The sequence below is a fragment of the Cuculus canorus genome, chromosome Z (genome assembly GCF_017976375.1).
Source record: "Cuculus canorus isolate bCucCan1 chromosome Z, bCucCan1.pri, whole genome shotgun sequence".
Classification (NCBI taxonomy): Eukaryota; Metazoa; Chordata; class Aves; order Cuculiformes; family Cuculidae; genus Cuculus; species Cuculus canorus.
In genome coordinates, this window is record NC_071441.1 from 11,937,475 (window position 1) to 12,225,832 (window position 288,358).

Here is a 288,358-nt window from a genome sequence, read left to right on the forward strand (position 1 = left end):
AAAGAGGGAAACACAACAGGATCTGTTTCAGTCTATGCAGTTCATCATTATAATCGAAAACACAAACATTCCAGAGGGGAAATAATAATACTCAAAACTAAACAATAGTGGGAAAGCTATCAGGTAATAACTTGTAGTGTAAATGGAAAAGTCAACAGAGTTTTGGAATGACAGAGAGAACTGTTATTAGACTTTATTATTTATTAAGACTACTCCATCTTTAACTTCTCATCTGTAGAGCCATAAACTTTGTGACAGATTCAAGGTGAAAAGACCTGTACCTTTAAAAGGGTAAATTGGTGGTTTTTAATCTTCATTTTAAAATAGAATAAAAAAGAGTAACCAAAATCAGTAAACAGCTTATCAAAATATCTAAGATTCTCTGTACTTTAACGTCAGCTCATAATAGTGTAGTGATTATTACCACTAAACCAGAAACCAGGTTTTAACTCTTATTCTAAAACAAGATATGTTCCATAGGACTTGATCACAGATTTCAATAAGTATATTTTTACTGTACTAGGTAAGAAAAGCATCTCTCAGCAACAGTAGTGCAAGCATCAAGTCTTCTAAAATTACTTTCTTCTTTATATTTAAAAACATTGTGGCTTCAGATAAACTTCAGATAAAATCTTAAAAGCTCAATAGAAGAAGGACATTTTATTATTTTTGTTGTTACTGACTGGCAGTTAATGAAATTATTCCAAGAAGTACAGGATATTTTGCTGCCATTAATTTCATTCTTGATCTACATTACTGCTTAGGCTAAAACATCATCTAATAATGTACATGACCAAGTTCTCGACTTTTCCTTTTCCTTATTGCTTTGCGTATCTATGACAAACATTACAGTTGCCTATGACAGCATTCTAGCATAACATATAGATGTGACTCGAAAGAAAATGGCTTAAATCTATTTTGATGCATGTGATGAAGCAAACATTAGGCATAGAATTCTAGTAACTGTAAGTCAGGGAATAGACAACTGTACCATGAGTATCATTCTTAAAAGCTGCAGTTTTATTTTACTAAATTATCTATGTTAAAAACAAATCTGTGCCTGGTGTGGAATTTCACTGCATCAAGTGTTACAATATTTTGTTTTCATTACAAACAAGCAGGAGAATGCACATAGAACAAGTGTTAAGAAACATGACAATAAATTAGAATATAATTTACAAAAGCAAAAATAATAATAAAGTAACAGTGTACCACATTAATATTGAGTATAAAATAATAAGCAACTAATCACAATAATACAAAGGTAATTTCAGTCTGTATTATTAAGGATATCTATGTGACATTCACTCCATTACAAAGTTCCTAAAGAAATGAACTATTTTTGGGTGTATACACCTTGTGGGTTTAATATCTAGATTTTTCTTTCCATTTTGATCTTCTTTTGCTGATAGTATTGCTCAGTGGATGTACTGGCACCAGATTGATTTCTGCATTTCATATTCTACTATTTGATTCTAAGCCTGTCATATTTCCAGCCTACACAAGTAGTCCTATTGTCACTATTTAGGAATATAACACTATTTAGCTTAGATTATATGGATGGCTACAGTGTAGCAGCAGCAATGAACTGTGCTGTGGAAACCAATTATTTTTCATTGAATTAGGTTTCATTTTTCGGTCTTAGTCTGAGTTTGTAAATCCACATACATTCTGTGTTTTGTTCCCTTTAACAATATAAACCAACATTGCTCCAGGGAGTTCTTCAAATTCCAACCTCAGTGCTGTTATGTTGCAGAGTAAACATTGGACTCCCTAGTGTTCTAGCACCAGTAAGAGAGCAAAATGTGTCTTTGGAAACACGCCTTACAATTTTCATGTCCTAAGTGAGGTAAAAAAAAAAAGAAAAGGTTTATTTTGAATACATAGAAAACCCTTTTCCTGTTAGCTGAAAAGACACATTTGCTGATAAACAAAATCATGCCCTGGAGAAAACTGGACACTGATACAGAGGCCTCTTGCTTACAGGGAATGCCATAGCAATCCCTTTCCCTTTTCTTGTATTTTGGACCTAGCCAGGGCATGCTAGCACCAAGGTGTTTTTTCAAAAGAATATATAAAGTCAATTCACTTAGCAGAGAAGGACTTTATACTGCCCTTAAACCTGATGTGCAACTCCAAAGATTGGGGTTTTTTTTTATCTACTGGTGTCAGTTTTAACAGGAGTTGTTCACATGGTGATGAGAGCAGCAGATAAGCATATGTGAATACACACAAGCCAAATGAAAATTCATTTCACTGGTCACAGGCATATGGAAATACTGGCAAGAGGTAGCAGGTGACAGGAATATGATGGTCATGAAGATGTGGGCTACACAAAAACCCAGGGACAGATTGTCAATATGTTGGGGGGATTTCATAGTATGAGTCCTTTTAACAATATTTATTGTTCCACGTTAACCAGCATTGGTAAATACTGTGCAATGCATTTGGCTTGTTATTGGTAAAATCCACTGGTACACTTCAATTTTTAACTTATTTTTCACTGAAATGAGTACTTTTTTAAAAAAGTGCTATTTGAGTTAGAATTTTAATGTTATTGTTCACACAACTTTAATTGCACTAAAACAAGGGAGGTGTAGTTGGACAGAAAAGCAAATTCATCAAGTACCTGCTGCAAAATGCAAGTGTTCAAGTACAATATATTAACATAAACAAGTACCTACTTTCCTTATTTCCTTGTTGAGTCAGATACATAATAGTGATGGGTAGGAGGATTACAATTTTTTATGGCAGATTTTTGAATGTGACTTGCCTAAGTAGTTTGGTCTCACATTTAAAAATACAAAGTATTTGGTGAATATTAAAAAATATGGTAAAATGAAATAAATGGAGTACAGCAGCAGAATAGTTGAAGCGTCTAGGTACTAGTGCAGAGGCATGAGTTTGTTCCAGCCTCATGCTGAAAGCTGCTGCTAGCTTTAAATACAGTCCCAGCTTTAAATATGTACCTGGACATTTAGGTGAAGGTGGTCTGCCTTCATTGTAGCCACCTCTATTCCAGTGTGCCTTACTCCTGATAGTCCATCAGGCCACTTGGCTCAAGCACACTTCTGACTTTTCATTTCAACGGAACCTAGGTACCTCCAAGAGTCACTTATTCTTTGGTTGTAATCCTCTCCCACTCAGACGTGGTCTCCTGAACTGCATATTCACATATTCCTTCTCATAAACAGATGCCCTCCTGCTAAGCTATCAAAGAAAGCAACATCTGGAATCCTTTTAAACTTTCAGCTTTACAAAGGATCATTGGTATTACACAGTAGGCTTATCTTTTGCAACATAATTAATTAGTTTTGCAGAATCAAAAGTAACATGTAAAACAGATCTAGATGCCCACAAAGTTATTTCCTTTTTGTGGCTGGTGTTGTAAACAAAAGTTAGCTGGAGTCAAAGTGTAAGTTCTAAGCAACCTCTTTGGCAGTAGTGAAGGAACTGGCAATATGGTCTTCACCACTGCTAGAGTCTGCCTCCTCCATGACACTGAAATATCCCCTTTAATTAGAAATCCCAGCTTCACTTTTACAGATTAGATGGCTATAAACCTGCAATGCAGATTTCATTTTGCTTCATAGCACACTTGTATTTCATGCACCACTGCAATAACTGTTGCACCTCTTAAAACTAAGTCCCTTGTGGTTGTTCTATTTAGTATAGCTTTATATATGGCTCACAGCAGTGTTTAGGAAATACAGATTACTCCAAAAGGAATTAGGTGGAATGAAGGAAAAATACATTTTTCTAAATTTCTGCTCCTTAAATAACATTTCCAAGATCATTTTATAATTTAAATTGTGGTGCTGCATCGTGAGATAAAATACTTAACATTTTTAAGCTATGACATTTTTTTGATTCGTCTTTACTTCCATAGTAGACCAAGTCATAACAGCTACATTTTAAACAGTTTTAAATACACATGGATTCAGTGTCATTGCTAAGTCCATAATAAAAACTATTTTAATGGTCCAAGGAGGTAAACAGACTTGGATTTAGTCAAAAGAACACAATTGTTCCACAGTAAGCTACTCTATGTGTGTTGTATGGATTTTTCCAATTTGATATCCCCTCCTTATACTGTGTCCAGCACTTTGGATTAATAAATCCCACTTCACAGAAGTTAAAATAATATTGAAATCCTGTCAGCTGGGGCTGACCAGTGGTTACGTTTTCCACAGGGTAATGCATTTGCAAAGGACGTCAATCTCATTCCACTGTGTGGCTTTCTTCGATGGACACTCTTCCACAATGATAATAACAAGCACGTTCTTGTGCTTTCTGTGGCTCAGTGTCCCTGGCAGGTCTTGCAGCACATCTGTCGGAAGTATGCTCGACTGCAGAACTTGAACTTCAGAACCAGTGGGCAATATGCCACTTTGTTCACATCTTTGCACTCTAATAATTAAGAGCATTAAAGAGAAAAATCAAATCAGAAATAAAAATGAAACACAAAGAAAAATTCACATTTAACACGCTTCTTCTCTACCCATCCACCTTGCCCTCTTCATAACTACTATTTCTAATCCAGCCTAGTGCACACAATATATTTTCAAAAGCCATAAAAATGTTTGCACGGCTTCTCTCCCAGACGTTTCAAAGTGTGCCCAGTTTGTCTTCAAATAATTACCATTTATTGGGATAAATGATCACTTTAGAGAGCTAGGAAATGTAAGCCAATTTTCTTACAGTACTTCTATACCTTTTTTCTCAGGAGTTATTTTATCCATCCACAAGAGGTTATCCAAAATCTAACATCAATCACACTATTAGGTATCATGCCTCTGCATTTCTAAGAATCCTCGCAATAGAACGTGCATTGCAGCTAACAGGGATGGAGAAAATGACAAATGTTATGAATAAAGGCACCAACGGCGTGAGTTCAGTGACTGGACTGGATGGCGGATTATACTTCAGATTTGGTTCCACAACTTATTTTATGAAGGAAAAGCCACTTTTATGCCTACAATAGAGACGAGAGATCTTTTCTGTTCATACTGGTGTTTTGTCTATGTGCTGTGCTTACTGCCTCAGCAGCCCTTATTGCATTGGCAGGTAACTCTCCCAAGAAGAAAGAACAAGAGCTCAACTATGCAGAGGAAGGATTCCTACTTTTCCAACACCCACAGTTTTCTCTAAAGTGACTCGTGGGGTACATCACAGAAGCACTGCTGGAATACGCTATACTGCTTCCATGGCTCAGTTTTCTTTCTGTAGAAAGATGGTGGGAATAGGGAATGGAATAGTTTGGTCCAGGCCCAGTTATTATTCTCATATAGCTGGAGACAGAGCTGTATCAGAGAGCTCAGAGGTACACTCAGGTTCTACAGCTCAGACATTTCTGATGCAGTCTTCCTTTGCTCTGGAGTGAATACTGTGATAGATGCCTGATAGGGGATTTTTACTTAATAGCATTTGTGCAGTTCTTTCCAAACTGATATTAAAATAAGATTTTGGCAAGAAGCTTCGCTTCACATGCAGGAAGATAGAAAAGGTGCAAGCAGAGAAAAAATAAAACACGTAAGCAATGGGAAAAATGAAATTAGATTAATTCCCCAGAAAAAGATTTGTCTCAAAACAATTCCATAAGGTTTTATTCTTTTAAGGTTGCATCCTAAAGTTTCCTCCTACATTCTTTCTCTAATTACAGCAGTAGTTTCACCATTATCATATTTTTATTGATTTGATATCTAGAAATGAAGACTAGAGACCAGGATGATGATGATGCTCCAAGGCCTGACAGAACAACAGTCCTTCACTCCAAGATGACCGTAAGCCAAACACGAGAGACTTCAGGGTCTGTACTGAACAGTATTTCTGATAGTGTCAATATGCATGCTTTTAGCTAGATAAGTAGAGGTCATGAAGTTTAAACTTTCATTTTTGTCTTTTTACTCCACCTAACCAATGTTTCATGTACTATTTTTGTAGGTTTTTTTATTTTCAATTCAGAATCTTCTTCTGAAAGGATATAGGTATTTTAAATCATTAAATGAACTTTGAGATTACATTTCCTTTGAACCACCGGTGCCATTTAATCACTTACAAATAATCAGTGGTTTCCAGTAAATGCCTTCAATGTGGAACATAAGCAAAAATGGGACACTCAGTGGCAACGTGCTGCGAACTGTATCTACTGGAAGACACTGTGCTTTGTCTTTTTTCCCTCGATTCTTAGTAACTGTGCTAATGAAGATGCATGGCTTTCAATGAGGAACTGGTTTACACCTGGCCCACTCAGAGTGCACGCCAAGGAGCTGAATCTGGAGCACTACGTAAGTGATTTTCAACATTTTCTATTTGTGGATCCCAAAAATTTTCCAGTGAAGGTGTAGGTCCCTGAAAAACCCTAATATCAAGAGGCTTTTCATTGTTATCCTGCATAGATCCACTGTCAATAAGTTCACAGCCACCCAGTGTACATAGATGACACAAAGAAAACCACTGATTGTATTCATTTACAGGAGACTAGCATATTTTCCTGACAGCACTGAACAATTACTAACATAATGACTATAAATAACAACATGACCTTGTCATCTTGAAATTAAGAGGACACTGGGACTAAATCATGCCCACTTGTAAGTACTTTATTATCTGAACAGTTGTGTTTGGAAATAAAATATCACTTAGCCTTTGAGCTTTAAAGGGCAGAAAGTTTCCTAGACTAATAATCATCATGTAAAGATTTCTTGAGAGCACCAAACAAAAATGGGAATTGAAACAACGAAACAAAATTCTACTATGAAGATGTTTTTAAAATGTCAACATGGGATGATAAGCCTCTATTTAAAATTAAAACTTCCAAGCACTAAGTTACGGTGCTCGTAACCTAATTCATCAGTGTATTTCTAGAAAGGTTCTATTATTTTCCCATTTCATCACAAACATCTCTATTTGACAATCTTTTATGACAATTGTGAATCTGCAGTGTGAACCCGAATGGATACAGTAGGTATTGAATGAACAGCAAATCATGGTAAACTGCAGCATAAATTTGGCTTTGTTTTGAAATTTAAATCAGAGTATCTATTCCATATAAATAAGATATTAAACTCCAAAGTAGCTGGAGAACCTGTGTAAAAGATATTCATATACTGCATAGAGATTAGTTATGTTAAAAAAAGCAACGTTAGTGACATCATGATCAAGTACCCAAAATCTAAGAAATTTCAAAATTAAAAATAATAACTGTTTTAAAAGAACTATTATTGCTGTGCAATCTGTCTTCATTTTTGGACATGTGTGTTTTGGTAACTTTTTTATCTCTTTCCCCTTCCTTACAAAATGAAATGTACTCATCTGGTGAGCAACCATTCTAAATTTTTATAATTAATGAAGAAACTTCATTTTACTGCCTACCACTCCAATTCTACTTGAAGACAGCATTTCCTAATACGTTGGCTTGGACAGTTCATGAGTTCAGGTCTGGAGCCTCCCATAAACACTAATAAGCTTATTTTGACATAATTATCTAATATATCCTCCACCAGTAATTTGTTACAATGAAGCTAGTTAATTGTCTGATTAAATAGGAATGTATCGTACAAAAATTCTGTAATTATTTCAAACATGCAATAGAAATTAAAGAAATCAAAAGTTAAGTAGAAGAAGCTGACAAGTAAGGCAAAGTATTATGACAGGCTTGTAGCACTGCATACCGTTAGATACGTGGTCCCAGCCATTCTATGAACATATAATTAACTATTTTTGCCACTACATTTTTATGTTAACTACTGACAGAGCACGTGGAAGGTCAGCAGATGAGAAGCATATCATGTTCCCCCTGCTACTAGGGACATTTCCAATGAACCAATAAAGAGAGTGGAAAATTAATGACACAAAATGACAGTATAGGCTATATATTTTTAAGGGTAGATTTTTAAACAAAGAACCTGTACTTAGTTTTTTATCGGCTTTACCTTTGAACTACAGTGCCTAATTAGAAAATAATTACAAAAAATTAATTCATAGGCTGAGGGACCATGCCATGCAGACTTTTACTAATAAATTAATGCCTTAATTTATATTACTTATACTTATATTTTTATTAATAAATTAATATTGACCATGTCACTTCACTCTTTGCAGAATCACAATAAAATGGCATACTTACCTTCTGTGTTGGAAATGGGAGTGCTGTCACATTTACTCTCACACTGCTGCATTGCTGGAGGTCTAAGTGTTTCTGAGCACTCATTGGATGCTTGTCCTGTGTATGAAAGGCACTGTACAGTTCTCATCTGCTGCCCGAGACCACACTGTGCAGAACACTGAAAATAAAGAAGATAAAAAGTTAAAACAACTTGTATACAATTTTTAAATCTAAAATAAGATAACAGGAAAGCAATCAGAAACAATACACAAGCACAAATTTTAAAGATGACGGGCATCTGAAAACATTTTGTTAATACAGGAAATAATTTTCATAAAATAGGTTAGATTTTTTTCTTTTTTTCACAGTATATGTGATCACTTGTCTTTCAAAGGAAATTAAACACAATGCAATGTTAACTCCCTGAACAGTTCAGATCTGAATTATATAAGAATATAATTTACACTGTATCATATATCATCTCTGAGTTTAAGTTCAAGAGAGAAATAATCTCTTTAGAATAAAGAAAAATCAAAGAGAACAAGAATTCAGATCTGCTAGCAGAATTTTTTTAAGGAAAAAGAAAACTACCATTCAAACAAAACTGCTTTTGATTTTTAATGTCTGTAACTAAACAGTGGTTTAGTATAAAATCAATTTAAGACAAAAGTACATCAGGACAACTACCGTAAAAGAAAAGTCATTAGACTGTAATACCGTAAGTGATTGTCCTGTGGTTAATTAAGCCAAAGTGGTTTGTTTTCATTAGTGACAAATTACTCAGCAAACTTAGAAACTGAAACATCCATTCACGACTTTAAAAACAGGCCATGGATCACAATTGAAATACAAAAACATAAGGAAAGAAGGAAACTCAGTATATCATACGCAGAAACACTGCACAACAGCAGCACTATTTGGCCCGACCTCTAACAATTTACTCACCTGTCTGATAATTCAGCATATTTTACGTAAAATTACCTAGATCTCAAGTTTTTTTGAGCTATATAGACATAGATATAGATATATACCTCTTACTAAAACAGGAATTGGCTCTGTATTTCCATCACGTTTCTCAAAGAAGTTAAATGCGTTTTTGAAACATGAAGTATTGCAAAATTGCTATATCCCAAGATCTCCACTCAAAAAAATCCCCATAGTAAGAACTAACTACTTTTTTAGAAATTTAATACAGAAACTCATTCATTAGAAACTAGATTGCTGTCAGCAAATCCTTTATAGTTCGTCAGACAAAGATCACTCAGAATCACATTTCATCTGAGATAAACAGGGGAGAAGCTGTTGTTTCAGTCATGGGAACCATCTCTTTTCCATTTCCAGAAACATCTTATCCTTAGGAGGTGCTACTGTGTAGGAGATTAACAGCAATAAATACTTAAATGCACTCTCTTACCTGTCCCCAGTCTCCAGTAACCCAGCGAGGAGGAGGACATCGGCCTAAACTACAGCGGATGCGTACTGGTGGCTTGCTTTCCTCTTGACATTGCGAGGCTGGAAAAGTTTTTAAAAGATCGCTGCTTTTGCACAGAACAATTCGGTGTTTGAATCCTGGGCCACACTTTGGTGTGCACTGAAAGAATATTGATATAAATAAACAACGAAAATCTCAGTAAAATCAATAGAAGTGACAAAAGCAAGGAGAACGTATTTACAGTCTTACACTTAAACTTACTCTTAAACTATAATCACAATTTCCCCAAAATGTTAAAGATAACTTTAAAATGTTTAGAAACACAAACAAGCCGGTCAAAGACACCTTTATCAAGTTCAAGTTTTTATAAGTTTTATTTTGCTACACGTAGATATCCTTTGCTATTTATATTTAGGCTATGGTGTTACTATTTACTTTCATATCTAAGAGCCTTTAGGTAAGGCTTAAGAAAAACATTTTGCTACAAAGTAGAAAAGTCTGCCACATGCAGCACATTTATGAAATAAACTTGAGCGTGCATTTCAGAAATTAAAAGTAGAACTCTATGGTATTAATATGGCCTTTGTACAGTCTTTCTCCACCTCACTTGTAGACTACTGAGCTACAAAAAACACATACTCCCTAAATCAACATATGGGACTAGAAATGCTCTTCTAGTCTCTGTAGAAAGTCGGTAATTCAGATAGGCATATTGGACCCTCCCCTATAAGGCATGCTTTTCTCTACCTTCCTACTTCAATTTTAATTCTGTTTACACACAGTTCTTGTTTTTCCTCCTTTTATCACTCCTCTGCTTGTTCTAACAGCAAGTAGACAACAAAACAGCAATATGAAAGGAAGCAGGTCTGATGACCTCTTCTTTTCCTCCTCTTTCTTCACAGTGGTTTCCCCCCATGTTCTCCTTTTTTGGTACTGACTATTAACTGTCTTTTACATTAGTACAACTGCAGAATTAGGAAAAGACAAGGGCTAACAAAATTAAAGCTCAAGGCTTTCCCAAAACTGGTCCCTCTTTACCATCTGACCAGGAGATTTTGCAAGCACGGTTTCAGAATTTCCTATCCCATGTTAACCTTATCCCACAAGCATATCTGCAGCATTTGGACCAGAATCAGTTTCTGACAGCAAAAACCTTACAAACAGATTATGCTAAACCTCTCAAAAGTGGAACTGCCTTTCATATGAAATCAGCTGTAGAGACAAAACATAAGCTGGGAACTAATATGTGGAACTGAAGCAATATTCAAAAGCCCTTCAAGACATCAAGACATCCTTCAACAACTTGGGGGGGGGGGAATCTCTCGAGATTAATTATCATAAAAATTGCTTGAGTGATCCAAACTTTACTGTTGCATGTGTAAACTTGAAGCAATTCTTCCTTAAAGAAATTTTAAAACAGCTCCACAGTACTATGAAAGTATTGTTATTTCCTATACATATGTAAAGGTATGTTTGTATATGTACCTCAGAACGAGCTCTTTAGGAAAATCACTGAGAGTGAGCCCACTTGACCTAGTCAATACAACACGGACAGGTTTATCCTATATCTTATTTTAGATTTAGAATTTTAAACTGGGCTGCATAGAGATGGGTCTTCCGTTTGGAGTTTATAACCCAGAACTTCAAAATGGGTATATAATTACCTTCCTTAAAATGTAATCTTCCATATGATATTCCATCCTTTCCTAACAAGGTACTGCCCCCTCATCTGCAGTTGTTCAGTGTTCAGAATTCTGATACCTGTTCAATTGTCTTCATACCAAAGAGGCTTTAACCCCAAATCTTGTGTACCGTAAGGACTTGCCTACTAGAAAACTAGGAGACAGAGGGAAGTAAAGGGAAAAAATATCTCTATCTGGCTGGCTGAACCGCAAAAAGAATATTGATGCTAAACAAAGACCAGAAAAGAATGACAGTGAATTTGTGCGGTCTTCAGCATCATGACCATAACTCCTTGGTTCTGGTCTGAATTCCACGGAATATTGCACGTGTTTTCTCCCACAAATATTTCATGCCAAATTCACGACTTTTAAGCAGGAACTAGAAGCAAGTGCTCCTTCCTAGGCGAGTGCTTAAATATCACTTGCACTCAGTCTCTTCTCAGTGTTCAACTCTCCGCTTTTGAGTTCACCCCTTTTCATTTTTATGCTTGTCAGAAAATCATATAAAGATATACATATAAATGCTCATATGTGTATTACTATAGGAATTTTAATACATCATATTTGTAGAAACTCAGAATAGAAAAAAAAAGGAATTTTTCTCATTATATTAAAATGTTATCATCAGCCAAGACAGTTTACCCAGCTACACCAGGCAAATTTCATAGCAGAAAGAAGTCGGTATTGCTGGTATTGTTTCAGGATCCTGAATATTGTTCAAAATACACTCTGCTTGTATAAAAGCCTGGATACGAAGACCTTAAAATGTTGTTCAAGCTTCTCCTGAGGGTGGCAATGTTCATAGCTCTAAGGATGATGTACTAGTGAGCAATGACTCAAGGAGGTAATGAAAGGGCAATAGCATATTGACAACACATATCTGTTGCTCTGTAACTTGTCATATGTATACTATTATTTGTTAGTACTACGATGATGCCAAGATATTCCAAACAGAAATAAAGTGCTGTGGTAATGGATGCAAAGAGCTTACAAACTTTCAATGCCACAGATGCAGTATGATAAGAGTCTTCAACTGAACATCCCTTCATCTTCAACCGAACACACATTTGACAATTCACTGTGCCATTTTTACAATGAGAAAAGTTGCTGAAAGATATCACTTTTTCACAGGTTTCAGAGTATAAAGTTGACAATTATTTATAGAGTGATTAAAAAAATACCCGTTATCTTAAACTGAATAAAGCTAGAGATAGATCAAGGTATAGCCTGGGGATGTCTTATCTGTTTTATGATAGTAGATTATTAACAAAACCCGGTACAAATAACAGGAGATTGATAATGTGAGGAAAAGCATCGGTCTGACAAAGTAATGAAACAAAACAAAAAAAAATACACAAGAAGTTTACATGGTTTTTTAGAAGCTTCTTCTTTGATGTAAAAGCTCACTAAAATGGCATTTCATTTGTAAGTCTTTACAGAACAAAACCAGTTGAACACCACAGCAAAGTGACACATTCTTCTTTTGTTCAAACAAAAATAACATGTATAATATAATAATTTAAAAGTTGTCTAAAGAACTAGTTTCTTCAGCTGAGAACAACAGATAGAGATTATACAAGCATGAAATTCAGACAGCAAAGAGACGAACAACAACAGCTTCCGTGGCTGCTCACAGAACAGTAATTTAACTCGCAAATATTACTACTTTTAAGTACTGCCACAATGCTTAGTACTAATTAATAGCAGATGGAGTCTCCATCCTTGGAGATACTAAAAAGTTGTCTGGACATGGTCCTCAGTAACTGGCTCTGGCTTTAAGTGGCCCCATTTGAGCAGAGCAGGTTGGAGAAGACAACTTTCAGAGGTCCCTTCCAACCGCAATCATTTTGTGGTTTGGAGAACTACATTACCTGCATTAACAAATAACGGTAAGAGTGGTTCTGTAGCACTTCTGTGGGTGCTCACAGTGATGCTAGTAGGCTTCCTTCTGGAGCTAAAAGTATCTGTATATATAAATATGAGATCTGTGTAACTACAGGCACATCAGCCTTCTAGAGTGTCCAGTATTTATCATTTACTTCGAATGAAAGACTGTTTAAAGGCAAGTAAGTACACAGAATAATTAGATACAATGAGTCATCGGTGTATCATTGGTAGATTATTCTAGTTTATTCTAACAGTTTCAATCTTTTTAGACAAAGGAAGTGGAGCAGTTCTAACCTACTTGGGCTTCAGTGAAGTATTTGAAAGGGGGGATAAAAACTGGGTAAAGTTTAGGAATTGAAAGATGCTACCTGCAAAGACTTTCTAGGATCAGTCATAGGACTAATCTGAATATTTCTTTGCAGTCTACTTAATGATGTCCATACAAAGTAGTTTCAGTTGTTCAGTATTTCTGAAATTACTGAAACTAGCAGACAGGTAGGTAGGTAGGTAACTGACTTTGTTGCTACAGAGATATGCTCTACAGAAAGAGCTGGACAGCCATGAAGGCATTGATAATCGAAATTAATGGAAGTTCAGCAGTATGACATGTAGGAGCATGTATTTAAAAACAGTACAAGAAATAAAAGAAGGAGGATAAAGATCTGGATATATTAACAGATTCTAAGATGCCATTATGTAATCAATATGTGATAGCTGTCGAACTGAAGAAGCTTATTTAGGGTATACTGACACACTGTAGGTTACAAGTATTTTAAGCAGAGGCAGAAAACAAAAGATAGTCAAAGACTGAAGTTCTGGAATAGTTTACCAAGAAGCAGCGGGACAAAATCCCAAATTAACTCATTTTAAAACACAGTTTAATCAATTTATGAAAACAATTATGTGACATTGTCGCATTTGACACCAAGGACACAGACATGGAAGAAACTCAGAAAATCCTAACCTGCAAGTACTCACAAAGGCTATTTTGAGATAAAAAGTGGAGTGAGATGGAAGTCCTGGGTAGCGAGGATCGGAAAAAGTACACAGACACTTTTGCACTCTGATTTGCATGTGATGCAGTCCCATTCAAATGTATCTGCCTTTCCTTTCAGCTACACTGGTTCACATTAATACTTGAATCAGTATAAGGTATAGTATAAGCTATATATAAGCTCAGATATTACCATAGTGGAAAATAGATGTTCTCATTTTAATAAAGAGAATAACAGCTTTCAGGTCTGCCTCTTAGGGCTTGTTGCTAAGAAAGATGACATTTAACATCAGCTCAGATACTTCAGGGGGGAAAAGAAAAAAAAAAAAAAGAGAAGCAGTTTATCCTGGCTTCTGATTTTGTAAAACCATCAACTCTACTATCCAGATATTTGCCTGTTCAAAGAACAATGGAAATGGAAATTTCTGTTTTCTTTAAGAAAATAATCTCACACTAAATGGCTATTTTCTGTGTTCCTTTGTTTCATTGCCTTTTTTTATTACTTTCCTGTTCTGTTTTGTATTTTATTAATTTTCTATCATGATTAATAAAAACAGATCACAATCATTTCACAAAACAACAGAACTGACAACATGAAAGGAAAGAAAAAAGAAAAAACTGCTTCCATGCTAAATCTATGAGGTTTTGAACTTCTCATTATCCCTTTACTGAGCAAGCAGTGATACAAAATGTATTCATATTCAGTGGTCAGAGCTCTAGTCTCCACTATTACCAATGGACTAACAGAGCAAAACTTACTTACTTCTGACCAGTCCAAAGCAACCCACTGTGGAGGACAGGACTGATTGTTACAGGCCTCTTTTTCAACAGGCCGGTGTGTTAAACAGTTGGTATTGTCCAGTGTCTCCTCCTCAGAAGGTCCAATCTTTCTGATACAGAGAACTGTTCGTGAACGCATACCTCCATCACAGGTTTTACTGCATTCTGACCAATCTCCTATACACCATCTGGACAGAAAAAATTAGGAGACTAAGTTAATATACTTCAGAAACAGAGTAGATAACTGTACAGACCCAGAATCCAAATAGTTTAAATTACTCAACTTAAATAATTGTTAACAATACACTTATTCAGAGAAGGCTGAAGTGCTGATTTTTAGTTGGTATATGACTTGCTAAAGTGCATTCTCAGGTACCTTCTATGTTCATGCTGTATGACAAGAAATCACATTAATAACTCCTGGAACTACCTGTATAATTTCTACATTGTGAATAAACATAGCCTTCGCTGATGCTCAGAGAATTAAGTATAAGATTAACCGGCATTCAGTTAGAAAAAGTACAGTTTTTGAAACTTTTGGTTCACACCACAAGGAAAGTGGTATTGTGCTAATTAAAAAAAGGAAATCTTTTTCCACTATCTGTAAAGATAAAGTCTTTCTGGGTGATAAATCTTCCAGTCAAAAGGGTCAAACTTCTTTGGGTAACTATCTGTTTTATTTGAACAGCCTTCTTCTGGACTACTTACAGGATCAGGAATCAAGAACCCTTCCTTACGAGTTTGGCACTTTGTATTCACCCTGTGAGGAACATCAGAGTGGAGGCAGACGTCGGCTGAACTGCTCTGACACATTCAAGCAGATGCTGATTAATACACACTACTCAATTTAAGAATCTTGATTACTTGAGTTTCACTATGTTCATCAATGTCCCTGCTGTACTGGACAGAGGATCTAGGTGTCCTGCTTTGTGGGTTGGTTTTTTTTCTCCTTCTTTTTGTTTTTTAAATAATGTTAGTGTAAAAAATAAAAATTACAAAGTAGTAGTATGCTACTACAACTCCTTTAAGTGCCAATTTGTTAAGTCACACAAAGGAAGGGATAGTGATGTGTTCAGTAAAAAGGAACTGACCAAACATCACCACTTCCCAAGTTCTGCTCCCAGTACATGGTGTGGAGTTTAGTTAGTGCCCTTAGAGTCATGTTCAAGAAACTTATCCAAACGGAAACGAAGTGCATATTCTTGTAGGGGAAACTTCTTTACAAAAAGACTGTAGGAACAATGATTTAAACCTACTTTAGACTTGTTTGTGAGACAGGACATTCACATTCAAACACACTCAAGGTGAGAGCAGTGTAATGGCTTCACTTCTGTTTATGTCAAGTAATGTACATGACACATGTACATGTTCTGTTTATGTCAAGTAATGTCAATGTACATGACACAGGGAGAGTAAGTGTAGAAAACACTGCTTTGCCATCCTGCAACCAGTCACCACATCAGGGAAGCAGCTGAAACTCTGGGAGGAAATCAGCTGAACGAAGACTTGTTAGGATTTTAGTGCATTATACTCATTTCATTCCTCCTGCTGTCCTTCATGCCACAATTTCACAGTTTCTAAGAGAGATTTTAAACAGACCATGGTATTTTTTTATTATGCAATATCTACATTTAATCAGCATTAATGATTTCTATGGCCAATTAGAATGTAACTACATATTATCAACAAAATTAAACTTGTGAATCAATAAACTGCTGTATCTTATCTCATCCATTTTTTCAACAAGTTTAATTTGTCTCAAAACCGAAGAATGAGCTGTTGTGCCTTAAATTATTTTCTGGTGCAAATTATCAAAACTGTTTCCAAACAGCTTTTGTAGTAAGATTAAGCTATGCTACAAGTCCTTGCCAAACTTCATTTTTTAACAAATTAACTCCTGTGTCTTTTATTATCTTTTCAATATATAGCATACAGCCATCTTTAAAAATAAAATTAAATAGACATAACTAACCCGGCACCTAGTCTTAAAGGCACACAGCATTACTGTAGAACAATGAGTATCCTGGAAAGCAAGTTGTTTGAGAAAACTATTATCAGTAAATGGTTTGGTCTACTACACAGATTCTATATTTGCTATTTCTCATGTGAACACTTCAACACAGACTTTAATATAACACACTTTAAAATACGGCAAACATTTAGCAGTAATACAAATATCTATGGCAAAGAAGTTAGTCTCATTTCAAGATTCTTTTGTCATTGTTGCCTTAAGAATGGTCCCCAGTTCTACTCTGAGCACTATTCACCACATCCAACACTTACACCCTAAGAAACTGCTTTACAGGTTATCTTTTTAATTATAAAGTCTGAGCTGCTTTATGTAGTTTGAACACCAGTATTCCTCAGTCAGATCAGGCCTCCTCTATGTCAAAGCACGTGTTTTCCACAACTGATTTCAGAGGAACATGAAACCATAACCAAAACCCAAACCCAAATATCCCCTCTGACAAGACAGGACCATAATACTAGATCTGAATTTTATATGTATTTGGTCAATAGGATTTATTGTAGATTACAAAGACTTCACTATCTATGCAAAACATATGTCCATCTCGGTGATTGACAACTTACTCAGGTGGGCAAGGCTCAGTGTTGCAGGCTCTTTGGTTATCTGGAGGCTTACTGTCAGGATCACAGTAATTGTTTTGTACAATGGAGTTGTCATCCAGCCTTTTACACACCACCTCTTGTTTCTGCACACCTTGGGATGACATGAAACACTATTAATCAATCATTCTTGATCTCCTACTTGCTGAGTAAAAGCGTATTTCGTCTATCAATTATTAATCCTACCATCCCACTTTAATTGGCTGTATGCTGGAGGGGTGTGAATTCCAACTGACTGAATGCCCCCTGACCACAACAAGTCTTTCATTTTCCTTCAATTTTAGGCCACCCCACTGGGAGAGGATTTAAAATCGCTGTTGTTTTCTAAAACAAAGGGAATATATTTATACAGTTACTAACAGATTGGTTTTATTTGTATACTGCACAAAATCCATTTTCTGTCTATCCTCCTCTCCTAGTTAAAGGCACGCAAATTCCCAAAGAAAACATCACCAAATAGAATGTGGTCACACTCCAATACAGACTTAAATTTTTTATGTGCTCTGGTTTAAAATAAACCAGCAATACTGGGAAACAGTGTAGCATTTTTATACATGTCATCCTATAAATATTTTCTTCATTTAAAAAAACAGAAGTATTATTCATTCTGAAAGATGCATCTTGTCTCTGCAAATGCTCATTTTTTTCCTCACTCCCAGCTCTTCAGGGTGGTTTAGAATTGATTACTATCCCCAAAATAAGATGACATATCACTGCCAAGGCAGCATTATGAAGTAGCATATTAAGTAGATTTTATGTTTTTAAAAAAACAGGATCTAACGAAATGCATTGAAGAACAACTGATATAAAACAATACTGCAGCTCAGAAAATTGTTGTAGAGAGTAGTAGACACAGCCTTCTCCTGTCTTTTTGGAACAAGCTGGATGATCTTCGCTAGCACAAAAACACTGTAGACATGCAATTTATATGCAGCTCTTACTGAACTTAAGTAGTCACAGCAATGAAAGAATACGATTATTTATATGATAAAAGTTGAAAAAAGCCCTGAACCTTCCTTAAAGAGAGAAGCAATTATTTATCTCTTTCCAAAACATGAAATGCTTATAATTAAATGGGGATTAAAACAAAGTGTCTTCAAATATCTGCCAACTTTACTTTACAGCCCTCTCTCCATTTTAAGACAGGCTTTTTATAGTAGACATGCAGAAATAAAATTAATTATATAAATATGTTTTTCAGACACGAAATATCCCACTAAAAACATGGGATTTCTTTCACCAAGTATTTTTCATCCTTTTGCTTATTTTAAACAAGCTAAACAACTTACCTTGCAACTGATTCTTTTGTTATTCGTTATAGACAAGAATCAAACCTCCTACTTCGATTCCTAAGGCCTAACTTATACAGAATTCAGGTATTTAATTCAAACAGTCAATCAAGCCTAACATTGAGACACGTGAAATTTGGCCCATAAAGCACCATGCTTGGCCACGAACAGAAGTCTTCCAGTATATACACAGAGGCACATGAATCTCTTCAAGTTATATGCAAAGAACATGGGGAAAATGATAACCTCCTTCTTCATGAGTCTTGAGGAAGGCATGCACTTGCCCATGGGGCCACAGATGCAGGAGCAGGCATGACCCTTTCTCACCTTAATTCCCAGGATCACAACATAACTTCTGTGACCAGTGGTTAATTTAGCTAAGGTGATAAGACTGGTTTCTAATCTTATTATTTCTAGTTTTTATTCAACTACAGTCTGATGTAAACTGTTTAAACCAACTTGAAAGCAAGGATGAAAATCCATACCTGCCTGTGCCAGATGAACGTCTTGTTTTCTGGTTATAGATTAAATCACTTTTTTTGTCTTCCTCCCACTGGCTTCATGAATCTTGCCTCCTTGGCTGCAAGATTCACCCACAATGCTTACTGAAGAAAATATTTCCTTTCCATACCCTCTTAAACTGCTCAGTTTTCTATGTCATATAGTTAGGAGTACTGTTCTGGAGATGTAGCCCCAGATGAAATCTGTTCACTCCGCAGTAGGGAATTGCTATTTAAGAGGCATCAATATCAAAAATATGGGTACTATCCCTCTTGTAAAAGCAGAGCCTTGTTAATTCAAATACGCTCATGAAAAAATAGTTGTCTAGATCCTAGGCAGATGAAAATGTTGCATTTGTTCTCAATGCTGAAGTTCATGTTTCCTAACAAGGAGCAGAGGGATTAGATTCATCCCTCAATATACCATTTCTTACAGGATGCCTCTTTGGCAGGTGGGAACTTTGTATCAGCACTCATAATGACCTTCCTCCTCACCTCAAAAATCACTAAACATGTTGAGATCAAAAATGCTTAATGCCAGAGGTCTTCACTCTCCTGCAGTGCCTAAATTCTGAGTCTCGAGTTTTGATGCTGGGATATCTCCTTTTTGATTACAGCTACATATAACCTTCACAAAGTATGCATTACAAGTCAGGTTGTAAATCATTTCACAGGTCTGAAATCTCAGGTTATGCAAAAACATCACAATCATTTTAGAGTATGCTTTATATATGTAAAAGACACTGATTAATATAAGACGTGTCTTATAGGTGAGCCAGGTAAATCATTCAGCGTCTTCCATTTGCTCTTCTTTCTACACATATTTGGAAGCCTAATTAGACAACAGCAAGTACTTCTAAACAGTACAGAAGGCTGCCAGGCTGCTCTCCAAGTGTATCCTACATTACACAAATCTACATGAAAAAGCTAAAAAGAAAATACCATTTTTAACAGTATAAGACCTCTATTTTTTTGCTAATTTTCAATTTATGTGCTTTACATGTTGGAAAAAAAAATTTTTGCTAGATAGTTAGGTCCAGTTGGAATTAAGAAACAAATCAAATCTTTAGAATGAAGGACTCTCAGGGGCCTGAAGTACATGCCTCCACAGCTGTTAGCTGATCGTGCTAACATATAGACATGTGAAAGGTCTTTAAGAAGCCCACTAGGCTCACTGCCTTTTGGCCCAGTTCTTAAAGCATGACACTTGTCTACTGATATTTTCTAATTCTTTTTTAGGTCTAAGTGACAGCAAAAGCCTTAAGAATGTCTAGATCAATGACCCTGCCACATTCCCTTGGTGTAGATAATTAGTTCTATATTACAATATATCTAGCTAGTCAGGCATGGCCTACCATGTTAACTTTGCCACATGTTTCAGTTATTTCTAGACCTTTATACTTTTCTTCAAAATTTTCAATCAGTTCGTAGTTCGATGTCATTGCTATATATTTTTTGAGATACATATATATATATACACACACCACACATATATACACAGAGAGATTATTTTCTTCGGTTCGCTACTCCTTCAATACTATTCTAGTAGAGAAAAGACAAATCAATTGCAGCAAGAAAGAGAGAGAAAATGTTCACCAGATTAGGCTCTCCTTTACTTAATCTCTTCCTACAGCTCTTGACAAGTAAGTGGAGGAATTAAATATTTGAGAAGCTGTGGCAAGACGATTCACTTTAAATTCTAACATCTAAGCAAACACTGCCAACAGATGAGAATAATTAAAATCAGATCTATCAACCTGAGTGGGAGTATTTCTTTTGCAATTATCTACTCAAACATCACCATGATGAGAAATAGTATTCAAAAGTCTAGTTGACATAGAATTTAAGTTCAGCTTTAACCGATGAATAATCATCTACCTTTTCTATCACAAGCTGCCTTACTTCTCTTGGTGGTAAAATAGGTTGGATATTGGTTTCCTAATGACATTTCCAACAAATATAACTGCTTAAAAATAATGCTTCATACGTACTTTAGAATTAAGCTTTTAATGATGCACACCATTCTTGCAAATACATTTATGGGACAGCACAGATATTAATGTTACGTTTTCACTGAATTACCTACTGGCATTAGACATATTTCCTTCTACATTTTGGCTAAAAATTGGCAGCCTCAGTAAATCAATTTCAGAGGAGCTATGTAGTAAAAAATTATGAACTCAAAGCATCATTGTGCTCAGGTTTTAAAAAAAATTTAAGTTGGACCTGTTACCTACTGAATGCTGGTCAGGTAGCACATCACTCGTAAGTGTTCGCTATTTACTCAAAACAGTGCAGAATTTTTGATCCACACCAGGAAATATATTAATCCAGTGTGAAAGTGTTCTGCAGCATCCCGCCACATAGTATGTACAATTTATATAATTGCTGTCTAGTGTTATTTAAAATCAAATCTCAGAAACTAAATTCAGATTCTAACTTTAAAACAAGGAAAGGAAATGGAAAAAGCTAGAGGTGCAGTTTTTACCCAAACAACAGCTACAACTTGGTTTAGCCTTCTGGGCCTTGAAAAAATATTTTTAAATTATCAACTCTTCCCAGAGTATGTGGTCTCTCTTAAAATAATCTAAAAAGCACAGCTACCCAAGTTCATTCAAACTCTTGGGGGAATAATTACAAGCAGTTAGACAGAAACACTCTGCTTTCAAATATACAGATTTATAGTTTATAATAAAAGACATAAAATGTCCTCATAACTGGTCAATGCAATTCTAATAGAAAACAAAACTCCAGTGGTTTGGTGACCATAATCTCCAGAGAACTGAGATGTTGTACACATTTCAATTCACAAATAGTCTGCATAACTTTCAGCAGCCAAATTTTAAATTACATAGAACACATTTTATTCTTAAAATAAAACTGCAGCCATGTAAATACTATATCTATTTTAAAGAAAAAAAAATAACAAAAAAAACCCAAAACACCAAAATTTGTGGTTTGAGATTGCAACAGTTAATTATAAAGATGCCAGTATCACTACATAGTGAATCCTGCATCACAGAAACTAGTGCATGCTGGTTAAACCAGACATACTTTCTGAGCTCACTCATCTGATCACAAGATGTTCATCACAGAGCCAAACCTCCATTTTTCTTAATGAGGACAAGTAGGTTTATTTGTCTAAGGACAGTTTCATAATTCATCTGATGGCATGAAAGAAAAACCTAGTAGGCACCACTCTCTGAGAGTGTTGAACAGTGGAAAAAACTGGATTGTAATCGATTTACTTATATATTACTGACTGACTATTTAATAAAAAATCATTAAGACATTTAACTCATTTGGAGATGAACTCTAACAGAATGAATGAAATAAAAAAACCCAATGTTTAGGGTACCTGGTAGATTTCAGATAAAAAATGCTGTCACTTGTTGCCATTTACTGTTAGAACTTAATAAGCATGGAAGAAATTTAAAAGGTGGTGGTGGTGTGGTTATGCAGTTACTGGAGTTCATTTTAAGATGTATACAAAAGTAAAAACACAAAGAAGGATTTCTTTTTCCTTTGTTGAATTTTTTTGAACAATACCACCAGTAGTTCATTTCCTCAATGAGAATACTTATGATCTAGACAGTCACACTGTTCGGACAGTCTTCGGAAAGCTATAGGATAACATATAAAGAGAGACAGGTTTGAGAGTAAATAAACTATAATACTGCGATCTTTAAGTGATACATGTCACCCTTTCCCATTTTTCTCTTTCCAGCCATTATTTTACTATTTTATTTCTTATTTCTACGTATTCTGGTTTTCTCTTTCTCTGACTTTCTCATTAAAAAATAATCAGGTCCTAAAAGAAAATCTTCTGTTGTTGTCATCAATTATCTCTAGCTTGCAGCAAACTCATCCCTTCTGAATGCTCTGAGTTCTCTTCTCTCCCCCTCTTCCCTGTACAGATAAAGTTGCACTGTACATTGTGGTATTCTCTGGCATTGTTTTCCTGTGATCTTGTCCAAGTCTGCCACCAGCTATAAAGACCTATATGAGATAGTAGCAAACTCTCCTTCTGAAAATCTTGACTCAGTGTAGTCAATATTATAAATTTGTATTTTAAATATATTTTTCAATTTAGAAAAAAATGGTTCTAGTGTAGAAAAAACTGCAATTCTGGATTTCCAAGCCTAGGAGATATTAAAAATGAACGAAATTGTATTCTCATCCTACACAAGTACATGAATCCAGGAAGAGAGATGTCTGTAAAAGGTAAGTCTTTTTAACTACCTTGTAAATCTGAAGAACCTATTTTTAGAAAAACTAAAGAAAATATCAAAATAAACCTACTCCTGCTTGGTTCACAGTACGGAACATGATGGTCACTAGCAGAGAAAATATGGAACATTTTGTTCTTTTCTCCTTTAACATGAATGACATTACTAAACCCCAAGTCTATGATCTATCATGAAAGAAAGACTAACTTCCATCTGCTTTTCAGACACAATCTAAACACGTGTTTGTTTCACAGACTTTATCTCCTATACCATTTTGTGAAGAATATAGGAGGAGAGGAGGTATAATGTCTACTGTGGAAAGAGTCAATTGATTTCAGATGCCTGGCTGAATTTTCAGAATACTTTGCTTTACACAAATTTTGTGCAGAGGTACCCATATAATGACGAACTGATTATCACCAAATAAGACTGCAATATACACTTCGAGTTACTCAGTATAACATGAGAATCGTACAAGCGAAGCAGAAATGGAATGCAGAGTTCTGGCACCACATGGAACTGTTGTAAGCAGAAAAGTCTCCTGCTCCTTCCCATCATTCCACTTACCATGCTCTTCCTATTCTGCAAAACTTAGACAGGGCCTAACAGTTTTTGTTTGAAATGTTAAAGCACATATAGTGCTCAGGTGTGACACATTAGCACAGCAGAGATAAACATGAAAGTCCAGTGGGAAAGGCAGCGCACTGCTATCTAAATAAGACTTTAGGTTGCCTCTGCCTTGGTCTTAGCTTGCTCCTTGGCTTCTGACCGCTCTAGTACTCTCCTCCAAGGCAAGGCCTACAAGAAGCTCTATGAACCGCTGGATGCACTGGACCGTTCTCGAAATACTGTGAAGAAGTGGCTGCACAAAGATCAGATGCTTCTACAATACACAACACTCCAAAATTATTTAAACTTTGCACTGCCAAAATGCTGCTCTAGCCTTTGTGCTCTGCTTCCTGACATTCAACACATATCCTCAAGTTCACAATATAGTAATATCACATATATTAAGAAAAAACTATGTTTAAAGAGTCTTGGTAAAATGGTATTCAATGCAGATACAGTCAGTCTGAGTTAGAGAGAACTAGACCTAAGTAGTGTGTATGGGACATGAGGTAGCCTGCAACACACCCTCAGAGAACGGTCCGTTGTCAACTTGTCCCTGTCTCACAGAACTGCCACAAGTACAGAAAAAGATTAAGATTTCATAGTCATCCTTACTTCTGTCACTTCCTATCTAATGCATGCAAATTTGATGCTTTTTCTTTTTAAGTGCTACATGCACCTGGACAAAAAGAAGTAATATCAAAATACAGACTTACTCAGAGAAGGACAAAAGTTAAACACGTTGATTGGAATTCAGATTTTCCTACAGCTTCAGTATAAAGCCTATGCTTTGATATAAATGTATATCTTGCTCTACACAATCTAGAGCTTTCCTAAATCAAGATGGAATATTATATGGTCAAACCCTGATCAATCCATGCACTACAGGTGAGCTACACCAACTACAATCTTAGAATCATAGTATGGTTTGGATTGGAGGAGACCATAAAAGATCATCTAGTTCCAACCCTCTGCCATGGGCAGAGACGCCTCCCACTGGATGAGGCTGCTCAAAGCCTCACCCAGCCTGGCCTTGAACACCTATAGGGAGGGGGCATCCAACACTTCTCTGATAAACCTGTTCCAGTGCCTCACCACCCTCACAGTAAAAAATTTCTTCTTAATAGCTAATCTCAATCTTCCCTCTTTCAGCTTAAAACCATTGTCCCTCACTCTGTCACTCCTGACAGAGTCCCTCTCCAGATTTCCTGTAGGCCACCTTCAAGCACTGGAAGGCTGCTATAAGGTCTCCATGGAGCCCTCTCTTCTGCACAACCCCAACTTTCTCAGCCTGTCCTCATAGCAGAAGTGGTCCAGCCTTCTGATCATCTTTGTGGCCCTCCTCAAAACTCAAGAATTTTAATAGACACATGTCCTCCCTGCACTGAGGACTCCAGAGCTGGATGTAGTACGCCATGCGAGGTCTCATGAGAGCAGTGTAGAGAGGCAGAATCACCTCGCTCAACCTGCTGATCACACTTCTTTTGATGCAGCTAAGGATACAGTTGACTTTCTGGGCTGCAAGTGCACACTGCTGGTCATATTGAGCTTCTTGCCAGCATCCCCAACTCCTTCTGTTCAGGGCTGCTCTCAATCCATTCTTCACTCAGGATGTAAGTCTGCTTGGGTTTGCCCCAACCCAGGTGCCGGCCCTTAATTTGGTCTTGTTGAACTTCATGACATTCACATGGGCCTACCTCTCAAGCCTGTCAAGATCCTTCTGGATAGCATCACTTCCCTCCAGTTTGTTGACTGCCACACAGCTTGGTGTCATCCGCAAACTTGATGAAGGTGCCCTCAATGCCACTGTTCCTGTCTCCAACAAAGATGCTAAACGTTGACCGTTGAGGAACAGCACTCGTCACCAGTCTCTACCTGGACATTGAGCCACTGACTACAACTCTTCGAGTGTCACCATCCAGCCAGCTCCTTATCTGTGAAGTGGTCTATCCACCAAATCTATGGCTCTCTAATTTAGAGACAACAACACCATGCAGGACAGTGTTGAATGTTTTGCACAAGTCCAGGCAGATGATGTCAATTGCTCTTCCCTTATCCGCCAATGCTGTAGCCCCATCGTTATAAAGCCACTAAATTCATCAAGCATCATTTACCATTAGTGAAGGTGATTGTCACCAATCACCTCCTTATTTTCCAGCTGCCTCAGCCGTTTCCGCAAGGATCTTCTTCATGATCTTGCTGGGCACAGAGGTGAGATTGCCTGGCCTATCGTTTCCTGGGGTTTCCTTTTTTTTTTTTTAAAAAATGGGCATTATGTTTCCCCTTTCCCACCAGACTGCCACAACTTCTCAAATATGATTAATTATAAGAGAGAGGAAAATGCTGATGATTTTAACTCGGTCACAGTCTGTACCAAAGTCACTATATAATATTTTTTTACCCTCATAAATAAATAACTATTTCCAAAGTAGTATTCCTCACACATAATTATTGTCCTTCTCTACTTTCAGTGAGAAATTCTTCAACTGTTTAATATTTTCTTATCCTTTCACGTAGAGCAAAATGTGTCTTCTAAAGTCAGAGTTCAAGTAAATAGAATTTCAATAACAGACTTCATAATGAATCCTGTAGAAATAAACAAAATCACACGGTAGTTTCATTTCTAAGTTTACTCAACTCTTCATGTTTATATCAAGCAAATTTTCCAGTTACAGCCTCCGTCTCTACAACCTTTGTCTGCCATTTGTTTTTCCCTGACTCAGCTCTTTTTTAAAATTCTTCTTTTGCATATGGCAAAAGGTGTTTCATAAACTGAAGGGCATCACAGGTACTCATATGAAGCCAGCAGATAGAACTTTTAACAAGAACTATATCTACAATTTAATATTTATTCACTGAGCACAGAGCTCAGTGAAAATAAGCGACCACACTATATCCTCATACTTAGCTGAAAGAAAGTGCCTGATTTAGCCACCATAAGCTACAAAAGAAAATCTTTCCTCTCAAAGAGAAGTTTCAGATGAATAAATGTGTGCAGTTCTCAGGGACTCACAAATCTTCCTTTAAAATTTAATAAATTAAGTAAAAATGTTTCCATGAGGACAAGTGGCCACTCCTTCAGAGCCAATTGTTTTTGACATTGTATATTATCAGAGCAGTGACATGACAATGATCTTCATGAAAGAGAATCCATGGCTAAAATCTTTCTCTATCTAAATTAATAGTAGTTTTCCCATTGATTCAAAAAGATCATTAACTCATTGCCATCATAAGCCTAGACGAGAAAAGACTGAGGGGAGACCTCATCACTGTCTACAACTATCTGAAAGGAGGCTGTAGAGAGGTGGGTGTTGTTTTCTTCTCACAAGTTACAGGCGATAGGATGAGCAGAAGTGGCCTCAAGTTGCGCCAGGCAAGGTTCAGACTGGAAAACAGGAGAAATTCCTTCATGGAAAGGGTTATCAACCACTGGCAGAGGCTGCCCAGGGAGGCAGTTGAGCCACCATCCCCAGAGGTATTTAAAAGACAGGCAGATCAAGTGCTTAGGGATATAATTTAGTAGTGGACAGGTATGATTTGGCTTGATGATCTCAAAAGTCTTTTCCAATCTAGCGATTCTATGATTCTAAATTGATAAAAATAGGATTTGGCAGTACCTGTAAGGTTCTGATACTGGAATTGTCTTTTCCTAGGAGCCAGACACTTCAGATCTTTATACTTCTTTAAAATGTTTCTTTTCCTATCAGATTCACCATTACTAAAAGAGTAGTTCAAAAAGCAATCTGTTACCCAGGAATCCAACAAATTAACAATAAAATTGTTGAAGAAAGTTGGCACCTTCTTCTATTTTGTTTCAAGACTTTCTCTATTTAGTGGCACAGGAGAGAATTTGTGCTGTCCTTTGTGTATTATATTTGACTAAGCAAACAGATGTATTTAAACAGCAAACAACTAGTAATAGCCACATCAGGTTCAAGTACAAAAATAAGTGAAGATGGCTTTAAACATGAACATCTCCAGAATCCAGAAAAAGAAAAGGACAAATATTCAATCCAAAGATTCTTTAAAGAAATATAGTGTCTTCCTCTTGCTATGGGCAGTTTCACAGCACAGTAGAAAACTGAAATTCTAAGGTGGAATTAAAGTACTCTCCCACATCTTCTGAGACTGATGTACGTCAGGGAGATGATACATTTGGTCTTCAGAGAGAAGAAAGATACTGTTCACACAGCACTTCTACTCACCAGTCCTTGCAGCAGCAATGGCATTGGCTTTGAAGGAAGCCAACTGTCCTGCTCTCCCAGCCATATACAAAGAATTGCATTGGTGGCCACTAGAGGGAGGATTAGGAATATTGTAAATTGTGGGCAAAAGGCACCCATGATTAATCACATGGGAAAACCTAGAAATCCCCCATTGCTGCCAAGGGGGAACAATTCTCTGACACTGCTATAGGATAGGAAGTGTGATTCAGTTGTTATCATCTGCTACAGAGGAGCTGCCAGTAGGCATCCTAAACTTTGGTGGCTGGAGGACAGGAGGGCTGACTACAATCATGTGAAGCATACCTGCAAACACACAAAGACACATCCCTTTATTTACAGTTGCTTTATTTGCCTTCTGGTTTTAATCTCCTTACTTAAAACTTCTGATGTCCTTTAGCAAGAAAGCTCCTGTGAAAAGCAAACATACCAGCTTCAAGAGAATCTCAGAAGAAGTATCAGCAGAGAAATAGTGTGCCAAGATACACTGAATTTAACAAAAACATCTGAATATATTAAATGTACTTGAAAACAGCAACATCTGTTGTGATAAAATAAACATTATTACACTAAACTAGGGTTTGAAGCATGTCTGAGAGAAATATTTTCAATTAGCTACCTAGATAGTTAGGCAGTAATGTGTATCTTGCAATTCAGTTTACCCTTTAGCCTGACTGCCTGGTGTCTTACCTCCAGCACAAGTGGCAGAACATTCTGACCACGGCAGATGATTCCATGCAAAGCCAACTTCATTGTCTCCACTGCCAGTGCGAGAGATGGGAACATTGAATTTATACCTTACACCCAAATTTTGCTCCTGTAGCAGAATCTGTAGTTGAAAACAACTGGTTATACCATTAAAACAGGCAAGCACAGAGCAACTACAGTGACATTTAATCTAGGTATGTATTACGTCCTGTGGAAGGGAAAAAAGTAATAAAGGCAGCAACAGTAATTCTTTCAGGTATTCCCAAAGAATCTGGACTAACTTTTAAAACATATACAAAAGAGAAATGCTATTGCCTAAGGTGAGCTTAACACAACTTTATAACTTCTGTGAGTTTTTTATTCTTGACATAATTGTTCTAAAAAGCCAGTTTTCATAAAATTAATGTCTTAATAGAAATTACCTCGACAGATGAACAATTATACGAGTCAAAGCTGCTTAAGGACACATCTGCGCAAACATGCAGCAGTCCCCAGTGAAAATTCATGAGGAGCTATCCACACAGCAGTTATGAACCTAGCTCTTTCCTTGTTTGTACTTCTAGTGACTATAACAATAGTAATAACAGTAACAGCAACAGACTGTTGCTGAGGTCATTGTTTTCCCTTAAAGCAATAGCCAACAGCATTAGCTTGGTAGAATTACACTTGTGATTCCTTTAAAGGACTATCAGAACTCGCACTGCAGCTGTATCACTGCAAGTCATACATAAGAAGTTCAAGAAATCAACACAAGCTTTTGTCTACCCTCATGGTTAACTGCACTTCCACATAGTACCTGTCCAACGCTAGCCTTTGACTATCAAAATTTTTCTTTCTGTTGCTAATGATACGTATCATGTTAGCTGCAGCAGTGTAACACATTTTGCAGCTACTTCTCATCCTCTTCTACCTTCCGCAATATTTTGCAGAGGCATATCTGCTTATCTCCACTGTGCAAACGACAGGAGAACTTTCAGTAAGAAAGACAGTGGTACTGACTCAATGAGAAAAAGCCCAATAATCATTGTGTAACTTATTCTGTATGGACGTTTTAGCTTATCCATAATTACAGCAGAAAAAAACCCCAGGATTCATGTATTTGAAAATGCTGCCTTGAACATGAATATCCAGGCAATAGGATATTCATTTATCAGGCTTGCCTATGACAAGCTGCAGGAGGACACACAATGGTTGGAGGGACTGGGTGCCGGTGTGGGCCCTCCACCTGTTTCCCCAGGGAATGAGTGGAATGGGGTGATAAGAACACCTTAAGAGAAATAAGGGGTGTTCCACTAAGAAGGCAATGCAGCCAATAGCTCAGCTGAAGTGCCTCTATACAAACACGCACAGTTTGGGCAACAAACAGGAGGAGATGGAAGCTACCATGCTGCTAGAAAGCTATGATCTGCTTGCCATCACTGAAACTTGGTGTGATGAATCCCATGACTGGAGTGTGGCTGTCAAGGGCTACGGGCTGTTCTGAAGGGACAGACCAGGAAGGAGGGGTGGAGGCATTGCCCTGTATATCAGGAAATGGATAGAGTGTGAAGAGCTGTCTTTGAAGAGTAGCCACAAACAGGTCAAAAGCTTATAGGTCAGAATAAAAGACTGAGGCAACAAAAGGAACCTTATGGTTGGTGTATACTACAGGCCACCCAATCAAGGAGAGACGACTGATGAAGCTACTCCCTCCAGCTGCAGGAGGCTTCACACTTGCAAGCTCTCATTCTACAGGGGGACTTCAACCACTCTAGCATATGCTGGAAAAGTAGAACAGCAAGGTGTAGGCAATCCAGTAGACTCCTGGAGTGCAGTGAAGATAATTTCTTAACCCAGGAAATAGACACGCCTACCCAAGGGGATGCAGTACTGGACCTGATGATCACCAGTGCAAGTGAGCTCATCAGTGATGTCAAGGAGTCAGCCTGGGCTGCAGTGATCACACACTGGTGAAGTTCAAGGTCCTGATGGATATGGGACAGGTGAGGAGTATATTCAGGACCCTAAATTCCAGAAAGCAGACTTCTAGCTCTTCAAGGAGTTAGTCAGTAGGACCCCTTGGGATATGGTCCTCAGCAACAAGGGAGCAGAACAGAGATGGCAAGTCCCCAGATGTAGAAAATTAGGAAGGGAGGAGACCAGTGTGGCTGAGCTGAGATGTACTGGTGAAGCTCAAGAACAAGAGGGAACTGCACAGGCAGTGCAAGCAGGGACAGGGTACCTAGGAAGAGTCTAGGGACACTGCCTGGTTGTGTAGAGATGGGGTCAAGAATGCCAAAGAGCAGCTGAAGACAAACTTGGCAAAGGAAATGAAGACTTAACAAGAAGGGCTTCTACAGGTATGTCAATCAGAAGGAAGGTTAAAGAACGCATACCCTGACTGATGAATGAAAATGAGGACTATGTATCAACTGACAAGGACAAGCCTGAGGTACTCAACAGCTTTTTTTTGCCTCAGTCTTCACCGACAACTGCTTTCCTCACCCCTCCTGGGTCAACAGACATCAGGAAGGGGAGCAAGGGGTACAGCCCCTCCTACTCTAGGGGAGGATCACGTTCCTGACCACTGAGGAACCTGAACATATGTAAGTCCATGGGACCCAACGAGATGCATCCCAGAGTCCTGAAAGCTGATGTAGTGGCCAAGCCACTCTCTAGGATATTAGGTTACATGAAAAGTCATAGCACTGAGGGAAAATCCCTGGTGACTGGAAGAAGGGTAACATTGTGCCCATTTTTAAAAAGGGTAGAAAAGATGACCCTGGGAACTACCAAACCGTCAGCCTCACCTCTGTGCCTGGGAAGATCATGGAACACATCCTCCTAGAAGCTGTGCTGAAGCACATGGAGAACAGGGAGGTGATTAGTAGCAGCCAGAATGGCTTCACCAAGGGCAAGTCCTGCCTGATCACTCTAGTGACTTTCTTCAATGGGGTAACTACATCAGTGAACACGGGAAAAACAATGAATGTGATCTATCTGGACTTCCATAAGACCTTGAAGACCTCCTTCTCTCTAAACTGAAAAGAGATTAATTTGATGGGTGGACTGTTCAGTGGATAAGAAACTGATTGAATGTCGTATTCAGGGAGTAGTGGTCAACAGCTCAATGTCCAGATGGAGATCCATGACAAGTAGTGTCCCTCAGCGTTCCACACTGGGAAGAGTGCTGTTTAGTATCTTTATCAATGACACAGACAGCGAGATTGAGTACACCCTCAGCGAGTTTGCAGATGACACCAAGCTAAGCAGTACAGTTGCCACAGTGGAAGTACAGGATGTCATCCAGAGGGACCTGGACAAGCTGGAGAAGTGAGCCTGTATGAATCACACAAGGTTCAACAATGCCAAGTGCAAGATCCTACACCCGGGTCGGGGCAATCTGAGGTTTCAGTACAGGATGGGGGATGACGTAATTAAGAGCAGCCCTGCGGAGAAGCACTTAGGAGTGCTCATTGATCAGAAGCTTAACACGAGTCAAAAATGTGTGCTTGCAGACCAGAACACTAACCGTATCCTGGGCTGCATCAAAAGAAGCGCAGCCAGCAGGTCAAGTGAGGTGATTCTGCCCCTCTATTCCTCTCTTGTGAGACCTCATCTGGAGTATTGTGTCCAGTTCTGGAATCCTCAATGTAAGAAGGATATGGAGCTGTTGGAACAGTTCCAGAGGAGGGCTACAAAGATGGTCAGAGGGCTGGAGCACAGCACCTCTGCTATGACGACAGGCTGAGAGAGTTGGGCTTGTTCAGCCTAGAGAAGAGAAGGCTTCAAGGAGATCTTATAGCAACCTTCCAGTACCTGAAAGGGGCTACAAGAAAGCTGAAGAGGTATTGTTTACAATGGCATGTAAGGACAAGGGGCAATGATATAAACTGGAGAGGGGCAGATTTAGACTAGACATTAGGAAGAAATTCTTCACAATGAGGGTGGTGAGGCACTGGCCCAGGTTGCCCAGGGAAGCTGCGTCTGCCCCATCCCTGGAGGTGTTCAAGGCCAGGTTGGATGGGGCCTTGGACAGCCTGGTATAGTGGGAGGTGTCCCTGCCCATGGTAGGAGGGTTGGAACTGGATGATCTTTACGGTCCCTTCCAACCCAAACCATTCTACGATTATATGATTCTAACAATTATTACATACATGAAAATAAACTATCTGGTTCAAGTAGTCTCTGAACTGTAAATTTGGCTGCTGACAGAATATACCAGGCAAGTACCACCGTGTTTTCATACTCCTTCTCAATATAGCAGTGCAACAGAAGGCTCACTATTGCCAGAGACAGGGTATCAGGATTCTGGTTTGGTCGCATTTTCTGTTACTTACCATATTTTGTACACTCTGTTCAGAGCAATACATATCACAGTTCAAAGCATGATATGTTTCCTGTGCTAAGAGTACACTTCACACTTAGGCCAGGCTTAAAAGCACAGATATCTACAGAACTGTTGGGAATTCTCATGCTGTATCTAAACACGTAACAGAGATGGGGAATTTCTGTGAGATTTCCCAGGGTCTTCTGATTTTATCCATTCCATCACAATGTTTGCCAGTCAGTTTTGTAAGGTAAGAAAGCTGTGATAAAAGACAAATGCAAAGTCCTAGCCAGGCCAGCTGTGTATTTTGAAAATACAATCCATTTTGATTTCATTCATGGCTTTGTCTTTTCTCAGAACACAAATACATATTTCAAATATCAGAAATATATTAATTATAACTTTACCATGACTATGAGATTTTCTGAAGTAGGGCCTAGCGCTTCCAAAGACTCTGGTTCATCTGTTGGTCTCTTGTAATGGAAAGCTGTTCCAGCCACATCAAACTTTCTTGGCCAGTCAATAGTCCAGGCACCATTAATATAGTAGTCATCCTCTTCAGATTTTAAAGCTTAAAAAAAAATACAAGCCACCTAAAAATTGGAAGCAGCATTTATAATAGAGAAGCCATTGCAAATTAATCTACCAATTTGCTAGAAGTATGTGAGCTTCAGCTCAAGATTACTATTTTTTCAAGCAGTATAAACCCTTTCTTTAGCCCTGGTCAAATATCCCTCGTAAAGTTTGACAACATTATCTCTACAATAATCTTCAGTGTGTGGGTATATTTCACAGATTTCAACATGCAGGTCCTTATATGGAACAAACCAAAATGTTTCATGCAACTTGCCACATATTTTCAACTTTAAAAACAGAGTCCACATGCAATGTATGCTGTTCTATGTAAGATATATGTAGGTCTCAAATATATAATCAATTACCAATCTAATCTTTAGATTAAGGAGTTGTGGCATGGGATAGTTAGTAACTCAGATAACGTGCCCAGGAAAAAAAAAAAAGAGAAGGAATACTGAGTCTGATGCGGGGTGCCAATCAGCTCCTGCTTTGTTGCCTTTGCAAACTTGTTTTTTCCTTTTCCTTCTTAAAGCATAAAGACAAGGTATTTCTACTACAAAACCAAACACTAGCTATTTAATCTGATAAATTATTAATTATCTAAAATATTCTAGACAAATAATATATGTATACATAAACAGTAAAAATACGACAATCGTATGTATTTATAAATATATATTGTACATATTTAAAAGAACAAATATATACAACAGAAGTAAGATACATATATAAATATTACTTTATTTAATTTTCTAAAGTATTATTCCTAATCTAAAGCCTTAAACCATATAAGTACTGAAGATACAACATATATTTCTTAGCTAACTGACCAATTACACTGGACAAGCACATATTATTCAGGGATTTATATTTTATATTTTATCAATAATATTAGATTAAATTTCTAAATATGAAAACTACATTAATTAGGCAGTGAATTCTTGACTTAAGGTGAACTTACCAAGTTATTCAGCACTCATATTTACTTTAAATGAAACCAGTTCTTAAATGTAAAATGATGGTTCGAAATAACATGATCAAACAGAAATACGATTTTTTGTTGAGACAAATGACTGACTACTAGACAAGGAACAAATTCACAACACAAGCATACGGAAAAAGACAACTTATCATCAAGTTTTATTCTCAACTACATCTGTATGGACAGATGGTTTACCTTAAACAGATAAGAAAAATGTCTCAATGATGCTGCAATTTCTAAAACACATCACAGAGCATTCATATGAGTGAGAGACAGTTGGGATGCAGTAATGTTCTGTTGGTGACAGCCATATTCAGCAGGGATCAGTAACCATATCCATATCCATCAGCACCATAAGGTCTGAAAAGGAATGTCTTTCTATAGCATGAATCTTACAGCATTGACTTTCCTGGATTTACTTTGGAAACACTCGTGTGCTTTGAGTGAAGAAACTAGCTCTGACATATTCACTCATCTGGAATTCTCAAACTAATTCAGATTCCTTATTATCTACAGAGGTTTTCAAGAAGGAGATGGTAAAAAAAAGTGAGTCTATGAGAACAAGACAAATTGCAGGCAGAACTGTGCTAAATGAAAGAAACAGTGCTTCTCTGTTTATCTATTTCACACAGGTATGTGAAATAACTACATTGCAGCTGAGTATCAGTATTTTATCAGTGGTTCTATTTCCACATAGACAAAATTTTCATCCGTCCTGCTTTTACAAGATCTAGCTTCATGAAAAGGTCACAGGGTCTCCCTAAGCATATTAAATTATCTCTTACTGTGTCACCCAATCTTAAACATTTTCTTCTCGTTATGTCTACTATCTACTAAGAGCAAATAATTAAGTGAATTCTTTATTTATATTATTTGAGACATATGAACAATAACAAATTATATATATGAATGAGCACAAGACAACAAACATTTTCTTAAGTGTTTACATAACTGACAATCCTGAAATTACAGGCTATCAACTGTATGTATTCTATACACACTTAAATTAATGTATATCCAGAAGCAAAGCAGTTAACTTTTACCTGTATGACTGCCAAAGAAAAATGCATTTGCATTGTCTGAACAGATTTACCTAATGTCAGTTGTCATGCACAGGTGAAGGCCACACAGTTGTGAATAGCATTCCAACAACATAACTACACACCAATGATGACGCAGTGACATAATGCTATTAGCAGATGAGAAAGAATGAAAAAGTTAAGGTCCTAGTCAAATAATATATGAGAACGTGAGAATGCAGAAAGCCTACAGAAAATTAGCACGCAACTCCCTGTTGCATAAAGGGAAGATAAGAGAAGATGTCATCCGGAATCAAGCCATTTAAGGGAGGATAACAGCATTACTAAATACACATTTCTTCAGCAGCTCTGAAAAAATGGTAGTTTTGTTGTTGCTGGGTAATTTGTTAGACAGATCAGTTTAAAATACTGAATTATCTGTGCAGCTGCAGAAACATGCTTTTGCTTTCACAACATGAGGACTGATACAGGTGCAAAAATGATCAGCTAGAGACAGAGGGAGGACAGGTGCTGATGGAGCTAACCAAACTGCCAAATGCCTAACTGCAACCTAAATTTGAGGCCATGGCCTGTAAAAGAACTGGATCTTAGTTTAGGGAACCACGGTATGTTTGTTGCAAGTTAGTTTGAAAGCCTGCTAACTGAAATGAACAAAGAAGAAATTTTTAAGCCAGTGCAACAGCTACAGAGGAAGAAGAGTTTATTTTTTCTATTTCTTTTTATACTTCCAAATAGAGAAATTGATTTCTTAGACTGTGGTCACCTATTTGGCAGCAGTGCACATAAAATAAAATATAGTAGTATTTATAAATGGTTATTTCAGCTGAATTTGTTCTCTAATCTTGTTCATGGTGTGGCCACACAAACAGCTGTCCTGGAACAACACACTTAACTCCACAAAGACAGGGAAGGAGCTGTGAAGTTGACTCTGCCACTAAAGAAGTATCCCTAAAACAATACCCTTGAGGTACATATTTTAACAAAATAAACTCATTTTTAACTGTCATTGTGATTGTCCAGTTCTTTTAAGGGCGCTGACAAATTAGAAGCCTTCCTTTCTCCAGAAATCGACGATTCTTAAGTAGTGATCTGGTTCACGTTCACAGAACAAAACATCCCATCACAAAACAAAATGGCCCCTGTGACTTAGTATATAAAAGCAACTTTGAAAGTTGGAAACACAAGAAACCATTGAAGGAGAGAAATACCCCATCTGTGTAGTAAGGGCTTTTGCGGCATGAAGCAAGCTAGTAAGGAGCAAGCCTGAACTCAGGAAACCGCTTGAAATTGTCATAATCACATTAAAAAGTGTTTATGTACCACTTTACATTTTTAGATCTGTGGCCAGATTAAATACCAATCAAGCTGCCTGAATTTTTTATTTAAGCAAAAAATTTACATTTTTCATTCATTTTATACCGATGGTGCCAATCTAAATGTTTTTCCACATCATTTTCCTCTGCTCATAAAACAGTGGAATAACAAATTTCATTGTAGTAACTAAGAGTTATCTTCTTTGTTCTGGTTTTCAGCTGCCCATGGAATAGTTCCTAGCAGAAAACAATCATGATACGGTGCATTGTATGCCTTTCTTGCACCACCTCTATTTGAAATGCCAGTGTAAGATACAGGAGCAACTCTATCGGCAGTGTATTTTGACGTGGGGGAGTGGCCAGGGGGAGTGTGATACTGAAGGAATAATAAACACACTGTTGTGGGAGTACTGGTGTTATTCCTGCAGAATGGAGCGAGATTGATTATCTGATGAATTATAGAAGGTTGGGAGCAGAAGAATAGTAAACACTCAACAGTAAAAGGTAGCATTACTAAAAATTTAATCAATTTAGGAATTAATGTACCTAGGAGGATAATTGCCCTTCTACCTCACACTTATGGCATCATAGAACCACCAAACCACAGGATCATTTAGGCTGAAAAAGACCTTTAAGATTGTCAAGTCCAACTGAAAGCCTAACACTGCCAAGTCCACTACTAAATCATGAGCTATACGGAGTACAGACTGATAAAAGTAGCCTCGTCAGCTGCTGTTGTTTTAATCTGTTAATTTTCTGTGCTACTTATCAGCTTTCTGATCTATTTTTGACTAGTAAATGAGTATTCTTGCATTAATGTGAACTGACTGCTATGCAAATCAGGGTACAGAGACTTTCCAAAATGCATGTTGTCTTGAGTTCAACAAAGACAGATTTGTACATACCACTGTTAAAGAAACAGAAGGGAAATTTAACACAACCTTTAAGGAAAAGAATAATAAGTGGAGAATTTGAATTTAATTCTGTGGTTTACAACAGTCTTCCTAAATGAGTTCAAATAAGCACCTCGTTTTTCTCCATTTTATTTTCCTTATCTGTAAAAGAAGAATGGCATCTAGTCCCTATACACAGCAACACAGAAATACTGTGGAATTAATAAATCAAATTGCCTTAGGATATGGAGACAGTATTGTTAGCATTTAAGTAACTATGGTGGTTAATGAATAATCATTCTAAATATAAAATCATGTTTTAAGAGTATAATCCTCCAGGAACAGAGACTTCCCAGATGGAAGATACTACCTCAGTGTGGGACAGCAGGACATTTGAGTGTTCCTCATCCACTTCAGCTCAAGTCTGACACTAGAGCTATAATGAAGTTGACCTGATTTTCCACTAAGTGAACAAGAAGGAATCAAATGATGTACTTCATTATCTCCATTCAGGACAATGCATCCTAACCATCTGCTGCAGCTATTTGATTACAACCTAATATTAGCAGCTAGCAATTCCCTCCGCTACTTCTGCTACATCTGGCCAACCCAGAAAATGTACCTTCAAATCACAACATAAACTCTGACTCTAACTTAACAGCAGTCTGTTTTTTAAACCATGCTCTTACCAATGTAGTTCTTTGACACTGCCACTTCTCTTATTTCAATGTGCACAGAACCTCTTGGAATTTGAACCACTTCCATATAGCCTATAAGACAAAGATGGATTTTAGTTGTTGTTGTTGTTGCTGTTAATCAATACTAGTCATTAAATTAACCATTAATAAATTATACGTTACTGAAAGTCAGTATGACACATTGGAATCAAATGTACTTGAACACTTTCTGATACTAAGTCCCTGCAAACCTCCCCTTCTCCACACTGAATAGCCCAATTCTCTCAGTCTCTCCTCACAGAGAGGCAAGCTCTCCCAGACCCAAATAATCTTAGTGGACCCTCACTAAACTGAACTCACTCCAGCACATCAATCTTTTTTGTGTATTTGGGAGCCCAAAACTGGTAACACTAAGACTGCAGCACTAACACTAGTTTTATTTGAACTAAACTGAGTTTTGTTTCCTGAGCTCTTAACAAGATGAACGTAACAGATATATCTAGATTTTTTCTATTCTTAAATTTTGTGTATGACTAAATATCAAGATTTTACCACAAACATAAAAACCATACATGACACTACTCTTACCACCAGAACTAAATAATAATAAAAAATCCCACCCACCTCTTTTTAAGTGCATTAAAGACCATGAGAACGAAATATGCATTAATGAAAAGTATTGTTCTATATAACACAAATCCACACTAACACAGAAAAAGGAAACAAAGGGAAAAGGGGTCAAAGGGAATGACCAGAAGCAATACCACGCTGGAAATAAAATTAGCACTGTTACTTGCTGAAGAGTTATCTAAATGCATTGTGCAACAGAATGAATATATATGTGCATACCTCCTCTGGGCAATGAATCATTGAAGAAACCTTCAATGGCTTCACACGTACTCCCATCTCCTCCACAAACACGGCACCTATCTTCCTTAGCATCAGACCCCAAAATATTATCACAACCTACATGCTAAGAACAGATAAAAGACAAATATTTCAACAGGACGACGGTCTTGCACCACTAACTTGACAGATTTTTTTAATAGTTGCTCTCTAGCTTGAGTTATTCAGTTCCTCTTTCTAGCTACTATGTTTTTAATAGCTGTTACTGTAAGTGTGTTTTCACTTGCCAGACAAAGAAAATGAAAAGGAGAACAATCCACATTTTGTATTGTTACCAAATCTCAATTAATAATTGCTTTGTATTCCCCTACTGTGACTTTCAGGAAGGGATCTTAGACCATTTTACAAACAATGTAAACACTACAGTTATCAATAAATGATTAGTGATGTTTTTATTTAATATTACAACAGCTGTGTTCCATCTATATTGCTTTGTTAATATTTTCTGTGTGTTCCTTAAACACATATGCAGCATAAATAGCATTATTGTTCCCAAAGGCATTTGCAGCTTCATAGACCATTTTCCATATCCTCCAGGCAAAACTTTTATTTGCAGAAGTCTGAATGTAAAGTGTAAATGACTTCACTGTAACAATGAATGCAGGAAGAAACCTAGTGAAAGGCTGAATTACATGCTGTATTAGATAGGATTCAAAAGCCTGTGGGAAAAAAAGAGGTGTCTAGAGCTGATTATAAAATTACAGTACCTATCTGATTATCTACTTGAGAAATCTATGCATAGTGATCAATGATTAGCTCCCTATTACTTATTGATTCAACCCTATTACAAAGTTTGACCTTCAAAACCAAACCAAAACAGAACAAACCAAAACCACCCCAAAACAGAACAAACCAAAACCATCCCCTAACTCTCAAAAAAAAAAAAAAAAAAGAAAAAAAAAAAAAAAGAAAATCAACAGAATGAACATTCCCTCTTGCCCTTTTTTTTCTGGGATATATACAAAAATAGGAGGCAGCCACGTAACTTTGGTCACTGTCTCACAATATTATCTACCATTTTGTAACCAGGTAATACATAGATCAAAAGACAAGTTAAAGCATTTTAAATAATTCACAAAATAGTACTATTCTAAGCATTTTGACATTCTGATCCACCGAGAAGACAGAGGCCCAACTTTATTACATAGCTCATTTCAAATTTCAGATTTGGTCTGATTATTATTTTTAACAGATTTCTCAAAACTACTAAAACCTTCTTATATATTAAGTACATCAGAATTCCACAGGTTATTTCTTGTGCATCTTTTGTTGTTGTTAGCTTACTAATAACTGGAAAATGCTTTTGATGACGCAGACCTCCAATTCTATTGAAATCCATGTAGGATTCCTATAGAATTGCACTACAAGGAAATATTTTTAGTAAATGGCAAATACTTGCATCATCATACACTTTTTCCTAGAACTCCAGAGCAATAGCAACAACTTTCTGTTTCAATTACTTTAGCAGTGGAATTGTTTGCAACAGGATGAACTAGTTAGAGAGAGACAGATGAATATGTTCACATTTACTGCTTTTCAGCCAAAGTGGTGTTCTAATTGACAGAACAGGCCTTGGAACAGTGCAAGGAATCTATCCATGTCCTGTTGCCCTGTCCACCGATTAAACAGAAACCAAAAGGCGAGAACAAAGAAAACAGAAAGAATTATTCTGTCTGTGAGATTCTACTGAAATTCAAGGGATTTGTCTAGTTTATGCAATACCTTTTTGTATCAATGTTACTCTTTCATTAACAACTTGACTTGTCAACACTCCCATTTCATATAATTAACTACCAAGTACCATAATTAAATGTAGGAGATAGTAGAATGAACAAAGTAATATGGAAGTACTTTATAAAACATTTGTAACCTTGCACTCTCCATTGATACAGATATCCAGTGAATCAGCATTGCACTGAGTCCCATCAATTACTGCAGGAGCACGTTCAGTGTAAAAATTATAACCTTCAGCCAAGCAGTTTAATGCACATGGTTTAACCCCACCTGGACAACAAAAATGAATGAAAAAAAAACACCAACAGAAAACTGGAAAAGTTAACAATTAGTTAAAAATATATATGCATAAACAGATATGAAATTTATAAACTTATTTCATACCTGACACATAATGCACACACATTATTTAACTTCCTTTTATTTATTTCTCTATTTAACTCTTCTTTCTTGCAAAAAAACCCGTTATTTCACATTGTAACATATGGCAAGGTTGGCTGGCTCCATAACAATTCCCTATGTTAATACAACCCTAATGCTTATTGAACAATTTAAAACAATAAGGATACCACTTCATCATTTGAAAAACAAGAATAACAAAAGAATGTAGTCCTAAAATTATATTAGGGTAAATTTCAAAACCAAGATCAGACTATTTCAATTAGGAATTTAGTCCTATTGAATTACACTACAGCTCAGACCATGTGATCACAATGATCCTTTTTCTGTTTTTAATCTAAAAAACAAAGAGTAAAGCCATTCAAGTCAATAAAATACAAAAACACAAGGTGGAACACAGACTTACTCAGGCTTTAGAACAGGAAAAACCAACATAATAAAAGGGCAACCTATGAACTCTGAATGACAGAAACATAATTGAACTTGATTAAACTGTCTCAAAAACGAATTACAACACTCTTCCCTCCTGCAAAACACCTTTTTATTACACAGTGCAATTATTCATAATTCAATTATTGGAGTAGTCTTTAGAGACTCTTACAAATGCTTTTACTTTTTCTCCTTTTCCTAATATGCTGATCTTAAGAAAGGAAAAGCTATTGTGAGATTTATTTTTTTTTACATTTACTGTAGCATTAAAGGTACTTTACAGATCATTTATGGAATCTCTAATTCTCTGGTAAATGCAGGTGGAGAAGGGCTCCATATTTTTAAGTGGAGTCCGTCCAATAAAACTCACTCCCCTTCACAGCATAACAAAACTCTACCAGAACACAGATGGCTTTTTTGCAACATTTTCAGCAATTTGCAAAAGTACAGGCTTAGGAAACTTTGCCCATTTTTATTTTAACAAAAACTTTCCATTTACGAACATTACTCTCTATATAATATTTACAAAATTTTGAAGACTTCACATACGAGAAGAATTTTGCAAAGCTAACCATTACCTCCAGTGTAGGGTTTCCAGTTATAATACTTTCCTCGGAAAGGCATATTGTCAAAATCTGCACATTGCTTTTCTCGAAAATCACGGGCTCCTGAAGGACATGGCTAAAATAGTAAGACATAAAAGGGTTAATTCCTTCCAAATATCAACATAAAAGGAAATGCATAACACTTACACTACATATGTAATTATGCGAGAGACTAGGAAGTGGTTCCCTGCTTTATCTTGTGGCTCCAAGTCTCAAACTTTATTGCTTTACAGTTGAAATGTCTATTTTGCTGGTATGAAGTAACTGAAGTAATTTAAACAAACGTAAGTACGACTTAACAGCTTCCACAAAACTGGGCAATGAGAATCACACCAAACTATGCTTCACAACCAATCTATCAGCCACCTCCTTATAAACACACATTAAAAACAGCTGAAAAAAATTAAACCAAAACCAAAACTGTAGGCTCAGTTGTACTGTACAAAGTAGCTGTACAGAGACATGTTATAAAGACATAAAGAAAAAAAAAAAAACACTTTTGAGAGAGCTGCATCACCTCTGCCTACTTGTAGCTTTGACAAAAACATTGTGTTAAAGCTGAGAAAGATAATAGATACCACCTTTGTGTCTGAGTTTTACCAGTATCCAAGCACAAAGAAATAAAAACTAATATTTAAATTTTCATCACTTTGCAATACCAATTTTACTCGGAATAAGGGCAAGTGAAATTCACCTCTGAAATAATTAAAGAAGTAGAATTCTTCACTATTTCTAACATTTTTCACCAGCAGGTTCAAAGAAATAATGACAACTAACCTTGAATACACCCAGAATTTAAACCGCACATTAAACATCATTATCAATGTTTAAGTATCTGCCAGAATTGCAAGTTTCATCAGACAAATTTTTGAAATACAGATTAAAATCATTTTCAGACTGAAAGAGAAAAGAATTTGTTTGACAGAAAGCAGAGGTGTTAATAAATATCACTATTTTACAAGCAACAGAAGAGTCCATTTTATGGCAGCTACATTTGTCTTTCTATGTATATAAGCCAGTTACCACAGTTCGGGAATCTGAAATGCATTCAAGTAAAAGGCTCTCTATAAACACGGATGTTAAAAACTTATGGCACAATGCAAATATTACTGTAATAATTATGGTTTGAAGAACACATTAACCAAACTCTTATAACACCCAGTCCATTGAAATATGATTCAGAAACTAATAATTTTTTTCTCCAAATTTGAAGCTGTTGCAATATAAATTAAACTAGTGAACATTAGTCGGTACTTAAACTTTAAATTTTCTCTATAAATCACTGTATTATGTCCTAATTAAAAATAAATTTCTGAATATAATACATTTACTGGTGAAAAAAAGTAGTGTAACTACCTCAATAAAACCTCAGATTCTAACAGTGAGAATAAAAAATAACTATGTAAATAAAACACTAAGAATTTAAAAAATTTTTTAAAGAGTAACAGAAATTAAATTTGCCACTGTGCATCATATTCTCCAAGCAGAAGGATCGATCTTGATCCATCTCAAAGCTTCAGTCCAAATCTCTGTGATACTGGTCACTACACCCTATTTTCAGCCCCACTTGCTCAGGTATTAATTTACATGGCTAGTATTTTAACTGCACCAAGTTTCCCTAACAAGTTAATTAAACCATCCCCCTAAATTAAATTCTTTTTTCTCTTCACTAGAACAAAACAATAAAATATGAAGATTGTAAAGAAAGACTGTCATATTTATACTCTTAAAAAAAATCTCGCAATCTGATCTTTGCGATGAAGTCTTCCTTCTCTTGTTTGATGGTGATCTTGGATGTATTCCAACGTAACAAAGCCACCTCATAAAGAATTCATATAATGGGGAAAAGGATAACCTCAACAAGTTTGCTGATAACACAAAACTGGGAGAAGTGGTTGATGTGCCAGAGGATTGTGCTGCTGTCCAGAAGGAACTTGATAGGCTGGAAAAATGAGCTCAAAGTGCAAAGCCCTGTACCTGCAGAGGAACAACTCTATGCTCCATAACATGCTGGGGGCCAGCCACCCGGAAAGGAGATTTGCAGAAAATGCCATGGGGGCCCTGGTGGACGCAAAAGCCAGCAATGTGCTCTTGTGGCAAAGAAGGCTAATAGTATCCTGAGCTGCAACAACAGCATCAACAGCAAGTCCAGGGAGGTGATGCTTCCTCTGTACTCAGCGCTGGTGAGGTCACCTACAGAACTAAACATGGATGTTCTTTATATGAGCATCTCTCATACGAAGAAAGGCTGAGAGAGCCAGGACTGTTCAGCCTGGAGGAGAGAAGGCTTGGGAGGATCTCATCAATATGTGCAAATATTTGTCAGGCCACACCTGGAATACCGTGTTCAGTTTTCATTCCTGCTATACAAAAAGATATGGAGAGGTGGGAAAGGGTCTAGAGAAGGGCCACAAAGATGATCAAAGGACTGGGAAGCTGCCACATGAAGAAAGGCTGAGACAACAGCATTTGTTCAGCTTTGAGAAAAGAGGACTTTACCACCATGTTCCAGTATTTACAAGATGGCTACAAAGAAGATGGAGACTTCCTGTTAACAAGGAGTCGCATGGAAAATATGAGGCGTAAGGGGTACAAGTTACTCCTAGGGAGATTTCAGTAGGACACAATGGGAAAATTTTTCAGAGATGAAAACAATCACCCATTGGAATAATCTCTCCCGGGAAATGTTAGATTCCCCAGCACTGGACACTTTCAGATTCAGCTGGATAGGATGCCAGGTCATCTGTCTATATCATGCTTTTGCCAATAAAGTTTGAATCAGACGATCCTTGAGGTCCCTTCCAATCAGGAAAAATGTGATTCTACGATCTTTCTATCACAGGTACAGAAATACAAAAGCATTACTGCAAGGCAAGCTACAATATGCATTTAGAAAATATCAGCTCTCCTTACGTATGTACTCTCTCCCAAAGCAAAGCAATAACTGCTTTCAATTTTTCATGCAGTAACAGTACACAGATAACTCTCGTCAAGGAAAAGGCTGCTCTTGTTTCCAAATGCTCTGTTAGGAGACTACAAATCATGAGGCAAGAATCTAACAAAAGAACTTGAAATCAAACCCGAAGAATGTCATGACAAGAAGATGATGAAATAATTAAAATTTTGAGTTAAAAAAAAGCATTGACTTTAACAAGAACATAAAATCTTAAGACTGAGGCAAAAATAAATCACCTAAAGAATGTTAACAAATCATTGAACCAGCGTTGACATGACACCAAACATCTTATCTCACAGAAACCTGTTTATCTTGGAGCTTAAAGTCAGGTAGACTTCAGTACTTGAAATCACTGTGCTTCCTCTTAACAAAGGCCTATAGTATGCCTCACAGAAGATGAGAAATACAGCCTGAAGTGTGACAGTTGAAACTCAGGTACTGTTCCAAGATGTAGCTCTACACGAATGAGTTTTAGAAAAAAAACAGGCTTGAAAATATTAAAATTATTAAAGCAACAAGCAATATCTGTGAATGAATGCATAATAGAAGGAATCAACCAAAAACATTTGCTTGCATCCTATTAAGAGACGAGACTGAAGAACAAGAACTTTATAAATTCATGTACACAATTTTATACATTCACAGAACTTGAAAGCAAAACATGTTTCTTACTGTATATAAACAACTACAAGGCTTTCACAGTTCTAGATGTTTACCAAATCAAGCTTCACATCCTGTAAGTATTTTAAACCAGACAATGAGTTACTTTAAGTGAGTAACTATGAGCCTTGCAATTCCATTAGCATTTTGGGGTTTTTTTGATTAAAAATACTTTGGTTTGAAAAATTATATATTTTCATTAGACATAGTGTGGTGGTGGTGGAAGGTAAGTTTCTGATGAGTGTATTCTTTATACTATCCCTCTATTTCTAGAACTCATTACGCTAATGTTCTTTGCTGCTGATCTCAATATTTCCATTAGTGGATGCCTTTTGAATTTAGAAGTCATATATGGCTTTGGAAGTCTTTGATGAGAAATAAGCTTAGTAGGAGTGTGTGCACCGTTTACAAAGGATTAAAATGGTCAAAAGAAAGGGCCACAGAACTAACTCATTTTTAAAAGAAAAATGAAGTCAAACTGAGATTTTCTTGGTATATGAATAATAGAAGCTTTAGGGAGTACTACATTGAAAATTACAGAAGGGCAACGAATGTCAACAACTGCAAAATAAATTTCAACAAAAAAGATGTACAAACAAAACATTTTTCATAAAAACAATGACAGATTTGCATGCTCTTAACGCCTACATTAATCAAACATATCATTCCATTAAAAATGTCAAGTAGAAAGGGTATCATAAGTCTTGAAACAAAATCTATGAGTCTCAGTAATGCTTAGTTATGTAGAACCCTAGATATTACTATAAAGGAAATACACTACAATCATCAAAACCTTTATGGCAGTAAATGTAAACTTCTGTAAGCACCAGTTTTTATGCACTGGGCAACAATATCCAAATAAAGGTTCACAGTCAAACAGTAAGAATGGCATATTCAAATTGCCTGTCACGAATCTGCAATTGTTCAAAGACTTGTTTTTAAGACCTAGACAATAAAACACAAAGTTCTTTTCCAACACCTTGTTTACATTGTTGATCAAAATCTAAGTATAGGTAGGGAATGAACATTTTGGGTAAAGGACTAAAATTTTAAAGTATTTTGATAAATTGGAGCATTGGGTTGAAAGAAAGCAATGGGTGCAGATTACTACACTTCAGTAGGAAAAATCAACTGTTCAAGCACATATGTGGAATGACTTCCTAAACAGCATTTCTTGAGAAAGATATTTGGGCATTACAGATCAACACAGACCAAAAAAATACTGTCACTCCTGTAAAATGAAATGAACACTCTGCTGAAATGAATAAACATAAATCCTACCATTACAATGACAGTAAATTCAAAGTAACAATCATCTCTGACTGGACACAGCTTATAATCACATTCAGAAGTTTGAGCACACTTCAAGAAGAAGTGTGCTATGCGGATCCCAACATAGAGACTGCCTAGTGTAAAGAAGACTAAGAAGAGATACAATAGTCTGCAAATGAGGAAAGGTTCCCATAGAGGGAATATTATCATCTGTCCTCTTGGTGGGGAAAAAGTAATTAAGAGTCTTACGGAACGGGAAAATATACACTATCTTTTATGAAAACTGTCCTGACCATAAGGATATTCAAATGATATCTTTGGTATTGGAGTTATTTCAAAACAGGTCAGCTGCCTAACCAGGATAAGAATGCTTTAATGACAGTTTCTTTTGCCTCTACACCAGGGAATAGCCTGAATGGCCTCCTCAGATACCTTCTAGATGTTCCTTCTGTGGCCTCACAAGTTCCTTCTCAGTAAAAACAAATGAAGAGAGAATATGGGAAGAAAAAACAACAAAGAATAAAACTGCCTGAAAAGCGTCTGACAATAGGAAATAAAACATAAGAATAAAACAAATCCTAGCAATATTTCAAGAGTACCACTAGGTAGCTATGGTATAATTAATAATAAAGAAAAAGCATTAAAAAATCATTGTGTATTTGTGAGGGAGCAGGATTCCGTGTCATGTAAACTTTCTTATATTCTAGTTACTGTGGCAGATGCTAAGTATCTATCTATCGGCAACAAACATTTTAAATAAGTGCTAAGGGAGGAGGTCTCCGCCAATACAGATTTATTTAAGAAATCTTAGACTTTGTGTACAAACTGAAACAGTGATAGCGTAAAAAGGTCACTATTTGAAAAGCACAAAGTGCCCTACAGGACTGTTTGCCAATAAAATGCACAATTCACAGCTTTTCTGAACTGGGAAAAAATGTACCCATTGCTGCTAAAATGTGAAATGAACAAGTTGTGATCACACTTTTACTGGGGAACAATATTCACTTACATCAGTATTGCAAGAGCGATACCGTTTCCTTTCTCCAAGACAATATTTGCCTCCACCTGAAGGCCTGGAAAAACATATTTTTTGTGTTAGTATATGTATTAGTACAAAAACAAGCTCATGAGATATACTAATGCCTTAGTATAAATACAAGTCCAAAAGACATACATTATATAATTAAAAATACAAGTACATGGAAGTTTTAAGGTGAGATTTTAAGTTATTTTATTTAATAAGAATTGTAGCACTGAGTTGAACTGGAGCAGATACAAAACAACACTGGGTACATTAAAATCATTACTCATAATAGTATTCATCTAGTTTGCCAAGATGCCAAGCAATACATTTTACATGTATTTTGAGCATACTAAAAAGTCATTGTTTGTAATTATTTGCTTGCTTTGTAAAACTAGAATGAGAAATGTGTAAACAACCTGTGTGACTTTTTTAATCTTCTCATATTACACTCGAAAATATAACAAAATGAAGAAACACTGCCTGTTAAATACTGTTGCCAGCAAAGACTGCATTTCCCAGCTGAAGAATCTGATTCTGATTTGAATTATGCCCTATTAAATCTGAGAAAGATTCAATATATACAAGTTTCTATTACTGTGAAGAAGACATTGGGTCTTAAATTCCCAAACTGTTCAAGATTCTTGTCTATCTTCCACAGAGGTTAGATAATGAATTAACATTCACTTAAATGGCTTGTTACTCAGACACCAGCTCTATGGCTTGTAATTTGAAAACAGAAAGAAAAAAATTTGTAAACAAGAGTACTTACAATTAACTAAAAAGAAAATCAAGACCATTTTTCACATAACAGACACTTAATCAGGCAGTACTATCCTTGAACCAAAACGAATTTTTTCCTAATGCACACATACCCCCTGCCAATGCATTTGCTTGACGTACTGTTTAACATTTTGAATTTAATCAACTTGCAACATACCAACCCACATACGCGGTGATAGAGGTAGTTTAAAAAAAACCATGATTTTATTATTCTCTCCTTAACGTAGTCTGACATATTTTCAATGCACATGGATGATTTTTGCTTTTGAATCCCTTCAGTAAGGAGTTCTATTTGCCAGATTTGATAGTTACTGCTAGCGATAGGAGGTGAACAGATCACTGTAAGCAGCGGTAATCTGACATTATGGTATCTGTCTTGCAGAGTGCAGTGGAAAGCAGATGCACATACAGCCTGGCCTGCAAAAACACAGCTTAAAGCAACAGAGAACCTAGGTGTACAGAAAAGATAAGAAAGAATTGACAAAAGCCACTGATTGGATATTCATGAAAGAAGCATAAAAACTTAATATTTTCAAGAAAAAGTGGTCTTAAAAACTAATAACAGTGACAAATGTGACAAGAACAAAATACAGAGTAATGAAACTATCCTTCTGCAAAGTCACATCTCTGTAATGAAGTAACCGGAAAAGGGCAAGCAGCAACAGAAAAAAAACAGTGATTGATTCAGCAAACAACAGTGCATTCCTCATCTGGGAAGCCCTAGTGAAAGACAGAGGAGCACCTACCTGACAGACCTTCTCTGGAACACTGCTTAGATAGATGACAGGACCAGAACACATACACACAGCCCATCCAAGCTGTAGAGAAGAAGGAGGCCCCTCTTTGAGAGAGGGTGCATGGACCAACAGGGAGTAGTAGCAAGGAGAGAAGCTGCTGAATTGTTTTTAGGTCTCAGTGGGAAGTCACAACTAAGCGCTGGACATGACAACATATAAATGTATGGTATGCAACACAAGATTACTAACTATAGTTTATGTGTGAGCAGTTGTATACAAAAGCTTGGAAATACTGCATTTGTTTTTTTAATAACTTGTAACAGTAATTTTATATCCTAGACAAGCATTAGAGGTAATATGTCTTAAGAAAGAAATCTAAGATATAAATTAAATATATTTTGCATGAACAACAAGTCACAAAAAGAAAACCACTCTGATTACTGCTAAATATAAATCCAGCTATCTTTACAGCACACAAGATACATTAAAAATGTTAAAAGTATGTCTAGTGAACTTCTCCTGTTTAAGTGTTTCTGTCTGCTATTTTGAAGACAAATGTTGGCAAACTAGCAAAACATTTTTTATAGATAACATGCGAAACCACAGTTCTTAATAATTTCCAAATGCGTCTTTTTGTTGGCTCCAGCTTACTTTAGCTACTTACGCTGGACTGTCACAGTGTCTTATAGACGAGGAGACTCCTCCCCCGCAGGTCCTGCTGCACTCCCCCCATATTGACCACGGACCCCAGCCTCCATCTATGCTCTGGGGCCAAGTGCCAAAAGGTACGCACTCTCCCTGATAACACCACTGAAAGATTTCACAAAAAAAATCACAAAATTAGCTTCCAGGCTGACAGAGTTATCAGGACAGAAAAATATAAGGGTCAGACAATGACCAGTTACAGGCATTAGCATTCTCTGTATAGATAAAAAGACTAATATTTTACTTTTTCTAGCCATGTTTAGACATTGGTGAGGGTGTGTGTGATTTGTTAATTGTCTTCACTACGTCCTGAATTATAGGACCCTAACACACACCAGATTTTAAAGCAAGCTTAAAATAAAGATTTTCTTTCTTCTTCATTCATCCTCACTGATGTTTCATATTAAAGGAACTGCAAGTTGCTTATGTTCTTTTAAACACTAAGATTCATTTCTAAGATTAGTTTAGTAAAACAACCTCCACTTAGGATTCATTTAGGGGCTTCATTATGCAAAATGAAAAATTATGCCCAATACTATTTTTAAGAAAATACTCCCTTACATTTTAAAAAAGAAAATCTGGACAAGGTTACAACGGAGGAAGAATTTGTTGCAGTATTTTGTTTATACTAACCCTACAGACATAATAAAAATAGTGCCAAAACATTAGACATGGTACAGAAAATCATTTTATAACACCAACTGGCCACTTGTTCAGGAACAGAACGAACATGCGTAATTCACTCATGCGAACAATTAAACTTTGCAACACTGTAACTTACATCAGACATACAAAATGACAGATAATCACACAAATGGCTAATTGTTAAATTAAGTTCATAATTTCCTTAGTCAGAAACCTTTTTACGTCATTCAAAAATAATCCTGGAGCTCATAGTTTGATCCACTCTCTGGTGTCTACAGCACCAACGAGAATCTCGAGTACCTTGCTCAAATAACCATGTCTCACCATTACAGGCTTAGGTGACTGAGTAGAGGATGGCCTCGGGTCTACTGTGATCTGAATCTCCATATCTCACTTCCAAAAGGTGGGCATCTGGCGTTCAACTCTCTTAAATTTCCATAACAGACACAATATTAACTTTTTCCAAAAAGAAAGCCAGACATCATCTGTGTCCAAATTCAGCTATACAAATTTGACAAAAAAGTACTGAGGCATGCACAGAAGACATGGACAGACATACCCAGTCCACCCACAAGAACTACTGGGAGGCTCAGCATTGACTTTGACTAATAGCTACAGAAAAGCCAAGTTTTCACTTATCCTTAGAGAAGGTGAATCCTAAGGCTCACTTATAGCCTCAGTCTAACCAATGTGGGACAAGTGTAAACAAGTAAATATAGCCATTCACAATGATGTGAATTACTCTAGATTCTTCTTAAGGCAACTGGAAACAGAATTTAACCATTCAGTCATTTTGAATAAAAGGTACTTCTGGACTATCAAATGTGTCAGCATCTTAGTGCGCAGCTCTCAAAAACGTGCATTAAAATTATATACTGATATCAAAATGTATAGCTTAGCATCAGCAAATGCACACAGATACTACACAGTTCTGCATACAACACACGCTATCATTCCTTATTATTTCCACATTCATGAGACCTGTAGCATTATGTTTCTAGTCACATTCATTCTTGTTCCTTCTCTCAAAATATATACATCCTCCTTGACCTCTTTTTTTCTCTGCAATGTACTGTACCTGTTTTAAAACACAGGTATTATAATTCAACACATTTCTGTTTATAAGCCTCACCCTCTATCAGTTAAAGAAACAAAAACCAAGCCATAATGTGTCTACAAAAAAGAAAAAGCAGACCATTTTGAATCTGAGGTTCAAAATGCATTTGCTTTTCTACCAGGTCTGGCGGAGACAAAGTATTCCTCATACTAGACCCTACTGGGCAGCATTTTAGGTTTGTATGACCTGACGTTTCAGCTGTTGCTGAATACTGCTTGGACACCATCAAGGCTTTCTCAATTTGTCATGCAAGGGAGTAGGCTGGGGGTGGTCAAGAAGTTGGGAATGGAAACAGCATCGATAGACAACTCAAATTGACCGAAAGGATAACCCATACCCGATAACATCATAGTCAGCAGTAAAACTGGGGTGGGAGTGTTTCCAAAGTAGCCACTGCTCAGAGACTTACTGGGCAACAGTCTGCTGGTTGGAAATATTAAGTGATGGCCTTTGTCTAGTCGGCTTTTTCTTTCTTTTCCTTTCACTTAGTAAGCTGTCTGCCTCAGCCCATGACTTCTCACTTTTGACACAGAACATTCACTCCCCTGCCCTGGGGGAGACAGTGAGTGAACAACTGGGTGGGGGCCTTGAGGCTGCATGGGGTCAGTCCACCACACCCTTCTTCAGAAAAAAAAAAAAAAAAAAAAAGATTCAAGGTTTCAGGGAGTTGCACTGAAGAAAAGAGGGGTTTTTCTTCTTGAAGTTCAAAATTTACAAATCAGAGGCTTATGCCAATAAGCAGGCATCCATCCGAATAACGAACCCTTCATATGGCACTTCTCTTAAATACAGACTATCAATAAATGTTTGCATAACACATAATGTAGTCTGTACAGTGAACTCCCATTTTTAGCTAGTATAGATATATCCATAAGGCACTGTGATTCGCAATGCCTCTAGTGGTACAATTGTGGAGAATTAAGTATTTATGTGAATTACACGAGGGATAAAATCTTCTGGTTTTCCTCTCATTATAGAGATAAATTAAGTGACAATGATTTTATTAACTGAAGACAATAGCCTCCTTACAAGATTTAATTAAAGATTTGACACAAGTACAATTTCCTGATTAGAGTCTTTTTAACAGTCTATCATTTTAACAGTCTATCATTTAGTTTACCTTCACAAATGCATCTCTGGGTATACTAGAGAGAAACTTCATGTATATTTAAAATCATTATTACAAATTAGGAAAAAAAGTGTACCTTTTTGAACCCAGAAATAAGTAAAATACTTCACCAAAGTGTGAACATATTAAAGCTTCAAAACAGAATGTACAAGTTCCACCACTACCAAGAAACCACTCTTTCCCTATATGCAAAAGCTGAGAAACTTTTATGGAACACACTTTAAAAACCTTCACGCACAGGCAGACATCTAATATGGAAAATTTCAACCTGAAGAGTTAAAAGTTTGGCAGGCCTATATAAGCAACTGAAAGAAGGTTTTATAATACAGCACTAGGCAATTTTAATCATAGAAATCCCTCCCAACTCTGCCAACAAGGTATTAATGCACATTGCATCAAATTTTGCTTAACAGTTACACGAAATTTACATTAATGTAACTAAAAGCAGAAATTGACTGTCCAAATATGATGAAGTACTCTGAAATCTTCTTAGGCCTGTAGAGCGGGAAACGTCATTTATTATATATTTGGACAGAGCCCAGCAAAATAGGGCCTAATTAGGTTGTAGCCTTAAGGTGTGACTGCAATATAAAAGTTATAATAATAAAGTGTTACAGAATTGTAACCTATTATTTTCTCCTTTGTGTGCGGTAAAGAGAACTACGTCTCTGGAAAGAGCTTCTATTTTCTGGTTTTTTGTTATCAGGAACTATTAATTTACAGGAACCTTTGAAGTTGAAGTTTACAGACGCAGTTGTCTGCTGTTAACGGTCATGAACAGATTACCTTTGGGAAACAGTATGGATTCTCTGATTTCCCTCAAAAACCTAACAATGGAACAAGATAGTGATGACTGAAAAAAGATATCTTAAAACATCTTCACTGAAGTAAGAATTTTTATGGTTTAAAAATTATAAATTGAGATAAATTGCTCCTTGACATTGACAATGAGTGGTGGTTCCAAAATAAACCTAGTCTGTTGCTTTAAGAGTAGGGCTTCTATAATTTTCTATTACTCTAGTAAAAGGTAATATTTTTGGTAGAATGCAATGGTCTCTCTATTTTCACTGGCTAAATCTAAGCACTCTATTTTTTTTTTAAATGACCCCTTCAATAAATTTATTTAACATAGTTTACCAGTATTTCCAAATTCAGCATGGAATAGCCATCAGAACAATGCTAGATTACGGGCCCTGAATTAATCCATCAAGAAACATTAATGAACTGTGACAGATGCCCAAAAGCTTTCATTCTTTTTGTTTAAACATCAGATTGCATGTCAAAATGCAGTTTAATCTTTGTTGAAACTAGCCAAGCTTGCATGGCAGAAGTGTGAATGAGAATAGATGTCATTAGTTGTCATTAGGAAAAAAAGCCAGTCTGGAGTTGCAAATCTTACGGACAGATGCAGCAACTCTCAGACAGACACCTAAAACTGTTTAATACAATATGGTCTCTTCACTTTATACAAACCTACATAGCACATATAATCTTGAAAAAAGGCATATGGAATTCACTATTTTTCCTCAGTACATGTGCTGTAAATTAATTAAAATAATTTGCTTTCCTCTTTAAGATCTGCATAGGTTTTGCCTTGTGATTCAGAAGCATTCTTCTACTATTCCTAACCCAAAACTAAGTTTCAGAACTAGATATGAAATTACTGATAGACAGACATGATTTTAAAAACAAAATTCACATATTCAGACAGGTGCAGTAGCACCAGCCTTCTCTGTTGCAACAATGACTTTCTGTATTTTCTTGTTAGGTAGAGAGGTTCATCAGACTGCACAGCAAAGTCCTCTAAAGCCACACAGTTACACAAGTATAACTGGGTACTGAAAGAATAATTCAAAGTCAACATAGAAATTTCACTGGGAAGCATGGGCTTTCAGGGAAACATTTTAAAAAAGGCAACATTTTTTTCTACGTGCATGTATTATTCAGCTTATGTCTGAAGGAATAAAGAATTTTTTTATCTCCTAATGAAGTTAGAGTTCAAGTTCTAGATATATGTTACACATTTTCAAAGTCCCTGCCAGACCTGGAATTTTAACAGTCCTTAGTGGAAGAGTGCTACAAAATTTAATAAAGATTAAACTAAAGCATTTTTGCAAAAGTTACTAAAAAAGTATACAGAGAGCATGTGTCACGGTGGGTTGGGATGTGTTGATCCAAGTTATCGAATTTTATAGTGAGGATGAATAGTAGGACACTTCCGTCAGGATGCAAACATGTACTGACATAATAGCACTTTTATGGAACCCTTATAGTTTTTCATAAGTACTTTAATTTTCTAGCTATTTATTCCTGTAGCCTTTAAACAACAAATTGCTTCTCAAAACAATAAAATATTTGTACTTACCCCCTTTTCAATGCTCCCTGTTTGGCAAAGAGTACCTTCAGCTGCTGGAATGCTGTTGGTTACACAGCGGTTACTTTTGCTGAGGCACCAGAGCTCTCTACACACTTCCTAGGAAAGAAGGCAGAAGCAAGTTGATCAGAATACAAGCCTAAAGTTGCTTTCAGTCCTCATACACACGTGTATACACAAATTTGTTTTGAACAGTGACTATTAAGAACTGGGCTGGAGAGATAAATCTATACATCGTTGTGAAATATTCTGAAGCAATTTCAAATCCACCATATTCTATCCTAGAATACTCTGCCAAAAAAAATTCTGGAAGTACCAAAATGTAGACTACAAGAATGTGTTTTTACACCTGTCATGCAAGTAATGTTTTACAGTTGGTTTTTTGCTTGATTAGTTCTAATTTTAGGTTTAGTATATTTTAGGGTGACTGTAAAAGTAGTCTTCCGATGTACTGGAGTATCTCCCCATTGTCATTATCTGCCTGAAAATTACATGGTAAAAGCATACTATTAATTTATTATAAGTTTCTGAGCTCAGACTACTTGCAGTCATCTTCTGGAACACTTTCTAAAATAGTACATGTATATTTAGTACTAATTAAGCTACCTAGTAAGCAATTTCCTCTAGGCTTTTTAGACTTGCAGGTGATACTGCATAAATTATTTAGCCTATGCTATCTTCCTAGGTTGTCAGTATTAAAAAAAGCACAGGTTTTCAAATCACCTTTTTTCCCACCATGTTTTCTCATTTGTTTTTGCACATTTACTCATTCAAATTAAGCCAGTTCTGTTGATGTTGGAGATTCATTGCTAAACTATGTAAGGACTGAAATTCATAATATAGACATGATCCAAAGTTTTTGTAACACTGTAAATCTTATAGTTGCTTCAGTTGCCCTTGGATTCAGCTATGTATGCAGAATGGAATCAGAAGTCTTTTGATTTTACAGTAAACCACTTAGATGATAATCTTTGTTGTATTACTTCAAGATCTGTTCAAGAGTTCACAACTTGTATACTGATATCTTCCATTTTTATGTATTTTTCTAAATTTTAAGGATATTCAGATCTTTAAAGTGATTTTATGATAGTCATTACTATTTGATTTTATTTAACTGCGTCTTGAAATCACATCCTATGAATAAAACTTGCATAGATTCTATGGCTGAACCTTGGTACAAACAGCAAAAAAGAAAAGACAGTGTGAGTAAATTAAAGTTATTAGGCACACCACACCACCCTCCACCCCCAAAGTTCATTGTTTCTCTGAGGAAATGAATGAGTATCTGCCACTTCAGCTGTCTTCTCTGTACACATCAACAGGAACAACTGCTATGTTTTACCCTAAGATTCATGTTTCTTGCATTATACTGCACATACAAATGGATTTATTTACATGTTATTCACTGCAGCTGCAGTAACAGTTTAACAGTACAAGTTTTTCATGAATAATGCAAAACTCTCAGGATAAAATCAGCTGGTGCCATTCTTGCAGGATTGTTAATATAGTATATTTAGCTTGATGATTGGTAGCAACAAAATACTTTTTAAAAAATCCATTAAAAATATACCATACTAGAATGGTCTGAAATGACAACAAACAAATACTGATGACTTCTGGAGCTTCCACCCAATTTTTGATAATTAGTCCTAACGTATTTTCTGCTAATTTGTGGATGGCCCTATGAAAACCTAAGTGAATCGTTGAGCCTTTTTTTAGGAGAAATATTGCCACTTGTAAAGGCATACCTGCAGCCAGTATTAATCCAAAAAGTAAGATAGTTTTAAGTTTTTCATTGAAGAATGCAAACAGAAACATGCTCGCTTACATAAATCTCTGAATAAAACACTTCCTTTCACCACTGAGGTGATAAAAATTTTCAGATTAAGATATACACTCATAAATAAATACATGGTTTAAAATATCAAATAGAATAAGGCAAGAACAGAAGATATATGACAAAGATTCTTCAAAAATCTAGCTAGATTACAAATTTCACAGCCATTAAGTTGCTAAAGTTCAACACTCAATCAAATTCACATCTACACCAACTATGAATCCAAACTTCAATATAGTATGGATTTCAGAGTTGAAACCTAAAACTGGTTCCTTTCAGACACAGTATGAGGTGCTCCTTTCATAATCTTGCCTTATTCACTTATACATTTAATCTACTTGCTCATTCTGCTGAGCAAACAGTGTAATTTACTTGTTCACATTTCATGTGTGGTTTACATCATCAAATAATAATTAAAATGTCAGACTGTGGTGATTCTGCTTGTGACTTTGTGTTTATTTTGCATCTGATCAAGTCCAAATGTTAAAATTTATGGCTATATTGACATTGTGCCATTTGTTTCTATGTTCTGAACGGCCGAAAACTGAATTGCCTTAAGCAACAAAGAATTTCAACCATTCCAATATAGACAGAAGCAAAAAAATCAAATCTGGATAACAGTACAGAATTTGAAAACATTTATATTTTCAGGGTGATTTGAAGCCAGAATTCTGGTTTGTGCTTCACAGTTTATGTGCAGAATTTTACTTCTGATATGCCTACACCATCTATATGTTAACATATAAAGGAAAGTAATAATTAAAACATGTATCTCATTGCAAAGCTAATGTGTTCACAAATGAGAGTATTTAACAACTTCCTTGGTAAAGGATCCCTCCTGTACAGCCAGGCTTCTTTGCAGCACTAGTCTTCTCTGGATTCACTGAACTAGCATCACTCAAACATTTTAATTCCAAAGAAATAATCAGTTGAACTATGTGAAGTAATGGAGACAGCACTCTGAAACTATTTTAGTCATTCATCTGTTTGCAGGATGATTCTAAGCAGGTCAGCCTACCTCCCTATTCCAAAAAATGAGAAAAATATCTTCCTTCTTCCTAAAATTGCTTTGGGAGATAGAATGAAAAGCACGATAACAAAACTAGATATTGTAACTGACATTGTCTGGTAGTCCTTATGTAGACCTTAATTTCAGCAGAAGTTTGCCTCAGTAAATCATAAAAGACAAACTAAAAGTAATGTAAAATCACTATGGGCTGTACGACACTATTAAGATTTGAGCAAAACGCTCTGCTTGAATCAGGAAGGAGTTCTGTTTGAGACAGACAGACAATATTTAAAAACCAACAGAATATTTTTTATGGAAAATTATGCAAAACATTGAGGACTTATAAACTGAAACAACACAATGTATCAATTTGTAGAATTAATTTATATTGAAAACAAGAAATTATAAAGTGTTTTTGTAATTTTGTTTAAAAATAGCCAAACTTATTTAAAAAGTGATTTTCCCCTGCTATTTTGCATTTAGAAGAGTAGAATCAGTATATTCTCCATCACCCTGTACATATAATGAAAAATAACATTTGAAAACGAATAAGATATCTAATAAGAAATGGAAAATACATCTGTGCTGTTATTTCATTAAATGAAAATGGAATTAGACCAGCTAATACTATGGCTATGTTTTCTTTATTGTCACCTGATTTTGGAAAGTTATCAGAGAAATTCTGATTAAGGTACATAAAGTTTTCTGTTCTCCAGCTCAGCTGTACACCTGGTACTACCTTGGTTTACATTTACTTATTCAAGCTTTTTGGTTACTAGCACCACCCTCTTTGTAACACCTCTAAGCAACTGTTTTGAAAGAGCCGGTCTTAAAAACATATGAGGAAATACTCTGGAAAGGTCACGCTCAAAATCACTGGTAGAAAGTATACTGCTATTTTCACACACTAACATGCACACAAGCATGCACGCACACCCATCCACTCACCCACAGCCACCCACCAATGTAAACTGACCCTTCAGGGTAGCCTGGTGGACACAGGATGAAGCTAATGCATCCTTCACCAAGATTAAATTAGTGTGAATAATTCACTGAAACTAAGAGAAAGTATAATTTAAAAATTAATTAATGTCCTGATAGTCAGTCTCCAAATGTGTGAATTTAATAACTTATTTTGTAAAGCAGACAAGGGAAAATGTTTCAAAAATCCAGGAAACATAAACTGAAGCTGAGGCCTTTTACAAGATCAAGACAAGATAGATGACAACCTGTAACGGTGTATCTTAGGGCTCCATGACTTCAGTTTGGAATTCGGATGCTTGTATTTGCAGTAAATTAAACAAAGCTGAACCCATCTAGAGAAAAAAAACAGCAAATGAAATTATCTTCCTTTTGCCTAAGTGTCATCAATGACGGAGCCTCTTTCTGTTGTGTCATGCAGAGTTACATATAGGCATTTCAACTTATGTGACATGTAAGTATCCTATAGCCTAATCATCACCATATCTGGTATCAATACAGCACTATGAATACTCAGTAATATGAGCAAAGATCAAATTACTGTGCTGTTCTTAAAGTTCTCAACACTAATCAAAGTTCCTAACAAAAGTTAGCAGTTTGGCTCATATATTAAAAAAATAAGATGGGAAATATATTAACAAAGCATATTAAACTATGATAATTTCAGAGTTCCATTTTTTGTTCATAAAATTTTAATTATGATTTTATGTTACTTCAGCACATTTAATCTATAATATGCTGCACCTCTTGATGAGCATTTGCTAAAACAGAGCATAAAATTCCAGCATAATTAGCTGGAATTGTAACTTACAATTCTGACCTGAAAAGCATCAACTTAGAGTATTTTCAGCCTCACTGCTGAAATACTGCTAGCAATATGGTTGAAGTTAGAAGACTATAATTATAAGTGAGCTTCAGAAGGTTCAAAGTTTAGTTCAGATAAGCACCCAAAAAATCTCAATGCTCTGCTACCAAATGCTCATTAAGTGGTGCAGCACGTTAAAAATCACAACATGCTGAAAAACTGTGAAATAGAATCTGAAGCTTAAGTCACACATTGGTATGATGTTACCAGCAGTCTTTCCTAAATATTGGGTGCTTATGTGAACCTACGGGAACTACAGAAGCCCCACAACGTCAATTACCTCCAAGTAGCATCTTCCCTTTCAAACCCATGCGACATATTTCATCTTCATGAAAACCACATTCCAGTATCCAGAACCTCATTATAGCTCCTGCTGTCACCTAACACATTCTGCCTGCTCTGATCACTAGCTTCCCCTTGCACTCTTTAAATGCTTTTGTAACATCCAGGCATCTGTGTCTCTTGTGTAAGAGAAAGAGAAAAAGAAAGACAAAGAGGGGTTGGGGACAAGAAAGTCCTAGGAAAGAAGAAAGGGGACTACGGGAACTTGATACAAAAAGCACGTAAAACTACTTTAGGGTTCATAAAGAGGAAAAACTCTGGGATTTGCTTTGACTATATACATCCTAATCTTAGGGAAAAAAAAAAAGGGAACAAAATTCCTTTAAGAATAAAGCTGAAAGTGCTTCAACCGCCCTTAATTAAGGCACAATCCTGTAAGTCCTTACACAAGAAATCTTGAAACTTTAATCATGCTAAATCCAAAAGGCCTGCATAATAGTACTGAGAGGCTTTGCATTTGACCAGCAAGACCTTATGAAATAAAAAATAATGGAAAGCTTGACAAAAACGACAAGAGTATAAAACCAGGATCTTCAATTCCTCTCTTTGTCTACACATACTTTTACTACCAAGCTGTGAGTAATGTGATATAAGAAACACCAAGTATAAAGCTACTTAGCCATGGCATGATGTATGAAAATGGGGAAAAGAAGTCACCTTTCAGTGAGCTACTATGTTCTTTGTACAGATTCAACTGAGTGGACAATCTCAGTCAAAGCATCAACAGGTGAGGGAACAAAAGTGGTTCTGGTGCAAAGATATAGGAGTGGTTTCTCTGCCTTTTCTTCTGAAAAAACAGTTTCCAGAATCTGCTTGCACCTTCGTATAAAAACTCAACATTGACCTTAATACTTCTCTTTACTTAAGTGGAGTAAATCATCTCAGTGTTTCATGAAAAAGATGACAGCTTAAGAAAGTGACAATTCACTAACATTAAAGTTTGTATCACCTGATTACAAGCATCAACTGTAATGCAGGCTATTTCGCCCTAAAAGAAATATTGTAGAACAGTTGTGTATAGCAATGTTTACTCTCTTGGATTTAACACTTAGTTGACCAATGCTGTTTTGTCTTGGCTTTTACCAACTCATTTCATTAAACTATTCTGTCTCTGAACTGGAACAACAGAAACTAGGAAGCAGTGATGGAATGACAGCTGCATTTCTGTTGTCAATACCTTCCCAGCAACTTTCCATTAATGGTAATTAACTTTATGGCCATTCCCCATAACTCATTAAAAACTTCCTAGAGACAACTTATACAAGAGAGCTATTGAATGCAGCAGGAAAACTCCTTATTCTAGGAATGTATCTTCATTCTGTCTATTTACAAGCAGTAAGTTCATAGTTTGAATTCTATCTGTCCTCCAAAACACACTAACAAAATGTGAATAAAAACTGGTTTTTTAATTTAAAGCTATTTTCATTGGCAAACAACCTGGAGAACTTAATTGCAAACATAAGACCATGACAAAGAAGAGAGCTACCTGTCATTTGCTAAAATACATTACCTGATGTGTTAAACTCTAGCGTGAAACACAAGGACCGGTCCTGCTGATTTCAGCAAAGCCATGTATGCAAAGGAAAGGAGAGTTTGTCCTCTATTCCCCCTACTCAAAGTATTTACTGACACCAGTAGTGGTGGAAAAGCATAAAATTAAAAAAATGTATATACCAAAGAATTGTGAGGCACTATCTCTGAAACCCATGCTAGCAGCCAACAGCTTCACAGATCATAAAATGCACCACAGCAATGTCAACCATATGCATAAAGTATTAACTGCTATTAAAATGTCTGAGGTTTTAGCCTCTGTACTAAAAATGTGGGGACCAGCTCTAAAGCAAAGAATTATTTTGAACCACAAAATCTGTAAGTTACAGTCAGGCATATTCCAGGTATTATTTAAACTCGTAAAACAAAAATTCAAAGTCAAGGCAGGAATTCTTTCCTGAGTTAACCCAGAGACAGCCAACAGCCAACTTTTATTAGGCAGATGCTCAAATGTTAAGGAGGTAAGGAGTCAATGAAAAACATTCTCCTTCCACTCACCTTAACAAAATGATTGAAAAAAAGTTTCAGAACTATCAGGAGAACTGGCATACAAATAGAATGAAGAACTGAGACACACTTGACAATCAGCAGAAGAGAATTCAGTGCATCATCCTGGAAGATATAGTGTATCCAGTAGCTATATAAGTGAACAAGAACTAGCACTGTACCTAATAATCTCAAAATCTCCCATCACAGTGAAACCAGTAAGATAATTGAAGGAATGTACTGCCTTTAGGAAAAAGGTATGCATCATTATTATATGGCGAAATTTCATCCATTACATAATTTGGCTCACTCTAAGTCACAAATCTAACGTATTTAATGTTCTCCTGAATCTGAATACGTATCCTAAAAATGAAATATTTTAAGCAGTTTGTGATATTGCCTCTTAACTCTCTACTCGAAGTATCTATTTCTTCACTTACATTCTCTAAAATTGTTCCTGTATCAGACATGGTTGAAAGTACGAGTAAAACAAATTATGCACATGCAACATTAGAAGGATCAGGTCTACTTGCTAACATGTAGTTTTATTTTTTAAGCTCAAAGAAGTAAAATATCTCTGAATCCTTGTCTAAACTAATGTGCTGAACAATACAGGGAAATCTGACCGAAAGCCACTATGCTTTTGCTTGAGCAGTTCTGGCCTTAAGTGACTAAACAGTTTAATTAGGTCTAGTACTTACAGTATCAAAACAACTACCAAAGAGCTCCTTTTAAGGTCACACTGGCTCATTGTCAGTAAACAGCACACAGAAAGGCAGAAACTTGCAGCCCCTTAAGGTCTTTTGTTCAAGGCTTAATTGTTCAAACATCTCTCCAAGTATTGAACTTCAAGCTCCCAAGTGAGGAACACTTCAGGTACTCAAATGTGCAAAATTCTTTGCAGGATTAGGCCATGACCTATGCTCAAAAGCAACAAACAGTTTAAAATATACAGAAGGAATGGAATGGATGAGGAGATACGGAGAAAAGGCAATGAACACAGATTAAAGTTAAAGCTAGATGGTTGAAAGAGGTAATTTTTCTAAAGGTTAGTAAGACATTATGAAAGAATTCCAAAGAAGAAAGTACATGAAGATGTTCCAAGTTACTGTAAAAACACAACTATCTTGACAGCTACATCAGACCCCAAAGGAGACTCGTAACTTTTTGGTCTTTGATTTAAGAGTTCAGCTGTTTCTCTAGTTATGTCTCACCATCACAAATCACTAAAGAAAATGAGCAACAGAAAAAGGCAGTAATATTCTCGGAGATTTCCTTTTGGTATGGAATTTATTTCCTACTTGGTGACTAAACTCCATATTGGAAAATCTGCTCTACTCTTTTGTTAGCAGGCATTTCAAATAAAAAGGTCTAAAAGAAGTGCTAGAAATATATTAGTATACAAACTAAGTCCATTGTTAATCAGGGATTTTCACTATGTTTTTCCATCCATAGTTGCACGTGTCCGTTAGAATAAGATCTATGAACTATTAATGGCATCTTCATGTGAACAGTACATCAAATAGGAATATCCAAAGCAGTAACTTTTTACTTTTGATAATGAAAGACTTGAACAGAATACTCAACTTAGCTTTCCCTGGCATTTAGGTCTAGTACCACTACTCAGTTCTAAAAAACACTTAAGTAAGAAAATAGGTCTTGCATGGATATTTTCTGTCTCCACTATCAGCTTCCGAAGACATTTTTTTTCCCCTCTTCAAAATTATCGCTTGAAATCTGTATGATCATAATCATCATGATTATACTTTGAGAGCATTCTGGATATGGCAGACAATATTTTTAAATGCAGAAGCTATTTTAAATGTATATAATTTCTTAGAGCAGATATTACCAGACTTCTACAATAACCTATTATATTAATGCATGAAGTCTGAAGCCCATTATTTAAATAGATTTATTTTTTTCTGAGACACTTACAAGTCAGGCTTACATTGATGGCACACTGATGGAACACAATAAAATACACAAATCTAGTCTAGGCAGAGAAAGGATTGCGAGCAATCAATAGAAAGATTTGGGGATGCTGGTGGATGAGAAACTCAACGTAAACCAGCAAGGTGTGCTTCCAGCCCAGAAAGCCAACTATATCCTACGCCACATCAGAAGTGTGGGCTGCACCAGAATAAGTGTGACAAGGAGGTCAAGGGAGGCAATTCTTTCCCTCTGCTCTCATGAAACCTCACCTGGAGCACTGCATTCAGTTCTGGAGCCCTCAGCACAGGAATGACATGGATTTGTCTGAGCAAGACCAGAGGAAGGCCACAAAGATGATCAGAGGTCTGGAGCACCTCCCATACAAGGACAGGCTGAGAGAGTTGGGATTGTTCAGCCTGGAGAAGAGAAGGCCCCAGGGAGACCTTAGAGCAGCCTTCTAGCATTTAAAGGAAGCCTACAGGAAAGCCAAGGAGGGACTCTTAATCAGCGAGTGTAGTGATGGGATGAGGAGTAATGGGCTTAGGCTGGAAGAGGGTAGATTTGATTAGATATTAGGAAGAAAGTTTTTACTGTGAGGGTGGTGAGGCACTGGCACACACTGCCCAGAGACGGCAGCCCCATCCCTGGTGAGGTTGAAGCCCAGGCTGGAAGAGGTTTTGAGCAACCTGACCCAGTGGAAGGTGTCCCTGCCCATGGCAAGTGGGGCAGAACTGGGTTATCTGTAAAGTCCCTTCCAACCCAAACCATTCTACAATTCTACAATTCTACAATTCTATGATTCTGTATCAGTTCAGAGCACTGGTAGTGTCACATGAAGACATAACAACTTCTATTGCCTCAATTGAGAGTTGACGTCTTTTTTTTGTAACTGTAAGGGAATTTAAAAAAAAAATTTAGAACAATTTAAAACAGAAAGAAAGTGGAAGGCAGAAAGCCAAGATTTCCTACACATCTTCATTACTTTCAATTGTTTGTGGTTTAGAAACTTGTTTAAGAAAGAAATTGTACTGTCCTGTGTGATCATCACAACAATGACTACAGAGTTTAACACTGTTCGAAAAAATAACATACATGTGGAAAAGCCAGGTTTTGCACATTATTAACTTTCCAGTTTAATTTAAAACACAGTATATCTCCAAAGGCGTACTATAAATCATGGATTAAATACTTGTGGATTTCCTTAGTCTGAAAATAAAAGATTGTGTGGTGAAAAAATGTAAGAAAATAAAGAAAAGAAAAGGTATGACTTAGATGTAGTGACAGGAAATAAGGCTCTTAAAGAACAGTTGTCAAAAGTGAGAACTTAAAGAGAAACAATAGAGGCCAAAAGAAGTTTGATGAGGGATCAGGAGTAGAAGACCCAGTGAGCTAGTCAGCCAGCTACATACAGCGTTTAATTCCTTTCCACAATGTGATCTGCCAAAGAGGCATCCCAAGAATACTATTGTATTTATCACCCAATGGTTAATAAAGATGGACTTTCTTGTAGCTAGGTTTTAAAGAAGTAAATAGAGTATAAGTTCAATGGTTACATTGTTTTATTTGAATAATCAAAAAATTAAATTAATATTAAAACTATTCACTGTAAATGACTAGATATGTTTTCAAGGTTTATTTAATTTAGTGTCAGCTGATTATTTGACGAAAAGCACAGCAAAATGCATTCTTTTACTACATACTTTTGATTTAAAGTATTTATAAATTTATTGCATAATAGCCTAAGTGTGCAGGTTTTTATTTCTACTGTTAATTTGATTACCTTAATTATTGCACACTAGTACCTGCATCCAAATATTTGCTAGTACCTAGCTATTCAGTGTTCTATTTAGCTATCTAGCGTCATATTCCTCTGTTCCCATAACGGTAATTCATCTTTCCAAGAAAAGATCTGAACAATGTGAGAAACAATAAACTCAATATCGGGGGAGGGGAGGGGAAAAAAAAAAAAAAGAAAACCAGACCTGACAAATCGATATAAGTACAAAAGTAATTTCAAAATGTAGCTTTAAGTGGAAAAGTTAAAGCCAATACAACAGGTTTCATGTTTCGAGATCAACACAACATGAACCTGAACTTACTTAACAGAAATCAGGCAAAATCCTGTACCACACTTTACAAGGAGCAGGATCAAATGTTCTGGGTTCCTTTTTTTTCTAAAATTAAAAAATGCTTTCCCCAGCTCATTGTCCCCCACACATTTTGGTGTTCAGTATACAAATGACTCAAGCAAAAGATGCAGCATAAGGATTAAAATGTACCCTTTGCTTACATATGATGGCACCAGACATACTATCAGACATCTATAACCCACTCCTACATCTAACTAAAGATTTATGTTATAAAGGAATATATACAAATGACTAAGCAGAACACTCAGCATAAGTATTAAGACTTCTTACCCCATATTTACATTGGCGAGATGTTGCTCCATACTGGAAGCGACACTGTTCATCAGCATCATACACCTGACCTGGGGCCACAGCTGGATAAAGAAAGTCACGCTTGGGAGGCTCATTATCAAGGCAAGTACCACGGCCCGAACTGTTCAACATAAAGGACCAAATCAATTAGGAATTCTACTGACTGTAAAGCACTGTAATGTATCATGTATCTAGTTCTTACTTTTAACAGCATCGGGTGTGAAACAAATATGACTGCAATAAACAAACAGTAAGATGGTACACCCATAGTAAAAAGAAATCAGAGGGACTTGAGATTAAAATAATTTTTCATCATTATTATTAACAAAAATGCTTATTTTAAGTTGTGAAATAGATTCCATATAATATCCTTTTTTAAAGCGAGAATTTCTGAGCCACACAAGACTGATTTTCGTTTTTTTTTTTTTAATATTCCTACTTGGTTTCACTACAGAATAGCTACATTTGGTCACAGACCTAAAAATAAACAAATTAAGCAAACAGAAGAAATTCAGTTTACAATTCTTAATGATCCTTCTGATCCTTCATAAAGCTAAGCATAATACTATAGATATGAGCAGCTCAATTGGTTTAAATAAAACACATTTAAATTTCAATATGACCAAATGTTTATAGGATTAGGACCACAACATGCATGTTTTCCTTGCATTTGAGTGAACAAAATAGTTACAGTGGTAAAAATTCTGCAGAATCTTCAAATTTACCTATGCTAGGTGAGTGACAAAATGTAGATAGATCTAAGACCTCTTCTACTGTATAAATAGTAATTAGCCTTCATAATTTCATGTCAGAACTAAGACCATCATCTTTGAAAATTTTAATATTTTCTTCTTTTATATTCACTGCTTTGTTTGGTGGTCGGTGGTTTTTTTTTCCAAAATATGCTCATATTCAACCACAATATTTTAGTGTAGTGGAATAAATAAAAACGAAAGCCAAATGTAGACAGTGTTCTGTTTAGAAAACTTCGTATTTTCGTAAATAGAATTATTAGTTTTATTTAGTCAGTGTGCATAAAAAAAGGACAGATGCTTTCTTACTTTCATTTCACTTGTGAATATGAGGATTTTTAAAGAATTCTTATGCCAACACTTTGAATTTTTTTCCAACATTCCTACAAATTTTGCCAGCACTTATGATTTTTTTTCCCCAAATCTTTTCCATGCATCTTGCCAAAAGAACATAATTTCAGAAGTAAATGTTCTACACTAGTTTCTGGGATCTCAAATTCTCTATGCTTTTTCATTTGCAGATAAAAAAAAAAGAGCAAAAGGCCTCCCTAGACAACACATTTTATGTAGTCATAGAAACCCTATTTTATTTAATTATTTCAAATACTACAATAAACCCTTTGGAAAAACAAAGAAGCAACTGCTGACTATTTCAGAAGAAGGCAAACTAAGGCAACAAACAGGTAAGTATAGGAAAAAAAAATATGATATTTGATTACTAATCTTAAAGAATTTAGTGTGATTCACCTGCAAACACACACACATCACCCCTCTTCTCAGCTGAAATCTTCCTTTAAACTACCAACTATGTGGTTCTGGCATGAATGTAATTAACCCTTCATTCCTGTTTTACTACTGCAAGCACATATATTTTCTAATAGTAGAAGCTGGGAAACTATCCTACATTCTTTTGAAATATTTCAGTGTTGTATTTTGCATATATGAGGAGTACACGTTAATAATTCCAATACATAAATAACTCAAATACAATCTAATTTGTCTGGACCAAGCTGCAGATAGGAACTTTGCTTAAACAAACAGTGGGATGTTTAGCATTTGACATCAGCTTGAGCTAATACGGCATACGATAGGAACATTTCCATAAATTCCAATAGTGCAGAGTTTGGTCTGTAAATTGTGATCCTGTAAACACACAGACAAGGGCACAGCATTTAAAAACCCTCATTACGTTTGGTGACTCTCCCCACAGGCATTTGTACCCTTGCACACATTAGATTACAGAACCAGATCTAAAACTTTACATTCACCAAACTTGTAAATTAAAGTCTATACCCATTCTACAAAACATATAATTGCAGAAATGCAAGCAGAAATCTTTCTAGTAAATACAAAAATGTGCCTCTTCTGTCTAATGACAGAATTTTCACCATAATGAAACACTGTTGTAGTAGTAAATAAAGGACGAAGATTACTAAAAAGCAGTCATTAACTCACTAGCTAAATCACATCACCACTTCTCAGACTGAAAGTTCATTTCTCTTTCCCTCCGCTTCAGTTCCATAATTTCTCTCAAGCAGTTGAACAAAACTGGCATATTTTACAAACTTAGGTTGAGAACCTGATACTGTATAGTGTGAACAGAAGTATTTTGGAAAATAAACAGTGTGTATTATAAAACCTATTAATAAAACCAAGGACTTTCCATTGGTAATAACGGTATCACTAAAGGTGTACAAAGAATGAATACAGGCTAAGGACCACACATAACCTTTCCAGACAACCCCTACTGGACTCAAGAATGATGTAGTAGTACTCTTGAGCCTATGTCCTTGTTCTTCTCTATCAGTTATTTTCAATCAGGCCTACAAAACTGATTTGTGTAAGTGTAAATATAATATATCCCTGCAGAACATTTATAATTTTTAACAGGGAGTGGATAAATCTCTATATTATGCAGCAGAGAGATGATCACAAACTCATCCTTACACTCTATTTACTCCTTAAGATATTACTAGTACTTAAAGACTTTCTCATTTTTCTAATTTTAGGCTTAATTTCATGAGGTTTCATGGGATGTAGTGGGACTGGTTTCAGTTATAAAACAGCTAAGCTTCATATAATTTCATCCCAATATTCAAGTGCAGTGTCTCAAAAGATTTTTGTAAAACACTCTGTACTAGAATTTAAACATTGTTTTGTATTTTAATATCATAGGAGAGCAAATTAATCTGTTTGGAAAGACATCAGGGATACTATGGCACTCTCTGAAAGCTCTCAGACATGCTATCACTGCTCACTTCTTGATCAAAATAACTGCAATCAGGGATTCAATGTTAGAATCTTTACTGACTGAACAATGCAAAAATGAAGATCATCGCTTCTGTACAAACATTGGTGTTGTATCCAAGGCCAAAAAGGACAGAAGTCAACCTTTCAGGCTTTATGCTCTTAGTACAGTATCTACTCCCAAATACCTCAGTAACATGCACAGTACAACACAACTCCTAAAGCAGTTGAAGAAAACATCCCAGAACATTGGCACTGAGAAAAGGTTTTGAATGTTACTGAATTGGATCAGTTATAAAATTACGTGGACTATAGTGCAAGCTATGATCATCAATCATAAATTAAATGTATTATAAGTATTTTGAATTATTTGTTAAAGCAAAACAACCATATGCATAAACACATGGATAGTATAGATAACACTTTCTTTAATTCTGTTAACAAATAACCCATAAATTACAGGGGAAAAAACAACAGTAAAACTTATTAACTATAAACGCAGTGAATTTTATACATATAGAAACATGACCTATTTACATGCCTATATATAACATTTGGCTCCTAACAGAATCCCTATTCATATTTATTTCATAGTTTTCCTGAGTAAAAACTGCCTTTTTGAAGACATAAGTCAGTCATCTGGCTTCTAACATCTTCTCTTATTTGATACTGACAAAATTAACAAACTATGATTCTAGAAATCACCAAGATTTTGTTATTACAAAACATAACTGAGTAAAGAATTCTAAACAGAAAGTTCTCCTCTCTACATCTAGGTATCTCCATGGCTCTGTAGAGCTCTGTATAAACATATACTGGATTTAAAAAAACTTACAGGTCATATATATATTTTTTCATATATATATACACATTCATGCTGCATATAATTAAATTTATACTAATTGGTTTTCAGTCACAAACAGCATTTTTCGGCTTGGTTCATTACTCCTACAAACAGATACTAAGGGTTTCTACTCCTCTCACTGGAATCTGTGTTATCTGACACCGCTCTCCAACCTTTCAACTCTCAGTGAGTATTTCTGCATTTAATTCCTTAAACAGTTAGTAAAATTTAAAGCCACTGTAAAGCTCTTATGAACAATACAGTCGATAAACTGCATTCAGTCAGTTTAACATAAGTGTTACGTTGACAGACAACAGCTATTCTGTGCTAGAGGGAATGTCTTCCCCACAAAAAAAAATGTTTTCTTTCCGATGGACCTGTTAACAATATATAGCATTGCTTTGTCTCATTGTCATCCTTTGAGCCATGTTCTTTCCACAAATTAAACTGCCTTCCCAACTACTGCCTGACTGAATTGATACCTTCCAAGTGATACTTAACGGTGATTCCTCGTTAAGTAAGGCTACTTAACGGTAGCCTTAGTCTGGAAAATTTGTTTCTGGGTATAGCTTTAACAAAGTCTTGAGAAGGAGATGGATTCTATTTTTGAGTGTCATCAGGATGGCTTCTGTTTCAAAACGCTTCCACCTGACGATAAAGGGCAATGTGATACGTACACCACAAAACGGCACACAGTGCAAAACTGCTGTAGCAAGGGTGATCCAAGCTCGTAAACTAGTAAATCCCCATTAAACTACTTTACCATATAATACTGTAAAACCGTAATCAGCTTCTAGTGATATTCATTTCAGCTGCATTAGCCATGACAGACCTGCCTAAACTTGCACCCAGGTCCAAGGTGATAAATCTAAAATGTTGTGGTATGTCACAGGCCTCAGATTTCTGTTTGGGTATCTGCCTTTGATCCCATTGTCTTCTACCTTTCTTTTTAGACATAGCTACATGAATCATAAACCAGCTTATTCATACTTTACAGAAAAACACTCTTGCCTTCTTGTGTGTAGTCCACGAGGTCCTGTCCCAACTGTTTTCCCATTCTTGAGCACAAATGAAAAGAAAGGGGCAAAATCTAATCTACCTGGAGTAAACATCTGGTGACACAGATGACAACATCTTAAGGCTTTGCATCTAAAGCTTTAAATCAGCATTTTCCTCATCTGTTCCTATGTTATGAAAGAGTATTATAAAAAAGCAGAATCATTTTTCCTGTCTGGATGCAGACTGTTCTGCTCTTCCAGAAGCAGTGAGGGAACCGCTACCACATGAAACTCACTGTTTTTCATTCCTTCTTGATCATTGATTATTACAGAAAAATATCGTTTCTTAAAGCTGTTGTGCCTTAAGTAAAGGTGTGAATGGGTAAAAAGAGGCAATCTAGGCTCCTGACAGCAATCCTTCAGGTACCTGTGTAGCTTTCTCAACAGCTTGCTACCATCACTGAGGAGATGACATGAATGGCTGTGGAAAAAATAGAAACTGAAAGAAAAAACCTCTGCAGTTTTCAAGACTATTCTACTTAATGAAATAATAAAACAATTACTTTAAGAAAAAAAACTACAAATTAATTTATAGGGCACTAGAACCACAGACAGTAAGACACATAGATCTATGATGAACAGATCATTATTTGAGAAATCTGGCATTCTTTAAAACAGTTGTGAAATTAGTAGATGAAGGAGAAGCTATTTTTGGCTCTTAATAAGTTATTCAACACAGTATTCTATACAATTGGAAAATCTACTCATAATTGCAATGCGTAAAATAATGTTTATGAAAGGTGGCTTTGAAAAAAAATAACATCTACATTCCAGGTTACAAAAATACAGCTATAATATTATAAAAGATATTTTATTTTTGGAGCTGCTATGTGTAGGTTTTTTGGGTTTTAGCTCAAATATCACCTCATATCTTCACTAATTATTTTTTAATGAAATTCACAGGTGGTAGTAATTCAAGCAGATGTGCCAACACTAGCAATAATTGAGAAGTATCTCAAAAAAACTGAAGAGATTAGAACTAAGGGAACAGATTCACTAGAGGACTATTCTGGCTTTATGCTAATAGAGCTACAATTTCACTGGCATCCCACAGACCTAAAAATGAACCTGGACACTTAACTGGACTTGTTGACAATAAACAATAAAATAAATAAAAACACAAAGGAGAGGAGGCACAAGCTAAATGCTTTTAACTGGCAGTAAAAACTTGAAAGATCACTGCATGCATATTATATAAAGAAACAAGAAAGTCTGTCCAGGCTGGAATTTAAAATTGTGCAGGAACATTATGAACAAATGTTCAGCTCTACAGCATTTGTAGCATAACACATGACACAGAATTTGATCATGTTTCTCTCCCTAACCCCATAATACGAAACGACTTCCTGTCTGTTGAATTATGTCTTCCTCAATATGCAACTTATCGTCAGGACAATTACAGGATCAAAACGGAGTTCAGCAGAGAGCAACAAATAGAAGTAAATGAGATAGAAAATAGTAGAACTGTAACGGTAAGACACAAATCCTGAAATTCTACAAGAAAATACCTGCACTGTAAGCTAACCATCAGACCTACTAGCTGTGAAATAATATGTCGGAAGAGATGCAAAAGCTGTATTCTTTGTCATAGGTAAAACTATGCTGCATGATGTACTAGAAAGACCACTGTCAGGAACAGTGTTGAATTAACAGAAATTAAACGCGGTGACAAAACTAACCTGTCTTTTTTATATATAATTGTAATGTTAAGTGAATACATGAATCTCTCTCTCTCCTGGGAAAATTAATTTATATTGCAAGAAACCTGTATCACACATACGTATAAGGATGACTTGTTCTTTGTGCTTTAGTTTAGACAGTCATCTTAAACTCTCAGTACATAAAACTGTTTAAGTGCACAGTTCAATGGGGTGATACATAATGCCTTAACCTGATACAGTAACTGAAGAGAAAGGTTTTTTCCCCTCTGAATAGCAACCAACATTAAACAGCTGTCTGCTCACTAACTTCCAAATGCCTCTTCAGATCAATTCAGTGACCCTCTACATCGTGTGGGAATGAACCAACACATTTGAACCAACCTAAAGAAAATTTATCAGTCTGGATGGGTGCCTTCAGGTAAGATTCAGAATATAGCATCTTGTTTTGAAGTCAGACCCCTGAAAGAAGAGGAAAATCTCATTTTGTTCTTAGTCTCATGGTTGGACCACCTGACTAGTGTAAGTCCACCTCCTAAAATACAGTTAGTGATTGAATTATTGAACAATCTTTAATTCCTGAAGAAATGGTTGCACTGATGACCCTGAATCTACCAACCAACTCCCATTTGTTCCCATAAAGCCCACCTTAAGCCATTTATAAAAATCCCGTCATTAATTTGTTCTCAGTTAATTCATAGTTCTGTGTTTGCCTTCCACAATTTAAAATGCATACAAGTGCTTCATCATGCATCATATATACCAATGCACACATTAGTATGAGCACATTTTTCTGACTAACATATTTTGACTGTTTAAATTTTTTCATACAGAAGTAAAATTTCAGGTAGGAATCCACTTTGGGATTAAAATCACCACAGAAGTATAGGTTAGCACAATTTTAAGGTATTAAGATAAATATCTATGCCATCCTCTCCTACAATATTTATATTTTTACCAGTGGCACCAAAGAACATGGATAAAAACCTACAAGACTGCATGAAAAAAAAAAAAGAAAATGAAATGTATAAGGGTCAAGTTACAATCTCTTCATTAGATTCCTCAGCGTTATGCAAGGATTTAAAAAAATACTTCCTATCATTCACAGACAAATTCCATCCTTCTCTACTTCTTATCCCCAGATTAATGAAATAACAAGATATGATCAGCTCATCAGAATGTTTGAAGAGATTAAAAACAAGAACTGTAATGCAGGAATGGAGCAGAAACATTTGCCACTACATAGAAATGTGCTCTACAAAATAAAAATCCTAAGTGACTATATTTCTGTTTGTTCAAAAAATGTAAACCATTAGAACAGATCACTGTGTCTCTACTATTCATCCTGAAAGGCATCAATTTTTTGAAAAATCATGATTTTTCTTGAGATTACTTACTCTAAAAAACTGGTGATGTAATCCCGACTGCAGGCTGACCAAGAGAAAGGGTTGGTGTTTGCTGTAATGTGAGCTGCCATTAGCTTTGCTGCTTCATGACCTTTGGTCCCACAGGAATTTCCAATTCCATCATGATTCATACCAAAACTGACCAAAAGAGGAGAAAAGAAACAGCCCGTTATTTTTGTACAGCATCAAACACCTCTTAAAATTTAATGTTACCTTTACCAAAATCATGTTGGACCTGAAAGAACAGAGGTGGTACAGAAGAACTCTTGTGGAGCATCAGGATCAGTGAAGCTCTGTTTAGTTTATTCAGATCTCAGAATACCACACAAATCTTTTTAAGAAAAATTAACAATATTATTGAAAGATAAATATGGACCATTCGGTTCTTATTTGGTATTGTACCTTGATAAGGAATATACATTGTGGCACTTGGATTAGTAAACACAGACAGACAGAGAATAGGTGATGCTGCTGTAACAGGACAATACTGGTACACAGCAGCCAACAATAATTCAAGCAGATCATAGGTTTTGCAATTCACAGGGCCATGCTGTATGAACTCTCTCGCTCTGTATCCACTCACAGAGTGACTTAGAGCGATTCTATTACAGCTCTGCTTTGTCATGGAACCTTGGAACGCAGATGACTGAAAATCAACAGAAAATACAGTTAGAAACCTCTGGGAGGCACCCAGCAACAGAGATTTCCCAGCAACGAATTAACTAACTTTCAACAAAGATGATAGGACTCTGGAAAAATAATTATGGCAAAAGAATCCTTATGTTTTAGAAATCCTGTGCTACTGAAACACACTCTTGGAGCTATAGCCTTTAAACATCACCATCAAATTAAAACCGGGAGTAAATTCACAGATCATCTGTTTGCAAAACTTTCACTACAGACTACCTTTAGTCAAATTACTACTGTTATTCCAACAATCAACAGCTGATTAGCTGAGATAAATGAAGCACCTGAACAGAATACACACTTTTCTAAAACTCCATTTTCTTAGTTTACCTTTGATTAATTTCCATTTAATCACTTTAGGAGAAAAGCATACTTCTTTCGATATTAACCTTGGGTCAAAATTATTCCTTCTTCCTAAACATGGCACAAGGCTTACAAAATCAGAAGAACAGGTAGTGGGACACATAGGAACCTCCCTGATCACGAGATAGAGAAGTAGGTAAAGAGAATACAAAAACTGAGCTGCTGCATACCCAGAGCAGCAAAGCTGTCACTTCTGGATGTATCATACAAAGAGATCAGGTTTTGGAGCCTTATGTATTACAAGAGCTAACAAAGCTGACTCCCAGATTTCTTACCCATCATTCAGAAACATATCTGTCTTGAGGCACTCTGGTTTGATTTTCTAGAAACTTTAAGGACTGACTTCCGGAAGTTACAAATGGTGATATAGGCTGACCACTTATCTACTGACAATACTGCTTTATATGACTCTGTGCCCCTTTCTTTACCGAAAACAGTGATAGTGGTTTTATATTAATCTGAACATACTGCTGCAGAATGTGGTATAAAAATGCAAGACCTTCATCTTACTCTGAGTTTCAATACACTGGGTGGGTACTGTTTCACCTCTTCAGCTAATATTAACAATCTACAAGCACAAGGTATAGTTAACCATTCTTCCCAAGCCCCACTAATGACACGCATATAAGAAAAGGAACATCAGTGAATGATGGATGTTTCCTATAGGCTGGGGAAGGACTTCATCATCAAAAATGTATCATTTCCTTGCCTATGGAATACCTACTCTGGAGCAATGCCTGCAAGTGCTTAGCTCAGCGTGTGGCATCACATACATGCAGAAAGCCTCATGCTGTATTACACAAGGGAAAGGTCTGACTGACACCTTAGGTTATTTTATATACGTATATTATTGCATATATTATGGTGGTATTCGAGGCCATTCGAGGATGGTTGAGGCTTTGAGCCACCTGATCTAGTTAAGGGTGCTCCTGCCGATGGCAGCAGGGTTGTAAGTGGATGATCTTTAAGGTCACTTCCAACCCAAACCATTCTGGTTCTATGCTCATCAAATGAAGTATACCATTAGTATAGGAAAAAACACAGCTTTAAAAACAACTTATTTGAACAATATATGTATTATAATGAAACCTTCATGCCAGTGTTAACTAATATGATTAGTCTTCAATATAAATATATATTTTGGGAGGGAAGAATTTAGATGTTCAATGCAACAAACTGAACCAGAATTTTAAAATGAAAAATATACTTCATTGACACAGTTGTCAAGTGCCACCATCTCCTAGAATTCTACTTCAAATAGAAATATTCCCTTTTAAATTCCTTCCATATAATTTCTTAAAGTAGAAAAATTTAGTTTGTAATAATATATATATTGGACTCCTTTACAGATATGGGCATTTGAGTATACGGGAAAGAGCTGAAATGGATCATGCTTACTACAGCAGATATCCAGCTCATCCATAGTTAGTGTATTCCATTTGTCAAAGAAATTACAGACTTCAACTTGATTAGAAATGAAATTTTTATCTTTTGAGTGTATAAAAAAAATTTAAAAATTAAACTTTGTAGTTTAGTACCTGTCCTTCTACCAGCTCTTCTTGTGAAAAAAGAGGATGTTGCTGGCAGTGGTATGCCTGACAAAAAGCATTTCTGTAAATGAAAACTGTGATTCCTGAAGCACACTGGCACTCAATGCCTTTTCATGAGCTGATGGCATTCTCATTTTTTATAAATATTCATTCACTTAATTCATCTATTCCCTTCCAAGAAGACCATTCTACTTGCCCCTGCTTCTGATTTAAGAGGTAATTTATCATTAGGCACAGGTAATTTTTTCGGATGCTTGGAAAGGGGTTTTGCCATTACTGTTGTCTGTTTCCAAATATGATACTGGCAGCACACCATTTCAGCTTACTAATTTGCACTCCTATGGACTCTATGGAAGCTAGAACTTCCTCCAGTGCCACAGCCTGTTAGTTAGACACACTGCTCTCACAATATTTATGGACAATGAAGGAAAGGGCAGGAAAGGGTCATGAAGTGCACCAGTGATGAATACTTAACAAAATTCTAAATCCCTACTACAGTGAGAAGATGCAAGGCATGCTTGAACAAGTATTGTCCCATTATGTATAAGACCTAAAGGGTAAATTATAATTTGCTTGTAAAAAATACCAATTTATTAGATATCATTTTTTTCATGAACTTTGTATTCATTTTTTGTAGTATACTGTCCTCATTCTCATAATTATAAAATGCCATTTAAATCTATATATGTATTTCATAAAGCTTAGAATGTCTATTTACAGTCTACATTGAAAAAACATGAAAACTGTCAGCTTCCCTATCTCTGTAAATGCTACCAAAGCTTTAAACTGCCTTTTTAAGTGATGTTAAAACATGTACAAGAAGAGAAAAAAGGAAGAACAAGCACGTCTCATTCAACAAAAAGTGCATGAGTGTGAACATGAACTACTATTAAAGAATAAAAGATTTTTTTTTCTTACAATAAAAGAGCTATGAGCTACATATAACAAAGTGCAAGTTCAGTGTGGACATACATGGTAATTTTCTCATATGCGGTAACTATTCTCATGTCCACTAGCAGTGAAATATTTGTCAATATATAGGATGTTATTCTATATTTGTGAAAAACATAAAATCTTCATATTTTATGGTTTTATAGTAATAGAAAATCAGCACTTTTTCTTTATTTTTTTTAACCATATTTCCCGTACCACATTACAGGAGAAAGTTCTCCTCTTTCTATGTAGGCCTCCATGTATTTCTAGCCAATGTTACAAAAGTACTGGTTCTAGCTTCATAACAGCAGGCAAATTATAACACATCCTTAAACAACATTACGAATAAAAGAAACATTATTTTATAAGTGTGGGCTTGAAAAATCAATTTATTTTAATTTAGGATCCCAAACATTGGTACATTGCACTGACACCGCACTGTTAACATCAAGGGAGGAATCAAGGTTAACTAACTTCACTTTCTGTTTCCATGTCTTAATGTGAATTTTAATCTTAACTGCTGATTTCCTGCATTTGGACATCATTATATGTTTTGGAGCATCCCTAATCCTTTACTCTGACATAACGCAGAATTTAAAACATTGACTTTAGTGAAACATATTAGTGAAACATATTACTTCCCTGTAAAACTTGGGAAACAAACCAATTGCATAATGGTTGCTTTATAACAAGCATACCTGCTACAAAATTAAATGTAATTTTCGTACACTTCTATAATAACACTTATGTTTCAAGATTTTTCGTCCACATGTTCTTCCCAGCCTTTACTGAAGGTATCTACATGGCATGTTCATTTTTAATACCAATGTTGCAGCGCAACTTTCTTTAATCACTGTGCATTGAATAAAAGCTAATGGAATATGATTTTTACTTCCTTTCCAAACCAGCATTTGATGTGTCATGCCAACTACAGCATGAGGTGAAAGCCTCAAGGAGCTGGTATTTCAGAATTTTAAAAGACCTTACATATAAGAACCCAAAAGACCTGGGATGTAGAGAACACAGATATTTAAAAAATTCCTGTGATCACAGGATGTTATCACTATATTGTTTTTCTCAGATTCTAACCAAAGTCTAAGCTCTCCAAATCAATTCTTGTTATCATGCCAGCTTTGCATGATAAAATACTGCATATGTTTAAACTTTTTTCATGTATCTACGGAATTGCCTGCATAAAACATGCACAACATATGGATTAGAATAAGACAACTTATTGGAAGGTTGTTTTTCTTGTTAAATGTGACAAATTCACAGCAAGGTAACCTATGAATATAAGAGATGTTACTAGCAAAAGTTTGAGAAATATGAGTGATTTGGAGAGCTCTTCGTTCAACAGTGGAAATATATTTTCCTTTACCCTATCTTTTTCAGCTCATGGAAGTGACGGAAAAGAAGGAAGGAAATTAAGATGAGGAGAATTACTTGTGTTTTAAATTATTTTTGATCGTATATTATACAATTGCTTTTGGATTCTAAAATTAATTTATGTCAGTGCAACTACAGTGTTTTTTTCATACCTAATATAATTGAGATCATACTTGTCCAGTGATTATCTTGCATGATAGGTGGGCTGGAAATAAGTGTTTAATTCCAACTCCTTTATTTTTTGATCAGCAGATTGATGGCTTCCATTTCAGTCTGCATTGGAACTTTTAGCAGCTGGATCAGCTAATGATTGGAAAACATGTCATCCATAACTCAGTGCTGGTCAACCAGGTAAACAAAGATGGAAACCTCTTGATAAAAGAAAGTGCCTAGTCTTTTTAAGAGTCACTAAAATGTACTATCAATGCTGCCTTTTGAGGGAAGACTTGAAATATTTCCAGATCAAGATTTTATCTGTTACACAACATCATGCTCTTTGAAATGAAACCCTGATGCTTATAATGTAAAAGGTGATGCTATGACTGCTCTATGGCTGTTACATATCATGCTTGAGTGAAAGATGACTAAAAGGTATGAATACTCACAACAGAATCAATGTTTTTATGAAAACAGTTTTAATCATATTTGAGACAAATTAACAAAAAGCAAAAAATTACCTTTTAACCACTTTTGTTTCATACAGAAAAGTAGACAAATGTAAGGGCGGGCAGGGAGGGAAGACATTTCCAGAGCAAAATATTTTAAAATATGAAACACAGTAGGAAGGTTGTGAGCCAAATCTGAGAAGCACAGATTTGACTGCAATCTGAAATCAAAGGGTAAACAATGAGTCTTCAGTTCTAAATTTAAAACCCTTGGTAATATATACTAAATAGAATGTACTGCCATTCATGAATACTATATACAGAAACATGGAGCACCAGAATAGAAATGGTACAGCCACACAGGGAAAAAAAATAAATCTGTTATTAAGCTAATATTAAAAAGGTGATATAGTAAAACATATTCTTTTTTTTAAACTCACTCACTTGTGACCAATCTCATGTGCAATGGTAAAAGCTGAACCTAGGCCAATATCTTCATTAATGCTGCAGCTCCTTTCAGGCTCACACATTCCAGCCACAGAGGCCAAGCCTGAATAAACAGAAGGAGACACAAAGGGTCATGCCAAGGTGTTTCAGTCTTAAAAGCCCTAGTTATAAATGCCTGGATTCTTTTTAATAACCTCTATGCACAGAAGGAGCAGTTGGCAAAAGGTTAACTTTCTAGTCATTTGCAAAATCACTGGGGGGAATTTCACTTCACCGGCTAGACATTAATATTTTTTGAACTGCAGTCAGTGCTGGAAAATGTCTAGACTAGGGGTTAGATTTATAAATTTTACTTCTGGTAACTTGGGACCACCTAGTAACTTGAGCCAGGAGAGGGAATTCAAGAAAGCATTTCTATTTTAACATTCTTCAGCCTGAAGAAAGCAAAATGTATCCACATTATTTTTCTAAAGAAATCTGTTTAAGTTTAGTGGGTTCATAAAAACACACAAGCAACTTTTTTAGCTATGAAAAGCCCCTCATGGTACGTCAGAAAAATTTAAGAAAAAAAAACCCAAAAAACAGAACGGAATGCATCAATGAAGAGAGGAGACACTAACAACAAGCATTCATTTAACCATGGAAGTCTTGCTATCACCCATCATCTTCTGGAATTAAAAACTTACTGTATTACAAATGCTTTTAAAAACTTACTTTGGAGAAAGAAAGCCACTGGCACTTAGAGAATATGGTTCTTCCACATTCTTCAGGAATAGCTTATGACACATGTACTGCAGTCATAATTTAACCCCATTAGAGAAAGCTCTAAACATTGGATTTACTTAATGTGTTCCTCCCTAAAGAAGCACTAATCCTTTCTTTAAGGAAATTACCTACTCAGTTAACTACACTGTAACACAACAATGACCAGAAAAAGTTTAACTTCTTAAACTTTGGGGATGGAAGGTTGGGGGATGGAAGGAATAGGGCAGGGAGTGGGGAAGAGAGAAACTGTACCTAGGCACTTCAAATTATTCTATATGGACTAACAGTAGGCAAGCAGTAACATAAATGCCTCCACGCTGTGTCCACATTAGCAAGTAATTTGGAGATGTAGGAGTGGGTCAGCAGAATGAAGCACTGATATTGAGTCTCCTCACACATCTTGTGATTGAGAGCAGCCATGCAAAGAAGGGCTTGGGGGTGCTGGTCAAAAAGAAGCTCAACGTGAGCCAGCAGTGTGCGCTCGCAGCCCAGAAGGCCAACCGTGTTCTGGGCTGCATCAAAAGAAGCGTGGCCAGCAGGGCGAGGGGAGGGGATTCTGCCCCTCTATTCCTCTCTTGTGACACCTCATCTGGACTACTGTGTCCAGTTCTGGAATCCTCAATGTAAAAAGGATACGGAGCTGTTGGAAGGGGTCCAGAGGAGGGCTACAAAGATAATCAGAGGGCTGGAGCACCTTCCCTACAAGGACAGGCTGAGAGAGCTGGGATTGTTGTGCCTGGAGAAGAGAAGGATCCAAGGAGATCTTATAGCGACCTCCCAGTACCTGAAGGGGGACTACAGGAAAGCTGGGGAGGGGCTATTCACAAAGGCTTGCAGTGACAGGATGAGGGGTAACGGATATAAACTGGAGACGGGCAGATTTAGACTGGACATTAGGAAGAATTTCTTCACTATGAAAGTGGTGAGACACTGGCACAGGTTGCCCAGGGAAGCTGTGGCTGCCCCATCCCTGGAGGTGTTCAAGGCCAGGTTGGATGGGGCCTTGGGCAGCCTGATTTAGTGGGATGTCCCTGTCCATGGCAGGGGGGTTGGAACTAGTTGATCTTTAAGGTCCCTTCCAACCCTAACTAGTTTATGAATCTCTCTTTGTACGTGGGTTGGACATTCTATTTTGGACTAGCTTAATCCCAAAGGCTAAACATATTCACTATAAGTGTGGTTCAAAGCCTTCTAAAGGGAAAAAAATATTACCATATATCTTGAGAATACAGCCCATGTAGTGATTTAGACCCTAACATCTCCAATAGGCACATATGGAGCATTTGAGGAGTACATGTTCTGATGTAGTTTTCTGCAAAACAAATCCAGTTTGCACACACCAGAACTACTCTAATAACCAAACTGACGTGGGCAAAAGGTGACAGTATGTGTCTGTAGGACATGAATCATAACAGTTAGTACAGCCATAAACAAGTTGTCAGCATAGGGTAGGACCCTAGGAGGACAGGATATCAGAAGAAAGGAAGACTATACACAGAGAAAAACCTGTATATTTTTTGCAGTATGCAGCCTGTAAAAAATACAATAATTGCTGCTCACCTATGCTATTTTAATTGAGTAGAATATTCTAAAGACAATTTGGCAATACTTCTATAACAGCTGTCACATTCCCCTGCAAAGTCCACCACATTCGAGCGATAAAATCATCTCCATCTTCAAATCTTAAAACTGAGAACTCAGTTCAATGACTTCCAGGACCAGATTAAGATAACTCCATATGATGGTTGCAGAAAGTGACAGAGATAGTCAAGAACTCAGTCTATAGCACAAATTTAAAAAAGGAGTTGTCCTTCACTGGAGCCAGACATGCTGCAAAGACATCTGAGGTTGATCTTTCTAAGAGGTTCCATGAAAAATTCCCTGGTTTAGGAAAACTGGGATAGGAGAGAGATGCCGTATGAAAATCTTTCCTTCTGTTTCTTCCTAGAGCATCAACGACTTGGGTTTCTTTTGACCTTTTGAGATCTCTCTGAGACTTTTGCTCACAGGCTCGTTAAGTACATGCTTAACTGTAGTTACTGGAGGTCAGTGGGACTTAGGCATATTAAATGCCTTGCAAAAGAGGGCCACAGGGCCTTGTCTCTTCCCCAATTCAATGCCTATAAGGCAAATAAATTGTCATGGTTGTGTTGCCAAGGGTCCTGTAACACTGAGTTGGAACCTATTCCATATGTGATTTTTATTTAAAAAAAATAAAAAATCAAGCCTTTTGTTTAATAAAACATTTGCCAAAGTCTATCCTGTGTTATGCTGAAGCAGAATTTGCCTTAATGCCAAAGTCTGATACAGTAAGTACTAGCACACTAATGATCTGTATTAAAAATATCACATACAAATATCAAATAGTTCATGCGTGAATATATGCTCTTTCAAACTTTCTTCTTTTAACACTCACAGAGACAAATTTATGACAATCCACATAGCCAGTCTCTCCAGTTCTGCCTCCTTCACACAGATGTCAAAGAAATTCAGTTACATTTAGAAATCCATCAACATAATTTGCCTATTACAAACACATGCTGTGGATACCATTTATATTTACAGCAGGCAAAATTCTGGCACCTCTCCCCATGTAAATTATATCCCCATGCCAGAAGTGTCCTTCTGACATGTGTGGAACTTCTAGATAAATTAATATGAGCAAAGGCTATCAAAGCATACAGTAATACAGGGAAAGACAAAGCAAATACAAGTGTGAGCTCTGATTGAGAAAAGTAATAATAATTTGGACAAGACAAATTAGAATTTTATCTTTAATTACTTCTGAGAAAGAGCCTTATGAAAGCATGTATATTGAAAAAAATCATAGAATAGTAGAATGGTTTGGGTTGAAAAGGACCTTAAAGATCATCTAGTTCCAGCCCCTCTGCCATGGGCAGGGATACCTCCCACTAGATCAGGCTGCTCAAGGCCCATCCAACGTGGTCCTGAACATTTCCAGGGAAGGAACATATCTACAACTTCCCTGAGCAACCTGTGCCAGTGTCTCATCACTCTCACTGTGAAAAATTTCTTCCTAATCTCTAATCTACATGTTCCTCCTTCCAATTCACAGCCATTCCCCCTCATGCTATCACTACATGGCCTTCTAAAAAGTCCCTCCCGAGCTTTCTTGTAGCACCTTCAGGTACTGGAAGGTCACTAAAAGTTCTCCCTGGAGCCTTCTGTTTTCCAGGCTGAACAAGTCTTTGAATAATGTTTTTTTTTTTCTACATTAAAGCACTATTAGAGTTGACTATACTACAGTAAATAACTTTCATTGACAATGTAAGTATAGAGAGAACAACAGCTCTCCATGCTGCACCTAAGGTTGTGATGTGTGTTTCTCCATTGTAAAAGCATTCTTTTAAGGAGTTTTAATGTTACTACAATTTATAACACTATGGTGTTTTGCTCTGACTCTCCAAAAGGAACAATCTAAAGCTGTACTCCCTATGTAAAACAAAGCACAGTCTAAACTTCAAAATCAAAAACCTCCTCAAAGATGGGTTATCAGGAGGCGGGATTCAAGGGGAGAGAGGGAGATGTTGGCTTGGGTTCTAACTTTCCTGAGGTCTTTTACTTGTATTTTTTTAACTAGATCATGGAGACAGGTTAAATGGAAATAAAAAGCAAGTTCTCTTCTCTAAGAAGTAAGTTTTAGTCATCTGCTAGGTTTTAACAGAACTACAGCTGCCAGAGAAGAAATACACAGCAGCAGCTCCATTTAAACTTCCAGCAATGTATCAAAGCCCAAAACCACTGACTACCTTTCATTGTTCATGTCTATAAAACTGCAAAATTTTGAAAGCATCAACTTAAAAACATGTAAATCAGTCAATATTTGAGTGTAAAGCAAGAAAACAGCAAATAGAAGCTGAAATTTCTCTTTATACTCTTACCCAGTGTTCCACAAGGCTTGTTTTTGTAAGTGCAGATATCATACCTGTTAGGGAGAAAAAAGTAGATAAAATGTGTCAGAATCAAATTTGTAAGATATTTTGTATATTAATCACATATCTATATCATAGTTCAAGTTGTCAGACCACAATCAGCTTAATTATATGCAGCCAGCTGGTGCTGGGATTTTCTACACTCTGATGTAAACCACAAGCTGCAGTACACTCAAGCCGCTGGCCTCAGGCCAGTGGGACACCTGCCAGTAAGAAAAAAATGGTTGAAACGGATCTTTGCAATCACCACCTCCATAAAGCAGTCTACCATGCTGTTACAAAATTAAACAGCAGCATGTCTATAGAATGCTACTGATTCAAAACACTTAGCGTCTACTTTTTGAACATAACTGGAATCCTCTTACAGTCTCACATTCACAAACTAAACAATATTAATTGTAACTCCTACTACTCAAACTTTTAGTCTAATTAAAGACTATAACTCTCAATTATAACACCATTATATATGCAAAAAAAAATCTTACGAACTGCCATTGTACTTCCCTTCTCATTATCTACAATGATTATATGTGTTTTATAATATACTGTACTTACAGTATGCAACAAGATAAAATTAAAAATATTTTTTGCGAAAAGCAAAAAAGTGTCTTTAAATAGAATTTTCATTCTTTTATATACAACCATAGAATCATAGAGTGGTCTGGGTTGAAAGGGACCTTAAAGATCACCAAGTTCCAACTCTTTGGAACTGCTCCAGGGACACCTTTCACTGCAGCAGGTTGCTCAAAGCCCCATCCAACCTGCCCTTGAACACCTTCAGGGATGGGGCATTCACTACTTCCCTGGCCATCCTCTTCCAGTGCCTCACCACCCCCAGAGCAAAAACTTTCTTCCTAGTATCTAATCCAAATCTACCTCTTTTCTGCCTTCAGATACAGAAGCTCAATGAGTTTTTGTGTAGCTAATATGTAAATATTTAGAGCTGAAAATGGTATTAAAATGTTTTTTTACAGCATGGCTAGTAATAATAGCAGTGGTCATGCAGCAGTTAATTCATTAATTACACTTTCATACTTCAAATATGCAATCATATGATATGACTAGTGACATGAGAACACTTCTACAAAGCCTTTGATTTTCAAGGATTTACACCAATTTCCTTGCAGCACATTTCAGAATAATTTCTATTCTTTTGAATGGTGAGTGAAAACAAAGATTAAAAGCTACTGTGTTTATGCTTTAATTTTTAACCAGACAGTTACTTAATTTAAGGCCACCAGACATTTGTGTTAAAAGTAATCTAAGAACAGTTATCATGTAGAAGTCTGACCAAGAGATACATATTGTCCAGTGCTAAAAGAGTTAAGGTCTGTCTGTAAGCCAAATCCATGGACAAATGGACAAAAGAACAAAGCCTAAAACTTGTAACAAATCCAGTAAACTCCCTATGCATGTAGACTGCTGTGACCACATGGAATTCCTGTGATTTTTAAAGGTCCTGAGTGGAGAGCAGTTTGTGGGATTAAGCTCTAATTTTGAACCCAAACGTTCATCTGCATTGATCTCACCAAGGTGAATCAAACTCTGCCATTCTATATGCACATACAGCTCTCACTGATTTCTGATTTGCTGTTTGGAGAAGGGAAAGTAATCAAATCAGCATTGTTATATAAAATGTGTTGGCATATAATCAGGTTTTATATTTCACAAAGCTTTAAGATGACACAGAGACAATATTTCCTGTCTTTTGTATATATAAGGAAGCAAACTTCTTACTTCTGCATTCAGGACAGAGCCCGAGCCTAATCCTACTGAAGTTAATGAAAAATTATTCCTCAAAGAAAGCAGATGGGGCTCAGGCTTATTTAGTGAGAAAACTCAAACTTGCTCTAATTCTTTAAAATGTAGTTCAGAACAGAACACAAAAAAGTCTGTGCAATACAAAGGAAGCACTGGTATTACAACATTTTTTAATATCCAAAGCTAATCAGAAGGAGACAATTAAAGGCATAATCCTTAGATAAAATGGATGTTTAAGAAGAAAGCCAGTTCCACCAGACTCAAATAAAATGCTGACACTGATCGCAGCAGAGCCAAAAATTTGCCCTATGGTCTGAATCTGCTTACTCTCATACAGGTATGAATCTGAAGTTACTCCCCACCTTTAGCTCAGTTTCATAAGGAAAATAATAGGAGAGAATGTATGAATTAAGTCCCTTGTTCCCATTACATGTTTGAAAAACAAAGACCATAGTACCCTTCTGTTTATGCCGGGTAGTGAGTACTTTTCATTAAGCATAGGCTAGCTTTTGTAAGAAAGTACTGCGATAATGAGAATTAAATTAGATAATAAAACTAAAGAATTTTTTTTTTTATTTTCCAATACACTAATTATTTTTGCAAGAATTTACCCAAGCAGTAATATATTCTAATTATGGCTTCATTAAGTACTCAAGTTGTATAAGCAATTATTAATTTCCTGGAAGTAGCATTCATTCACTCTTCTATGCCTCACTCTAACAGAAAAACACTCTTAAGTTTTCAATGTCCAACGACTGACTTTACCTAGATCACCTCCAAGCTCCATTTTTTCCATTTGTTTTTGTTTCATATGGATTGTTTCTGCTCATCATTAGTCCAAAAGCTCTCATTATTTTTTATGTACCAAACTGCTCAATTTCAACATTTGCTTCTCTATACAATTTAAGCAAATGGCCTAAGTTGTCTTTTTCGGTTTTGACACCACTTCTTCTAGCTTTATTTTGAATTTACAAGGGATACAGTCAACTTGCAGATGTTAAGAGCCAAAATGCAGAAACTACAGAGTAAATACTTGCCAGCTAGCAGCTTCAAGCATGGAAACCCCTGATATGACAAATCATCCAGATTACCCATGAGATTAGACAGGTCCAATTGCTAGTTCAAAAAATACAAAACCAACCAAAAAACTCACCACAAAAGTCATAGCTGTCACCAGGCCCTTAGTAAATACTTCAAGTATCTCAATCAACCATTAAAAATCAGGATAACAGTCATGAGAGTTATGCAAAAATGCAGTTTACAAGATGTGAATGTATTTTCTTTTTTATTCACTGCCAGAACATGTTACAGGCCCACCACACAAGATCTTAACGTATGAATACAGATATACAGATTGCAAAAAACCTCAGGATGAGATGGCACCCTGATCCTTTTGAGGCAGCGAAAGAAATCCTTTGCCCAATTCAGAGAAGATCATATTTCTCCTAATAAACTGGGTGAACGTCACAGAATCACAGAATTGTTTAGGTTGGAAAAGACCATTAAGATCATCAGGTCCAACCACAAACCTAAGACTGCCAATCCCACCACTAAACCATGTCCCTAAGCACCACATCTACGCATCTTTTAAATACCTCCAGGGATGATGACTCAACCACTGCCGTGCGCAGCCTGTTCCAATGTTTGACAACCCTTTCAATGAAATTGTATTTCCTAATATCCAATCTAAGCCTCCTCTGCTGCAACTTGAGGCCACTTCCTCTTCTTGGGAGAAGAGACCAACACCCACCACACCACAACCTCCTTTCTGGTAGTTGTGGAGAGCAATAAAGTCTCCTTTTCTCCATACTGATCAGCACAGTTCCTTCAGTCACTACTCTTAAGACTTGTGCTCTACACCCTTCACCAGCTTCATCGCTCTCCTTTGGAAACACTCCACAACCTCAATGTCTTTTTTTGTCATGAGGGGCCCAAAGCTCCACACAATACTCAATGTGTGGCCTCACCAGCATCGAGTAGAGGGAGCTTCTATCAGGGAAGTCCTTGAAATGCAACCAGGCTGGGGAATTGGAATGTGGAAAGAGATATGAAGTAAAATTGCTGATTATATGCCCATTTCCACCCTGAATGGATCAGAAGTCATTTGATGAGACAGATGGGGAAGAGGTCCAGGACTTCCTGGCACACATGCAGGGCTGCTGAAAAGCCACACCACACAGGTGGGAAACGCATGAGGGATGTACAGCTGTCACTAACAACTGACTGACACATCAGACAGAAGGTCAGGCAGACATAAACTATTATGAGTTCAACAGGACAGTTGAGAATTGGAGTGGCAATAGCCTCCTGTCATGCCATGAATCAAACAGGAAGTATTCACGTGCACTCCAAGGGCACTTAAAAAGGAAAAATTTCTGGTGTGTGTCTTTTGTTTTGTTCTTTTGGTTTTTTTGGGTGGGTTTTTTTGTTGTTTGGTTTTGTTTTTTTTTTTTTTTTGGCAGGATATGAGAATACCCGGTGCTAAAAGATACATATATAGTACTGAATTAAAAAGTAACAAGAACCACACTCCTGGACACTGAAATTCTATTATTATCTGTATTATCAAACTGTTTTAAAAGTTCATCGAATTGTTCAAATTAAAACTCCTTGCACATATGGCCCATGACAACAAATAACCTCAAAGAATTCCCAGGAAAACTTCAGAAGGTAGCCAAGCATAATGATGGACAGGCAATACATATGAAGCTACTCTGTTCTGGAGAAGTCACCTTATTAGTACAGATGCACAAGTTCTGTGCCAGTAGTCCTCAGTACAAGAAAAAAGTCACCAACATGTTCATGTAATACCTCAGTTATTTGCAAATCTGACCTGATGAAAAATCCCTTTTTCCTTTCCAAATCTCGGTACTACAATCTTGATCATTTGAGTAGGACACTTAAGTCAAACATAAAAAAGATGATTTCTCTGTAAATACCATAAGCATTGCTCAATCTTTGTAGCTAAGCTACTTGCAGCTACAGCCAATCCCAGAAATTTAGGGGAAGACAGAAAATTCTCTACTGTCCAGCTGTACATTGCAGGGAAAGAAGAGAGGATTCCTCCTGATCTCTTCCATGTGTCAGCTTGCAGGCCTAATGCATGCAACTGTGCAACTACAAAGTTCATGCAGAGCTCTATGTATGCAAGTGTATTCCACTATCAAAAAATAAAAATAAAAAAGTAAGAAAATACAAATCACACTTCCACCCACCCCTAGCATAAAAAGGTAAGTAATTTATTCTAGAAGATACGGAGGATAAAACGCTGTTCCTTAAAATCTATTCAATCTCATATTATGAATTGTTTTCAACACAATTTGAAAACACCTGTACTGGTCATCCAGTTCACCTGCCTCTCCTTCCACAGCAGTCATTTGTGAGTGCTTTCAGGAATAACAAGGCAGCACAGACCAATACCTTCCCTGACAGAAGCTCCACGGCTTAGGGAACTCCAAAGGTAGACACTGCATTTTAGCATTCAATCGATGTTTCTTCCAATATCTTTAGGAGCTAATTCATTCTTCTTCAGTGTTTAAAAAGTTACTTCTGTGTCCATCTGGGGAATGTTGTTCTGTCTTTATCAGCAAAATTGAGTCCCTTGTCCTAGCAGAGATCTCTTTCATTCTGAAATCATTTTCTCAATATTTTTTAAAACCAGATGAGTTAATGGAACTTTGTCAGCATCACGCCACTACACCGTGGCCCTTCTGCCACTCTTCTTTAAGCTCTCTGGCTTTTTTAAACTTTCAGACGTATGTGTATTACAATTCAAAGAGTTGTTCCAATAGTGGTATTAACAGTACTAGATATAAAGGCAAACTGAATTACTTCTTACGTGTTAATGTGTATTTATACATTCAAGGATAACACTGCCCTTTTCATCAGACTGATTATGTAAAATAGACCACTAAAGGAAAAGAGTTTCCATAAAGCACTGCTATTACTAGCCGTATGTTACTGGCAAAGTCTACTGTAGCAGAAAGGACTAACCGCATCAAATTAACACTGAGACAGAAATAAACCTGTAAGTGGACTCAAAACATACATGAATAAACACATGAGTGCTTATGAATAGCACTGTATATAGCTTAAATAATTTAACTAATCAGCAATAATAACGCACCACATGTATTTTCAGTAAGTATGAAAAATTAATGAAGTATGAAAACTCTTACTAGCAAACTCTTCAAAATCAGTACAAAACACAAGCTAGTTATCTATAAGCACATAAACCTACTTTAAAAATACTGAAAGCTACCACATACCTGAGTAATAATTGAGATAGATATGGGGAGAGATAACAGAGGGTTTTGAAGGAATATTTCCTAAAGAAAATGGGTCCAGAAAATGAAAAAATAAAATCACAGCAGATTCTTAGGAAAAACCTACCAAGATGGCTGGAATATTAATGCAAAAAGTACATGAATGTAAGAAAATTCAGGCTAGACAAAACCAATAAATAGGTATGTCCTATTTATTTATCCTAGAGAAAAAACAACGGATGTGATCTATCTGGACTTCTGTAAAGCCTTTGACACAGTCCCCCACAACATCCTTCTCTCTAAATTGGAGAGATATGGATTTGATGGGTGGATGGTATGGTGGATAAGAAATTGGTTGGAAGGTTGCACCCAGAGAGCAGTGGTCAATGGCTCACTGTCCAGATGGAGATCCGTGACAAGTGGTGTCCCTCAAGGGTCTGTACTGGGAACAGTGCTGTTTAATATCTTCATCAATGATACTGACAGCAAGATCGAGTGCACCCTGAGCAAGTTTGCAGATGACACCAAGCTGAGTGGCGTACTTGCCACGCTGGAAGTACAGGATGTCATCCATAGGGACCTGGACAGGCTGGAGAAGTGGGCTTGTGAGAACCTCACAAGGTTCAACAAGGCCAAGTGCAAGGTCCTACACCTGGGTCGGGCAATCTGAGGTTTCAGTACAGGATGGGGGATGATGTGATTGAGAGCAGTCCTGCAGAGAAGGACTTGGGTGTGCAGGTCAATGAGAAGCTCGACATGAGCCGGCATCGTGAGCTCGCAGCCCAGAAGGCCAACTGTGACCTGGTCTGCATGAAAAGAAGCATAGCCAGCAGGTCGAGGGAGGCAATTCTGACCCTCTATTCCTCTCTTGTGAGACCTCATCTGGAATATTGTGTCCAGTTCTGGAACCTTCGACATAAGAAGGATATGGAGCTGTTGGAACCAGTGCAGAAGAGGGCTACAATGATGATCCGAGGGCTGGAGCACCTCTGCCATGAGGACAGGCTGAGAGAGCTGGGCTTGTTCAGCCTCGAGAAGAGAAGGCTCTGATTTTATAGCAATTTTCAGTACCCGCAGTAGGCCTACAGGAAAGCCAAGGAAGGACTGTTTACAAAGGCGTGTAATCATAGGACAAGGGGGAACAGCTATAAACTGGAGAGAGTAAGATTTAGACTAGACATAAGGAGGAATTTCTTCACAATGAGGGTGGTGAGGCACTGGCACAGGTTGCCCAGGGAGGTTGTGGCTGCCCCATCCCTGGAGGTGTTCAAGGCCAGGTTGGATGGGGCCTTGGGCAGCCTGATCTCATAGGATGTGCCCCTGCCCATTGCAGGGGAGTTGCAACTGAATGAACTTTAAGATCCCTTCCAACCCAAACCATTCCATGATTCTACGTCTGGACATACAGCTCTTCATAACTGAGACAGCTGAACACGTACTTCATATGTATAATACTATAGGATTTGCCAATTAATCTGCTTGAAAAGGCTGTCAGAAAAGAAAATGAAGCTGAAGAACTGGTTCTGTCCTGAGCAAGAGGAAACAGAGGTACAAATTATTAAGAGTTCACTTTCAGGGAACATCTCAAAGTAAGTTATCTCTGTAAGGAAGTTCTTATTTTTCACTTGTTTTACACCAAATTACACTTCTTGACACTTTTGACAACTTTTTACTATTGCAGTTTTCAACAATAAGCTATTGAAATAAGGACCGCTCTTTTCATACACCCTTGCACATAGATAAACATAATGGGTTCACCAGAATTTCACCTTTTCTAGCTTTTATTCTTCACGCTAAGAAATACAACTTACCTATGCAGCGAATCATTTATGTCTCATATCTGAATAAGTGTTAGAAGAACAGACAAAAATAAAATATCCCTATTTTAAAAAATTAAATTAACCTTATTCCAACAACTAGAACTATAAACTGAACTGCTGTTCAATCAATAACTGAAATTAAAGGGATCAAAAATCTCAAGTTACCAAATCCTACTTCCATGATTATGGAAAATAAAAATTATGAAGTCAATAACTTGTAGTTTTATCATATTCTTTTGCATACATATCCTTGCCTACGAATAAAAAGTGGTTGTATTGTGAGTGCAGACAACATCACTAACGCTAGAGAATTGCGTGCAGAATAACTATAAAACAAATACTGAGTTTTGTCAGTTTTAGTAGAAAGCTCTGTATCAAAATTGCTCAACAGTTCATCACTCTTAAGGTAAACTGGTTGTTCATTAGATTTGCACAGATTACAAACAGCTATACATGCTATAAAACAACGCGTTTTGATGTAATTCTAAAAGCTTTACTACAGCATATCCTTAGCCTTATCCTTACAGAAAGTGGTACACCGCAACAGCATTCTGCCTTAAAATAAAATACACGTCTTATTTGGTTTCTTCCTCAAAAACCTCAAACCAAAAAGAGCTATTTAAACCAAGGAAGGAAAAGCATAATATACATTTTACACATCACTCAGCAGAAACAGCTTTTTCTATTATTAGTTTTCCATGTCTTTAAAACTGCCACAGATAACCAAGTCTAGCTGTATTGGATTTTATTCTGATATTTAACTTGGGTGTACAAACTAAATTCTGAGTTGCAGCTAGAAAACCTATTACTCCTGTAAGTTGTAATTCTCCTAATTTCTATGAAAAGAAATATTTTAAATAATCACACTGTAGATTAAACAATTCCATACCATTTCCTCTAAACTGCAAATGCAGTCAGAACAGTAAAAATAAACTCTGTTCTGAAACAATTGTCTTCATCAGTTTTGCCAACATAACATTAAAACAGCAGTTAAAAATTTACCACTATCAGTATTATCACCTGTGTACTTAGGACAGATGTACAAAGCTAACTTTTAGATAAATAATAATAAAAATAAAAGACTCACTCAAATAAAATTCCATGTAGCATGCAAGCACACAGCAGAGCTATTACAAAGGATACTAATTACATAGAGGACTTCATAGATGAGTTTGTAAACAAAAGCAGTTCTTAATGTAACATGAGGACCCTGAGATGATTCTCAGCTTGAGACATACCCTAGGTCATGATACACCATTTCAGATCACCAATAAAAATTCATCATACCAAAAATCAGAGCACTAGATTTAAAACCTTGTTATTTTGAGGAAATAATATATTCTGTGTTTTTTGTTGTCATCTGCTTTCTAAGACTATCTTCATTTATGCATGGTTTTGGCAATTTTCAGGGTTTATTCTACAGTCATCCAGACTAAAAGGTTCCTTTTCCAATTTAAGCCATGATCATCACATAGAAATGCTACCTTATCAGTTACAGCAATGAGAAGAGAATAAACTAATAGAAAGCATAGAATAACAAGTGCTACAAACCGTTAAATCATGATTTAGTTAAGTATGCAAGACAGTTATCTACAGAAACTTAAAAGAATAATGTCGGTGTTCTGATAGTACTTAAAAAAATTATTCCAACAGGATCAATACTGCTGATTGGTTCAGATATGACACTTAAACACAGAGCAGTTTTTGTTCCTAAGAAAGTACTGATATATAGATTAAAATTAGGTAGCATAAAAATATGGATAGTTCCTTCCTGTCTCTGGAGAAGACAGAATAGTTCCTTTCCCTGCATTCTTCTTCTAATCAGAACCCTTCTGTATGCTATACAGGACTACCCGGGAGGTTTAGGCCAGATATTAAGAAATATTACTTCACTGAAAGGATTGTCAAGCACTGGAACAAGCTGCCCAAGGAAGTGGTTGAGTCATCATCCCTGGAGGTATTTAAAAGACGTGTAGTTGTGGTGCTTAGGGACGTGATTTTAGTGGTGGGCTTGGCAGTGTTAGGTTAACAGTTGGACTTGATGATCTTAAATGTCTTTTCCAACCTAAACGAGCCTGTGATTCCGGGACTACAAAGTAAGAAAGTATCAGCTCAACCACAATATCATGAAGGCAAATGAACATTGTACAAACTCATTAGGCTATTTTAGTTGGCAATGTAGACTCCAGAATTGCTCCAGAGGCAGCTTCATAAGCAAACTCTAGCACTGAAGAAACAGACAGGCACTTGTGGTTCCAAAGCTTGCCCCTTGCAGGCCTTGGACTAGCAAAGTCACTTCACTCTCTGCTCTGCCTTGGTCTCTCCATCACTAGAAGTTCTCTTCCTTTTTTACTATTCTGTATCCAAAATGTACAAGCTTGCAGCTCTAACTCCTCTAACTCATTACCCCCTCCTCCATATATTTTCTTTTCTGATCCTCAGCAAGCATAAGTTCCAGCCCAGTTCTCTCTCCACAGCTTTAAGATTACCAGAGATTGATTGATAGTTCAAGCTATCAATAACTAGGTTCTACAAATAGGCCTACCCTACTATAAACATAATTTTGAGGGATATCCACATGGCAATCACACCAGCAGCATCAGGCTCACCCTAGCGTAGCTCTTGCGTCTTTCTGCTTTTACACCCTACACCAAGTTCTGTGCTTCTCCATTTAATAACAGCACTTAAGCTAGCTAAAAGAGCTTTCACTGAGTCTTCAGTAGACTGGAGTCACTTTATTGACAGCAGTACAGAGAGCACAAGACATCACACAGAACGAGTTCCAGGCCTTCCAGCAGGTGTAGCCCAGTCTTAGACTAAACCATCCTTCTTCAGATCATGCTAATTCTATTTCAAGCTACATGTTAGATCTCCTTCAATACTGAGACTTCTCAGCCAGGCATCTTTACCCTTTACCTGGACAAACCGTAAGTAGATTTCAAAACCATAAAAATTTGAAATCTCATTATCATAGTGAGGCACTAAGCTTGCAGGCTGGAGACTGTGAACCAATGAAAATAATCAGAGTTTTAATCTAGTAGAACTATAAGGAGTGTTTCAAAACTTTTCTGTGACATATCTAATTTTCATTTCATCAGATAGCACCTGATCCACAATAAAAATTTTTGAACTAGCACATCAGAAATGTACAGTTACCTACATGAGTGAAAATCGTGACATCAATACCATTCAGAGATAATAAAGAGATTCCGCATTTGCAGTATCACCAGAACACAGGTAACACTTAACTTGCTGTTTTCCACTCCTCAAAAGTGATTCCTTAGTTTTATTGTGTTCTCACTACTGAATCATAATTTATATTTTTAATTACAAGGATATGATTAGCTAAAGCTAGCCTAGCCAGAAGAACAGGTATTTCTGTTTAATCTGCTCCAAGTAGACTGCTAATATTTTTTCTATCATTTGGGAAAAGTCTGGCAAAATGAAGTCTTTGTTCAAAGGACATTCACTTAGAGTAGCTCAAGCAGCTCCTAGGGCAATGCTTTTTAGAGTGTGCTAACGCAACAAAGTTTGCAAAAAAGGAAGACTAGCAAAACTAATTACATAGGCGTGGTTGGGGGCATCCTGCCACACAGCACAAAAAATTATGCTAAACCATTTATAGGAAGCCACTAGTCTAAACCTTGGACAGAAGAGAAACACAGCTAGCAGCTATGATTACTCACCAAGTTTTAGGTCTGTTGTATAAAAATAAATGAGATAAACTATAGCAATAACATATTGCAAATATATTTATAAGTGTTGCTGTAGACACGGCCTTTCTTCTTTTCTGATTTTCTGAATATTAAAAGTTATTCTTTTACAAGTCTCTCAGAAGATCACACGTATCTTTACACACAAGATGTCCACTTTATCCACCCTTATTCACACTGCATATGGGATAAAATGCTTGGTATCTGAGGTAAGTTGTAAAGAGCAGTACTTCATTAGGATGACAGACCACACCTGGTACAAGAATCAGCACAGATTTGCAACATGGGCCAGACCGAAGATTCCAGTGTCCCAGCACCCTGCCTTCATGATGATCTAAAAGAACACCCAAGAAAGAATAAAACCAATGCAAGCATAAAATAGCAATTACCCCAACACCTGCCCCCCCAACTTCAACTATTTTTGGCTAAGATATTTTGAGGCAGACGTACTTCTGGGTGTTTAGTATTTCTTCTGTGAACTTGCCTAGCCAATCTTTCAATCTATGCGTATGTCCAGTTTCCAAAAAGTGATTTGCCAAGGACCTGCAACATCAGCTAACTCTTGCATAAAGGACTGTCTCCCTTCTTGTTTTGAGCCTTTCTTCTGCTAACTCCGTAGATGACTGTAACATCCTCTCAAATCTGACTTTCAAAATTTTACACTTTCAAGTATGAATCCTCAACTTAGTCATTCCTTGTAAAGAAAGTCCTATAGCTGGTTCTTTATCCTTGCTTCTCTTTTCCAATTCTTCTAAAATCTTTTGAGATAAAAAGGCCATAATGACACAAACTATTCAAGATGTAGGCATAGCATGCTCAATTTACTAAACAGCACAACAGGTTCTTCATTATCTTCACAGTAGTTGTTAATATTTGCTGGACTAACAACGTATATTTTACATACACCCGAATCTTTTTAGTAAAACCATATTATCAAATAATAGAATCAAATGAGAAATTAAGAGCAGTGATTTTTTTCTGTTACTTCCGGTGACATTTTTACAAAATCTTTGAGAACACGATTGACATTCTTAAGTATGTACTGCTACAACTTATTTTTCTCATTTTATCATGAGTACAATATGCCCTATGCTTGGGTATAATTAAGCCATCACGAAGTATTTAGGTAATCACAGAGTTGTATTTACACAGAGAGATAAGTTTCAGTAGCTTCACATGATTAATTAACAGGTTCTTCAGTTAATGGAATAAAACCTATTTCCTGACTTCTTTTTAAGGTCAGGTAGAAAGACAATCAATCCATTCAAATGATTTTTAATGCTGACTGTTATCAAAGGAATTTTTATTTTAACAGTAAACTCAAACTAATCTATTTTACAAGTTTAGTGTTTGTTTTCATAAGCACGCATTATAATAAATTACAATAAAGGAATTCTCCTCTTCAAGAAATAACAGAAACTAAATTGATTGCCAGTGCAATTGCTAGAGCAATACAAAGCCAACAAAGTGCTGGATATCTATGGTAGTTCTCCAGATGACACGCATAAAATTCCTTCAAACAGGCTGCTACTTTGTTTTATAGCTAGTAAGTTTTGAAACTAGCAAATTTGGTAGACTGCCTCTGAACTAAAAGGAACAGAAATGCACAGAATGACAGCATGAAGTAGCAGCAGAAGGAATGACTGTTTTAACAAAGGTAAGTTTAAAGGATGTGGACAGAGATTAAGCCTGAAAGAAGAATAACATGACTGAAATCTTGTCCAGTTTCTGAGAATGTAACTTCCAAAAGATGTCAAGACCAAAGGGAACTTAATTTGGTTTTCTTTTTTTAAACATACTGGCAAATGGAATACCTTCACCACCGACTGATCTCTGATGGCACATCCACAGCTACTAACTTGTGAATGACCGGCTGAAAACAAGAACAGTAACTTACTTTACAACAGTGGCTCTTAACAAATCCCATTACTTTTATTGTATACAAGTTGATATTAGGCAACAGTGTCTATCCAGACTGTCTGCACACATGGTTCCCACAACTTAAAAAATGTAAGAGTGGAGCAGGTACAACTTATTTTAGCACTTCTGCCAATAAAGGCAGAAGACGCTGCACTAGGTGGGAAAGAAAATGGGCTACATCAAAAGCAATCCGTCTTGCAAAGGATGCACCTGTCAAATTCCCTTTCCTGTGTATGAATTCTTCAAACTAAACCATCAATTTTACACCAATTCCTCACTTTTAACCTTCCTTCTATACATTATTCAAGTATTAATTTTATAAACTAGGGTTTCAAAGCTAGCCTATCTTGAAACCGGAAAGCAAATTCCTCTCCACTACTTTTATTAGCACATTAAGTATTTACTCATCTAATTAAAAAAAAAACAACAAAAACACAACAAACAAAACCTCTTGCACTTGTACTTCCAAAAATTTGTTTTCCTCTACAAATGTCATGGAAGAATAATTTTACTGTTTTTTGAATCGATAAACAACTCCTTTGTATTAAAAGTGACCTGAACTAACACTATTAACTTTCACCACATGCTAAATATTACCATGAAACTATTAAAATAATTATTCCCCCAAGACTTATAAAATTTCAAATGATGAGCAGAAATTTTGACTGTCTATAAGAAAAACCCCTTCCCCCATAAGGACAGTCAAACAGAAAGTCAGTTGCTCACAAAGGTTTTGCAATAACTGATAGGCTAAAGCCTAGTTTGATCTCTTAGTTCACCCCTACTTAGAGGAGGACATTGAACTGCAGACCTCCACAGGTCCCTTTAAACCTGAATCCCACAGATTCTAAGTGGGTGCTATCTGAGAAATCTTCAAAATATTTATTTAATAATAATGGAATAGTAAAAATGACAGTTTAATACAATTTTTCAGAATATTAATTGAAAAGGAAAGTAAATTATATACTCAGAATGAAAGCTTCATTACAGTCAATTATTGTAATCTAAATATTTTACCAAAATAAAAATGGGGGGGACCTTCCTCTCCATCCCATTCTGAGTTGGAACAGTGCTACATCTTACTCACAAGTCCACATGCAACCTCCTGCATCGCATGCTCAAACTAGCTAACTTCAACTTTAAGTGCTTGATATCATCCTGCGAAACACATTCTTTTCTGGAAGGCCAACAGAACTGCCTCAAACTAAGAAATCTAAGAAGTTAAAGTATGCTTTTTTTTTACAGCTAAGGAAGGTTTTGCAATTAATGTGGTTAAATCATTATAAATACATAAAGTACCATCAAATCTGCAAACAAGAAAAGTTAATAGCCAATAAGCCATTTCCCTCCATTATAACTGAAAAAATAGGGAGAACTGCATTGTTTTTAAATCACACAACTATCTTATTACTTTGGTCTATGTAAAGTTAGTAAATTGAAACACTTAACTTCCACTCAAATTATAGAGTAATAAGAGTTAAAATAGAAGTTTAATAAAGTTAGAATGCTTGGAAAGAGATTAGATAACATGCAGAAAATATTGGTATTTGATTTTTTTCCTCAACATAATAACCATGATTTCTGTTGGGCAAAACAGTCTGGTTCTTCCTATTTTTTTCTGGTTTAGTTACTCTAGTGTTTCTACTAATGTTAAGTGTGGCCTTATTCAATAAATACAAGCCATTTATAAATGTAAATACTTTAATGAAATTCACACTTTTCATTCAAAGAACTTGTGGAAGCCTAAAGCAAAAAATCTGGAGTAAAAAAATATTTTTTATTAGTTAAAAATGTAAAAAATACTAAGATGAAAAAACATACTTAGACTCATAGTACTATTAAGGTTGCAAAAGATCTCTAAGATCATCCAGTTCAACCATCACCCCAATACCACCATGCATGCTACAACATGTCCCTAAGTGCCATGGCTACATGTTTTTTAAAAACCTCTAGGTACTGCACAGTCTGTTCCAATGCTTCATCACTCTTTCAGTAAAGAAATTTTTCCTAATATCCAATCTAAACCTCCCCTGGTGCAACTTGAGGCCATTTCCTCTTGTCCTATCACTTGTCACTTGGGAGAAGAGACCAAGACCCACCACAACCTCATTTCAGGTAGTTGTAGAGAGCAATAAGGTCTCCTCTCAGCCTTCTCTTCTCCAGACTAAACAAACCCAGCTAACTCAGCTGCTCCTCCTAAGACCACACTCTTCACCAGCTTCATTGCCTTTCTCTGGACACACTGCAGGACCTCAAAGTCTTTCTTGTCATGAGAAGCCCCAAACTGAACACAGTATTTGAGGTGCGGCTTCACTAGCGCTGAGTACAGGGGCACGTTCACTTCCCCAGTCCTGCTGGCCACACCACTTCTGATACAATCCATGATGCTATTGGCCTTCTTGGCCACCTGGGCACACTGATGGCTCATGTTCAGTCAGCTGTCAACCCCAGTCCTTTTCTGTTGGGCGGCTTTCCTGCCACTTTTACCCAAGCTTGTAGCACTGCATGGAGTTGTGATCAAAGTGCAGGACCCGGCAAATGGCCTTTTTAAACCTCATACACTACATTTAAGTTCTAGAGCTACATAAAAGAATAACCAGAAGCAGAGTTTCCTTTAAGTAACACAAGGAGAGATGGAAATTACAGCAGTGCAAAGACTACAGAGAAGGGATACACATTTCAGTGAAGTTACTACCCCTACCATAGCACCATACTATTTAGAATCCCATTTTTACAAAGAGTCATGTACAGGAATGACATTTTTTTGGATTGCCAAACAATCTGTTTAATTGACTCAAGACACAACCGAAAATAGAACTGCGAAACATCACAATTCTCTTGACCAAATGCATCTCTTACTATTGCTATTGTTTGCTGCTATTTTTTTTTAACCACTAAATAATGAATAATATTAGCCAAGATATGACTAAAATGGAATAGCTTCAAAACCAATCTTGGTCAAAGACCCATAAACACTTGCATGTTTTAACAGACTGCATTTCACACATCTCAGAAATTCCTTGGGTTTGCTAGTGTTTGGAGTACAATTTCATGTTCTCTAGTGTTTCCAAACACATTGTTCAGAATTGTATAATGTATTTCAATCCACTTTGGCAGGTTGCTGAAAGACCTCATAGGGCAGACATTTCTTCTGAAAGAATCTGAACAAGGAATATTTGTCAGCATTACTTATGACCTTGCAATTTTTAAGCAGGACTAACTGTCCTAAAATTACAATACAAGCAAATACCTTTCATTACAGCTAAATTAATGTGCAAGCTAAGGAACTGCCTATACCTCTTCCTCCCTATTTATCCAACCACTTAGCACTCCCTTTTTCTAGCTGCCGAGACTAATAAATGAGAGATCTGCCATGGGTCTGGCTGAAGCAGTGTGAAAGCCATCCAAACGCAACCTTAGTTCTATCCAAACAGCCATCTTAAAAGGTCTGGAAAAGAGTCATATTCATCTGGAAGCTGAGTATGATCAGCTCTATAAAATACCAAGTTGCACAGTTTTTCAGAACACAACCTGAACAAAATGTTCAGAAATAACTAAAATAATGATAATAGTATATATAATAATAAAATCTGATGCTCTAACATAATATTACAGATACCTACAACAGAGATTTGACTCCAACAGCAACTGAATAATTATCAAGTATCATCCTTTTGGCAGCTCAGTGGAAAACAAATTTTAAAATAGACTTGTGAGTGCCAGTATGGTAAAGAAATAATGAATTTTGGCAGTTCTAGTTCTGACAGAAGTATCTTTTCCTTCAGGACCATAACTGCATAACTCTGAGCTTATTGACAATGAAAGGTTACCTGAGTTAGCTTAGCGTATGACAAAACAGGACTAAACTAACTTATAGTATGTTGCTGGTACTTTATAGTAACTTGCTCTTATGTCTAAACTTCCCTGGCATCAGTGTTACTCTACGTACGTTTAGGAGTCTTCCCACAAAAATCATGTACGTGAATATGCTCTTAAAACCAAAACGTATCAACATATCCAAGTCATAATAGAACTACATCTCAACCGTGAAAAGAACCTGAACAATGAAACACATGGAAAAGCACTTTAGTTACATGATCTGGATATTCGCCCTTCTTCACAGACTAAGGCCATGACTTGACACTTCAGTTAGTTTTATACAGAATCTAAAGCCACTAGTAAAACAACTGTTAAGTTTCATCGTTCTTGAGTGAATAACTAGCAAGGTTACATGAATTTCAAAACTGCATCTCACTGCCACATGTTTTGGAACTTTTTAAATGACAGTAGACATGAAGTCACCTCAGTTTTTGCAGATAACTTATTTATTTATTTATTGACAGAATTAAAAACAGGGAAAAATCAAATAGTATTTGATTTGAAACAACACAACTTTTCAGGGTTTTTACTTTCTGCATTTTTAAGTACTCTTAATAATCTGTTATTCATAAGAACTAATCATAACTTGGTTTTACAAGAGGAAAAAGAAGCCTCCCCTTTTATTCCCAGAGCAGGTTCATTACCTGTAATTCCAGAGCAAGTGTTTTCATAACACCCCCAAAACTGATATGAGAGTTAGGTATCAAAGATCATTAATACATTTGTGCAGTTAGATCACTAAAAACAATGCCAGCTTTAACAACTTTGGTAATATGGACATGTACTACTTCTTCATAGAGAAGCACTAACAATAAAGTTCACATTACCCAGAGAGAATTGCCCTGAATGGTAACTATGTGCTGAGAGATAAAACAAAAACTTTCAATTCTGAAGCATGAAAAGAAGTCACAATCATTGCTTATTAACTGAAAAATATACTGGTAAATGCACACAAGTTAGAGAACGGTTAGGGCTGGACAGGACCTCTGGAGATCACCTAGTCCAACCCCCCACTAAGCAGCTTGACCCATAACAAGAAGTTGCACAGGAATGCATCAAGGTGGGTTTTGATCATCTCTAGAGGAGACTCCACAGCCCCTCCAGGCAGCCTGTTCCAATGGTGCATCACCATCACAGTAAAGAGTTTTTACGTGCGTTACGGTGGAATTTCCTGTGTTCCAGTTTGTACCCGCTGCCCCTTGGCCTGTCACTGAAAAGAGTCTGGCCCCACGCTCTTGACATCTGCACTTTAGATATTTGTAAGCACCGATGCAGCCTCAATATGGCAGAGCAGATAGCAATAAGAACCTCACTCACCCCACTGGCCACACTCTTCTTCATGCATTCCGGGGTATCATAGACATTCTGGGCAAGGAGGGCACGTTGCTGCCTCATGGTTAACTTTCTGCCCACCAGGACTCCCAGGTCCTTCTCCGCAGAGCTGCTTTCCAGCTTGGGGTCAACCCCAATCTGTACTGGTGCATGGGGTTATTCTTCCCTAGGTGCAGAACTCTGTACTTGCCTTTGGTGAACTTCATAAGTTCCTCTCCACCCAACTCTCCAGCCTACCCAGCTCTCACCGAGTGGCAGCACAGTCTTCCAGTGCATCAGCCACTCCTCCCAGTTATGTGTCATCAACAAACTTGCTCTGTCTCCTCATGCAGGTCATTGACGAATGTGTCAAACAAGACTGGGCCTGGTACTGACCCCTTGGGAACACCACTACGTGTGTGGAAGCATCATTTTTCTATAGTATCTAGAACACAGTGCATCTTTCTAGCAAGCTGCATGGACAGCCACACAGACAAAGACTCAGACTGCAGAGCACCAGTAAACTGTCAAAACTCTGAATATTCACCTAGGTATCCAGCCAAAATTATTATGGGCTTAAGCTGTGGCGGTATTTTTAGGATAATCTGTCAGACCATAAAGCTCTGGAAAAAGAGCAAGTAGTTAACTAATATTTATTTCAAGTCACGTGAAGATGCCTCAATCGTTTAGGAGGGAGGAAAAAAAAGTAGTGATTTTCTTCTAGAGAAAAAAAAGAAAAAAATTTAGAAATAGAATCTAATAATTTAGAGAAAGATAGGTCTTCTGCCATCCAGTCTGGAGAACTACAGAAGTTGTGTCAGTAGTGCATTAGGAGAGTATTAAAACAGCAAAGGATACAATGATTCTGCTTTCAAAGTCACCACAGAAAGAAATTTGATTCTGGGAGGATCTGCTCCTCAATGCTCACAACCCTATCACAGACTATGGATTATCAGCCCTCAAAGGCACTGTTATCTGATGGCTTTTACTAAACCAGCTATCGGTTGCTTGTTGAGAATGCATTGCAGGCATCAGGACCAAAGTAGCAGAAAACATCAGAAGAACACATCTCAGCTGTGAATTGCATTCTGCTTGGAAGGCTGAAGAGGATCTATCTTTTCATTTTACCAGACCCCAAGGAATGGAAAAAACTCACTTTTAAGGAGTAAAACAAAATGCAGAAGTAATTAGCAGAAGATGTTGGTTCAGCATAAGCTAGCTTTCTTTTCTGCTTTGAGGAAGCTCTCATTGAGTACTATAAAGAGCTTAAAATGGATTTCTCTGTTTTTTCTGTCTTCTCCAAAAAAAAAAAAGAAACTAATACTTCAGATGTGTCCAATAATGCCAATTCAAATCTGTATCATAAAACTGAATGAGCTGCATTACAAGAAGGGCAAATTCAAAACTTAGTTCCTATTTCCATCTGTAACTAGCGAAGTTCTTTTTACTGTAGAAAGTACAGAAAATGCATGAAGATGGCATGGATATTGTTTTTCAATGACCCCGCTGCACAAAACCAGAAAAGCAACTGAAGTATTCTAATCTGCTCCATAAAAGGCTAACAGAAAAAGAACAGAAAAAGAGTTCGGCATCTCTGGCATAAGTAGTAAGAATGATGAAAGAGATAGCGAAGCCTTATTTCCTTTGCTGTTGTGGGTTCAAGGGACATATATCTACAGCACGGCACGGACAAAGGTACAAACAGTGAAAATTAGTAAAATTCAATCTTCAAATCAATTTCATTAATAGACATGTGAAGAGCATGTATTTAAAAGACTGTATTTTACAGTTAAACTGGTTTACTTGTGACTTGTATTTAAGTCTGTAGCAGCGGAATCTGACCTTTAAGCAGATAAGAATCCATGGCGAGAGATCCTGTTTTAATATACTGAGCACCGAGCATCAGCACAACTGCATGCCTCTAAGTTTCACATAAAATTTACTGAAAGGTAACAAATTGATAAGCATTACACGGGCAATTTTCATCTTAGTATGAAAACAACTCCACTGAAGTCATAAAACTTAGTTATCAGAGTAGATTTGGCAATCAGGCCCTGTTAGGTGCAAGCTGGGGAATGGAAGGGGGAGGAACGTGTGGGGTGTTACAACTACTTTAACACTAGCATACACAACAGTTGAGGAAAAAATGTTATCCAGCATCCCCAATAATCATAATTGAGACATGCAAGAATGTAACAATTAAAGAGAAATACTCTCAGAATGTGACAAGTAATATTCTAATTCTAACGAGCACAAGAAGTCAGGATCAATTCTATACTGTATTTTAAAATGAGAATATTGAATACAGATGATATAGGCACCTAGGTGACTCAGAGGGAAGAGTGCCATCTACCGAGTCAATAACTTACTATAATTAAAACCAACAAATCACATATTTGTCATGAAACAGAAAAGGAAGTGATATTTAAAGAGTTTTATCCCTCCTATTCAAAAACTAAAGATTTCTTTTTTTTTTTTTACTATTACTACAATTCATATAATAGTGATTCTATACAAGCAAGCTAGTGTTTTAGCCAAATTAATACTTAGATCCAAAATATTACGGAAGGCTTCCAATGTATCTATTTCTAGGAAACTAGCTGTACTTTACAAAGGGAAGATGTCACTTTCTGAATATTTTCTCTCTTTAAAATTCTTATATGGCCATAATTGGCCATAGCAACATGAAGATGCTCTAGATTAAGCATCAAATTATATCTGGAAAAGTAGTCCTGTATTTATTTATTTTTTTTCCCGATTCTTAAAAGATTCTGAAATACGGGTTTAACTATGTTGGAGGACAAAACATTAGGAAAGAGAACCAGTTATAGAAGATACTTTTAATTTATTTGACCTTTGGGTTAACAAACTTGTTTATCAACAACATGCAACGTATGATAGCATACTTTTGCAGAAAATTTAACTGCTTCTAAAAAATGTACAGGGGTCAACGTATCTAACCCTTGCATGTGTTCTGTGTCTCACTCTTCGCCAAATACAGAAGAATGTTATTTATCCATAGATTCCAAAGGGTTTAACTTAAGCTGTAGAACACAAGCTAGTTCTAGATGTTTGTGAACCAATTCCTGCTATGCCCTCTATACATTTGTGCAGTGTACAATACACACCTGAAATCTAGCCATTGAAACTATTAGAAATGGGACATAAGCTGCATTGCCAGTGTCTCTGAAGAGCATGGGTTTATCTTAAAATTTGTTTTAACTTCACTCTCAGAAATTAGCTTATCTTTAAAAAAAAATCTGTTAATACACAAAAGCTATTTCAATAAAGAGATCAAGTAAAATAGAAAATCATCCTGCCTTACAAGCTCTAAGAAAGAGCATGTATTCCTTTGTGATGTTTGTAAAGGCAACTTTTATAAGGAACAAACTGATACTATGGCTCCTATTCTGAATCATTTAAGAGTATATACAGAAAATGTGATTTTGTGTCTAAGTGCCCCAAGATGCTGTACTACACCAAACTCAAACCTTTATTTCTACACAATACTCAGCAGTGAATAAGTAATACAGGGAAAAAAAACTCAGTTAACTTAGATTTTGCAAGCTTCTAGACATTAACAAACAGCTCTTCCCTACACACAGTCCTTCTTTGTAGACAGGTTGCCTTCCCCAAAGAACTCACATCACTGTAATTACAGGATCTGACCAATCAGCTGGATACGGAGCTTACGCATTAGCACCCCTGACATGCCCTAACTGCTTACCAAAATATTCTGTCTGATTTGGCTGTTTTAACTACTGCATACTTGACAGAATCAACCTTACTTTCTTATTTGCCAATAGTGCTTCTGAGAAGAAACTCTCAAAATAAAAAAACCTTCTACACCAGCAATTTAAAGCAGAAATATGCTTTGAAAGTGCTCAGCCCTAAGCAGCTTTCAAGTTCAATGGAGGTAAAAAAAAAAAAACCTTTCTTTTTAAAGGCTTGGCTAGGAAATTTTCACATATTTACTACAAATATAGCACAGTAAAACAATAGCAGACTGACTTACTGGATCCTCTGCAGAAATCAAAAGCTGTGCAAAGACTATTACAGTACTTGTACTCTGTTCCCTTTGCAGTCCTTCAGCTTTCATTACATTTTTCAACCAAATAACTCAGCCTCGGTTGTATTTTACTGTCTTAGTGGGAGAACACATTCAAATACATAGATAACAGCATTTTTATGATTTTTTTTTTTAAAATAGTGTAAAAAAAATCAACTTTGTTTCCAAAGAATTCATCCGTGGAAAGCAAGAATTCAGAAACATTTGACCTTGTTCCTAAAGTTTCCTCCAAAAAAGCTGTATTTGAAAACACGAAGCAATCATGAGCTGGCAGTCTTGGATTTGACCTCACCACATGCAACAGGAAATTACTTGGTAACTATTTGGGAAAAATAGATGCCTAGAGTAGCAGACTTTCAAGATTTTGGTTTGAGAGCAACTATAAAACTATGTCTCATATAGTGTTCAGAGGGTCTACACTACTGAAAAAGTTTCCCCAGCTTGGTTTCAGCAGATAAGACTGACATAATTCCTAAGCACAATACATGCTGTGACAGCCTTAGGGGCAAAATGACAGTTGAAATAAAGTAAGAGATGTTGGTGCATAGCACGAATAAAGTTACTTACCAACAGATTAAGTTCTTCAAGATACATCATCCAAATGCACATTATGAAAAAAATCATACAACCAGTATCATTATGGATTTTCTTTTGCCATAGTACTGACAGACAAACATTCTCTCTCTTCCTGCTCTAGGCTGACACGGTAGGATTTCCCACGCCTTCGTACATAAACACACACACGCACGCACACACCGTCATACTCACACACACGTACAACATTTTCTCCCATCTTCAAAACCCAGGTTGTGTAGAGACTGAGGCGGCAGAAAGTAGGATGGGAAAGCCTGGTGCATCAAGGTAAGTTCTAGTGCACAGTAGATACCTGAAGTAATTTTGCTTCTTTCTTATAGAGCTGTCAATACATGTAACCTTTGTTCAGGAGGACATCAGTGTAGCACTAATTGCTGGACACTGCTCCTGGGATCCAGAGTAAGACAGGCTGCATGTTGCATCCATCCCAAGCAATGCCAAGCAATCATCCAGTGCTTGCACTCCTATATGATAATAATTAGAAGGAGGCAGATGATGTTTGCAAGGTTCACAGAAACCTCGCCATCATTTTACACTACATACAGTTCCTTAAGCTGCTTAAAATACACTATGCAACTCCAAGCAATCCAGTTTTCTGGGAAGAGAAATGCAAGCTAAAAAAAAAACCCTCACTCTCCACCTTCTAATATAAAATCCTTTTCCTCAGGATTGAAAAAAGTCTTGAATCAACATGATTTGGAGCTTTTGGTGTTTGCAGTACAAAAATCTGTATGAAAGTAGAATAGTTCTACCCAAAGAAAGAGAATTGCAAGAAACTTAAATATTTAAAAATACTGTATTAGTACAATATTCAACAGAAAAGCAGAAGTGAACGTATCCCTGACAAATGCTCAGGAATAAGCATTCTCTTCTCCACATAGTTCAAGCCTGCAAGCTTAACAGCCAAGAAAGAAACACTCACAAATATAGCATCCGATCCTGCAACCCATAATTTACATAATCATTTCTACTAAAGTCAAGGTTTCAATCCCATTTTCCTTGTGATTTTGCAGAGTTGTGCCAGCCTTCACTGTATAAGACAATCTTGGTGTTTGCTGTTATGTCTTTATAATCCACTTCCCTCCAAAAATTACACTAAATTGCCACTTCACATATGCAAATACCTTTCATATTGTAACATAAGACACAAAATAGTATTTTGTTTCATTATACAGTTTTCTTTAATTTGTATCCAGTTTTTAACCTAGCATCTTATGAAACTACACACTGACACAATGCTAAAAGATAACTTGAGGAAAGAGCTCCTCTCAAACCTATTATTGAAGTGTCTCATCTCTGAAACACACTCTGATAAATTCAATCATATGCTCGCTATCTGCAAGCACCAAATAAATTTAGAACACAAAATTTGTGTACTTATATTGGAGCAAGTTAACACAATGAGGACTGTACATCATCTTAGTACCCATGAAAATGTTTTCCCTCTGAGCCTCTGAACAGACTTCACAGACAACACATTTTCTAACTACACCCCATCAAGGGACATGAGCATTTCCAAAGGTGAAGATAATGGTCTAGCAATAGAAAGTTTTAAGTTCCTTAATTTAAATACCCTTATGGGGACAGAAAGAATTTTGAATGGGAAAAATCCTCAACAGTGTAGCATAAGTCCCCATCTCCAATATCTTTCACAAGACTACAGAGTAGCATGGGAACTAAACTCTTAGCCAAAAGGCCTTGAAGAACCCGTCAGCTTTGTTAGCTCGAAGTAGGAGATACCTCTGGAATTAATTCAAGTACTGTTTATTATGTATCTATTGTTATAGAATTAAAAAAAAAAAGTATTTCTAAAGTACACGTGTACTTTACACTGCTCTGGGCCTGTGATTCCAAATAACTGCTTAACAATAGAGCATCTATTTCTACAGATGAGGTGATTTTAGAAACAAGACACTAAAACACATCTGCATCACTGGTCCCATGAAACAGTGTTCCAGACCACCTCACAGAAAATACTTCCATACAGCTGCACCAGACACTTGGGGAACAAGTGATTCAAGATCTGTGTGGAGGAAGAATCTCCAACATGCAGGAGAGCAGAGGATGCACCTGAACCATAAAGATGATGGAAAAGCTTATACCACACATCATTTGCCATATGTAAGTAGACCAGTAACGGTGTCCTTCACCAGAAAGCATAGCTCAAAGTTAGATCACTGAAGTAGCAAAAATAATTTTGCAGGCTTAAAGACGGTACCATTAATATTCTTATTTTCCTTCCTAGTTCTACAGAAGTCATATTACTTAAACTAAAGTCAAAACATCAGCATGGCAGGAAAAAAAAGCGAGTAAAGAAGAAAAGACTTTTAATGCTTATGACATTGTAAAAGAAGTCCTAAGTACTATAAACAGTGACACTGCTGCTTCAGGCAGAGGAATCTGCAGGGTTTTGTTTGTTTGCTTTAAAGTGTGGGAAGAAAAAGAGGTTTTGAGTGTTGTTACATACACACACAGACACACACATGCACAGACAGACGCTCTCTGTTCTTCCTGATAACTGACTAAACAGAACCACTTACAGAGAAACTAGATGTATAGGAGTCATAGGCAAAGGAAGATAAAATTATATATTCTGATGGCAGAAAGGTCTTTTGGAAGAGGGTGAAGATCATGAAAATCATCTTTTATAGCCATAGAAGCCCCACTGTATGACATGTCTGATATCAAACAGCTAAATGGTTTTATATTATGGTTTGGGGTTTTCTAATGGTCAGAACAACCGTCATTTCTCCATTACACATAAAGACATATATCTCCTTTATTGAAATAAAACTGCAACATGTAACAAATAGTGACTCTGTTGCAAGTAAAAATTCTAAATTTGTATTTTCACTTTACCCACACCATCAAGTTCTGTCAGAATTTCAATAGCTTTTTAAGCTACACTTGATCAGACATTGTGAAAGTGAAACTTAACAGCTACAACTGCAGATGTGAACAACAATATATTTATTCACTTGGGACAATTCTGTAATATCCTCTACTCCTGCCTATTAACACCTGCCCTTTGACTGGAAAATTCCCAGACATTTACTTTCAAGTGTCACTTCTTTGGCATCAGTTCACTAATAAAGCAAGCAAGCAAGCAAGAAAAAAATATTAACTTACAAGTAGTGCTAATCACTCTGCTTAGTACTTCTACCACACTAAATATACTTAAAAATTAATTAGGAAGTGATTTATCTCTATGCATAATAGGTGTTTATAAAAGCTGCGAATTTAATATAGAAATTGGAACAACTTCAGTGAAATTACCACCCGTAATTTAAAAAAGGTTAAGATATTCATGAACCTAACTTCATTAATCCACATTTTAAAGCCACAAAATATTTCCAGAAGTTATTAAGTAGCATGGAACAAACAGTATGCACTTTAGGTTTTACGTGACTATTTGCATAATTAAAATTGGCAGCCCGTGAACTCAAATTGAATCCCTAAACAGATCTTACTAAATAATAGATATGCTGCTCTTGACCTCAAAGCACAAATAATCGTACCATTTGTTAGGACAGATTGGTGTGAACTACCAGAAACCAAAGAATACTGAATATTGAAATTAAATAGATACGATGCTGCCACTAAGAGAATTGATAACCTGTGTCCTAATTAAATGCACATTTTTAATGCATTCTTATACATGTAATCTGATAACATGTAGCTATAAAACTGAGCTAAGTAGTCCTGATTGATGTTTAAAATGTGAAGATGAGAATGTAGTATATATTCATGTGTGGTGAGAGACAGAATGTATGCAACAGACAGCAGACAAAATGAATAATTGGTGAAAAACAAGGCTAGAAGTCAGCCTAATATGATTTCTGGATTGTTAAGAATAAGAAGCACTGCTACTCACTTACATACATATTATTCTGCCAGTCATTGTAAGTTGTGCAAATACTAACAGCCCTAATATTTAACTTAAACAACGTGGGAGTTGGGTGGAAGGAAAGAATGCTAGGATTCTACTCAGACTACTAAGAAAAATTAAAAATGAGAGATTTTTAAACAAGTTTATGTTCCGTATTAAAAAAAAAAAAAAAAAAAGGCAAAATATGACATTTCAAACTGCTAGAAAGTCCTTCCTCAGATATCTGGCCAAGCAGTAACTGAGTATTCTAACAGATATCCCAAACCATTACTACCAAACATTTCCTGGAAAAACTATTATTGAATAGTTTTATGACCCTTTGTGCAATTCAGAAGGTAAATGCCTGGAGAAAAAAAAAGAGGGGGGGAAATAGAGCATACTGAAGTGTTTGTCATTGATTTTTTTTTCTTCTGTAGTAAGTGTAACGCGTAAAAGGAAAAGTTTTGTTTGTAAACTACAGCACTTATTAATATATCATAATTATCAACAGGAACTGTAGTTTGATATTTTATGAATTTATCCCAACGCAAAATACGGATTTATCCCTTATGCAAAGCACCATTAATTACAGAAGTCTAAATTCATTGCCTCGTTCAGAGAGAAACTGAGGGAAGTAAGGAATTGCACTGGCTACGTTGTGTGCCAATAGATATTCTTGAGTTTTGCAGTTCAAGAAATCATTAAGCATGTAACAAGTTCCACTGAGAGTGAGCACATATTAAGAGATGTTTGCAGGAGCAGACTCAAAACTTCTGTCTTCAATTGAGATAGGAGAGTATTATCTCTCTTTTTATTCAGTATCAAGTACTACAATCAACCTACCAAAACACACTGAAAAAAAGAAAACAGCTTTCAGACTTGAAGTCACCAGTCAGAGCTTTACTCTACATCAAAGTCTGAGCTTTACTCCAGGACACCGGTCACTCTTCTGGATTTAGTATTAAATAAAACACGTTTTGTTCATCTGGAATGGATTAGGCAGACTCTCGATATACCTTATACCTTTTCCACCCTTTCACCCTCACAGACTCTAATTTTATAAACTAAAACAGAATACATATCTTCTAACTAACCAACTGTAAATCGAGAGTCAACTAATGGCATCAGAAATTTAAAATAACAGCCTTTTTATTGATTTGAAAACATTCCACTTACACAGTGTGCTTGTTAATTAGCTGCAAATCACCTGCTGGGCGACATTTGCCACACAATAAGCAGTTTTTCAGATTCACATTCTAGCTCCTTTATTGTTCCACCTGAGTTCTCTCAAATCTCACAGAGTCTATTTGATTTCCTTCACCGACAAAATCTAGGAATACATTTTAAAGATACAATGTACACTGACCTTCTCCCTCCAAAACCAAGAAAAATTCACAGCCAAGAGTGGAAACCTGAACACTTCAGGCATTGTTCTGTTTATATGGGGTGGGGGAACAAAAAAACCCCCACCCAATAACTAAGTATATAACTGTCACATAAAAGCGAATTATGTAACATGCCGAATAATTTTATTAATTTCCAAGTATTTAATCTTTCACTCTAGTGCCTTTGTTGTCCAATCTGATTTTCTACTACCATTTCAGACCCTACAGCCTCTAGGCTCACAAAAAGACATACAGAAAATTGATGAGGGACAATTCTCCATTAAAGTCTTTGTACATATTTTTCCCCTCACTGAATGTGAAGGGTTTGCAGTCTCGGCCCTAGATCAGTATATATCTAAAGCAAATCATCTACACACAGCGACTCTGTATTGCCATAATGGCTCACAGTTGTTACATCTCTCAGCCACAACTTCTCTTTTGTCAATTTTAGTGTAGTCATTCCAAAGAATATGACTTAGGATAGCAAAGACACACAAAGTATGTTTTACACAAAAGTAAGATATAAGAACAGTGGTACCGATGTTGTACCTAACAAAATATTGCCTCTGTCAACGGTCAACTGCAGGTATCTTGAAAGGAGTGTAAGGAGCACATAATGTATAGAAACCATGGTACAAATACTATTATTATGCAAAGCACCACGCAAACAAAATCAAATTCCTTACTTTCCTCAATCTGCTGTAGCAAAGTCCTAGTACACTTCAAGTTTGCCTGAGTTTTTTTTCCAAATATATAATTTTGAATATGTAGATAGGCTTTTTTTCACTTACGCTTCTTTAATTCCCTGAAAACAAAGAGGCATGGGGAATTTAGTGCTATCATTTGAAAAGTGAACTCTTTATGTTATAAATATCTGCAGAGACAGACACTAAGTGCAACATAATCATCTCTCCTTTTCTGGGAGATAGGGTTGAAAAGCTTTCTTACACATGTGGTCTAGGGGACACTAAATCAATGGACAACCTTCTGATTTTTGCACAAAAATCAACTAAAGTAAACCAGCCTCATGTCAGGGGCTTAACTTCACTGCAAGGAGCTACAGCAGAACAAGCTGAAAAGCTCCATAAAAAACAAGGGCAAAAACCACTCAATGAAATAACAGTCAAGGAACTAGAAAGCAAGCAGATATAACAACTGACATCAGAATTACATCGGAACCCTTCTCATTAATAAAGGAAGAAACCACAGAATGAGGATTGAAGACAGGGCGCATGGGAACAGAAATGGTTTGGATGTCCAGATTTACTGGACAAGGCTAGGAAATCGTCCTTACAGAGCAACATGAGTGCCTTGTGTAGAAATCTTTGCAACAAGAAAACCAGAAAAATAGTGGAAAAGTGCCTCAGAAGAAAAAACATATCAATCTTGGTACTGCAGGAGGAAAGGAATGTATAGAGGCCTGGCTGGCCCTACCGCGCTACCAAATGCCTTAACTAGTCCAGAACCTGATTGGGAAATGTTAACTTGTTATTAGAGAATAAAATTATATTACTAACCTATACAACTGACAGCAAAAGGACAACTGTGTCCGTAAAATACATTTCCTTTTAGGATTGCTGTTGGAATGATGCAACTACCCAACCATCACTGGCTGCCTAAAACCTCTTAATGTTACAAAAAAAAAATGAAAGGCATGATTGTGGTCAGCTCTACACAGGTATGCAAACTGAAACAAGAAACTTTTTGCCTCTCTTGAGTATCTACAGCAAAGCCAGAAACATTGCAGTTCTTAAAGATTACGAACCACAAGACTTACATGAGTTTAGGACTGTTGCCATATACATATGCCTTCTGTCCCCTTAGGAAAACCTAGCAGCTCTGGCCTGCACAGGGAATGCATACCTCACAGACAAACGAAAGAGAGAGTATACCTCACCCACGAGGGCACATGAATGAGGGGATAACTAACTGAAGCATTGTGAAGCTAATATTGCATATACACAAAAAAACATAAACCAGTTCTGTAAAATTTCTTCCTTTAAAGCATCCACCAATTGTGTAATAATGCTAATGTCTCCCACATGGGCTTCAGCAATGTTGCTAGAGACATGCTGTACACTAATCCTGGGGTTAATGCTAACAGCAGCCATACCACAACCACACTGCTTAGCAATACTTTTACTGAATTACAGTGGTACCTGACAAAAATACAAGTCTGTATTAAGAGAGAGCTCACACACCGTCTCAGAAAAATTAACACATACAAGCCCATCTAAAAAGCAGAGGAAGACAAAAATTATACCATCTGTGGTAGCGAACATTTCACTGACACCAGTCTCACCTACAAACCAACATCTATTTGGCTTAATCTGTAAAACATCTTACACCCTGGATTGTTTATTCAAGCAAATAATAATTTGTCCAGCAGAGTACATCAGTTCAGCAGGGCTGTGGAATAAATCTTTGCTAAAGTAGTAAACCACTCATAAAACTAACTGAAGTAGACACCAGTCCAAATAAAACAATTTTGCACTTCAAAATACTATAAGTCATTAATGTCAAAGAATCTATATCTACACAAGAGCATCTCAAAGAGCGCATCAAAGGGTGACAAAAAAAAGGATGCAAGTTAACAGCCTCAAAACTAAAAGTTTATGGGTTTCTGCATGAAATCACTTCAGTTCCTATAAAAGCACTGTAGCTGCATCAAAGAGATCTTAGTGCTTTTGTTAAGCATAGTGGACTTGGTTTTCTTCTTAGAAAACATAAAACAAACTTGGTATGTGATGTTACCAAAAGGAGATAATATTTCATGCAACAACCTCTAAGAAGTGCTATCTCTTTAAGTAAGCAAAGTTTCAAATGTTTCTTTGTTTTAAAATTCTTTATCTCAACGACCAAGTTTTGCACCTTCAGAGATACAAATCTCACCTTCCCCCTGAAGCTTCCCTCTCTATGGGCTGTCTGGCACTCCTTTTACTTTATCTACTAACACGCCAGGAGGCAAATTAATAGCTCAAGATCTTTCCTTCAAGCAGGAAAAGTCTCTGTTGTTGCGAAGTTTAGAGTCAGTCATACATGCCATTTGGAAGAACAACTATTTAGTAGCTGGACAAATAAGACTAACCATCTTGAGCTATATAGAAATATAGTAGTAGAGAACTCGTAGGTTGTAAAAGAAAAAAATAAAAGCATTTTTGAAATTTCATTATCTTCCCCTCCACCCCTGCTACAAAGTGTAACCTACAGTACAACCCTCTGGCTCTTACTATTCTGTGCAGGTGCACAGGATAAGGAGTAGTTTTGTTCATAATGTATATGCTTGGAAGTTAACCAAGGTACTGCTGAGGAATTCCATGACTCCTACTTTATGATCAAGATCAAGAGGAGGAAGCAACTGAATGAAATGGAAGGGAATCCGAGTTAAGTGTTCTTCAAAAATCACAGAATCACAGAACGGTTTGAGTTGGAAGGAAGCTCTCAAGATGATCTAGTCCAACCCCCCCTACTTAAGCAGGTTCACCTGGACCAGGTTCATAGTATCATAAGGGTTGGAAGGGACCTTAAAGATCATCTAGTTCCACCCGCCCTGCCAAGGGTTATAGGATAACCAGGGTTATAAGGTTATAGGATAACCAGGTTGCATAGGAACACACCAAGGTGGGTTTCAATTACCTCCAGAGAAGGATATTCCACAGCCTCCCTGGGCAGTCTGTTCCAGTGCTCCTTTACCCTCACAGTAAAGAAGCTTTTCCTCATATTAAGGTGGAACTGCCTGTGTTCCAGTTTGTGCCCCTTAAACTGTAACTGGCTACCACTGAAAAGTGTCTAGCCCCATCTTCTTGACACCTGCCCTTTAGGTATTCATAAGCACCCATAAGATTTGCTCTGTCTTATTTTCACCAGGATAAATAGACCAAGCTCACTCAGGCTCCTCTCATGAAAGGGATGTTCCAGTCTACCAACTATCTTTCCTACCCTCCACTGGACTCTCTCCAGTATTTCCTCATCTTTCTCAATCTGAGGAGCCCAGACCTGGACGCAATACCCAGGCAGGGGCCTCCCTAGGTAGAGGGGATGAAAACCTCCCTCAGCCTGCTGGCCACACTCAGTAAGTGAAAAATCAAACCAAGTAACAGTAGCATAGTATACATTGTGACCTCCCAAGTTCTGTGATTTTATGGTAAACTATGGAGACTCTACTTCTCAGGTTTCAAAAGGCAAACAAGATACCGGTAGACTGGGTGTGGGATGCACAAGGGAGAATATACAAAGACTCACAAAACCTGGAGTCTTAAAACAACTAATGTGGGAACCCAACATTGTGCTAAGAAGTGAGATTATCACATCCATGATACAGGAATACTGGAACAAAATGCAAAGACTACTTTTTTCTACCAAAAGACTGGAGATAATTGAAGCATAATAATTTTTCTCCTACTTTTATTAATTTGTAACATGAAAGAATCTTAAAGATTCACTAGGTTTATTTGAAGTCAAAGTCTTTATGTAAAAAAGAAGACATTGCCCTAACACATTATTAATTAATACTAGTTTACTTTCAACTGCCCCCAACTACCCAATTTGGACAATTACAGGATAAAATATTACAGACTTAAATATAGTGTCCAACATTAAAAAAATACATAAAATTTCAAAGAGCAAGAAATCTACAAACAAAAAAACCCCACCACCCAGGTCTCACTCTTTTAGAACATAAATTTAGTCACAGTCTTATCCTCAATTAACATTAACCAGTTTATTTAAGACTCAGAAAACAACAACAGTAACTTCTGTCAATGAATAAAAGAAGGCAAAAGTACAGTAACACACAAGAAAGTATTACCAGTGCTCAAGGTAACTGCTATTTTTGTTTTACAGTCACCAATATCATAAGACTCTGTATATATGCCCTCTTTATGAGACCTATCACCTACCCTTAGATTCCCATTATATGAAGGTATCTAATTCTTACCAATTTCAGGGATGCTGAGAAGCTCCCCAGTGAAGCTATACGAAGATGTTTCTGCTGACAACAGCATCAGAAAATGTTCCTGCCAATTATCATTTTTATGCCTACAGCATTAATTCTGGCAGCACTAAAGAAGCTAATCCAGTACCAATACTCTCCATAGTGAGTTAAGAATGCACATACATTTTGTTACCATATTTGTGCAAGTACTATATTTCCATCACCACAATTTCTCTCTTCTGATTGGGAATCAGACTCTGCCCTGGACCAGTCTCTTACCTGCTACCTTTTTTACCCAAAATAGCACTACACTAGCTACCAGAAAGAAAATTAACCCTACCCCAGCCGAAGCCAGGACATGGATTTACATGTTGGTACAAACATAAATTTATCTTTACTCAGTCCAACCTAAAAAAAAAGAAATATCCATTCTTTGTACATGCTGACACATTTCATTATTAAGAGCCAGGATAGATATCAGTTTCTATAAAAGCCTAAATGATACATTTAAACTGATTACTATAACTTTTGGGATTATTTTTAGAAGTTGCAATTGTTGTAGTAAATAAACAAATACAAGCATTCTACCACAAAGCATACATAACTGAAGCTAAAAGGTCAGCAATGCCTTATAACAGTAGATACTACTAGCCTGAAGATACTACACTGAACCACTTTGTTGATTTAAAACGTAGGTATATAATTAAAAATGTAAACTTCTTATAAAAGTAATTTCCAACTTTACTTCTCTTACATACATTTTAAAAGACAGCATACACAAGTCCTGAAGAAACTGCAGCATGCTAATAAAATTAGCAAGCCTGCATAATGAAGAATATTTACAAATTCTTGCTGAAAAAAAAAATTTATATCCAATGTATATTGTTCACAGCCTCTGAAAACTTGCTCTTTTTGCAGTTAAAGGCCTGCAAGTAAGCACCAACTTAAGCCTTCAACTGGAACACAGAACTGTTCATAACTGTGCTGGGAACATTTATACCAGAATGTATAAACCAGTTAAGTACAGCATATACATAAATAAGAAGTATTAAAGCACAACAGTGAAAGAAAATAAGCAACTATGCTTTGCAGTGTCAGAATAACACTAACAAAATGTCAAGTTATTCACCCATAACAGTAAATATACAGTGTTGCCAACACAGCTTATACATACATCTGGGGGGGCTTCAACTGACACTACCATACCACCTACAGATCACAATTTCTCACCCACTGCCTAAATTACACCAGTAGAAACTTGATGTGTAGCACAGCTGCAGAGATGTATTTAATTTCACGTGTGAGCAGTTCTAGTGAAGGAATTACTTGTATGCAAACAATTGAGCACAAACAAAAGCCTTTGTGAAAAATCAAGATCCTGGAATATAACTGTATTTTACCTTGAATTTCATTCATTTATTTTTATTACAGACTTGAATATTATTTTTATAACTTCTTGGACTATAACACCTCTCTAAATCAGTCTGGCATTTAATTATTCTAAATATTACTATATAGTATTAATGTAACATGTAACAATTACATTTGAAATATGAACGCCAGAATACGTCCAAGTGATTCATTAGCTTCTCTTTCCTCTAAAAAAAATTGTTCCTTATACAAAACAAAAGCAACTAAAACCATCCATCCCCAAAAGAAAACCCAACCACTTTTACATGAAATTCCAGAAAAGATGCATTATTTTAATCACTATTTAAGAATTTTCTGCAGTAAACACAATGATTCCACATGTAGGTCACATATAAAGTAAAGCAGCACAGAATTTGTCCTGGAAAGCAGAAACTATAATAAAAAGATCCTAATTACTCCTGCTGCACCTGCTGTTACTTAAACATAAAAGAAAAGAACAGTGTCCTTAAAAAACGGGGAAAATTATGTCCTAACTATGTACAGTTGTCTACACAATTGCAAAGGACAAACAGGGATACATTTACCAGGACTGCAAGACTACAGTGCAAGCTTTGTTGAATTTATCACAGTGGTGGTGGAAGAGAAGAAAACAAATGGACACATATGCAGGCTTTGAATCCACCTATTAAAACTGTCAGTTCTCATCTTAACGAAGCATAACAAATCAAAGCAGCTACAAAGCAGATTCTCACACTGCCTGAATCTGCAAGAACCTGTTTTTGTCAGCAGAAATACTATTACAGTAGTTGAGGTTCTGGCTTGAAATTCTTACTGAAAACATTATATATGGTTAACAAAATATTTTCCACACTGCTTTGTTCTCTTATGAATTCTTTTCAATTATAAAAGTATAAAATGTTCAATAGGATCCGTCTGTTCTACTGGAATACTTCGCATTGGCAATAATTAAATGACAACAACAGCAGAAGCAGGTAAATTGCAGATTTTAGTTTTTCAGATTCGTAATCTATAGTTTAATAGTGCGATATATTTAAGACAAGCCATCTATTAAGATTCCTCCTCTAAAGATTACCTATGGAATATATTACAACTACCCTATATATATATATAAGGTAAGAACAAGAAAGCTACAGAAATAAAATAAAATAAACACAATACTTATAATGACCATACCTAGTAATAAGAACCGCATTATCATGGTGGGCAATCCCATTTTCTGGAATGGTGTTTCCATCACTTTGGTGGGAGAGAATGGATTTCTGCCACTTACAGAAGCTATCGAGGGACTTGTCTGCATGGTGGTTTATCTCCAAGTTTGGCTGCAATACAACATGCATACCAGAAATGTTCCAAACAAATTACTAAGGTCAGTTGTTAAGCCTTTTGAAAACTAAAATGGGACTATAATTAGAAGCAGTGGTTTCTAGGAATAAACTCTTCTTGCCAACTTTTATCTCTGTAAAATCTGACCCCAATTCAGCTGTGAACAGGCATTTTTTTCTGCTCCAACTTTACTAATGATTATGTCAATACAAAAAAAATCAGTATATCAAAATACAGATCTAAAATTAAAACTGACAACCCCGAAAGCGTATTAATATTCACCTGAAGAACAGATGTCTTTGAGATGATACATGAGAAATATTCCTTTGTAATGTTTCATTTTGATTAAAGTAGTGAAAGATTACAAGATGATAGGTTTTGCAGTTAGATGCAGCCAGTTCAAGGAATAATAAAATGAACTCTGTATTACACATTAACATAACTTGTATTTCAGGGATACAAGGTTTAGTGCAACAGCCCTTACCTGATCTTCAGTGAGGACAATTAAACGTGTCACTATAATATTCACAACGTTTCCTAGACTGGAATCACGATAAAGTTTGGCAACCTGACCTCCAGAAAATAAGAAAAGGCACAAAGTCAGACAAGAAACACTACTTGTCTCCTAAATGGTTAAAAATTAACCTGTTCTCTTGCTTATTGTAATTTCACAACATTAATTATTACTATCACCTGAATAAGAGTTATTCTCTGGACTAAAAAATGACCATTCTGTAAAACAAACTTCTTAAGTCACAGTTTTCAATTAGAATGGTTTACACCTTGTCTCATAATTCATCAAGTACAAGGAGCATTTACGCTGTTGACTTAAACAGAATAGAACTATAATCTAAATGTAGTAATATAAATTTAAAAATAAAGACAAACAATTTAAAAGTGATCACAGCATAATTCTTGACAGAAATAGTACTGCATTTTTCCCGAAGTGCTAACATTTGCCATATTTCAAGTCTTAATTCCTGCAAGTTGATACATATTGTGAGGCATTTTTCATGCAAATAAATAAATACTTCACAGCTGCTTTATCATTTTAGTACATGCATATTGATACAAACACAGAGAGGGATGAAACTTACAATATTCATTACACTCAAAATGTAGTGTTCAATGTCTTTGCGACCATGGTATCCCACCATCATTTTGTCTGCTACTACCAGCGTTTCCACAAACCGTTCAAGGCTTACTGATCTCTTCTGTCGACTGTGACTACTTAACCTGTCATTGACTGGAAGTGAAGTTGGAAAAGCAGATGCATCACTCATCCACCACCGTTTATTGCTTCTCGTGAAGTCTTCTAGGAACAAAAATAATTAAATATTTCAGAGGGGTCACTAGCAAAATACATTCAAATGAAGCTGGTTTACGTGGAGATTACCATCTTCAAGCTTCTAAAAAGAACTGTTTCTTGAGGCACAGAAAAATTTATTTTATTACCTTTTGTTTAAAATACCTTATATAATGGAAACCAAACTTTGAGTCCTACTACTCTCAGCTCTCCTTAACTTGACTTAAGATAATAAAACACCAGTCTTCTCTTAAACAATCTGATTCTGCACATCAATGTTAACACTAACGTCTAGTTATAATAAACCACAAGCACATTTCAGAATTTTAAAGATAAGAACAAAACAGCTATAATAACCTAAAAAAACATAGTGGAAACCAAAAATTCAAAATTAAGGTAAAAGGTATCAAAATAAACCAAGGAATTAAACATGCTGATAGGGCATGAAAAAGGCTTTTTCCTCCCGCGAAACTCTGTCATTATTAGGCAAGTATGCTTAAATGGCAAACAATTTTCAGGCAAATAAATTAATTTTTTCTTCAGAAAGCTATCAGATTGTTTTATCTACTTCATGAATTAACCATAATGGGAAGTTTAAAATAGCTTGACATAGGATAATTGCTAGTTATTTTTAAGACATTTTAATTCAAATACGTTGATTCTTGCACTTGTTTCACATATATATGTAGAAAAAATATTAGTTGCAAGAGACTGATTATTAAAAATCCAAAGAGCTGTAATTATCAGCAAAACAAACACAACAAATTTACTTTTAGTTTGAATTCCTGTCCTCAGGACAAAATTGAACCCACTCTTCCCTGCAAAACTGGCATTTTTGTGTGTATTAAAGATCCCTTTACCACAAAGGCCCCACAAATCTCAACCTTAAGTTTATCAAGGTATTTTATTAGTCTGGTTTTACATAAGAAGGATTTAAAAAATATGTCAGGTAGTCCTGCTAGTTACAGATGAGCATAAGAATGCTAACAGTTAAGATACATTTGTAATTGTCTGAACAGGACTGCTCAAGTAAGCAATTTCTGAGACACATGCCTACCTCTAATCGAACAGGTTCAGCTAAGTGTGGGTTGCAATAGGACCAGTATCTTCCATGAAAAAGTAATGCTTTATGCAATTCAACTAAGCATGCTGTTTTCAAAAAGCAATGGCTACAGCACAAAGAATGTATGTTCAGGTTAAAACCAAGAATACAAGGCTTCAGCATTCCCACTGTTGCAGCATTTCATCATTTTTGAGGCCAGAATGTTGGCTTTAAAAGGTATTTTAGAAAAGTCAAAAAATGAAAATAAATCTGGTAGTTGAAAAAACGCCAGTAACAAAATTGTCCTCATTCTGCAATGGGTAAAAAAAATTCTAAAAACAGTAGCAAGCACTAAGGCCTGTTGAGGATTCCATAATGTATACCAAGTTTTTTCCTGTTTTTCATCTCTATAGTTGGAAATCAAAAGTTGTTCTAATTGTTCAAAGATTTTCATCTCGTTTAAGCAATGATTTAGGAATGTCTGCAATTTTCTCTGACAGATTCTGTACTAATTTCTTTTAAAATCTGCTCTTCATTTTCAAATAACAAATGGTGACGTTTGAGGGTTTCTAATGCTCTTAAGAGTGCTGGAAGTACTTCAGTAAATGTCATACTGCTTCTACATTCATTCATGATTTTTCACTTAAAGACATAAATCTATTCTAAACATTTGAAAACTGATGAGCTCATGCAGAAATCTTTTAGAGAAAAAAAAATACTCTTTTGGACTCATCTTGATAGTGTATGTCAAACAAAGGTCTCAGAAGACATCACAAAAACAAACATTTCTCCTTTTCTTGTCAGATGAGAAGCTTATGCTTCAGCTGGTCACAAAGAAATGGGAAAGTTGGACACCATCCCAAGTGCTTAGGCTCACACTCCAGAATCTATTAATGCTTATGCTGTTTTACTTTCAAAACACTAAATAATGCTGACTGAATTTTCTTTAAAAAGTTAAAGCATGTCAATAAAAGTTTGCAATATATTTAACAAAAATAGTTTTGTGGGAAGTTATGTCATTTTTTCATCATATTCCTAGATTAAAAAAAAAGAAAAAAATAAACTGCATTAAAAAAAAAAAAAAAAAACAAAAGACAAAACCCACTGGAACTAACCTCAAAGTAATGATTACAAAAGTGGGGGATTAGATCCAAATGCAGACATGGAGTTGACGACTGCGCTGCCTAACATGTTAGATGAGAGTAAAGGTGAAGAGAGGAAAGAACACAGAGAAAGATCTTAAAATGCAACAGAAAGCAACTTATGTAATATGCAACTATAAGGACATTTTGAAATGAAGCCTTATGTGCTGCTTTCTTCTTACTATTTAACACCATCACGTACTGTATACATAAGCATTTTTTTCATTTTAGAATACGCTGACTATGAAGTTTGGCATAAGTAAACTAAGACATCATATAGTACAGCCATGCCTAAATAATCTGCCACTTTCTAGCATTCAAATGTCAACTTTTGCTGTTTCTCAATCCTATCCACACACAGCATTCTGCAGGATAACCCAGTGGCCTCACATCCCATTGAAGCAATTGAAATTTGACAGTCAGCTTCTTACTAAGACCTTAATGATTTCAGCTATATTTAACAAAACATACTTAAGTCGGCAATGATACATACATGAAATAGTAATAAACTTTTTTAAAAAAAAATCTTATGTCTAACTGCTTAAAATCTAATTTAGCTTATGAGAATCTATCCCACATTCTCCTCTAAATCTCTCTGCCTCTCCAATTCCATCTTTTTATTAGCCACCATGCCTCTACTATCTACTAAAAAGCAGTCCATCACTTGCTCATCCCAACCAATTCTGATCATCTTTTCACCAAATCCCCCCCCCCTTTTGTATCAATTACTGCCATTTTTTTTAGATAGGTCAGAAATAACATTCCCATTGTCTCTATCAATGCCTCAAGATACAGACTGCTTCCCTGATACTGTGAAATAGGTTCACAATAAATTTAGGTCTTGATCACAATAAGGGGGGAACTTGCCAGTCCATGAATAGTGGCACAGCTACACAAGCAGATTCCTCCCAGCATAATATACTGGCAAAACTGTTGTGAAAGTAAAGTTAATATCAGTCCTCAGACAAAATAAGTGACATAGCGCCAAAAGGCTGCTACAGAGTTGTTACAACTGCATCTTAAAACACAAGACTGCACTGTTCAAAACTTCCAAAACCAGTCAAATGCCCCAAAGATTACTGTAAATCTGGCTTCAGTCCTAGGGCCTGAAAGCTGTGAAACTGAAAATTAATTATTTTATTTTAGTTTTTATATATTCTAGGCATGCTTTGGATGCCACATCACTTTGGGATAAAGCTGCAACAGTTCTCAGAAAAGGAGATTAAAAGGTTTTGGTACCCATGAGGAGAACATGAAAACAGCAATCCATTTGGAAGACCTAACAGTTCTGGAGGAGAGCAAATTTTTCCAGAAGTTTTCATGGAGTGAAAAATAGCACACAGAAAAACAGGAAAGGAAGAAGCTGAGACGAAAGAGCATGAACAAAATACATTTTAGCACACTGAGGAAATCTGTGCACATTACTAGCACTGTACACAGCAGAGACAAAACAGAAGAGGGTTTCTCAGTTTTTTAAAGACTATACCCTTGCTCTGAACCTGAAAAAAATAGAAACAAACCTACTTTTCAGCAGGACACACTGTATAACCCTAAAGGGGGACTCCCATTGCTATATTCTCCACTGTCTTAAGTGTTAACCAAACAAGAATTTAAAATACATCTTAAGTTATAATGTTTTAAAATGACACTCATACTAATTTACCTGAGACTCCACAGTGACTGTTATCATAGAGATGTTGCTGGTGCATGGTAGATTTTTTGTATATAACATGAGGATGACCACTCTCATAATTTAAATTACTAGAATCTTCTGTTATATTCTTTAAAGGCTCGATAAAATACTCTTCATCTTCTGTAGCAATGACTCCATGCTTTAAGAAGAAAATAAGAAGATAAAAACTTTAAAATACACTTTAAAACTCCTATTAAAAAGCTTAACTTCAAAAAAACATCTAATTATCAACTGTCTCTGAAGAAATCCACAATGATGAGCCAACACACAACAATGCATAAGACAGCTCTCCTCCACTGATTTTAGTGGGAGCAGGAGTAAGCACCTGTAGGCAACACAATGAGAAAAGAATAAAAATATCATTGCCCTATTTCTGGAGTTCTTTCCCATCATTTTTTATGGATGGTAAGAAAGCAAGAAATAATCTCAGCATATGACAAACGGTCTGTTCAGAGATGTTCCAAAACTATATGACTCACATTCATTAAAAGTGATTGCAAGCCAAAATGGCCTTGCTCAAATGGTGAGACCAATATACCTCTACCACGCCATACCAGTAGATGCTTAGAGCTACATACTGCACTAGAGAAAAACAGCATGAAGGAATAAGTTTAGAACCTACATTCAGGGAAATCAGTCAGCATTTTACATGCAAATACTTAATTCCAAATCTGAGTTAGTTATTAAAATCAAATTATAAATATTCATTTAGGATACACTATCTACAAAGCATTTATTCTTTAAAAGGTTTTGCCACAAATCTGGCAAATTAAGTTGTTGTAGACTGTGCTCTAGACCTCCTTCTGAAAAACAAATGAACATTTTTTTCCTCACACTGCAGTGCAGAGTAGTAGATATTCTATTACTATTCTATTCTATTACTTTCACATTTGTAAACTAAGCTTTTTCCAAACAGGAAGTGGTTTATTGAAGAAAGGGAAGATTTCAGGCCAACTACGCAAATGCCTGAACCTTCAGCAATTAAAAATGAACTTTAGCAGAAAGTCCAGTTTGGGAATCCTTTCAGATGTAGAAATATAGATGAATAAGCCCTGGCAGACTCCTACACCTCTATTTGCAAAATAAAAAATTCCACTATCTGTATCTAGACAATTCTGAACATATCAACTGTCTACACCAGGAGAAAGAGCTCCTCATCAGGTAGGAGACTGGGAGCAGGAACTTCTGCATTCACATCCTGATTTGATTAATCATAATTTTCTACTATATCTTCGATCTCAAAAGCAAGTACTATGCAACAGCCTTTTTTGTTAAAGAGGCTATTTTTTCCCTCCCATGAGACCTCTACGATCAGCCATAAGATCATTTGCTCCATATCTGCTCTAAGTATCCTGAAACTGTTTGTAAGATCAGGGCTTGCCACTGTACTCTTGGTCAAAGCTCTCATTCACTTAGACGAGGAAACACAAATAAATTTTAATTTACACCTACCGCGAGGTAGTCAGAACATGTATGTGGTCAGCTGTCCTGGAAACACGCTTGCCCTGCATATGCTCTTCAAATAAGCCCAGCATACATACACCATTTTAAACTCAACACGCTAATTTTGCTTGTAAACAATACTAAACTGATGGAAGTAGTCTTGTTGAATTACAGTGACTGATTTTTAAGCAGCACTCTAAATTCTGTATATAAAAAGTATCTATGTCACTGACAATCAAAGTTCAGAAAATTCATGTAGCTGTATTTCCATTGTATATGCATTCAGCAATGCCTAATTAATAAATAATGATTATTATGCTATTATACCCAAACCACTACTCTAAATCCCGTTTGTGGCTTATAATCTACTATTTGAGCAAAACACTGTTTCTGTTGAAAAAGGAGATTGAAATAATGCCCTTTCAAAGCATTAAAATTAACTTTTTCTTTTTTTTTAAGTTTTGCTACTGTATTTTAACAGTTTGTAAATTAACATTCTGCTCCAAAGCATAAGAAATATCATCAAGACATAAGAATGACCAGCAAAAAGTTTTGACAAAATACCAGGAACTTAAAAAACAAGCTGAATGCCCCAAGTAAGTTACTACAAGCAACATTCCCAAGATTATTATCTAAAACAGATTGTTTGAGGTCCTGTGTTATCCAATCCCACTACAGACTGCCAACTCCTGCTAACATATATAAGGTCTGGATCCAGCAGTTCGACATGCTCAGACAAATTTGCAAATCCACATGGAATTCCCCTGAATTTCTGAAAGGCATATTTTTCTGCCAGGATGTCCAGCTGGGGCCTTAACCTCCTTCAGACAGGGGACGTCCATCCCAGAAGCAAACTGAATTATGGAGGACAAATAACTCTGTGTCTAGTCCACACAGTACTGCTGTTTTACAATTTCTCCATGCCTTGAACCATTTTAACCATTTTTAATATAAAGTAGTAATAGTGGAAACTTCTGAAAATGTGTCAGTGTTGTTCAGTATGTCTACAGCTGGCCACACACTTCATTGTGGTTTTATGACTGAGGAAAAAGATTGCATTAGGTTACTGTGTTCTTGAAGATGAAAAAAATCACGATCTGGCCTGAGACAGTCCACCATAGAATCCAAAAAGACACCTTAAAACTAGGACAGGGAGAGCTTGTATACCATTTTCTGAATACTTAGTCTATACTGCAAATACACGTGATTACTGAAGAGAAGTCCAAAGAAACTGAACTGGAACACTAAACCCTTTTCAATATAAATTCTCATCTTTATAAATTATTTTATTAATAAGCCATTACTTTACATACAATTAGAAAACACCATACTACATGCAATTTATAATCTATAAAAGCAGATGCATTCTTTATGGTCACATCAGCTTTCAAATAAGCTAATTTAAGAGGAATATGAATGATTTTTATGTACGTGAATTTAGGAATACTTGAAACAAACTGAAGACATCAAGTCTATCAGCAAAATAATTCCTTCTTTAACCGAGTAAAGTCACTTCTTCAGCCTGCAGCTACTTCTTGTGCTTTTCTTATAATTTCTGTTTGGATGGAGACATCTGTGCTACCCAGCACAAATGTTACTCAGGGTATGGAATTTCCCATGCCATTTCAATACTTGGCTTTTTACATTAAACACTTCCTTGGAACCATAGTAGCCTCAAAATGTGATTTAACCTCTCATTCACTTCTTTAATAATAATCACTTCCTATGCATTTTAAAATACTTCCCACTAATGGGCTTTTCAAAATAAGAATGTCCAGAAGTAGAAAACTTGTTTGAGCATGTAGTTAAGAGCTCTGACACTCAGCAGAGGACAGAGGTGAGCAAGAATGCAAAAAGTTTGGTTTCTGTTCAATTCCACCACAGTTAAGTCCAAAACTTTTCTTCTTTTAGACTTGCTTCCCTGAGAATTAGAACAACTTTCACTTGAGGTGAAGTTCTTCCCTCTTCAGCCCACCTACCACTTCCTACTCTTATTTCCTTCAGTATGACATACTCAGTTTAGGCAATGCCTCAGCCTTGCTGCCTTGCACCCAAGGTCCAAAGGCCCCAAAACACATCTTCCTGCAGGGCTCTTTCATGAGAGAGGACCACCTGCAATCCACTCACAAATGTAACACCCACTAAAGAAAACATAAGTTTGGGAGACAGCAAGCCTGATGGACAAGACCTTCAATTTCCTCACATGACTGCTCACTGGATTACAGAGCTTTCCTCATAACTTCAGACAATTTACAGCATAATCGGGGCCCAGCAAAAGGAAACTTCAGTAAGTAGCAGTATGTAATTCTGGGGCACTTGGTAATAAGAAATATCGCAGGAGAGGCTGAAATGTGAAACAACAGGGAAACGAACTGACAGCTCACCATTTTTATTTCAATGAAACTGACAGGAAGCCCTCCTTACATTAGAATCCATCTCAGATACTACAAGTATTCTTCAAACTAACCTAGGTTATGTTAATTAGATGATGGTCCCACCTGACCACCCTGAATAATGAAACAGAATAACTCAAAACATTAATTAAGAGGAAGACATTGAACTCATTTGGTAATAATGAAGCCTAATAATGGAATGTTTAAATTTTGCTTGTGAGCAACACTCATTGCTAAAGAGTACTACTTGTTACAGAGTCAAATTAAAATTACTGGCTTTGAGACAGATGTTAATCAAGGACTATACAGAATGTGACTGGCAGTCTCTTGCAGACCAACAATCAGACTGGAGAATACAATGAAGGCCTTAAGCATGACATCTTGAACCATCGCTACCTCTAAAACAAGGAATATTGTCATCGATATTCACTGCCAATTGCTTTACTAATCATGTTCTAACCAGCAGCTGTAAAAAAAAACATTCATCAGTAGGAATCACCATTTAAAAATAACTCTGTGAAGGATTTATCTGAATGGAGCAGTAAATCCCATAGCCAGTGCCCTGGAAGGCCTTGCCAACACTGAATGACAGAGGAGTTTCTGTATGGCAGAAGATGCTGCCCAGTTCAGCCTACTGCTGCACCCCTCTGCAGGATTCCTGCCTCTCTGTGAAAGAGCTTTGCATCACTCCTGCTGCTTCTGGAGCCTCACATGCTTGTGACTACAACTTTCTAGGAAATGCAGTCAACACCTAAGACTTACAGTCCCAAGCAGATGCATGACCATGAAGAACTTGAGAGAGCCAGTCATGGTATGCCAGACAGGATTGAGGACGCCTTAATACCTGGAAGAAATACATAAGAGCTGGTGACAACTAAAAGCACTGACGATGACAATTTAACTAGGAAGCACTCCACACTAAAGTCAACCTACAAGCACTAAGTTAACATACTGACACCTAGAACCACAGAACAGCTGATATCACTCCAGCAAAAGAGTAAATATGAGAGCAGAGGGAAAACATGCAGCAATGGCAACGCTGAACATCACCTCAGGGTGCAAGCCACAAATCAAAAGATTCTGCTTCACCACAACACTTTCCATGCTGCTAAACTCTTTGAAGAAAAGAAGTGCCATGAGGAGCAAAAGATGGGCAAGCTGATAGGAAAACAAGAACTTTTTCCTGCTGCATCCCACTCTTGTTCTCCTAAGATGAAAAGAAAACAAGAGTAGGCTAAGGCAAAAGCAGGTGTTGTCTGCTCACCCCTGGCTAAGGTCAGAGAGGAACTGAAGTGGGAGCACCATGGTACTTGACTGCAGCCTCCAAGGGGGCCAACCAGTCTGTGCCTCAGCTAGCAGAAACTCCGGAGATATGGAGACATGCGGCCTCTTTTAAAGGAGTCCTGAAAGCAAGGATTTTGTCTCCATAGCGTTTTTAACTGAAAAGAACTCAAGAAGTAAAATGACTGAGTATATCAATCATGTGAGCAGAAAAGCGCTGGCAAATATTTAAGGATGCTTTCTATAAAAGAGCACTCAGTCCCCAGATGTAGCAAACCAGGTAGAGAAAGGAAGAGACCGGCATGGCTGATTCAAGACCTGCTGGTAAAGAAAACTAAAGAAAAAGAGGGAACGGCACAGGCAGTGCAAGCAGGGACAGGGAACCTGGGACATGTCTAGGAATGCTGCCTGGTTGCGTAGGGAAAGGTCAGAAAGGCCAAGGCGCAGCTGGAGCTGAACTTGGCAAGGGAAGTAAAGACTAACAAGAAGGGCTTCTACAGGTACATCAATCAAAAGAGGAAGATCAAAGAGAACGTACCCCCACTGGTGGTTGAAAATGGTGACCTCGTAGCAACAGATGACGAGAAGGCTGAGGTACTCAAGAACTTTTTTGCCTCAGTCTTCACTGACAACTGCTCTCCTCACCCCTCCTGGGTCAATGGATAACAAGATGGTAACCAGGGAGGTAAAGCCCCTCCCAGAGTAGGGGAGGATCACATTCACAACCACCTGAGGAACCTGAACTTACATAAGTCTATGGGACCTGATGAGATGCATCCCAGAGTCCTGAGATAACTGGCTGATTTGGTGGCCAAGCCACTCTGATATTTGAAAAGTCATGGCAATCAGGAGAAGTCTCTGGTGAATGGAAGAAGGGTAACGTTGTGCCCATTTTTAAAAAAGGTAGAAAAGATAACCCTGAGAACTACTCACCTGTCAGCCTACCCTCTGTGCCTGGGAAGATCATGGAACAGATCCTCCTAGAAGCTATGCTAAAGCACACAGAGGACAGGGAGGTGATTAATGGCAGCCAGCATAGCTTCACCAGGGGCAAACCCTGTCTGACCAACTTAGTGGCTTTCTACGATGGGGTAACTACAGCCCTGGACACAGGTAAACCAATGGATGTGATTTATCTGGACTTCTGTAAAGCCTCTGACACAGTCCCCCACAACATCCTTCTCTCTAAACTGTAGAGGTACGGACTTGATGGGTGGACAGTATGGTGGATAAGAAACTGGTTGTACTCAGAGAGTAGTGGTCAATGGCTCAATGTCCAGATGGAGATCCGTGACAAATGGTGTCCCTCAGGGGTCTGTACTGGGAAGAGTGCTGTTCAATATCTTCATCAATGATATAGAGAGTAAGAGCGAGCGCACCCTCAGTAAGTTTGCGGACGACACCAAGCTGAGTGGTGCAGTTGCCACACTGGAAGTACGGGATGTCATCCAGAGGGACCTGCACAAGTTGGAGAAGTGGGCCTGTGTGAACCTCACAAGGTTCAACAAGGCCAAGTGCAAGGTCCTACACCTGGGTCGGGGCAATCTGAGGTTTCAATACAGGATGGGGGTGATGTGACTGAGAGCAGCCCTGCAGAGAAGGACATGGGTGTGCTGGTCAATGAGAAGCTCAACATGGGCCAGCAATCTGCACTTGGAGCCCAGAACACTAATCGTATCCTGGTCTGCATGAAAAGAAGCGTGGCCAGCAGGTTGAGGGAGGTGATTCTGCCCCTCTATTCCTCTCTTGTGAGGTCTCATCTGGAGTACTGTGTCTAGTTCTGGTATTCTCAACATAAGAAGGATACAGAACTGTTGGAATGGGTCCAGAAGAGGGCTACAAAGATGATCAGAGGGCTGGAGCACCTCCTATACAAGGACAGGCTGAGAGAGTTCGGCTTGTCCAGCCTGGAGAAGGGACGGCTACGAGCAGATCTTATAGTAACATTCTAGTACCCGAAAGGGGCTACAAGAAAGCTGGGAAGGGACTCTTTACAAAGGCTTGTAGTGATAGGATGAGGGGCAATGGGTATAAACTGGAAAGAATTAGATTTGGACTAGACATAAGGAAGAATTTATTTACCACGAGAATCGTGAGGCACTGGAATAAGTTGGGGAAGGGGATGGGAAGCTGTGGCTGCCCCATCCCTGAAGGTGTTCAAGGCCAGGTTGGATGGGGCCTTGGGCAGTCTGGCCTAGTGGAACATGTCCCTGCCCATCACAGGGGGGTTGGAACAAGATAATCTTTAAGGTCCCTTCCAACCCAAGCTGTTCTATGATTCCATGATTAGTTCATAAGCCTTAATAACTGTGACAAGAAAGTTAGTATATGGGAACTGCAAAACCAAAGAGAAAATTGTACTAAATTCAGACGTTTCTGCTACAAGTCCGCATTAACCGAACTGTGACACCACACTCGGCAAAACACTGTTTTACCTGCATTTATTTGAAAGTGTTCACTTAGCCCTGGAAATCCCCATTAGACTCTTTTTCCTCAGGAGTGCTCCAAAATGTTAACCTAGACTACATCAGGGATACCACAAGTAGCTGGGTTGTAGTGCAACCTACTGAAGCAGCAGGCTTTTGTTTGTAAATAACATCCCAAGGTGCATTATTCAATAGCACATACAAGGATAAATAGGAATTGGTTTAGCAAGTCTGTGTAATCCTTTTTTTTCCTTGGCAATCAGCTAGATCTGTCTATTCCTAAGAAAAAACTGACCAGTGTTCTACTATAACTGAAATCAGAATGATAATCACTATGCATATATTTTTATTAGAGAAAATACTAGCTCTCGAGTTATTATTCACTAGTCATGCCCTTCTATTTTAGTACTTTGTTACTCAATAGTCTGGTTTTTATTTCTTTGTGGGTTTTTTTCTAATTTCTATTATGAAGAATAGAAGCCTTTTCCCATGCGAGTACTACTGTCATGTGATCAAGAGACTCAGATGAGAATTTCTAATCCTACTTTTAAATGCAACTGTTTAGAATCTGTAAACAAAGTAGTTCTTTAAAAAAGGTAAATAATTACTTTCTGATGCTCGTACTTGCAAAGGATCTAATTTCCTCTTCACTCTTTGAATTTAGAGCCGTGAAGACTTCTACACCAAGCAATTCCTCTTTTACGTCATTTACTCAGTTTCTAAACTCATATTCTCAAAGACAACAAGCGGGTGTTCAGTTCAATCAATGTCTCTCTGGAGGCATCCAGCAACCGTTTCCTCCTCCCCACCCCTTAGGCTCACAGCATTTTTATAACCTCCAAGGATCGATTTGCAGCCCTAGCGCAGACACTCTAAACAGTGAAAACGCTGCCTGCCAAAGGACAACAGAATTAGGTCTCAGTACTTACAATTAAGCTTGTAAAACTGATGGCTACTTTACCCCAGAACCCAGATCAGGCTTAAGAGGTTTTCTGCACCCTCCTGTCTGTTTGCTTCCCGCAGGGACTCAAAAAACTGAAAGATATGCCAATTAAGTTCTTCTTCTGTAATTTAAAAGGGACAAGCACACTATAATACTCAAACATGTAATGTGCACTTACCAGACCATTGCAGTTGCTTAAGGCCACTTTAGTTGTACTGTGTTGGTTTTGCAAATATCCTGTGTAATGACAGTGGTCTAAAAAATCATGCTTCCATTGCAGTCCGTCTTTCCCCCAGTATTCTACTGTAAAATGTCTGGACACGAAATCTGTGTTGAGAGTCAGGTTTAAATGAAAGTGCTTGCCATAGGCAGAAAGTTTAAAAAATAATTTAGATGCTGCCAGTTCTTGGTCATAAGGGTCTGTGCTCCTCCTCCTTCTCGAGGGTTTAGCATTTTTCACAGTAAAGCTGAGGAAGGCTCCATTTTGATCAACCCTTATTGGGACTGTTAGTTGGTAGTGTTCAAGGTAAGACAGGAATTCCTCTTTGTAATCACAAGGTAAGACAGTCCAGGGAGTAGTGGGCATAGAAGAGAAGAAAATATAACAGGAAACAAGTAGTAGTATAAACATAAACCGTACTTGGCTAAATCTCACCACCCTCATGAGTAAAAGTAATTCTCAAGTAAAAGCAAGACGTAGCATTTTACTAAACACAATAAAATGTTCTTTTCTTTCTTATTAAGTCGAGAAAATGTGTTCAGTTTCCTATTAATTTGATGCCACTGGAAATACAAAAGTTTTTAACTACATATCTTCTCTTGTTTACCCAAAATATGTAAACATTTGGGGCTAAATTTTAACCTAAGTAGGACATTCTTCCCAGTGATAACATTCAAAGACAAAAGCTATCAGATCCACCTGCAAGAATAAAAACAGTAATAATGAAAAGTATTATATTGTAAAAACACGTGAAAGGCTTTTCATTTAATTAAAAAACTATAAATGTCAATGGATCCAAGTAAGATTAGATCCTTACTTCCTAGTGTAAAAACATGTTAACATTAAGTCAAGTGTCTAAACTTATATCAAGTACATTTTACTAAAATGAATTTGCAAGGCTTTCCTACAGTTAAAAGTAGACAGAAAGAAGTTAAAACAAAAGATTTATTCAGATTTGCTGTATTTAAACCTCCATGATAATTAATTATATGAATTCATTAATTATATAAATGTGGCTTAGAAAATACTACCCAAATGCAATGCCAAAATAGATGCTTCTTGTCAGCTACAGAGGTTGGATCCCTACCTTGAGAACTATACGAAAGCCTGTTGTCACTGTGAAATTCTGATGAAACCATGACTAGGCTCAAAATCCATGTCCACGTCTTCCAAAAAATTTCCATAATTCAGAAAAACAGAAAGCGCGCTTTTTTTTTCCTTCCTTGGAGAGCTACCTGTGTGCTATAGAGTTAATTCCACTCCAGAATCGCACCATAACAGGTATATTTATTTTATATTACTTCCAAATTAACTATTGGATGTTCCACTTTTTGACAGGTATTCTTTTCCAACAGCCTGTATTTTCTTCTATATCTGCAGTCATTGTCTCAATTCAAAATTAACATTTGTAAGATTCCTTAAGATATCAGTAAGACGCTAGACTGGATAGTTACCGCTCCATTCCTTTCCCTGAAAAACAAAGGAAAATTATCAAGACGAATTCTTTCTACTAAAATAGGTCTATACTGCAAAACACTAAACCATCATAGTGAACTACGCAGTGCAACCTTTTGGAATAATATTCAGATGTTATCACACTTATGGTCTAAAGTCACGGCTTTACAAAAATCTTGAGCAGCAAATTCATACAACTTGAGGTGCACATATCAACTTTACATTAAACAGGCATAAGGATTTATAAAAGTCAAGTTTCTTGTTGCTCAAATACCATGTTCAGACTTGTTCCAGCTATAATCAATGCTACGCACTCATTGATTTCAGCAGCGAATAACTAGACCCAGTACACTGGTAGGCAAAGGAAGCACCTGGGAAAGAATCCAGAGTACAGTTATCTGATCTTTCTGCAGCATGTATTTTGTTATTACTTGGGCTTGGGTTCTGCTTATGCACACAGAATTCTCATTCACTAAAACAGGAATGCTGCATATTCCAATACCAAAGAAAAAATTTCAGTATCTAAAGCTATTCCTTATACACATTCAATTTTTATTTTTTAAATACTTGTTGTCAAATGTGTTTTGTATACATATTAACTACAATTTGATGTAGTAGAATATGTTTTTATTTCGCAGGTCACGGGACTGAGAGAACAACATGCTACGTTTCGGGGAGTGTTTTTTATTTTTTTTCCAGTTAAAACACTATTGTACTAATACTAGAGAGCAGCTCTAGCTGCAGCCAGGGATTAAATGGAAGATCTATTCAGTCAACTAACAGTCCAGTATCATGGGATACCAAACCATGTGTTGCGTCAGCTGGTACTAATCAGTCCTCTAAAGCACTGCAGCACACCTGTGCATAGAGCAAACTCTGCTGAGGCAGACAATGGAAAAACAGAACACCTAAGAAAGGAAGACTGTTAAAAAATAAGTTTCCAAAACCATACAAAGTTACTTACACGCGCACCAGACAAATCTGCCTTTCTAATATCCTGGGAATTATTTACAACATCTATTCAGACAGCAGGATTATTTGTAAATATTAGAGTTGTAGCACACCATCCCAAGAAAAATCAACATCATGAAAATCTCATTTACCAACAACACAGTAAATATTAGGAAACTTCTTCGCCAATTTAAGACACATCTAATTATTACTGTGTAAATGAGGTTAATCTGATCATTCCAACACTTACTTTTCAAATATCTCTCAAGACAGCACACGGGATTTAACCAGCTTTTTAGAGGGAATGAATGATACTTTGCAAACTTAGCTTGGGAATAGCAGTATTTTCTTCTGGGGAAGCATAAGGATTGAGTGATGTCACTCATGCGTAGCAAAGCCTCAAAGCATATTAATAAAATCTCTGGTCTGACCTTCCATGTAGCACCTGTATTTTCTAGCTAAAACTCATTTATAGCTTTTAGACTTTTACAAGTTTCCAAGACAATCAACTCTTCAGCTACTTTAGTACACTGTATAACTTTACCCCTAATCTGAGAACCTCATCTTTCAAATTGCTGTCACTGAATCACGATTCACTCCCGTCTCTTACTGAGTCACTTTCTCCTCCTTGCATGGATAGTTAGAATCTGATACAAGCAGCTCTTGAGGCTTCCTGATAAGCAGCTCAACCTATGTGGGTTACCTCACTCGGCATAATTCAGTTTCCAGATGTTTAAATATTTCTGTGCTTTTCTTTTCCCCCTTAACATGAACAGACACCAGAACTGGACATTGTAGTCCGGTAATGGCTCGTTACTGCCATATATAGAGGTAAAACTGTCTCACAGCTTTTATTTAGGGAAAAAAAAAAAAAAAAGGGTAATGTGGAGATCATGTTCAGCCTGTCAGGCTGATAATAAGTTATCCTAACATTAAGATCTCCTGACACTGTAGTACCAAGGAGCTAGATAGCTTAAAAAAATGGACATAGATTACAGTGCCCATTATTGAGACACATGGTAGGTGCTGGTCAGTGACCACCAGTCGCCCACACATAGTCTTTGCAGAGGCCTGTGTGAAATGGACTTCCTCATTTCAAACTTCACACGAGAAAAATCTCCTTTCACATTAAACTTCAGCAGAATTTTTATCCTCCCTTCCAGAAGTATTACAGACAGCTTGAGCTCTGATACAAGTAGACCACACATAGCTATATCAACATTCCAAATTAAGGAGTAGTAACTGACACGAAGATAAAGCACTTGGGTTACTCCAGATACAGTACTTCCAGGAAAACATTTGGTAGGGATCTCAAAGTGTTTAGGGCCTACACTCTTTTTTTTCTTTCCATCTTCCTTGGTAGCATATATGCAGCATTACACTTTTGATTGTTCTCAAGATGACGTTTGACCAACACTAAGCTTATACTAAGAAGCACGTCCTTGGTCTCGCGGTGGAACTACATGTACATCCTCTGGTAAGCACAGGTGTGGTTCCATGTCCTCCTGAGCCAATACCTAAAACCACTGCTCCATGTCTTTGTTCTGCCAGCCACCAAAGTACAAGACAGAACGGGTCTTTTGAAACGGGTCTTTGGAACGGGTCCAGAGGAGGGCTACAAAGATGATCGGAGGGCTGAAGCACCTTCCCTACGAGGACAGGCTGAGAGAATTGGGCTTGTCCAGCCTCGAGAAGAGAAGGCTATAAGGAGATCTTATAGCAACCTTCCAGTACCTGAAGGGGGCCTACAGGAAAGCTGGAGAGGGGCTACTCATAAAGGCTTGTGGGGACAGGACTAGGGGGAACGGGTATAAACTGGAGAGGGGCAGATTTAGACTAGACATTAGGAAAGATTTCTTCACTATAAGAGTGGTGAGGCGCTGGCACAGGTTGCCCAGGCAGGTTGTGGATGCCCCATCCCTGGAGGTGTTCCAAGGCCAGGTTGGATGGGGCCTTGGGCAGCCTGATTTAGCGGGATGTCCCTGCCTATGGCAGGGGGTTGAAACAAGATGATCTTTAAGGTCCCTTCCAACCCTAATCTAGGATGCCGAAGACAAAGTGGGTGCACAGCACTGGCACTTCTGCAGGAGCTCTGATGATAAGAGCAACCAGTACCCACTGAAAACCAACGAGGAGAAAAAAACCCACAGACACATACTGGAAGACTCCAGCACATGAAACGGAATATGGAGGATGAGTAGCCAAGTCACCTTGGGAGCCTCCATCAAAGCAACGGCACCTCAGGCAACTACAGCATCCCTGAAAATGAAGGTAGGTTTAGCTCTGGGATAGGCAAGCTGCCAAGAGACCGCTATATTCCTAGAGCATCCCTACAGGTGCTGCTGCCGCGCTCCCGGCGGTGCCCATCGCAGCCTCGTCGGGCTCTGTCTACTGGGAGGGGACCGTCGGCAGCAGCCAGGGAGCCGCAACCCCGCGGGACCCACCGGGGGCGTCGAAGATCTGCCCGGCTCCCACCGCCTTCAGAGCGGTTGCTAAGGAAATGGGAGGGGACGGGCATCCATCACACAAATTCAATTACAGGTATCGGGGCTGGCCATGAAAAGAGTCGCGAGGCTTCAAAAGCCGGGGAGGATTAGCCGTGGCCCCGGGAGCTTCCCCGGGAGAAAACAGCGACGCGCCGGGCAGGGCTCGGAGAAAAGAAACGGGGTCGGGGGGGAACGACGCGTACAAAGGGGAAGGTCGGCTCTTTATTCCCCGGGTATGAACTACAAACCGAGGAATAGAATCGCTGCCATGCGTGCCCCGATGTACAGCGCCGCGGGGTGGGGGGGTGGGGGGAGGTCAGGGCTGCCGCTGCACGAACAGCGCCCCGTGCCCCCCACGGCTGCCCCCCTCGGATGCCCCCACCGATTCCCCCACAGATGTCCCCCTCGGATGCCACCACCGATTCCCCCCACAGATGTCCCCCTCGGATGCCACCACCGATTCCCCCCACAGATGCCCCCCTCGGATGCCCCCACAGCGGTCCCCCTCGGATGCCCCCACAGATGTCCCCCTCGGATGCCCCCACAGATGCCACCACCTCTGCCCACGGGACGCCCCCATGGATGCCTCCACGGATGCCCCACCGACGGATGACCCCCACGGATGCTCTCCCCCCTGCCCCCCCCCCCCCCGGTGGGTCATCTGTCACTGCGCTGCGGGGGGGGAAAGGGAGGATGCAAAAAGGCAAACGCCACCCCCCTCCCAAAAGTCATCAGCCCAACACGTAGGCACACACACACAAGTACAGACGGCACGTCTGCCCGCACAAAAAAAAAAAAAAAAAAAAAAAAGTGTTAAAAAAACTAGTGTTGAAGCAAGTCGGAGGTCACCAGACACACAGCCCTCAAAGAAAATTCAGAAGGAAAAAGGAAAGGGGGGGGGGGGGAGGGGGGGGAGAAGAAAAAAGAAAAAAAAGCCCTCGTCCCCAGGGAGGCTGAAGGGAAGAGTCTGGTTGCTGTGGTAGGGTTGATCCTAAAGTTAACTTTCAGCAGCCCATTTCCAGACAGCAGCGCTGAATCTATTTGGATAAAACGCGTGTGACCCAGACACTTGGCGTTTGGCCCAAACGCGTTGCACCGGCAGCCCAAATAAAAACAAGAGTCTGACTCTCCTCCGCTCTCTTCTCTCTTGTACAACAATGAAAGAAAATAACGAAGGCGAAATCCGCACACGCACCGCCGGGGAGCGAGAGCCCACTTACCTCCTCCCACCAAACAAAGTCCCTTTGAACCCCGGAGACAGACACACACCGATAAACGCGGCTCCGCGCGGTTAGGAGTCTGGCAAATCCCAAGCGGCTCCGAGTAAATCAAAACCACACGCTTCCATCTTCCTGACGAGCCCGGGGAGAGCCCGACATCCTCGCCGAGCCCCGGACCCCCCGAGTCCCGGCACAAAGTCTGCACTTGTCCGACACGGCACCGAACTCCGGGCGATCTGGAGCGGGTGTGGGTTGTGGCTGGGCTTTGGGGGCTGCTCTGGTCCTCATCTCTCGTTTGATTGGCTTTTTTTTCCTCCCTCTACCAACGATTCAGTATTAAAAGTATGAAAAAATCTAGAAAGAAATGCACTATTCCAGACCGTACTTCGTAAATCACTGCTCCTCGGTTGAAAAATCCTGGCATCCCCCTTCCCCCATCCTCAAAGGTTTCTGTCTGAAATCACTCCAAATCCACCTCGCCTAATGCGATATAAACCTCCCCCCGCTCCCCAAAACCTCTACACGCACCAGTATTCGGGACGCAAGAAAAGCAACAAGTTTCATCGAATAGCGTGAAATCTTCCTTACCGTTTTCATCTTCAATTTCTGATATAAAGTAAGTTTCAAACAATAGTGGTTTGCACAGGACGGTTCCCGTATTCCTCTCTGCTTTTCCCCTCTGTGCAAGCAACCATCAGGGTTATATTCTCCAAACAGAATAAAATTCTCTACTCTTCCTAAAAGGGGTTTTTAGAAAACGGGTTGGCTTGGCAGGAGGAAGGATGCCATCAACTCGCCCAACCTATCACCCTGCACATTTTGTCTTTCCAACAAAAAAAAAAAAAAAAAAAAAAAGGAGGGGGGGCGGGAAGGAAGGAAGGAAAAACAGGCTTATATTGGGGTGGGGGTGGGTGCCCTCCTCTCGAGCAGCCTCCTCTGTGCAAAACACCATGTGAATATCATCTGAGTCGGGGTGGGGGGGAAGAGAGAGGGGGGAGCGAGAGGCAGAGGAGGGGAGGGGGAGGGTGGGAGAAAGGGAAAGCAGGCAGAGCAGGAAGGACTCCGGAAAGTTTGGTTGAAGTAGCCCCAGACCTCCTCTCGCTGCCGGCCCCCGGCCAAGCCGAGCGCGGCGGCAGCAGGCGGGCTTGGCAGCCTCGCCCGTGGGACGGCGCGGAGCACGCTGACGTCAGCCTGCAGATGTGCTCGGGCGCCGCCGGCCGCGCGCGCCTGCGCGCCGCGTCACGTGGCGGCGCGGGAAGAGCCGGGGGGGGAGCGGGGGGGAGCGCGGGGTACAGTCGGGGTAACGGGAGCCGGGGCGGGGCGAGGGGGTGCGAAGCCAGCGGAGGGGGTGGGGGTGGCTCTGCGGTCAGAGAGGGGTCCGCGATCGGAGGGAGGGTCTGAGAACAAGGATTAGCGAGGCCAAACGCCGGGTCCTGCGCTTGGGGCACAACAACCCTGTGCAGCGCTATAGACTAAGGGAAGAGTGGCTGGAAACCTGCCTGGAGGAGAAGGACCTGGGGGTGTTGGTTGACAGCGACTGAACATGAGCCAGCAGTGTGCCCAGGTGGCCAAGAAGGCCAATGGCATCTTGGCTTGTATCAGAAACAGCGTGGCCAGCAGGTCCAGGGAGGTGATTCTTCCCCTGTATTCAGCACTGGTGAGGCCGCAGCTCGAATCCTGTGTTCATTTCTGGGCCCCTCCCCACAAGAAGGATGTTGAGGCTCTGGAGCGTGTCCAGAGAAGAGCAACAAAGCTGGTGAGGGGCTGGAGAACAAGTCTTATGAGGAGCGGCTGAGAGAGCTGGGGTTGTTTAGCCTGGAGGAGGCTGAGGGGAGACCTTATTGCTCTCTACAACTACCTGAAAGGAGGTTGTGGAGAGGAGGGAGCTGGCCTCTTCTCCCAAGTGACAGGGGACAGGACAAGGGGGAATGGCCTGAAGCTCGGCCAGGGGGGGTTCAGGCTGGACATCAGGAAAAAATTTTTCACAGCAAGAGTCCTTGGGCACTGGAACAGGCTGCCCAGGGAGGTGGTGGAGTCACCATTCTTAGGAGGTATTTAAAAGACGGGTAGATGAGGTGCTGGGGGACGTGGTTTAGTGGCAGATAGAATGGATGGACTTGATGATCCAAGAGGTCTTTTCCAACCTGGTGGTTCTATGATTCTATGAAGCACCGAATTCATTTCACATAGCCAAAAAGGAGGAGGAACCGGATGGCGAGGGCTGGGATCCCTCCCGAATCCATGTTCTAAGGTTTCGAGCTCCCGCATGGTGCAGTGCACGCTCTCCCCCCTCCACCCCGAGGCAGGAGGAGTAACTCGGGTGACCCTGCAAGGTGGGGAGCACGGCTGCCCTTCCTTCCCCGTGCCAGTGAACCCGGCGCTCCCGCAACACGCGGTTGTTCGTGACGCCCTCCCGCCGCCCTGGGGCATGGGGCGGGAGCGGGACCCGCAAGGCAGATCGAACTCCGTGGGTGTAAAACCGCGCCTCGTTGGGGACACAGCCCTTCTGGAAACACGCGTTGTCAACCTGTTCCCCCCCGCCCCGGGTTAATTGCTCGTGCCGAGGGCGCCATCCCGTGTCGGCAGCGCCTTCCCGTCCCATCCCCGGTCATTGTAGCCTCGGGGAGCTTCTTTTGCAGCAGTTGTGCATCTGGGAAGTCCTACTTATTTAAAACAGGGACCTCTAAGGTTGGGATGAGTCTTTTGGGTTAATAATCCGAGGTTCCTGCTTCTGTAGCAGGTTAATATATAAGGTGATCGCATGGGTAAATCACACTCACCAAGCGAGCTCCGCAGATGCACCTTAGCTGCATCATCTGTCTCCATGGACAGGCATTATGACAGGTTCTGCTCCACCTTTTCTGCGAACTCTGGGATATATAGGGAACTGGGAGCACCTACCGTTTCAAAAGGACAGGTTGCGAAGAGAGATTTTTCCCCGTTCTGCAACAGGACCAAAAATAACCTTTTGGACAGACAGGCACATATCACAGCCAATTGCCTCATGCTTATGGTATCCTCATGGGATTTGGGAGACCTGTCTTCAAATCAGACCCTGCCCAAATCGGACTTGAGAGTACTCACGTTGCTGTCTGATGGCTGGGCTGGGGGCTATTCTGGTGTGGAAGACTGGCCTCTCCGTGGCTGGAGCTGCTGCACTGTGTATAACTCATTCAATACTCATCAACCTAAAAGGAAAGACAGCTTATCACCGTCTGGTTAGGGCCCTCACATGAGTTTAACTCCCTGCTCTAAATCAGGCAAAGCAAAGCAAAGATAGGTGGGCTCTGCAAAACCTAGCTGCTTGCACAGACCAGCAAGTTATTTATGCCTAGCCCCACATAACTACATTTTCTTGCCTGTACTCGCTGCTGGAGCTGAGAAAATGTTTCCAATAGCAATTTTGTCAAAACTGGTATATTACCAGGAAAAGCTTTGGCTCCAGTCAAAAAATTCCTGACCGTCTGTGATTAGAATTTCTGACAGAATTTCCAATACAGTTTGACTTACCTGTTCAGCTTTAGTGCATAAAATAATTTTTCAGAGTGAAACGCACTCAGATAGAAATAGTGACCTTGTTTGATTACTTTTATTTTTTGTTTCTTCATCCCAAATAACGTCTGTATACATTGTTTCTATGATCTGCAACTCTTTAGAAAAGAAACTTACATAGGAAGTAGTATGCTGATTCTTGGCATAATTTTTCCTTTGCTGCAAGCAGAACATTGTAGCAGAGATAGGAATTATACTGTGAATTCTGGTAATATGTGTAAACCATTGGGGCAACTGTGCCTCAGGAGCTCTGGACAGGATTACACATTTATTAAGCACAGACCATATTACCCATGTCTTAATCAGTTTATTAGTTTTTGCTGACCATGAAAGGAGTTAGCTAAAGCACTCTTGGCTTTACTTTAGGCATTTGAATCCTTTAGTATGTCAGTCAACAATTGATAAGATTGTCAAGCACATTTTTTTTTTCCTCTTTAAGTAGTATTTATATTAAACTTCAATTTAACATTGCTAGGTACATTCAGAGGTATTTAGGACTGATTCCAGGAATCTTGCTTTTGACTGAAATTAATACAGAAAAGAAAGCTACCGGTCTTTGGTGAGCAAGTGTAAAATGAGATTGTTGATACTTGTGCATTTGGATGGAAGTGCTTGAAAGTGTGTGGGGTTTTTTGGGATATATTTTTTTACCTGGTCAGTGAAGACCTTTGAATAGTAACCTATCATAGTTAGAAATATCCTAGCAGTATCTGTGGAGAGAAGAATGATTTTTAAAAATTAAATATAACATTATGTTATAAATTACATAAATATGCTTGCTGAAATAGTTTGGTTGACTGTATAGTTGGAGAAAAAAAAGTGATAATCTTGCATTTATACATGCTATAGGTTCTGTGCTTTACCTGTGCTTACAAGGAAGAAAGGTCTTAATGTGCATAAGGGCTTCATCTTTAGTTCCCTGAACTACAAGATTCTAGGGGTGCTTGAAGGGTATGATGGTGTGGAGATCCAGTGTTTCCTTTTAAATAGCCTGAATTCAGATTGCTTACAGATCTCATCTCCCTTTGCAGGAAGAGATCTAAAAACATCTCGAGAAATGACCCATGGCCATGTGTTCAGCCTAATACCAACCTCTTGCTGTCAGTAGTACAAACTGTCATGCCTGGTACAGTTGTATTTCAGAGAAAGAATGCGTCTAAGAGTGTACTTTCAATGGGAAAACAGGGTTGAGCTGTCCTTAATGGCCCTCTAAAACAAAATTCATGGCTATGCATTGGGCTTCAAATATGGCTTTGAGGCTACTTCTGCCCACCAATGGGGTATTGCCAAGAATGTCTTTATTTAAATATGAAGAGCCTTAGCAAAGGCAGGATGATAGACCATCATTTTCTAAGATACTCCCTGCAGGCAGCTGTGTGTGTTATGCTGATGTGGGGCTTATCGTTGCCCAAGCCTTCTTGTTTCTGCAAGACCCTGTGGACCTCGCCAACCCGATTATTTTAGTATAAGATTTGGAAATAAAACTGGAAAACTTTATGTAAGCTTGGCATTCTCCAGCATGTCCTGGCCAGCTTCCTCCCTGGTGGAACACAGATGAGGCAGGGCAGAGAGATCAGAGAATATGAATGTGGTGAGAGTAACACTCAGAGCTTGCTCAAAATGTGGGAGAGGTGGACAGTGGGAGGGGTAAGATTAAATACCTCTCTAGCAAAACTGAGATGAGGAATCTTAGACTACTTAAGATGATTAGGGAATCTCTATAGCAGAACAGATATTAGACTCAAATTTTGCAGGCAAATAAAAAGGAACTGATCCTATCTTTGTTAAGATTAAATTAATCTTTGTTAAGATTATATTAGGAAAAAAACACAATATGGTGACACATAAGAACAGAAATAGTGGTAAGCAGAAAAGAGATATCTCAGATGAGGTAGTTGTTTTATTTCAAAGATAAAGTATTTTTTCCTGCTTTATCTGTTTCCAGGTTTCCTAGTCAAGAGGTAGATACCAGAAAGAAGACTAGATCAGTAGGCATAACAGTTCGTTCCAGCTATAATTATTATAGCTTTTCTGTATGTTCTTGTTTTGTTGTTTTCCTGTTTCCAGAGAAAGCTGCTAAATTCTACATAATCTGTAAGGCTTGCAGAGAGCAAAGCTGAGACAAATTGTACAATATGTGGAAAAGCATATGGAAAATCTCCATGGAAAAATTTGGCAAATGTTATTGCTCAAAGATTAGTGTACACAGAAACATATAAAAGCAATGCAGAAAATCTTAGCAAATACATAAGTATTCAGTTACTTTGATTTTAGAATGAAAAATCTGGAATTAGCTCACAAAAAGACTTGGCTATTACCATGCAGAGCACTGCAGCATTTTGCAGTCTGGCACTCAGCTGTAGGAATGACACTCCTATTGCAGAATTAGGCATCTTGGTCTCAGGTGCCTGAGTGAATTGTTTGGTGTCCGAATTACAGTAGTCATACTGATGAGCATCACAGACTTCTCATTTAGCATCTGCTGAACTGTGTGGTGATTCCCCTTTTCTTGGTATTCCTTATATAAAAGCATGAACACATACACTAATGTTAGAGGCTGTAAAATTGGATCATGAAATGAGCACAGATTTATTTTGAATGGAAAAAATTGGACTTTCTTTTCCATATTCCTGGACTGTATAGCTGGAAAAGATTTATTAAAAACTCTAGAGTATACGATGCATACTGCTTTGGACACAGATTACAACTTTGTCTAATTTAGATGGTTTTCTGGCATTCTTTCTACCTCAATTCTTGCAGCAGCTTAGTAATGGAACTATCTTTAATAAAAGTTGTTAAGCCAATGGTGTGAAGAAGCATTGAAAATAGAAAAGCAATGTTTACCTCTCCTCTTGTAATTTTTAGGTGTCTCTCCGAAACGTGAAGACTTAGAGCGAGTGTAGTAGGTTGTTACATGAATGTGGTTAGTAAATACATTTCTTTCCTCATTTCATAAGTAACTTTATTGTTGATTTTATTACAGGTTTATCACAGCACTAGCAAGTTCTTGCTTAGGGAGGACAGTGTTCTGCTTTGAAGGGGTTTATTAAGGCCCCTTTAAATAGCCCAGCGTTTCCCCTTTCCAATGCTTTTAAGATTGGCTGGTCTTGCATGAAGAGAGTTTCTGCACCAGTAAGGGCTATAGCCCTCGTATATGTCCCTAACCTGGAACTGATTAGACATTGGAGGCTACAAAGGGGGGCTGCCATATATACTTGCTCTCTTCTTTGCACGGTTAACCCTAGTTATCCCGTTGTAGCCACTCTTGGAGACAAAATCCAGGGTCAGGTGAATCTTTTAGTATTACCCAGCAGCTGGTTTTGTGTTAGGAGCTGTCTTCACCTACCAGTACAAGTTATAAGTGGTTTAACTTAAAAAGCATTTCTCAGTTCCCACTGATTTTTTACTGTAATCCACTGGCACTCACAGGCATCCACGAGAGCCCACCACACTGCTGGATTTCACACTGAGTCAGCTCAGGAGCACCCATACACTGCGTTGTGCTCTATGGTCTCCCGTGAAAGAACTGTAATAAAAAGGTGTACCAAAAAAGAACAGTTACTGTTCCTTTAGTCATGACCGCAGTGATGTGTGAAATGAACATCTCGAAGCCTTCTGCCACTTATACGAAGCCTGGGAGCAAGAGCAAATACCATGATGGTTGAAATTTAGAGAAACATTTCACAGGACTTAATCCTAGGAATCTTCTGTTATTCCACTAAATATTCCTGAAATACATTCGGTCTTGCATGTATTTTTTATTATTTGTTAAAAGGATACTGTTAAAGTCTAAAGATAAAACTGAAATAAAGGACTTTCAATAAAAGATCAAAGGTCACAACATAAGTTTTCCAGCAATAAAAATGTCTTTTTCATGTTTTGCTGAAAACTCAACAGCACATTAAAATCACAAACAACTTTTTGTTTCTAAGGAGTCAAAAGATTACATTTCTTAGTTACAGGCCTATATTCTGGGCACAGTCTGTGAACTGAAATATGAACTGAGTTTAGCATACTTCTGTTCCTGCTATAGCCATTAAGTAATTATTTGCATCAATATGCAAGCTGTATTGGAAAAGGCTAAGATTCAGTTTTTCTCAAAAACTTTCAGGAGGCTTGGTATTGTGGTTCAACAGACTTGTACTGTATGTGCTATCAGTTTTGCATTCTGACTTAAAATAACCATAAAACCATATGGGGATATGAAGGTGATGGTGTGTGGCTGCTCACAGATGTTTGAGGGCAAAGGAGGTGGGAAAAGCAACTTGTTCCTGTGTCTGTAACTTACATGATGAGCCAAGATCAGAAAAGGCCTCGTCCTCCATATGGTCATCGCTGGAAACTCTGAAATGGGTTCAAGCGGGTTCTAGCAGCAACCCTCTGAGCTCCTGAAAGACTAACTTTTCCTAACTTTAAATTTTGGTTTTTTAAAACAAAGAAAACCACAGAAACAACAAGCAAAACCCAGAAAACACTCTCTGTATTCCCAACATGCCTGAAACTCAGTAAATGGTAGTAACCTCTATGTATTATTTTTGTAACTTTATAATTGATAGTCTATTAAGAGATTTGTCAGCCAAAATAAAATTGCTCAAAGAAAATGGAGTAATAGCTAAAGAAATTTACAGGCTTGCAGAAAATGCTGGACATTTATTTTTAGCTCATTGCATCCACAATTGTAGCCATCTATAAATCACACTATTTCATCAACAGATTAGGTTATCTGGCAATAAATAGAGAGGCTGCTATATAAATTATTGCATGAACAGTTTTCTGCACAGATTTAGTTATAAATATAACACAACTCTTGCAGTACTGCTAGTCTGTATAAAGTTTGGGTAACAGTCAGTACCTACAGCCATCTTAATTCAATGGTGTGTTTGCAAGGACAATCAGGTACACACATAAGGAGTACCAAGCAAATGGAGATATCCCACCCGGAGGCGTGTGTCTATGGTGAATTTTTTCTGCTGTCTTTAAAAAGAAGAACTTAAAGGTTTACCTGTTTCCTAAGCCAGTTAATGCTCATTCTGAGTCATGAAGAAGTTGAAAGTTTAGTTTTGCATTTTACCAGATATGGTTGGTATTTGCTAAGGGATCAAATGTGACTACAAGGGACTTAGGTGTGATTAAGCATTAATTACTCCATAGTTTAAGTGTCTGTATAATTCAGATAGTTGTGCTGCATCACACCTTCACTTCAGATGGTACAAATTTTAAATTAGGCCAAAGTACATTTTAGTATCTGTGTAAATGAGGTATTTTACAGCTACTTCAACCATCGCAAGACTCCTGTTGCCCCCACCACCCCAACCTAGGCTCATACCTCTTCTGAAGTATTGTTAATTTTATGCATCACCTGAGGGTATAGCCTGTCATTTCCAATTAATGTCTAGACACAGAGCATTCTTATTTCACACTTTCGAACATCTGTGCCTGGACCCTTCTCTTTTTCTGTCTCCAGATACAATGTCTGACTTTCAGAGGTGAGAAACAGAATCGGGATTCTCTCTGAATAGGCTTGGGGGAGGGTGCAGGGGTAACCTTTGCTCTTGTTCTGCCCCAGGTTCTCAGCTTTGCACATGAATAGATACTCTTCTATTGGGGTCTTTCTTTGGGGGGATGAAACAAATTAACTGCAAAAGAATACTAGGGAATTCACTTTGTGTACTATTGCCTTTCCTGAGACTCCATGGAAAAAAAGAAATTCAGAAGCCTGAAATGCCTGATGCAAAACTTTCAGAATAGGCAGAGCAGCTCAGTATTGCACGCTTACTGGCCCACAGCAAAACTGCACACAAATCTCTTACCAGCTTAATAGTTTCCTACTAAAGATGGAGTGTAAACTGTATTTCTGAAGTCCAATGATTGTTTTAAAAATAAAAAGTGTTGTGCTTGTTTGTTTAATTGCTGCTCTCTGACTAAGAAGGACAGAAAGTAGGTGCTTTTTATCTGTTTTAAAATTTGGGGAATTTGATTAAATATGATGTGTGGAAAAGTTTTTTTTCATCTTGAGAATAGACCTATGGGTGGCAAAATTCCCACATTCACTTTAAGGAGGTATCATTAGGTATTACAACTTTGGGGGTTTTTTTTCTCTCAAAAAAACTCCCCTCATAATGCTTGTGCTATCAAACATGACATAGGTTCTAGTAAATGTGCCTGGGTGGACGCATTGCTATGAAAGTGTCTTCTGCCCCTTGCTAACATTTACGCTTTTAGGCATCTCAGAAGTTCTTTCAGTTGTTTCATGTATTATTTTATGTGGAATACAGGAATGCAACTTGTTTGACTCAATAAGAAAAAGCTGTAGGAAGAGACAATCATCGTTACTTTTTATGTTTTCACGGTTGTGATGCACTTAATTATGCAATATGCTGTTCTTGAATCTTACAATGTTTTCAGGTGAGACAATGGCACTGTGATCAATAAAAATGAATGCGGTACTTCGTCCATCAACAACTACCACCACCAATGGGATCAACATTGTATCAGGGCTATCCTAATTCCATTTCACTCTCTGCTATTGTTCAGGGAGAAAGTGAATTCTCTTCCTGGCCTCTGAGATACATTAAGAATATTAGTGGCAGTTATGTGCAGTGTTAACAGTGAAGGTACGCAATCCAGTGGTCATGATCTCTTAGCTTATTAAACAACTTTTCACAAATGAAAAACAGTTTAATGTATATTAGTTCACAAGGTGACACAGGCTTAGTGACTTTTACTCGAATCTATGTAGATTTAAGTATAGATTTGTTTCATCAAATGGTGTGTATGAAACATTCAGGTGGTTTGACAGTAGTGAATAACTACTGTAGATTTACAGGCAAGTTCTCATAGCTGAGACAGGGAAAACGGCTCTCCTTTCTCTGCTGCTGATTATCTGGTTTAGCTTCAGCTTTTCAGACAGGCGCACAGACCCTCACAGCAAGTAGGTCTGCTTTTGAGACTGAATAAAAGTAGTCTAGATTTCACAAATTGTTTATTTTTAAACACAGACAAATTTAACTTGCCCTGATTACCTGTATAGTTAGAAGATAATGTGCATTACTAATAAACATTGCTTTTTACCCTTTGGGAAAAAAAGTAATTAAAAAGAATTCACCTTTTAAAATGCAATTGATTTCGAATATACTTCTTATTCTTCTTTCTTACTGTTATTTTGCTAAAATAAAAGTACTTAACTGTTTCTTCATAATACTTGTAACAAGATAAGAATCTCCCTACAAATATTACAGCTCTGTCAGAATAGGTAATTTGTTAGGTAATTTGTATTTCCCAACTTCACACTTGGTCATCAGGCAACCGTCCCACATAAGGCAGCATGATACTTTAAAACCCTGAGCTATAGAGTGGTAGGCTGGCCAGATGGAAGAAAAATAGATTTCCCCTTACCCATTGCCAATGTGCTGGACTCAACCAACTCCCTGAAGAAAAATGACTATATACTTGGCACACAGCAGCTACTAAATTTAAATTCCTCCCGCCTCTATATACTAAGCTTTCTATCTGGTTCAACACTGAACTCCTATGATTTGGCCAGCTTGAATTCAGAAAAGGATCTTAGCCAAATCTACTGAAAATGACGCTTTGCTTTCCTTTCCTTCATAGTACTAAAAGGAAGTTCCAGTGAGGTGGAAAAAGTGGCAGATACAGCCAACCTAACATGCCATCAACAATCATTTTGGCTGTTACCTCTGCCAGTCCACATCTAATTGCACTGCTTTGTGTCTGTCCTGAATTACTGTCATCTGCAGCAACATACAGCGAATCTGAACTGAATGCAGATTTCCTAGAAAGGAATTGAAGAGGAAAATTGTCTGAGTAGTCACTTCCACTTAATGAAAACAAATTTAATTTGGGTTCTCAACTGTTCCTGGGACCACTTGAGATTCATCCAGCTTTGTATGGAAGAATCATCGTATCCGTCTCTTGTGATTGTTTAAAATAAGTATCACTAAAGTGAACAAACTTTGGCTGTGTCACACAGCAGACAGTTATTTAATCCATGTGTTTATGACTTCTCTGATGTCCATTTATTCTAGAAAAAAACTTAATTGCAGAATTATTGCCTTTATCTCAAATTAGATTATGTTATAAACCTGATATGTATGTTGCAATCCTGATGAGTACAGGATGGGAGATGAATAAATATCAACAACTTTGGCTTAAGAGATCAGTACTAAAATGCAACTATTACAGAAGCAGAAGCACAATTTTGTAAACAATGAAATCAAGGTAATTTTGTTTCGATACAAGTAGTATCGGCTTCTTTATTTTTACTAACTTGTTTTTGACATATAGAACTCTGTAACTGTATCCAGTTTCCATTATTCCTACAAGCCTTTTCTATGTCAATGTAAGACGGATTAAAACATTTTATAGATAACCTTAGCATGTATACTAACATTGAGATAAATGTATACTAACTTGACAGAAAAATAGAATTATTATCTGATGTTCAGAATCCTTATGCATATCTATGAAATTAAATAGAAAATAAAGAGAGATTTTTCCATTGTGTTTTTAGCCGAAGAACTCTGGGATTCTTTTCTGTGTGACATTCGTATTCTACTATCTATCTCATACTAAGTAAGAGCCAATATTACTCACATTTTTTCTTGAATAAAGTAACAGTTTAGCAGAAAAGAGTCTTTATTTAAGCCAAATGTTGCACTGCCTCCACTGCTGTTTCATTCCTCTCCAGTACACTATTTCTGTTTGGGGCCATAAAGACTGTTCAAATTTGGCCTTATCCACCTGTGACCAAATCTTTGGGCTTATACACGCCCGTGATTATTCTCTTACAATGGTCACAGTTTTCATCTTGTTTCTTTGGACTTAAGAGTTTAGGAATTGTGATAGTGAAGTTGAGAAGTTGAGAAATTTATCCAATAAAAAAAAAAAAGCATCTTCCCATTTAACAATGAGACAAACTACAATCTTACATTAAACTGTATATTCAGAGAATTTAGCTGACATGTGAGAGATTTACTTCCGTGACCCTGCTTCAAATACATGTATGTAAATTGAATTGATTATCATAAAACCACGTAGAGCTCTATGCCTGTCTGATAAATTCGTTTGTTGTCCTGATATTCAGTAACACAAATCAAAGTTCTCCTTTGCTTTGCCCAAAAGGTTTTACACGTTCTACTTAGGAGCTGTCATTAATAGGTTGGGGGTGGTTCTTTCTCTTCTCTTTTTTGCCTTTGTAGAGTTGACAAACCTCTCCAGAGAAAGTATGCAACAAAGTATCATCTATGGACTGGGTTTTAACTTCCATAAAACTGGAAAAATAAACAAACAAAAAGGTCCTTATTCATTCCACGTACAACGGTGTATAACTATGATGAGAGAAATAAAGCTGATTAAATGGTGGCATACCTTACACTGAAAGATTTCCAACTTTTCCAGCATTACATTTACAGAAACTTGTTCTAAATTCAACTTTTTGAAAAGTTGTTCTTTTCCACAGTTTTCTTACTTTTCATAAACCTTCGGAGAGGGAGTTGGCCTGTGTTCCTATAAATTGATCTGCCAGGACTGAAGAATGTCAGCAATCAGCAAGCAAAGTACAAAACCTACAAAATCTTTGCAAAGAAAAGATGTTGTCTTTCAAACTCAAACTGGTAACAAGTTTGGTTTTTTTTAAATAAGTAACAATATGCAGCAGTAATAAACAGCAAATAGAAATGTGGCACCTAGCATGTCTTTGATCTTTGATCAACATTTTTCCCATTTTATAACGTGTAATGGGATGTTCAACATGCTTAAAAATCTGGTTATTTAGGCTAGAGACTAAATACAGATCTAAGTGAGCAGCATATATTTATAAATGCTACTCGTCACCTTCTTCCAACAAAATGTCATTTGTTTTTGTGATCGTAGTTCATCTTTCCAGCTTCCCAGTTTTGTGTGTAGCAGAGTTTGCCTCGTATCAAAATCTATTGTTGAGACACTTACGTCCTTTTCTGATGGAAATTTATGTTCTGGGAACAAAGGGCTGGAAGGCGCAATAAAAGCTGTGACCTGGATTCCTATACCCTATTTGCACAAACTTTTTCTGAAATACTGTCACTATCGGTGGCTTGGCAGCAGGCAGTAAACTTGTAAGAAGAAAAGCATAGCAGAGTCTGAAGCAACTTAGAAGAGAGGCTCACAGTTTTCTTTTGTGGGATTAATTTGTATAGTATTTTAGCATTTTCCAGCTGGACCTGGCAGGTTCACTCACAACACTTTCAGGCTTCCCTCATAGGTTCCAGATTCCTGTACCTGTGCACGTTCCTGATTACTAGGGTCAGTTGTCCCTTACCTTTTTTTCATGTTGATCTAGGAACTCAAGGATTTTTGGTGTAATATTAAATATCTTCTGATCTATCAGTCTCATATGCTAATCTTCAGCGTTCTACTGAAGATGGGAGAGGGACAGTTGAAAGATTCACAGAGCTAACCAAGCTACCTGTGTCTCCTCTCCATACAGAACTCCTCTTTGTCACTTTAGCAGCTCAGATGTGCACCCTTCACAGAGTTTGCTCTTTGTGCTGAGGACTTGATTCTCTGGAGTCAGCAACAGGTGGCAGATGAATAGCCTTAAGGATTGCTTCCCCAGGAGATATTAGTATGGTTTCTGGATCATTTTACAGACTTTGTAGTTGCATGGAATGCAATGGTTTACTCCTCCACAAGGAGAGGAAACCTGTGGGTCTCTTGGAAGCTGAAAGTGTAAGGGGCATACATCTGCCCTTCTCTGAAAGTATTTATCTCCTTGGTTTTTGCAGCAGTATCTTGGTCAGATGAAGGCTAGCTGCTGAGAATGAGAAGGCACATGAAGACCCAAGATATTTGCTGGTAGCTGATGGTCTGTTTCAAGGCTGACACTTTTTCTGCTGGTTAAGACACGACATACTGCAATGCTGGAGGAGGGTGTTCTTACCATATGCCTTCTAATATGTTGGGAAGGATTTAGACTTCTTGTTTTTATTTTCCATAACAGGGCTTCTAAGATGATTCAGTGTGATTCTGCTGATTTTATTTCACAGCTCTATAGCATATTGGGTTACTCGCTCTTTTATTACCAAGAAACGATGTGTCTACTAATAATGCCACATTTATAGGGAAGTTTTTTTGAAAAGTCTAAAAAGGAAAAACATGTTCTGAACTGAGAACTTTTCATTAATTTGAACGAAGAACAGCAGCAGGCAGTACCCTGCTCACAAAGGAGCTAGAATTCTGCATCTTGTAACTTTCTTGATGAATTCAGCCCCTTAATTTGCTCAGAACACTTCTGTAAGGAAAAAAAAAAAAAAAAAAAAAAAAAAAAGATGCATCCCTCAGGACTGCCTTAGTAGCCAAGTGAAAATGTTTTTTTAATGTATTAACTTGGAAGAGAAAAAATTCAGAGACTGGTGTGCCACAGAGAAAGAAATTAGATAGACGTTCAGAGCCAAATACAGGTCTGTTTTGAGTTACAATAGGGTTAGGTAACAACCCATTGTGAATACTGCGTTGACCTAGAAGGTACTGATTTTGGAAGGAGAAATGGGAGAAGAATGGAAATAGAAAACATAAAAGAGTAAGAAAAAAACATAAAGAAATAAAACTTAAAATGTGAAGGGAGGAAGTCAGAAAAAGAAACAGACACAAAATCTCTCAAGGAAATCTGTCATATGATCTTTTTTGATGATATGGACCGATGGTGAGAACATGATAGAAGCAAAACAAGAAAGGTCACTTTTTCCAAAATAAAATGGTAGTTCTTACTGTATGATTACACTGTGTGCAATACATGGATTCATATTTTAAAATCATAGCATGCAACTGTTTTTTAAATTATGGTAGGCTAATAAAGGATACATAAGTGCTTTGTATATTGAGTAGTATAAAAAAAATTAGTGTGCTATTTGTACTTCAGTATGTGTCATGACAAAGTAGGAAAACAACTTTTATAAAACTGATCACACCCTGTCTAATCTTTTAGTTATGAAAAAAGGAAAGGAATAGTGATTTCAAAGGGAATGGGGATTATAAAAAAAAATAAATTCTATTTTAATTCTAGGTGCCATAAAGAACTTTAGTAAAGCATTGCAATGATTTCTTACTGCTTAAGTTTTGTTGAAATGTACTATTAATGAACAATGAGATTTTGAACATTATTACTATTGTCAGTAAATTTATTTATTTATTTATTTATTTATTTATTTATTTATTTATTCCTTTACCATGCAAAAAGCAGGCATAAAGCTTTGAAATTAAACTTTTTTATGGGAAAATGAAGCACTAATTAATATAGTAAAAATATTCTGTTTGGTGTGATTAAGACTGATTTGTTGCTTCTGGACAATTGTGTAGTTTGTTAATAAGGTGCTAAACATCCATATCTGATAATGTTTTTTCTCAAAAGTCTGATCTCCACCATATGAATATTTTTTTGAAAATCACTAGTATTACTTCAATATTATTTACTTCTTGAATTGTGTTAGATTAAACTGTTACCACAAATTAAAAGGTCAAAAGTGAAACACATCACCTTCAGTTTGATCATTTTTGGTAGATGCTCCTGCTTTTCAAAATTGGCACTGGGTTTGTGTCTCTTTGCAGAAATATCTGCATGTTGACTACCTCCTAGACTACATTTTTTTAATTATAGCATCTTGAAAACAACCTTGCTAAAATATTGAAAAGGTATCTTTGTTCAGCAGTCACAAGAATAATTCTTTGTAAAATGCTGCAGGAATCCAGCGGGACAGTTTCATTTCTGGTGTAGCCCCATGGGCAGTCCTGTCTCTAGTGGAAAAGGACTGCAGCAGGAATTAATTTGGCTGAGTAATATAACTCTTGATTTAAAGTGAAGCTTTATATGTAACTCATGAAAGTTCTATATAGAGTTAGCTGATTTGTTTTAGGATGTTTCTGGCATGGTACAGGAGACTTCTCATTCTACTGTACCTATCATACATCCTTCTTGGTCTTTGTCTGTCCTCTTCCAATTGCATATGGTTTATGTGACTCTTGGCTCTCTCAAAAGTGGTGCTTCTCTTGCAGTAATCCACAGGTGATGTAGAGATGTAATATTTCATAAAATTAGTATCTGTGTTACATTAAAAAATTTGAATGCTGCTGCAGCTACATTTTTCTTGATATAGAACAGCAACTGTCAGACTAATTCAGTTAAGACACAGTCGTTATTCTCAGCTTCAGTGTTCCTGAACTGTAACCCATATGTGAGAGCTTTCTTTCTGAGTTAATCACCTCAAAGTCGGCAGCCCGGAGACTTCCAAATGTTTTTTAAATTCAGCTGTGTTGTTACTGCCCTCTCCAGTCCTAGCTGTAGGAGGAAAGTTAGATTCGAATTTGTGTGTTGCTCATAGAAGAAATCTGCTGAGACCCTCACGTTATTTTTATGCCTTTGCCAGTTCTTCAATATTTCATCTTCCCAAGTAACAGACTGTGTGCAATGTTGCCAGAATCCTGTCATATGCAAGGAACTTTGATCAGGTTACACCATTTTTGTCAAGCATGCACCCAGTCAGGGAAAGAATGTATTGACTGTGCAGCCTTAGCCTCCCTATGCAGAGAGCATAGAAACTAAGCTCCTGTTTGCAGTCAGCGGTTGCTCTGCAAAGTTAGAGCCATCTGGGAACTACCTGATAAAGTCTGGTTCAAGTTTTATTTTGCAAAACAGGTAGGAGGACTATTCTGATCAGACTGACTTTAAATTCAGCTCAGCGGAAGTTTTACCTTTCCATGATGAAACACGGATCTGCTCCCTTTATATTAAGCTGCTGCATTCCCATTGACCTCAATCTTTGGATTCTTTTCTTGAATACAACAAATTTATTACCTGCTTTTCCAGTGTTCCAGTTCAGTGTTGAAGGACTATAACTAAGACGTTCTTGGATGTAATCAAAATACAGCATTCAATGCAATGACTTGCACAAAAGAACCCCCTCTAATAATGAAATAGACACAGGTCCAAAGAGACATGGTACTGAAATAAAAGCATGTTCAAATAGAAACTTGGATGCAATCGCATCAGTTTATGCATACACAGTTGCGTTGTAAGCCAGCACTTGCTCTTTGGCAACATTTATTAATATAAATTAGCAAGTTAACCCTTAAAGTTTTACAGACAGTGCAAGTAGACATAGATTTAAACAGTTCTGTTAAATAAAGAATGCCGAAGAAGTATTATAAGATATATTGATTTTAAGCACTAGTTTGTTTCCATGGATAGTTTGGTATTCTAGCAAAGATATCTTTAGATCATGACAACAAGAATAATGTCTTGCCTCGTCACCAATTAAAATTCCGCAGTGTTCTGTTAAACAAAAGAAAAGCACTTTATAATCTTAAGGTAAGTTGAGTAACCAATTGTCAGGGAAATGATTTATTATAAATAGTAAGAGACCGGTTATTTCTCAAGTAAACTGTGACATTAATCTAGTTGAATTTGTATTTCAAGTCTTTCTGCCTGAAACAGTCTCCAGCAACTCATTTAAATGCAACCTAAATTACAATTAGAATAGGAATACTACCAAAATTACATTTGTCTTGGCTAACTATAATGCAAAAGCTCATTTGGAAGCACCTGCAAGAATCATTTGTTGCCGAATAGGGGAGGCAAGATTATGTTTCATTTGACACAATAAATTTTCTAAAGTACAGAATTTAAAACGTTTGCAGAACAAAGAACTTCTTGTAACCATGGCTGATTATAATTACGAGTAGTTCAGCACTGCTGAGGTACCTTGGAATGCTCATTGTTTAACCTGGAAGCAATGTGAACTAAAACATAGTATTAGTATTGCCTAAGAATATGCACAAAATAAAGAGTCTCACTGGCTTAATCACTAGAATTTCACCTTTGGGAATAAGTAGAAGCATTGTGATAAAAAAGTTGTTATGGTAAAACAATTTGAAGCTAAATAAATAAATAAGTGAAATAAAATAAAAAGAAACAGTAGATCAAATCCTGTTAATCAGTCCAAAAGACTGGAAAACATAACTTTCTTCAGAAAGTATATGGGTTGACTACCTTGTGAATATAACTCATGATGGATGAATTGCAGACTTAAAGAAAACAGGCACAAGGTGGCAATACCTTCCCAGACTATTTTATATGCTGTTTATTTGATTTCTCTTCTTTTTTTTTTTAAAAAAAATGAAAAGCTTCAAATACAATATAAGATACAGAAATGTAGTGTAGTACTGAAATACTAAAGAATATTCAAGTTTTCAAGATGTATTTGTTTTGTTTATATGCCTGTAACTAGCCATAGCAGTCTTCATTCACACCACCTGTTCTTCTCTCTCTCAAAAACGCAAAACCAAAGTTGTGTATTTCTGCCAAAACTTTATATCCAGGATCTTCTATGCCAGCCTTTCAAAAGAACTGCAATTCTTTTATCTGTAGCAAAATCTAAACAAATACAACAGTTAATTTTATGCCACCAACAAAAGTTGAAAACCTATCTGCTGAACAATTTAGTTAATTCACTAGGAAATTACATCAGTAAATTTGGACTATTTGGAATCTTTTGCAGTTGAGTTAATGAGGGCAGATGCAGCCTGCTTTCCCTCCTAACCTTACAGTACTACTCAGAAGGAGTTGCTCATGTTGCTAGTTCAGCTTTCACACAATACAAAGTTAGCTGTTCCTATGTATTCTGAAAACTGAGTGTGCACAGTGGAAGAATCGCTACTGCAGAATGAATGATTCTTTCGTTTTCACTTGTGCCGTTTTGAATCCCGTCAGATCTGAATGGCAAGTAGTGCTCTGACAGATTGAGATTTTCTACTAGATCAGTCACAACTGCAACCACCGGTCTTCTGGATCTGGCCACTGATTAAGCAGGTGATTCATGAATTATTTCCTGGCTGGTGGCAGGGTTGTGACTAACATATTTTTCTTGAACATATTAAAGCCAGCAGCTCTGTACCAAGAGAATCTGTTATGGGTTAGATGGAGAATGCTCCTCCTTATCTGATGTTTAGCAGAATCAGAGCTGTAAGGGATTTTAAGCAGCATCAAAGATTCAATTAAGCAGCATCAAAGATATTGGCACCAGAGATATTGGCATAATCACATAAACCCAGCCAAGTCAAATACTACCTTACTCAGTAATGATTGCAGTCAAATAAATCTGTCCTTACATCTTTTTACTGTCACAATATTTATCTTTATCACTGGTTATTACAGAAAGCACAAAGATTAATGAAAGTTTACCAGAAAACTTGACTGACACTTCTCAAAATTGTCTTGTTACGATCAGCCAATTGTCTTTATATGAACTCAAAGACAAGATTTGAGAGTCCAAGTGCAGTTCTGTGTGTTGGTAAGACTGGCTTAGCTGTGAATCTCAGGTACATTTCATATAGCTCAGGTGAATAGGAATATAATATAAACATCGTCTAATACAAAAAACGTAACTCTGAGTTGTTCAAAATTAGTATTGCTATTCAGAAGCCATGGTAACATGGTGTTCCGTTTCCTCCGATCTAGGGTATTATGAAGTTTTCTTCTCTTCAGAAAAAGGAAATAAAAATATCAGCTTACACTTCTTATCTCTCCTACAACTCCAAGGTAAATCAAAGCAACCACTTCTTATTTATGAGTTACTGAAATTGCTATACAAGCATGAAATGAGATGTTTGCCATTGCTGAGAGTGTCTGCTGTTCAACTATAAGCTGTAGTCTCTGATCATGTCCAGTGGAACACAGGTTTCCAAAAGTCAGTTCGAGGATAGTTTTAATGTGATTCATGCTCACATCATGAAACTACAGGCTAGGCCATCAATTCTTTTAAGAACAGACAGATAAGATACTGTCAGCAGCTGGAATCCTAGACGCCTTTAAATACGTGTCTGAATTGTGACTCCTGCAGCCATGGGTCAAGCATGCTAAAAACTCTTTCATTGCACAGACGATCCATGTGAACACTAAGGAGCCGATGATAAAAATATAAACAACCCGTGTACATTCTCTTGGATCACTGTAGCCTTAATTTTAAGCTCTAAATTATTTTCAAGAGCTGTTTTTAGAAGATCTGTAGGTTATCAACAACCTGACAGACTGAATTCCATAAAAAGATGGGAAGGAATAGATTTTCTTCTGAGCCACAATTATCTCCAACAAGAGATTCCTCTAAAAACAATAAGAACTATATAAATAAATATTGCCTGTAGGTGATGGGAAACATGTTGTGTTTTTCCAAGATATGTGTCAGATCTTCAGTTCAGGACTTTAAAAGAATGAAATTTCAGGGATGCCAGCAGTTGCAGCAATCTACAGGTGGTCTGCTTGCCATCACTCATGTGTTGGACCTTGCTATAGGATGCTTTCTGGATTTCAGTTTTGTGATTACTACTGCTGTATCTGTCTGTCTTGACATACCGTGTTGAAGTCATAGGCTCCGAGGTGCAGATAGTTATAAACATACTGGTATAAATGGTCACGTTTTTTACATTTCTTCCCCTTGGGATTAGAGATGTCTTATTTTGAAGTAAGGATAACTGTTAAAGCTTTTTAAATTTTGGCTGAAGGGCAGTAACAGATAGGAATAGCTCCAGTACCACATCTGAGTGTTCAGGTGCTGGATGAAAAAAAGCATGAGCAATGGCTTAGCATTTGCTAGGGATGTGTACAGAAGATGTACCTGCTGTATTTGCTGATTAATGATGTGAAACAATAAAGACAGACTGATTTCAGTCATTACCAGCAGCTGAATGCAAGGGATGGGGGTGGATGGGAATATCTGTGTCTATACCTGAATGGTCTCATTCAAGGAGCAATGAACTTATTCAAGGGAGCAAGGGTCTAACATACTAAGAAAAAATGTTTGTGAAAGAGACGGTCCTCAAATTTTTTTTTCTTCAAAGATATGATTTGAACTTCTACTCATCCAGACTGTGATCTCGCCTTTAGCAGTAAAAGGGAAAATTTCAGTGCTATCCTAACTTTTCCTTTTGCACTAACCTACAAGGTGTGTATGCATACATAGTTCTAAGAAAAAGAAAGCTATTCAAGAGTTTATGAACTTGCATCATTGAGGTACAAGGGTTCGCACAGTGGAAATCGGTGCTGAACCATATGCAAAATAGAAATCTTTTCCATGAAGCATGACGCCATACACAATGGGCAGTTTTAATACTCCATGTGATATTTTAACCCCCTTTCTACTGAGGTTTCTCATTACCCAGGCAATTTATCCTAAGTAGTAGGAAATGAGAAAGGAAGCCTGGTGAACCCTGGCATGGGAAGAATAGGATACATGGCCTTCATTACCAGTGGCACGTCAGAAGCAAAGGGATATCAAAATGCACCCTGAAGCAGATCTACTTGTGCAGACCTCTATACAGCAAGTTGCTTAGGGTAATTCATCTATGGGAAAATGTGTCCTAACAGAAAAGGGTTTATTGATATTGTCCAGGACTGGTCAGTATCATGTCTGGTAAACAACTGGATACTCTACTTAACATTGTATGTAGTTCAACTGTGAATCTGTTTGCCACAAGCACAAGCTGGATATTAAAAAAAAGTACTTGTATTAGAAAAGTGATTACACAAATGTATAAGAATCTCAGTTAAGGACTTCAAGCTGGTGATTATGAGAAGATTTTGCTCTTTCCCTGGCCCGTGCAGCTGAAATGGTACACGTAGGCTCATTTTGACAACTCAACAACACACTGGGTGCTAAATGCCAGAACTTTATCATGGGTAGAAAGCTCATCTCTCCTCTGATCCTTTGTGGCTTTTTCTCAGTGAAGTGTTTTATAACTGTGCATTAATTTATAGGCTAGCAATGTGCTTGAAACACTTATCTAAAGAAAGTGAATGCAGGGTGCTTATTGTTGGCCCTTCCTTGACTGAGGCCAAGTGGTGATAGAGGCTTCCAGCAAATTGAACCTGTCAGTATCTCTCCACTAAGAGTATTTGTAACTATCCATGTTCTCATTATCCACTGAAAGGTCACAGTTAAAGAAGGGATGACCATGGGTTCAATCAAATTTTCATCTTACTCAGGACTGGTGGCTTTGAATGATCATTGAACTTCCCAGATTTTTTTTAATGTTAGCTTTGTGAAGTTACAAACTTATGTTAAACAAATCGTTATTTCTTAGAATGCACGTGGTTAGAGTCCCAGTATTAACATTTACAGTAGTATTAATTCCAATTAAAAAACTGTCAATTAGACATGGGTGGAGAAAAAAAAACCGAATAGAGAAGTTACCCTAGTCTATCTTTAGATGTACTCCCCAGCCTTCCTGATTGTTGATAGTACTGGTGCAAGATCCCGTTCCAGGTTTTTCTCAGAAGGAAGATCTGTTCTTCATTACTGCCTTAGATTTTTTCCATGTACTTGCCAGGATTTTTCTAGGAGCAACAGCTTCCAGCTACCTCTGTTTCAGTCTGAACCAGTTTCCTTTAAAAACTGATAATGCATTTTAGGCCATGAGAGAAAATGGATTACATTTTTTCTACAGCTTTTATTTTGCTATATTAAGTGACTTAATCGAGCCTAAAGAAAAAGACTCCTATATTAAAGTTTGGGGTTTTGAGCATGTCCCAAGGCTTTGTGGAATGCAATAAGGTACTCTGGAGCTGCAGGAGAGTGTGGAGGAATATCTATGTATATTGTCTCAGGGTTCAACAATTAGCAGGACAGGGATTTCCGAAACAGCTGACTGCCAATTTTCTGTAATAATCACTCATGAATCTAAATTCTGTAAACTTGCATTTTTTCAAAGTTTATACTTCATCTTTACAACACATTTTATCGCAGTGAGTTCCATAATTTAATATAAAGCTTTATATGAATTGTTTTCTTTTACATCTATTGTGATAATGTACTTGGACACGATATGATTTAGTGTTATGAAAAGTAATGAATATTAGTCTTCTCCAGAGCACTCATTTATAGCCTATCCTATCTCCTTCTCAGCAGTTTGGGTTTTTTTTAGGGAGGCAAGTGGTGCGGGAGGCAAGTTATGCAGGTGGCATTTGGTTTTTTTTTCAAACTAGAGAAGGTACTTAGTGTTTATCATTTTTAATTCAACTTACCAATGTCACCACAGGAGAAGACATCCAGGGTCAATGAAGTAATTGAGCTTTGTAATATTAGTGATAAGGGGAAAGGATAGCAGAATACAGTTTATTTAGAAACAAATGAAGAAAAAAACAATCTAATGAGGCAGTGCAAGAAAGCAAAGCCAAGAAACTTCACTCTTTGAATAATTAATTAAAAAATACTGTAAGGTAAATGTGTATAGATTAATCAGACATTAGAGCTACACTTTGAATAATAGAGTACAGGTGAGCAAGCAGTTTGAAACAAATAAAAGGCGATCTGCATGCACAACAGCATACACTGGGAACTAGTCTCATGCCTAATCACCAATTGTGTGGGTAAGATGAACAGCATTTACTCAAAACCACACAAGTTGTAATGATTATTTTGTTCAACATTTAATAGGGCTAAAAAAGCCAACTAGGCTAGAACTTATACTGGCTTGGTCTGCCCTTCCTCCCCCATGCATCTTCGTATTATCTTGTAAATTCGTCATGAGAAATACTCGGTTGAGCCCTTTTCAGGACTCTCATAGTAATTTTTAGTAGCTGTAAGACCTAATTACAAAAATTAGCCCATTTTCAGTCATTCCACTTAGTTTCTTTATCTTGGAAGCTGAGGACAACTTCCTAGTACAGGTGACGGAGAGCCCACCAGAGGAGAGGTACTGCTGCACCTGTTGCTCACTAACACAGAAGAACTTATTGGACAGGTGAAGACTGGAGGTATCCTGGGCTGCAGTGATTATGCCCTGGTGGAATTCTCAGTCTTTAGGTGTACAGGATGGGTAAAAAGTAGATTCAGGACACTAAACCCCAGAAAAGTGCTAGTGTGTAGGATCCCTCAAAGGCAAAGGAGCAAATGAGAGCTGGGCACAAGAGCTCTCAGCCCCAATGTGCAATACGCCAGGGTCAGGCAGGGGACACACAAGGCCAGCGTGGCTAAGTTGAGACCTGTTGGCCAAACTGAAACACAAAATCAAAATGCATAGGCAATGGACACAGGGGCATATGTCTTGGGAAGATTATAGGGTTATGGCTTGAGAGTGCAAGAAGGGCATCAGTAAAGTTAGAGCACAGCTGGAGCTGAACTTGGCTAGAGATGTAAAAAACAGTGAGAAGGGTTTCTTCAGGTAAAAGGGAAGATAAAAAAACCCTGTACCCTCTCCATGATAAGCAAAACAGGAGACCTGGCTACACCATACATGGGGACAGCTGAGCTACTGAAGAATTTATTTGCCTCAGCCTTCACTGGCAAGTGCTCTAGCCATGCCACCCAATTCACTGACTCCAAAGGCAGAAACTGAGACAATGAAGTACTGCTCACCAGAGAACTGTTTTAAGGTTGTCTAACGTAAGGAACCTGAATGTGAACAAGTCCCTTCACCCTGATGAGATGTGTATTGGGTTTGTTAGCAAGGTTTTGTTACTGGGAGTGGCTACAGGAGCAGTTTCTGCAAAAAGTTGCTAGAAGGTTCCTCCATATCTGACAGAGCTAACGCCAGACAGCTCCAGGACAGACCCACTGCTGGCCATGGCCAAGCCAATCAGTGACTGTGGTAGTGCCTCTGTGAGACCATATTTAAGAAGGGGGAAAAAAATCCTGCTGTGGAACAGCAGCCAGAAGAGAGGAATGATAATATGTGGGAGAAATAACTCTATGAACACCAAGGTCAGTGCAGAAGGAGGAGATGCTCCAGGCGATGGAGTAGAGATTCCCCTGCAGCCCATGGTGAAGACCCTAGTGAGGCAGGCTGTCTCCCTGCAGCTTGTGGAGATTAACAGTGGAACAGATATCTACCTGCATCCCACGGAGGACCCCATGGCAGAGCAGGGCAAAGTGCCCAGAATAGGCTGTGACCCTGTGGGGGATCCACACTGGAATAATCTGTTCCTGATGGACTGCGCCCCATGGAAAGGACCCATGTTGGAGAAATTAATGGAGGACTAGGGAGGTGATTCTGTTCCGGTCTACTCCACTCTGCTAAGACCTTACCTAGAGTTGGTATTGCATCCAGCTCTGGGGCCCCCAGCATAAGACAGACATCGACCTGCTTAAGCAGGTCTAGAGGAGAGCCACAGTGATGATGGTCAGGGGGCTGGAGCAGCTCTGCTACGAGGGCAGGCTGAGAGAGTTGGGGTTGTTCAGCCTGGAGAAGTCTCCCAGGAGACCTCATAGTGGCCTTCCAGTACCTGAAGGGGCTACAGGAAAGCTGGAAAGGGACCCTTTATCAGGGAGTGCTGGCACAGGATGAGGGGTAATGGTTCTAAGCTGAAGAGTGGAGATTTAGTTTAGATATTGGGAAGAAATTTTTTACTGTGAGGGTGGTGAGGCACTGGAACAGGTTGTTCAGAGAAGTTGTGGATACCCCCTCCCTGGACAAGTTCAGGCCAGGTTGGATAAGACTGAGCACCCTGATGAAGTGGGAGGTATCTCTGCCCATAGCAGGGGCATTGAAACTGGTCTTTAAGGTCCCCTCCAACCCAAACCATTCTATAATTGTCTGCAAGCCTGTATTTTTCTATGAACTGAAAGATAATAAAGTTCCCACCTCAGTAAACTGAAATCTGGTTAAAGAAATGCATATTTTATTTTCCAAGGTTATATTCACTACAGATAACAACAGTAGAATTTTGTGTACCCGTGTACTAAAATAACGAGGGCTATAGAAAAGCAAATTAAGATGACACAGTATGCCAGCATTTATTCAGAAGGTAAATGTCATTTTACATGACTTAAACTGTAGAAATCAACAACACAGATCTTGATAAACAAGATCTGAAAAAGTGAAGACATGTACTGCTAGGCAATATAGCATTACACAATATGGGCTGTTTAGGAAGCATGCATTGTAGAGTTACACATTCAACATCTGCAGCCATTTGCACAGAAAGATGTCACATCTTCTACATGTTTATCTTAAAGCCAATAAACTGGTTTGCAATCGTTCTGCAAAAAAATCCCCACATTCAGGAGATGATCCTTTACTTTTGGTTCCAAATGTTTGCAAGGAGGACCTGTGTTATTTCAAATTTTGCCTGAAATTTTTGTCTTTCCTTATATTGCACATTCAGATACTTCAGTCAATAGGGAAAAAGATTCAAATAGAACCATCCAACAATAAAAAATTAAATTCAGCCAATGATGAAAAAATTAAATCATCCAAGAGATTGCTAATATTATAAAAAATTATAATCAAGCCTAAGTATGTCTTATCCCCCAAGTAAAAGTACTGTTGATTTGTTTTGTTAAAAACATGTAGGTCATGCTACATGTGAAAGCTTTCCAGGCGCAGTCTGTTTGGATCTCCTGGATGTCTTAGGGCAACTCCACATCGCAGCAGTAGCTCAACATAAGGTGGCCAAAATGAGTCATTGACTCTTATATAGGGTTCATGTGGGGTTTCCATTAATTTATTTATAAGAAGCTGGAAGACAAAAAGGATAAGGAAATGAACAAAACCGCTAGATCTTTATCTCTTTTACAATAATTTGCATAGATTTGGTTAATGAAACACTTGGGCAGACAATGTAAGAAACATAAGGCTAGAGGAGAAATACAAGACCTCTTCAAGGTGGAAGTGAAGAACTTCCAATTAACTTAATTACATCTTTTTTGATGTAAAACTTAGAACCAGAATTGTCCTTTTATCATACAAAATTTTTTTACCATCTCTCAAAAAGTCTCAGTGGATTTTAGATAGGGTAACCTAAAAGATCTGAACACAAAGGTAGTATATCCTTATAATTAATCTTTAAATTGATATCTGTTAATTTAAAATAAAAAGCATTAAACAAGAGGGAAAGCTAGATTTTTAGGAATCACTTCCCTCAAAACCCATAATTACTTACTGTCAACCAACAGTATTTCTCCCTTACTCTTTCAGATTTTAGCAGAGAGTCCATCTTAAAATTTCATCTCACTAATAAGCCAAAAAAGAAATCTGTCTCAGATTGGACACAATATTTTCCTGTATTTTGGTATCTTCTTTATGGTTAAAAATAAGTTTGCACCTGCAAAAAGTTAGACATTATAGTCGTGCTTTAACTTCACCACAATTACCCATTGGATCTTTTTGCTCATCTCATAAGTAGACTACCCAAATTCTTAATATCACTTCTTGTTTGGGTATGACAAGTCCCCTACAATAATTCACCTCCTCTTGATACTTCTCCTTTGTTACTTATCTAAATACAGAATTAGTTAATGAAGTTGAAAAAAAAAAGGATCAGTTTTGACATTCTTTCTGTTCTTAGAGACCATATTTATTCCCTCATAATAATTAATTCATATGGACTGTGGCTATTTCAAATTCTGATTTGTTTTCAAGCTCTGCCTAATTTGGCATCAATAGGCATACTGAAGTACTTGAAGCTTAAATAATTATTTTGATGATATAAGCCTGAAGTCTGTGCTCTAAAGTACAACAATGTCATAGTGACCAGATCATAGCATCTTAATACCAGAAAGTTGTTAGTCATCAAGTTTTCCCTCCAGGAAAAAAACCTTTTTTCCCCAGGGAGGTCTTACACGTGGATGCTTACAGCTGTCTGAAGAGTGAGGATGTGGGAGGAATAGGAAGTTTCACTTCAAATGCTACATTTAAGACAAGGAACAATGCCACTGAAATGATTTGTAATACTCTGAAAATTTTGCTTTGAACTTCAAATTCATAAATTGCACTGTGATGAACTAAAAATACATGCTCAGCAATGCTGGCATAAAATTGATTAGAAATGATTCATTTATTTCCTTATATGAGAAGATAATCCAGTCAATATATAAGACTACACATCTACTACTAACTTCTTTAAAATATTCATTATAAAATCAAGAAATAAGGATAATCATTCTCCAGCTTAAACTGAAGATTTTGCCATATTTCTTGTAAAAACATAGGGTTTTAAGATGACAGGAAATAAAACAGAAATCTGACATAACATTCTTAAAAGTTCTACTTTTCAATTAACTGTGTTAACTGTATGTCATGTACTGTTATTTATCTTATTAATACATTATGATCAGATCTGAGTGTTAGAAAATCATCCAAATCTCTACACAACAAAACCATCTTACCTCTAAAATCTCCTTCAGGGTTATGAGTTTTACATCTGGCTTCTCAGAAGGCTTCTGCAAAGACAACCACCCCCCAACCAAATTAATAAAATCAAAAACTCAGGAAAAATGTTAATTGACAAACAAAAATAACCACACAATTATTTGATTGCACAGTATACTAACAGACGAATACTTTTAGATTTAGTAATGACAGTAATACAAGGTAGTATTTAAATCATGCATCTAGCAGTTCTACATCATATACTTCAGGTGTAACATCTTTTGAATTAATTATTAAAGTAAGATTCATCTCAAGTGATCATTGTATATCTACCTGGGTTTGCACTTAAATAAAACCAAGTGCATCACTTTAATAATGTAAAACAGTACAAAACATTCTATGAATATGACATTAAGAAAAAATGTTTGTGAACTTCAGAAAAATGTTCACATTGTAAATTTGACACAGCTCGAATCTTCTGTTCATAGCAGCATAATATTTTTTCACGATTGCCCAATGAAAATTCAGTTTACTCTTACCCTGACCTCAACTAACAAAACTGGCCGAGCTTGAGAAATAGAATAATTAAAATTTTGAGAAAAAAAAAGTCCTTGATAAATAAGATTAGAAAATTACTTGTTTTCATTTGTTGCAAGCCAATCAAGTCTTTTGCCTATAAATTCCTATTGTTTAGGCAGCGATGTCTAACAGAACTGCTTGTTGCTGTTGCATAGTGAAACACATTCAGTTCTATGCTCTTTCTCCACGCACTTCACATTCAACAAAATAAAGGAGATGATACAGCACTGGTGGCTGCTTACTCCGCACTGCTGTTACGCATGTCGACTTAAGTCCTAAGACACTAACAGATGTGCAGCACCTTATACAAATGCCAATTCTGGAACAGAACAATACAGGCAATAAAGAATTTGTGAAAGGCAAGGTTTGGCTCCTTTTTTCCAGTCACAGTTCTTAATATTCTCACCTTTGGAAAGCCACAAGGGGGGACATACTGCCTGCTCCTCGGAAATCCCTGCAAACCCTTGTGCTACAGCTCAATAATGCCTACCAAGGTGCCTTTATCTTGATACTAGCCTAAGAAAGTCGAATCAGCACCAATCATAAAGACACTTTGTAGCCTTGCCTGTTGTAGTTCCCTAGCCAAGAATGTTACTTTGTAATTTATGTAATAGACTTAATATTGATCTTTCTAAATTGAAACTACATTCTCACTTCAGTAACTAGGGGTTTGCACTGCTCTCAGAGAACTAGCAAACTTACTTTGCTAAGCTTAAAACATGCATTGCATATGTTGTTTTTTAAAATTATTTTGCTTACATATTTTAAGCGTCACTAATATAACTACCTCTACTGACTTAATGCTTATGAAGTCACTTTCAAGCAGGATGCTCGATGCTTTTTTAACCACAATGGCATCTTCTTCTCCCTCCCCTGCCATCGGCATAAAAGGCTATCCCTCAACATATGACTTTTCTTATTTCATATCTTGGAAAAAATGTGTGGTTTTTTAATCTGAGATTGAAAATGCATGGGAATTCTTACCCCCATCACTACCCATACTAAAGGCGTTGGGCAACAGAAGCAAACTTAGGCTGCTATGATTCAGTTTTCCTTCCCACTCCCAAACCCAGACGCAGACGCCTGGCAAGAGATGGGTGGAAGCAGAGAGTGGCTTGGAACACTTCACCCGACTCTGGAGCAGAGACCTACAGACATCAGCCCCACACATTTGCCCTCACACAGAACTGCTGAGAACACAACAAGGTTCTGTGAAATGAACCAAAACAACTGATGTACAGAGTTAGGTGCTTACAGAGTGTTGCACCAAGCTGGTAACAGATGTGAATAAAGTGCTCCTCCAAATCAATGCAGCAGCCAGTTTCATTGCTAAAGCCAAAAATTTCTATTTCTGACACAATAAAGAAAACAATGGAGGTGAAAATGGCTGTCTCTCCTGCTTTCACAGTTCATCACTTAAATGGAGAATACAGGGCATCTGCAGCTGAGCCACTGAGGTCTATTATATATAGAAGCAACTATGCATTCAAAAGGAATGTAAAGAAAGAAAAGGACTTTTCAAAAACCACACTGTGTTTAAGATTTCAACAAAGCATAAATAAAATTGAAACTAAGACAAGATCTTGCTTTGATATTTATCAAAATACATTTTCCACTAAGTAAAATAAAAAAAAGTTAGAAGGTGAGCTCCTGTGAGTAGGGGGAGGGCTGATTAACCCCAGAAACCTTGGCTATTAATTTATTCTTTAGATTTTAATAAGGAGAATTGCATGGCAGAATGATGAAGGCAGGATAGCTAATAAGAACATCTGACAGCATAACAGAGGCTCAGAAATTCAAGCAGTTGATTTTGCTCTGGGGTGGGAAATTTTACATGAAATCTTCCTCAGAATTCTGAAATACGTGAATTCACTGCTTTCTTATATTTAAAACACAGCTGGATATGACCACGAGCAACTCAATCCAACCTTGATATTGGCACTACCTTGATGATGATGTTGGAAAGGAAGACCTCCAGAGGTCAATTCCAGCCCATATTTTTCTGTGACATCATATAAATGAGAGCCAACAAATTGGCATATCTCATTATAGGAAATACATTTGTAAGGAAATAATAATTATATATATAGGAAAAACGGGCAATTGCTTAAAATGAATCTGGGAAAGTCATTAGTGTTTGGAGAACCCTGTCCTAAACCAACTGTAAGATGAAGAACGACCAGCATTAGAGAAATCATATATTAGATGGAAATAATGAAATATATGATTGAAAGATGACTGTTAATTAAATCTCCAAATATCTAATCTCTTAATGTTGGATTAAAACATACCATATTTAGTAATAGCAAGAAACTGGAAGGCATTGATATGCAGAAGAACCAAGGTATAATGGAATAAGACGTATGAAGATGGTTGAATAAGACTTTGAAAATGGACATTCCGTCTTGAAGGCTTTGTTTGGTATTTTTATATGCAAAATACATACTTCTGTGCAAAAACAATTATTTTTTTATTATTATTAAAAGCCCACAGTTCTGTCATTTGGAAATAATAGGAAGAAAAAGACAAGGGTGTAATTAGCTGCTTTTGTGAAGACTGTGAGCTAGTAGTTTTGTTTATAATACTGATTTTTTTACTAGGTTCTCAAAAACACACACCCCAGTAGAAGCAAACATAGAAAATGGGTACTACTAGGATAAGCCATGGAACTGAAAAAAAATCATCTCACAGGAGAACAAGAAAGCGTTGCCAGTTCAACTAACAAAACAAAGAATGAGAGGGTATAAGATTGCTGTGTATAAACATATCAGAATGAATAAACACAAGAAAAAGAGCTATTCTAGGGACAATACTGGCGTAAGAATACATGGATCTGTGTTAGACATGAATAAATTTAGGCTGGAAGTTAGGAGACAGTTTCTAACCAGAGTACTGAGGTACTAAAACAAACCCCAGTAGAAACAGTAGTAACAAAAATAATGGGTTTTAAAATGGAGCTCAATGATAATATTAACGAAGTTACATTATGTGGTTGTCTGAAATAACAGGGAACTGGATTAAAGAAATCCTTTCTATTTCTGTATTCTTAAGTACGCCTGAAATCAAAACCAACCCCCACCTTTTTTGTAACTATTCTTTCAAATAGCAATGGTAAAAGACTTATTTTTATTGCAGACTTTGAATTTATTATGCAAAATACTCCCTGACTGCCTATTTTCCCTAAAGTTTTAAGATAATTTTTGGCCCAGTTTGCTTGAACAGAAACTGATGGTTAACATTCCAAACTGCACTGTAATTATAAACACTTGTCCTTATTATTGTTCCAAAAACATTGTTAGACAATTAAAATTTCCTTTGCCAACAAAAATATGAATCCACTTGCCTAGTCCAGCAAAAAAGAAGATGGAACAATTTTGAGTGAACCCCTCAACATTTTCAAATTTGGCACAGCTTGCAGTTCAGTAAGAAATACAATACATTGCTATGCATCTCATTGGGTAAAGAAAATATGCATTGAAAAAGAAAATATGCAGCTGGGAGCAGCCTTAAATAATATAAACCAACCTGAAAAATATCAATTAAACCTAAAGGATCAGCTTCAAGAACTATACTTATTTCAAAATATAACTGCAGATTCCATGCTAGTTACTTTACAATGATACTGCACAGAAACAGAACATTCCAAATTTAATGGTTATTAAGAAAAATCTTACCTTCTTTCTCTTAGAACTTTCACCTTTCTCTGGGAGAGGAAATTGTTCTTGCAGGAATTTACCCAGAGCAGTCCAGATTTCTTCATTGTACCTCTTGAGGCGTAACATTTTTTTTTGGAGATCATGAAATATGGTATCACTCAAACTAATAGCAAAACAGAACAATAGAATATGAAATTCAATAAAATGATTAAAAAGTTCTTAAACAAAAATTTCCGGTATTTTCTATTGTTATAAGTTCAACATCTTGAATCACAGGATATAAGCAGATAGTAACAATATTTTCCGTGTTTCAGTTACGGATTACTGAGTTATTATTTGAGCTATTTAACAAAACAGGGAGTATGTTATAAAAGTTTGTTTATTCATTTGCTCTTGTTGATATCTGAATTCTCCAACATAAAATACTCAATGCTGTAAAAATACCCTTTTTTGGAGGCTTGTTCATCTTGGATTTTTGTCTCTTCTTCAATTTTATTAAGAATACCTAGTGTCTTCTCCTGATCCTCATGCCACTGCTGTTCTCTGAAACATGAAAAACAAGAAAAGGCACAACAGATAAATAGTTTTCCTTGACAGTCCAAAAAAAAAAAAAAAAAAAAAGTCGTAAAAATGCTTACAACGTTCATAATTATTTTATTGTATTACCTTTCCAAATCTTCTTCCAGTTGCTTATTCTTTAACTGAACCATTGCCAGTGCCATGTCAAGATCATCCTTTACTTTCTGCAGCTATAAAAAGTAAAAATAAACCTGCAGTTTCCAGACAGCCCAGTTTGTAGTATTTACTCTAAGTAAGGTTACATCTATAAACCTGGTAGAGGGACAGAATTACTTGTAATTTCTTAAGAATTATGGCTACAGAACAATGCATTATTTTTAAATCCAGTTGGAGCTATATAAAATGGTATTTTCACCACTAGTGTCTTACTGTAGCTCTACAAGACAACTTAGTTGATTTTACCTGAAGCATATTATGAAGCACCCACACAAACTGCTCATCTGATGACAGACTGAGGAGACAGTGTCTACAGCACCAGGGCTGCATTGTCTAAATCATTGCAGGTGCTTGCAAGAACGAATCCACATCAATTGCACCAATATAAAATGTATAGTACTCAGAAAACAATGATGCTGCAAAGAAAAACTTATTGTATTCATTAATTAAATGGTCCTCAGTGATATGGACATATTTGGGAGACAAAAGAGGGAGAAATAAAACTACTGCAGCCAGAAGCTATTAATATGCGTACTCCTAAAGGCAGGCAACAGTGAACATCCAGCTATATGCAACATCTGAAAAAAACCCAGAATCCTCAACAAAATAGGCCACATAATGGGATATCAGATCAAACATGCCATACTGACAGTCAAATGAAAGTGCGCAACCAAAAAACTTGCTAATAGTGACTTTTAAGCGCAATTGGGTTGCCTGTTGTGAGTGATACTAAGGGGTAGAAAGATGCTAAGAAGAAGAAGAAAGCCATGAAGTATTTTTTTTTTAAGCCATAGCCACAGAATATTATCACATCATGTTGCATATCAATTTCCAATGACTGTAGTGTAATGCTACTTCTTCAATATTTTTTATATGGTCTTCCTTCCAGGGCTAGAAGAACTCAACAAATTATTTGCAAATTACTGTCACGTGACTCTACTATGCAACATATTACATTATTTTATATTAAGGATGAAATGCAATATGTAAGAACTTGTTTAAAAGATCATTTGTTATAACTAGTGAATTGTAGCTATAATACAGCAGAAGAAAAACATTAGAACAACAATGCTGGAAGAAACACACACAGTATCTTAGCAGCAGACATGAGAAGTCATAGGAAAATGCAGCAACTGTATGTCTTTCTTCCCTCCTCTCTTAAAAACAAAGACTTACCTCTTCTTTTCCCAATGCTATCAGTACATCTGGTTCGGCAGGAAGCACTGCAAAATAAAATTAATTGTTTGCATTGCATGATACAGACTTGTTTATATTGAAAAGCATCGTGCCTAGAGAGAAACTTGAGTAGCCTCTAAAAAACCTAGCTTGGCTGTCAGCAGCAGTTTAACCACATTTGGTTGTGTCTAGCTGAGCAAACCTACTGTCACTTCCCAGCAAGTTAAATTATACTGATAAAATGTGGTGTCAATGCTTCTGCATTATTTTATACCTAAGCTAGCTTAGGTACATACTATTGAAATGTGAAGTACAGTCATACTTTAAGATAGGTAAGCCTGATTTTTTCATGCGAAGTGATGCAGTCACCAAGGCTGGCTATCTGATTCTTCCAATCTTACAATTCCTTGTGAAACAGCCTCCCAAATGCTTGATCAGGATTGTAAAACCTATCAGGTTTAAAGAACTTTAAAAGTATGTCCTTACTATTCACAAAACCAGCTACATGTATGGAGATCAAAGGCCCAGCAAGGCCAATATCCCAGCTCCAATCCTGAGAAAGAGCAATCAGTACTTAAAGGAAAATACAGTACTATTCAACGATGTGGTAATGTTTCTGCAGAATGCTTCTGCAAATTTGATTTATGGCTCATGGATTTTCTGAATAAAAAGTGAATTGCTGTATTTGATAGCCTTCAATGGACTCCAACCAATTCTGAGTTTCATGTCAAGTTGCAGCATCTACAAAAACATATGACTTTTCCAGAAGTGAAGCATTTGAATTTATTAACAGAAGAAATGAAAGCTACTCTAACAGATTTAGATCTTATTATGAAAGGGATATTTTTTGTCCAAGCTTGGGCTCCAAGTATCCAATCTTAAAATTAATGACTTCAATAAAGCTTTTCCTTTAACAAAAAGGAAAATCCTTAACTCTCTCATAAAAGCATTAAACATCTCCTAAACACAGTACAATTGATTTCAGAAATTTATAAAAGTACACTTTGGGTAAAGTAATTTTATAGTTTTATCTCCATAAATTTTGAGAAGCCTTAGATTAGTAGTTCTAAAGGCAGTGCTTATTCCACGATAAAAATCAGCAAAACTACTGAGTTCAAAATGCATTAAATTGCACGTCACAATAATAATCCCTTTTACTTTGAGAGTTACCGTCTCTAAATCTTGACATAAAATTTAAGTACAGTCCTCCTGAATTCAGCTTATGTTTAAGAGCTGTAAGAGGTAGTGGTCTGTGCTATTATTAGAGCAAGACTTTTTAATGACAAGAATATCCTACATACATATGATAAAATTAATTGGTATGCTTTTATTCATAATCACTGGCATGTTTGAAGAAACACATACAACTTTTCCCCTGCCACGTCCTCCATCACGATTATCATGAGCTCTCACTAGCTGGAATTATCTATTTCTACTATTGGTTTCTAACACCTCATTTTTAGATATCCATTCTTGAGTTATGTGCTACCCATTCAATATTCACATTGTGTGAGCATCAGAATAGAATTTCACATCTCCCTAGAAAAGGAATCACTAACCCTAATTTAGTCAAAGAACAGTGCAAACCTTAGACATTGAGGCAAAACATTTATGGCAGCTGCTACTGTAGAGAACATAGTTTATCTGCTGTCAGGTAAAGCTTTTAGTTGTGAATCATGACACATGCAAAATCAAATGTCAAACAGAATTGCATAGTGACACATAGTACAATTACTATGAAAAATACTACCAGATGCTAGGAATGTAAAAGCAGCTACTATGCACATGTTTATACAGAAATTCCTATTGAAATAACAGGAATTTGGCAGAATGCTGATATTTTGCAAAGAAAAATAGAAATTATGCAGAGACCACAACTGTTTTATATGGTTTAAAGTATGGTTGCTTCCACTTCCTTATTTTGCAAAGGTAAGAGTTAAAATCTGCTTTTATGATCCAAATGCTTGTTAAAAAGTTTTAATTCAGCTGATTTAGCAGCTCTAGAGCTACATAAATAGTACCAGAAGTTTAAAAAGAACACCAGACTAAATCCAGACAATGTTTTCAGTTAAGTAAATTTCTCCTTAAAAACAAACAGCAGGTAGAAAGGAGCCAAACTGGACAGAGAAGATGTAGGCAGAGTACAGTAACTTTCATGCAAGCACTATAACTCTACTCAAATACTTAGCATCAACTTCTTTTTTCTTCCCTCAAAAAGGTAGCCAAAAAGGCAAAGATTTGGCTGCAAAATACTATTTGCATTATAATACGCACAGATCATTTCTCTAGTAGAAAATTAAGACTTCTAATAATAAACCTTATCACCTGAGAACAAGTAAGAATGGTTGAGCAAAGCAAGTCAGCAAGCCAATAAAAATAGGTCAAACCTCAAGAATATTTTTAAGCACATAGTTTAAAGTTTAAAATAATTACATATTTTAGTAAGGAAACTTAACATCTCCAGGTATTTTACCCAGATAGAAAGTGTAAGTGCTTTCTATCAATTTGCTTTAAGACAGCAGCTTATTTATGAGCAGCAGCCAAGAACCAGTATTTCCCAAATTCACTCAATATCATACTTTTGGTCTACATACCCCTAAAAACCATTGGAGTCTGACCATTCATAGAGACAGGCTTACAAAGCACATGAACTATGAAATGATTCTAACAGAGCAATAATATTTATTTATAAGGAAGGGTATTTTTCCTAGCTGCTATTATTTGACCATGCAGGAAGTACACGAACTTTCAAAGAAGCTGCAGAAGTGACTTTAATGTTCATTTGAAAATGCATTCCTATTTGGCCTATTGACAAAATACTGGAAACCACCATTTGCTGTCTAAAACACATTCCTATCATTTTGTAAACACTAAAAACCCCCAAGCCTCTTCTGCCATAAAAAATACTCAAATGAGTTAATGTATCGACTTAAAAATTAACTAATGAGTTTTACTGGGTTGAAAGATGCTAACAGGTCCTTGACAGGAGCCATAACAGTGAGTGCTACCAGAACACTAATGATAATGTAGTGGGAACTGTTCAGGAGTCTCCAAATGGGAGATTACAAAACTAGATTACTTAATTTACGCTTGGATTCTGAATGGTTTTCAGTATCCGGCCACACCAGCCGCTGCAAAAAGACCGTTAAGATCAAGTCAAACATAAATCAGCCATGGCCCTATTCACCACTAAACCATGTCCCCAAGCACCACATATACACATCCTCTAAAGAGCTCCAGAAGTGGTGATTCAACCACTTCCCTGGACAGCCTGTTCCAATGCTTGACAACCCTTTCGGTAAAGACATTTTTCCTAACATCCAGTCCAAACCTCCTTGGCACAGCTTGAGGCCATGTCCTCTTTTCCTATCACTTGTTATCTGGGAGAAGAGTCCAACATCTGCCTCACTATAGTCACCTTTCAGATAATTGTGGAGAGTGGTAAGGTCTCCCCCCACAGCCTCCTTTTCTCCAGACTAAATAATCCCAGTTCCCTTAACCAATCCTTGCAGGATTTGTGATCCAAGACCTGCTCAACATTTTGAAAAAATGGAGGAATTTATAACTTCTGACTAATAATGCCTGACAAATAAAAGAGCTACCTCCTGTCCCAGTGGTTTGAACTTCTCAGGATCAATAAGTGAGCTGGATACCTGGTGTTAAAATAAACTGAAGTGTCTTTCATCACCTTTTCTTGACCTGAACTCTGACCCCTGTTAAACCCAAGTTAGGTATGGGCATAATAGGTTTATCACTAAAGGTTTCCTTCAAAATTTCAACTAGCATATCATAATACATCACACTGTTGTGAAGTGTTAACAACAACAACAACAACAAAACCCTAAACAGATGTATGGGTAAATTATTGCTAGTTTATTAGCAATACGTGCAAAGACAAAAACATATATTATCTTCTTAATAGACAAAATGTAGACAAAACTATTTGCCAAGGCATTTCTGCCCTAAAAAAGGAAATATTAAAAAAAAAGATGGAGAAGAAACAACCACAGAGAAACCTGAGAAAGAGTAACAGCATAATGAACTTTTGTTATTTTGTTAGGAGACCTGCTAGCAGTTCTTTTTCTGTTTAGCTAACTGATCCATGGTGATATGAATCATGCATTTATTTGTTGAGAATCATAAGATTAAGTTATAGTAATATTCACTTTGAATTCAAAGTTCACTTAGAACAGACATGCAAAAAATTAAAAACATGTGCTGCTGTGGGAAGTATTTAATTTAATTTTTAAGTAGTTATAGTATGAAAATACAATCAGCAGTCATTTGATACATACACAGTTTAAGGTGCCCAGATGAAAGACTTTGCAGAAATTTGAACAGACCTTACATGGAAGCAATTACTTACCTTCAGGACTCCTTCTTTGCCATTCATCATATTCATCCATTAGAGCTTTATTTCGAATCATTAACAAAGAATGCTGTATAACAAGAAAATAAGCATTTACTGAACTGTGTTGAGTTATATTGGAGTAAAATGGGATAGAACCAGATAAAAATTCAATTAAGTTTATACAGCAGAAAAAAAAGAATTATCTATTCCAATAGATGACTCATTTGTTCAAAAGATTTTAAAAACAATTGCAGGTATCAAGAAAAATTTTTCTTCTTTATTCAAAAAGAGGAAATAAGAAGTAGTCTTAGAGTTGGCATTTTCCCCCGATTTCCTCTGTAATGTCAGACAATGACCACAACTGAAGAGGAGCCACTAGAAGAAATGACAATACTTCACACATCCCCACTCCTCATTAGATCTATGGTTGATACATATTTAAGGTTAAATGCACTGTGCTTGATATATGTGATGACAAAAAAAAGACTGGCTTCCAAAAAAACAGAAGTTAAATAAGTCTTCTATCAAGATCACATCTGTTGACTCAAGAAAAAAAAGGCTTTAGAATGAGCACTCCATCTCACTGTGTTTGTTAAACTCCCCAAATAATTATTTTAATATTTCACTATGTTCTGGAGAAATAATACTTTAATTACTACTTCCCCAATTTGTAAAACTGAGGACTAGATCGCATCCACCCAAGGGAGAGAGTTGTCTGATGTCATTGTTGAGGCCACTCTCCATGATCTCTGAGAAGTCATGAAGATCTGGGGACATTTCCAAAGACTGGAAGAAGGCTAATGTCACCCCCATCAATAAGAAAGGCTCCAAGGAAGACACAGCCAATTATAGAGCCATCAGCCTCACTTCAATCCCTGGGAAGGTTATGGAGGGACTACTCAAGCAACTGTCACAAGTCCACTGAAGCACATGATTGGGAAAAGCCAACATGGATTCACTAGGGGCTTGACAAACCTGATCACCTTCTACTTTATACAGAAGTAGATCTACATACTACTATTTCCCATTAGTTAATGCAGGGCAAGTAGTGGACATTGTCTACCTGGACTCCTCCAAGGCTTACAGCTCCTCACAGCCTCCTGCTATGCACTATCAGAGACTTATGCGCTATGTCCTAGACAAGCGGTCTGTGCAGTGGGTAAGGAACTGGCTGATAGGCTGTACCCAGAGAGCAAAGGTACATAGTTCTTTCTCAAACTGGCAATGAGTCACAAGTCTGGTTCGTCAGGGTTTGATACTGGGCTTTGACATAATACTTCCCCTTGAAGCTGCTGAAGAGGGCTACTGCTTTGTTGAGTTGCACAGTGGAGGAGAGTGAGATGAAGGTCTGGTGGCCACTCCACATCAGCAGCCACATTAAAGCCCATGTGGAGCAGTAAGGCTTATACTCTTGATGAGCTGGGCAGAATGAGCTAGCCATTATGTCTCTACCACACATCTGCCTGTCAGGATGGCCCAACTGGCCCCTGGTCACCCCCTCCCACATAGCAACGCAAGTATGTGCATATAGTACAGTTACACAATAGCCACAGAACAAAGAATTAACACAGTTCATGACTAGAAACCAATATATGTTGTACTTGGATGACTTGTGAATGTGGAAACAGCGAGTCTGGCGAGTTGGAAATGGCTTAATGTACAACCCTGGATCCCTACATGCTGGTGGAGGTTGCACCAGCAGAAGCACCAAAGCAACAACCCCGTCCCCTCAATCAGATAAAGAGCTGGGCTGACTGATACCCCAGATATTATCACTCCAGAATGGATTGTAAGAGGGTGAGAGGAGCGGGTCATAAACAGAACTCCCTCTCAGCTGGTCTGAGATGCGCACCAATGTCAACATAAGATCATGGATCCAACCCCCACACCAGCAGAGGATCTGAAAAAACTTCACCTGCAGCAACCTCATGGAAACATCTCTAAAGACTTTATCACTGAACTCTGGACAGGTCATACAGTCCCTCAACAAACCCTTATAGGATATTAATATTGGTCTAGACATAAGCTTATACTCTTGACTTAGAATTGTAACATTATAGGTAATAAACTAAATGTATAAGTGCAGTTCTGAGTCCTACTCTGTTGCCATCGGGGTGTCACAGAAAAAATGATGGAGTCAGCAGGATTATGTAATTATTACCACAATGTTTTACGTTTTCTCTTCTTGGTTAAGGCACACCTTACTGCAGGGCTCGTTGCTTGATGTTTACTGGATAGACTTTTGTCACACCTGATCATTGTGAATCTGTCTGAGGGAGGTAGATTCCACCACCTAACCTTGGGGCTGTATGGGCAGATCGTGTTTTGGGGTTTTATCAGGTAATACGGTCCCTTATCCACACCTGTTTTCTGGTTTGTCTAGTATAGCAGACTTTTGTTTGTTATGTTTTGTTAAAGAAAAGGAAAAAATACCATGATTCTACCATGCTGTTTTAATGAGACTGTGTCTGCTTAATTGGGCATCACTCTAGGTGCAACTTCAGCCATGCCCAGCACCCTCAGCTAATCCCTGAGGGATACTGAAATGCAAGGGGGATTGCACCTAGCCAAACTGGTCTGGAAAAACCAATCACATCTAGCTAAATCGACTTTTGGCATTTTATCCCATAAAGGGAAATTTTCCCAGCAACCCTGAGAGGTCAGCTTTTCAATGTTGTTAGACATATTCCTGGAAAATTTTAAATGTAAATCCCCTCCACAAGGGAGAGAGTGGGCAATGGACCACTGGAAAAGTGGAGACAAAATTGTCTCATGCACTGAGCAACTTCACCAAGAAGAAATATCCTGGTAAGAATTGCGCCTCTGACTCTGTCAGATGTTTTCCTGGGAAAATAACTAATAACTAAAGCTTGTTTTGGGTTTTTTTTTGGCTGTTATTATATATAAACCAAATATGTACATATATGCTAAGTGTTAACCGGTTGTAAGTGTTTAAGCTTGAACACAGCAGTGAATTTATAACAGCAATCTTGAATGTGTTTTGATCTGTCACTTGAATTAAATTACTTACTGCCTCCAGCACTGTGTAATTGTCTCTCTGACTGACTTTGCTGTAAGCAGCTGCTGGCTGTCCCATTTGGGGACCACGCGTATTAACCCTGTGAGTACCAGTCTCTAAGGAAACTCACGGGTAACCAGATTCTGACTTGTGGCAAATCCTTAGTCACCTGTCAGAACCTCACCTGTTCAATGTGACAGAAAAATGCAGTTGCCACAGACAAACTGCTGCATTAATATGTATTCACTCTCCCCTGTGGGAATAGAAAGGGTCTCAAGGTATTTCGGAGTGGTAAGGTGGACAGCTACTAAGGATCTCCCCCAACTTCTCTTCCACTCAGTTTAATATACCCAGCTGGGCTGTCTTTGATTAGACTCGTAAAAGAGAGCCCATCTATCTAAAGGCAATCTCAAAGCTTATGAGTGCAAGCCTATTGACTCTCACAAGCCACTGCCTGTTCATGGACACATGGACTAACAGAGCTCCTCTGTGGTGTATCTCTGACACAGAGAATACAGAGGGTAAAACAGAAAAAAAAACCTTTCTTGCATGTGAAAGGAAACAAATAGAACAAACCACTGCCCTTCCCCGAATAAAAAACAAATGCAGAATGACCTTTGAAGTCAGAGTCTGAATGTTGAAAGCATCAATGGCCTCTGAAAAGGAAACTAACTTAAATTGCTTAAGAACTTAAATTAGCCAACTGCAAGCCCAGATCTTTTATTAAGCCAAATGCCTTCCTCAGTCTTGGCCAGATAAATTCATATGCCAAAATATGGAATGAAGGCATCCAACATGATAACGTCGATGATGATCTCTCTTCCAAGACACTGTGCCCTCGGCTACTGAGATCTAACTACCCAGCTACGAAAAAAACCCATGTAAAACACCCAGTCCTGAGGGCTTTCCTGGGGAGAAAGTAGGGAGTCATTCTAACACCCCTGATCAGATCAGGGACACATGTGGTCAGGGGAGAAAGTGGTGATTGGAAAGCAGAATTTTTATAGACATTGGTATAACTTAGTTACCTTTAAATTTTGTACCAGCTGGGTCTTGAAGAGAAACAAAACTCTGAGTAAATCATTGTTAATCACCATTGAAAATATAGAGCTGAGGAAATGGGTTTGTGTTTAACTTTTACTGAGTTGCAGAAGGAACTAATTCGGGCCAGAAGATAAGAAAAAAAAAGGACAGCTACTGAATAAACCTTTGCACGGACAGCATGTGAAGAATGCATGGGGACTAGTAACTTAAATTGTAAACTGTGTAACTGCATGTAAGTTTGTCCTTCCTCTTTCAGAGGCACTCAGTCCAGGCTGTCATAAATAGACTTTGTGACAGAATCCAGATGGGATCCGAAGACGTATCTGGATCCTCCCAGCTCAAACATCCTCTCGCTTGCAGACAGGTGAACTCACCTGGGACCTCTGGACTGGGAGGGCACAGAGAGCAAGAGTTTCAACTCTGACACAGAGACCAAAAAGGGGCCGATTTGAGTCTGGCACCCCATGATGCAGGGTACAAGTCCCTTCACTCCACTACAGCCAGCTTTACCATGGTGTGCAGCCTCATCAGCACACAGTGCACATAACATAAGAAACAGACCAGGCATTAAGAAGGGGGCTCCCTTAACCATCGCATCGGGGAAAAAATTATGGTACAGCAAGCCTTTGAAAGAAAAGCAAAAGCGGGTGATTAAATTATGTCAACAAGTTTTATAAGGTCTGACAAAAGAAACGGTGGCCACCTCCAAGAGCGTTCACTAACAGAAATGCACCCTTTAGCGACATTATCTAAAAAAAAATATAAACCTTTACCTGCAGCAATCCACATAAGGTGCCATACACTCTTTTTCTCTCACTTCCACATGCTTATCACTCTATTATCCTTCTGCAATGCAGACAGAGGCGGCTGTGTGTGTGTGTGTGTTATCTTAACTGCATTTTTTTTCCTCTTCTTTCTCTTTGCCTCAGCTGTTTTACCTCTATTTACTGCTCCTCCACTGTAGCAAACTGCAAAGATTAATCCTGTAACTTTGCAGGCTATTCAGTATCCCAATGCTATGTGCAACTTCAATTATATCAACAAGATAAAACCCAAACTGGGGAATACCTAGAAATTTTTGAGAGTTGTTTAACGCAGAGTGGGAAAATATCTTATAGAAGGAGGCGAGATCTGGCCACTGAATATTCCACACTGGGATTTTTAATAATGTAAATGGTGAAACAACATATACGAAATTTAATACAGGTGATCCAAGCATGTGCTGAGACTGGGATTAACTGGACAAAAATACAGAGAATGGATGAGCACCCCGGTGATTACTGGGGAAAACTCAAACAGGCTTTGTTAAAATATAGAGGGATAACTTTCCAAAATTTTTATAAAGCACTAGCCATCAGTATATTCGTGGATCATTCCTGGATATCTAAAAATACTGAAAGAAAATAGTTGCCTGATTGACAGGGAAGAACCTTGCAAAGGATTACTGATGTATTTTTGTGTAGTTATTTTGTTTGTGCTACAGAACGGTGTGCATAGGTTTATTGTATGCGAATTCTAGATTAGTTAAAACTTTAAACAAATACATATATATATATTCCATAGAGAATATGACCAAAAAGGTAAAAGAACATCAGCAATAATGCAGGAAAACCTGCCTTCAGTTATTACAAAGATTTAAAGGAATTATGAATTGAACTCAAAGGTAGTATTATTGGATATGCGGCAAAGCAGTTGGTACAGAATTTGATATACATGGGAAGGAAAAGTTACCTACCTCTCTAAATTATACTTATTGTGAGAATCTTCATTTTAATAATATTTGGAATGCTGTGTGCACCAGACAATAATGGCCACGACACTACTGGCAAATTATTTGACCTATGTAGGCACAGAGGCAAGTAAAAACTTCCTCAATAACAGTAACAAACCCCTGAAGAAATTTTACATACCAAAACATCATGGTTGAACATTATCAATCAAACATTTCGGAGTGCATCGATCACATTTGAATATCATGTGCTAATAAGAACTAAATGGTATACAAATGAATTGCAGATGAATCTAACGATTTATCTTGCATGTGAACCATTATCACTCATAGAAACAAATTCATATAACGGAGGAGAAAATTCTCATTTACCACCAGTCAAATTATGGGACTATACCAACAAGATAAACTGCTCCAATATTAATGATCATATACGGCTATGGTCAACCAAAAACCTTTATCACACAAAGGATGTTTGTGTCACAATAACACTGCTCCAATTGCTTAAGGCAGTGCAAGGTTGGTTCAAAGTTAGTGAGGTCTAAGAAAAATATTACAAATGAAAAAACCCAAAAAGACACCTTTTAATGTGCAATTCTTTGAATGATATGTTGCCACTTTTTAAGTATAATGTATTGGGGGAAAAAGTAGCATTGTTTTCCTCTAAAATGTGAGTACCAAAATTCGGGATTAGCATACAAGGTTGAATAGCTTGTGTTAAGCAATTTTTGTTAATCTAGTAGTCAAATATGTGAATGCTTTAATAATCACTTCTAGTTATGATTTCTAGACATGATTTCTACTATTGAGGATAATCATCATGGCATTTGCTGTGATGCTCCTCAATATTTCAACATGCTCTGATTAAATTTGGGGTCGAAATGACATAATACTTCCCCTTGAAGCTGCTGAAGAGGGCTACTGCTTTGTTGAGTCGCACAGTGGAGGAGAATGAGATGAAGGTCTGGTGGCCACTCCACATCAGCAGCCACATCAAAGCCCATGTGGACCAGTAAGGCTTATACTCTTGATGAGCTGGGGAGAATGAGCTAGCCATTATGTCTCTACCACACATCTGCCTGTCAGGATGACCCAACTGGCCCCTGGTCACCCCCTCCCACATATCAATGCAAGTACGTGCATATAGTAGAGTTACACAATAGCCACAGAACAAAGAATCCGAGGTGATCCTGAAAGCAGAAGTATTAATACCATTCATGACTAGAAAACAATACATGTTGTACTTGGATGACTTATGGATGTGGAAACAGTGGGTTTTGTGTGTTGGAAATGGCTTAATGTACAACCCTAGAGCTTTTCAGATCCCTACATGCTGGTGGAGGTTGCACTGACAGGAGCACCAAAGCAACCCACACTGTCCCTTATTAGCAGCACCACTGCTCCAGAATGGACTGTAAGAGGGTGAGAGGAGCGGGTCATAAACAGAGCTCCCTCTCAGCTGGTCTGAGATCCCCACCAATGTCAACATAAGATCATGGATCCAACCCCCACACCATCTAAAAAACTTCACTTGCAGCAACCTCATGGAAACATCTCTAAAGACTTTATCACTGAACTCCAGACAAGTCATATAGTCCGTCACAAAACACTTATAGGATATCAATATTGGTCTAGACTTAAGCTTAATACTCTTGACTTAGAATTGTAACATTATAGGTAATAAACTAAATGTATAAGTGAAGTTCTGAGTCCTACTCTGTCTCCACTGAAATGACAGGCTTGGCACTGTTTAATATCTTCATAAGTGAACTGGATGTTGGTATCAAAAGCACCCTTATGAAGTTTGCAGATGACACCAAGTTGAGAGGAAGAGCTACTCTTGAGGAAGATTGGGACTGGCTGGAAGAGTGGGCTAGCAGAAATCTTCTGAAGTACAATGGAGATAGGTGTAATGTCTTCCACCAGGGAATACATAACCCTGGAGTGCTGCTCAGACTAGGTTCCACCTGACTGGAGAGCAGCTCTGTGGAGAAAGACCTGGGCGGGTCTTGGTGGGAAGAGAGAGCAATGAGGAGGTCTCTCAAACTCCTCTTCAAACTAGACAAACCCAGCGTCCTCAGCAGCTCCTTGTAGGACACATTTGCAGCTCTTTCACCAGCTTTGTTGCCCTCCTCTGGACACATTCAAGGGTCTTCACACCCTTCTTAAACTGTGGGCCCCCGAAGTGCACACAGAACTCAGGGTGAGGCTGCACTACTGCTGAATACAGCAGGATAATCCCCTCTCCTGTCTGGCTGGCTGTGCTGTATTTAATGCACTCCAGGATGCCATTTGCCCCCTTGGCTGCCAGAGCACTTGTTACTAGTATTGAGCCTGCTGCCAACCTGCAGCCCCAAATCCTTTTCTGCAGGGCTGCTCTCCAGCCACTCCTCTCCCAGTTTATACTTGTGCCCAATGCTACTCTGTTCTAGCTGCAGAATCTGGCATTTGTATTTCACCCCATTAATCACAGCTCAATGTTCCAACCTATCTATCCCTCTGCGAGGCCTCTTGTCCCTCAAGAGTGTCAGCAGCACCACCCAGTTTGGTACCATCAGCAAACTTGCTAATGGTGCATTCAGCTCCTGCATCCAGATTGTTGATAAATGCATTGAACAGCACTGGTCCTAGAATTGTTCCCTGAGGAACACCACTGGAGATCAGTCGCAGCTAGATGTAGCCCCATTCACTACAGCTGTTTGAGCCCTGCCATCCAGCTAGTTCTTTGCCCAGTGCACCATGGACCTGTTCATCCAACAGCTGCACAACTTGGTCCAGGAGGATGCTGGGAGGCACAGTATCAAAAGTGTTACTGAAATCCAGAAAAAATTACATCCACAACCTTTCCCTTCATCCATGAGGCAGGTGACTTTGTCACAGAAGGATACCAAATTCGTAAAACAGGACTTTCTCTTTGTGAACCCAATGTGCCTGATGTTCTTTAAATGCCTTTTAGTAGCACTTAGTGTGATCTTCTCCATAATTGCCCCAGACTTTGAGGTTAGACCAACAGATCTGTAGTTTCCTGGGTCAATACAAAGGCCTATGTCAGTGCTGCAGTAAGATTCCATGAAAGTTGCTGACGGAGGATATAATGTGGCCTCTTCCCCTCATCCCTATTTTCTAGCATGAAGTGCAATCTTAGCTTAATCTTCATTTTCGCAACTCCATTTAACCATTGTCTTGCTATGACAGGTTTAAAGACAAGTGTATCTTGGAAGTTTAAGTATTAATTACAAGGGCATGACATGCTTCAGTAAAGCCGCAAAGATATGTGAAAGCTTCAGTCCACACCCAAATAAAATTAAGAAAACATTATTTATACTTATAGAATCTTATCCTGTCTTAAATGGAAAAGACTGTATTTTATACATTTGAATATGCATCTTAATTTTTTATTCTCATTAAATAATAGTTTAAAACAGTTTATTACTAGCAAGAGATTAATGTTAGTAACTACATAGTAACTAAACTTCTGAATGTATTCAACAGATACATCTCTGAAGAAAAGCATTTTTTTTCAATTATTCAGTCAACTGAATTAACCATCTGAATATTCTTAGTGAAGTCACTTAAGATGGAGATTTATAAGACCCAAATATTTCATCCAACCAGTCCAACTATTTATTTTTCCCAAATTTGGGGTCCTATTGTATTTAAAATTCTATTTTAAAGGTTCCCGTTGAGAAATTACAAGCAACTAAACAGTGAAGCAGCATTGCCTTTTTGCACATTCCTCAAAATCTGAGGGATACAGGAACTCATGTTCATGCACTCAGCATTACTCAGTTAATTTCTAATTCAAGGACACGGGTTTACTAATGATATTCACAGGTGGTAATCAACTGCAGCTGGCAAAAATAAAGCTCCAGAGTAAATCTAAAGTGATCTATACAGAGTTTCACAGATTACACATACACTGATTAGGAAATAGTCCAAGTGGGTAGTAAAGTTACACAGCCCTCCATTTTGCTCCCTACGTTAGTCATTTATCAGTTGAGTGACAGGACTGCATGTAAACTTTTCGCTATACATAAATGAAACTTTTCAGTAGCTGCTAGACACATACTTTAGAATACAGCTTCAAAGTTAATAAGAATAAAGGTGTCAGCTTTAGAGAGTTAGTAGATAAATGAGTTTCCTTATTTTGGAAACACTCCCTATCTTTACAGAAAATGAAATATTTTCATGGAGAATAAAAAAATAAAATACTGTCTTACCTTGGTATCCGATTTTAGCAGTGTGTCTTTTTCTAGAAGCATTAGTTTGCGCTGGGACTTTGTAGAAAACAAACAAAACAAGCAATGTTGACTTACTCTTCCCTTTTGTAAGAAAGAAGCACAATGCTCAGAAATTTTAACAGAAATTAGTTTAATATAGAAGAGATTTGACTTGGCTTCTACCACATTCCTCAGAATGTGAGAGAAAATTAAGAACAGCAAATGAAGAAATATTTTGAAATCATACCACAGTAAAGAAGTAGAACTTCAATTAATTGAAAAGTAGCAATTAACAAAAGATGTGTGACTTGAGGAAAAAGGCAAATTGTGAAGAAAAAGTTGATATGGGAAAGACACTAAACAGATGAAGAACATGAGAAACTGGGAAGAGAGCACCATGGACAAAGCTGAATAAGGAAGCAATTGCATTATAATAAACATTTTTAGTTTTAATTTATTTAGGGCAATATACTGTATACTTTTGAACTGATCTGCAGAAGAGGATTACATCAGTTCCCATGATTGCAGTGGGATGCCCCATGACAGGGCAGGATGTATTCTCCTAAGCAGAACTTTAAACCTTGCTGTTAACTTCTTGAAACCAAATCACAATACAGGATTTCTCCAACAAAAACTGCTAATGCTGACACACAGTCATTAGGCCTTACTTCATAAACCATAAAATGTAGGAGCTAATTCAATGACTATTAGTTATTTTTTTTGCTGAAAAGTGTGTGTGTCGAGGATGTAACAATCTAAGTAACAGAAATCCTACTCATTTTAATCAGCTTCCAAAAACAATGCACATTGTCACTTCCTATATTGCTTTGAGGATGTTGGGAATGAGATAACAAAGATTTTCAATTAAATTCAAACTAATCAACATTCTAACTGCCCTTCTAATCTGAAAATTTCAAAGGAAGTTCACATCCTCTGAAGTGGTGCCAAACAAAACTTTTCTTCATAAGTTATTACAGTACTTCAGAAACCTTGACATAGGATTCCCTATCACTTATTCAATATTAAGATAAAGTTTACATGTAATAACAAATAAAATCACACTAGCCTTAAAATCTAATTCTGTAAAATTACTGCACCATGGGTTGCCTATACTTAGGTCCACTTTAAGTATTTTTACTTCGGTTTCACATATTTTCAATGCTTTGGATCTACAGCTCAAGGAACTAGCATATAAATACCACATAAAACTGAGTGTAACAATTTAAGGCTCTCAGAAAACAATTAAGAACACGAATTTTATCAGACTCAGCAGAATCTTACAGGATGCATAGCATTCCCAAGAACTGTTGAAAGTTTCTTTCCTGGAGTCCTGTAAATAAAAATAACTCGCTCTAAGATGTTATCACGAGCATATTGGACCAGATATCAAGAGAGGTAAATTTTATTCTCGAAGATGTAATTGTCAGTTTGCATGAGAATTCACTAATCACAGATTCACTAGGTTGGAAAAGACCTCCAGGATCATCGAGTCCAACCATCCCTACCAACCACTAAACCATGCCCCAAATGCCATTGCCCTTCTAAGCCTTTCTCCTCCCAGTCACTCTCTCCTTTAAGATCCAAAGTACTTGTAAACAGTGGTTGAATCTCATCTCATGTAAGGCTAAAGAGAAGGATCTCAAGTCTCAGTGTGCTGGTACTACCAGAACAAAAGTAATTGTTTAATTTTTCCTAGTTTAAGCATATACTCCCATTCTACTTAACTATATCATAGTGGCAGCACACTGTAAAAAAAGCTGGATATTGCAAGACATTCTTCACCTCTGCCAGCACTTTCACTTTCAGCCTTTCTGAAGATCTTCCCCCAGCCCTCTTTTTTGTTGTTTTGTAGTAGTTTCTTTGCAGGGGGTGAGGTAAGCATGCAGTGGAGGATGGGGAGATGAACAAAAAGAAGGGAACAAAGGGAAGTTTATAACAAATCTAGTCTATCGCTTGCAATTTGCATACCTCTTCTACCTGCTTCCATACAGTCTTATATTCACCCACATCTTCTTCTTGGGACTCATTTCCTCTTGGAAACCGAGTAAGCGAGACGGCGTCTGGTAAACATGCAGCCTATTAACAAGCAAACAGAACAGTTGTCATATAGGTGCACAATAATTATTAAAAGGTTACTGAACCATACCTGCTACTTCAGGTCAAATAAGTAACAGAACAAGCCCTCTGAATCAAAAGCTTCCAGTTAACTTTCCTATATTTCTAGCTAGTACGCTCTCATTCAGAGAAATCAGCTACCCATAAAACTTGAAGATACTAGTAATGGTTTTTAAAATTCAATCACGAAGTCCTAAATTTTCAGAACTGCTTTCATTATTTGCATTGGCATATTTTATTTTCTGACAACTTCAAAGAAACAAGAACTTCACACCCACAAATCCATGCTTCTCTACCTTAGATCTGCAAAATTATTAAGCAGGGTGACTTTTGCTCTGTCTTCCAATAAATGCCTTAACCTATCTCTCCTTATCACAACTTGAGTTCAGAATCTTTTTGAATAACAAATTAAAGTATCCTAGATCGCTAGAAAAACAAATACAAACTTGAAATCTATGTAGGCAACCAAGGAAACAGGGGACCAGGACAGCCAAGAGAAAAAAAATCAACCCAGCTTAAATTAAAAAGTTTGAGAAACTATCAGATCACATACACACACATATAAAATCAGAAAAAAAATCAGAAATTTAATATTAGTTAAACCTATAAAGGAGCAAATGAAGACCAGCAGCAGTTAAGGGGAAAAAAAAAGAAAAGCTAAAACATCACTCAAAGAGAATGTTTTTTTAAGATAAAACCACCAACAGAAATTTCCCATATGTACAAGATGCAGGAAGCCTTTAAAAATACTCAAAAGGATCACCAAGCTCACCAAATACTTAGAGATTAAAGAGTTGTTTAAAAATATGGAGATCTAGAGAATAAATAAAAATCTGCCTTCTGAGTGATGCACAAATTGCTAACTCAATCTTTTATTCATTTCCAGAACAAAACACCAGCATCAAAGAAAGTGATGTTGAAAACTCAAATAATTTTAAGAGTGAAATATTCAATTAGTGCTTCTGAAGTTCAAGTCTGCTACAGCAGAGTGGCTAAGAAAAAAATCAGGACATCTGTGTGAACACTGGAAACATTCTAGGCAACTGAAAGGCAGTAATACTTCTACTAAGCCTTCCTGGCAATTTTTTTTGCACCAATAATTAAAAACAGAATGCTTGAAAATCTGGATTCCCATGATCTGATAAGGTCTAATGAGCATAGTTTTCGCAGAGGAAAATCTTTATGTTCTTAAGAGTCTTGGAATGTCTCCATAACATAAAAGAGAACTAGTTCACATAATTTATTAAGACTTACAGAAATGTCTACAGCAAAGTCCCCCATGGAAGGCTAATAAAGGAACTAAGCAGTCTTGAGATGAAACAAAAACTTTCAAGGAGGCAAACAAAAGAGCCTAAACAGATAATTTTCATCAGGGCAAAAAGGTTCAGCAGAAGAGGTAGGAGGCCCTAATGAGAAAAGAAAAAAGGGGGTTGAGAGAGGACAGAAGATATAATCTTGGGAAACGCAAAAGGGGCCTTGGGGTGGAATTAAGAGTCCATTCCCCTGTGTCCTCCTACAATAATACAATCTATCAACATGAAATAAATCTCTGAGTACATACTAAAGAAAATCCCCAAAACATTTAAATTATGATTTTATCATTGTTCACCTTCCAAATTTCCATGATTGATTCCACACAAAGTTCCAAAATGTACATATCACGAGGAGATACTATAGACCTCTGTATTGCAAGCCTAATTGACCCTGGTCCCTAATACCACGCTATTAATAACTTATTACGTACATCAAAGTGTCATGTTCAGATATTTCTCTTTGTAGCTTACAGCTTTCCTTATTTTTCTATGTGTACACCATACCTGAAAAATCAACAACTTTTTTTGGCATGTCATTAATATTAATGTATCCCAGTTTCAACTTATTGCTGAGGGAAGCTGTGGATGCCCCATCCCTGCAGATGTTCAAGGCCAGGTTGGATGGCGCTTTGAGCAGCCTGATCTGGTGGTAGGTATCCCTGCCCATAGCAGGGGGGTTGCAACTAGATGAACTTTAAGGTCCCTTCCAACCCAAACCACTCTATGAATCTATGATTTGATTTATGAGTCTATGAAAAATTGTGACAAAAAATATGTTTCTCCCGGGGCCCAAGCAACGAGCCCAGGCCTAGACTGCTCACAGCCAAAGTGTGGGGCCAGGGAAGTGTCCCTGCCCATGGCTGAGGGGTTGGAACTGGGTGATCTTTAAGGTACTTCCAACCCAAACTATTTTGTAGTCAAACGTTACTCCTTACTTCATCTTAGAGCTACACAACTAGGTAAAAAACACTGCAAGGGCGAGTGCACATCCTGGGCTCCCCCAGCCCGGTCAGCAGGCGAGCTTTAGGGAGACGCTTCACATCAACAAGCACAAAACAACCAACTGCTGGAAGAAATTCGGAGCTGAAAAAGGAAAGAAAAGGCAGCGCCGAGAGAGCTGAGGGGAGGAACGGAGAAAATGGGACAGAAGACCGGGAGTTCACCTCGGGAAGGGGGAAGGAAGGGGGAAGGAAGGAGGAAGGAAGGGGGAAGACGACAGGAGAGGTTTGGCAGGGAGTTCCACCCTCCCACACACCCAACACACGGGACAGGAGCAGAGGGGACCCCTCACAGCCCGGGGTTGTGGGAGCCCCCCGCATCGCGCCCGCCCGCCCGTTACCATGTCGGCTCCGCTTCCCGCTCCGCTCGCGCCCGCGCTCCGCGGCGATTGGCTGCGCCGCCCGTGACGTCACCGCCAGGCATCGGTCGCGGGACAGTGACGCAACGCGGCATGGCGGCGGCCGAGGCCGAGCGCAAGCGAAAGCAGACCGGGGAGGAGGGGGTGGAGAAGGAGAGGGTAGCGGCGGATGAAGAAGAGGAGGATGAGGAGCGCTGGGTTGGGCCGCTGCCAGGGGAGGCTGCCCAGGCCAAGAAGAGGAGAGGTAACGGCGGGCAGGCGAGGGAGGCGCCCCCCCATTCCCTCCATCTCCCCCGTCACCTCCTTGCAGGCCAAGGAGAGGAGACATAGTGGCGGGTGAGCGGGCGAGGCACTCCTCCATCTCCCCTCTTCCCCCCCTTCACCCCGCCATCCCTCCATTCCCCCTGTCTTCCCCGCATACCCCCCTACCCCACGGGTCCCGGTGCCCGGAGCTGTGTCTCAGCAATACAAGAAGTAGTTTCTTTTACAAAAAGAGGAATCGTTTTGATTTGAACTACAGTAAGGTTTCATCTAAGTAATTGTATTTTTTTGATAATAGAGTGTCTCGCTGACAGCATGTTTTCCTTCATAGGTTGGAAAATACCTCTTAGATTATGGAGTCCAACCATTCCTGTGTGCCACTAAACCATGTCCCTGATCACCTTGTCTACCCATCTTTTAAATACCTCCACGAATGGTGACTCAACCACTTCCCTGGGCAGCTTCTGCTAGTGCCTGATGACCCTTTCTGTGACAATTTTTTTCCTGATGTCCAGTCTGAACCTCCCCTGGTGAAGCTTGAGGCCATTGCCTCTCCACAACCTCCTTTCAGGGAGTTGTAGAGAGCAATAAGGTCTCCCCTCAGCCTCCTCAAGGCTGAACAACCCCAGTTCCCTCAGCTGCTGCTCATAAGACTTGTGACTTTCAAGGAGTGGATTTTTTTCAGGCACAGGTCATTCTTTAGAGATGATAATGTCCTGTGTGCAGTGTGATCCGTGGTAGGCAGATGTGTCTTCTTCTGCCATCACCTCTGTTTGCAGCCTCTCTCTATTGCAAAGCCAAAGTCCAGCAGTGATGGCTCCAAAGCTCCAAATTAGCAAGAGTTTTGACTGTTGTGAAGTTCATAATAACATTGAATTAGTCCTTGGAAAATGATAGATTATGCATAAGATTTCTGGGAAGGTTTATACGTATGCAGGTAAGTGGGCAATACATCCTGTCCCCAGCTCTTGTCTGGCTGCTTATGATTGGTGGAGATCACTCCCTTGTGTTGCCCAGGCCTGATAAAAGACGCTTTCTTTTTAAAAACTTCAAAACAAGTCTTAGAGATTATTTACCTGGATTTTCAGTATCAGTAGGTGAAGCGAACAGGCTGAGGAGGGACCCCGTGGGGGATGCCTCATTTCTGCTCCCTTGGGAAGCTACCCTGGGTCAGGAGGTGCTGCCTGGCTTTGTGGAGCTGTGGGCTGCAGCAGTGGGGCTGACTGTCCTGGAGCCTCTCAGCTACACTGTGGCACAGTGTAGCTGAGCTTGCTGGAGTGTCCAGAGCTTGTAGATGGCTGCATGTCAGTGTGGCGCAAATGGTAGCTGGGCAGTCTTCAGTGACGTGTGCCATTGTGCAGCTGAGCAAGCTGGAGCTGTTTAGCCTGGAAAAGAGGAAGCTGAGGAATGACCTTCTTGCTCTCCACAGCTGCCTGAAAGGAGGTTGTGGTGAAATGGGTGTTGATCTCTTCTCCCATGTAACAAGTGATAGGACAAGAGGAAACACCCTCAGGTTGCACTAGGAGAGGTTTAGATTGGATAGTAGGAAGAATTTAATCACAGAAGGAGTGAAGCATTGGAACAGGCTGCCCAGGGAAGTGGTGGAGTCACTGTCCCTGAAGGTGTTAAAAAAATGTGTAGCTATGGCACTTCAGGACATGGTTTAGTAGGCATGGTGGTGTTGGGCTGATGGTTGGACTTGATGCTCTTAGACATCTTTTCTAACCTTTATGATTCTGCTGCTGTTTGGATGTTGAAATTGGAAATCCGGTTATTTTAGTTGAGCCAGTTAAACAGTGAAATAAGCAGGTGCCAGCACTTAGAACTTAAGCGACAATACCTAAACGAGACCTGGAATCCCTTAACAGCAACAGGGGTAAATTTGGTTTTGGAAGAAAACGTTTTTTCCTCAGTCTTCAGTGGCAAGATCTCAAGCCACACAACCCAAGGTGCAGAGGGCAAAGGCAGGGACTGGGAGATCAAAGAACTGCCCACTGTAGGAGAGGATCAGAAGCAGGATCATCTAAGAAATCTGAAGGTACACAAGGACCTGGTGTGATGTATCTGCAAGTCCTGAAGAAGCTGGCAGTTGAAGTTGCTCAGCCACTGTCCATCATATTTGAGAAGTCATGTCAGTCCAGTGAAGTTCCCCTTGACTGGAAAAGGGGAAACATAACTCCCATTTTTAAAAAAGGAAGACCCAGGGAAATACAAGGCGGTCAGTGCCTGGAAAGGTCGTGGAGCAGATCCTCATGGAAACTCTGTTGAAGCACGTGATTGAGGAGGTGATTGGTGACAACCAACATGGCTTCACATGGGTGAATGGTGGCTAATGAATTTGGTGGCTTTCTACGATGGGGCTATGGAATTGGTGGATAAGGAACAGTAGCTGACATCATCTGCCTGGACTTGTGCAAAGTGTTCAACACTGTCCTGTATGACATTCTGAGCTTTACATTGGAGAGAGATGTGTTTGAGGAATGGACCACTGGATGGATAAGAAATTGGCTGGATGGTCATGCTGAAAAGAGTTGTAAATGTCCAAGTGGAGACTGGTGATGAGTGGCATTTCTTAGGGCTTGGTATTAGGACTGGTGTTATTTAACATCTTTGTAACAGAGCATGGATGGTGGGATTGAGTGTGCCGTCAGGAATTTTGCCAATGGTACAAAGCTGTGTGTCATGGTCAACACGCCGGAGGGAAGGAACACCATCCAGAGGGACCTTGACAGGCTTGAGAGATGGGTCTGTGTGCACCTCATGAAGTTCAACAAGGCCAACTGCAAGGTCCTGCATGTGGCTTGGGACAATCCCAAGCACAGCTCTTATGAGAAGGGCTTGGGGGTACTGGTGGATGAAAAACTCAACATGAGCCAGTAATGTGCGCTTGCAGCTCAGAAAGCCAACCATATCCTGGATTGCATGGAAAGAAGCGTAAGCAGCAGGTCAAGGGAGAGGATTCTGCCCCTCTGCTCCACTCTGGTGAAACCTCACCTGGAGCACTGTGTTCAGTTCTGGAGTCCTTGGCACAGGAAGGGCATGGATCTGTTAGAGAGTCCAGAGGAAGGCCAGGAAGATGGTCAGGGGACTGGAGCACCCCTACGTATGAGGACAGGCTGAGAGAGTTGGGTTGTTTGGCCTGGAGAAGAGAAGGCTCCTGGGAGTCCTGAGAGCAGCCTTCCAGTTCTTCAAGGAGGCCCATGAGAAAGCTGGGGAGAGTCTCTTTATGAGAAAGTACAGTGATAGGACGAGGGGTAATGGTTTTAAGTGGAAAAAGGGTAGATTTAGATTAGATATTAGGAAGAAATTTTTTACTGTGAAGGGTGGTGAAGCACTGGAACAGGCTGCCCAGAGAAGCTGTGGATGCCCTATTCCTAGAAGCTTTCAAGGCTGGGTTGGATGAGACTTTGAGCAATGTGATCTAGCGGAACGTGTCCCTGCCTATGGCAGGGGAATTGGAACTGGGTGGTCTTTAAGGTCCTTTCCTACCCAAACCATTCTATAATTCTTTGAAAATGAGGTGCAGATGGTCTTCTGTTTTCTGTCAGTAACTTAAAAGTTGTTGTGGTAAATTTTTTTCTATGTGTTCAGACTGTCAAGGTTGCTTTAAAATGGGGGTGTCTGTATGGGTTAAATCAGAGTTTGAGTGGCATTAGTGTACCAAGAATCTGTGCGCCTTTGTACAAAGCCACAGTGGTAGGAAACTCTTTTATTATAGTTGCACAAAATCCTAGCATGGTGTGGTCAAAAATGGGAGTAAGCTTTGCAAGCATAAGCAAGGGAGAACAGAACAGTTATACCTTTATGAAAAAAATAATACTTCCTGATTTTTCTCTTTATTATGAAAAAAATAATACTTCTTGATTTTTCTCTTTATTCTGTTTAGTTCTTGAATTTGAACATGTTTATCTTGAAAATCTACCATGTGCTTCGATGTACGAACGCAGTTACATGCACAGAGATGTCATTACACATGTAGCGTGTACTAAGTAAGTCTCTTTTTTCCACTGTATCTCATCAGAGATGTATTTTTGTATATGCTAGGCAATTTTCACTGTAGAAGTTTAATAAGGGAAAGTTACTGTGCCCAGAAGTGGTACTTTAAGGGTTTTTTTGAAATCTAAATGCAAAGGAAAGGGCTTACTGAGAAGCAAGAAAAAAAATGTTTAAATAGACTAAAAGGGGATCTTAAAATCTTTACTGCAATGTGCAGTGTATACAGGAATAATAGAAACTGACTGTATCTGAACAAAATATGATTCGGCAGAGCTGCACAGATTGAAGAGAGCTTTTCTCTCTGTATATACATGTATATATTAAAAATACATATAAAAATATATACTTTATATTTATTTATTTTTATATATTTACTGCATATTTATATATACAGTTGGACTTGATGATCTCAAAGGCCTTTTCCAGCCAAGCAATTCTATGATTCTATGATGTATACACACATGTATCAGTAAATAGTAACTACGGTGAAAACAGACCTAGAATAGGACTAAAATTTACATAGTCAAAAGGAGTTTTTAATAGATTTCTTCTGTTGACTTTTCATAGTCTAGTCTAGAGTACATTAAAATAGTTGTTTGCTTTTGCGGGAATCATAGTACCCATTCAGACAGACTGCCACAGTAATTTGTTTTAAGTTAATTCTCTATACAGTGTTAAGTATAGCAAAAATTACTGCCTAGTGTGAAAGTGCATAATGTGTGTATTTCTCTGGGGTTTTTTTGATTTTTGATTTTTCTTTTGTAAATCTGTAGGACAGATTTTATCATAACGGCCAGTCATGATGGACATGTAAAATTCTGGAAAAAAATAGAGGAAGGGATTGAGTTTGTTAAACATTTCCGGAGTCACTTAGGTAAGAAGTTGCTTTTTCATCTCTGAAGGACCTCACTCTTTCCTCCCCCTTGTTCTTATTCGATTGAAGAGGGAAAGCAAATAAAGAGAAGAAGCGTTCTGGGATTCGTTTACTGTAGCCAGGGGTTAAATTATATATACCTGTCTTGCTTCATTTGCTTGTCCTGTTATGTTTTGCTCCCAAGCTGCAGGATGGATAGGGTCAGAGTAAAACAGATCCCCTTTATCCTTCGCATTGCCTTATGCCCAGCCTGTGGGGAGAATGTCTAAGACATGAAAAACTGTCTGTTGAAAATAAGAGAACAAGGTTCATAACACGGTACGTGTAATCCAGAGAAGTCTAAAGAGGTGTTACTTTAAGTAAGGTTACCTTCATCCCTTACCTTTTTCTTTTTTTCCCGGTAGTATGAAAACTAATTATTTTCATCTGGAATTATTGCAACTTTAAATTTTGCATCGCTGTCAGGATTATCGGCTGAATTGCAATTGAGAATTATTAATTAATATTCCATACTGTGCTAGACAGCAAACAAGCTTCTCAGTGCTATTAGAAGTTATAATTTGCCTGATGGAAAAAAATTTGATATGCAGACCATTACAAGAAGAAATATATGTAATCATAGATAGTAAAAGTACTGTTTCTTTTTAGAGTTAGAAAAGAATGCTATGGTGAGTTCTTTATCTTAGCTATTAGTGATTATATATAGAAACAAAATGTGAGAACAATGCCTACCAAGCAAAAATATTACGGAAGGCTCAGTTGCAGAATAATTTTGAGTACTCTGTGTGTTAATAGCAGGGCTGTAATATAGAGTTCTGCTGCTTTTTCTCGTTTGAGAAATGAAGCTGACAAGCGCATAGTTTTTTGCCATATCATAATGTTGTTCTCATTTTAAATGAAAATTACTGCAGTATCTTTCATTGATGTGTATTGTAAGTAGTTCACTATAAAGTACCTGATTCTGAAAAGAGATAGAATGCAAAGTATTTTTCTGTGGGTTTTTTTGTTTTGTTTTGTTCTATTCTGTTAAAGTCAGGTAGTTTTTTTAAGTCAAAAAGTGGAGAAGCATCTGAGATACAGGTTTAAACATCTGTAGGTTTTCTCCTGTGGAGTATTGAAATGAAGGTTGTCCCTTTCCTGGGTCCTAATAGTATATTGACTTTTTTAATAGGTGTTATTGAGAGTATTGCTGTTAGTTCGGAGGGGGCATTATTCTGTTCTGTTGGAGATGACAAAGCGATGAAGGTGTTTGATGTAGTCAACTTCGATATGATCAACATGCTGAAACTTGGGTAAGTTACTAAGTTCTTGAAAATATTTGTTTTGTTTTATAAATGAAGGATATTTTGCTAAGAGGTAAGTCAATAATTTGTGTCTATTAAGGTTTGTTTTCCCCTCAGTCAACTCAAACTGAGTAAGTTGCGTTATCTAAAATATATCCAGTGGCTGGGGACTGCCTGACTGAATAGAAAATTTGACTCTATACACACAGTACATGAGTGGAGTAGGTCTGTGCCTTTGCTGTGTGTCAAATGTTACGTACAAAAATGTGGTGTTTCTCCAAATATTGGCTAGGCATAACTTTTTTCTGTTGTTTGGCACTGAATTTAAAAACCATAGCCAAATAATAGTTCTAGTAGAGAAGGAATTTGGCCTGTTTCTACTGTCTTATAAGGATAAAAATTTCCTCCTTCTCTAAGAAAGAATGTTGTTTTTTTCCTTAGTCTTGCTGTTTTAGGATTGTAGGATGTTGTACTGTGTGGCTAAAGAATCTGGGAGAAATAGGAATGGTTGTTATTGGAATTACAGCAATAACAGAGGGCAACAAGCCCCACAGTGTAAGGAGGGTAGATGTGGAGGACTGGAGGATTATTGAGTGCTGTACCAAGAGTGGTATAATTAATTACCCCTTGGCTGTCTGCCAAATTCCAGTTAGCCTTAGCCTTAGTCTTTTCTTTTTGCTGGTCTTTTCTACTTAGCAGCCCTGTATTGCCACTACAAAACCGGTAAAATTATAGGATGGAAGAAAATAATTTAATACTAGGAAACACTTAATTTAATGTTGCAAGAGAATGGTGCCTTTTTCTGTTTAAGAAGTCAAGGGAAATTTAGGTAAAATTTAAATCCATTTTGTTTCAGGGGTACCCTCAGAATGCTACCTATAATGTTTTTCGATAGTATGTTCTCTGAATTATCTTTAAATAGATTTCTTCAGCTTCACTATTCAAGTACCTCCTCTCTCCATATATTTTTTTTCCGAGGTACTAGGGTTTAACTGAAATAAACTCTGTAATGAAGAGGAAAACAGTATAGAGTTGTAATGTAAACTTTGTCTTGAATAACCTTTTAAAACTTAGTTTGTTGCTTTACCTTCTGCATTACTGTTTATTAAGCAGGTAGTTTCTGTTGATGTGCCTGAGAATATTTTAATGGTTATTTGCTCAGGCTTGCAATGGTTAATACAGAATTAGAAGTTCTATGTGGTCTTTTGGCTCACATTATCTTGAGTGCCTGCTTTGACAGATATATGCCGGTATATTGCAGGGTTGATTAGCTTTGTCTCAATTTCCTCAGATCCTTTCAGTTCTGACTGATGTATACACTGTGGCTCTCTGCAGCTTCCTGTGCTAATTTATGCTTCCATCAGTGATCTAGAGAAGGATGGCTGTTTCTGCAGAAAATTTGGATAACTACATAGATCAAAGGGACATCATATTTATTCATGTCTGTCTTTATTTGATTGTCTTATTTCTAGTAAATCTGAGACAAACTACTGGTTATGTTTCTCTTTATGAGGATGTTTACCAGACAGGCATTGAAAATTGAAATTGTTAGTGTCTGTCATTTGTCAGTTCTTCAGTATCTGTTAGTTGGGTTTGTTAAAGGATACTAAATATATGACTTATGCATGGGGACTATCATTTCTTTGTGGTCTCTCATTTAGTTTCTGAGTTATGGTTCTCAAAATCTTTGCTTATAGACTTTCTGAAAAACAGACATAACTTATATTATTGACCATATCTCTGGTTCATTTTATTTGCAGAGTATGTTTTTGGTAGTAGCAAATGGGTTCCTTCTTAAATGCATTCAGAATGCTTATTGAATATAGAGTGGTTGTCTTAATTTTACTTAAATTGCTTTTTTGTTTTGGTGGGTTTTTTTTTTTTTTTTGTTTACTTGTCTGTTTGGTAAGACCTAACCGAACTTTTGTGTAAGTATATGGCAAAGGTGCCATTGTCTTCATTTCCACTGAAGCATTAATCACTTAAAAGATGGAAGAGAAATGCTACAAAGTCATAAAAGTTGAGTAGTAATCATTAATGCTACTGGTGATATTTAGCTGGGTTTCCATCCTTATTCTTCTTTTTTCCTGACCTTCTACCTTTGCTTTCTATTACACTCTCTTTATAAAACAATATGGAAGCAATAGAGATTGGCCAGGCCATCCACTGAGTTGTGTTGCTTGGAGAAGTTTGATATAACACTGTTGAGTTTTAGCAAGACAGATCCTAGCAAGACTTGAATGAAGTTCAAAATTTGTTCTGATGCTTGAAATCAAGTTTATAGCATAACTCATTTCTTGTCTAAGTAATACCAGTCCTTATCTATGTATTATTTTTTGCTTCTTTCACTCTTTGTTGCAGCTACTACCCTGGCCAGTGTGAATGGGTATACTGCCCCGGAGATGCCATATCTTCTGTTGCAACATCTGAGAAGAGCACAGGAAAAATATTCATATATGATGGACGAGGAAATAACCAGCCACTTCATGTCTTTGATAAACTCCATACATCCTCTCTTACTCAGATACGGCTGAACCCTGTCTACAAAGTAGTGGTGTCTTCCGACAAATCGGGAATGATTGAGTACTGGACTGGTACTCCTCATGAATATAAGTTTCCCAAGAATGTGAACTGGGAGTATAAGACAGATACTGATCTATATGAGTTTGCTAAATGCAAAGCTTACCCATCCAGTATAAGTTTTTCACCTGATGGCAAGAAAATGGCCACTCTTGGTTCTGACAGAAAAGTTAGAATTTTCCGTTTTCTGACGGGGAAGCTCATGAGAGTCTTTGATGAATCTCTGAGTGTGAGTATTTTTTGAGGCTTTTACTCTACTTATTTGAATTTATTTAGCAGCACATTAACTCAAGTTATCTGTTTCTAATGCTGAGCTTCATAACTGTTTTTTTCTTGCTGAAAAAGTTTTCTGTATTCTCTTCTTTGCCTCTTGTGTTGCTTTGCCCTAGAATTAATTCTTACTGATTTATGTTAGTTATGCAGTGAAACTGAGTTGTTGATTTTCATCTGTGTTTTCATACTGTTTCCTAGTGTTTTTTCTTTTTTTTTCTGTAGATGTTTACTGAACTTCAGCAGATGAGACAGCAACTACCAGACATGGAGTTTGGCCGACGTATGGCAGTTGAGCGTGAGCTGGAGAAAGTGGATGCAGTAAGGTTAATTAATATAATTTTTGATGAAACTGGACACTTCGTTCTCTATGGAACAATGTTGGGCATTAAGGTCATAAATGTAGAGACTAATAGGTAAGTTCCACTGACAAATGTTGAGATAAATATGTTTGTTTTGAAATCTATATTCAGGCAAATTTATAGTATATTTAACACATGATATGACTCTGGAAGTCTTTATTGTTGTTCTTGTCATTTGGGAGCCTTACGTTAGATACTCCTGTCCTTAGTAATGAGTCATTGCAGTTTAAAGCTTAGGAAAACAAGGAGAAAATATGGCAAGGTTATTTGAATTAGAAATCTCTAATAATTTAATCTCTGACTAATTGAATGTGATAAAATAAGGCAAATGGGGATCATGCAGCTGGGATTTTGTTGCATAAGGAGGTTCACAGATAAATTATGTAGGAAGTTTGAATAGAGAATCATCATAAAAACAATTAGTAAAAAATTATTTTGAGAGGGTTTTGGGATTTTGTTTTGAGTCTTGCAGTCAAAAAGAAGACATTCTCTGACTGAGCAGCTAATGGTAGTTATACCTTTTTACATCTTGTACTCCAGGTGTATTCGTATCTTGGGAAAACAAGAAAACATAAGAGTGATGCAACTAGCGTTGTTCCAAGGAGTAGCAAAGAAACATCGTGCTGCGATCACTATAGAGATGAAGGCATCTGAAAATCCTGTTCTGCAGAATATCCAGGCAGATCCAACAGTAATCTGCACAGCTTTTAAAAAAAACAGATTTTACATGGTGTGTAGTTTCTTTTTAAATAGCTCCATTTTTGTATTGATGTTTTCTCTGCTTTTTTTTTTTTTTTATTTTTCTCCTTACACCTTTCCAGAACTTTTTGTCTTAAGCATCTGGAAACCACTTTTCCAGAGGAGACCCTTTATATTGCAAGTACATTCTAGAATTTTTGGCTTGAGCTAGCTACAAACTGACTAGAAACAGCTTTAGTTTTTTAATTATTGCTCAAACAGTTCCATGAACTTGGATGGTTTAGGCTGTAAAACTTGGATGGTTTAGGTCTGAGTTATAATTCTCTGAGAAGGTTATATGGTTTTGTTCTGGTGGGGAAAAAAACCCACAACTTACTTAGGAACATTTACAAAAACCTGACTAGATTATATACTGATAAAGAAACAATAATTAACTATGTATAAAATATGTTATAAAAGATAATTACATTCAGAACTGCATCAGGATTCGGTAGCACAAAGTACTTTCTGGGGTACTAACAAATACACCAGTAATCTTCCTATTTGTGATTTAGGTTTTAGGTGAGATGCAATGAACAAGCCAAACAGACAAGCAATTCTGAAAAGGTTAGTTGCACATCTAGAATGTGCTTACCATAGAAGTAAGACCACAGAGATTGGTCTCTCTGTTGTTACTTGTGCTCGAATTTGATCATATTTTCTGTTGGAGCAAGGTGGAGTACTTTCTAAAGCAATGTATGGTTAGTGTGTAGTATATAGTGGAATCTACTACTCTGAACAATTTGAGAAATAAGGAGAAAATGTTAGACAAAATCTGGAAACGTTACTCCCTGTTATAAAAAACATTACCATACACATGCAGAAAGATTAATGATTGTCATGTGATATGTAAGTGTACTGCTCACTTAAGCAGATGCTCATGTACTTATGTATTCTGTATTTTCTTATAAGTACTGTAAAAGCTACATTTCTGAGGCTTCTGTTTTGAGTTAAATTTGCTGGTTTTCTGTAGTTTTGTAGTAATGCAGTATTGGAATGAGAAGATTGAGTTTGACTTCGCAGTGAAATTAAAAGTTCTGAGATTAAACCTGTCTGCTTTGTTTAACAGAAATTATGTTCTCCACTTTTTTTTTAAAGAAAAGATGCTGAACTACTGTGGGCTCTCTCTTGAAAAGGGGTGGAAGTTAAAATATAACAGATTATAAAAGGTTACTTGGATTTGCATGTACTGGAATTTGTGACTGTGGAAATGCTTGTAATGCACAACACTGAAATGCAAGGATAGATTATGAATACTCTTTCTACATTTCAAATCTAGTCAGGCGTTGAGCAGGTTGAATAATCCCATTGATGTTTTGGGTGCAGAGCGTTGTGTAAGATAAGAGGAAAAACTGAGAAAACTTAACAGCTATTCTTCTGTTCTTTTGTTCTTCAGTTCACTAAACGTGAACCAGAAGACACAAAGAGTGCGGATTCTGACAGAGATGTATTTAATGAGAAACCTTCTAAAGAAGAGGTAATGGCAGCCACTCAGGCAGAAGGTCCCAAAAGAGTTTCAGACAGCGCCATCATCCACACAAGCATGGGAGATATCCACATCAAGCTTTTTCCTGTTGAGTATGTATTTCATAGTCTTTCTGTTATTTTGTTTTTCCTTCCTTCTGTGCTTTTTTGGTGGCAATATCAAGATTTACATTTCAATCTAGGAATAATTCTTTTCTTGGCTCTGTTCTGCTGTCCTTCTTTCCTGACAGTTTCTTAATACATCAATCTAGGAATGTGACTCTTGACAAAGTAGGGTAAAAATAGGTCTAAATAACATTTGGGGCACAAGGGCTTTGTTTATATTTGCTTTTATTTAATTATTGTTTTGGAGGGTGGGGGTGTTATTCCTTTTCTTAACTTATGTTCTTTGTCTAAACCGCAGATGGGGGTAGATCATGATGCTTTCTGTGTAAGCTATGAATTATGTAACGCAGTGCTCTTTGATTCGATCTTGAAATAGAGTGTTGATGTTGGCAGCAGCTGTAGACTTGGTAGTAGATCTGTGTAAGCCAGAGGAATAGTGCAGTTTGCAACTTCCACCTGTGACCATTGTCCTGCATTTTATGTCATGGCAGCTCCTTCAAGAGCAACGTAGAGTTCGTACCAGCATGTACTATTAGTGCTATGTTTATCCAAAACCAGGCATGTAATTGAAAAAGTCTTACGCATGACACTTGCTGAAGTGATTGCGTTAGCATCTCTTCTTTGTCATGTTAACATATGCAAAGATTTTGTAATGAAACAGTAAATTTATATATTATACTGCTATACATTGAAGCATAGTCTGTGCTTCTCCAACACCAGGTTTTGTCATAAGCAAAGTTAAGGCACCACCTCAGTTCTACCCTAGAGAGCTGCAAATCAATTATTGCCCTCTTCAGCAGTATGTCCTTGCATCAGGCCCTAGTTTCTGCAATTAATAGTTGTAACATATAGGTTGCAGTGGCAGTACAGCCCTTACCAGTGAGTAGCAGGCCAAGCGACATGGTTTCTGACTTTCTAGTTCTCTTGCCAGCGTGTCACTGTATTTGCATGCATAGTATTGCTAGGTGCTTCACTGCGAAGTTTTCTATGCAATTTTAAATTAAATATAGTTATTACCATATTTTGTTATTCCTAGGTTTGTCCATCCTTGTTCTAGTATTTCTTCCCAGCTGAGCTTTTAATTTCAAATCTCTTTAACTTTTTAATCACATTCATCTTACAGAAGAGCATATAGGATGTGGTTTGTGTGCCCTCTAAGTCTTTGGACATGTGTTTGTGGAATAGTTGTGAATGACTGTGTACTGCACAGCAGGAGCTGGGACTATGATCTTGTCCCATTAGTTATGTCTCTGGCACTCTGTTTCACATGATGGTTTAGAATATCCTAAGCCCAACCTAATGTTCCTTGTCACAGCTAAAGTAATTCTACAGCTATGGACTCACCTTGGCCATTTTCTCATTTGCTGGGAAAAAGCATGTGATAGTGTAAACCTGTCCATGTAGATCGACTCTGGCTACTAATTCATTTTATAGAACTGGTGGAAGAGCTACCACAAAGAATTTTTACTCTAGCAGCAAATCTCTTGTAAGTAAAACAAATCACAAAGGTGAAGAGGTGGTTTGGTTTTTTCCTCATGTGTTCTATCAACAGTAATATTCCTCCTTTTCACCCTGTTTACAAACAATGTTTGTGAGTAGTTTCAGAAGAGGATAACTGACTCTTCTGACTGCAATTGCTGTAATATTACAACATTGTATTCTTAGATTTTACTTCTTGTATGCAACACTGGACACCTTACATTACAGCTTAAAAGAACTACAGAGGTAAAAGAGCAAACAACTTTCTGCTTACGGGGCATGAACTCCATAACTGATTCTGTAAATAAACAATATGCATGTAGAGAGCTGGAGAAAGATTGTCTAATCAGTGGTGCCTTGAACTAGGCTTTGAGGAAATAATTTGGTACAATTGGAAAGGTAGAAGTGAGAAAACTTACAAGTTGATAAAAAGACTTTAATAGGTAAAGCAAAAGTTGCACATGCAAGCAAAGCAAAACAAGGAATTAATTCACTACTTCCCTCAACAGGCAGGTGTTCAACCATCTCCAGGGAAGCTGGGCTCCATCACACACGACGGTTACTTGGGAAGGCAGACACCATAAATCTGAACTTCCCCCCATTTCTTATTCTTCCCCCAGCTTTATAGGCTGAGCATTGTCACGTGGTATATTATCCCTGTAGTCAGTTATGATCATCTGTCCCAGCTGTGTCCCCTCCCAGCTTCCTGTGAACCCCCATACTGTGCCCCAGCTGGTGGAGTGGTGTGAGGAGCAAGGAAAGGTCTTGATGCTGTGCAAGCACTGCGCAGCAATAGCTGAAATACAGGTGTGTTATCAACACTGATGCTGCCTTCCTGGGTAATCAGGCAACTTCATACTCCTCTCAAGTTTTCTTGCTTGGTTTGAAGAGGTGGGGATTTGATTTTTTTTCCTTTACTTGATAAAAGTAGTTTCTACAGTATACTGAAACACTGCTCAGTACAACAGGATCTTAGTCTTAGCTGAAATCTTTATGGCCTTGCCACATACAGGCTACAATAAATATTTAATTGTATTTTCTGTTACATAATTTTAGATGCCCCAAAACAGTGGAAAACTTCTGTGTGCACAGCAGAAATGGTTATTACAATGGACACATATTTCACCGCATCATCAAGGTAACTTGTAAAAAGTTAAATTTTTGTGGGTTTAGACAATGTACCTTTCTGGTCAGACCCTCCTGTTAACCCTTTTATTTCCCTTTTGCACAAAGTATTTCTGAAATGGCTTCATAGTTCCCTGTAAAGTCTGAATACCTCTGAGGTTCTAAGCAGCTTTATTGCTTTACTGAACTTGTTTAATAGTTGTTCTGCAACTGACAAGTGGAAGAAATCTGATAAGTGAGAGAAAGATCAATTCAGCAATCCTGCCTGAATTGGTTTCACGTCAGCAGGCATTTCTTGCTAGGCCTCTCATTTCTGTTGCACCGGAATCACGCTGATACAGGCTAAGTGCTTGCAGAGGGTACAGATAGTGTCCTTCACTAGCAGTAATAGTGAGTAACCTTGTTTTTTCACAAGCACTCACTTATTACTTAAAGAAACCCTGAATGCTTTGTCCTTTACCACAGCATTTTAACACATTTTGTTGAAAGGTTTGAACTAAGTTTGAAAAAAACCCATCACCTCGCATAAAACTTTTTTGTTTGTTCATTCTCTGCAGCGATGTAATAACATTTAATTTCTGTGCAGGGTTTCATGATTCAGACTGGTGACCCAACTGGTACAGGCATGGGAGGTGAAAGTATTTGGGGAGGAGAATTTGAAGATGAGTTTCATTCAACATTACGACATGACAGACCATACACGCTCAGCATGGCGAATGCAGGACCAAATACCAATGGGTCCCAGTTTTTTATAACAGTAGTGCCAACTGTAAGTAATATTAAAAGCTTAATTTAAGACCTGAGATGCTAACTAGATGGTAAAAAAAAATATTATTTTTTTTTCTGATGGAAAAAGGAACACAGCTATCCAGGCACAGTGCTATCCAAAAGGTTATTTTGCAAATAGATGGTGTTCACAATGATGTGAAACAGTCCTTTAAGAAATGGAAAAATATTTTTGTCAGTTGTGATCAAGAGGTGTTTTTGCTTTAATTGGAGTAAAAGTGATATCAAATTCCTAGTAAATCAGACATGTTTGCAATTGTGTATTACTGGAGTATATTGTATTAATATACTGGTTTAAATTTGATGGAAATTAGCTATTGCTTAAATTGTTTGAAGGTTTTGATATGGTGCCCTTAATATTGCCTAATTCTAGCTATAGAAAGAAGCCAGTATTTAGATTTGAAGATTTCCTTTCTGTGTACAATTTCAGAGCCAAAGAAAGAAATTTTGGTATGTGAATCTAATAGATACAAACCAAATCCTTAAAGGTAACACAGAAGTAGCATTGTTATAGCACTTATTTAAAAATCATGTGTCTTTCCTTTTTTAAAACACCCATCTACCATAATTTTGAAGCTTATTAAGTCATAGCAGTGCCTATTCAGATTGCTAATTTGGCATACTGTATGTGTGTGGTATTTTGGACTGGCACTTAAAATTCAGCTGTGAAAATACCATGGAACAGAGAGACTGAAACAGCATTTCTGTGAACTGAGAACGCACCTTAAAATAAACCAAAATGCTACAGCATTGCTAGAATCTGACCTATGTAGTACTTTAGGAAAACAATTGAAAAGGCGAATTTAAATGCATATGAATATGTATTAGCCATACTCTAGTACTTACATGCCAATATCTGCATGGTGTTAAGTTTCATAGTCTGAACATATAAAATATATCCATGTTCACTTATTCTAGGTTAGGCTCTTTCAGGTTTGGTACCTAGCCTGCATGCTGCTTTCTATTTTAATATGCTTTTTCTTTCTCCTCTTGTGCCCTCAAACAGCCATGGCTAGACAACAAGCACAGTGTGTTTGGACGGGTGACTAAAGGAATGGAAGTTGTTCAGAGAATCTCAAATGTAAAAGTCAATCCCAAAACTGACAAACCCTATGAGGATATCAGCATCATTAATATCACAGTGAAGTAACCAAAGACTTGAAGGTTCCAGCTTAAGCAGAAAAATACTTAGCACACTGAGACTCAAAAAGGGACCTAGAAAAAATTTTTGATAATTTCCGGTGAATTCCTTTTGATAATTCCTACATCGGTAATAAGTGCCAGGACATAGCAATTACCAGTTCTACTATTTTTAATGTACCTGAAGTGCCCTAAGTCTGTATTTCTAGTACCTTTGTTTTTTTTAAAGTAAAAATATCTGCATGTTTCTTACAAAGTCTACTGTTCTTCTTCCATCTCTTCTATGCAGCACTGAAAATAAAACCACACACCGTGTCTCATGATACTTTTTGTAACAGCATCAGTGTACAGTTCATAAATTTTTCATAGTTATTTGCATCTTTCATATCTTATTAATCCTTTTCATCGTATTGAAATCTTTGACAGAGGAAAGGATCAAAAATCATAAGCTGAATGAACTCTTCAATCATATGTACATGCATCAAAAATTAGCTTAACTTACCATACTGTGTATATACCTTGTCATGGCAATCTACCTCTGGCCTTTAACTGGTTGTGTACATGTCTTCTGTGTCCAACAGCAATGATGATCTCTTGGAATGCCAGTGCATAAAGCCCTATGCAGCTTGTTTGGCATTGCCAATAATGTTTTTTTTCTTTCAATGTTTGCTTTTTCATTATTTTAGCCTAGGGAGTCTGTTTCTAGCTTCATTTTGACCCAAACTCTTACAACCATTACTACTTCTACTGAAAATACTTAGTTGAAGATAAGCTTAGCTGAGATCGTTACTATCATTTATGTCAGGCGATTCTTATGCAGTCTTCCATGAAAGCTCAGGCAACTTCTCAAGCTGTTGTGAACCTGTGGCTAGATATCCTGTTATCTATCCAACATCCTAAGTCTACTCTAAATACAGTAATGTCAACTTTCACTGTTCATGTTCACATAACATAACACGGCTGCACTCACACAAGCAACAGGGGTTTACAGTTCTGGTAGCTTCATTCATGAAATGAGCTGTGATGCATGCTAATCAAATTCCATCCCCCAAAAGCTGCAACTGCTAGGAAGCTACCTTTAGTCAGATAAAGAGATATTTTCAGGGAATCAATCAGAAACATTGTATAATAATCTAAACATAGCACAACTATTCTGAGATAACCTTGACCAAAAAAAAGCAAGTTCATTAAAATTCATTCGCAAAGTTTTAGATATTTTTATTGAAAACTCATTTTCTGGACAACTCAAATTGCAGCAGCTCATTAATTGTTTCCACTAAAAGAGCCCTTTCTTTTAAGAAGTATTTACATAACATCCACACCAACTCAAACAGTTCAGAATAAGAACTATCTGAGAGTAAAACCCTCATGTACCACAGTCCACAATGAATCTGAAGGCAGTATACAGTAAGACCATATCAAGTGATAAAACATTATTTTTCAGTTAGCTTAGGCATACTATTTTTGAGCTGAGATTCTTTAAAGAAAGCCACAACACAGTCACTGGATGTTGTATTTACTCAATTTCATAATTAAGTCAAAATTCTATGAAAAATTATTCAGTCTTTTCAAATAATCCCCATAGTAATGTTTGAGTGAGTTCTAGTTGAGGAAATATTCCATTTACATATCACATAAGTCAGTACACTCAAATCTAAAGTTCAGTACAACTGGTACAACAAGCTTAAATTTGTAACTGAAGCAGTTTATATGTAGTATTAATTTATAACACAAATAAACCTCTTAGTGTACCTGTTAACACTGAAGAGTTCACAGAAGAATGCAACACTTTCACAGTTACTTCAAGTCATTTTAAATAAATTCCACTTAAAAAACACTTTTACGGTAGAATTCCATGTGTCACAAGCAATCCTTCGTACTCAAAAGTATGCACGAGTGAGAATTTTTCTCCTGGACTCAAATGCAATGGTGAAGAAGATCCACACTGGTCACTTTGAACATTTTCAAGTTGAAGAACTACAGCAAGAGGCACGTATAACTGAAGCATAAAGCCGGCTAAAGTAAAATTATAGAATCAGGAATTTTCTAAAAAACGTGCGTCTTCTCCATAAAAATATGCTGGGAAAATGTATCTACCACACTTAGCAGAACTTGTTCATATTTTGAAAGAGCTGTGATGGGCTGGTCAGCCCTAACTAGGCCTGGCACTGCTCTGCAGTACAGGCCAAAGCAGATGATCAAGTCAGAGCAGCCAACTGTCTGTTGTGCAAGAAGTTACAGGCTGGGGAGGATGAACAATTTTTAGTTTGGTAGGTGCAAGAAAACACCCTTTACTTTGTTGTAAACTATTTCCGAATTGATCAGATTGCACAAAGAAAGTAAATACCCCTTCTCAGTACCTATGTACATATGTAGGCACTGAAGCCCATTTCAGAACCATTTAACTACTTTAAAGCTTAGTGTTCTCTCAGCTGCTACCCAAGTCATAAGAGTTGCTGAGACTGAAGTTGCATTAACACCATTTCATGAAATTTAAGTAACAAGAGAAAGCTACAAATAAGTCTTGTTATGAGGAAGAAGTTACTTTAACTGGTTCCTCTTGAAGAAAAGTGCAAATGTACTAATTATTTGTTTATACATTCTTGGTTTTACCTAAGGTATGTAGTGGGAAAGCATCACAAAATCAACAGTATTATAATGAAAGCCATAGCCACAGACAATGGGATACATATTCTTTGCTAGGTGTGGTTCAGAGCTCTCACAGGTAAACCCACTTTTCCATGCGGCAAAAATTTCTACCCATCTGTGAAACACCACTGCTCACTTACACTGTCCAGTTCTCCCAACTCACCGCTACTCCAGTAAGAAAAGTGACGATGAGCAATTCTGATCTATTGGCCATGCTCTTCATAGTTCCTCTACAAACATGAAGAGATCCCTGGCACGGCTTCTTCAATTGGCAATGGCTGTGCAATTAGAAAGGAGGCCAGAAGATTCTGGTGTGCATACCAGACAGATAAAATTGTTAGCTGAGTTGAACGTGTAGCCAAAAGAGAGACATCGCTAAGTCACTGCAATCTTCTCTATATTTAAACAGCACTACACCCACATTTCATGGGTTTGTAGATGAGTAATCTTTGAAAATAGAGGTGTTGGTGACAGTTCCATGTTGAAGATACAGTAAGAACTGGAAATCTAATTATGGAAGGTTTATGTCACATTTTACCATCTGCTCTTCTAACTAAGAGTTGTAATCAGTATACACTACTTTCACATCATTTTAAGGCCACTACCCTTATCTGAAAGAATGACTTCTACATCAGTACATAGCTGGATTGACATTACACCACACTACCTTCTTTGTTTTTTTTTTTAACTTCATTTTACTTCTTGAGGAGTAAACTTAATCTCTAGGGGCAGATTATGTCCTCAAGCATGCACAAAACACTTTCACATCATTATCACTATAGTCTGCCTATAAATAATTTAGCATGTGCACAATTAACAAAAAAAAAAACATCAAACAACTAACCCCTTCAGCCAGACTAGAAAATGAAGAGCTAAACAATGCCACAGCTCCACAACACCATTTCCCATTCTCAGTTTTCTTTGCTTAGTTATGCAAACTCCCGGTAATAAACAGGAAAGAAAATAAACAATAAGGGAAAAATTTTCTTTTTGTGGTGTACTTCCATGTAATTTTCAATGCCACCTTTAGATGAAAGCACCATTTAACTACTGTAACCTTATTATAACTATTAGATGAATTCCAATGTATACTTTATCATGGAAGAATTTTAAATTGCAACATCCTAATGTCACCAAAAAGAATTTCAAGGCACCCTTTTCACTATTCCATTCCATTACTTGTATCAAATTCCAAACCAACTACAACTGCACAAGTTCACTGAAACAATTACCCAATCTAGGATAAAAGCTTATACTTTTCTGTAACCATCAAGTTACACAAAGTCCCCTCCTCAGAGAGCAGACATGGCTACAACATCCTAAATTGTGCAAAGAAAACAAAGCAAAACAGTAAACTACAACCTTAAATTGCAGTTGCTGTAAAACTAAGCCACATCCAGGACACCCGCAGCCACTAACTGCCTTGAAAGCCAGTCCAGTCCTTCATAAAGTCCTGTCCCACTTCGGGCATCACAACCCTGAATATACCAGCTACGGCCACAGCAGAGTTTGTGGAGACTGAGCAGTTCTGTGATTTCTTCCACTGAAAGTGCACCTGCTACATCCTGCAACAGAATCAGATACAAAGACTCAGTTATTCTTCTGTCTAACGTTCCAAGCATTTTATTTTTAACTGATGGCTTAGACTGAAGCTATAGATCATATAAAAGCCTTCCAAACACAAGAGCCAAATAAAAGTTATGTATTTACTCCTCATTACCATATAACAAAAAAATGGTTGTTCCATCTACTAAGCACTGTAGTATCACATATTATACCAGCACTAAACATAAGCAAAATTATTCATTTTACCTTTCCACATTACCACTCCCTACCCACAGCAGAGGGTTCAGAAAGTTGGAATTTGATACACAAACTGAGGAAAAAAAGAGTGAAAAAAAATCACAAGTACCTGTTTATTGGCAAAGAGCAAGAGCAAGGCATCTCGCAATTCCTTCTCTGTTAATAATTTTGCAAGTTCACTGTGTGCTTCACTGACCCTGTCTCTGTGACTGCTATCAACAACAAACACCACCGCTATGAAAGAAAGAGAGAAATGTTTTATACACACTCAAATATAAACTCTGTAAAACTGGCTTTCAAATTACACACCTCTTTTCTAACAGTCTTCCATGTGAAGTTTCTCAGCAGTGTGCAACTTCTATTTCAAATACAGGAGGTCTAAGAAATACCTTACATACCTCTATAGTTTTGACAAAAATCTAGAATTTATGCTAAAACAGAAAAACAAGCCTGAAGTTTTTTGCCTAGTCTAACATAAAGGGTGTGACATTTTAACTACTTAAGTCTAAAACCAGATTTACTATGTATGGATTGAGTATCTTGGTTTAGAATCATACAATCATAGAATGGTTTGAGTTAGAAGGGACCTTAAAGATCACCTGGAAGTTGCAGTAATACAAGGTGGGGTGTTGCTCTGGTCTTGGCTCTTCCTCTGTTGTAGACAAGTCATTGCCTACATTTTCCTCTGTTCAGTCTTCCACAGCTAGAGCCTTATATCTGTGGTGCAGAGGCACCTGGGGAGGCATGGGCATGCCCTGTTGGTGAACTTGCTTCCATCACTCACTATATTCCTTTAAGTCCTTGCCTACATCCCGGTGTGGGGAGGATACCAAATCCCTTTGATCAGGGTTTTTTTCTGGTGGCTGTCTCCGTCCCTGTCTCAGGGAGCTCTGTGTGCCTCCAACAGTCTATTTCTAACTCAGAATCCCTGCTGCTCCTTAGCCTCCCTAATTCATATCACAGCTCTGCCACCAGGCTGAGGAGATCTTCCACCTGCTTGCACCTTACACAGCTGTTGTCCCTGCTGCCTTCTGTTTCCAGTGCAAGCTAATGGCACTCCCTGCAGCCAGAGACCTGGACGGCTGCATGTTTTCATGGCGAGCTCAGACTTTGGCAGGTGCAGAGGATGCAGCCTCCTGCCAGGTGGACACCATGGCTGGGCTCCCTCTCAGCGACCAAACTCATCTCTTGAGAACGGAGACTGCGCCCATCCTGTACGCCCTGCCTTTGCAAACTGCTCTCGCAAACTGCCAAGCCCACCCTTCTGATGAGGCCCGTCCCTGTTTGCACATTCTGGTCGCTGCGCTCCTAAGAGGCTGTTTACATCTCCCGCAGCTGCTTCCAGGACTGTCCCTCTGCATCAGCAGCCACATGGCAGTTGCTGTGACCAAAAGTCAGGAGCTAGCCGCCCCCACTCCCTGTTGGGGGTTTCCCTCACTCCATAGAGCTCCATAGAGTTTTCTGTCTCCCTCTAGCACCCGGCTACTGCTGTCACTCCCTGATCCATTTATACTCAGTCAACTCACACACGACTGTTCCAGTTTCTCTTCACTGGCTGTAAAACCTATAGGTTCATCCAAATCTGCCCAGCTTCCATCAGCTACAGATTACACAATCCAGAGAAGATTGCCATGGACCCAATACAGCAGCAGTACATTTTACTATCCACTAGAGAGTAACCAAGATGCTAGAAAGACTGGAGAGTCAGAGAGGCAGGGCTAGGGGACAGAATTTAAACTCATGGGTTTGCAATTAAAAAAAAAACCAACACCAAAACTAAACAAAACTTATTGAAGGTATGCACCAGGTTAACTGCTTAGATTTTCTCTCCAACATACATTTCTTCAAGGAAGACATGATTCCATGCTACTAGTGTTTACATCTTAAGTTTTAAGAGGACAACAGAAATCTCATAATAAAATTTTTAAAAATTTGAAAAGATGAACAACTTAAAATGATGTTTGAGATGAAGGGTGAAATAATGCACAAAGTGGAGCACATAAACTGATATTTGTCATTCCTAACTATTTCAGATAATTCCAAATGAATTAATGAAGAGGAACCTCTTTCTAAACTGGATAAACTATGGAGGATTTACAGAAGGACAGCATGAATTTCTAATTTGGCGCCATTTATATCAATGTTTTCAGCATCAGTAATCTAGTCTATGACAAGATATTGCACTGCAGTACTGCATAAGAAGTTACAGAACTTCGTAGAATGTGTTAAGTTCCCAACTAAATGCTCCTGAAGAGTAATTTAATTTTGAGTGCTATCTAAATTTCATACCTGGCAAGCACTACTTCTCACTATGCAAACTCTGGAACACTGCACCTTGTCTATTGTCAGCTAGAACCAGTTTAATAGAGATTCTAATTCTGTTTGGCTCCATGAACTGTCTGATGGATTTACAGAGAATGTACCTTTATCAGGCAGCAGACACTATGGCCAACTGGATTAAAATTTCTTAGCTCATGAATCTAGCAGCTGTATGTTGCATTAGATGAACCATTTTCTAAAGTTATACATTATGTCTATCAATAATCTTTCTGGCTCTGAAATACAAGCTAGAAGACAAAACACAGTTTAAAAATCATATTAGTCTCACCTTGTGTATTTAGATAATAATGTTTCCACAAGGGCCTCAATTTGTGCTTCCCTCCTACATCCCAAATGGTAAACTTCAGATTCTTGTATTCCACTGTTTCAACATTAAAACCTAGAATAAAAATATTACAGTTTTATAGTCTTGTTCTGTATGAATATAAAATAACCAAATTCTACAGAAAAGTCTTTATATTTAAATATTTAAATTTATATTTATATTTAAATTGTTGCTACTAACCAATCGTTGGAATTGGCTGCATGAATTCATCTTGTTTTAACTTAAACAGAATAGTTGTTTTGCCAGCTCCATCTAATCCTAGAGTGACAACCCGAATTTCCATTTTTGGTCCAATATGTACCCTGTTGTCCTGGAAGAAACAGCACACACAAAACAAGAGCAAGTTTAGGAAATTCAAATGGGAAAATCCTTATGTTTAAGATACTTATCTTGTCACTATTTGTAAAGCGATTAAATGGATGAACTCCAAAAACAGAAGGCACAACCACCAACCACCTCCAGCAATAATATAAACCAAAGCATCTAATAATCTCTATAGTTGACCTGTAACTTCTACCTAAGTTATCACATGCCTCTTAGAAAGACAGCCAATCTCATGTAAGCATTGCTGTTATTTGATAAAATTTAAAATTCTTTCACCATTCTTTGCTCAAATTACACGAGGCGTTGTTTGTAGCAATTACGCAGAATTCTCTAACCAGAAAACTCTCTGTTGGCTTTGTAGTTTTTCCACTATGCTTTGTCGCATTATTAATGCCCTCACCTACAGAACTGTTTCTTCGTTGAAGGCTCCACACCTACACCTCCTCACCTTAAGCCACTTCCAAACCTTTACCACATTATAACATCAACATGATTAGCATTAAGCAGTCATCTGAAATAGTGAAGAAAAACAAACAAAAATACAGGTCTTACTTGGAAGCAAAGAAGGATAATCAACTTCCTATTTGTAGCGTAAGCCAAGCTATCATGAATGAGTGTTGAATGCAGTGATGCTAACAATGCAATGAAGTGATATTACTTACACAAAGCAGCAAACCATAAATGTAAAATAAACAAGACAGACTAAGATTACTATGTATCCCTGAAACATGTTTTGAAGTCCTTCGAAATGCTATCTTGGTGAAACACCACAGTTTCAGTCGCCAGAACTATGCGGCAATACATTCATTTTCTTGTAAAATCCAGAGAACACTGCGCTAGGCAAGCAATACACACAGTTTTTTTTTTTTTTTTTTGCATTAGAAATGCTATTTACTGAGTGCAAAAATGTAAATACCACAACATCACAATTGTGAGTGTAAGAGTCAGATCAAAGGTCCACCTAATCTAGCATCTCATCTGAAACTAGGGACAGATACATGTGAAAGTAAGAAACAGGGAAAGCACACAGTGATAACTCCCCCTAAACACCCTCCCTGCGTCTAACAGCTTGCAGCTCATGGACTTATTGAGGCAACAGTGTTGTTTCTGCAACTAATAGATCTTGATGTATAATTCCTCTACGAATCTGTCTGTTGCTTCTTGAGACCACAGACACTTAGGGCCCAGAAAATCCTTGGCACAGAACTCCACTGGCCAACTATTTGTTGTGAAAAAACAACACTGTTTGCTGTGGAAAAACAATACTGTGCTTTGGAGCTGTGAAAAAAACTTCTACAAGACAAGCAGTTTCAGCACCACAGCTCTGATAACACATAAGGCCAATGCTCCTAAATCAATATATTAACTGAATATTTGAGATTCGAAAAATAAAACACTGAGATTTATTTTATTTTTAATAAATTTCCTATTAGTTCTAGATTTTTTTGAAACAGAGCTGATGTTGCCAAATTCAGTGACAGCATTGCAACACAGTGTGTAATCAGAAAGGCTTACTTCCCTCTGGGAAGTAAAACCCGTGGGCAGATTCTTGGTAAGCATGTGGGCAGGAAAGGTACAGGTGAAGAGAATGAGCACAAAGAAGTATTCAAAAGCCATTAAAGAGTCTATGTCATGCCTCCAGCACCCTTTCACACTCAAGCCTCAGTTCTGATTTTGTCTTAAATTTTTGGGATTGAATCTCCACAGTTTTCCTCTGTGCATGAAAGGAAGAAGGAAAAGCAGTAGTTCTGGATAAAGCTGATAATTTTATAGGTTTCTTGCTGTAGGCAGCACCCTCACTACAGCCAGAGCTTACTGACAGCCAGCATGGCCATCCTCTCAGGGCTCCACCAGAAGCACCAGTCACTTCTACAGCTCCCATGGCTGGTGGGCAGAGGCAGTGCTGGCCTGGGCCACCTAAAATATTACGGAAGTGGAGGAGACGAACAATTCTGTCAAATTTAGCCACGCTGATGCAGTTTCCTTTCTGTAAGCTTTAAAGTGAGAACAGGTTGTGCACAGTATGTATGTACTCTGTCAGAAGGAATCAAAATGCAATTTGTGACCAACACCCAATTTCTACTTTTTGTATAGGTAGTTCTGTCGCTTGAGGAAGAACTTCCTAAGAGAAGTTCCTACTCAGGAAACAATAAATAGCACTTGTAATACAGGTCAGAAATGATCATCTATTGACGATCACAGCTAGAAACTGACAGATCAAAAAGATCTCTCTGCCATCAACTATATCAGCACCTTTAAACAAAAATGTTACTTTACAAAAATCTGCCCAGTAAAACTCTGCATTTCTCGCGGGTGCTTAACTTTATAGCATATCTTAAAAACAGGCAGTCTTTGATTTCTGTTCAAGTAAAACCTGGTGTTTCCTTAAATCTCAGTACAGAAAGCACAGAACTAAAATTCACACAACTGTGATCCCTTGATTTCTGTTCTTGCCCTTTGTCTTCATTATCAAATTTGTCGATGTGACAAAAGCTGTATATAGGTTTACATGAAGACAGTGTTAACTGCTTTTCCTTTGATAGGTTACTGTCCTCTTGAGTACTCCCCATGTTGGAAAGGGTTAGCAACTTCCCATACTTGCTTCAACATTGATAGATAAGTGTTCTTTACTATCTCAGGTACTGTTTTCCTAAATCGTTTTCCCTTTCCCCAATATGTACACACAAATATTTAGGATGATTGCTATTCCTGTAAGTGACACTCTACAGCTGCTTCTCTCATTTGACCAGGACAAAACAGCAATTCCTCTCTTCAAGTTAAGGATCACAATCCTGGATGAGGAGCCATTTCCTTGTCAACAATCTAAGTACTTGAAAACATCTCAATCTTAGCTAGTCAAAGTCCTCATAAATACAGAGGTAAAGAAGGATCTGTTGGAAACAATATATTAACAACATCTGGAAAAAAAAATCTTATATACTGACATATTTCTTGAAAGATTTTCAGTACCTTGCCCTGGAACTCTCCAAATCCTTTCTTCAGAGCCTTATATTTGGCACCTCCTTCGATGGTTTAGGAGGAGGAAACAGCTCTATCCATGTTTTTCATGTCATTAGTGAAACAAAAAATGTGGATAGAACCTAGTCACTTTCAATAGTGAAACAGACTTCTCACTCCCCTCTTAAAGCCCCACAGCCTTCACTGGATATGGAATTCTCCTCTGATCTGGTACATTTAGAAATGCTTCATAAATTTTACAATCGATGCAGCCTTCAGCATACGAGAGTTTCTGAGAAAGACCTTTCCAGCGGTGCAATAACAGTTTACTGTTTTTGATCTCAAGATTTTATTTTTTATTGAAGCCTGTTGCCAGGCACAGACCTTTCAGGTACAACAAGCCTCAGTAAAGGTCACAATAGCGGCTACCAGCATGACAGAATTCTAAAAAATGTTGCGTAGAAAACTTTAAACTTTGTCAGTAGGAGGAAACGTAACAAGTAAGAGACTGAAACAATTATTTTCACCTTACTTTTTCATTGCTGCTAATGTTTTTTGTGAAAAATGACATTTTCTTTGGCACCTTTTAAATTCAGAATCTAAGCTTCAGAAGATTTCATAAAAATACCAATTTGTCACAGAAGAAAAACAATAGAAGCCCCATTTCTTCCTAAAGAAAGTTGAGGTGTGGAGAGACACTGGAAGACTTCTGGGTCCCCCAAGCCAAGGGCTTTTTCAGATCTCCTATTACAGCTTAGCTGGCTGCAACTATTCTTTTTCCAAATGCTCAGAAATTTACAATTAAAGTTTTCTGAGCCAGATTAACAGCTCCTAAAGACAAAACCAGGCATCCAAATCTCTCTCTGACTCAGGCCTGTGAGATGGCAGCATCAATCAACTCTCAACATACAGAACGCAATTCATCTTCTGTGACATGTGAATACTGCCTGACTCATGGAACAATGGGGGTTTGCAGAAGAGATGTCCCTGACCAAACTAACTCTGGTCTCTGTCAAATAGGGAAGGAAGGGGCAGAAGTAAAAATGCTGCATTTATTGACCTGACAAAGCAGTTATTATACAGAAATTCAAGTACACTGAATTTACAAAACTAAATCCTTGGAAGAAATCGAATTTTTGACATCAACAAGGACTGGGACAGAATCCCCACGGAAGCATCCATTTTCTCAAAGTAAAAGCTTCAAAAGCAACAGTTAAACCCCCAGTTTCATCTCAGTAACAACAGATCCTATTCCGCTTTCACTCACTCAGAATAAAAAAAACCAGAAAACAAAGTATTCCTTGTTCTTTAGCACGTTTTACTTTCCTACCAAGTATCACCATTATAAAACTCCAAGTAAGTTTATCCCTATCAAAGAATAGGTGGTATCAAAATGATACTAAAGCAATAAAAAAAAAACTACTTAGAAGTCAGACTGTGTCTAAAATACCAGTGAATGCAAAGCAACTGTTAGACAAACTATCATTTAATGAATTGAAAGAAATAAATTACTTCTAATATTATAAACTGAAAGTTATATTAGCCTTATTGCATTTAAATACGTGTGTAATTTTCTGAAAATAAAATAAAACATTGTACAGAAGTTTTGATGTCCTCATGAAAAAGCCAAGAATCCATGGAAAAACAAACGGTAGATTTCTGGCCTGAGTTGAATGTACAACAAAGCAGGAATGTTTCCAAAGAAACGTGCTTCTACGATTCAGAAATAGTATCTCACATATTTAGAAGAAAGCATCTAATGTTTAAACGAAGCTACTCATGTAGTCCCAAACGAGTGTTTCTCACAGCAATTATAACAGCAGTGGTTTTGTTGTTCAAATACCGGATAGTGCTCATTATATGATAAGAAAATGTGGCTCTGATATGGAACTGCTTAGATTTGCTGCAACAAGAAGATCTTCAAAATGAACATGTTATTCCTGCTTTCTTCTATATCACATTTGGGACTTCATAAAGTGGATAGCTGTACTAAGAGTACCTTTGTAAAAGTGACAGGTATGCTAGCATCCAGCTGTACATGATCTGCAAGTTCTGTAAACTGCTGCTGCTGTTTCTGTAACGTCTCCAGAAATCTTGTAATTTCCTGTTTGGCCAACACTACTCTGCAGTCATCCTAAACAGGCGAAGAAAAAAAAAGTACATCTTTCCTTTAGTAACTTACTTAAAATAACCAAACTTAATACAATGCCTGGAAAAAAAGAATTTTAAATAGAAATACTCCACTTAAATGAACTCACATTTACAAAATGGATTTATTTAAAATTGCAATACAAATGTGTATTTGCCTTGTCATTCTTCCTTAGTACTAACAGACACTAAATATGCTGTTTTAAAATAACTTTTTCTTTGACTTCTCTTAGTCTGGTAGGAATAACAATAGAAATTATAAGAGACAGTAATCTAATATATAAGGAATATTTATATCATTCATATAACATTCCAACAGCTGGAATAGAGCAGCCACTTTGCAGCCTACAGCAACACAACAGAAAAAGATTAATATCCAGCCATTAATGATTGGAACAGTTACACAGTTAAAAGAACATCTGACTAAGCAACGAGACACTATCTCTAAACAAGTTTTTTTTTTTTAAAAAACCAAAAGTACTCATAACACATTCATTAATTATTTTTTCACACTCTGTTTACTGTTCACTGCATATGCAATCTACTTCTTGCTGTTACTAAATCAGGTGAATAATGGACAAACTAGATACTCCCATATTGCCACTTTCTTCACACATTTACTATGCTGAAGTCCTGGATTTCCAGCATCTGGAAGACTTCTGATGCTTTTGTACTGATTATCATTGGCGAACACCCCCTTGTAATGAGTGTTTCAATCTCATGTGATATCATTATTGCTTTAAGATTGTAAAGGAAATAAAAACCCAGAGTATCATCTAACCTTTTCTTTTGCTGCCTACATTTATCTTGCCATAAGTTACAGCTCACTTGCCAACCTACCTGTTGTAAAGTCTTTTCACAATGAAGGCAAGCTGTTGAAACCTGTGACAAGAGGATGGTCATGTCTTCTTGCTGTTGCCTAAGCCAGATCAACTTCTCTCTCACATGAGCATCGACAACACTAAGAGCCATTTCTTCCTGACGACAAAGGGTTTCGTGAAGATCAGAAAAATAGGCTCGGACACATGAGCGAGCGTTCTCTGCAGTCCCTGGTACCTACAGTGTTGCAGTCAGGAGATCCAGAGGATTAAGGTCACCAGTTGATTCCAGAAGTACATTTTTCATTTCAGTTCAGTTTCTAACTTAAATTCACATCTGCTTGGCTATGTCACAGTTCAAGTCCCAGTTATAAAGAAAGGCCTATCAGCACTAAGACAAAGATCCTCCAAGAAGTTAGTCCAATTGTCAAGTAGCTTATTTGTATGTATATGCATCTTGCTAAAAATGAGTGAAGAAAAAAGACTCAATACTAGCACAGCACCTGAGAACAGATGCAATCTATCACAGTACTACTGTACTGTAATACTGTACTAGCAATTACATAGCTTTCCCCACTGCCTGCTTATTTTCACATAGCTTAAGAATACTGTAACGGACTACAAGTTTCCCTCTGTCTGCTGTCTTTAAGCTCCAGTATCGACTTGGTAGAGATAAGAACTTAAGGTCATATTATAAAACCTATGCATAATTTTCAAAGAAATTCCTTGTCTCTGTTATTACAAAACCCAAATAACTGTGCAAGTGAGGCGAAAAAAAGCATACGTGTTCAGTATGGGCCATTCCAACTCCATCTTCAACTATCTGCTCTCCTCCTTCTATATGCTGAACAATTCCAACTAATTTTCTGGAATAATCTGAGATTTCTTCTGTGAAAGTTCTTATACAGTGGGCCATGTCCAAAATGGATGCACGAATCTGGTTTGCTTCTGGTTCCAAGACAGAATGCTATTAATTAAAAGCAACATATCATAGATTAGTCATAAATATCATCTTTTCTGGTTTACTACGTATTCAACGTGTGTGTGTGTGTTTGTAAGAAAGGCAAGTAAGAATTTTAAACTTGCAATTTAAAATGCAACCGGGAGTTAGAGATAATGCTAAGACAGGCACCAAGCAATTACACAAGCAAACACATAAACCTGCCTGTTTATGAAAATCAATTATAAAATAAAGAAAGGTGGTTGGATTGTACCAGGCTGGGTGAACCTAGTATTTGCATAAAGAAAACAACTCAGACAAAACAACTTACAGAAAACAACTTTACTGACTCGATACTGTGAGAAGTTCAGAAAAGCATTGGATAAAGGGACTGTTGACCTTACTATATAAATAACTTATTGTGGTCTATGACCTAGCAGGTTTTTTTAATTGTTATTTTACCATGGCAATTATCTGAAATGAAGGGGAAATGAAAGAACAGTATGAAGTTATAAAGACATATTGAGCATTGACCCTCCTTTCTTGATAACATTTTGTACTTTAACTGGAGAAATAATTATGCAAGCCACCCATGCCGTTAACTAGAAACATGGTTATTAGCAGTACCTTGTGACCTTGATGCTTCCCGTACTCTTTGCAGACACAACACATAAGAGGACTCGCCTGGCAGCCCTCTTCTAAACAAACAAACTCAATAGCATGTACTTGATGTTGGGAGCACATGGTCTTCTCATGAGGCTTATCAGCAAGAGGTACACGCCTATGTTTTGCTAGTGTCTTTGTAGAATGAGTAAGCTGGGAACAGTCTGCGCACAGGTGAGTGGCACAAACAGTACAATATACAGATGCAACATGTGCTTCATCTTCGTCGCAACGAATGATACTCTAAAAAAAAAAAAACAAAAACCAAAAAAACCCTGAATTTGTTGACATTTAATCCTAATAACTGAAGAAAACCAGAAGACTTGCCACCAATATAAGCCCAAACCCAGACTTTCGTTAAAAGTAAAACACTAATAAATATTTGGACTACTTCAAAAGCTTCATTTTAAGTTCTCAATAAATTTAAGAAAAAATAAAAGTCAGTTTTCTGTATTCTAGAGGTGTACAGTGATCTTATGAATTCAAATGTCAGTGTAAATTGTAAAGATCTGGAGCTTAAAATAATTCAGGCTCCTGTCATTTTCTCCAAAGCAGTCATTACAGAATGAAGAACTACAAAGTTACACACAGACAAAATACCAGTGGAAAAATAGGCACTTAGGAAGGTTTCCTAGAATGGCACTGCATGATACTTTGTGTATACCAGTTGTTAACACTGAAATGATTAAAAGCAGATAGTTTTGATAATGATCAATCATCACATGATGCAGTGATAGCAAATGACTACAAAAGGCAACTTCAAAGAGTTGATGTCTTCAGGAAAAGTTCTGTGGTTTTAGAAAGCTGTCCTTAAATCACTGCAACTTAAAGATCCAAATAAGTAACCTTTCCTAAAAATCTTTAAAAATGGAGACGAGAATGCATGCTTGGTAATACATTTTAATTTTTTGCTTTAGTCAGTTCAGATTGGCACTTAATTACGAAGCAATTAATTGAAGCCTTAATACTAGATACTGAAAGAAAACAATAACATTATTAGTGAAATTAAATTTGGCAGGAAACTGACTTCATTTTTTTTTTCTATCTAGACATAACTTCTGGCAAATTTAACAAACTTTGCTTTTTTTTAAAAAACTCAGTACCTCTCCAGACAGACCAATGGCTTCTTCTGCTGTCCCACACTGCCCAGCAGGTCCATTCTGTAACCGTTCCAAGAGTTCCAACAAAGCAAAATTCTTTTTCAAGCCCCAGACACCAGAATCTCCTATTTTTGAGGAAAAGTTAAATGAAGGGGAAGTGAGGAAGAAAACCCTCAAGCAAATACCACCATGACAAGTTCCACAAACCACAGTTGAGATTCTGACAAATATTAAGAGCACATAACTACAGTGATATTAGAGTGAGATGCAATTACCATATTTTCTGTGTAAGTTCACAGTACTTTTCCATCCTCTTCCTTCCATCATGCAGATTTTACCTTCTTAAAACATTCCAAGGTCATTACAAATCTACAAAAACTCAGTAAATACACTTGCAAAATAATCCGCAATAGCTAACAGCTAAAGACTACAAGGAACACACAAAGTCTCATGTGCATCATAAAAATTAAAATATTGCATAACTACATACAGTGAATATTTCTATTGTACAAAGAGAAGCTGTCAAGAATTCACTGACAAACCTCATACTCCCTGAATCGCAAGACTTATCGCAGATCTGAGTCCAGTAAAAACCTGAGTAACAGTTAACACAATATTCAGAAATAAAGACCCACATATAACACTATCTGATAGAGAAAAATAGAAGACATCTCATACTCCCTCGAGCAAAGCAGAAGTACACTTCTACTCCTGTATCATTCTCATTTTGTAGAGGTTAACATAAAGCAACGTGATAAGAAGCAAAACCACAGTGCGAAAATCACCTTCCTCGACGGGCAGTTATACTGTGCTTGGTGCACCCCGAGATGTGGTTGGCCATGGTGGCTGCCAGGGCACACAGTTGACTCACATTCAACTTGCCATCAATTGAAATGTCTAGATCTCTTTCTGCAGGGCTGCCCTCCAGCCTCTTGTCCCTAGTTTGTAAATTTATTCAGGTTTAGCCTACAGTTAAATGTCTCTGCTTCGTCTGCTTACTTATTTGTGAGGTGACCAACCACATCAAGCAACATACCAATATTATCTCTGATCCTCCTGTCGCCTCTCTGTACCAGAGATGGGAAAGCAGACAAATATCCACTGAGAACTACAAAGGCATTGCCAGGGTATACAAAGATGGAGGCAGAAAAGCAAAAGCTTAGCTCAAATTGAAATTGGCCAGAGATCATAGAATGGTTTGAGTTGGAAGGAACTTTTAAGATCATACAGTTCCAATCGTGGACAGGGACATCTCCCACTACACCAGGTTGCTCAAGGCCCCCCTCCAACCTGGTGTTGAACCCTTCCAGGGAGGGGCATCCACAACTTCTCTGGGCAACCTGTGCCAGTGCCTCACCACCCTCACCATGAAGAATTTCTTCCTAACGTATAATCTAAATCTTTCCCCTTTCCATTTCAAGCAATTCTCCCTCGTCCTACCACTACACACACTCGTAAAAAGTCCTTCCCCAGCTCTCTTGTAGGCCCACCTCAGGTACTGGAAAGCCACTATAAGGTCTCCTTGGAGCCTTCTCTTCTCCAGGCTGAACTAGCTTAACTCTCTCAGCCTGCCCTTGCAGGTGCTCCAGCCCTCTGATCATCTTCATAGCCCTCCTCTGGACCCATTCCAACAGCTCCATATCCTTCTTACATTGAGGATTCCAGAACTGGACACAATACTCCAGGTGAGGTCTCACAAAAGCAAAGTAGAGGGGCAGAATCACTTCCCTCAATCTGCTGGCCACGCTTCTTTTAATGTAGCCCAGGGTACGGTTGGCCTTCTGGGCTGCAAGCTCGCATTGCCAGCTCTTATCAAGCTTCTCATCAATCAGCACCCCCAAGGCCTCTCCACAGGGCTGATCCCAGTCACATCTTCCCCATCCTGTATTGAAACCACAGATTTTCCCAACCCAAGTGTAGGACCATGCATGGCCACCTTCTGGAAAAATTGACGTGTCCTGGTCTAGACATCCGGTCTGTGCAATGGGTGTAGAACTGGCTGACAAGGCCGCACCCAGAGGGCAGTGGTAAATAGCCTCTTTCAAACTAACTACCAGTTACAAGTGCTGTCCCTCAGAGATCGATATTGGGCCCAATACTGCTTAATATCTTCATAAGTGATCTGGATGATGGGATCAAGTGTACTCTGACGAAGTTGGCCAACGATACCAAACTGAGCGAAGAAAGGAGATCCAGCTGGCATGAAGATCTAGATAGGCTAGAAGAGTGGGCAAACAGGGATTTCATGAAGTTCTACAAAGACAAATGTAAGGTCTTGCACCTGGGAAAACACAATCCAGGAGGACCGCAGAGGCCGGGATCTATTTGGCCAGGGAGCAGCTCTGTGGAAAAGCACTTGGGTCCTGGTAGACAACAAGCTCGATAGGAGAAAACAATGTGCTACTACAGCGAAGAAAGCCAACAGGATGCTAGGCTGCATCAAGGTCATCACCAGCAAAGACATTATCCTACTCTACTGGGCATTTGTCAGGCCACACCTTGAATACCATGTTCAGCTTTGGTCTCCACTATACAAAAAAGTCATGGACAGGCTGGAGAGGGTCCAGAGAAGGGCCACAAAGATGATCAAAGGACTGGGAAGCCTGCCATAAGAGGAGAGGCTGAGAGACGTGTGGTTGTTCAGCCTTAAGAGAAGAAGGCTTAGGGGAAACCTTACCACGGGATGTTTACCATTTTCCAGGACTGAATATACAGAATCTAGAAAGCTATAATTGATTAACTGCAACAGACTATCATTGCTGAATCACAACCATACACTTCCAGAAATCAGGAACAACCAATTACAGAAGGACGACCTGAGAATACAGAGGTGTATTTAATAGAGCTTAGTGTTGAATTCACCACAAAATTCTTGAATGACTGTTGCTTCTGTGGGTAGGTTTTTGGCTTCTCAGCCTTCGAAGTTCTTTTCTGCCCAAACCCTTATTAATGCACACTTCAGAATCAGTTTAACTCCTAACTGACACTAACAGGGCTGTTCATATACAGTATAAATACACGCTAGTCCAGGCAAAGCATGCAATTGCTAACAATTCCTAATTTGGAAGGGACAAGTGAAAAAATGCATCTGCTGCTCCTCCAGCCTTAATGCTATGACAAGCCTTTCTGTTGTTGTCACAGGGATTTTATTATAATTTGTTCATCAAAACTGGTAGAATACATATATATAAAGCAATCTTCATTGCGAACACTCTGTTTTTCTGACAAATACCACAGAACCCTTGAATGACTATGACCTCGTAAGATTATGTTTATTGGCTCTTGAAACAACATGTCTAGGAACAAAGACAAGCTCAAGAAATTACTCAATTATATTGAACATTTCTGCTGGACACTGACAGAGCACTTCCTTGATGCACTGACAGGAAGGCAAGATGTGGACACTAGTTCCATCACATGCTATTGCCCTTATCTCTTTGCCAGATGTCTACATAAGTCTGCAGAAGCTACTAACTTCAGGACAAGAAATAGAAGGAGAGTTGCCAGCTTTGAGTAGGATGATAGAAGGCACAATGTTACCAGTAGTGCCCAAGTCAGGGTAGTCACAGGTGCTATTCATGCAGCTAAGAAGATGCCTGTAATTGCCACCTTGCATTTTACCAGAACCTGAAAATTGACTCACCTATTTTATGACGGAACTTCTGAAGTGTGTTTGTAACATAAGAAAAGATTGCTGCAGTCACCATTTAGAGTGTGGGACACCACTATCTGTACAGAACTGCACATGCGTGCTGCTTTTGCAATTCAAATATTTGTTTTGTACTTCATGCAAAAATACCAATCTAAAATTATAAGCAAAACTTTTAGTGAACGTCTGCTATTCACAGTAAAAAAAAAAAAATAACAAATACTATAGTTCTTTATCAAATTCAAGTAACTACTTTATTAAATTTATGCTTTGCTTCAAGCATGACCTTAAAACCACAATTTTAGAAAACAATGCCAGATCTGGAAAAAGTTGGGCTGCCTCTCATTATACAGAGGCAAAAACTAGCAGAACAGCAACTGCAGCCTGAGGTGGGATCCAGATGATGCCTAAAAACTCTTGACATTTTCAGTCCACATATTTTGCGTCTCACAGAAGTCTGCAGTTGGCATGAACTCACAGAAACTGTATCCCCTGAGTTTTCCCGAAGAGAAAGCCCAGGCTACTCGAGTTTCTGCTTCTCCTGGGTGTTGTTTCATAACTCCTAAATTATGCCACCCTATAGTGGTCTGGTAGGCGTAGCTCCTCAGCTCCTCTGCATTCTTCCGGAATTTAGATGTCATCCCACTGATACTATACAGACATTAAGTCTTCCCTCTTCAATACTGAGATTCATCAAACACTCCATATCATTAAAATGAAAGCAGGGTTCTAAACGAACAGACAATGACTATCATAAGTAGTATGCAGTTCTGAGAGCCCACAAAATGAAGTGCTCATCCCAAACACGTTTCGCTGCTCCTCAGCTTGGTACACATAACCAGAGAAAAATCAGTTGAGTTATTATAATTTTCTTCATATTAGATGGTGCGGGGCTACATTTTGGACTAGGACCAAAACAGGGCTGAAACACACCTACGTAAGTTAGCTAATGCTAAGAAGTACTGAAGCAGCATTAGGACCTTTTTCTGTTTCTCATAGAGCTGCATCAGTGAGTAGGCTGTGGGTGCATGAGAAGCTGGGAGGGGACACAGCTAGGACAGCTGACCCCAACTGATCGAAGGGTCCTGATTCCATACCATATAACACCATGCTTAGCAATAAAAGCTGGGGTGAGGAAGGCATTCAGAGTCATGGCATTTGTCCTCCCAAGTCACCACTACAGGTAATGGAGCCCTGCTTTCCAGGAAATGGTTAAGCACCTGCCTGCCTCTGGGAAGTATTGAATTAATTCCTTATTTTGCTTTGCTTGTGTGCAGGGGTTTTATTTTATCTATTAAACTGTCTTTATCTCAACCCATTTATGCCCTTCTGATTTTCTCCCCAGTTAATTGCACAGGAGTGATTAATTGGCTATGTAGGGCCTAGCTGCCCACTAAGATTAAATCACAACTTCCTCCTTTACTTCCAAGGCCAGGAAACATGAGAAATGAGACAGACTTTCAACCTTAATACTTCAAAACTTGTTTGAAATACATGCAAATGCTTTTACTACCTGACAACATTTTTCCTGCAGTACTGTTTCAAAAAGCAGAGCTCTATTTACACAGCCAGGCACAATTATGTGGAAGACTGGAATGCTCATATGTCTACTGTTAGGCATATGTAGAATGGCAGAACGAGTAGCTTCATGAGGTGCATGCCACACTTGGCCAAAGTGAGTTTAACAATGCTATGGTACCTCTGAAAAGGTGTGTGAACAGGAATCAACATATCTACATGTATACCTTACTGGTTTGTGTAGCTTCCAGTTTTGCTTCGTGAAATCTTCTTTCCTAGGCATTTCCCCCACAGTTTAAACCACTGACCATAATATTTCCAAGTGGCCAAATTCAACATAGAAGTAATGTGCCTTAGATAAAAGGCGGAGTTCAGAGAGCAGATAAATGGATTAACAGTGTTTTCCTATCGCTATAAAAGGGAGCACACATAAGCTACTCTCTCCTCCAACACCCTCCACTGGTACAAAACAAAACTGACCATCCATTTAAAAAAATGCTTAGTAAAAGATCACCCATTTTAGCAAATCTGCTGTTTCTGGAAATGGGCTTATCAAGGTACTGGTTGGTAACTGTGGAAGCTAGATACAAAGCAAGGGCATGTCAGTACTCTCTGCAGTTATCTGTTCCATGGTGGATACTTTCTCTAGTACAGACAGTCTTACTAACACCCAGTCTAAGCTCAGTGCACTCCATAGAAGAAATTGTGAACAAAAAAATAAGTATTTTAACTTTTGTTTGCCCTAGACATTGAAGGAGTTTACAGAAGTTATGTTCTGCTCCTTCGCAATTACAATCAGTGCCAGCACAGACACCCGCCTTAATATATTCTGACTCAGAGCTTAGTTATTTTTCAGGTTTAGTGCTCCTAGAAGGATGACAGTGGTTTTCACAATACAGAGGAAGGAAGTCACCTATTAATTGAAGAAATACAGAACATAACATCCAATTTTAGAATCTAAATTATGACAAACCAGTTTGTAAACAGAGTCTGGATTTGCAGACACTGTATCTAGACACAAACTCTCAGAAAGCAAAGCACAGAAAACTGGTTAGTTGGTTCTCTTCTACACTGTTTAGAACAGCACTGTCCTGTAGCAAACTGTCCTGTACAACCTTCATTTACTACAGTATATACATTAACAACACACCAATATAATGACTGTTGATACTAATGTGGACCTTGTATGTCCAGATCAGCCACTAATCCAGACAGCCATTAATTTCAGAGTATATATGGATGTACACCAGTGAAAGGATAAACTTACTTATGAAGTAGATTACAGCAAATTAGCCTTTAAGCAAACGTCTTAGCCTTTAACCAAAAATTGGATAAGGCTAAGAGAGGAAGAAGCTGTTCAATCATTATAGTTTCTTACAAAAGTATTTTCTTTCACAAGTTTTAAAATGTCCATTAAAAACAAAAAAAAAGCCCACAAACAAAAAAAACCCCAAAACCAAAATTAAAAAAAAACCCAGACTAAGAAGTACGCTCCTTAGTTTACATTCTCACATCTGACTTTAATCATGTCAGTTCTGTTCTATGCCTAGCATGAAGAGAAAGCCAAGCCAGAAAACTCAAAGCAGAACTAATTTACGGAAATGTAACCAACAGAAAAGATCAGAAAAGATACATATTCTGTGTTTATTTTCCACTTCATAACTGCAAGCTGTCAGAAGAAACAAAGTTACACTGCTTTTACTCTTTCTTTAACTTTTATCATGTAGCCTAACATTTGCTAATACATGTAATACACTGGTAGTGCATGGCCCATCTTGAACACAGATGGAAGAGCAAGCAAAGCTTACATATCAACTGTTTATCTACTAAAGCAGAATTTATAACTAGTAAGCATGCTACAAAACATGCATTGTCATAAAGTCATGTCTCTTTTCACTGCTATCTACCATAAAGTGTACGTATCTGAAAAAAAGCCACTTTGCTTCTTTTTACACTAAACTTACCATAAAAATACTACAAACTCAAGATACACATTTTAAATATATCTGATCAAGCCTTTATTTTAGATTTAAAAACACTGAAAGTCCAGTTGTGTAAATACATTCAGTCTCTTGGACTTTAGCTCAAATTCTGCTTCAGTCACAAATGTAAAAGAGTCTAGTGATCTCATCCTTGTGCCTACAAGGGATGTTTGTGCCCATTACAAAACCACTATGCAATGTGACTGTCTCTTCTCAAAAGAATAAGGCATGAATAGCAGGAAGTGTGTCAGCCAGGAATGAGATAGTGACAGAGTGAAGATATTAAAAACAACTCCAGCCAACAACACAAATGTCATTTTCAAAACCATGAAGCCTGTCTGCAAAAAGATCATAAATAATGCAAGGAATAAAGGAACGACTTTTGTCTAAAAGTCTGAGCAACGCCAAAAGAATATTATGTTATGGCCACATTTTTGTGCACAATGTTTTGAAGTTTTATTTTGGCACCCAAGTGTTAGCAAAAAAATATATAAACGTAAACAACACCAAAGGGATGGATTCCATGAAGGGTGCCAACACCCCCATATATCAGTTCAAGTTCTAATGACAGACAATAGCTTCAGCCCTGTAACTTGAAGTTCACCCAAGCCATTAACTGCTAAATGCTTCATTAGCAGAGCTGCTCAGCTGAAGTGAAAAGTCAGAGCCTCCAAAGCTGCTACATAAGCACATCCTTCCCAACAGTGCCCTAGTCCATGTATTTAAAAACAAACATACAAAGACACAAACAACCCCCTCAAAAAACAAACAGCCCTACAAACTCACTAACCCAACGTAGGAAGACAGGAAAAATCAGCCTGCAAGAAATTACTCACCTCTTCTCCAAAATCAAGACATTTAAGAAAAATGCTTTAAAAGGAATCTCTTCTACAAAAACCATTTATAGATTTTTCACTAAATATATTGCCTGCCTCAACATACTCTCCAGAATATAGGGCTTCAAAATTTTCAATTTTCAAAAACCTTTTCTACAACATCTTTTTCAGATTAAAAAATGTTAATCCACTTGAAGATAACCACTAGACAGCTCACATACCTTCAACATGTACACACTAATAAAAAAATTCTCCACTACAAGATTAATCATAGGCAACATGATTAAAGAAATCTCAACCCCCACATACCCGCTCCCCCCAAAAAAAAATCTATGTTTAGTCTACTTGGCAAAATAATATAGTTTGGGCAGGCCTTAGTGGTATTAGTCAATTACTAAATATTCTCTTGTAGCAAGTTTTTTTAGGAATTATTAGAACATTTTACTAAGCATGTGAATGACGTGTTGTCAGTTTTCACTTGCAGATTACGTATTTCCAGAAATCCTGTTGGACAAAGTACTTCTGAAGCATTCACTCAATTCTGAGTGAGTTGGGGTTGTTCAGCCTGGAGAAGAGAAGGCTCCAAGGAGACCTTAGAGCAGCTTCCAGTACTGAAAGGGGCTCCGGGAATGCTGTGGAGGGGCTCTTGATCAGGGAGTGCAGGAATAGGACGAGGAGCATGGTTTAAGCTGAAAGAGGAGAGACTTAAACGAGATTTTAGGAAGAAATATTTTCCTGTGAGGGTGGTGAGGCCCTGGCCCAGGTTGCCCAGAGAAGTGGTGGTTGCCCCATCCTTGGAGGTGTTCAAGGCCAGGTTGGATGGGGCTTTGAGCCCCTGTTACAGTGGGAAGAGTCCCTGCCCATGGCTGGGTGTTGGAACTGTATGATCTTTAAGGTCTCTTCCAACCCCAATCATTCTATGCTCCTGTGCTTCTAACCCTGCCTTCCCATATAGTTATGTACATAGAGAAGAGACAGGCCTGTAAACGTAAACCAAGTTGCCACTTCAGAAGACAGAAAATACAGCTGTATGTATACATATAGATGCTCAAGTATTTCTTTCAAGAAGAAATTTCAAGAAGATTTCCCATGAAAACTTGGATAAATATAGAATTGTTTTAGTAATAAGAGTAAAGGAAAACAAGCAAGTCTATCTGCTGAACTGTAAAGGTTAAACGACCAACTAAAAGCATCTGTAAAATCCAGTTACTGATTAAGGAACTTCATTCAATATAGTTAGCTTTACATCCTGATGACACAGCTTTTCTTTTAACAAGACTTTTTCTTTGCAGTGATTTTACAATCTACTGAACAGCTTCCTGAGATTACTTCATTAAACTGCAGAATGGCAGTTCAAGAAATAGGTGAAAAGGGAGCCTGCTTTCACACTTGCCCTCAAATGGAGGGGAGGGAAGGCTGGTAAGTTCCCTGGGCCCAGAGTGCCATGTCTCCTTCCCAGCTTCACTCCTGAGCTCTCAAAAGGAAACAGAACTACAAGTGCAGCAGATCTCACCGCCAGCAGTAACTATGAGGTGATGAGAGCAAGATAACAAACGCACAGATGCCTCAAAGAGGAGTCATGACTAGCTGCACTCCACAAAACACTCCATTTTTGCATGCCTGAAGCAGTAATATTTAAGACAGTTCTTATGGATCTGGCAAGATCATAAGTAACCATGATCCTCTTCTGCCCCAAATCTACAGGCAGAACATTTTTATTCACAGAAGTATTTTTATACTCAAGCTGTTTTGGTAAAATTTTCTATCTATCTGTTTTTGGAACAACTGCTGATCACAGAATATCATCCTGCTTCCCAGTACTAGCCAGCAGGATGCAAAACTTGAAATAGTTTTATAAACCTTCATTTTTGTTAAACCTGAAAGCCACAAAAAAATACATTAGGACAATTCCAGATGCCTGGGGGAAAAAAAAAAAAAAAGCAAAAAAAGCATAGTAAACACTAACAAGTGACAAGTTCCCTATCATGATAAAAATGCTACTTTTACTTTACAGGACAGAAGCAGTGGTCTTGGACACAATGTTTCACAACAGCAGGATTGAGTCTTGTGCTTTAACATTCTCCCCCTAAGAAATCTCGTAGAGCTATACAGTAACAGATAAGAGGTAAAACAAACTGTGATTCTTAACCACATCTTCAAGACAGGAAATCATTCATGACACTAATACTCACCATCCCCTCCCTCCAGAAAACAAACCCTTCTTCCACGCCAGACTGATATTTCTCTTCCTGAATCCTATTTCAATGAAAACATCCCATAGATTGCCTTAATATTCCTCTTAAGTTGGGTAAACACTCTCAGATTCTCTTACTGCAAAGTAATTTCTTATTCAAACTAGTTTGATTTTAAACATTTCTTTCACAGGTTACTAGATGTGAGGTTTCCTTCTCTAAGGATTCACCCCCTTCCAACAGCTTTTTCCCCCTGTGCTATTCAAAAGTGCTGAAGCCAGGTCCACTAACAAGGTCTTGGTACAAATTATTCTGATAACGTCTCTGTAATGCTATGCTGAATAGGCAACTTCTGTTCTGAATGAATTACATGTATGTGTCATCTTTTGCCTAATATAAACGCCCACTTTTAGACAAAAGCTGTATGTTATCCTTTCAAATACTGTCTCTGCACACAGTTCTACAGCAGGGCAATCCCCACTGATAAGCTGCCACTATTAGTTATTTCATATATAAAATTACTTTACATTTTAAAAAACAGATCTGCTATCACTGGTACTCCCCTCTATATCACTTTGTCATGAATCTAGATAAAACTGTCAAAGAAACTACCTATGTGACTGCATGGTTTATCTAATGTTTAGGACAACAAGAAACTCATACCCATTCAGGAACCCTTAGACATTAATTTAAAGCAGAGTAGTCCCTTCATAAACACAGATGTACAAAGAGACTTTAAGGTACAAAGCTTGCAAGCGAGGTTCAAGAATATAAATGTAAGATCCTGACTTTCTTTATTAAAAATATTTATTTTACTAGTGTTTAATAGTGCTATGAGCTTCTCTGAATGAAAAGTAACACTGCATATTAATTATTTGGAAATATTATCAGGAAGCGAAGCAAGAAGAATCTATATATAGCATTATTTTCCACATATCCTTGGCTGACAGGTTTTAAGAACTTAAGACTTAGGTTTTCTTACCTAGTTCAGTAACCTGTCGATCAAAAGGACAACGAACTGCTCTGCCATGAAGGGGAAGCCGGGTAAGACAATCATGGCAGACAGTGTGGCCACACAAAAGCAGCCGGGGAACTTTGTCACCTTGCAAAGAAAATACATCTTCACAGACTCCACACTCAAGAACCTGTAATTTTAAGAAAAAGAGACCTTTTTTATTCCTTTAAGATGTTAGTAAAACAAAACTTTCTACACTAAGCCACACACTAAGCCAGTTTATTTTACAAAAGTTGTTGCAATCACAGCGGGTAAGCCCAATCATTAATTTTGCTTTGCACACGCAAACAACCGTCATAAAAATGGCATTTAAAACCACAACGAATAGACGCTAACAGAACATTTTAAATCTCAGCGTTCAACCTGATCACCGCTAGTTCTCACCCACTTCGTTTAACCTTCTGCCACAAGAACAGCCCAGCGGTCAAGCGGCAGAACTAAGCAAGCCTTGGCAGGAGAGGGACCCGGAGGGGTTTAGTAGCAGATAGGAATGGTTGAACTCGATGACCTAAAAGGCCTTTTCCAACCCGGTGAATCTACGGTTCTACGAAGCGGGCTGCGAGCCCTGTTCGCAGCTGGAGCACGCGGGAAGCTCGGGCGAACCGCGCCAGCTATTTAGGAAGCGACCCACGCAACAACTAGCGGGGCCAGGGCGGCTCAGAACGCTGACAGGAAGCAAAATCGATCTTCGTTTAGAAAAGCAAACAACGCGTACCCCCGACCACCCCAGAGGCGCCAGCGACGGCCTCCCCGGTGCCCTCTGCCCTCACCCCTCGCCTCCTGCCCCTCCCCCTCCTCGCTGCCCCTCCCCCTCCCTGCACACTGCACCGGGCGCCCCACCCCTCACCTTCACGGCGGCGCCGGACGGACCGCGGCCCCCCCCGGCCCCGACACCCACCCCGGCCTTGGCTGTGCCCGTGGCCGCCATACCGGGGGCGGGGCCGCCGGCCGGAAGGATACAAGGCCGCGTCCGCCGCGCCTCACCTAGAGCCGGCTCCCATCGCACTGCGAGGGGGCCTCTAGGTTTGCAAAGGACTACACGTCCCATCATGCATAGAGGGGAGGTGGTGCCTTCCCCAGCGCACAACGGACGCAGTGCACGCTGGGGGCTGTAGTTCCTCTTCCCGACGCACTGCATGCTGGGATATCTGGGCACACGGGGGGCAGTAGTGACGCTCTGCCCCGCCGTGGTGCACACTGGGATAGCTGCTTCCGGGTTGTGGGTGTCGAGGTGGCTCGGCGCGCAGCTTCGCTCTCCGCTCTGCCTCGGCCGCCCGCGGCCTTTCGTCCCGCCACCCCCCACAGGGGTGAAGGCAGGCGCTATGGACGTCAACCAGCCTAAGCAGGAGCATTTGCTGGCTCTGAAAGGTATTGGTGCCGCGGGGCGCTGCGGGGCGGCCCGGTGGGAGCGTCTGGGACAGAGACCCTACACAGACAGGGCCTACACAGACGCGGCTGCTCCAGGCACTGGCGTTTGCACAAGGCTGTTGGCAGTGACGAGAAAGCCTTCTTGGAAATTTCCTTTCTAATTCCGTGCTCTCTTGCTGTTGTTCGGTTAGGTTTTCCCCTTTGACCCTTTAACCTCACCCTCAGTTCGACGACTGCATTTAAATCCTTGATTCAGGAATCTCGAATAGTGAATATAAAAATGTGTATGTCTCTTGCACGCCTTCCAGTCCCCCTGTAAAGAATTAGTTTCTGCTGGCAGTGGGTACCATTAAGTCGGCAGCTGAAACGCTGGAGGGCCGACTCTACTTTCACCTTATTTCAGTCAACAGACACAAAGTTTGCTTTCTTTTTTTCTAACCGTGCTTGTTTATAAAATAAATGCTGCTAGTTAAGTAGGATTAATAAGCAGTTGGTTGAAAGCCTCAATTCTACAATCGCTCTACATCAGTGAGGCTTCTCAGATGGGTAAAGTAGTACAGGTATGTAGATGGTTTCAGAGCCCATGTTCTGCCCATTTACTAGTTCTGCAGCAGTTCTGCGGAGAATCTGTAATGATGTCTCCTTGCCACAGTAACATCTGTCAACTATAATACAAAAATCAACAAATCTCTTCTCACATGTACACACAAAGTAAAGACAAAAACCTGAGAACATGAAATGGCATCAGCTGACGTTACAAATATATTTTGATAGTGTTTATTTCAAAGCAAAAACTTTTATGATGGAACATTTTGCTTTTGTAAGAAACCACTAGAATCCTTGGGCTTTTGTTGAATTTGATGCAGTGTCCGGGCTATAGGTTTTGCAACAGAAGTGAGAAAGGTATTGGGGTTTCTTTGAATTGTATTTTAAACAAAATGTTGGTAGTGTAATGATTAGGAATTCTAGATTTAATTGTTTTTAATATCATTGTGTAATGCTGATCTCTGGCAGAGAGTCTGAAATGATTGCAGGCTTTTTAGAAAAGAGAAATAGGACAGCAAGGGAGTGCGTGTTATGTTTTAGAGTAGTATTTGTACAAACTTTGTATGAAAGAAGGCAAAGATATATGAAAGTATAAAGTCTCTAAGGACTTAGTAAGTCCTTTGGTTATTCTAAAAGAATAATAAGGAATTATCAGCTCCTTAAGGACTAAAAGATGGCCGCGTGTATTGCTCCAAAGCTCTGACAGTGAAACGAAATGTACAGTTCTGATATGAAACGGAAAAAAGCAGACAAGTTTAATTTCCCTATAAGACTTCCCTTTTAACCTGTGACTTTAAAACCCACTGTATTGCTCAGTACTATTTCGGGAAGGTTTTTATAACATATATGTTTTCTAGTTGCTTTGTGTGCTCTGGCTTTAAAAGTTTGAAGTGTAGGAGGAAAATGCTTTTAAAGGAAATAGAATTGTTTGGTAAATTTGAAGAAATGGGCAGTAGTAATTGTATGTGTTTTAATATGCATCACAACAGTATAGCAAGAATGGTGGATGGCAGGTAAGAGAGAGTGACAGAAAAAGACTACACTATGGGAGGGGAAGTGTTGAGTACACTGTGTGCATCCAAGTAATGTTCAGCATACTGAAGTTACGTTGGTGATGACGGAATACAGTCAGTAATGTTCAGCTTGAATAAAATAGAATCTTCGGATATATAGCTTATTTTTACTACATGTTGGGGTTTTTTTTGGTAAAATATCCTAGCAATGTTTTTCTTAATGTGGTAGTATATTATTTTTCTATAATACTTCTGCTTCAGGTCCTGTTTTCCACTGATCTTTGCAGCACGGGGCAAGGAAATTCTTGTAAATAAGATGTTTCAGTCTAGATTTGAGAATCCTAATCAAGAGATTGTTCTTTTTCTTAAGAATAACTGGATTCTTCCTGTACAAGCATGGAAGTGGTCTTGCACTATCGACCACATCAGAGAGATCTAATAGAACTGCAGAAATTTGCAGAAGCAGCAGTGAAGGAGTTTCCCATTCGTCAGTTACCAAGATTTGCGCCTTGGTTTCCGAATGATTTATACGAACTTCCCCTCAAACCAAAAAAGCAGCCACCTGTTATTTCTTGTGAGGAAGCAGAAGAATTGAAACAACTTTCTACACCTTCAGAATATGTTGCAGGATCTCCTGATTATGACTGCACAAAAAATCTCCTTGAGTTTGAGTGTAACATAAAACATGGCCAGACTTTAATACAAGCACAAACGTTTCACAAACCGATTAACCTGGAGAATAAAGGAGAACCACCACCTAATGGAAAACAAAAGTTGGAAAGGTCTTGGAGTGTCTCTCTCACTAGCCCTAAGGTTAAAGAAAAGATTCTTCCTTTATCTCAAGAACTGCAAAGTAATTTGGAAAGACTGAAACTACATGTGTTTTATAGAGCAAAGTGGACAATTGAACAGTCTGTTTGTAATAATCAGAATTTGGAGGACATCTGGATAAAATTGAATAGACTCATCAAGCATAATGAATTGCCATCTTGCAATGCTACTATCCAAAGATCTGTGGGACAGATATGGATTTTCTGTGATATATTATACTGTGAATACGTTAGAAATATTCTTAGGGAAAAGCTAAGCCTTACTGATAAAATGAATTTGCTTGTACATAAAGTTGGAATTATATTTAGCTTATAATTGTAAGATAGTGTCATAATAAAATTGCTGTGTGAAGGACTAGAGATTTTAAACAGCTTAGAGTATACGAACTTTAGAACAACTGATGAAATAAGAAGCAGAAAGCTACTTAATGTTACCTTCCTGTCATTTTTTTAACTGTAATGGTATTAATATATCTATTTAACTTTGTTTTACCGGGAGACTTATGAATGGTTCTATGAAGATTAGCAAGTTTCTGTTTGGCTTAGTGCTGCATTTTGTGGCTTTTCCTACCTCAGTGTTTTAAAGGGAAAAAAATAAAAACAGCAAACTGTTATGGCAAGCTGCGTCAGATAATACAATTCATGTTTTCAGTCAAGCAAAGTACATCGCTGTGCTTCTTTGTTTGAAATCAGGAGAAGGAAAAATATTTTTAAGTGAGTTGGTATAAGGATTTGTAATTATTTTTGATGCTGAGACTTTCAAGATCTGGTTATTTCTTGATCTGATTTTTTTTTTTCCAAGATCTGGGTTTTTTTTTACTGAAGCCATAGCCCATGTGTGAAATACAAGCTTAGTTCTGACTGTGTACATATGCTGTCTTAGTAATGTTATCCATATTTTCCCAGAATTACTAATAAAAATTTCAGTGGAAGTTATCTACTGAAAAATAATGAACAACTTAGCATTGGCTGGTTTATGACTTTGGTAATAAGTTCCACCCCTCCCGGTGTTTCTGATCTTTTGTCTCTAATTATATTAAGGAATAAGAAAGCACTAACTTCCAGCTTCGGGTCAGGAAATTAAGAAATTAGACTTGTATCTGTGTAAACCTCTTTATTGTCATTATGGAAGGTAAAGATCTGTGATGATTTGGAAGTGGTTTACAGTAATAAAAGGCTGAGTTCAGCATGACTTCTTGTCACCTGAAAGAATAAAGTGCTCTAAGGTCATGCTGTCTCTGCTCAGGTCAGTGTTTGGCAGTAGAGCTGTTCATCTGAGATTGATACGGTAGCAGGGTTACCTGTTTCTCCTAGGGATCCTTACAGATTCTAGATAATTTCACTGTAGCTGAGGTCAAGGTCGGTGACATCTGGAAAAGGAGGAAGATAAGTGAGTGGTATTTGCAGATAGTTAGGTTATCATTAACGCTGATGTAATGAAACTGCATGTAACCATAACAGAGATCCCGTTGTGTAGAAACTAAGTAACATCCCATTGGACTTCTACTTACATTTTTCATTTGATGACATCCTTATGTTGTAATACTTATATTTTATTATAGGCATTGCATATATTTTTGTAGTTTAAAATTAACTATACTGCTCAAGTAGGATCATTAACATGTATTTGTAAAGTTTGACTGAATGTTAAGCAGATCTTATATTGATGTTTGGGGTGTTTGTGATATTTAATATCACCACTTATCAAAATTGATGTAAAAAGCTTTCTAGATAACTGAGGGTCATTATTAGTTCTAAAGCACATATGGCAGAGTTATTTCACTGAAATTATTTTTTCTGAGCACTATGCTAATAGTAACAAAGTTTCTTCATGTTTTAGCTTTTTAAAGGTATAATGGAGTAGAATGCAGCATGATTTGAGTTTTAATTAAGGTTCTAGTTTAGGAGAAAATGGATGGGACATCATCCTGTAAACATACAATATTTTCTAATATTAACTTAGGAGTCTCAATAAAAATGATAATCTACATATCTGAATTTATTTGTGGTTCTACTTAATTATGTGATCTATTTATTTATTTATTGTCTGAAATGTGGCTTAAGTTGATCTATAATTGTTCCTTTAGAAACAGTCAGCTAGTATTAGTTTATATGGGCTTGCTGTAGAATGGAGTAAAATTAGGTAAATGCCGATAACACAGTGCCACTATAATTATTTAAGATACCAAGAACATAGCTAAACAAAGGTTTTACTAAGAGAAGGAGAGATCGGTGTTGCTGTTCAGTGGTAGCCATCAGCTTTCTGCTGCTTTGGGTTGGCTTATACATGAATGATGATATATGCACTACTACCTGTGAGTAGTTCAGCTGGAGAACTGTCACGTAAGAAAAAGTGAACACCACATTTGGTTTCTCTACAGGAATCTTATAGTCCAGGTAGCACCACATTCAGTTTGAACTATTCTAGATAGATTTAGTTCATATGCATGCGTAAGCCAGTACTTATCCTTTTTTCTTTTTTTTCCAATTTTTGATGCTTAATCTTTCTCCATTTACTCTGTTTTGTGTACTTTGGGGCATTTTATTCACCTCATGATTCTAAGCCTTCAGAGGTTATGTTTTTTAACTTCTCACTGTGTAACAAAGAGAATGTATGTGAAAACTGAGATTTATTGGTGTCGATGCTAACTTGCATAGACCTCTGTATGGTAGTGTAAGTTGTTGTGGACCACTACAGCCCACTGAACCTAAATATGTATCAAAATAATTGAATATTTTACACAACTGGGAATAGTTAATGCTGACCAGACATGTAAGATGTGTAAAAGTACAGTAAAGGCAAAAACACAATACATGTGTCAGTGCAAGGGTGTTGATTGATGTATGCAGTCAGGAGAAATAATTGTATTTTGTTCTTTAGTTTTCATAAATTATATGATTTTATGATTTTAAGTTTCAGAGAAAAATAAATCAGTGACTTGTACATACTCAGATCAACACGTGGGGTTACAAATGCTCAGCTTTGTTTCATGTGAATGTTTTAATGAGAAGCTATATGTGAAATTAGGAGGAAATTATAGGAATAGGGTGGAAATCTTTTAAGAAAAAACATATCTGTAATGTTCTTAGTTAAAATAGACTTTGAGAATACCACTTTCTTGAGGTAGAGGGTTTTTAATAGCAAGATTTCAATGATTTTTATTTTGTCATTATCTATAAAATGGGGTGTTTTGTAAGCATGTTTCTGGGGGGGGGGGTTTGTGATATTTTTGCTGGTTTGAGTTTAAAGTTTGTAACTAAAAGAAAAAAGAGTTGTGTAAATAATACAGGCTTTTAGACTTGTAACTCTGTCTTGCATAAGTTTTGGAGGTTAGGGTGTAAGTGCCTTTCCTTGAAGCCTGGAGTTTGACTGAAACGGTCTGTGCTAGTCATCATGTCCTGCTCTAGAACAAGCAGGATCACAGAACAGGTGCTTAGCCAAGAAGAGTCTGGAAAAAAATTAAACTGGTATGCTTCACCCGGAGTCCGCAAAACACTTAGCAGTGTAACAGGTATAAGACCTTTGGCACATAAGATTGAAAGCAGTAGATGTTAGAAGACCAGAGGAATAAAGCAAGAGAGAGCAATGTCATCACCAGTGTTCTTGAATTTCAGAGTAGTGGGGAATGTTTTATGTTGAAAAAGGCCAAGTGACCAAAAAAAGTGTTACACTTTTTCAGGCTAAGATTTGGTGGCTAAGATTTCTTTTGGTGGAAAGAGAGCAAGACCAAATTATACTTAAAAACAAAATACATTAAAAAATAATTGTTTCATTGACCGATGATTTATTTTCTGATTTTTGCAGTGATGAGGCTAACCAAACCTACTTTATTCACTAATATTCCAGTGACTTGTGAAGAAAGAGATTTGCCAGGTATGTCTTTTCTACTGACTGATTATTAAGAGATAGTATGAAGTTTAAACAATATAAGCATCTGAGACTTGGATGTCAGAGGAGTCTTACAATATCCCATGGACAGTGATCTGAAGCAGCAATATGACTTGAGTTTGGTGATGACTGTAGGAAAATACCAAGATGCACTCTACAACTCTTGACGTAAAGCTTTGAAAGATTGGTGATGATAGTGCAAATGCGTGGCCTTACAGTCTGAGCAATTAACACTCAAGATGAAAGACAGATGTGAGAGAGGAATATGTGTTGAAGACAAGTTTGGAATTACTGTGGAGAAAATGCCCCTGTAATTAGTACCAACACATCAACGATCTACAGAAAATTGGTTTGCAAGAATTGCTGCTTTTGAATTGTGTCATGTTTGGTTTAGGGTCATAAAATGGAAATCGCTGGGTTATACCCCAGTAATACTTCCAGTCTAGAAGTCAGTATAAGAAAGAGGCGATGGAGAGATCCAAGAAAAGGGAATTGCGTGGAAATACAAAAGAAACATGGGAAGAAAGCATGGTTGGTTAGTTCTGTTAAGTAATGAGCTCTACATGGGCAGAATTTCTCTTGAAGTTTACTGTTAATTTGAGCAATGCCTTTGGGATTGTGCCCTTCAGTGTGTATACTGCATGATTTAGAGAACACAAGTGCCTGCAAGAAAGTTGTAATTTATATATACATTTCATTTCTAACCAAGTCGGTTACAATATAAGTATGTTTAAAGTAAATAACATCTAAATAAATGTAGATGAAGCTTTAGATTTAGCGAATATATAGATGTTAGCAATTTGATATCTCTACAGGTAATCTATTTAACCAGCTCATGAAAGATGATCCTTCTACTGTAAAGGGAGCAGAAACTTTGATGCTAGGAGAAATGCTGACTTTGCCTCAAAATTTTGGGTAAGAATGGGTTCATATGTCTGTAATGTGTAAGGCTTAGGTTTCATTTAACAATAACATGTTTATTTTCTATCTTTTTTGTTAAGCAACAAGGTGTTTGATCTTATAAACCATGCCACAGATTATTTTTAAAATGTGACATGATATATAAATGTGTGCTGCCTGATGTTCCTTGTCTGTAGCCTGACTCTGAATGTAATAAGGTTTGAAAGTTAAAAGCCATTTGCAGCTGTGGGTGAATTTCTAATGTATTGCACAACTATAGACCACTTCCAGAGTTTACTACAGTGATTTTTTGGGTACTGTAAGCCATCATCTTCCAGATTTTTATCTAGAAAAAAGTTCTGATTTGTTTGTTCTGGTTTTGAAGTTGTTTTTCTTAGAAGACAGATATTGAGAAAAATGGGTGTGAAATTGCCAGTGAGCTTTAATTTCCTATGGCAAACACTTACATGTGCGCATGTGCATGTGTATATATATTTTAGTTAGAACTTATAGGCTTCTTAGTGAAATGTGCTGTATTTTTTAAATAACTGTTACTAAACCTATTCTATTTTAATTTTTTTTTAAACACAGAAATATATTTCTGGGAGAGACATTTTCCAGTTACATTAGTGTACACAATGATAGTAATCAAGTTGTCAAGGACATACTTGTGAAGGTATGCAAAGATAAATCTACTTACGGGATTTATAAAAAAAAAAAAAAAGTAAAATATATCAAATGTGTTTTCTGACAATATCCTGTATGTTTAATGCTAATATATTGAGTTAGGAAATACCTGTCACTTTTTACAATATAGAAAATAAGTAGAAATAAATCTGGAAATTGGAAACAGTAAGGCATAAAAAAAAAGAAATTATGATAGAAATCTTTAGATTAAAATGAAAAACTAAAAAATTACATGATATAAAGCCTCTCTGGAGGATTGGTATAGCATAACTTCCACAGCTAAAGAATTTCAGTTATATTTTCTTAGTTGCACCTTCATTGAGGTCATCAAAGCAAGTCTCTGTAAAGCATGCATTGACTTATTTTGAATGTATTATTTCTAGTTCTTCTTCTTTAATGAGCAAATAATATTTTGAGAATAGAAATTCCAGAATTCATTGTGGAACTCAATGTAAAAATTACATAGAGATTTTATAAGCTGCATGTTAAAGGATTGGACCATTTATATATATTTTAGAACTTATCTTTAGCTTTGACAAGTAACTCATCATCTTAACATATCTTAATTATGTGTATGAAAGCACGTAACATACAAAAGTTCAGTGAAACCTAGTACTTTATAACAAGTTATTTTACTTTAGATTGCTTTAAGCAGCTGCAGTTCTAGCGAATTCTTTGCTTTTCTGTCCCTAGGCTGATCTTCAGACAAGTTCTCAGCGCTTAAACCTCTCAGCTTCTAGTGCTGCAGTGGCAGAACTTAAACCTGACTGTTGCATTGATGATGTGATCCATCATGAAGTAAAGGAGATAGGAACTCACATGTAAGGTTTTAATTTTTTCTGTGGTTGAATGAGTTTAAATGAAGCTACAGCACATGCATGGTATTCTGTTACTGCTTTGATACAGGCTCAAAATTTAAAGTAATTAAAAATTATTGTTTTTTTAAATTGTTTCTTTCAGCTTAGTTTGTGCAGTAAGTTACACTACTCAGACAGGAGAGAAGATGTACTTCAGAAAGTTCTTCAAATTTCAGGTATTGCATTAAGTATTCTATTCTAATTTTAATAAATGCCTGAATCTGGAAACCCATTTTAAAACACTTGATACTTCAAAAGCACTTTTACGTACTGACAATTTGTGTGACTTTTAAATGTGAACTGATAAAAACATTGCTTCGAACTTCACGTGGGTGTATAGTTTCTACTTATGATACAGTTACAATGTTTCAGAAGTAATAAGTATTACACCTGGTAGTTTTTACTTATTTGTAGAGAACGAAAAATCTACTCTTAAAAAAACCCACATTTTTATAGCAGCCAAACGCTATCATTATTTTTAAAAAGAGCGAGTATCGTTCGTTTAGACTTAGATGTATCTAATCTTTGAGTTTGGATTGTAAAATTCATATTTTTCTGTTAGTGTATGTAACCTTTTCTAAACTGGAACTTAGTAGTTTGGTTTTTGAAGGAAATTAAGCAAAAAATCTAATGTGTGATGTCTGACTAATAGCCACAGAAGTAACTGAGAGAGTTGAATCTTTTTGTTCCACTGCACAAATTTCAAGACTTCAGACTAGATGAACTGAAGAAAGCAGAAAATTGCTTTTGTATGGAGTGGTTCTGGCAGGGAAGAGTCTATTTTAGCTGTGTATTTCATTTAAAAAAAAAGAATATCCATTAAATAATCTGAGACATGGATAACTGTGGATGCTTTCCCCACAAGGATTAGGCAACATGCTTTACTGAATTAATTTTTAGATACTCTCATAGAAGGAGCATTATGTAATCAAAGCCTGTATCTTTTGCAAGTTGCAAGTTATTTCATTTTGCTCTTTTCTAAGTATTCTATCTTGGTACTTCAGAAAAAAGGCATTTCAGTCTTTACAAGGCTAAATTGCCATGTGCTACAGACAAGAAACACCTGAGTGCTGTTAGTATTTGTGGTCCTTGAAACGGCAGGTACTGATTAGTCAAAGGTATTTCCACACAGTCCTTATTAATTTTTGTTACATGCTCCTCTGAACCCAGAAACCCTGCAGTGTTTCTTTGTATTTATTGAAGCTGATTTCCATCTTTATGTTTGTCTTACTCTCCTTGTGAAGCTGTTTTCCTTCCAGTTTCTTCATTCTTTGTCCCTCAGAGTTAAGCGTTCTGTCCCCCTGTCCCCTCTAGGCTTTCTCAGATTGCTGACATATGCAGCTGCAAGCTTCCAGTTCTCATCATCTCTCCCTTCCTTACCCTTGTTCTTGCCAGAGCCTTGTTAAAAGATGTCAGTTTGTCTCTTTTAGATCTGATATGGAAACTTGTTTATGTACATTTTTCAGGCATCTACATGCATATTGTAATTACTATGTTTTTTTTTTTTTAACTGAATACAACACAGGCAAGTTTTATGTCAAATAGCTAAGGCCAGCTATCTGTCAAATTTCGAACAAGGAAGCATAAGAGCTTCTCAGAAAGTATATATACACTCTAACACCATTCTATAAATACTCTCTGATTCATTATGAGAAAAACATGTCACTGAGCAATTTTGGTTGTTGTTTTTTTAAATTTGACATGGAGAAACCACTAGAAAATACGAGAACAGACGAAAAAAAAGTTACAGAAAACTGAAAAATCTTTGCAATGGGAATTGATGGCTGCTAGTCATCAAGGTGCCACCAGCTATTTTATAAGAAAATACATTTTATCTTTAACAGACTCTAAACTTTTTCAGTTATGCTTTCTAGGATCATTTAAGTTGAACAGATAATAAAATTGACTTTAAACATCTTCTTTTTCAACAATTATATGTAGTTCAATACTGATCAATACTGCTGTTTTGTTACAAAGCTTTCTCTGCCTATTTAATACCATTACGTTTATATGGAGAGGAACGATTCTTTCTAGAATTTGTTTTTTGCTTGAGTTGGGGGTTGAACCTTGCAATTATTACTCATTTTTACTAGAATGCAACTTAAAATTTACTGGAATGAATGGAAAGAGTTTGGTTATCAAAAAGAGAGAGAAAACTTCACGATGTAGGAAAATTCAGCATGGCTTCTCCAAGGGCAGATCCTGTCTAGCCAACCTATTGGCTTTCTGTGTTGGGGTGACCACATCAGTGGACATGGGAAAAGCAATGGATGTGATCTATCTGGACTTTTGTAAAGCCTTTCACACTGTCCCCAACAACATCCTTCTCTCTAAATTGGAAAGAGATGGGTTTGATGGGTGAACTGCTGGGTAGATAAAGAATTGGTTGGATGATTGCATGCAGAGAGTAGTGGTCAACAGCTCACTGTCCAGATGGAGATCTGTGATAAGTGGTGTCCCTCAGGGGTCCGCACTGGGAACGGTGCTGTTTAGTATTTTCATCAATGATATTGACAGCGAGATCGAGGGCACCCTCAGCAAGATTGCAGATACACCAAGCTGAGTGGTGTAGTTGCCACACTGGAAGGATGGAATGTCGTCTAGAGGGTCCTGGACAGGGTGGAGGAGTGGGCCTGTGTGAAGCTCATGAGGTTCAACAGTGCCAAGTGCAAGGTCCTACACATGGGTCGGGTCAATCTGTGGTTTCAGTACAGGGTGGGGCATGGCATGATTGAGAGCAGCCCTGCAGCGAAGGACTTGGGGGTGCTGGTTGATGAGAATCTTCATGTGAGCCAGCAATGCGTGCTCGCAGCCCAGAAGGCCAACAGTATCTTGGGCCGCATCAAAAGAAGCGTGGCCAGCAGGTGGAGGGAGGTGATGCTGCCCCTCTATTCCTCTCCTGTGAGACCCCACCTGGAGTAAGGTGTCCAGCTCTGGAGTTCTCAACAAGAGAAAGATATGGAGCTGTTGGAATGGGTCCAGAGGAGGGCTATGAAGATGATCAGAAGGCTGGAGCACCTTCCCTACAAAGACAGGCTGAGAGAGTTTGGGTTGTTCAGCCTGGAGAAGAGAAGGCTCCAAGGAGACCTTATAGCGACCTCCCGGTACCTGAAGGGGCTACAAGAAAGCTGAGGAGGGACTTTTTACAAAGGCTTGCAATGATAAGACGAGGGGGTCGGGCTTTAAATGGGAGAGGGGCAGATTTAGACTAGACATAAGGAGGAAATTCTTCACAGCAAGGGTGGTGAGGCACTGGCCCAGGTTGCCCAGGGAAGCTGTGGATGCCCCATCCCTGGATGTATTCAAGGCCAGGTTGCATGGGGCCTTGGACAGCCTAATTTAGTGGGATGTCCCTGCCCATGGCAGCATGTTTGGAATTAGATGATATTTAAGGTCCTTCCAACCCAAACTGTTCTGTCATTCTATGAAATTAATAGGACCTCACTGAAGCAACATATTTAGCTGAAAAAAACCATTCAACCAACAGATACCTAAATTAAAATGTTGACTTTATTTTCCTGACTGGAGAGGGGGAGAAGAGACAGAGTTATGATTACTTGAAAGATTTGAACATTATGCCTGTTATAATGCCAGAATCTCTGTGAAGACTACTTCTTAATCTGGAATTGTTCAGGACAAAAAAAATTTAGAGGTCTCTGAGGATGTTAGTATACTATGTGTAAGTGGAAATAAACGTCTTCAGCAAGATAATTTACAATTGCTTCCCTAAAAATATAATAGGAGAATATTTCTTCCAGTCACGTCAGCGTATATCCATTTCATATATGAATGTCTTAACTGTAGTGGCTTTACCCACAGAATTCAAGCATTTAAAATTTAGCCAGTTATTATCACCTTTTATATCATCAAATTGTTTTCTCTTGCTGATCTAATCTCATGCAATTAAAATGATGTATTGGCTTTTTATTTCTCACAACAGTTGTGTTTTTAAGAAAGAAGTGAAGCCTAGTAATGGATTGCTTAAGCTAATCACATGAATAGTTCTCTGTTGCATTTTGGAGGAACCCTTGTCAACTTCTGTTTGCTGCAGACCACTGAAGGACTTGTAAATGTTACGTGGTTCTTGCTCACTCTTGAAAACTTGGGCAGACCAAATATCTAATGTTGTTTTCAAGACATGTTTTTACTTAGTGCTCTGGATTTGTCTGGTTTCATAAGAGGCAGGTGCTTAGGTTAAGCATCTGTTTTCAGTCTGAGAAAACTGCTCAGCAGCAAAGCAGTCAAGTGTGCAAATAAGAAGCAGCAAGTTAACTGAATTGCAAGGTTTTAGCTGAGTTGATTGTATCATATGTTCTGTTATGCACCTATTATGTGTAAGATGGAAAAGAAAATAGTACTGTAGTAAAGATTCTAGCACTTACAAGCAGTTTATGCTGCTGAAATTGTCTAAGAAACCAGTTGTCATTCCATCTCTTTCTCCTTTCATTCAGGTTCTTAAACCACTAGATGTGAAAACCAAGTTCTACAATGCTGAGGTAAGTGAGAGCTGAATGTATGTGGGTTTGTTTTGGTGTGCTGGATTTATTACTTCACATTAGGTAGTTTAATTAAATTCAAAGACCTTCTTAAGTACATGTTTCTGGGAAAGATGATCAGTTCTCAAGGGAATAAAATTACATGGTGTGTTTATAGCATTTACTTTAAAAATAGATATACCTTTGCTTAAGAGGGGTCAGAGATAGTAACTAAGGCAGACAATGCCAGTACTTTAGTGCGATTGACAGACAGTTTTGCGTATTTGCCGCTTTTCCATGAACTCAAATACTTCCAGTTATTGCTTGTATATTTAGGCTGATAGAGTACTTATTATAAGAGAGATTGTTCTTAAAGAAGATAACAGTTTACCAGATCAGGGATATTTAAATTTAAATTATTGAAGAGAGGGCTCATAGTCATGAATATAAATATGACCCTCGTGTTCAGTAATTTAATTTTTAGATTTGTGGCAATACACTGCTTCAAAACTAAATGACCTTTTATATGCCTTGTGTGTTTATTTGGACACACTGAGGCACCTGTCTCTGGCTATTTACAGGTAGAATTTTGACTGAAGGTGGAAGGACACAGATAGTGGGAGCTCTTGAAAATTACATACAATGTTCTTTTTATTTATAGACGTTCCCTGTGGATAGGTGTTATATAGGTTATATTGTAGGGTGTAAACTTGCACAATATCTCATTACATAGGAAGTTAGGACATTATTGTCCATAATTAACGCTTACCTACAAGGGAGCAAGTAGCTTAATTTTGTAAGCTACTACTAGTTGTGTTCTGTATTGTTTGTATGATACTTGCAAAGATACTTTGAGAGCCTTCATTATGAGTATTAAACTCTTTCCATTACACCTGAAATGGGGTCAGCTATTACACTGCTAGTCATTTGCTTGGATACCTTCATCAGTCTTCTTAAAGGTTTGTTTGAAATAGCTTAAAAAATAGAGTGAAGTTGTGGGTGTTTTATGTTGCACTGAATAGCAGATGGGAGGAAAAAAGACCGAAGTGTCAGTGAGAGGAGAGGAGGATACATGGAATTTTGGCAATTTGAAGAATAACTTGTATTAATCTTAGTAGACAATATTTTGCTCTCCTATTTGTTCTTGATGAAGCAGATATGTGCTATGAATTTGCATGTGAAAAAGCAGAGCATACATATCTATTGTTCTAATTATTTAGCTCTGTCATAGTCACACCTGGAGTTCATCATGCAAGATTATGACTGTACAGGTGTGAAAGATATGCTTCGTCTTCCTGACAGTATCAATAGAGAAAACAAAGAGAGAAATAACAGAAAATAATTTTTGCCCTACAAGCGAAGATTCCAGATGCGAAGATCTGTCTTGTTGATACCTGTGCAGGAAACTTTCCATAATGATTTTCTCTCTGCTGTGAATGAATAGCACGTAAATGATGAGCTATTTAATATACAGCGTGTAGTTTACTGAGAGGGAGGATAAATCAATGTATAGGTCGTAAGTGATTCAAATATCATAGTACAGAGGAAAAGAGAAACATTTTCCTAAAAATACCTTGTTACTTGTATCTTGGCCACAGGTTTCAGTCCTCAGGTTGACCAGGTGAGATACCTGAGTAAGGTTGGAATGTAAGCACATACCACTGGTCGAATGCTTTATAAAACTGGTGTTACCCATATATGGGAATGTCTGGAGATGTATACTGCTGAGATTTGAAAACAAAAGTAATCCTAAGAAACTAGGTGATTCCTCTGGGAACAAAATAGACCTCTATTTTGTGTATGTATTTGATTGTTGTTTCAGAAAATATGGAGAGGGGAGGGACAGATATTTTAAATGGAATGTTTCTGTCTCTCTCTACTTCACATGTAAGTTTTGGGTTTTTTGCTGAAACACTTCCTAACAAATGGAAATAAAAACCTTTTTAAGGTAAATTATGGGCAAACTTCTTATGTCAGAAGTATTCTTACAACATTGTTTTACTGACTCGTCTTAAAAAAGGACCTAGTGAAAGATCTCACTTTCTTGATTAGCCACCAGTTCCTTATGATAAAGATCTCTGAGGAGCTTTGATCTGAGCTGGTACTAAGGCTCAGATCAAAGGCTGATTTAAAAGGCTGATTTGATGCCTTTTCTTCTTGCTGATCAAGAATTTATGCTATTTCTATTACCATAAGTATCCATGTGATCAAGTGAAAGAAAGTTTTGAAGATTTTGGATCATGAACTGAGCAATTTTCTTTTGCCTAGCAAGTTCATACAGTACCGCTCAGATGTCATTTCTGACATGATATCAAGTGCTGCTATGTGCTGTGACTACAGAAGTCCAATAAAAATAGAAATTCCTAGAAGTAAATCCTTAGTTAGACATTATGTATGTAATACTGCATTGCTGTCAAAGCAACAAGACCTTCATCCTGAATACTAAGAAAGACTGTTACCTGTGGGAGCAGGGTAGGAAAAAAGAGTTGATGCATGGGAGTTACAGACTGACTGACAAGTTAAACAGTTACCATTAATGTTACAGAAGTGATGTACCTATTCATAAAGACTGTAGTTGAAATAATTTTCTACTAGCAATTATAATCCATAATTTCATTTTTTTCTAAGAGAGGGATTGGTGCTGAAACTTAATTTTCTTGCTTGTTGCTCATGTTGCAGTAGCATCCAAATCAAGTTGATCGCTGAAATTCATGCACAGAACGCATGCCCTGCCACCCTAACCTGCTGCAATCCTGAGATTGAATTACCTGCCCCAATCTATAGAATGTCTCTCACTGACTTCGGTATGCCTTGTAAAAAGGCTCCGGAAAAGGTTCTGTTCCTGCGAACATGTGTAGGGAGACAAATATGCAGACTCTTAAGAAAGCGAAGTTTGCAATTAAAGTTGGGGTTTTGGAATGAGAGATATTCAAAAAAGAGTTTTTCCTGATTATATAATGCCAATATTTGTTATAAGCTGCAGTATTGTAGCTTTGCTGGAACACATTACCACATTACTTTTATTTTGAGACATTGTATCTGTGGATACTTAAAATTATCTGTAAAATGACAAAGACTGTTTGTCCATTTCATATACAAATCGTTGCATGGATTTAAATTCAGGACAAACTTTAAACTTGCTCAAAAACTAACTCTCTTTTGGGGGTCAGTTCATTCTACCATATCTTATCTGTGACTTGTATGCCTTGGGCTCTACTTTGGATTGGTTCTGAAGCAAGGCTAGTAAACCATGTAACCATACTAGCTATAACTTACTAGAAACGTAGTTATCATCTTCGTTTGTATCCATTTTTATTTACGTTTCTGTCTTACTAATGCTATCTTGTTTAGATGGTGCAAAAAAAATGCAGAAATGCATTTTGTTTGAAAGTTAGCCTCCTTTTTCTTTAACATTTAACCCTAATTTCTCTAATGTGTTCTTTTTTTTATTTTCCCATTAGAGTGACCTCAGTTCTGTGGTAATTTTTATTTATTTTTTATAAATGCGTATGCTTTTTTAATTGCCTATCTGTCTCTGTGCTTGTTATTGACATTCTTCTAAAGACATAATGAAAAAGCAATGTTTGTCCTGCCTGTCATGAACTGATGTTTTCTCATCTTTGTATGTGCACCTAATCATCAAAATGGTTAGCTCTTTCTTTAATACCCATTGTTGAAACTGATAACTGGATTATTGCAAACGCTTGCATGTGGGACTCTTCCTATAAAATACCTCACCAAAATGTGACTAGATTCATTACTTAAAAACAGGAGCTAATCCCTTCAAAATTGTCCTGCCCATAGAAATATAGGTGTTGCTACAGCACATTATGTAAGCTGTGACAGAACTTTTCACGCCTGGTTGGTGGAGACAGTGGGTTTGAGGAGAGAGCAGCAGTTGGATGTTCTTCCTTTCGCTAGCTGGAACTGCGCTTTCCAACTTCTAACTGCATGTAACAGTTGATGAGTTAGTATGATACTTCTGCAGTCTGGTTTCACTTTAAGGCGTGCCTTGTATTTAAATTACACAGTTTTTTAAACCATATGGTATTAAACCAATGTAGGAATAATACGAAACTAACTTGCTTTTTCATTATGCTGCTTGTTTTTTCTTTTCCTTTGAAATTAGCTTTTTCTAAATTTCTGCCTATGGTTGCTGCATTGAAAACAACTAAAATTTGGGTAAATGGACACTTTGAGCAATGGATTTATGGGATATAAACAATTTAAGTGACAGACAGGTGGTAATAGTAATGATTACTGAGAGCCGTGCTTTAGTTGGAGGTATTTCCAGCTCTTTTTGCAAGTGTGAGGTCTGTCTGTAACCCAAGGAGCTTGCACAGTTTTCATTACTATGTATAATCATCTGGTCTGTGTTTAACATGTTTGTAAGGCAAAACAAATAGTTCCAATACCATTCTGTATTTCCTTTTTGAACACAATTACTTTTGAGACAAAAAAAAAAATACCTCTATTTTGTAGTTTACAAGCAGGACTCCATTTGTATAATGACGTAATTTACTTACACTGATTACAAAGGAACTGGAAGCTTCCTTCCACCTTCCCCATAAAAATATGTATTTTTTTAAATTTATAACAAAATACCTAACCTGCTTCATACTGAATTTATGGAGTAGAATATTTCAGTTGGAAATGATTGTCTAATCCAACTGCCTGAATCAAAAACTCTCTTGTAAATGTAGATTTGGTAGCCATGCTCCCTCCTTTTTTTATTATTAATTGGCACTTCTTTGGTTTTGGTTTTCATTTCTCAGAGGCTCATATCTCTAGTGGACTGAGCCTTCTGTAATCATTCTATTCTGAGATTCTAGGGCTGCAAAGTGATTTCACTGGTCTGCAGCTCTGTAGAAGCAGGGAGGCAAAACCACCTCTAGCTCCATGTTTTTTCAGCTTCTAAAGTTAAACATTCTTTAGCTTACATTCCAGTACTAGAATTTGTCCTTATACACCATCTTCAGGCATTAGCTTCCTTTAAAAGAAGGAAGCTACGTACAATCCTGTAGTATGTCTTGAAGGTACAGCACCAGTTAAATTGTTGGATGCATATAATATTAATGACCATTAGCACAATGCAGCTGAGAGAGAGGAGGCCGGCTTTCACTTTTTAGCCAGTACGCTAGTGTTTCAGAATAATAATAAAATCTTGGAGCATGTACCTGAACTACCTACTTCAGTTCAGGAAAAACACACACGTACTTTCATTATTTTTTTTCTACAGCTTGATGCACTAGTAATCTGGCATGGCATGTTGTTGTGCACTGCAATTCCTTACCAGTTATTGTACTTTTTTTTTTTTTTTTTTTAAATAATTTGGATTATAATTTGAGTTGCTATTGAGTTGGTAAAAGTCTTGGGAAGCAGTGATCTGATGCATTACATATAAGCGATACCGAGAACACAGCAAAATTATCCCACATCCATTGTTTGGCAAGATATCTGTTGACTAACACTTCTGCTCCTATTGTTACTGGGATTAAGGTTTTTTCTTGCATTAATTACTTTAATTTGATTTGCAGGCATGAACTAAACACGTGACTGTTTTTTAACAATAGGCCTACCTTCTCTTTCTAGTGACACTGATCACATTTTCCTGAACTTGCACTTTGCTTTTTTTCAGACAGATGAGGTGTTTCTGGAAGCTCAGATTCAGAATATCACTACCTCTCCAATGTTTATGGAGAAGGTTTCTTTAGAGCCATCTATGATGTATAACGTTGCAGAACTGAACACAGTTGACATAACAGGGGAAAGGTATGTTCAGATGTGGCATATTTGTGAAACTCTTTGTGTTACGGTTTCATGAGATGTAAGCATTACAATGAGTAAGTTGTCTGTAATAGCAGGATTGTACTTCCTTGTTTGATCAAAAAGATCAAATTTCTGGAAAAGCTGTCACAATTTGCTGTTTATAAAATCTATTCTTATAACTTTGTAATTCTACCTAGTAGAGCAATCCCCAGCTTAATCCTCACATAAGGATGACATGGTAACATGAAAAGATCCTACTTCTTCAGTATCTCCTTTGTAAAATTTAGCTCACATCTGGTTCTGACCTCGTCTGTGTATGCATATTTAGCCTTACAGGACCCATCTGACTTGTTCTTGCTTCCTTCTGGTAGATTGGTAACTGTCTTCCATTGTTCTAATCAAGATCTAGCAAGACAGCAGTTAAGGTGAATCAGTGGAATGCCCCTATAGGATCGCAGAATTTGTCATGTTGAAATAAATTCAATGTTATTTAGTGTCACTGAGTAAAATACCAGAAGAATTGTCTACTATGTTCAGAAAACTGGTGGGTACGAAAGCTTGTAATGTCTGGGTAGAAGTTAACTTTGGCTTTTTTTGCTTTGCAGTTGCTTGGGTTTTAGGTGGAGGTGATGTTTGGCTGCTGCTGCAGTGGGGTCTGAAGTGAAAATTCTGTCTTCTCCTTGCCTGTCAAAGGGTTCATCTGCAGTGTAGTGGAGCATTGTTCTTGCAAAGTGTTACCACAGTAATGGTTCTTGTTCTGAATGGAGATCTTAGGCTCGTGACACTGAGGTTTGTTAGGAGGGAACCAAGCAGCACAAGTAAAATTACCAGCATTGTTGCTTAAATGCTAAGATGCCAGATAATAAATTATAATGTAGCAAAGTAGATTTCCATTTCAGATGTGTCTGACTCAGATGAATCAGGATTTTTTTTTACCCTTGGTCCTTCATGCTACTTAAATTTTGGATTGTTTTCTGTTGTGTAAACCCAAAAATATCCTATGTTTTGTTATCAATAAAATACAGACACACACAAAGTAAGGCTAGTGAGGGGTGGGAAAAAAAGGTTGGGTTCTTAAGTCTTATAAATAACTGTTAAAATTAAGACCCAGTGTTTTTTTCTTTTAGTGAGTCTACTTTTGGCTCAAGGACTTATTTGCAACCTATGGATACACGTCAATATTTATACTGCCTAAAACCCAAGCAAGAATTTGCAGAGAAAGCTGGAGTAATAAAAGGTGTCACAGTGATTGGTAAACTAGACATTGTATGGAAGACTAACCTGGGTGAACGAGGAAGGCTGCAAACTAGCCAGCTTCAAAGAATGGTAAGTTTAACTTAAGCATCAGTTTAACTTAATATCTATCTTTAAGGCAACTCAATGAACAATATAATAATGATTTGAAAGAAAAGTTGAAGCTGCTACTCCAGAGAAAGCTTTTATTACTCCTGCTTACTTTCAGGGCCTCATTCTTAGTTAACGTTTCTATATGTATTTGAGAAACATATTGAACACAGGTGGTCAGTAAGGTGTGGAAAAAAACACTGTTTTGAGGGACTGTAGTTGAACAAGAGCATTGTTGTTCCTTTTGGTCATGTGAGTGGCAACATTTTTTGTTTTCTTGAATATTTGGGTTTTGGCATGTAACGCACCTTTTTCTTTTTTCACAGCACTGAGCAACATGACTTAATGGATTGTGCTTTTGAATTGCCAGAATCAAGTACCTATGTGTCAAACGACATCAATTTTATTCTAACTTCTTGTATGCTATCTGGCACAAACCAAAAAGCACTGACAAAATAACTCCTTTAAGTATGCCAGCTGTTGACACTGAAGACTGCTCCCTATTTCATACAGACATTTTAGCTTCTTTTAGTAGTATAAATTTTTATGTATAGGATGGTATTATTTATCTTTCATGTCCACGGTTTTGATTGTGTCTGTTCTGGTAGATTTATAAATTACTCAGGAATTTTAAATTGTAATTACCAGCTTGCTTAAAGCAGCTGTACAGCCTGTCTGCTCTAATGCCTAAACCTTTTGAATTTGAGGATGGTGTGATGTGGGAAAGAAGAAAAAAATTTTGACGGTTGAATCTTAGTCTGAATTTACAAAGCTTGTAATTGTGTTTCTGCCTCTGTTTCTCCGCCTATCTGTCCCTGCCACATCTTCTGTAATCGAGCAATTCTGTAGGGAAATTTGGATCCTGGAAATTCACAGCTAAGTCATTAAAACTTCTCTTTGTTTTTAACTCAGGTGTTAAGTATGTGTGTAAACCCATCAAATTAGAAACTGCCCTATTTTCTAAACCTAGTTACTCCTGTGAATTTTAACTTGGTTTTTAACAAACTATCTTACTTGGTTTTTAACAAACTATCTCATTTTCAATGACTCTGTCGTTTTTCTTTAAAGACAGATTTTTTCCTTCCCTAAATCAGTATTTGCTCACTCTGGATCCCTTCTTGTTGAACCTTTGAGAATTATACGTGAATGATACGATGATTAACACAACTCCACACTCCAGGATTAGTTTTAGGCATCCATAATTGTTTTGTCCTAGCGATTCACAGAGAAGCTTGAGCTGGTTTTAGCAACATCTATCTTTGGAAAAGCAGCAAACAGTTTTGGGTTTCGCCCCCCTCAATTTGAGTTGCAGTGCGATTCCCTCTTGTCTTTTCACTTTTGAAGTGCTATTAGATGATTTCATTTCTAGGTTCCTTTCACCTTCCATCATTTTCCTTCTAATCCATTTACTAGCCCCTTAACTGATTCCCTGACAGGCCTGGCCCAGAATTTTATTTGTACTTGTGCTTCTCTGTCATTTGGGTTCACAGCAGGAATGTACTTCTAAAACAAGTATCCTGGATCACACTCACGTTAGTAATTTGGGGGTTTTTGTGGAGTGGTCTCAGAATTCATGACTATATTGTTTCTGGGTGACATTAAACTGGACAGATGCATATCCACAGTATGCCAAGGGTGCTCCACAGGCATTCAGTTCAGGACTAGACTAGAACAGGTCGAAAATTAAACATCATTCTTGAGTAGCACCAGCAAGAAATTGTTTGGTTGGTTCCATACTCAGAGCAATTATCTTTTATGAATGAAAACTACATTCCTGCTTTTGGTGTTACTGTAACGCCTTTACCTCTAGCCATCAGGTTTTGCAGATATCTCATTGTTAAAGCCAACAGGTACCTGCTGGTTTAGGCCTTTACATTTTCTCTGATCCTGTCCTGATTTCATCAATGGCTGCTAAGCTTATTCTATAAAATTCTGCTTTTATGTTGTTTTGGTTTTTTTTTTAATAGACCTCCCTTAAGAGTCTAATTTTATGGGAAACCACCCATTGTTTATGGAACTGGGTATTTTTCCAGAAGATTCCTTCCTGTCACGTAGTAACAGCTGAAAGGGTGTGCCTTTTTCCAGTGTTGGATAATTACTTCTCTTTTTTGAAAGGTTCTGGACTTATGTTGCTTGACGTCTCTGAAATACCCATTGGTTTGACATCCCTTTGCTCACTCTAATGTCTAGTTCAATATGCTTTCTAACATATCTTCTTCAGTCTGTAATGAGCCGTATATGACTAAATCTTGTTCCTAACCTGTCAGCCACTGACTTTCTGGACATCTTCAGGAATATCTTTTAATCAAGGAGTAAAGGTAACTTCTACTACAGCATCTTTCTATGAGCAGAATTGGAACACTTATCACAACTAAGGCTCGTCAGGCAGGATGACTTTCTCTCTTGTTTTTTCCTTACTATCTATATTTTGTGAGGCTTGAAAATCTAAAGCTTTTTTATTTGTAGGTTACCTTGAATCAGCCGTGGTTGGTACTAACTAGGATATCTATCGTAGGTTTGTTAGTAGACCGTATGAAATGTGTTCGGCTTTTGACAGAGTTGGATAGTTGACACGCATTCATACCATGTATCTGTCTGACTGGTGGCAATTAATTATTTTGGCAGAGGCTCAGAGGATTGAAATTGCAAGAGCAAACAGTCTCGTATTTCTTAGGATGTGGAATAGTACTGGGCTTGTGGAGAAAAACTACGCTTACCTTGTCCCTAGTATATCAGTTACCTGCCTCACAGAGGTCTTAAAACAAAGCTAAACTTTTCAGGAACTGTATTTGCAATTTTAAGGATGTGAACTATCTGAAAAACAAAAAAAGATTATCCTTCCCTAGTGAATTGTTAAACCTCTTAAGAAGGAGGTCGTTGGTAGTGGATAGAGCACTTTTGCTATTTGGATACAAATCAAAGGCATGAGTCAATCTTCGTCCTTTAAAGTCCTCTTATTCTAGTATTCTTGCAGTAAATGAAAACTTGAGTAGTAAAAACTGCAAGGTTACTGTCCAGCATCTGAGAATATGCATTCTTGTACCTTCTCAGGCTCCTGGTTACGGCGATGTAAGGCTTTCCTTAGAGACAATACCAGACACTGTAAACTTGGAAGAACCTTTCGACATTATATGTAAAATAACAAATTGCAGGTAATGATATCATGTGATTCTTTTGCTTTTTCCTGAGTGTGGCTGTCTTTTGTTTCATTTTTCAATACTTTCTCCTGAAACAACTCAAAGCTGTGAGTTTTAGCAAAATGAAACTACTTGTCTATTACTTGAAACGTGTCTTATGGATTATTGTAAAAAACCAAACAAAATTACCCTTTCTGTTGTTACCTGTTATATTATTTGAACTAGGAGATTGCCAGAAATCTGTAGTGGAATTCCATGGATCTGTCTTCAATATAATTTAAGATGGCACCCCGTACTTAAATCACACATCATCTTAGCTCATCTAATAACAAAATCAGTGCAAACATAGGATTTTTTTACCTGCAAGTAACTTTACCAGAATAAATGATGCCGTTTGTATCTAGTCTGATTTTACTGCTAGTTCTGCACCACTGCTAGAATGCCTGATAAACATTGTCACTGTAGTCTTTTGTATGTCTTTATCCATGTTTTGACTTGCATTTGTGTTTATGCTAGGATTTACAGTAGCCCTTTACAAACAGGGGTTGCAAGAGTGACATATAATAGAGTATAATAATTCTGAATAGAAGTTGAAGCCAGGGACTAAATGTATCGGGTCTGCAGTTACTTCTCAGGAAAACTTTGCGGTCAATCCAAACTGTGAGCAGTTTTGTGCTATCCAGTATTCCTAAACCTATGGCAGGATGCTCATTTTAGACAAAGCCATATGAACTAAGTTACTGTACATCACAGTAAATCATGCCTTTTGCCTTGTATTTATAAATGCTTGATTAACAATAACATGGATGAACATTAAGCTCTTGTGTGTCAGCAGTCCTTGAATGCTTAGAAGGAGCCCACAGGTTTATTCTCATGTTTCAATTCCTTCTAGCAGTGAAAGGACTATGGATCTGGTTTTAGAAATGTGCAATACTAATTCCATCCACTGGTGTGGAGTTTCAGGAAGGCAACTTGGAAAGCTGCACCCAAGTTCATCCCTGCATCTTGCACTTACGTTGTTGTCTTCAGTGCAGGGATTGCAAGTAAGTCTGTATAGCATAGGTCTTTTTTATAAAATAGCTGGTTTATAAGCTTAGTAATTCTTTCTAATAACTCAAATATTTTCCATTTCTAGAGTGTCTCTGGCTTAAGACTTACAGATACGTTTTTGAAGAGAACATATGAGTACGACGATATTGCACAAGTCTGTGTAGTTTCTTCAGAAGTCAAACAAAGCTGAAATTAAAAAAAAAATCTGTATTTCTGCTGGGGCTTTTTTTGGACCAACTTCTTGATGTTTTTGCAGCCAAATCATGTTAAAATGTGTACAAACAAATGCAAATCCTTAGGTATTTATAACTGTAACTATGCTTATTTAATTTCTCTGAGCATTTAATGAATACTTTAAAATCTCAAACATGTGAATGCATTTTTATCTCCTGAAAATAAAGCCTTTGAAAAATGTGTAGCTCTAGCAACTCATGTTGCATTAACACCGTGGGGCAGGGGGGCGAGATTAATATGAAATAATACTTTTTTTTTGTTATTTTAATTATTTTAAAATAAACAGTGTTAAAATTGTGCTTTTGACAGAACTGCTTCACTTGGAAGGAACTGGCCTTTTCCAGACAAGTTCCTGGAATCCAGCCCCCTCAAAGAAATGTTTTGGGTTACCTGGCATGGCAGTGTATTTACATGGTACACGCATAGCTGTAAGAAGTAGAGTCCGATAAAGGCGTGAGGTGAGCGGCTGCAGCTGGCATTGCTGAGGTGCTGCTAGAAGCTAGAAAGCAGAGAGAATAGGCCAGAGAAAGTGCTGTTTGTGGCTCAGCCCTCGAAAAGGAGTAAAATACAGCAGATGTGTCCCCAGTAGCTGCAGCCTTCTGTGGAGTTGTGTCTGTGCAACACAAGGCATGCTGTGACAGGTCTGTTACTGAAATAGCAGAACTGGGGCATTTGTTAGTGTTAAACTGAGCAGTGGCATTTTAGGCATGTTCCCCTGCCAGAGGCATTTTAGTAGGTGTTCAGTAAAATGAGAAACGAAACTGTGCATAGAAGCCCTTGATCAAGTTCTCCAAAGCATATGTGGGAAGGAAATCAGGACTTGACCAAGTACAGAAATGTACTTTTCCCTAGCTTTGTTTAGACCATACAGATAATGGTGACTGGCTTTCCCCGTTAAAGACTAGTTACAGTAGTGTTAAAGGTTCCACTTAGTGGCTTGTCATATTTCTCAGCTACCATACTGGCACTTAGAAACCTTAGTTAGTTTTGACAGTATTCTACTTAAGACTTTCCTGTGTATAAAATCCTTTAAGTATAGAATTCAATTTTAACATTTAGGACCTATTTACTAAGTTGTGGGAATGAGTCCGTATGGGGGAAAAAAAGAAATAAAAAATACATCTCGCACATCTTATAAAATGCAGAGCAACCACCATAAACAGGTATTAAAGAATGCAATTTACTTCTGAGTTTAGATACATCAACAAACTAAAACAGTAAAACCACAACCATCCACACAAAAAATGTAAATAACTTTATTTTTATAATCTGTTTTCAAGTTAAACTGACAGCAGTTGAAAGAGATGTAACCATATGGTAATAAGAGGTAGGAGAGATACAGAAATGGTGGACGAGTTGCATTTTGCCAGTAGGACTTTCTGTAGCCCTGAAACATAATATGAATCCAAAGCTGCAGACTTAGTTCTTTCGCAGTATAGATGAATGATTTTACTTTCTACTTGTTACAAAACCAAAAGTGCAACTAAAACAATTCCTAACCTGAATATTTCCTCAGGTGTTTTTATGGTCAGGCATAGTTAGAAGAATATATTTCCATGCAAGCAGGTTACAGGATTTTACAATTTAAGTGCAAAACATCTTATTCGCCAACAGTTAGCACACTTATATGCTGATGGAACAGTAATGATACAAAACCAATTCTGTGTTAAATGCATATTTGTTCAGTTGAATGGTAACTGTAATTGACCTTAAGTTAAAGCAGCATTTATGAGGACTGTGGTTTACTATTTAAGCTAGCAGGATGAAAAATTTTAGTGCAAAATAAAGTGCAGTTATTACACAGGAAAAGATTCCTTCCTCACCCTGTGATTAAGACATATTGCATGACTCTCTGAAACAATCTATCCTCTTCAAGGCAAAATACATTATAGCATAAATGTGATCCCTCTGTTCCTGGCTTCAATGGAAAAGCATGTATGACGGCTCCTGTTATTGGTTTCACTGTTTTTCCCTTGGGCTATAAAGCCCTTTTTGTTAATACACAAGAAACAAAGAATGTTTACAAGTTAAGTATTGTGCCAGTTGTAGCACATTTCTAAAGGGTTAGATAATGCCATCAAAGATTCAATACTTTGGTTACAGATTATATGTGCTGGAGTAAAAAGCTTAATGTGACAATATTGTGGTACGTGAAATGAAAGTTACTGCTCTATAAAGATCATTTCAAGAGTAATTGTCAGATAACTAACCAATGCTTCATTCCATTTAACCATGAAGATAGTTTTCCTGTAAATCCAGTAAGGACTTGTACTCAATGATAGAACTTTTACAGCCAGTATTAAATACTGTCATATTCTATGACTCTTGAAGAACAAGAGGTTCCTGACGCTAGTCTTTAAGTACAAAGGTAACTGACTCCATAAATATTGCTGTCACAAAGTAAGGATAAATTGAATGTGACTCCTAGTGCAGCACTCTCCAGTCTATTCTGGATTTACTGGTTCCCCTTATCACAGTAAAACTCACCTTGAGCAGAGAATGCCAAGACGAACTATGATGTTTAACAAAAGGTATACTAGAAGCAATGTTTCTCTCCTGACACAACACACTCCTCCAAGCAATGTTTGTACAGCAGTTGTAGCCCTCCTCCAGCCTCTATCTTTCTTGTAAATGATATCCTGTGTTATTAGATGTAACAGAACTGAAGTAGCAGTTTCATTGAATGGATTAGATTCAGGATCTGAATGGAAAATGTATTTAATGTTAAGCCCAAGTATTTCTACAACCTCAGAAAGGCAGCTACAGCTACTTACATAGAGAATTTTAAAAGGTATCTTAATGCTGTGTGTGGGGAAGCTCTATTGAATAAACCGTGGAATGTCTTAAAGTTGTTTAAGTTGCTCTATTAAGCTTTACCTCATTATTCAAAAGATGGTAATATGGATTTCCTACTGTTGTGTTTTCTCCAGTTCTTTGCATTTCTGCTTGGATCCAGCTGCATTTTTCCTCCCTTTTTAGTAGGGGAAGAATCATACAATAGATGCACAAGTAGCATTTGTTAATTAAGTTCATGACTTAGCCCCGAATTTTGCACTTGCTTTTACGTAAAGTGCTCTTTTTTGACTACACAATGAATCGGATACAATATCTGAGATCCAGGACTTCCTGTGTATTTCTCCATTTGGGAGTCTACCCTTATTCCTCCACCTACTTTCTCCGGTCTAACTGGCCAGCAGAGGTCACTTTCTCTTACTTATCAGAGCAGGCTCCTCAAATTGGTTTTGATATACAAAGAGGAAATTGAGTGTTGAGAACCTCCCTGGAGTGAAAACAAGCATTCCTTGTACCAAAGAGATTAACTGAGCAAGAAAAGCCAGGGCAGGAACCAAATTAGAGTATAATACTTTAACTTAGCCATATAAACCATAACTTGAAGTGAGAAATGTGTAATGAAACTTGTTTAAAAAAGAGTTAATTAAGCCAGTAATGTATCACACAAGAACAGAAAGAGAATAATTCTTTCTAAGGCAGTTATTTTTTGATAAATTTTCAGTAGTGGTTATATGTACAATCACAGGATCAGTTTTAGCTTATTACAGTTAAGAATTTTAAGCTTATGTTAAATACTGCATACATATGGAATGTAATACAGTTTGCCATGCCTAGAAAATAGTGCCAGAATGCTGACCTCCAGGGCTACCATTATGATTTGAGGGTGTACATGGCAGTAGAAAAGCCTAAAACTTCTTAATACTCTTTCCTTTCCCAAGCCAAGTTACATTTTGGTTTCTGTGCATTTCTTCTGGTACTCTGTCATATGCAACCATCTCCCTCCCTCCTGCACAACGAAGTGTAAAATTATTTCATGTTACTAATGACAGACCCTCCACAGGCTTAAAGAAACAGACTTTTCAAGCATTAGTTCCAAGTACATGTTATAGTCCGGCACTGACTTAATGCTCATTATAAAAGGGCACATCAAATGGGTCTGTTGTTTCAGTATTTGACAGAGTACTACCATAATGATTTTCACCATAATAATAATAATGTGCCTTTTACACTAGGATTTTACAATTAGGCTGTTAGACAAGATCAGCCCACTACAAAACTCCCCCCACTCAACAGCCCTGGAGATCAATCTAATGCATGTATTGAAAACAACTTTTACTTAGAGATTTTAATAAACCACCTATTTAGTGTATTGATTTTCTGAGGAGTTACTATACATAAACGATATGTTCCAAGTTATGTGCAAAAGATCTGTTTAACAAATTTATTCTTATTTGCAAACACGCACAAAGAATTTTCTGTCTTCTATTCAAGCAGAAGAGTTACAATGGTACTTTTGCTATTAACTATGGTATGCATTTTGGGGTTATATATTATTCGAATTCAAATGCTTCCTTTAAGTCAGGAATGCTCTTCAGTACTGCCACTGAAAGATCTGCTCCGGACATGATTTCTTAGTTGTTCTATGAGCTCTGGATTCTGCTGCTGTATCTGTTGTGCAAACTGCTGCCCCCTGCATTGAACAGTTTTAAGTAAAATGGGTAAGTGCAAAAAACCTGATCAGCAGCATTTTTAAGAACACACAATATCCTAATACAACTGACAGGTCCATTATAGGAAGGTTAAGAGTAAAGATACCTTGATTAAGACGATACAGCATGTTATCTGTAGTTATCTACTAGAGATATCTTGTTTAAAGTCTTTCCAAATGCGATTATCAGATATTCATTTTCATTCTGTAGGACTATTACTTCTACTTGATAACACAGAAGAAAAACTATTACCTTACTTTGTATACTAAAACTAAAATTTAGCAAGAAATCTGCTCTGCTGACTTACACTCTTCATTTTGAGAGGATCCATTCTAGTTGTCTAAGATAACTACTCTTGTAGTTGAAGTGCAACCTTACATTAGTTTTTCCAGAAATACGTGCAGCTACCAACTTGTACTTGCAAAGATGTCATTAGTAGAAGGCAAGTGTACAATTACTGGTTTACATCTTGTATGACTGAAAGATTAACAGATGCATTTCCATAACAGTTATAGCTTAAGAGTTAAATTATGAGGTGAGATAAATTCCATGTAAAAGATAACATTGCTTTACTAAGAAAAGCAAGTACTTCATGAATTAGCCTGTCATGGTTTCTCTTTAACTTCTGCATTTTGCCCAAGTAGCAAATTATCAAGATTCCTTTAAACCACAGTGCAGGTCGAAGAGAAACTACCATTTTCATAGGTCTAGGTGTAGCACTAGGTTTTTGTGAAAACAGCCCTTGATTTCCTGTCTGCAATATGAATTATCAACTACTTGGCCCCAAGGGGGCAAAACTTAAAAAGTTTGAAACAGGCCAGGATGCTGAAATAAAGTAAAATTGTATGTCCTTTACAAGGTCTTGCCATATAAGCAAATCACGTGTTCTTGTGTAGACTCTTCCAGATGGATTATGATTATTACACTATAAAAGACTTGGTTCTGTTTTTTCTAAAAGCTGCTACTCATTATACCAAGTTCCCTGAATCCTTCCTGTTCTAAATGAATGGGTGCCAGAGAAGAACATGTTGCAACCTGTGCTAAGAAAATCTGTAGCTTTTCCAACTCATGTTTGGTATATCAGGTAGTAATTCATCAGCACAATTTGAAAGCACCTGTTGTAGCACTTAAAAGGTTTGAAGCAGCATTATCATCAAGTGACATTTAGAAAGCAAACTGAGAACCAGAAAGTGAAACTGAGCATGTTCAGTCATTCCAACTGATGGAAATGTACCAAGCAAACAAACAAGGTAGTGGAAAATAAGTCTTCAAGTTCTCTCTTTTAATAATAATCAGGCAGACAGTGGGGCCAGGCCATAGTGTGATGCTATTTCCTTTAAATAGATGTTGCACAATGATGCTTCTACAGATATAAGTTATAACTATGCAATTTGTAACACTTACGCATGGATCAGGCTGGACAAATCTGACAGGCCACCAACACCTGCAGCAGGGCCACCAATGGCATTTGACATCATCCCCGACATCCTGCAACAGGTAACACGGTGTTGGCATTGGAGCATGCATGGACCTTTACAGTAAGCAATAAACGATAGATATATTTTGACTTGCTGTGAGGAAATAAGCTGCCAAAACTAAAAAATGTAGCAGTTCTATTGATAGTAAGCAAATATAAAATTACATTTCTAGGAATGCAGCACTTAACCACCTTTTCTCTTATTATTTTAAACTCCTACAGACATTGATTTCAATGGTACTCCATTTTAATACTTACAATTGTTGAACTTGAGGATTCTGCATTAAGCTTGCAGCCTAGAATAGAGAATACATAGCTGAAATTGTAACACATTCATTACTTACGTGTCATCAAGGAAAATGTGTGTGGGGAAATAGAAAAAACAAAAACCCACGTGGTATATTCTGTGTTTTATTACAAAACTGAGCTAAGTTTATGTGCACAGAGATGTACAGTCTCTAACAAAAAGAATCATTACAGTAATATATTTCAAGGATATGAAACTGAGACAATTTGTTACATGTCAGATAAAAAAATAGTGGTTATACATTCAGACATGAAATACACGATAAGAAGACATTAAGAATTGACACCCAGTACCAAAAAAATAGCAAAAAAAAACCTTAAGACTTCCAAGGACAAAGCTTTTCCACTGAGCTTTATGGAGAAACATCTGTATTTTGTTGATTCTCAGCCTGACCAAATCAGTTTTGCAGCTACTGTTCTTACTGGGTATAAACTGTTAAGATTATAGCCACAAAAAATTGCAGAGTAAACCAAAGCATGGACTTATTTTGTACCATGTTTTTGTGGTAAAATATATCTTCTATAGTAACTGCACATCTTCTTACTTTGTAGTAAGCAAATAAGGTTATTTAATTTTCTCATTCATAAGATACTTTAACATACTTGAAAAATTATTTTACCATTGTGGAAGGGTTTATATGGACAAATACTACAGAATAAACCAGGTGGTGTTTTAGAGCTATTACCATAATTCATACAGAAATCAGTGCCTGTATGAATACAAGCCCAATAGGTTTATTCACTGTCTTATTAAAAGTACTACAGAAAACAGATATATACCACATTCATTTTATTGATCTGGTCAATTCTATGGGTAACATACGATCTTCCATCACTAACAAGACTGATCTAGGTTAGGGGCCCAAAATACAGGCTAGAAATAACTTTCTCAAGGTCAGACAGTGAGTCTTTTTTTTCCTTAAAAACACAATGAAAAAACTACAGCACAGGAAATATCATTCATTCATTCTTGGCTAAATGCCCTGTGTTTTATCTACTTGACTAGGCATCTTCTGGAAATGATGCAAAAAACCCTTTCCTCACAGATAGCTCCATATTGAAGAGTATATCTTTGACTCTAAACAGATGCAGACTGTCTCAGTACATCATGTGGCCAGTGAAGTGGTACACAGACTTCCAGTGCTATTTAATCACTAATGTCAATGGAGAACTCATTCACTTATTCCTTGCCTGCAGTCTATTATCTGGACCTTAATATGAGACAAGATGTATTGATCTGTCTTGCATGCAGTTTATTTCCAAGTGGTAGCAAGCACTGTTTGAAATGTCCTGTCCTAATCATAGAATCACTAGGTTGGAAGGGACCCACTGGGTTAGCTGGCCTCCAGTCCAGTGGAACTTCCCCACTGGAAGGGGTTTGGAAAGGACATCCGCCAGCTCCTTCAGTACTCCTGGGTGAATCCCATCTGGCCCCATACACTTGTGGGTGTCTAGCTGGGCAAGCAAGTCTCTAATCACCCCTTCTTGGATCATGGGAGCCTCATTCTGTTCCTCTAACTCCTCACAGACATTCCCCTTCTTTTTGATATCTCTCAAGATCTCCCTGCTCAACCAAGCTGGTTTTTTCCCCCGCTGGCTCCTTTTCCGGAACATGGGGATGGCTTGCTCCTGAGCTGCCAGGATTTCATTTTTGATGAGCACCCAGCCCTCGTGGGCTCCCTTGTCCATAAGCACTGCCTCCCATGGGACTGTGCCAACCAGCCTTCTGAACAGTCCAAAGTCTGCCCTCTGGAAGTTTATTATGACTGTTTTGCTAATCCCCCTCTTCATCTCACCCAGAACTGAAAACCCTATCATCTCATGATTGCTTTGTCCCAGGCGTCCTCCAACCATCACATCCTCCACAAGGCCTCCTCTGTTCACAAACAGGTCCAGGAGGGCACCCTCCCTCATCGGCTCACTCACCAGTTGTGCGAGGAAGTTGTCTTCCACACACTCCAGGAACCTCCTAGACTGCTGCTTTTCTGCTGTGAATTAGCTCTGATAGATAATGAAGCGATCAGAGAGGCAGTAAAGTTTTAACTGAGTTCTCAAAGGAAATAAATATTTTTTGCATTTTTTCTCTGAATTCCATTCTTCAGTCAATTCATACCATTAAGCTAAGAAAGCCATACATGGAAAAAAACCTACTTGAGGGACAAAACCACAATTTGCCATTGTGTTGGAAGTGAAGGAATGCACTGTATGTTATTTATATTCACTGTTTGCACATCTCATGGAGTTCTGCATGCTTAAAGATGTCAGAGATAACTTGAAATAGTAAGAATACTGTAAAGTTTGAAATATACTCACCATACTAATGAAGGCAGGATTGTTTATCAAGCTGGCCATGTCAAAACTCAGTCCAGTTCCAGTCTAAAAACAAATTGCAATTGAAGGTAAGTAAGTTTACCTACCAAAACCCAGTTAAAACTATTGTAAATAAACAGATAACAGCTAACTTACAGGACTGGACATGTCTCTTAGCTTCTGTTCTGCTATTTTCAAATTTGACTTATAAGAGTCATTCTCTGGATCAAGATCCAGTGCTTTTTGGTAACTGGTAACTGCTTCTTCATATTTATTCACTGAAGTCAGAGCCAACCTAATGTGAAATAAAGAAATCCTAGGTAGAATATAAATGACCATCAAAACATAATGATACATTTCCTGTTCTAAGTAAAACAGTATCTCACAACTAATTTATAGCTTGAGCACTAAGTTAAAGCAAATTTTGTAATTGTCATACTACTGCTTAGCGTGAGCTCTTATTTTTGCAGCAGAGAAGATCCCTCAGGAACTCATCTTGCAATGTGTGCACCACATATACACAAGTTTCATTAAAAACTCCTTGGCATCATCAAGTGATTTAGTCTGTATTTGAGAGCACAAGCTGGATCCAGCTTCTGTGACTTTTTGCATAAGCTCAGGAGTTCATCTAAGTGTTTCGTCCTGTCCTTTTGATCTAAGAGATTATTCAGAAAAGTACATGGGTAAGAAGATGGATGATACGGTGAATTCTGCAGCTTCCAGAAACCAAATACTAGAACCACAAGTTCCATCATGATAGAATTTTGTCTTGGGATCAGTGAAAGGTTGTCCTTTTAGATCTTCAACAGCTTAACAAATAGGTTATACAGGATAGTACTAACATCTTTAAGTAACATGCTTTTAAGAAACCTTGCATCAGGTAAGCCTGCTTAACGTTTTGACAAAGATTCTTCTTTAGCAGGTCACAAGAGCACAGGACAGACCTACTACTTTTTAAACTGTTTTCAAATCCGATTAGCTACTACATTTAAAATATGATCTTTCTTTGAGCTATTCTAGAAGTCCATCTGTTTGCAGCTTCAATTCTATCTTTTACTGTATTTTCAATTTACACTGAATACAAAATTAAACTGATCTTCTCCACATTTTGTGAAAGATCTGCATAACCCACTTCAGCTACTTACTATGCCGGTCCCCCTTTGGTGTGCTACACAGACTGTAAGCTATGATAAGCCTATGCTAACGTCCATGAACAGACCTTAACCTATCTCAGCAAGGGAGCCCAATGTGTTAGACATTATCAGTCACAGTCATCACTCTCAGTAATTATAAACTCAATAAGAGCAGGAAACTCCAGGAGTTTCCAGTAATGATCCTGGAGGAACCCACACAATATTAATGTTTTCTCTCTTATCACAGCTACTACCATAAAAAACATTCTCTCTTGGCCCATTAACTTGCAAAAATAGTTTCTGACCAGACAAGATATGCAATCCAGTGTCCCTGTGATGCAATTATGTTTTTCTTACAGAGAAAATATGTACAATTCTGCTTTTTGGAACACAGTATGAGAAGGAACAGTAACCAACAGTTTCCTTGCTCACAATTCCTATCCAGACAACTGCTCTTTCAGGGTCATGAACTGTCTACGTGGCTCCCATCTCTGCATATTCCTGTGGCACTTCTGCATCTTTCTGGGACATATAAAGAGTTTCTGTCAAATCCTAAGAAAAACTGATATGCCTGCCTAATGCAGTTAGCAAACACAGCTTTCTCATACGGATTTTTTTGTTGAGAAGGTGGTTTCCGCACTTGTTTTTTTCAGTTATTAGTAAACAAGCACTGTTTCTTCATCCAGCCTAGGCCAAAAGTATTATTATACCCATCTGCTCAGTTAAGCAATGGCTTGTAGCTCAAAATAGATCCTCTATCAAAATAACCAGGCAATCAAAAAATGGGCAGCTTGATTGCCTGAGAATGTATCACCAGGCACACTGGTCTTACACCCAAAACTCTAAAATAACATCTCATTCCCAGTTAAATCAGCCTTGTAGCTTCCCTCCATCTCACTGAAATCAGGGGATCTTGGATGTGCTATATGAAGAAACTATTTAAAGAGAGTTAAATAGGACAAAACCAATTAAACAGTCCCTAAAATTTCAAAATGTATTAATTATCTCAAAAGCTAGTTATGTTACATTTGTATTAGTAAAATAAATGGCATTGGGGAAAGTTTTCAAGTGACAGAATCCAACTTTAAATAAATGCTGGCTGGTATGGTTTTGTCCCAGGTCAGCAATCATTATCTTAGACAATTTTGGAACACAGTTCAGCATTCAACACAGGTCAACACAACTTAGCAGAAGATAGTATGGATGTGGCCACTCCATACTGCAAACTAGATTTTAATAGTATGGACACGGGCCATGTTGTGCTAGCTGACCCAATGAACAATCCCAAGCACTTTTTAATTTACTAGTATAGATATAAGCTGAAAAAGCCTATGCAGCCTTCAACCCCCCCCCCCCCCCAGTACATTCAATTACTGAAAATGCAAAGCTATTCCTCTTGGAAGAACGGCCCTTCATTCAAGTAGATAACCCATTCAGAACATTCGTGACTTTTTTTTCAAATAATACTTAATCAGACCCACTACCTAAGGAGGTTATACTGTTAATTTCTCAGACATGACTGAGAAAAACTACCAACGGAACACAGCTTGGTCTTGCTAAAATGTGCTTCCACAGAGCTATTCAACAGAAAAATTAAGCCTCTACTCCTGCTACTGTAAAGCCCCAATACTTTTAGGATTCTCTTCTCTAACAGCATCATTAACAGATTCACTGTTCCAACTGCGGAATTTTGATTATTCATTAGGTAGGTAGGAGGTAGAAACACATCATGACTTTCTAAAACTTTCTAAACTTGATATACAAAGTTGATAAACTGAAAGAAGAACATTGAAAATTCAATATAAAAATGCTGAGATCAACCACATGCATAAAAGCTGACAGCCTGATAGAGACAGCTTCAGAAAATTGCCACACTTTCAGGACAAGAATGTCAGCTAAGTAAAACAACCTAGCTCCACTTATTTCAGATGCTATGGTGATTTACACTTGGGTATTCAGTGTTTACTCAGGTTTGTATTAGCTTACCCCATTCTTCCATATGCTTTGCTGTACTTTGGATCTATTGCTATGGCTCTCTCACAGTCCTTTATTGCTTCACTGTAGTTGTTGAGCTTACTTTGAGCAGCAGCTCTAAAAGGAAGACATCAGGGAAGGGAAAGAGCTTTGTCAAAAAAATAACCTTAGATGCTCACGTGTCCATGACTAATTTTAAGACTAGTTTAATCTTACTGACTTTTCATTCACTATTCAGGCAATGCCTCAATCTTCCTCAATTTCATAGATGAGTAAATGTTCTGAAGTATGTGCTGAAGTGCAATGCTAGACTAGAGCCTTGGAGAAGATGCACTCACCTTTGAGGACACAAAGCATAAATAACTCTAAGGAACCATTTTAGATCCAGCATATATTTATACACAAAATACGTAATAAAACCTATTAGAAGAAATGAAACTCTCAAGTAGCAGTTTACATAGAATCATTAAGCAGAAGTATTTAATACAACTGGCATTTTACAGCAAGAAGCAGTTTTATTGCCATTCAAAGGAATGCTGTGATTTTTTAACAGGAAATTCATGCTTGCAGGTAAATCAGGACATTTCTCAATAGTGTCTCAATTACTAAATTACAATTGCATCTCTATACAAGAGAAATACTGAATGCTGAGGAAACTTATACGATAGGACTGAAGACTAGCCCAAATTAAAAAGGGCATTGGAACAGACTAATAATCAAAACTTCCCCACTTTGAAAGGTCTCAAAACATTCTAATTTTTTCATCCTTGATTAAAAAACTATAGTAGAAATGACAGTATCTCTATTGCATAAAGCATTCTTTTTTATAGGAATGCTAGACACTACAATCATCACTCTTTTCAACCCTTTCTCCTGTGATAACTTTCAAATTGCATGTTTTTTTCTGACTTTGATGAAAATCTCTTCTGAATGGGACTACTTATGTATTGTAAATATTTAGGCTGCTTAACAGTTGTCCAACTCCACAGATGCCAGCGATGTATGGATAAAAGCTGGGGACAATGCTTAGTCTCTCATGTTTGAACAGGAAATTTTTTTTTCCTGTTTAAAAAAAATTATATGGCCAGTTAAAACTTTGAGGGCATCTAATCCCTCTCTTTTTCTCATTGCTGTGAGTAAAATGCAATATTGTTGAAGGCAGTATGTCTCCATTTCTCCCAAACTAGCTTAAGAAAGATAAGAATAAGGTTTATATTTATTCAGATACCGCATCAGTCACAAAACTCCAAGCAACCGCTTGTCTTCATTTAAATAACTTCAAACAACACTGTGCTTATTGATATAAAGATTAATTTTGGTCCTTACAAATCTGATATGTAATGATGTATAGTGTGACATATTTCTGCTCTTGCCAATTACAGTTTGGTGCCTAAGCCCATTCAATTCAGGAAATTTTCAGTGATTTTGGAAGGTTTCTGTATCTGGTCTTACATTTACATTTTATACCCAAAATCACTTATGTGATCAGTTTTCTCAAGGAAAATGAATGATTTTTGTATTTAAACTGTCTAATCTTAAAGATGTAAAATATTAGTAAACTGTGCATTTCCTCTGTCTTTATGCTTGCCACAAAACACTGAATCTTTCACTTGTATTTATCACAAACTAAACTCTGGACTAATAGAAGCACAGTTCCAAAACCAGAAAAATCCACTGGGTACAGTGCCACAAGGCCTGATTGACAGCACTTAAGTTAATATATCCTTCTAGTAACAGAGGCACTGAAGAGTGCCTCTGAGTAAAGCAGGGTGGCTCTAGAGGCACGCTAGTTCCAGTAAAATTCATAGACTACACTGCCTTTGCTATTACGCTGGTCTTCAGGGCAGTACACTAAAAGAGCATAGGTCTGATGCTGGATTAACATGGTCTTCTGGACTTAATCTGCTCCCATGTCACTGTCTTCACTACGGTGAATAGGTTATGCAATGAAACTACAGCAACAGCCTTGTAATTTCTCAGCAGGTGATGCATAAAAACGTTGAGCATTTATACAATGCTTGAAATCTCCAAAATGGTATTCCTACATTGGTGATATTTTTTCCCAGGGGAAGTAAATACTAGGGGAGATGGTGATGGCAGCTTAATCACTAGAATACCAAAAAAAAAAAAAGCCTCTTGCTACTCTCAACAGACTGGGAATCACAGCCCACATTATGATTTAATACAGACATCATCCCTCACAAAAACCTGATCTCAAGTGTAACAAATAATTTTGAAGCCCATATTACACATTTAACTGATAGATCAGATATGCTGACTGAGCTCACTTTTGCTTTAGACTTTTACACATTTAACATGTTAAATTTGTGAATAGTGGAGTTCTCTGGCCTCGTGTTGTTTTGATCTACCTCACAGTTTATCTTCAATGTTGATGAAGTTCAGGAATGAAAAGTGTGTATCATTTCCTTTTTACCTGTTGCAGAAATAGACTGCGTTGTTTGGATCCAGTTTTATAGCCCTAGTATAGCAATCCACTGCAGCACCATAGTTTTCTTCTTTCATATGATTATTACCTGAAATAAATTTAAAAAAGATTTTAAGTAGTTAAAAGATACAGTGCTATGTTTGATAGAAATAGAGAAGCCACATTATAACATCTATCTAAGGTAGTTACAACTGCACATTTTTGAGATACAATATTTTAAATGGAATTAGCATGGAATAATGCAAATAAAAGTATCTGCTATGGCTGTACAATTTATTCTGTACATTGTAGTCCATTATATACACTTTCCCCACCTCAACGTGCTATTTCACACTTTTCAACTAGTTTCCACTGTTAAGCAAACATCACTTTGTTGAGAAGTATAACTGTAATTGCAGTTCCACTCTAAAATATACATTCATCAGTCTTAACTATCTTTGCAAGCTTCATAATCCAACGGGCTATATGTTAATTCCTTTTTGGTCTGATTTTCTCACATGTCCCGACAACTTGGTTGTAACTATTCATATAACATGAAAAATCAAAAAAGCAAAACTAAGCACATAATCCCCATTTTTGTGATGTCACATAATTCATTCATTAAGATAATGAAGAGCATGTACAGTTCTAAAATGATTCAGAGGTAAAATTTCTCACCGACAAAGCTCAGAAGCTTCTCTATAATGAAATTTCATATTTCATATTTTGAACATCATTGAAAAATATAATTTCTCTATAGAAAGAAAATTCTGAGTGAGGTCTTTCAAAACAGAAGATCTTACACATCCTTTCCTCCCCACAGGGCAGTTCTGGCAGTTTCTTCCTTTCCTCATGGCATAGCGGAGAAAAGTCCTAGTTCAGAGTGCCCAAGCTTAAGATTGTCCCTTGGTCTGTGACTACAGATCTTCACCCTGCTAGATCCTACAGAAAACTTCGTTTCCTGTCAAGAAATTTTCAGGAATAGACTTCCACTGCATTCCTTGTACTTTGGCAAAATATTTCTACCCTCTCCCAAAATGAGTAAGGGAACAGATAGGTCAACAGGTTACTACAGATGTAGATAACTGCATAAGCAAAGGCTGGAGAAGTTCAGTCAGTGCAACATTTTGTCTCTGACAGAAACCAAAAGACTGTGGAGCAATCAGTCCTAGATACCTGTACTAAGAACAATTATACTTTCATTTATTTGTGAATGTGGAGAGTTTAATAAACAGATATAAGTAACCAAGTATCATCACATAATACAAAATCACTTCTTCTCAATAACAATATACCAGACTATAGCTATAGTTAGCAATGCCTGTCAGTGAGAAGACAAACGGAAACCATATTTGCATGTATACCTTCAAAATATCTGTAGAATGTAACCTTATCTGTTTCATTTCTACAGGCCCGCCATCTACACATCTCCCTCGACCTGCTAGCCACGCTTCTTTTGATGCAGCCCAGGTCACAGTTGGTCTTCTGGGCTGCGAGCACACATTGCCAGCTCATGTCAAGCTTCTCATTGACCAGCACCCCCAAGTCCCTCTCTGCAGGGCTGCTCTCAATCACGTCATCCTCCATCATGTACTGAAAACGGGATTGCCCCGACCCAGGTGTAGGACCTTGCACTTGGCCTTGGTGAACCTCAGGAAGCTCTCACAGGGCTACTTCTCCAGTCTGTCCAGGTCCCTCTGGATGACATCCTGTCCTTCCAGTGTGGCAACTACATCACTCAGCTTGGTGTCAATCTGCAAACTTGCTCAGGGTGCACTCGATCTTGCTGTCAGTATCATTAATAAAGATATTAAACAGCACAGACCCCTTAGGGACACCACTTGTCACAGATCTCCATCTAGACTTTGAGCCATTGACCACTTCCCTCTGAATATAGCTATCCAGCCAGTTTCTTATCCACCATACCGTCCACTCATCAAATCCATCTCTCTCCAATTTAGAGAGAAGGTTGTTGTGGGGAACTGTGTCAAAGGCTTTACAGAAGTCTAGACAGATCACATACGTTGGTTTACCCATGCCCACGGCTGCGGTTACCTGACCATAGAAAGCCACCAAGTTGGTCAGACAGGATTTGCCCTTGATGAAGCCATGCTGGCTCCCATTAATCACCTCCCTGTCCTCCATGTGCTTTAGCATAGCTTCTAGGAGGATCTGTTCCATGATCTTCCCAGGCACAGAGGGGAGGCTGACAGGTTGGTAGTTCTCAGGTTGTCTTTTCAACCCTTTTTAAAAATGGACACAATGTTACCCTTCTTCCATTCACCAGGCACTTCTCCTGACTGCCATGACTTATATCATGGAGAGTGGCTTAGCCACCACACCAGCCAATTATCTCAGGACTCTGGGATGCACCTCATCGGGTCCCGTAGACTTATATATATTCAGGTTCCTCAGGTGGTCACGATCCTCCTCTACTGTGGGAAGGGGTTTACCCCCTTGGTCACCATCTTGCTGTCCCATAGAATCATAGAATCACTAGGTTGGAAAGGACCCACTGGATCATCGAGTCCAACCATTCCTAACAGTCCCTAAACCATGCCCCTCATCACCTCATCCACATGCCCCTTAAACACCTCCAGGGAAGGTGACTCAACCACCTCCCTGGGCAGCCTATTCCAGTGCCCAATGACCCTTTCTGTGAAAAATTTTTTCCTGATGCCAAGCCTGAACCTCCCTTAGCAGAGCTTGAGGCCATTCCCCCTTGTCCTGTCCCCTGTCACGTGGGAGAATAAAGGCCAGCTCCGTCCTCTCCACAACCTCCTTTCAGGTAGCTGTAAAGAGAAATAAGGTCTCCCCTCAGCCTCCTCCTCTCCAGGCTAAACAACCCCAGCTCTCCCAGCCCCTCCTCGTAAGACTTGTTCTACAATCCCCCCACCAGCTTCGTTGCTCTTCTCTGGACACACTCCAGAGCCTCAACATTCTTCTTGTGGTGAGGGGCCCAGAACTGAACACTGTACTCAAGGTGTGGTCTCACCAGTGCCGAGTACAGAGGGAGAATAACCTTCCTGGACCTGCTGGTCACGCTGCTTCTGATACAAGCCAAGATGCCATTGGCCTTCTTGGCCACCTGGGCACACTGCTGGCTCATGTTCACCCCCAGGTCCTTCTCCTCCAGGCAGCTTTCTAGCCAGATTTCTCCTAGTCTGTAGCACTGCACAGGGTTGTTGTGCCCCAAGTGCAGGACCTGGCATTTGGCCTTGTTAAACCTCATGCCATTGGCCTCAGCCCAGCGGTCCAGCCTGTTAAGATCCCTTTGCAGAGCCTCCCCACCCTCCAGCAGATCCACGCCTCCACCTAGCTTAGTGTCATCCGGAAAATTGCTAAGGGTACACTCAATGCCTTCATCCAGGTCACTGATAGACACTGAACAGAGCTGGACCTAGTACTGAGCCCTGAGGAACCCTTCATGTAATTGTCCTCCAGCTGGAGTTAACTCCATTTACCACCACACTCTGGGCCTGGCCATCCAACCAGTTTTCAACCCCGGAGAGTGTGTGCCTGTCCAGTCCAGAGGCTGACAGTTTCTGAAGCAGAATGCTGTGAGAAACTGTGTCAAAGGCTTTACTGAAGTCCAAGAAGACTACATCTACAGCCTTTCCCTCATCCAGTAGTTGAGTCACTTTGTCATAGAAGGCGGTCAGGTTAGTTTGGTGAGACCTGCCTTTCATGAACCCATGTTGATTGGGCCTGATCACCCAGTTCTCTTGCATGTGCTTCATCATAGCACTCAAGATCACCTGTTCCATGACTTTCCCTGGCACTGAGGTCAGACTGACAGGCCTGTAGTTCCCTGAATCCTCCCTGCAACCCTTCTTGTAGATGGGCACAACATCAGTCAACCTCCAGTCCAGTGGAACTTCCCCAGTCAGCCAGGACCGCTGGAAGATGATAGAAAGGGGTTTAGAAAGGACATCCGCCAGCTCCTTCAATACTCTTGGGTGAATCCCATCTGGCCCCATACACTTGTGGGTGTCTAGCTGGGCAAGCAATCTCTTACCGCCTCCTCTTGGATCATGGGAGCTCATTCTGCTTCTCTAACTCCTGGGTTTGTACACAGGGGGAACAACTTCCCTTACTATTAAAGACTAAGGCAATGAAGGCAGTAAGTACCTCAGCCTTGTCCTCATCCCCTGTCACTGTTGTTCCTTCTGCATCCAGTAGGGACTGAATATTCTCCCTAGCCCTCCTCTTATCGTTAATGTATATGTAGAATGATTTTTTATTACCTTTCACAGACTTAACCAATTTGATTTCTAGTTGGGCCTTAGCTCTCCTGACTTTTTCCCTGCACGATCTCACTTCCTCCCTGTAGTCCACCCAAGATGCCTGTCCCTTCTTCCAAAGCTCACAGACATTCCTCTTCTTTTTGATGCCTCTCAAGATCTCCCTACTCAACCAAGCTGGTTTTTTTCCCCGCTGGCTCCTTTTCCAGAACATGGGGATGGCTTGCTCCTGAGCTGCCAGGATTTCATTTTTGAAGAGCACCCAGCCCTCGTGGGCTCCCTTGTCCTTAAGCACTGTCTCCCATGGGACTTTGCCAACCAGCCTTCTGAACAGTCCAAAGTCTGCCCTCTGGAAGTTTAATATGACTGTTTTGCTAATCCCCCTCTTCATCTCACCCAGAACTGAAAACCCTATCATCTCATGATCGCTTTGTCCCAGGCGTCCTCCAACCATCACATCCCCCACGAGGCCTTCTCTGTTCACAAACAGCCAGGATTTGTTCACCAATGACCCAGGAGACGTGAGGAGAGTGGTTATCGGTGATGAGGCAAAAATTTGTTAAGTACCTCAGCCTTCTCTTCATCTGTTGATACGAGATCACCATTTCCAACCATCAGTGGGGGTACGTTCTCTCTGACCTTCCTCTTTTGATTGATGTACCTGTAGAAGTCCTTCTTTTTAGTCTTTACTTCCCTTGTCAAGTTCAGCACCAGCTGCACCTTGGCCTTCCTCACCTCATCCCTACACAACCGGGCAGGTTCCCTGTCCCTGCTTGCACTGACTGTGTAGTTCCCTCTTCTTCTTTAGTTTAATCAGCAGGTCTCGACTCAGCCACATCAATCTCTTCCCTTCCCTGTCTGATGCTCTGGACTAAACACGATCTAGGGTACAGGGCTAAGTCAGAGTTAGTATCAGTGGGTACTTTCCTTGTGCTCTCTCTCTTCCCAAGTCAAAATTGGCTAAAAGAGAAAAGAAAAACAGCTAGACATACTATTTCTGCTGAGATTAAGCAATTCAGGACAAAAGGAAAAGCAACTGCAATATTTTATTTTAATGCCAGACAAAAATTCTTAACACAAAACTCCACAGCAGTGGTTATACTTTTGAATGTGTGTCCTGTAATGAAAACACAGGAACAGAGATAATGAAAATACTACCCCTTGTTATAATTTACGCTGTGGTAATACCCAGATCTTTTTAGGATCAAGCCACTGTTACACTATACAAACCTGTACATAACCCATCTTCATATACAGCTTACAATAAACCAAAGTCTCAAGTCATATACAAGGGTAGGCAAATAAATTCAAGCATTTACTAGTCTGGAGAGTATGTTACTTTCTGGTTTTATAACAACTAAGAAGGACAACTCAACTATCCAATTTTGTTTTGCCATTCATTAGCCGATTTGTACAGGTACTAGGGCTGGTTTGAGAGCAGAGAATGTGCAGAAGGGCGAGGGAATTTATTCAGTTGGTAAGAACATACATATAGAAAGAAGGAAATTAAAGAACTACAGTATTGTAGAAGATGTGGGTCAAATGGACTTCCCTACGTTATCTAACATACCTCCCTAACTCAAGACAGAAAAACATTCATAACTGAAAAGCACGATAGTTGGTGCTAGATAATGCTTGTTTGACAACAAGTAGGATTAATATGACAGAGCAGCATTAAAAGACAGAACAGGAAGTCTTAATTTTATTATGGGAAATTAACCACAGGCATTTCAAGCAGTTGAAAACTGCTTACTAAGCCCCTGATAGCTGACACATTAAATGGCTTTTTGTCAAACTTTAGGCCCTTTTCATTTTCCAGTGGAGACATGGAATTGCTTTAGTAACACCACACAATGACTAATACAAAGCACACATTAATTTCATTTCCTCAGCCTATTTCGCAAACCTCTGTGGGCTGACAGATAGCAAGACAGAATTCAGAGATTTAAAACATACACTGCTATAACATCCACACCTGGAAAGTGCTGAGTATCCCCACAGTCCAACAAACATGTGGAAAGCTACAGTTATTCTTCACTTCCCATGAGCTGTCAGTAACAGACAGCAAACTGAAAAGCCAGCACAACAGCAGGTATATTGCAACTTAAAAAGCAACTTTAACTTGTGACCTAACCTTGTTTGAGCTCTCATCCTCAGAATTAGAAGAGTTAATGAGCAACTTCAATAATCAAGAAAACTTATTTCAGAGACACTAATGGACTGCATTCATAACTACAGATGACCATTTTTAAGACAGGACAGACATGGAACTCATCCTCAAAACCAGCAGAACTTCTTTCATATCATTATCTTGAAATTTCTGAAAGGATTACATCTGCCATGCAATTATAAATTTGCTTATTTTTTCTATAAAATTCAAATATCTGAAAATCCAACAGGTCATGAAAAATGTGATTTATACAGCATCAATCCACCTCATAAGAATTTTTATCAGTCATTAGTGCTACATGTCTTCACTCTCCTTTCTCTTCGGGGGAAATGAAACAGATTCCTTCTTGGGCAGCATTAGTGAAGAATTCTATGGTACAGATGCTTTTCCTCACATAACAGCAATACCATCTATCAAACAGTAAATAAATAACTGGCTCTTTACAATTTTTATAGAGAACACAAATTATTTCACACATGTGAAATACTAACTCTAGTAAGTTCAGAAGATTTTTTTCCCTTTGCTTCAGCTGAGTCAGCCTTTTATCAATGTTTTAATATTCAGCTAACACATAATACTTGATATCACACATAATACTTGATATCACACTATTGTGTGTGATAATCAAGTATTATCACACATAATACTTGATATCACAATATCAACATGTTGATATTGTGATATCAATACTTGATATCACACAATTCCAAAACAGAGTACAGCAATTCTGTAGACAAACAGAAATCTATAATAACCAAGTAATAACTGTTCATTGCTTAAAGCTTCTGCTATTCAGGAATGCTACCCAGTACTTCACATATTATCCTTAGTTTTTAAGCAACCTCCTGAGCAAGGGAGAAAATAGCCTATATTTTCTTAAACCCCAGATGGAGGAAATCACTCAGCCCTCATACAACATAACAATCATCAGAGAATATAAGCTTAAGGTTTTGTGTGGGGCGTGTGTTGCCCGTCTGCTATAGTATCACTATTCATAACTTAAAAAGTTTAATAAAAGCATAAGATGTTTATTCCTGTATTTATTACAAACCTTCATCCTTCAGTTGGTCAGCCTTTTCAACATCCTCTGGCAAGGAATCCGTGAGAGGCAGCATGTCATTCTGTATGTAAACAAGATTTTTTTCATTAAAATACAAGCTCCGATTTTATTAAAAACTTCTTGCATCCTGGGCAGCATCGTATCAACAAGCAACCAGACTTTCTGTAGTGCACAGGAAGTATGCAAGAACTAAACACTACTAAAACAGCCCTAGAAGAGACATACAGCTTACTTCCTACTACTAAAAAAACCTTATGGTTCACCACACATTTTAA

The 288,358-nt window shown here is 37.8% G+C and overlaps 7 protein-coding genes across 17 annotated transcripts in view; 3 read left to right on the forward strand and 4 right to left on the reverse strand.

Moving 5' to 3' along the window:
- Nucleotides 1–265: 265 nt before the first annotated feature.
- On the reverse strand, nucleotides 266–143,489 carry ADAMTS6 (ADAM metallopeptidase with thrombospondin type 1 motif 6). 6 transcript variants are annotated; one of them, XM_009559583.2, is made up of 25 exons: nucleotides 143,254–143,489; nucleotides 137,641–138,023; nucleotides 136,512–136,876; nucleotides 127,818–127,986; nucleotides 123,762–123,976; nucleotides 123,149–123,232; nucleotides 122,515–122,660; nucleotides 86,381–86,424; nucleotides 81,711–81,816; nucleotides 75,734–75,880; nucleotides 67,757–67,898; nucleotides 56,322–56,429; nucleotides 51,025–51,170; nucleotides 48,829–48,892; nucleotides 42,905–43,007; nucleotides 41,635–41,768; nucleotides 39,708–39,831; nucleotides 38,871–38,951; nucleotides 33,785–33,948; nucleotides 29,051–29,189; nucleotides 17,475–17,604; nucleotides 14,866–15,070; nucleotides 9,522–9,698; nucleotides 8,129–8,285; nucleotides 266–4,410 (listed from the first exon to the last, which is right to left on the reverse strand). In XM_009559583.2, the coding sequence occupies exons 2-25, from the start codon at nucleotides 137,735–137,737 to the stop codon at nucleotides 4,301–4,303; spliced, it is 3,357 nt and encodes a 1,118-aa protein (XP_009557878.1). In that variant the 5' UTR covers nucleotides 137,738–138,023; nucleotides 143,254–143,489; the 3' UTR covers nucleotides 266–4,300. The 6 variants fall into 6 exon arrangements, with proteins under 6 accessions (XP_009557878.1, XP_053910743.1, XP_053910742.1 ...); XM_054054768.1 differs by having other exon boundaries at nucleotides 123,762–123,979; XM_054054770.1 differs by having other exon boundaries at nucleotides 267–4,410; nucleotides 123,762–123,979; nucleotides 136,512–136,660.
- Nucleotides 143,490–168,862: 25,373 nt separating this feature from the next.
- Nucleotides 168,863–196,668, reverse strand: CENPK (centromere protein K). Its single transcript, XM_054055404.1, has 10 exons — nucleotides 196,622–196,668; nucleotides 193,823–193,930; nucleotides 191,855–191,911; nucleotides 181,858–181,930; nucleotides 177,492–177,538; nucleotides 176,247–176,329; nucleotides 176,025–176,123; nucleotides 175,599–175,743; nucleotides 171,363–171,416; nucleotides 168,863–169,713 (listed from the first exon to the last, which is right to left on the reverse strand). Exons 1-10 carry the CDS (start codon nucleotides 196,622–196,624, stop codon nucleotides 169,555–169,557), a joined length of 828 nt encoding a protein of 275 aa, XP_053911379.1. The 5' UTR covers nucleotides 196,625–196,668; the 3' UTR covers nucleotides 168,863–169,554.
- Nucleotides 196,669–196,721: 53 nt separating this feature from the next.
- Nucleotides 196,722–213,992, forward strand: PPWD1 (peptidylprolyl isomerase domain and WD repeat containing 1). The gene is made up of 11 exons (XM_054054048.1): nucleotides 196,722–196,883; nucleotides 200,787–200,889; nucleotides 201,670–201,770; nucleotides 202,942–203,062; nucleotides 205,415–205,862; nucleotides 206,129–206,319; nucleotides 206,806–206,995; nucleotides 208,400–208,581; nucleotides 211,129–211,210; nucleotides 211,784–211,966; nucleotides 212,990–213,992. The coding sequence occupies exons 1-11, from the start codon at nucleotides 196,733–196,735 to the stop codon at nucleotides 213,131–213,133; spliced, it is 1,896 nt and encodes a 631-aa protein (XP_053910023.1). The 5' UTR covers nucleotides 196,722–196,732; the 3' UTR covers nucleotides 213,134–213,992.
- Nucleotides 213,993–216,447: 2,455 nt separating this feature from the next.
- TRIM23 (tripartite motif containing 23) lies at nucleotides 216,448–241,446 on the reverse strand. The gene is made up of 11 exons (XM_054054049.1): nucleotides 241,231–241,446; nucleotides 240,351–240,513; nucleotides 229,195–229,316; nucleotides 228,056–228,334; nucleotides 227,273–227,455; nucleotides 226,511–226,726; nucleotides 225,522–225,656; nucleotides 220,421–220,550; nucleotides 220,184–220,294; nucleotides 217,685–217,809; nucleotides 216,448–217,337 (listed from the first exon to the last, which is right to left on the reverse strand). The coding sequence occupies exons 1-11, from the start codon at nucleotides 241,432–241,434 to the stop codon at nucleotides 217,158–217,160; spliced, it is 1,848 nt and encodes a 615-aa protein (XP_053910024.1). The 5' UTR covers nucleotides 241,435–241,446; the 3' UTR covers nucleotides 216,448–217,157.
- Nucleotides 241,447–241,611: 165 nt separating this feature from the next.
- SHLD3 (shieldin complex subunit 3) lies at nucleotides 241,612–244,470 on the forward strand. Its single transcript, XM_054054054.1, has 2 exons — nucleotides 241,612–241,751; nucleotides 243,681–244,470. The coding sequence occupies exon 2, from the start codon at nucleotides 243,707–243,709 to the stop codon at nucleotides 244,454–244,456; it is 750 nt and encodes a 249-aa protein (XP_053910029.1). The 5' UTR covers nucleotides 241,612–241,751; nucleotides 243,681–243,706; the 3' UTR covers nucleotides 244,457–244,470.
- TRAPPC13 (trafficking protein particle complex subunit 13) lies at nucleotides 241,618–266,662 on the forward strand. Of its 4 annotated transcripts, none has more exons than XM_009559587.2 (13): nucleotides 241,618–241,751; nucleotides 247,946–248,014; nucleotides 248,845–248,944; nucleotides 249,521–249,605; nucleotides 250,310–250,437; nucleotides 250,577–250,649; nucleotides 254,925–254,969; nucleotides 258,410–258,427; nucleotides 260,587–260,720; nucleotides 261,845–262,043; nucleotides 265,113–265,213; nucleotides 266,091–266,241; nucleotides 266,334–266,662. In XM_009559587.2, exons 1-13 carry the CDS (start codon nucleotides 241,706–241,708, stop codon nucleotides 266,436–266,438), a joined length of 1,254 nt encoding a protein of 417 aa, XP_009557882.1. In that variant the 5' UTR covers nucleotides 241,618–241,705; the 3' UTR covers nucleotides 266,439–266,662. The 4 variants fall into 4 exon arrangements, with proteins under 4 accessions (XP_009557882.1, XP_009557883.1, XP_009557884.1 ...); XM_009559588.2 differs by having other exon boundaries at nucleotides 266,094–266,241; XM_009559589.2 differs by lacking the exon at nucleotides 258,410–258,427.
- The window catches only part of SGTB (small glutamine rich tetratricopeptide repeat co-chaperone beta), a 49,546-nt gene continuing 6,537 nt past the window's right edge, over nucleotides 245,350–288,358 (reverse strand). For 2 of the 3 annotated variants that reach the window (XM_054054051.1, XM_054054052.1), the window contains exons 4-11: nucleotides 288,075–288,144; nucleotides 280,619–280,718; nucleotides 278,197–278,301; nucleotides 275,234–275,372; nucleotides 275,081–275,143; nucleotides 272,720–272,757; nucleotides 272,389–272,472; nucleotides 266,800–270,965 (exon numbers count right to left, since the gene is read on the reverse strand). In XM_054054051.1, coding sequence (XP_053910026.1) covers nucleotides 270,854–270,965; nucleotides 272,389–272,472; nucleotides 272,720–272,757; nucleotides 275,081–275,143; nucleotides 275,234–275,372; nucleotides 278,197–278,301; nucleotides 280,619–280,718; nucleotides 288,075–288,144 — 711 coding nt within the window. In that variant the 3' untranslated portion in view covers nucleotides 266,800–270,853. Of the gene's footprint in view, nucleotides 245,511–266,799; nucleotides 270,966–272,388; nucleotides 272,473–272,719; nucleotides 272,758–275,080; nucleotides 275,144–275,233; nucleotides 275,373–278,196; nucleotides 278,302–280,618; nucleotides 280,719–288,074; nucleotides 288,145–288,358 lie in introns of those variants that run through there. The other variant, XM_054054053.1, reaches the window with a different exon arrangement.

What these genes read in the sequence shown, in the direction of transcription:
- PPWD1 (XM_054054048.1), top strand. Translation starts at nt 196,733, where the DNA reads ATGGCGGCGGCCGAGGCCGAGCGCAAGCGAAAGCAGACCGGGGAGGAG. An exon ending in ATCAAGCTTTTTCCTGTTGA is followed by an intron (nt 208,582 to 211,128) that starts GTATGTATTTCA and finishes ACATAATTTTAG; the next exon opens with ATGCCCCAAAACAGTGGAAA. An exon ending in TATTTCACCGCATCATCAAG is followed by an intron (nt 211,211 to 211,783) that starts GTAACTTGTAAA and finishes ATTTCTGTGCAG; the next exon opens with GGTTTCATGATTCAGACTGG.
- CENPK (XM_054055404.1), bottom strand. An exon ending in TATGGAAGCAGGTAGAAGAG is followed by an intron (nt 191,912 to 193,822) that starts GTATGCAAATTG and finishes TTTTCTACAAAG; the next exon opens with TCCCAGCGCAAACTAATGCT. An exon ending in CCCTGAAGGAGATTTTAGAG is followed by an intron (nt 169,714 to 171,362) that starts GTAAGATGGTTT and finishes TTTGTCTTCCAG; the next exon opens with CTTCTTATAAATAAATTAAT.
- TRIM23 (XM_054054049.1), bottom strand. Translation starts at nt 241,434, where the DNA reads ATGATGGGACGTGTAGTCCTTTGCAAACCTAGAGGCCCCCTCGCAGTG. An exon ending in CCATTGGTCTGTCTGGAGAG is followed by an intron (nt 228,335 to 229,194) that starts GTACTGAGTTTT and finishes TTTTTTTTTTAG; the next exon opens with AGTATCATTCGTTGCGACGA. An exon ending in GGAAGCATCAAGGTCACAAG is followed by an intron (nt 227,456 to 228,055) that starts GTACTGCTAATA and finishes TTTAATTAATAG; the next exon opens with CATTCTGTCTTGGAACCAGA.
- ADAMTS6 (XM_054054767.1), bottom strand. Translation starts at nt 136,997, where the DNA reads ATGAGGGTGGTGAGATTTAGCCAAGTACGGTTTATGTTTATACTACTA. An exon ending in TAAGCAACTGCAATGGTCTG is followed by an intron (nt 127,987 to 136,511) that starts GTAAGTGCACAT and finishes TTCTTCTTAAAG; the next exon opens with CATGGAGTCATTGCTACAGA. An exon ending in TCCCATTTCCAACACAGAAG is followed by an intron (nt 4,411 to 8,128) that starts GTAAGTATGCCA and finishes CTTAATTATTAG; the next exon opens with AGTGCAAAGATGTGAACAAA.
- TRAPPC13 (XM_009559587.2), top strand. Translation starts at nt 241,706, where the DNA reads ATGGACGTCAACCAGCCTAAGCAGGAGCATTTGCTGGCTCTGAAAG. An exon ending in CTAGCCAGCTTCAAAGAATG is followed by an intron (nt 262,044 to 265,112) that starts GTAAGTTTAACT and finishes GTACCTTCTCAG; the next exon opens with GCTCCTGGTTACGGCGATGT. An exon ending in TGTAAAATAACAAATTGCAG is followed by an intron (nt 265,214 to 266,090) that starts GTAATGATATCA and finishes AATTCCTTCTAG; the next exon opens with CAGTGAAAGGACTATGGATC.
- SHLD3 (XM_054054054.1), top strand. Translation starts at nt 243,707, where the DNA reads ATGGAAGTGGTCTTGCACTATCGACCACATCAGAGAGATCTAATAGAA.